Source organism: Centropristis striata, chromosome 19, assembly GCF_030273125.1.
Source record: "Centropristis striata isolate RG_2023a ecotype Rhode Island chromosome 19, C.striata_1.0, whole genome shotgun sequence".
Taxonomy (NCBI): Eukaryota; Metazoa; Chordata; class Actinopteri; order Perciformes; family Serranidae; genus Centropristis; species Centropristis striata.
In genome coordinates, this window is record NC_081535.1 from 24,253,253 (window position 1) to 24,489,477 (window position 236,225).

General features: G+C 36.8%; 4 protein-coding genes across 11 annotated transcripts; all 4 read right to left on the bottom strand.

Moving 5' to 3' along the window:
- Positions 1-31,111: 31,111 nt before the first annotated feature.
- purg (purine-rich element binding protein G) lies at positions 31,112-33,198 on the bottom strand. Its single transcript, XM_059357602.1, has one exon. The coding sequence runs from the start codon at positions 33,196-33,198 to the stop codon at positions 32,167-32,169; it is 1,032 nt and encodes a 343-aa protein (XP_059213585.1). The 3' UTR covers positions 31,112-32,166.
- A 4,915-nt stretch (positions 33,199-38,113) lies between these two features.
- Positions 38,114-58,692, bottom strand: il6st (interleukin 6 cytokine family signal transduce). Its single transcript, XM_059357595.1, has 16 exons — positions 58,423-58,692; positions 57,955-58,032; positions 56,729-57,028; positions 56,153-56,297; positions 53,450-53,607; positions 53,138-53,292; positions 51,991-52,153; positions 50,002-50,078; positions 48,484-48,742; positions 46,563-46,730; positions 44,449-44,550; positions 43,743-43,883; positions 43,508-43,648; positions 42,782-42,878; positions 42,043-42,124; positions 38,114-39,780 (listed from the first exon to the last, which is right to left on the bottom strand). Exons 2-16 carry the CDS (start codon positions 58,022-58,024, stop codon positions 39,178-39,180), a joined length of 2,661 nt encoding a protein of 886 aa, XP_059213578.1. The 5' UTR covers positions 58,025-58,032; positions 58,423-58,692; the 3' UTR covers positions 38,114-39,177.
- A 12,638-nt stretch (positions 58,693-71,330) lies between these two features.
- Positions 71,331-104,244, bottom strand: tpm2 (tropomyosin 2 (beta)). Of its 8 annotated transcripts, none has more exons than XM_059357604.1 (9): positions 103,761-104,244; positions 93,464-93,589; positions 87,831-87,964; positions 86,076-86,193; positions 84,703-84,773; positions 79,748-79,823; positions 78,478-78,540; positions 78,317-78,386; positions 71,331-71,941 (listed from the first exon to the last, which is right to left on the bottom strand). In XM_059357604.1, exons 1-9 carry the CDS (start codon positions 103,872-103,874, stop codon positions 71,859-71,861), a joined length of 855 nt encoding a protein of 284 aa, XP_059213587.1. In that variant the 5' UTR covers positions 103,875-104,244; the 3' UTR covers positions 71,331-71,858. The 8 variants fall into 8 exon arrangements, with proteins under 8 accessions (XP_059213587.1, XP_059213588.1, XP_059213590.1 ...); XM_059357605.1 differs by lacking the exon at positions 79,748-79,823 and adding an exon at positions 83,439-83,514; XM_059357603.1 differs by lacking the exon at positions 71,331-71,941 and adding an exon at positions 75,591-75,885.
- An 8,646-nt stretch (positions 104,245-112,890) lies between these two features.
- On the bottom strand, positions 112,891-235,523 carry tln1 (talin 1). The gene is made up of 57 exons (XM_059357594.1): positions 235,383-235,523; positions 213,667-213,738; positions 202,746-202,908; positions 198,978-199,075; positions 196,946-197,075; positions 195,703-195,855; positions 194,479-194,621; positions 194,048-194,175; positions 193,848-193,908; positions 192,908-193,012; positions 187,629-187,784; positions 187,286-187,387; positions 185,380-185,456; positions 184,918-185,098; positions 184,166-184,279; positions 183,967-184,075; positions 182,555-182,763; positions 182,380-182,478; positions 177,934-178,101; positions 176,967-177,261; positions 175,299-175,465; positions 175,058-175,186; positions 173,795-173,908; positions 172,649-172,762; positions 171,559-171,693; positions 168,694-168,822; positions 168,513-168,615; positions 166,893-167,101; positions 164,962-165,081; positions 164,326-164,523; positions 163,057-163,196; positions 162,876-162,969; positions 161,807-161,896; positions 160,568-160,690; positions 160,125-160,268; positions 159,846-160,007; positions 157,244-157,384; positions 155,054-155,235; positions 154,369-154,501; positions 153,682-153,783; positions 153,103-153,273; positions 151,636-151,884; positions 150,385-150,504; positions 150,118-150,264; positions 149,837-150,003; positions 147,857-148,040; positions 147,089-147,214; positions 145,456-145,572; positions 144,097-144,282; positions 141,468-141,575; positions 134,052-134,157; positions 130,093-130,217; positions 129,657-129,782; positions 128,047-128,109; positions 127,780-127,962; positions 118,643-118,768; positions 112,891-115,081 (listed from the first exon to the last, which is right to left on the bottom strand). Exons 3-57 carry the CDS (start codon positions 202,873-202,875, stop codon positions 114,947-114,949), a joined length of 7,626 nt encoding a protein of 2,541 aa, XP_059213577.1. The 5' UTR covers positions 202,876-202,908; positions 213,667-213,738; positions 235,383-235,523; the 3' UTR covers positions 112,891-114,946.
- Positions 235,524-236,225: the final 702 nt, after the last annotated feature.

Sequence of the window (236,225 nt, forward strand, 5' to 3'; positions counted from 1 at the left end):
CTGTGTGTGAACCTCTTGTGTAGGTGGCATGAAAGAAATGTTGTGTTACGCTTGCAGGAGCCTCAGCTGGGTCAGATATTTCATGAATTCTCGAGTAAAAAAAAAAAATTGCACCCAAATGTACGTAATAAATTGGTGCCAGCTGAAAACTAGACATAAATGAGCATGGCAATGTGTGTACTCATATCATAAGTGATACTACTACTATGTAAAACAGTGTACAATGAATTATATTATATTGGCTTTGACTTCAGTAATTATTAAGGTATGAAATTGGTGGAGTGCCTTTATTAGTGAACAATATCCAGCAATAAATAATTCCACTCGCTCCATCATTACCCCAAACTATTCACATATATGTATGTGACTTTGGAATTCTTCTAAATTTCTGAATTTCACAAAGAACAATAATAACAGATTCAAATTTTTTTATGTATTTATGTGTGAATCTGAAAGCATAAGAAAACACAACAGCACACATTGTAAAATAAACATGAAAATAAAAATAAAGAACCTATACTTTAACACAATGAATGTAGATATAAAAGACATTTTGGCTAGTTCTGTATATGATGAAAATAAGAGACAGTTAAAAACCACTAAGATGCAAACATATGGTTATCATTATTATTATTATTATTATTATTATTATTATTATTAATAATAATAATAATAATAATAATAATAATAATAATAGAAAAAGAACAGAATATGACATATACTGTAATCTGATATCTGTAATCTGAATGCATACATAAAAAAAGACATTTTGTGGTGCAGAGGAAGGGTCTGCAGGGTATTTTCGTATATGTGTGGTGTATCAATGTGTGTGTGTGTGTGTGGGGGGGGGGGGGGGGGGGGGTCATATCACTTGCATTTAGTTTCCATTAAAATTGTTATTAATAGAAACGTTCATTTGTTATGATTAGTAAAATTGTTTGGAATAGCTCCAATAATGGCATCAGCAAGACAAGCTATTTCCTCCCAGTTGACATTTATATTTAAATGAGACTTTTCCTTGTCCTCGTTTTTTTCCCCCTCCACTTTAGCACTTTTTGTCATGGAAGGTGTTGAAGGTGCTGTAGAGGCTGTACTGGTGGACAAAGAGTTCAATGACTTTATAACACACTCTGCAGTAGCTTTTTCCATCTCCTTCCACACAATGAGCTCTGTCTGCTCCAGAATGGCCTCTTCAAATGAAGCCCTGAAGTGATTTCTTCTCGTGCACCAGGTGCTCCATGGAAACACCAAAACAAATGAGCAGAGAGCAGTCAGCAGAATGCACACTAAGCCGAGGACCTGCCGAACATGTCAGAGTTAGATCAAAAGCAACACAATATGGAACAGATTGTGTGAAGTAGCAGAAGCTTTACTCACCATTGATTGGTTTTTCAGGTTCACTTTTCTCACCTTCTCAGCTGAACCGATCTGACTCTCATTCAAACATGCTAATGTCCTGAATTCCTCTGAGTTGCCAGTGCAACAGCACACAAACCAGTCTCCATCAACAAGCACTGACCCACACCAAAGAAATGCAGATGACGCAGCCTGAAGAAGGTATAGTAGGAACTTAAGGCAGAATTTCCCCCGGCAGCTGCATCTTCCTTTTTTAACTGATGAGTGGCAGCAGGCAAATCTGAAGATTCTTCCAATTCGGCTGTCATTCCACATGATAAGGCTGGTTATGATGAGAGAGGGCAGCACCATGTAGCTGTAGCAGTGAATCAAGTTCCTGTCTGAGGTGCATGGACATGCAAGGTCAATTCGAAACCAAAGGTGGTAAAACAAAAATACCATTAAAAGTATAACCTGCCGGTTGGCACTCTGCTTGGCATGTTCTAAGCTTGGGAGGTTAGTGGAAATTCTCAGGTCACTGCTCCAGGACATGTTGTTGCATTAACCAGAGGTATCTGCTGCAGAGGCAGATCTATGCAACATTTATCTCTTTCCATCCGAAAGCAGACAATCCTCCACTCTTGCAGATCCTCCTACTTCTGCACTCAGCACAGTATGCAGGTGTACAGACCGAAGTAGTGGCAGTTGGTTGTTGATAATATTTCACATCTTCAGTGAGGCTTTCGTGTCATTTTTTAAATGGAAATGTTTTTTCTCCATGTTGCATTTTTTTTCCTTTTATTTCACTCAATGAGCTAGCTGTGTGTTCCATTTACCATGGAAAAGGCTCAATCTGATTGTTGAACATCATATTCAGGAGGAAAAAGGAGCAGCTTCTGTCCTGGTCGTGGTACAGTGGACCAGCTCTTTACGCTTGCAAGACATCTGGAGGGGTCTTGGGAGTTTGCCCATCCAGTCTTCATGTGTTTTGTGGACTTGGAGAAGGTTTACAACCGTGTCCCTCGGGGAGTCTTGTTGGGGGTACTGAGGTAATATGGGGTACCGGGCTCGTTGTTATGAGCTATCAGGTCCCTATATAAGCAAAGTGAGAGATGTATCCACATACTCGGCACAACGTCAAACACGTTCCCAGTGGGTCTTGTCCCTTGTCTCCAATTCTGTTGGTGGTATCCATGGACAGGATCTCAAGGCGTAGCCGGTGGGAGGAAGGGATTCAGTTTGGTGACTTCAGAATTGCATCTCTGCTTTTTGCGGATGATGTGGTTCTTTTTGCTTCATCAGACCGGGACTTCCAGCACTCATTGGGGTGGTTTGCAGCTGAGTGCGAAGCGGTTGGGATGAGAGTCAGCACCTTCAAGTCTGAGGCCATGGTTCTCAGAATAGGACTAATGGTAAAAGTCATCATTACAACGAATATAAAAAGACAGCAGAAGTGTCTGTATCAACAGCCATGATAAGAAATTCAACTTTTGACTTCCAACCACTATCAGTGTTGAGGATCATAGTACTAGTAGTGATAAGAGTCGAGCATAACCCCAGCAGCAAGCACGGCAACATTCCTAGCCTAACCGTGATCCATGCAGATGATGGTAGTAGTGACTAGCATGACTGTGTCAGCAGGCGTGGCCACAATCTGTGCCCACACCATGGTGATGGTGATAGTAGTAGCGGGTGAACTTGGTTTAGAGATATATTTGTTAACAATTGTTAAAGAAAATATATTCAGAGAAGATGACACCATGGGATTGAAGCCATATAAAATATTAAACAATGGTTTACAATCTTCATGATTGAAGAACTAGAAATCACTGTCTGTGGCCCCCCACCTCCTTTTACTCCTCTACAAAAGCATCATCCAACCCATCCTGACGTACTGCTCCCCCTGCTTCTTCACCCTGCTTACTGTCACCAGCAAAAACAGATTCCTCAAAATCCCACAAACAGCATCTAAACTAATCAACCTCCCCACCCCAGCCTGTCAGAAACAAATGATCAAGCTATTACACGCCTGGCACGTGTCATAGTCAGCAGCCCGGACCGCCCCCTAAACCAATTCTTCACTCTTCTCCCATCTGGCCGCAGATATAGGGTACTGGACTGCAAAAAGGCCCACTTCAAAAAAAAGTTTTGTCCCCACAGCCATCATAGCACTGAATAAGAATATGTAGATTCCACTGGCATCACTGTATATTGTCCATGTCATGTTTGTGCTGGTCTAGATGTTTTTCTGTGGTGAGAGGTTTGTGGTGAGGTTTGTCATCTGTCATGGGAGGGGTCATGAATGGGTGTCATGTTTGCTGTTGTATATGTTCTTATATGTTCTCTGTGATATATGTGGGACGAGGAGTTATCTGTTATATGTTGTATATGTGGGAAGAGGGGGTATTTGGTATCTGTGTGCTACACAGTGTTGCCACACTGTGCTGTGCCCTTTTCTTTTAAATGTATGCTGTCCTGAGAAAAACCTGACTGTGTGAGAACAATTAACCATTTGGGGACAATAAAGAACCTAACTAACTAGATGACACCAATAGAAACATGAATGATGTATATTTATAACAATATCCAGCATCTGAACTAATATCCTCTTTCAGACTATCACTGAACCACCTTTGGCATCAATATTTGACAAGCTGGTAATGACAGTGCCGGCCCCTATGGGGCCTGGAATGTGTCTTGTGATTTTCTATCCGAGCAGACAATCATGATGATCATCACTTACCTTGCCCTGATCTCACCCAGTGACCGATGACAGTAATACAGTAATAAATTAATATACTGTACTGTGCAAAAATTTTAGGCAGGTGTGGGGAAAGTGCTGTGAAATAAGAATTCTTTCAAAAATAGAAATGTTAATAGTTTATTTTATTTTTATCAATTAATATAATGCAAAGTGAGTTAAGAGAAGAAAAAACTAAATTAAATAAATATCTAGTGTGACCACCCTTTGCCTTTTATGCATTTTTTTACACCTGCCAAAGACTTTTGCACAGTACTGTATAAATAAATAATGTTTTTTTATTAACACAGTGACTCTTTGCACATAGAAAGCTGTCACTTATGATATGATCCTTATACCCTTATCCTTATCACTCATGATGTCAATGGACACTCTGATGGAGGTCCTATAATTTTAGAGAATATATTATTATTTTTTCAGCTGCAAAATGAAATAATATATCATAATAATAATAATTTTTTAAACAGGCCATGTATAATCTGGACATGTCCAGGCTATACATGGCCTATGCAAGACTCCAGTTTGTAGACATCTGTCATCACTTTTAGATATAGTTGCAATACATCCTCAGTTAAAGCAAAATAAATAATTATGTACACTTTTATACATTAAACACAACATAGTGGCAGTGCAGCTAATAATAGAAATTTCCTTAAAAAAGTGTCAAGATGATTGTTCATGTCACTTTAATTAAATGTATACTTGTGAAGAACATTTGCAAGAGTCATTGTCTCTGTACTGTTTACTTACAATATTAAACATTTTATAATTTTCTAGTTTTATTACAATGGACAATCAAACAAGGCTGTATCAAATAACAGTTCCTTAATTCCTTTATGCCTAGGCAAACTATGCACTCTAAGTGTCTCTAGTTTTGTATGACTATTGCAATTTATACTATGTAGAATTGCATTATTTAAAAAATATTAAGCCCATATTAGGCAAGCCATAATTCTGTTAGTGTTATAAGTACACCATTGACATGGATACTAGCTTTCTATAACCAAAGCAACAATGTACGGTGATAACTGAAAAATAAAGTGCTGAATATATATATATATATATAAATTCTATGCTTCTGACTTCACATTGCATCACCTTACTTCTCCCATAGTTTGTCTCTTTTTTAATGAATAGGTCACTGGGTCAGTTTACAGCAAAGCAATTGATGATCATAACACATGCCCCATACTCATATGGAACTTTTCTGCTGATAAAGTCAGTATCCAGGTCAGCACAGTTAACCCTTGTGTACTCCTAAAAAAAAGTACATTCCCATCAAGAAATGTTGTTTTCCACTATATTGAAACACATTTTTTTTATTACTTTTTTCTCTTGATATGAGGCCTAATTTTGTATATTTGACTGAAATTGACCAATAATGATGAAAAAAATATGAAAATTATATATCAATGTGTTGGTCATGAGTTGCCTTAAAAGGTGAAAAAACAAAGTTGGTAATACATTTTTTTAAATACATTTATAAAACCAGTCTAATGTCATGGGGTCCTATTTGACCACAGTTGTGATTTTTTTTTTTTTTTTGCTGCAAAAATGAACAATGCTTTCAAAACATAAGTTTCACTAAAAGTTGACAGTTCTCTGTGCATTCCCATCAAGAAATTATTATTTCACTATAACTATTGAAAAAAAAAACTGTTTTTATTACTTTTTTTTCTCTTGAAATGAGGTCTAATTTTGTATATTTCACTTAAATTGACCAATAATAATGAAAAAAAAAAGAAAATGATATATCAATGTGTTGGTCATGAGTTGCCTTAAAAGGTGAAAAAAAAGTTGGTAATATTTTTTTTCTACATGTCCTAAAACCAGTCTAATGTCATGGGGTCCTTTTTGACCCCTGAGGAGGATGGGTGCTTTAAAAATTTATAAAACATGTAAACATGTATGAAGAAAGTTAAAATTTATATTATCTACAAAGGATGCAGAGGGGCACATATGATGATTTTGGTCATTTTGTGCCTTCTGTGTTTTTCAGGTCTTTTTGTATCTCTTTTAATCATTTTGTGTCTTTTTTTGGTCATTTTGTTTCTTTTTTTTTTTGTCATTTTGTGTCTTTTTTTAGTCATGACTACATTTTGGTCATTTTTTGTCTTTTTTAGTCCTTTTTCTATTTTGTGTCTTTTTACTTTCAGAACACTATCATGCTCAATAAAGAATTTGAAATGTTGCAAATGTGAACAAAGGTTGCAAATATAACATATAAGATAGTGACATCCAGTTCTATCATTTTATACTAAATATATTTGAACTTGGCTCCAGTTTTACTTGGTACATCGTCATCAAACTGAAATTGGCCTCATGGAGTTTACAGCCAGAACTTTAGAGGTAAAATTTACAGTAGGGCTCCACGCTGCTTTGTTTTCTAGTCTGGATGTCATGAAGAAGTCATGCTTTGGTGCTTTTGGTGACTCCAGAGGGTTAACACGAGCTGAAGAGATGTTCGTGTTTTGTTGTAAAACATAAAATACGCAACTTGTGACCGCCTGAAGCGATAGCGGTAGTGACATTTGAGTCATTCGACAGTGGAGTAGTTTGATGTAGCATAACGTTAGCTTTTTACTTCTATTGGCTGCAAACACTTCAAACATCATAAACATGGTGTTCAGTTGCGAAGATGATCAAAATATATAAGCATCAGAAATGCCACAGAGTTTATTTTCTGCCATGATCCAAAATCCCATAAGCAAATTCTCAATAGACCCTTTGGCGATGCTAACTTCTGGGTTGTCCTACAAAAATCAATCATTTGGTTTGCTCTCTATAGAGACAGAGCATAACGTATCATACTCTGAGAAGCATGCCCACCGGGGGGAAACTATCTTAGCCACAATTCACAACCATGGGCTGGTACATGGGCTAAAACTATGAGATTCAAGCATATCATATGATTATTTTAACACTTTTTGTCTATCAAGTTGGCTGTTTACAAGTTAATGTTAGCTATTTGTTAGCAAGCTAATGTTAGCAAGCTAAGTCACTTAATACTGCAGAGTCTTCTGTATTATTCATATTCTACAATAACACGAGGTAGATCGTGTCAAATGCTTTAGCTTAACCTACAGAAATGTAGTTGGCTATATGACTTGGTGATGAAACATGAAATATACATGAAGTTAACATTAAATATAGGCTACTGAGTTTCAGGATTGCACAGTTTTACTCATTCTAAGTGTTGATGTTTCACATCTGTATGTCTGTATCCACTTTGTCCTCCTAACCTGAAAACTTTTAAGCATTTAAAGGTCTGGCCAAAGGTCAAGATCTCCAAAGGTCCTCACTTTCCCAAAACATAGATAACAGCAACAACAATATAGATTTACAGGTACACACCCTGAGCAAGTACACAAACTCGAGTGAAGTAAGGTTTTTGACCTGCTTTTAAAAGTGCACCACCAGAGAAGAGCACTCATTATGGGTTCTGATGTCATGAGTTAATAAAAGGCACCGGTGTATGACTGTTGTGAGATGTCGAGAGGCACACTGGTGTTTTACGCGCAGAAATGTGATGTATAAGTTGGAAATATAACTTTTTCTGTTTAAGAAAGAAGTATACCAGTTAGTTTCATTACTAACTGTAAGATGTCCACTCACCATTGTGAATTATACTCTGGGGTAGGGTGGCCTGCTCTGGCCACTCGAAGGGCTAGTCATTGGTATACCTTCATTTATAAGGCAATATTGGGACTGCTGCCTTTGTACATTTGCAGCTCAATTACTGTGAGAAATGCAGGATCTTATTCTCTTCGTTCACAAGATCAATTGTTGCATTCTGTCCCTTATGCTCGTACGGAGTTGGGTAAAAGGGCATTTGTTTACTCTGCACCTTATGCTGGAATATGCGCCAGAAAGAATGGAAATTAACTGAATCTGTTTCTTTGAGCACTTTTAAATCCAAACTAAGAGTTATTGAGGCCAATTCCATAACATGCACTTGTTTCTCATGACATGTTTAAGGTCTGTATGTTATTTACATTTACATTTAGTCATTTAGCAGACGCTTTTATCCAAAGCGACTTACAGGAAGAGTAAAAGCAAACAATCAAGGTATACTGCAATAAGAGCTATTAGTGCATCAATAAGTGCTAGTGACAGTTGTGTAATGTTATGTTATGTTATGTTATGTTATGTTATGTAAATATGTAACTGTATTCTGTGTTTGCTGCCTCTTGGCCAGGGCTCCATTGAAAAAGAGGTTCTTAATCTCAATGGGAATTTCCCTGGTTAAATAAAGGTTAAATAAAAAATTAAAAAATACCTTTGTTTGGAAATGTTACAATAAACTCAGTTTATTGATATACGGAAACTGGAAACTTTGTGCGCATAAAACACTATAAACGGGATCTCATCATACTTTTTCGAGTAGCAATCAGGTCACTACACAGCTACTTGGGGGTTTGATACAGAATACAGCCCCTATTTCTGAGTTAAAATTGTTCACAAGGGTCCATGTGGTGATACCATGAACAATTACAGTTTTCTTAATGGTTAAAATAGTTTTATTGTCAATGATAGAGCATTTGCCTGCCAGTAATGATTCAAATAGGAGCATTGCAATTCATAGATACAACAATTTATTGAAAAGATATACAATTTCAGTGGGGGAGCTATTCCACCACCTCTCTTATCTGATCCAGTGGTTTGGATAACAACAGTCTCAATCAATGTATCCATGCCATACAGTCTATCCACCAGGTCTGAGGTCTTGGTCAGTAAGGTGAAGATTAGAACTACATCAATCACTGGAACAAAGATTCATTGTAGATACTACAGGAGAGAGGGAAGCAATATCAACACAGGGAGTATTTCAGAAGATATAGTTACTTTACTTTTTTTTTTTTTGGGGGGGGGGGGGGGGGGGGGGCATTTTTCATGCTTTATTGAAAGTGATGGATAGAAAGAGGGAGACAGAGGGGAGGTCAAGCGCCAAAGGGACCTCAGGCTGGATTCGAACCCGGGTGAAAACACTATTTCTAAATATGGCTAAAATATCCAAATGTTAGATTATTAAATCAAATTCATGATAAAATGCATGACATAGATGATATATACATTGTAATGTAAATTAACCTAAATTAACATCACTATCCCTGACTCAGAAGATGGCTGCCACTGTTTTTCTCTGCTCAGAGGCCTTCTACTATCCATCAAAAACCACCAAACCAAGTTGCCATCCTTTCTAAATTAAATCATTGCTGTGAGCACAGTATTGATTTCTACCCATACTTTTGGAATTTTTTTCATTTGAATGCAAGGACTGGATCCTAGGAGCAACTGGAGGTTGGCTACAGAGCAGTGTTGAGCCTACCTAGAGTATACTTTTTTGTGTGTGTTTGTGTGTGATTTATACTCAAAACAAGATGTCAACTAACATCAAAAAGTTGGCAGAGGAAATGACGGAGATTAAAAGCTCTCTCAACTTTATGTCTGAGGAAATCAGTACAGTAGTGAAGCAACAAAAAACCCTCACGGGCCTCATGGAGGAGATCCGTGAACTGAAAATAATCATAAAGCAAAGGGACCAGAGGATTGAGTTCCTGGAGCAAAGAGTTGACGACTTGGAGCAGTACTCCCGAGCTGATGACCTTATAATCACTGGACTGGAGACTAAACATCGAAGCTATGCCAGGGTTGCTAGCCCAGCCGGTGATCAACAAGGTGAGGATGCACCATCTGAGGAGCAGCACACCCTGGAGAAACAAGTGGTTCAATTCCTGACAAGTAAAAACATTCACCTGGAGAGTCACCAGATCTCAGCTTGCCACACTCTTCCACGTAAGGACAAAAAAACTAATCCCACAATTGTGATCAAGTTTGTAAATAGGAAGCACAAGGTGGAAGTGTTGAAGCAAGCCAAAAAACTTAAAGGCACTGGGGTGTATGTAAATGAGCACCTGACAAAGAAAAATGCTGAAATAGCAAGGAATGGCCGTATCCTCAGAAAGCAAAGCAAGATCCAAGCAACCTGGACAAGGAATGGAAAGGTGTACATTCGGTTGAATGGAACCCCAGAGCAAGCTAAAGTGGTTGTGGTAAGAAGTTTGAGAGACCTGGATCAATACAAATGATAATGAAGTTGTTTTTTTTCTCATTTTTCTTTTGTTCATTTTTTTTCTGCTGGGATTTGTTTAAAAATCTCTGCTGTGGAATAAGAATTTAACTTTCAAGAAAAATGACAGGACATAAATTACTTTTGTTTAATGACTGATATATTTAAGAGTCAGGTTTTTTAAGATCTGAATACACAGAACATAGAATCTATGATTTTGAAAATGATGTGGATCCAGAGAATCATGTTTTTAGTCACATCAATGACTCTTGCAAATATTATACTGATGAACATCTTAATGATCGTGTTGAGCTCGACAAGACTTTTTCATTGATACATTTCAATTGTAGAAGCTTACCTAGAAATTTTACAAAAATCAAGGAATTTTTGGACACATTTAAAAATAAATTTAAGTTGATAGCTCTATCTGAGACATGGATAAATGAAGAGAAGGATATAGATTTGCATATGAATGGTTATGATTTATATGTCACCAATAGAACTAATAGGAGTGGAGGGGGTGTGGCTCTTTATATTGACAGTAATTTAAAATGTAGACCAGTGGAATGCTTAACAGCTGTAGTTGATGATTTAATGGAGTGTATAGCTGTGGAAATTGAATTAGAAAGAAGGAGAAACATGGTTGTCGCATGTGTTTACAGGAAACCCGGATCAAATAGAAACTTTTAAAGAAAGTCTGGATGAATTAATGACAGATGTAAATGTCAATAAATCACTCATACTCTGTGGCGATTTTAACATCGACCTTTTAAAGGTATCTACACATAAACAAACTTCAGACTTACTGGATACATTATACAGTAGAGGGCTTTACCCACTGATTACAAAGCCCAGTAGAGTAACCTCCTTTAGTGCAACATTAATCGATAATATTTTCACAAATGTTCTGGAGAATAGCATTAATAGTGGCCTTGTGATAAATGATATAAGTGACCATCTACCTATATTTGCAACATTTAATTATGAACTACAGCAAAAGAATACAGAAAATTTCCACAGATATAAAAGGGTGAGGACTGAGGACCGAATAAGTGCCTTTAGAAATGATCTCTTAAAAGAGGAGTGGAATGGGGTGTACACAGATGAAGTAAATACTGCATATGATTCATTCTTAAACTGTTATTCAGCTCTTTATGATAAACACTGTCCAATAGTTTTATGTAAGTATAAAACGTACAACAAAAAACCTTGGATAACAAAGAGCTTACAAAATGCATGTAAAAAGAAAAACAAACTTTATAGAGACTTCATAAAATCTAGAACAGAGACTGCTGAAAAGAAATATAAGGTGTACAAAAATAAATTAACTAATATATTGAGACAGGCAAAAAAGGAATATTATAATACAATTTTACAAGAAAATAAAAGCAACATTAAGGCTACATGGAGCATTCTAAACAGTGCAATAGGTAACAAATCTAGAACAACAGACCTACCCAATCACTTCATTAAGGACAATAAGGTGATTAAAAACATGAATGAAGTGGCAAATGAATTTAATTCTTTTTTTGTAAATGTTGGGCCTAATTTGGCAAATGATATCATAAAAAATCATGGTCAATCAGAAAGTAGCTGGAAAGGGGAAAATAAAGTGATGCAGTCAATGTTTCTTGGTGAGGTTAGTGAAAATCAAATTACTTCTGTGGAAGCTAAAACAAAAAATAAGGCGTCAACTGATAGTGATGGAATAGATATGACAATAGTAAAAATGACTATTGACTGTATTATTAAACCACTATGTTATGTTTATAATCTTTCATTTAAAACAGGTGTTTTTCCAGAGAGGATGAAAACAGCAAAGGTCATTCCTCTTTTCAAAGCAGGAGATAAACACAGCTTTAACAATTACAGACCGGTATCATTACTTCCCCAATTTTCAAAAGTGCTAGAAAAGTTGTTTGTTCAAAAACTAGATAACTTTATTGAAAAAAATAATATATTAAGTGAGAGTCAGTATGGTTTTCGGACAAATCGGTCTACTGCTCTGGCAATAATGGAAATATTAGAAGAAATTACAACAGCAATTGACAGAAAGAAATATACAATAGGTGTATTCATTGACCTAAAGAAAGCATTCGACACAATAGATCACTCAATTTTAATTGTTAAATTGAATACATATGGTGTGAGAGGAGTTGTTCTAGAGTGGATAACCAGCTATTTACATAATAGACAACAATATGTGCATTTTGCTGGCAATACATCTGGATGTTTGAAGATTGAATGTGGGGTACCACAAGGTTCGGTTTTGGGGCCGAAACTTTTTATTTTATATATAAATGACATTTGGGAAGTTTCTAAATTGTTACGGTTTGTTTTGTTTGCAGATGACACAAATTTCTTCTGCTCAGGAGATAATTTAAAAACATTATCTGATAATTTTGAAACTGAAATAGTGAAACTTAAAATTTGGTTTCATGTAAATAAGTTATCGTTAAATCTGTTAAAAACTAAGTTTATGGTCTTTGCTAAAAGAAGTAAAGAGGAAGTGTCTTTATCCATTGATGGAGTTAAAATTGAGAAAGTATCAGAGTTTAAGTTTTTGGGTATTATATTGGATGACAATTTGACATGGAAATCGCATGTATCATATGTTAAGAAAAAACTGTCAAAGAATATTTTCATTTTGAACAAAGTCAAGTATATTTTAGATTGCAAAATAATGAGAATGTTGTATTGTTCACTTATACTGCCTTATTTGAATTATTGTGCAGAAGTATGGGGTAATACATATGTGAGCAATATAATGCCTTTGTTCTTATTGCAGAAAAGAGCAATCCGAATCATCCACAAAGTCAACTTTAGGGAACATACCAATCGTTTATTTATTAAATCGGGGTTATTGAAACTTACAGAAATAATAGAACTCCAGACACTTTTAATTATGTTCAAAGCCAGAAACAGAGTTTTACCAGAAAACCTGCAAAAGCTATTTGTGTTCACTTCAGAAGAAGAAAATCATAGAAGAAGATTTAATTTTAAGCACCAAGTTGCTCGTACTCCTTTAAAACAAATGTGTGTTTCTGTTGTTGGTGTAAAAATATGGAATTCCCAATTACATGATTTAAAAGGTTGTACAGACATTAATAGATTTTAAAAAATGCATAAATGCAGAAAAAATTGTCAATATGTACTAGAATCTTAAACTGATTGTTTATGATCAGTTGTTTTTTTGGTCTTTTGTTTTTGAGATGATAACATGTGCTTGTATGTGTTTTTGTTTGTTTTTGTCTTGTTTGTTTTTGTTGTTTTAAGTGTTTTGTTATAATCAAAGTTTTGTTGGTGTAGGCTACTGAAAATCCATTGTATGTGATGTCAGACCATCTTTTTTTACTTTTATTGTTCAAGTAGGGGGCAGACAAACATAAGAAATGTTTTCTTCTTGCTGCTCCTTTCTAATCATGAAGGTGTAGAGTGTGTCTCTGTACACATTTTGTTGTCCACTTTCATGAAAGGAACAAAATAAATAAATAAATAAATAAATGTGATCAGAATTTATATGAATAAGCAAATGTGAATATAGAGTCAATAGTCCATTTTTTTCCATAAGAAATTCCCTTTGCAACACTTACAGCAGTGTTTAGATGTAATGTCAGCATTAATTTTGCTTCTAAAATATAATAGAGCCTGCTACAGAATGCAAAACAACCCATTGTTGAAATGCAGACACTCCAGCAGAGGGCAGCGCAGCACCACAGATACATTGCCATATACCAGTTTGCTATGAACCATCATTAGCTTTGTCATGGCAATTCTTTAATACATCTTTCATAAGTACATGAATTGTGCAGTCAATTGGAAGAAGTACTTGTAAACATACCTCGATACCACGGTTAAGTCATGGTCACCTAACATATATATTTATATTTTTTTAAAAATGCTCTTCTTCTTCTTCTTCTTCTTTTCTCTTCTTTTCTTCTTTAACATATAGCACTCCTGTAGCGATGACAGTTAGCTCTTAAAGTTATGTACTTACTTGATTCCTGTGGTCTATGTCTAGTACCTTCAGGTTGAATGCACTTATTGTAAGTCGCTTTGGACAAAAACGTCTGCTAAATGACATGTAATGTAATGTAAACCTGGGGCCGGATTCACAAAAATGTTCTTAAGATAAAACTTAAGAAAATTCTTAAGAAAAAAATTAGGATGTTGCTAAGAATGTTCGTAAACGATATTCACCAATTTTTCTTAAGAATTATTGTATGTATTAGGAACTTCTTAGTTTTCTCACTTAGGAACTTCTTAGATTTTTTACTTAAGATCAGATCATTAATTAAGTAGTATCAAATACATCAACTGCTTCTGTGATTTACTAAGAGTACACTGTAGTGTAATCTAGGAATAGGCCAGAATAACTAGAGTAACAGAATAACAGAATGGCCAGAAAACTGCCACAATAGTAAAAAGTGGCACTTAAGAAGCATTTTTTTCTTAAGAATGCTTTGTGAATCCGGCACCAGAAGTGGTACTTATTAAATACTTAGGTTTCCTCCTGTTTGTCTGGATTGCATCAAATTTGTGAAATTTGTTGAAAATGTTAAAATCAGTTGAAATCAGCCAGCTCATTATGTATGTACCTGTTAAATTTAAAGCTAGAGTGTGGTCTTATGCTAACCGTTAGACCTATATTCAATTGAAAACTGTACAAGGACAATATATTTAAGGTCCAAACTGGTCAACGTTTTTGTAAATATATAGTATTGTGCAAAAGTTTTAGGCAGCTGTGCAAATTTGCTATTAAATAAGAATGCTTTCAAAAAGAGAAATGTTAATAGTTTTTTTTAGTTAACAAAATGCAAAGTGATTGAACAGAAGAAAAATCTAAATCAAATCAATATTTGGTGTGACCACCCAAAGTTCTTCTAGGTTTTTGTTCACAGTGGCCTAAGACTTTTACACAGCACTGTATACTGAAATCAGAATTTGATGCATTCTGTTTATACATGTTTTATACAGCATCCCACAAAGAGTAATCCATAAATCTTACCAGCCTTTTAAAGTGTATAAAACAAGTTGTTAACCTTACACAGGAATGAGTTCTCCATCTTACAGGACTGTGGTAGTGGCAGTCTCTTTCTGACTTCATTCTGTCTCAATAATACCCTTATTGGCCCCTTCCAGCTCTGTGCCTAGAAGCCTTCTGACTTTCTCTTAAACACTTTGATTAGTTCTGTACTTCTTCTCCTTCTGGTAGGAGGATTTTAGTTCTAGATTTTATTTTTCCACGTTATATCTTCTTAAATCTGTGATTTATATTAGTTTATCTGTCAAATTAGGCTTTTGTTTGCTCTGTAAAAGTGCTATATAAATAAACTTTACTAACTTACTTACTTACTTTGTCTTGTATCTCCTTGCTCCAAAAATTAACATAATTTAATAATGTTCAAACACATAATGCTGCTGTGTTCTTTATCGTCTTGTACTGCCTGTGATGATTCTGTTTTGATTTTGGTTTTGTTGTAGGTTTTGTGCTTGTTTTCTCTCTCCTGCAGGGTACGTGAGCACTGAGCTCATCAACCTGACTATAAAAGCCTGGGGCCAGATTCACAAAGCATTCTTAAGAAAAAAAAAATGCTTCCTAAGTGCCATTTTTTTTTCTTAAGACAAAATATAGGAAGATTTGGTATTCAAGAAGAAATTATTTTCTTTAGTTTTTTTCTTAACATTCTTCTTTTTTTTTTCCTAAGATAGAGCTTGAGAACAAATGAGATTCTTGAAAACATAGTTAGTTAGATTAGATTCCTTCTCAAATTTCTTCACAACTTTAAGAGAAGCCCTCAGCAGTCTGAAAACAGCTACAGTGAAAAGATAAGTCTTGATATGCATTTACTTATACACATTTGTATGACAATTATTTGATTTATTTAATATTTAGTTTAGCCCTAGACAATGTGGTAACAAATTTTGTTATATATATATATATATATATATATATATATATATATATATATATACACATATGGGTCAGCAGCAAAAACTGTGCTGGCACACCTAAATGTTGTGCAGACGGCCCGGGCACTGAGGCTGAGCCTAAGTGGCAGTGAAAACTGCGTGTGTGTGTGTGTGTGTGGACATCACCCAGCTAAGAGGGTCTTGGAGGACTGTCGGGAGAAAGGGAAGGTAAAGAAAGCAAGTTTGGATGGATAGATGAGGATTTAGTGGAAAATATGAAAATTCACAGAACAGAATTTTGCCAAACTGTTTGGTGACCTGAGAGGCCGTTCTGGGTACTGCAACAAGACACGGTAGACCTAGAAATGTTGAATGTTAAACATAAGTAACATAACATAGTAACATAACATAACAAACATAAGTAACATAAATAAGTCAGCAGACCTAGTTGAGGAGTTTTATAGCTACAGACATTTGAAGTATAGTGAGTACATTCAGCCCCATACAGATGGATCTAAGAACCTGCAGACAGAAGCAACAGGGGGAGCAGCAGTGTCACACAGTTATCAGACGTCACATTATGTCAGTGTGTATGCAGTGGAGCTGGTTGCTATTATGTTAGCTTTTGAAAGGGCAGAAAACATTAGAGAAATGAAAATACTAATATCTAGTGATTCAATTTCATCAATACTAAGTATAAAATCAGGAGCGTGTAAATATCACCAAGATATAGTGTATGAAATATTAATGACAAACACAAGAATAACCAGGCAGTGGAAGGAAGTCATATTTATGTGGGTACCAGCACACATGGGGATACCACGGAGAGAAAAGGCAGAATGTGCCTTGCATATACACCTTGTGTATATGCAAGGCAATATATAAAAATATATAAATATATTTTTTTTATAAATACAATATATTAAAAAAAAAAGGATGGGTTAAATGCAGAGGTTGAATTTCCCCATTGTGGGATTAATAAAGTTATCTTCTAAATTAGCAAAAGAAACAACAGCAAAAGAACAGGTTGACGTAAAAATCAAACTTTCTAAGTCCGAAGAGAAAAGCATCAACCTTGGGGTCCCGACCCCAATTGGGGTCTCAAGATGATTTCTGGGGGTTGCCAAATCATTTTGGAAGCCAGCTCTGTCTCCACTGTGTTAAACGTTCATGTGTTTAAGTCTTTTTTTTTTTATTTAATGACCTTTTTGGGTCATTGTGGGGTTTTTTTTGTCATTTTGTGTCTTTTTGGTATTTTTGTGTCTTTTTTTGGTCATTTTGTGTCCTTTTTTTGTGTCATTTTGTGTCTTTTTTTGGTCATTTTGAGTCTTTTCTGGTCGTTTTGTGTGTTTTCTGGTCATGTTGTGTCTTTTTTGGGTCATTTTGTGTCTTTTTTTGGCCATATTGTGTATTTTTTGGTCATCTTGTCTTTTTTTTTTGATAATTTTGTGGTCAATTTGTGTCTTTTTTGGTCATTTTGTTTCCTTTTTTGATCATTTTATGTCTTCTTTTTTAGTCATTTTGTGTCTTTTTTTGGTCATTTTGTGTCTTTTCTGGTCAATTTGAGTCCTTTTTTGCATAATTTTATGTAATTTTTTGGTCATTTTGGTCAGAGAGATGTTTTAGTTGTTGTCTGCTTCATTATTTGTCCAAAATTTGTTGTATCAACCGTGTCTGTATGATGTGAACTGTGCGTGTGAGATTCTGTTCAGTGAGCGGGGGTCACGGCCAACATGCATGTTAAATTGGGGGTCGCAACTCAAAAAGGTACAGAACTACTGATCTGGAGGGCAGTAGGCAAAGAGTGGCAGAAGCACTGTCATAAAGAGAATAAGGGGGAGGAGGGATAAGGAGTCAGGGGGAACAGGAAAGAGCAGGTGACAATGAGTAGGCTCAGAATCAGACACTGCCAATTGAACAGCACACTGCCCATTATTGGGAAACACCCTACTGGGTTCTGTAGTATGTGTCAGGTTAAAGAGACGTTGAAACATGTGTTCATCACATGCTCAAATGTGGGAAGGGCAGGTGTATGATGGCAGAAGGATGGATCCAGTAGGAAACAAGTTGATAATATTTTTGGATTTTTCATTATTAGTTTTAGTTTTAATTTCGTTGTGATTTTTTGTTTTTTCAAATTCAGTTAGTTTTCAGATAGTTTAAATATAACACTGTTTTGAGTAACAGGTTTTTCTTATCTTACTGTGGAAGAGAACAGAAAACAAGACATAATAGTGTCAGCAGCTGTCAATTAACAGCTCTTTCAGTGGAGATGGGAGTGACAGTAGCAGTGATGGAAATATTTAAACTACGGCCGGGACTCGATTAAAAAAATTATTCTAATTAATTAGAGGCTTTGTAATTAATTAATTGAAATTAATCGCATTTTAATCGCATATAAATATTTGACCTGAGAACAGTGAGAAGTAATTTTTTTCACATGGATTTTTAGTATACCATTGAATAATGACTGAATACATAAGCTTAAGCAACAAAAATATTGTTTATTTTTGTTCAAGTCCAACAGACCAGTGCAATTTTTGCCATCAAGTGTAGCCATAGCATATTTAGATGCTAGCTGCTATATGTTTTGCATTGAGGTGATACTTGAGGCTGGACGTGCTGCGGCGATATGTGAATTCCTTGTTGCATAGCAACACAACCATGCTCTTATCGACGCTTCCATCCGTTGGTTTTTTGTAACAAAATGTCCCATCATCCACGGGGCCAACCAAAGCGTCTCATCAGCTTCTTCCTTCATGTTCACTGTGGTTAGTTGTTGTCTGAACTCATGAACGCTAGTTGGTGCTCCAGTATAATCGGTCCGCCTGAAACTCATCCAGTGAGAAACGTTCCGCGGTGCAAAAATAAGTGTGATTAAAATGCGTCAATTTTTTCAACACGTTCATTTTTGTGTAATTAATTAATCTTAATTAACGCGTTAAAGTCCCGGCCCTAATTATTAGCAAAACATTGTTAGGCTATAAAACTGGGTTTTAGGGAAATGATACTTGGTCCAGACTTCATGAACTGATCCGCCTTTTTGTGTAATCAGTGAAGTGTAGATTCAACCCAGAGACTCTGTAACTGCAAATTTCTTGACGTATTGTAATAAAATGAAGTTAAACTGAGAACTGGGACTCCTGCTCATCATTCCCCATCAAACGATCTGTGCAGAGAAATAGGTGAGAGGTTTTTATGTTGGAGTCAGATAAATTAATTTTAAAGGTTTCCTCAATGCATTTCTCAACAACATACAGTTTGGTGTGATCATGTAGACTCTGTGAATGTCAAAAGAAGCCTATACGTTGTAGGTTTTTATACACGTCACTGCTATATGCCCAGATGCATACTGTAGGCCTATATAGTAAGGCACTGGCTGGCGTCTTGAAAGCATTGAAAACAAATGAAAGCATTGATAATCCTGTAAAACATTTAATGAGCAACATAAAAAAGAAAGATGATAATACAACCAATAAACATATACATATTCTTTTTCCAAATTCTTTTCCAGCAACAATCAGCAGAAAGTTTTCCAACCTCAAAGAACTTTGACCTTTCAAAGACTATATTGATGTTTGCTGTCCTTTAACTCTGTTACACAAAAATATATTGAAACACATAAACATCTGAAGAATTAAGAGTACAAAATGATGTCATTATAGATTGTCTGTAGATCTTCTAGACCTTTGTCACAAAGGCAGTGAAACTGTAAATAGACAGGGCATTTTTCTTTTCTTAATAACAAACCACCTCATGGCTGACTTCTTAAGTTTGAGATACTGTTGCCTTTATGATACTGGCCAAATTAAATGTTTCATCATTGTGGCTCAGAGCTATAAACAAGCTCAGTCTGGTTCTGGTTTGTCTCAGAGCTATGGAGGCTGGTAAGAATTACATTTACAGTTAGACTTCACCATTTGTGATCAGGTAGGATATCTGCCACCTACTTTTCATGCCATTTCGAGGTCTTCAGTTGGAAATTTCCAGCTGACAGATCGTAATAACAACCATAATGTTCAAGTTTATGCTTCATCTACTCCTTCTTTGTCTGAGTTAAAATGCTCATTCCCAACAAGCACTTAATGTTTAATTGGAGGATACTCAAAGGATAGAAAATAACATCGTGCTGTCATGTTGTCAAATTTCCATATCGTACACCAGTTCCAATACTATCTTGGTGGGCTGTTGCATTTTAACAAATAGAAAGTTGGAATACCCAAATTTCCGGCATCTTTGGGAGGCAATACTTATTTGAGAACAGCAGTAGGACATCAATTTTCTCTTGTTTTCTTCTTTTGATAGTTCCTGTTTGCATGCATTCAGCTGGGGTCCATAGAAGCACCTTTATATAATGTAACATAGCACCATTTTTTCATATAGTTTTCCTATTATACTAGGACCCAACCATTGGCATGCATACACTCTAAAAACTTTGTTTTCTTTGTTACCATTTCTAAACGTAGCATCGTTTCAAACATTACAAGGCAGGTAATGAATATTCATACAGTACTTTACATGTAGAAGATGAACTAATACAGTACACATTAAAGAAAGTGCTAGAGTACAAAACGTCCTTGTTTTTTAAGTCTTACTCTACGGGACTATAGGACACATCAATGTATTACATTACATTTATCTAAATATACACCTTTTCACATTTTCATTATTCACTTCAATTCATCTTAAAATGATTACCAAACATATACATCTCTACATTTCCCACTCCAAAGTTCTGATGGTAAACAGAAGGCGAAACAAAACAGCAAACCAGAACATCTTCTTCAGTGTGCATACATTCACATCACTCTACCGTTACAACCACAGACATACACGTACACTTTGTCAAGATGAGTCCCATCTCTTAACTTTGAAAACTCACTTTTGTAAAATGATCATTTTCATCCTGAATATGACTATACTATCTAAATTTATAGTAACAATTCCAGGAAATCTACTTTTCTGTTGGCTTTGACCAGTCGACTTTTTTTATTACCATTCTTAATTGCTAAAACAAAGCACATAAATTCAAGAAAGCAAATATACAGTCAAATTGTAAATGTATTTTAAGGCGTCAGGGTTGGAAACATTAAATCTTTAACAGTCCAGATTTACTTTCATTAAGTTGATCATCCTGTAGCCCTCTGATTCTCTCACCAGACATTAAGGACCCTACCAGCAGTTTGTATGTATGCTATTTATCAGTTCAAAGTAGCAGGCCCAAAATATGTCTTCCTGGTATCAAATACCTAGCTTTTCTCCTGAGTGACAAGGAAAAGCAATTATGGTCAAAATATGGCTGAATTGTTTCTTGATATGCTTTCGTAATCCTAATTCCCAAACTGATGGATAACCAGTCATGTCAACACTGTGTGTTAAAAGCTTCAGAAAAAGTAAGTCAGCAGACCTTGAATTAAATTTTTGTCAAAGAAAAAAAGTGGGATATACTGCAGGATGTTCTGGTAAAGCAATTTAAATTTAGATTCAGCTAAAGTTAAAGGTGCAATTTGTAATTACAGGCCACATGCTCCAGAAAAATAGGAGGCAGTATGACACCATAGTGGATGTAGTCACTGTGACATCACTCATTGGATTGTGGACTCCGGTTTTGAAGCCTCGCGTGCAGCATATTGTTAGTTTTTCCATGCGCAGAAAGGATTTGGAGCTGAAATGATGTTATGTTATCAGCTAACGCAAGCACACATTTTGTTAGCAGGGACGAATCATTCTGCTAAATGAACAGCCAACTCCTCAGTTTTGGTCCAGCTGAACGCAGTTAACTTGGATGAAGTAAAAAAAAATGTGTGAAAGGGTCAAATTTCTAAGATGAAAACAGACACTGTGCACTGTGGTAGTGAACTGTCTTAACCAAAATGAACATCATACTGTATTGACGAAGACTTTAGACTAATGATTGAGACCATAAACTCATTATGAGAATGTTTAATGAGGTCATAAACCAAGTGAGAAGTATGCTCATATTCCTTTTGATTTACATAGAACCTGACTTCTTTTAGCAGCCAGTGGAGTCGCCCCCTGTTGGCCATTAGAGAGAATGCAGGTTTAAGGCACTACTGCATTGGCCTCACTGTTCAGGCCCAGAGGTCAAAGAGAGGAAGCAGGTGTTGGCGAGAAAGATGATGTACAGACGGTTATGCATGGGTGCTGGTGACCTAGCCTTGATCCCAGCTCACCTGCCTCACTTCTGCATCCTCTCACATTTCCCTGTGATTTCTGTCAGCCGGGCTGTCTCTGTGTGATTTACTTCACTCCACTGTGAAGAAGCCAAGCCTCTGTGGACTGAACCATTGCAACAGTCTCTTAAACACATAATGTCAGTTTGTGGGGGTCTGGTTTTTAGTTTTGGATGTAAACTAAAGCTGCTAACTGCTGTTCAGCTAATAGTATAGCTGAACTTGTGCATCCTCTCCGAGGGCAGACTGGATGCTACAGTGACTCACTACCGCCTCTTGAGGCAAAAGTGGTATTACAAGACAGGATGGTTAGGGCTGGCTGCTTGGCATGCTAACTTCACCGTATAGCCGTGTTTCCACTAGGGGGGGAAAGTGGCCACCGGGAAAGTCTCAGGCCACACCCTCTCAAAAGTCCGCTCACTCTGCATGTTTTGACTACAAGTTAGCCCCCAGAGGGATTTAGAGACTGGTGACGTATGGATTTAGAGACAGGTGACGTATGGTTTTCTCCGTCGCTAACAGTGCACAACGTCAGCAGCTGAAAGCAGCATGGCTAATTATGCACAGAGTCTCCGCTTATTATAAACATAGTGATGTGAATTAACGGCAATTCTAACTGTGCACAGAGTGTCCTGTGTTTGTTGTAAACAAACAGAGATCGTTAATTGAACACCTCCTGCAGCAGCAGCACATACACACTGTACTGCTACAGAGCTAACTGTAGCTAACTGCCGCTAACGGCGGCTCTTCTGAACAAGCCGGCCTCCGGCTCGTTAGGCTCATTAAGAAGAGTAAGAAGGAGTTGCTGGATTTGTCTCCAGTCGCTTTCTTGGAAAAAAAGTCGCTAAGGGGGTCTGAAAAGTTGCTAAGTTGGTAACACTGCTTTGCCGGCTTTTACAAATGGCGTGTGTTGTTGTCGTGTAGAGTACTACGTCACATCCTGCTTAGCGATCTATCCAATCAGTAACCAGGCTGTTTTCAGGGGAGAAAAAAAGACCCTGCTCTTCTACAGGGACTAAAAAGTCCCAACTAAAGCCGGCTCCGGACTGCTCGTATTCAAATTAGGGGTGTTTTGGTGAATGAGACCCGCCTCATTCCAGGTATTGTCCGGTAGTGGAAACAGCCTTTATATCTGTGCAACACGATACAGAAATGTCTTTGACATAACGGTCACTTCTTTACATTCTGTTGATAATGTTTTTCGATGTTTTTAACTAAATATCCATACAAATCTTACATATTGCACCTTTAAACAACCAGAAGTTTTTATCCTTGTTTTCCACTGATCCTGTCAACAGTTAAATCCAATGTCAATGAAGTAAAGCTGACCACAGCTGCTGTTTTCTGTCAATAAGGAATCTTTTTTCAGATTAATGTAGTTTCCATTCATGTCAGGATGCTATGCGAATAAACAGCAACGCTTTATCTTACAGCCCCATGATTCCTGAATAATTAAACTAGGAAGTTTCATGTAAAATATCATGTAATGTCACACTAAGTAGATTGAAAATGAATAATGTATTTGAGGGTCAAACTGAGTGAGTGCACCTGAAATGTTGCTTATAATCACACAGGAAACAGTGTGCACACAAAGAACTGAAGGTTCAACTGTGACACATGGAATGATCCAGTTTTTCTCAGGATGCATTTGTAAAAACAATTTATTTTACTTTATATTTTGTATAGTTTGTGTTTGTTATGTTAATGTAATATGGAGCAGAGTAAGTATAATTCTAGTATTACAGCTTTTAGCTATTTTAGCAGTGTGTTTTTTGTTTTATTTCTATTTAAATGCACACTGGAAGACACTGACTGTTGCCACAACAGTGTACAGAGTAACTAGTGACACATACCATGACATTACATCAGCCAGATTTAAGAGTTGTCATGTTGCTGTTGCTTAAGGCAATATGTTTAATGCACAAAGTTTTCCAAATTCACTTGATCCTTTTTCATCATCCACGTCATCCCATTGTTTGTCTTCTGGGTCAGAGGGTTGACTGTTGAGCTGTCAAACAACACAGCTGCAGGTAAATCTACAATCTGATGGTTATGCTTTAGAAACAGCTCAGCAGTAATATAAAGGATACATGACTTTATTTTGGTAATGGGATGAACTAAAAATTAAGCACCAGTATTCCTCTTTAAGGAAAACAAAACACATAACAAATATTAAATACCCACTTTTTAATTATGCAAATAAGAGACTAACATTGTTATAGATACATACAAAGCATGTGCATTTTTTTATATTTCTATCTATTTATTTATTTAGATTTTGGAGGACAAGTAAGGGTTCATTTGTTTTTCTTTTTAGTCAAGGTCACTAATTTTAGAAAAATAATCAAAATCTCACTCAGTTTTCCTAAGAATCTTCTACGCTCTGCAGTATGACACAATTTTCCGACCTAAAGGAAACATTTTATGAGCGTTCCACCACTGACATCCAGAACACCAGTACACAGACGTACGTTCTAAACCAGTATCAAATCATCAAAAGTGACATTTTAGAGCCAAGGCCAATTTCTTTCTTATCCTAAACTCATTTATCTTGGTCTCAAGCAATATTGTGAAATGAGCACAAAGTCATGACAGAGTCAGGAAACTTGAAATGAAGACAGTGAGTGATCCAGCTGTCATTTCAGTAGCTAACCCTCCTGAGAAAACAGGAGGGTACCATGTCCTGTTTGTGCTCAGTATATTAAATCAATTTAAAAATGACAAATGTAACATTGGTCCATTGAGTTTTGATTCCTCCCAATACTTCTCACACAATTTCATGCCAATATGACCTTTACAGCACCACTCATACATGGGTCAGTGACAAATAAGGGTTAAATAAGGGTTTTTTAGAGAATATTAAACTTTTTCCACCTACAGTGTATTTAAGTGGACTTATACATATAATTATTTAATTAAAAAAAAAACATATGTATATGAGTATTTCTACATTTACACATATTGTCAATATTGAGCAGAACATATTCTTAAAACAACCATTTTTTTCTAAAGTTTTGAAAAATTATGTAAAATTTGTTATTTACCATAATGTTGCAATGTAAACTTGGATTGTATTTTTTTTCTCATTTTAGTTCACTTTTGTTTTCCTGTATATAGATATAGATATCAGATTTTTATGGGGAAAAAATACTGGTTACACCAATTGACAATGGATTAGATCACGTCATTGACCCACATGTTAGCAGGACATGGACAGTCAGATGGACAGTGAATTTTAAGTTCAAGTAGACCAGGGGTCGGCAACCTTTACCTTTTTTAAAAGAGCCATTGTTGGCCAAAAAAAGAGAACATTCTCAGAATGGAGCCACACATTTTTTGGAGCCTTACAGTGAAGATAAAACAGCCTTAACTGAAGCCTAATTAGCCTACCAACATTACTAATAGGTCACAATGAGCAGTTATTAAGATGGTTTTGTCAGAATGCAGTTAGGACTCAAGTGCAAATAAGAGGCTAGACTCTGAGAAATATCTCAGGCAGGCTAACCTGGCAAGGGAAACTCAAAACTACTTGCTTGACTACTAAATGACTTGAAATTGGCAAAATTGAGAGGTTAAGGTGCCGGGCCGTAGGTTTTCATAAGCTATGATGCACATTTTATTTGACTAAAATTTTAAAAGAAAATGTTTTACTGGTGTTTATATTCTTCAATTGTAAAAATGTGTGGTTTATAAAGTGCTTTGGGCCTACACCAATGATAGATTAAAATTAAAATGTTAAAAGAAATAACTGTTATTATTTGGTATAATGTTTTGGTCAAAGGGAGCTGCTGTAGAAGAGCCTGAAGAGCCGTGTGAGGCTCCGGAGCGGCAGGTTGCCGACCCCTGAAGTAGATGATAACACATTTTACATTTAAAATGTTTTCAACCTGTAGCTGAAATGTCAAATAAAAACTGATGTTAAATTAATTTTCAAGTCTGCATTTCAGATGTTGTGCTCATTTCACGAAAATCATTGAGACTTTAGTGTCTTTGTACATCTGCAATGATTATTTAATATGGCGTTTGCATTAATATCCACAAGATGTCCAAGTCCAGACTGTCATCTTGATGAGAAACTGTCAAAACTGGACACAGACTTGGTGGGAGTTGTGTTTAACTGCAGCTCATCAGATTCTATAAGCAGGGATCCATGATTGTCACTTTATACCAAAGGCATGGATAGAAATGGTCCCTCTAGTCAACGAAAGTGCAGCTTTTATTTAAAGTGCTTTTAGGAGTGATATTTGGAATAAAAAAGACAGACGATATTATACCTCTTAAGGAATTCAAATTCCACTTTCAGGAGAATAAATATCATGTCTTTATCTTAATATCTTGACTGAGGCAAGATTTAATCTTTGCCTCTGTAGCCATGTTCACTGGCTATCAGTGCTGAATCAAATCAATCGGAAGAATTGAATATATACTCTAATTCCACATCATTTTCAAAATAAATTGTGCTTTGAATTATACTTCCTAAACTGCTTTATATAATTTTTGCCATTCATATGAAAATAAAACAACTCACTAAATCACTAAGGTTCATGCCCTACACCAGACAGTACAAGAAACACACCAAACCCAGCTAGTCCTGTGCTTTTCATGCGGCTAAAGGCATCACAACAATTGGCTGCCACCAGTACAAATATTTCAACACTGATTTTTCTTAATAGTCTTTGCATTTTTTACCCCTTCCTTCACCTAAACCAGTCGCCTCATTATATGTCAGTTCGATTAAGTTCAGTCAGTATGCTGTAGAGTTACACGCAGACAAAGGGCCCGACTCAAACACTTCTGGACTGACATTTCGATGGCGTTTTTTTTTTTTTTTTTTTTAATTTATGTCAAACATTAGTATTGTATCCATGGTAACCTGCGGTTTAATACACCTTACACACAGATTTAAAACACTGGTATAACATTTGACTGCAATTGTGTTTGAATTGTCTCAATATATATGCTTTTAAATGGACACCAGCCCAGTATGAAATAACCAGTCGGTGCTGCTGCTGCACCACATAGTGTTTGCAAGGCCACATGACAGAATCTGCTCCTTTACGTGCCATTTTGGTGCAAGTGTTTAGAAACTGCAGCAGGCACAGGGGCACAGCAATGTGACATAAAAGCTCAGACAAAGCTCCACAGCAGTCTGTGTGCAGGATAGTAAAAGAGCTGTTTTATCATGATAGTTGGAAAGACTATACGCCGCAGTGATATGAGACCTAACATCCATGCATCCAACCATCGGCAGCTGCTGCTCTAAATGATTTAGGATATTATAAAGTACCTTTCATATATATCATTTTCCAATGTGCTCGTTAAAATACCTATATATTTCAATAACAGTCCTGTTATACTCACCACTCTGCTGCTATTAAAGGTACAGTGTGAATATTAAGTAACTCTTTCTTTCATTATCCTTAACCGCTTATCCGCAATCGGGTCGCGGGTCACGCAGTCACACTCTCATTCACCTACGGGCAATTTAGAGTCACCATTTAAACCTAAGCTGCATGTTTTTGGACTGTGGGAGAACCCACACTGACATGGGGAGAACACGGAAACTCCACACAGAAGAGCCGCAGACCGGAGTGGAACCGGCGACCTTCTTGCTGTGAGGTAAGAGTGCTAACTAGTGATGTGCCAAAGAAGCCTCATGAACCATTGTCATTATTTTCTGAGCCCACTAGATGGTGCTATTGGTTTAGAGTAAAAGGCTTAAGTAATAGTAATTGAGTGTGCTTTCAGCTCTTTGTAGAACACAGAGAACCATCTAGTGGACTCAGAAAATAATGAAAATGGTTCATGAGGCTTCACTGGCACATCACTAGTGCTAACCACTACACCACTGTGTTGCCCCATATTAAGTAACTTCATTAGGTATTTAAAATACAATATATGTTAAACTGTATTCCACCCCAGAGACAAAGAGTCTTGATGAATGAATGCATTTGTTTCTGTTTCATTTGCTCTATAATTCATATGAGGCGCGCATTTCCCGTAGTTAACAGATTTTAGATTTTTTAATTTGAAGGTAATCCAAAAGTAATTTAAAATATTTGGAATACATAACTTAATGTGAGTAACATAATGGATTATGTTAAAAGTTGGGGCATGTATTCAGTAATGTGTGGGGAAGTACATGTTAAAGTAAGCCTCCCAACCCTACAGTGGCCTTCAGGTAGCAGCCTCTCTCTAGAACCACTGGTCCATTTGTCCATCCTGGGCTACTGTCCAATCCAAGTACTCATTCTAAGCTAACAAAAACAGGTGATTATACACTTATCCTGAACCCTATACACTGTGTTAAAGCTTTGTAAATGTACATTGTGAAGCCATCGTAGTTCAGCTAATATCCTCAGTGCTTTTCGAGCCTGCCAGAGTTTTGGGACCTTTTATCATAATTTTAGATGTGTGCAGAACACTTATTTCTTTTTCATCAGAAAAGGGTTCTTGGCCCTCGATTTGGGTTACTGCAGTGTGAGATCTTACATAAGACCTTTATTCACCTTGTACTGAGTCCAACAGTTGGAATCAGCAGAGAAGGATAACTGTAGTTGTACAGTGCTTAAGTAAAGTCTGAATCAGGCTCTTTGTCAGTAGCTCTTCTTTCATGCAGCTCACATACAGTAAACACAGAGCTCAATGTACAGCAAACTGCCATTCAAGCTCTAATGGTAAAGCAGCACTTCATGGAGTTTTAGGGACTCACAGCCAAAAAGAACACACAAGTAAGACATGGACACTTTAAGACAACTTCATCACTTCCTTATCAGTAGATAGTAGGAAAGGTAAAATACACGGTTCTGCAGAAACAAGCACATGTTTAAAGGGCCTGTTTAAGCTCCAACTTATTTCTATAGCCAGTGTACCAATGAGCACTGAGGCGTTCACCAACATCAACACATCAACACAACAAGTCTGCTTTCTACTCCAGCTGTCTGTTTCTATCATGGTGCAGACACAGAGCCCTGATGGTCTAAGCTGTCCTACATAGGAGCATCAACAACTTGATATGACAAACAGCACCATATATTCCAAATTCAAATAAAATATTTTTTCTGTGCATTAAGCAGTAGCTACTGGTCTAATGGAAAAACTCAACTTTTGATTGCTATCATTTCCAATATTATCAGTGAATTATGGTCTTAGGGCCATGTAGTAAAATAATATAAAATATAATTTCAAAATTTCAAGTATCCACAAGAGTTTTAAAGGCATCACTATATAACGGACACTGGGACAGTCATAAGATGATTAACAGAAAATTATGTTAACAAAAATATATATTTCTGTAATAGATTTTTTCAAGACTTCACTCTAATTTTGACCTTATCATGCCGCAAAAAAAATCTTAGAGGGAAATTCCGCTTTGGTGACCTGTTCAGGACTTGTGTGGGAGGAAGAAAGGATCATTGTCATTGTTTTGGCTTTGAATGGAAAAACAGAACCATGTTCCTCCAAGTTTCACTGCAGAGCCATTTTATGTCTGCTTCTACCCTAACACCATGTCTGTAATGGATGTGCTCCAGCGGCATGTTTTTTTGTGGTATTCACAGAGAACAGACACACTTCCATTGAACAGTTTAGCTGTCTCTAGGTGGAGCACCTTTTTACACTTCAGATCCGTCTTCTTTCATGATGTGTAACACACTGAGCTCTGCCAAAGACAAGCTGCAGTAGAACACATGTAAAATACCTTTCCTTCAGCAAACTAGGTGTGTAAATCTGAGCTGTTAGGCTATATTTGTTAATACTGTAGTATAAATAATGTAAATAGAAAGCAATACACTTATCCTTAAGAATAATGATATCCACATAAGTCTTTTCAGACAGCAGTCACTGTCTGTTTTCTTCTCTGCCTCAACTGAATTTTTGGATTGTGAGAAGAGACATGTTTTCAACTATATATTCATACAATGGCCTAGCAATGCCACAAGTCAATAATTTTTCAAGTGTTTGAGGTACAAAGCAAGTAATAAATCAAATATTAGTATGTTAATGTGACTCAGCTCAATGAAACACAAAGCTTAATATGACAGATGTGGTCCCATGTTTGTGTTGGAAAGATTCATAAAGTAGATATATTGCACTAAATGTCTTTTGGATTTATTTTGTCTCCTTGTGCAAACTTTGTAATTGTAAACTGTTCAGTGCTTTCTCGCTGACAACTGCACTATGGCAAAACAGCGCAAGGGGCTGTGTTGGTTTATTATCACTGGTTATTAAAGATAAAATATACTCAGCACGTCCAGTCCGATCATTGTCGTAAAGCCGCCCACCACATAGCCCTTCTGTACCAGTTGAACTCTACAGCTCTTTCATTTCTCCCCTTGTCTCCATGCTGCCATGGTTAACAGCAAATCAGCACATTGCTACATCTTAAACACTGCAGTTGATCTGCCCGCTCTGGTCACTTGAACATACTTGATTTGCCAAATGCACTGCAGGAAAACGTGTGTCTCTGAAATGAATGCCAAGGCCTGCATTGGTTTTTGCCACAGTTATTGTCAATGTGAAAGCCTAAACTCTACATGGCCACACTGATTGTGTGAAGGGCAACACACACCAGCTGTATGATGCATGCAACAATGTCAAATCCATGTCTATTTCTAAACACACACCTTCAGTCATGCAGCCAGTGTGTGTTGCACTTACAGTAAGTTCCTGCTTGGTGCTCAATCTCCAGCAGGGGACGCCCCAAACAAGCACATTTCACATGGGAGGCCTTCTGCTCATTTTAGTTGCAATTTAAATTAGGGCTGGGCGATATATCGATATATAAAATATATCGATATATCGATATATAAAATATATCGATATATAAAATATATCGATATATTTTTTAATGTGATATGGAATTAGACCATATCCCATATATCGATATAGTTCAATTTTGAGCTGTGATCCTTGCTCCAGGCAAGCTGCTTTAAATAAATGCTGCCCTTACTAAGGTTTGTCATATTTACTTATTTTGTAATGTTCGTTATTCTTTCCTCATATAAATATATTTATTACAGAAAAAGACTGGCCTATTTTATTTCATAGGCTATTTTTATTTAAGATATTTTTTATTTAAATGTGCACTTTGTGGAGCTTTGAGTTTTAAAAAAAAAAGGTACTCCTGTTGTTATACAGTATTTATGTTCACTTAAATAAACAGTTTTGTCATATTTGACTTTGACTGAACATTTGCTCTCACTCTGCGATAAAAAATATCGGTATATATATCGTATATCGATGTTCAGCCTAAATATATTGGGATATGACTATGGTCCATATCGCCCAGCCCTAATTTAAATGTAAATGTTCTTACTAAATTTTTTACATAAGCCATACTAAAAACATAGTTAATTCAAAGTTGTTATTGTCGTTTTACTTTAAGTGATCAGTTGTGGTTGACAAAAACTGATTAATGATTAAATGCTCAGGGGGTGAATATTAGTATTGATCAGCAGGCATTACATCCCTAATAACACCAGTGTCACCTTCCAGTGTCACATATAACTAAACAATGCTGTCATTTACAGCTTCAAGTTGGGGTGAGGGGTTAAAATTGTGCCCAGGGTCCTAGATAGGCTTGGGCTGCCCCCGGCTAAGTGTCTCAGTGCATTAAACAGCACTGAGAAATGAAAAGAAATGAATAGTGTAGATTTTTCAGTGAAACAGATGGAGGCATTGGGCAATGAATTAATGAATGACTTCTTGGCAGGTTTGATAGTTTACCAGCCCTTGGTAGATGAGTAGAGAGTGGAGGTGGTACACTGCATGTAGTGTAGGAGGCTATAGGGACACATAGAGCATCATGAGAGTATTAAGGGCTTACTGTCACCTCTGGATATTCATGAACAGAACCCCTAGAACACATGCAAAGACACAGCCTACTGCCAAGGTCAGTCCTCCTGCTCCTCACTGTCCTGCCGGCCGTCTATCCTCTTCTCTTTGTGACACGAGAAGATCCGCCGCATCTCCTCCTCGTACCTGATGAAATTCTCTCCAAACCTAGCCCAGGCTTTTAGGGGGACTGTGATGGTGTTTCTATACGGCTGCCGTACCTCGCTAATTTTTAAAAAGATACCATACCGGTTGGACCCGACGTCAAAGTAAAACCTCTTGTTGTCCACCCGAAAAGACGCAGCCTCGGGCAGCTCGGGGCTCTCGTCGTGGTTCCTGGAGCCGCTCCGGCCGCGCTCGTCGCTCTCCTCGTCGCCGTAGTCTTCGATGAGCTGTGACAGCGCGTCTCTGAACTCGATGAGCCCCTGAGCCGGCAGCACGATGGTCTGCTCGATGCCCTGGCCGTAGTAGCCCATGGTGCCGTGTCCTTTGCTGACAGTCTGCCGTATGCGGAGGAAGCGACCCCTCTGGTTCTCCTTCAGGTCCAGGAAGTACTTTCTGTTGTCTCTCTCTATGAACTCGCTCTTGAGGACGCGGTGGGCATGGTCGTCGGACACCGCGGAGCCGGTGGGGGACAGCGCCGCGTGCTGCTGCTCCTGCTGCCTCCTGCGGGAGTCGTGCGCGCGGCCCTGGCCGTTGTTGCTGTGCTCCTCGAGCTGCGGAGGCGCGAGGCCCCCCCGCAGCCCGATGCGGGCATAGTAGTCTATGAAGTCCCCCAGGCAGTAGCGGAGCGCCGGGGCCATGGACATGGACAGCGTCAGCTTGCTCTTCCTGATGTTATCATGCCGGCCTCTGCCGATCCACACCTCGGCTATCTTCAGGAAGCGACCCCGCACACTCTGCTTCACATCCAGATAGAAGCGTTTCTTCTGGATGTCGACGCGTTTGGACGCTAACTCCTGGATGTCATTGCCCTGCTGCTGGGATCCGCTCTGGACATATTGCTGAGGATATGTGGGTCTCGGTAAAGAATCTGATGCAATCTTACCCCTGCCTCTTTCCATCCCTCTGCAACATCCATCAGCCATCATGATTTATATTCCTCCACTAGACAGCACAGGACAAAGCGATCCCCCATCCCACAGGGCGACTAATAAACGAATAGAGCAGGATTATTCATTCAGCAGGCTGCTGGAGCTACACACAACTTAGCGAGATGCCTCGAATGACCTAAAAATGGCAGCTAGTTTGGAGGCACCAGCTGATTGAGTTGCTGTGTCCCGAAGAAAAGGTCAAGCTCCACTATTTAGCCGTTTCCACTGCAAACTTCATGCCATTTCCATCACCCAGTGCCTTAGTGCTGCCCCTGTACCGAGGAGCCAGGGAGGGAAGCAGCCAACCTGAAATGGGAGAAGGCGTCCAATACTACATGAACCCGATGAACCCATCCAGCAGCCCTCCCCGTCCTGAGAGTACCTCAGTTAAAGAGACACGATTTACACAGTGGTGTAGTTCTCACACTCCCCTCAGCTGCATCAGCCTCAGCCGCACCGATCCACACAGACACATATTACAGGAAATATGACTTGAAGAGATTAATGAATTTGTTTATGTTTCATTTAAAACTTCATTAACCTCATTTCATTCAGGCTGTGATAACCAATAACTCTGCCTTTCACTGTAACTGTTTTTTTTATTTTATGTTTTTGTATGTGTTTTGTCTGTGCTGTTTTGTGTTTTCTCTGTATTCAGTTTTATGTTTTCTCTCTACTCTGTTTTGTGTTTTCTCTATTATGTTTTGTGTTTTCTCTGTATTCTATTTTGTGTTTTCTCTGTATTCTGTTTTATGTTTTTTCTGTACTCTGTTTTGTGTTTTCTCTCTACCCTGTTTTGTGTTTTCGCTGTACTCTGTTTTATGTTTTCTCTGTATTCTGTTTTGTGTTTTCTCTGTATTCTGTTTTGTGTTTTCTCTGTATTCTGTTTTCTCTGTATTCTGTTTTGTTTTTTCTCTGTATTCTGTTTTGTGTTTTCTCTGTTCTCTGTTTTAGGTTTTCTCTGTATTCTGTTTTGTGTTTTCTCTGTATTCTGTTTTGTGTTTTCTCTGTTCTCTGTTTTATGTTTTCTCTGTATTCTGTTTTGTGTTTTCTCTGTACTCTGTTTTCTCTGTATTCTGTTTTGTTTTTTCTCTGTATTCTGTTTTGTGTTTTCTCTGTTCTCTGTTTTAGGTTTTCTCTGTATTCTGTTTTGTGTTTTCTCTGTATTCTGTTTTGTGTTTTCTCTGTTCTCTGTTTTATGTTTTCTCTGTATTCTGTTTTGTTTTTTCTCTGTATTCTGTTTTGTGTTTTCTCTGTTCTCTGTTTTAGGTTTTCTCTGTATTCTGTTTTGTGTTTTCTCTGTATTCTGTTTTGTGTTTTCTCTGTTCTCTGTTTTATGTTTTCTCTGTATTCTGTTTTGTGTTTTCTCTGTACTCTCGACGTCATTGTAAATGAGGGGTTGCCCTCAATGATTCCCCAAGAATAAAAGATAAATGAAAAAAGAAAAAAATTGGTCTATAATTCACGAGGCAGATAACAGATTTTAGATTTTTTTTAATTTGAAGGTAATCCAAAAGTAATTTAAAATATTTGAAATACATAACTTAATGTGAGTAACATAATGGATTATGTTACAAATTAAAATGTGGGGCATGTATTCAGTAATGTGTGGGGAGGTACATGTCAAAGTAACCCTCCAAAGCCTTCAGGTAGCAGCCTCTCTCTAGAACCACTGGTCCATTTGTCCATCCTGGGCTACTGTCCAATCCAAGTACTCATTCTAAGCTAACAAAAACAGGTGATTATACACTTATCCTGAACCCTATAAACTGTGTTAAAGCTTCCGAAATGTACATTGTGAAGCCACCGTAATTCAGCTAATATCCTCAGTGCTTTTCCAGCCTGCCACAGTTTTGGGACCTTTTATCATAATTTTAGATGTGTGCAGAACACTTATTAATTTTTTAATCAGAAAAGGGTTCTTGGCCCTTGATTTGGGTTACTGCAGTGTGAGATCTTACAGAAGACCTTTATTCACCTTGAATACCTCAGTTAAAGAGACATTTACACAGTGGCTGTAGTTCTCACACTCCCCTCAGCTGCATCAGGCTCATCCGCACCGATCCACACAGAAACATATTCCTGATACAACACTTTATAATAAGGATGCAGATAATGTTCAATCATCGCATGGCTTGATTCCATGCCTGAATTAATGCAGGGTGTGTTATCAATTCCTGTTTGCTCACTGCAAAAACTGAAATCTAAGTCAGATTAAATATCTTAGATCAAGGGGATACATGCTAAACTGTTTCACTTGTTTTAAGTGTTTTGGTCCTTAATTATCTAAATCAGATATTACAGCTTGTTACTGAGATTTTATGACCTATACTGAGTAAATACATGCTGGAAACTAGAATATCAAAAGTTACAAAGCTGTTTCATCAACACTTACAAGTATAAAACTGCTATTTCAAAGTAATCATTTCTTATTTCAAGCATAACTAAGAAATCATAACATAATTTTACCTCTTCACATACTTAAAACAAGCAGCCAGATGGAATCAAGTGTTTTATTATCAATGAAAATATAGAAGTGTGTATTGTTGTGTAGTATGTATATAATTAACTAGTACATTGGCACAGAGCTGTAAATTGACACTTGATATTTAAACATTTAACATGAAACATTTAATGACAAAAATAAAAAAAAATCACTTGTTATTAGTTAGAATACACTAATTCTAAGGTATTTGTGGGTTCATTGAGATTAGATATTTTAACTTGTTTTGGAAAGTCTTGACAAGCCAAATTTTCTTGTTCCTTTGGCAGATAATTTTGCTATTTTTAAGCAAAATACACCTAATTTTTGTACTTTTTTTCTTCTTTTTTAGAGGTGGCTTTTTGCAGTGCTCATCGTGATCTAATAATTTACCCACTGTGACATTATTTGATTTGTTCAAACATAATAGACCATCAATTAAGGAATTATAATTACCACTTCCAGTGTATCTGCTCATCAGAACTGGACCTATTGTCATTGAAATAAGAAGCTGTTTTTCTCTCTCAAATCCATTCACATATTGGAATATCTGGAAAGTTTTTTAAAGTATTTTTACAAAAAATAAATGCAAAAATTACAGTGATACTTGTATATATAGTACAGTATATTTTTGTTACAAACACGGTGCCAGAGTATTTTACAGTGGAGTAATGTATTTTTAAAAAATGTCATTGTAACTGCTACTGAATTAACCCATTTATCTTTTTACGGTCTTTTACTGTCATGTTTTAGCAGTTTTTCACCATAAAATCTACACATTTTTTACAGTGTAGGTGAGCATTTTTTGAGTGGATTGAGTGCATTTTTTGCTGGCATGTGCATTTTATGTGTTATATTATGCTTTCATTCCATATCGCATGTACATTGTAAATTTGATTATTATTTTACAAAGTAGTTTGAACCAATTATTTGAAAGTAGCTTTAGTTAACCAAACTACATTTCTCCCCTGGCTACACTGTAAAAAAAAAAATGATGTTGCTTTTACAGAAAAAAAATGGCAGAATAACTCTGCAAAAAATACAGTACAAATGTAAACTTTACAAATCAACTTGTAAATTTAACTGGTATTCAGTATACAATAAATAATAACTGAATGTTAATTCACTGGTAATCAATGCGCAATAAGCAAAATCTGCATGTAAATTTTGCATAAATAATTAGTATAAAAGCAGCATCATCCTGTTAAATTAGCAGTAAAGGACAGTATAATCTACAACTTAACTTTTTTTTTTAAATTACTACAGTTTTAGGATGTAACATTTACAAGTTGTTCTGTAAGGATGTTGACATATGTACTGTATTTTTTACGGAAATATTCTGGTAACCACAGCTGCCAGTTTTTTTCTGTAAAATAAACGGGACATTTTTACTGTGTAGCTCTGATGTAGTTAAACTCCTTCCAGTGTGAAGACATTGGTTGTTTGCTAAGTTATGCTTTCAAAGCTACTACGACAGTTTTCCTATAATTAGATTTTTTTAAATGCGAAATATCACCTTGCTTCCAGTATTGCAATATATTGAATCTGGAGCCCTGTATCATATGTATTGTATCACCAGACACTGTATGCAGGAAATACACAGCTCACCAAACCAAACATGTTTTGAGTGTATCCCTACACATGTTAAATATACACTAGGGCTGCAACTAACGATTATTTTCATTATCGATGAATCTCTCGATTATTTAAATGATTAATCGATTAGTTGTTTGGTCAATAAAATGTTGAAAAATATCAATCGGTGTTTCCCAAACCACAAGATGACGTCCTCAAATCTCTTGTTTTGTCCCCAAACCAAAGAGATATTCAGTTTATTGGCAAAAAGGAACAAAGGAACCTGAAATATTCACATTGAAGCAGCTGAAATCAGAGAATTTGGACTTTTGTCTTTAAAATTGCTCAAACCAATTATTCGATTATCAAAATAGTTGAATTTGAATAATAAATTATTGTTTGATTAATCAATTAATTGTTGCAGCTCTAATATACAGCATAGTTAGTTATGGAGCCATTGAATTTCATCCACTTTCCCCACTGCTGCCCATTTCTGCCACAACAAGAAAATCTGAAAAGTTATGCAGGATGAAAATAAAAACACTTCTGCTAAATCAACCTGATTAGTCATTAAATAATAAACCAAAAGGCAACATTTTGACTTGGTAAGCCAAAACGTTTATTCATTTTAAATCTTTTCCAGGTAGAAACAGAACAATTGTGTAAGTGTTAAGGACAATGATGCCAGCTTACATCAAGACATTAGTTAAAACATTTATTTCATATTTTATAATGATAATCATTTACAGCGTTCCACAACCTTTTGTCGGCAGGTAATGAAACGATTGACCTCTTTGATTGTTCACAGTCATATTGAAAAAAGTTAACACTTCCACATTTTCCCCATTTTTTCTCCGACTGTCAGTTCCATGTTTGTTCACTCAAAGTCTTTGCAGAGAAGCAGACTTTTAGCCTTCAGGTTTATTTCCTGTTTCTCTCGTCCAGAGCTTTGCAGTCCTCAAAGCTATTCAGAGCAGTTCAGACATGAAGACTTGTTGCTGCTGGGAGCAGGTCAGTGATCACAGTGAGTCATTGATCACATTGTCAGGTCGCTCCCCAATAATCACTCAGAGCTGTAGCATCAAGCTGATGTTAGTGAAAGGTGAAATATCAGGGGGTTATTAGAGACGAGCATAGAAACACAGCACATTGCATATGAAGTTTGACCATTGTAATATGATAAGAAAGAATGGCTGCTCTGACAGACTGAGGTGAGGGGGGACACTGTAGGAACACTGGAACCAATCTAAACTGGACTCTTCCCCACTTAAGCCACTGCCTCCTGTCACAGGAATCCCTTTCAGGAATGAAATAAACATTAAAGACCTTACATACGGAATTAAAGCAGTGGAGTGATCCTTAAACTAAAGGTATCACATTAGCTAGAAACTATACATAACTCAGATATGCATAATATTTTTATATTTAAAGGCAGTTAATGGTGCACTGGCACTGCACTGGTGACATGTCAGTGTGAACTTTGTTATTTGATTACATTAATTTGCAGTGTATATTCTTAAAGTGAAAACATACTCTGTGGACATTCGAAGCCCGGTAACATGGTCCCTGCATCCCATGCCGCCACCAGAGGGCGCTCAGTAAGCATCTGCTCCAACACACACAACGTCTGCTGCAGCACCCTTCACTTTTGAACAGTGCTTCACACAGAATGAAATGCAACATGTGACATGACTGTACATACATATGCCGTGTGTTTTGCACGTTATTTCGCTATAAAGATGTGGCTGTGTTCATTTTCCATTTAAGTGCAAAGCAAGCAAACTAATCCTAGTCCCGAAAGCTCCAAAGCATTCTGGATTATTTATTCTTGGTTAGGGGTAAAAGATAAACTGGTGCGGTCTTTTGTCTTTAAGAATGACCAAAATCACATAGATGACACATGTTGTGTGTCTGTGTTGTTACTGGGGTCTGTAGCCACCCAGCTGAGGCATGTAGCTGGACAGTGGTACAGCCGACTGGCCGTCAGAAGGCGTCGTCTGCTCAAAGTCATCTTCCAGGGGACATAAATCCAGAGGCTCCAGCACCTCCTGCTGCTCCGTCTCCAGCTGGCTGCTGCTGTCCTGGTTGCCTGCAGCGCGCGTGAAGCAGGGCTGTCGGGGGAAACACTGCGACTGTCTGCTGCCCTCCTGCACCAACATGTCTGGGTTCTCCTCAGAGTCCAGCAGGGGCTGCGTGGACTCAGACCGTGAAAAAATGGCCTGCTGGGGTTGGGAGTTGGGAGTCTGGCCCTTGTAACCGTTGGAGGCCACCACCGAGGAGTACTGGACAGTGCTGGCTGTGGTGTCGGCCATGTCGCCGCCTTCGTCGCTGTCGGACACGCTCTGGCGAGGAGAGGACATGCAGGAGGAGCCACCGATGCCGCTGCTGTGTTCTTCTGACAGATACTTATCCTTCTTCAGAGACAGGCTGGCCTTGTCCTCCTCAAACACACATTTGCCATCACACACATCCACATCGAGCACACTGATGCCAGATAAACAGTTCTGCTTCGGTGTCTCTGCCTGTGGGAGACAAAAGTGAGGCAGAATTACAATCGGACAAAAGACTTATTAGATGGCAAACAGAAACAATGGAAGGCCTCTAGTGTCCCAGTAGTATGTGATGGTGTGTTGAGAAAGGACAGAGGTCCACTACACAGAATTAGTATGCATTCAAGTGTTAACTTCTTTTTTTTTTTGTGATTTATGAAATATCTCATGAAGACAACAGGATATAAAAAGTTACTTAGTTGTAGATTTGACATTTAAGATGTTTCACCATGTTTCACATTCTCAGAGGAGAGACGGCAGTTTCTGTATCGACAGGCACCGCAAGTCACACAAACATACAAAAGAATATTAGTATCGGGTTGAGACTATCAATACTTAATTACTCGGATAGGGATCATGGGGGAAAAAATCTTGACCAACTACAATATCTAGAAGGTAAGTTGAATGTTGGTCTTTGTGGGTACCCCCCCCCCCCCTCGGCTTGATAACTGTAACGCACTTTATATGGGGGTTAGTGGGTCCTCCATTGCCCGCCTTCAACTGGTACAAAATGCTGCTGCACGTTTTTTAACTGGCACAAGAAAGTATGAGCACATTTCACCTGTTTTAGCTTCACTGCACTGGCTACCCGTTCATTTTAGGATTAATTTTAAAATGATTTTATTTGCTTTTAAAGCTTTAAATGGTCTTGCTCCAGTTTACCTCTCTGAGCTGCTGCACCCCTACTCTCCCACCCGTCTCTCAGGTCAGCTGACCAGCTGCTCCTGGTAGTACCAGAGCTCGGCTGAGGCTCAGAGGGGAACGAGCATTTGCCATTGCAGCTCCAAAACTTTGGAATGAATTGTTGCTGCACATTAGACAGGCCTCCTCACTGTCTCATTTTAACCCATTTAAGGCGGGAAAGCATTACCGCATTTCTACCATTAAAATTGGGAGCACTGTTGTGTTATTCTACCATTAAAGCCGGGACAGCGGATACGTCGTTTTGTAGTATTTGTAGTTTTTTCCACCTATTTTCGGTCTCTTGGGAGTGTCGCAATGCAACATGGGACTTTTCCAGAACTTTGAAATCATGGCGAAAGACGACTATAGCGGAGGGAGCTCAGAAGTAAGTGATGGATCTTGATGAAAATAGTGCACATGATGTTATTGCTGATCGGGACTTTGAACCCTCGGAACCAATCGACCGGGATTTATGGATGAGGAATGTTTTTAGACGACATATTTTCACCGAAGAACAGACAGATTTGTGGCCATCTGGAGATAATAACAATAATAATACTAATTGATTGTGATGATGATATAAGAAATCATGACTGTATGTCTTATATTACTTTATGCGTCGTTGAGTACCCTGAAAAGTGCAATATAGATAAAATGTATTATTATTATTTATTATTATTATGATTATTATCATTTTTTTATTACAGTAGGCTAATGAGAACTATGTCTATTTCTTCCAATGGTCATATCATGTTTGCATCTTGCTAATGGGCATGTATTAGTATTATGTATAGGATTTTTATTCAGTCAAATGTGACATTTGCGGAGTTTGTAGATTTTTAAAAAAACGTTATTGTTTGGACAAATAAACTCAGCTTCTCATGAAAGCCACAGGTATAAGCTCTCAAATACTTTTTGAATTTCATTTCTATCTGCTACAGAGGCCGAAAAATCTTCTGTTGAATTTCCAGAAAAAATTCAGGTTTTAGGGGGTTCTTTCAAAATCGCCCAGAGGTTTTCCAGGCATTTTTTCCAGGCGTTTTAGGCCTTAATGGGTTAAATCTCTTCTTAAAACCCACCTCTTCTCGTTGGCTTTTAACACCACGTAGAGTGTTGATTTTATGATTTTATGTTTTTATTTGTATACACGCATATTTTATTTTGTGCGGGCAGTACATTTTACATTTTATTTTATATTATTCTATTTTTTATCTTATTGTATTTTACTGTACTATTGTTTTCTACATCTCTTTGTATTGTGTTATCTATTTATTGTTGTGCAGCACTTTGGAAACCTTGTGTTTGCTTAAATTGTGCTATATAAATAAAGTGGATTGGACTGGACTGATTTGGATTGGATTGGTTTGCCTCAATGCTCAGACCTGGTTAGGGGTTTGGCTGCAGAGGCCAGTCTCACTGTTACTGAGTCAGCTGCAGTGATGAAAAGCAGGCTGGAGCTATGTGCTGTGTGCAGGTTATACCTATATAATCTGTTGATTTGCAGCATAATAAACACTGCACAGTGTGTGTCAGTTTAAAAGAAGTCCTCACTTTCAAAGGATAATCAGGAGACCAACTTCCAATGGTGCTCTCTCCAGGGTTTGGAATCTCGGGCCAGAAATTCTCCTTGATCCTGTTAGAGAGAAAAGACTGAAGGTTATTATAGTTAACAAAAGCTCAAACTAAACTAGGTGTGAAAGAACATTTGAGTTCACTGAAATAAAAATAAAAACTGATATTGAAGATTTTGAAACTGAAACAAAAAAAATATTTTCAAAACTAGCTAAAAGGAAATGAAATGATACTTTAAATCTTTTGAGTGTATCAATTTGGTCAAATTTTATCAAGACAACATGCATGAACATTAGTGCATATGATTATTGAGACAATGATGTCTATGTGACTGTAGCTGTGTCTCAGTTTGCGTACTTTTGCTTTTACTTTTTACTTTTACATCTGATATTTCAAGTGCATAAATTCATTTACACTGACAAGTATGACAGAATGCATTGCACTAGGATTACCCGGATGGTGCACTCAAAACAAAAAGTTTTAAACGCTGGACACTTCCCATTGTCAATGGTTGTGGAAGGGGAGGGACCACAAACCTATCTCAAACATGTACAAATGGCAGGTGAGGAAGCAGCAGCTGTTGCAATTAGGATTAAATTGAAACAAGCATATGCATTCTGGAAATAATTGAAACTAAAAAATACAAAACCAGAATAACTCTGATCTCTCTTCAAAACATGCTCTGAGCACAATAGATAATGCTTAAAGTGGAACTTACACATCTTTTTTGTAGACACAGACCAGCATGGTCATGACAAAAATAAACAGGAAGCCCAAGCACACTCCGACCACGATGCTCTCCACCTCTCCTGGAGCTGAGGGAAACAGAAGAGTCAGCAACAAGCAAAACTACAGCCTGCAGTCAAAAGCTCATGTCAATATTCTTGTAGAGATTTAATGAGCGAATGAGCCACTTCTTAAGGAGCCACTAACGAGCTGGAGGCCGGCTTGTTAAGAAGAGCCGCCATTAGCGGCAGTTAGCTACAGTTAGCTCTGTAGCAGTACAGTGTGTATGTGCTGCTGCTGCAGGAGGTGTTCACTTAGTGATCTCTGTTTGTTTACAACAAGCACCAGACTGTGCACAAGTAGCGATGCTGTTAATTCACAATCACTATGTTTATGATGAACTGAGACTGAGATTAGCCATGCTGCTTTCAGCTGCTGACGTTGTGCACAGTTAGCGACGGTGAAAACCATATGTCACCTCCAGAGTCTCTAAATCCCTCTGGGGGCTAACTTATAGTTGAGACACGCAGAGTGAGTGGACTTTTGAGAGGGTGTGGCCTGAGACTTTCCTGGTGGCCACTTTCCCCCCCTAGTGGAAACATGGCCATAAGCAGTATTAGTATGCTCAATTTCCAAAACTGAACTATGGCTGTGGCTTTGTGCATGTGTTTTTTTTTGTCTTGTTTTCAGTTGCTCGTGTTGGAAAGATCCCACTCACCATATTTCCGAGTGATGAATGAGTGATTAAGGCTTATGGCTGAGCCTCCGATGGTTGAAGCTTTAATCCAAGTTATGTAATTGGTGTTGTCCGACAATGGCTTCAGAGTGTATGAGGTGGTGTCAGCTGACACTGTTATGTCTGCAAATGAGCAAAACAGGAATCAGCAACTGACAACGGCAGTTATCAGTAACCTTCTGGGTAAAATTCAAGATACCAAGTGAGAGGTACATACTGTGTTTTTCCTCTCCACTTTGATAGAATATGGTGTAGTTGGTGATGAAGCCTTGCCGAAGGTCTTGGGGAATTGGATCCCATTTTAGCTCTGCCTCATTATGTCCTGCTGTGCATTTGATTTCAGGAGCTTTTAACGGAGCTGCAACCACAACATCATACAACTGTGGGTCAATTTCATATGTTTTAATATATTGTGGCAACATCTCTGAAGAACTGGTTGAACTTAATAACTTCTTAAATTGTAGGTTGTTGTTCTCATAACAGTCAGTGTAAATGAGGAGGTTATTGTTTTAAGGCAGTGACTATCGGCTGATGTGACTGATGTTGTTGACAACAGCTGAAGGTGGAGAAACTATAGAATTATAAAATCATGAATACAGATTTTATGTATTCCTGTATCAGAAGCATGATTACTTTACTGCAGCCAGAGGACACTGTTGTGTAGTTTACAGTAAACAACAGTAAACTTTTCAGTCCTGGCATTTGAACTGACGAGCCTATAGAAATAGACTTCTTAACCGAATAGAAAGACACACATGGAAAGAAAGAAAAGCTGAGTATTTAGCAGAGTCTCTCAGACACTATGAAAAAATGGGTGTCTGCAATTACCAAAAAACAATTTGGACTGATTTCAATATTTACAATACTTTAAAATGCAATTGTGTACTTCTTACAATTAGTCACGAATAAGTGTGTTAATTTACCTCCTTGTTCCAGAAAGGCTTCCATTCTTGCTGGCTTCCCAATCCATCCAGAGTATATTGGATACACAGATACATTGTAGCAAACAAACTTCTTAAGGTTGCCTAGATTTGACATAAATGAAATGTTACATTCAGAGAAAAGCCTGTTGACTAAAAATTATGTAATCAGAGTAACGCAGAGAATCAGTCAAGTGATACTCCACCAAAATTTAGTTCTGAGTATGACACACCCTTTAGGCTTAAAAGAAGGCATTTATAATTTTGTAATTATGATTTTAGTATGCTGTTTGACAGAAAACAGCTGCTGTCAGCTTGGATTCTCCAAACAGAGGAGCTAATAAATGTAGTGCAGTGTTAGGAGTTGGAGGTCTGTCTGTCTGTCTACACAAAACAAACAGCACTGTACTAAACATCACATCATGTATATAAAGCATTAAAAACCCCTCATGGCATCGGCTCAATTGTTTCGTAAGCAAAAACAAACATGATTGGATGATCAGTCGATAGCAGCCACAACTTCACCAATATGACTCCAAAATGTAAATTATTTGTCAGAGACACCCTAATATATAGATATCTTGGCATGTCACTCAAACATGTAGTACGGATAGGGCTGGGCGATATATCGATATAAAAAAATATATTGATATATTTTTCAAAGTGATATGGAATTAGACCATATATTGTTATAGTTTAAAAATATATATATTTCCTTATATATAAATATGAATATATACATTTAATATATTTTTCTATTTAAATGTGCACTTTAAGGAGCTTTAATTTAAAAAAAAAAAAAAAAAAGGTCCTCCTGTCATACAGTATTTATGTTCACTTAAATAAATGGTTTCAATAAAACTACTTGTGATATGTCATATTTGGTTTTGACTTTGACTGAACATTTGCTCTCACTTTGCGATAGAATTATCAGGATATATATCGTATATCGATATTCAGCCTAAATATATCGGGATATGACTTTTGGTCCATACCGCTCAGCCCTCAGTACGGATGCAGAACAAATTGTTTGAGAAATTTCTAACAATGTTCAGATTGCAACCCTAGTGCTTATGTCCATAAACAGATAGCTGCATGACAATAGGGCTGTGACGGTACAGATTTTTTGTGAGCGCTGTGAAAAATGTACCCCTCTAGTTTTGCTGTTGACAGTAAAACAGAGCTCAATCCTGAGCTTGTGTGGACTGACAGCTGCAAGAAATATTCTCAACATGAATAAAATATATATGGTGTTAGTCTTACATTTAATTGTTTGCTCAATTATAGTTGACTACCGTTTCTATGTAAACTTGACACTGAATAAACAGTTGTTAAATGACCTCAAACGAGCCACACTTTAACTGTGCTGTGTCTGGAAGCATGCACACGTTATACACTCGACAGTGTCGGTTCTACACAGGGGCCTACAGGGGCCACTGCCCCTGTGAAGAAGCCCTCGGCCCCTGCTGTGGCCCCTGTGTCAAATTAAAAATAAAATGATACATTTTTAACGATGAATGACGGAACAATTCTTACCTATTTTTTGTTCAAACAATATCTCATTGTACACAAAAGGAACCCAGAATGTGTACATTGTATGACATAAATAAAGATCATTCTCACTGTACTGCACTTTCAAAATTAAAAAAAGTAATTGTGCACAAAAATGAGAAATGTCATTGTCGTACAAAAATAACTGTTAATGTTGGTAAGTTTCATTGCTTCAATCAATGTGGTTCTTCCAAATATGAGACTTTTGGCTAAAATAAATGTTTTGAATGCTTAAATATCATTTTTGACGATTTTTAATGTGCCCCTCTGATTAAACACTGGCCCCTCCTTGGCCCCCACAGTAAAATAGGTCTAGAACCGCTACTGACACTCGAGCATTTAAACAAACAGACACCTCTGATTTTGACAGGGGTTTTTTTTTCTCTTGTGAACTCCAACCCTGAGGTTCAAACTGCGTCGTAATGCGATCTCCAAACCCACCGGCTATCATCTGTTATCATCTGTCTATCCAAAACATATTTGGGTAAAATATCACTTCAATGTGGTGACCTCAAATCACATACAGTACTTGACTCCCATACGTTTGTTTAGATAAATGAGATTACCTGCAATGGGAATGCGTCTGGTAGTTCTGTTGACCCTCTGCCAGTCTATCTGACCACCACTGACCCACTCCACCACATACTCTGACAGAGGACTGTTGGGGGGGGTCCATTCCACCCACAGCTGGCCACCACTGGGCCACACATTCAGCAGTTTCACTGGTGCAGGCTCTATAACAGACACACAAGCACAAACACACACCAGAGGAGTCAGCAGTGATGAGGACTGTAGTGCAAAGGGAAGAGAACATTCACATCAGTAAGAAAACTCAAATATTAGCTGTGTTGAGCAACAGCATGAACATACAGCCCTACAAAGTCTAACTGCAGTAACTACGCAATGGATAAAACTGAGAAAAACTGCTTTAAAAGTTTTTTTAATGTGTTTTAAACTGGCCACCCAAATGGGTTATATGTAGATAAGTGATATGACACTTATTTCTACATGTATTGATGATGACATTTTTATGCTCAAAAATCATGATGATTTATCTGCCCTTTGACCCCAAAAATGTAGTTACTGGTTTTGCTGTAACAGGTTCTAATAGTAATGCACAAACAGAGTGCAGGAACGACAATGTTGTTGTCTTCTTTCAGCTTTTATATTTTGTTTTGAAGTGAATACACATTTTCAAATTGATTTTGTTGTTAGTGTATTTAAAAGTCTTGTATGACAGTTGTATCTCACTTTTATTGGATTTTGTAGTTACTTCAATTTTATATAAGTATTTCCCTGAAATAAAGCAAAATTGAATTCTAAAACTTTGTCACAAGATAAAACAGACATCAAGGAGTTCATTTTTAATTATAACTCAATTTCAACCAAAAATGTATTTACTGCAGTTAGACTTTGTAGGGCAGTATATGCACGTGATTTGACAAGACACAGCAGCAAACTATAGACCAGCTGGCTGATGAAAGCTTAGGTGCACTTAGATAGACTTTGCTCTGGACCGAAGTTATGTTATGGCAGGCTCTGGGAAAGTGGTCATCAAGTCCGAAAAAAACCCAACAGCCATTTGGTGCTTGACATTTGGATCATGTCAATTGGACTGCCTATACTGAACAAAAATATAAATATAAAAAATATAAATATAAATCCCACACTTTTCTTGAAATAAAAGATGCGCACAAAATACTTATTTCTCTCACAGACTTGCATTGCCATTGGCCAACGGAGGGGTGGCCTCTGACTTAAATATTCATTTCACTCCCTAGAGCAGTGATTCCCAACAGGGGGGGCCCGACCCCCCAAGGGGGGCGCCAAAGATCCATAAAGGGTCGCGAAGCCCTCTTGATTTTAAGGGATGTAATAAATCTAATGTGTTAAATATAGATGAGTCAGCATTTAATTCATTCGTGGGACCAAAACAACTAAATAAGGGCTACATTAAATGTTTATTCATTTATTTAAGTAGGAAAATCACTATAGAAAAGTTTAAAAATAAAGGCTATATCGCGAGAATAAGGACATGTGTAACATCCCTCCTGCAGTATACACAGGTAACCTCACCTAGTGGTAGCCTCACCTAGCGGTAACCTCACCTAACAACAGAAACACAGAGCTAATGGAAAAATGGCAAAGTGTCAGGGAGACAAAAATGCTGAATATCTCAAAAAGAAAAAGAGAGGGTACCATGAAAGTCACATTGAGTTCGGCTTCATAGAAGCAATGGACAATGGGGGGTCGCCAAAGTTTACAATGATAAAAATGTGGGTCCCTCAAGAAAAAGGTTGGGAACCACTGCCCTAGAGCAGTCTCCAATGATGTTTCCAAGAACTTGGCAGTGCACCCAACCAGCCTCACAAGCACAGACCACATTCAACCATGCAAGATGGTCTTAGACCAGCCATCCATACTGAAAATTATACATAGAGTGGTTTTGATTATACATCACTGCTGGGGCTCATCATAGACACCTACCCTGTGATTTTTCTGAGATGACCAAGGATGCTTCAGGAGATTCCCCCATTGAATTGACAGCTTTGACGGTCACTCTAACAGATTTCTTGTCAGCCAGGTGAATCTGTTTAAGTAAAGTGATCTTCTGCTGGCTAGAGTTGCTGTCTGACATGTTGACTGGGATGCTCTCCCAATCTGAACTCCTATTCTTGACTTTGTCCTTTGGGTCTTGAATACTTATGTTGAATCTTGTTATCCTCCCATTGCTAAACACAGGGTCCTGGCAGGACAGAGTCACACAGTATATGTTAACTTTCAGCATCAACTCAGGAAAGCAACTGATTGGACTTCAAAAAGCTGTGTTATCATGAAATAGCCTCAAACAAAACTTATTTTCAAATTTTTAACCTTGTTGTGGTAATTCATTCAATACAATTTACATTGATAGAATGTCACGTGCAGTGCATGTGTTTTAACATTATAGTCAGGCGGCTTAGGACCAAATTTGAGAAGAATGGGCGTTTGCCCTGGCCATTGAGCCTTTGGCTATCGCCCTGCAATCACTGGAGGGGTATGGTGGTGTTTTCAGGGGAGGGGTGGAAAACAAAGAGTCCTCATATGCAGATGATCTGCTTTTATATGTAACAAATCCCCAAGAATCTATCCCCAATATAATGTCTGTTTTAAAAGAATATGGAGAGATTTCTGGTTACAAACTAAATTTCTCTAAGAGCGAACTGTTTCCAATCACTAAATCAGCCCAAAGCCTTTCATACTCACACTTACCATTTAAAGTGACGACGGACTCATTTAAATACTTGGGTGTGCTGGTGTCTAGACACATGGTTGATTTGTTTAAAGCTAATTTTAGGCCTTTAATCGAGCGCACTTTTAAGGATTTTGACAGGTGGTTCCATCTCCCCATCACTTTGGCAGGCAGAATTAATGCCGTAAAGATGAGTGGACTCCCAAAATTTCTGTTTCTATTTCAAACAATTCCTATACTTTTACGGAAATAATTTTTTGTGTCCATAGACAAAGCAATTTCTAATTTTGTTTGGAATGGGAAGAGACCTAGAATTAGAAAAGCTTATTTGCAGCGGCCGAAGGCAGGTGGTGGAATGGGATTGCCCCATTTCCAATTTTATTAATGGGCATGTAATCTTCGTACCCTCTCTTTTTGGACTCACTATGATGGACAGGCCGAAAAAACCAGTGTGGATACAAATGGAGCAGTACTCATGCCAGCGGACATCTCTGTCAGCTCTTATGTTTTCACCAATGCCTCTGTCACTTCACTATGTCAAGAATAATCCCATTGTAACACATTCTTTGAAGATATGATCTCCTACAATGATCTTATTATTATTATTTTAGTGAAATCATAGATTGTGATGTAACTTTTATTGAATACTGCAGCAAATCTCTTTTTCAACAACACTTTGATAAATCATCACAGTTGACACAGTAAAAAAGCAAGATAGATTTTTCGGACATGTTATTGTTTTGTGTTAAACTGAATGTGATGTGGGAATTTACCTTACAAATGAACTGCACTTCATTTACACCGTCAGCTTCAGCAATGCTTCTCCAAACGTCTGGTTTACTTGTTGGTTCTAGGTCAAAGAGAAGCAAAAAGAACAAAAAGGAAAATCATCCCACCAAATCTTGCACATGTACAAGTGGGCAGATTTATAGGTTTAGCAAGTCTAAAGAGATTCAGACTTGTACTTGAGAGCAATCAAGTTTTTACCAGCCTGCACACACACACAACATATTGACTAGATTAAAGGTGACATTTTAAAGACAACAGCAATCTTGTATAAATCTAAGGCTAAGGCCCTCATACTTCCCTACATGTCTTATTGTGTGGAATTGTGGAGTCAACCTTGGAACAAAAAATAAATTCAATAGTCTTGTTACAGAAAAGAGACATATTATCAATAAGGCTGTAATCCAGGCTGTAATCTATAAATGTAAAATCAAAAACTGTAATATTAATTTATGAATAAATGCAGGCTATTCAAAATGCACTTCATCTTAAAATGAAGCGTAGAAGAAGTTATCTTCTTCCATTTTTCCAACCTGTGTTATGATGACAGGGTTGTTTAGCTCCACGCTCATTTAAACTTGCTGCAATTTTTGTTCAACGCGGCTCAAAATATTATAACATTTTTCCCAATTTATGTGCTTTCTGCCTCTGATCCTGAGCCTGTCAGCATCCTCTTTGCTCCTAAAAGTGGAAGCTTGCGCATAACTTTGTTGCATTATATTGAAACTGTGTTCAGATTAATTCAAATGCGAGAGCTCATTGTTGTGACTGTGATTATTTTATATTATAACAATACCAATTAACACCAACTGCTGGCAAAAAAACACATGGCCCTTACTGATGTACAGTATATCCAACTTAAGGAGTAGGGATGGGAATCATTAATCGATGATCGATCAATGGTCGTTGAGAATTTGGTCGATCACGTGGAATTTTTAATCCATCTGTGTATGTTTTTTGTTTTTTTATCTGTGACTCTATCAGTGCTGCCCGAACTGAAACACTGCTGAGCGTTCAGTTCTGATGCCAATGAGCTGAGAATGAAGTTGGATCAAGCTACAGTTTCTGCAAACTGAAAGTTGCAATAACAATTATAAAACACATAGAATTACAAGAGTATGAATTTGAGGAAAACTAGCTTACTGTATCAAACCTTGCTAGCATGAATTAATAGGTTTAATTTATCCAAAACTTATTTAATCACAAAACACACTTAAATATGCAAGATTACTGTGAAAACGAAATTGAGTTGAGCTTCTTGACGTTATTTTAACAGTTTAATCTCAGTTGAGTTAGTTTTACAATTGAAATGATCTAGTCTCTTTTTGTCCTTTCAAAATAAAAGCGTCAGTTATCAAAATAGGCTTTTCATAATACTGTACACATATATTTTATTTTGCACCTGTATGCATGCAGTGATTAATTGATTAATTGATCGTTAACGTTATAGATAACGTTGTTGGCAGGTTTCTTCCAAACGCCCATCCCTAATTAGGACTGTTTTCAGGTTACTGCCATACAGAGTGGGGATTTAGTCTGCATTTTCTGCAGTCATGTCATGTTCCCGTGGAGATGTCCAAAGGAGATGTCATTTAGATATCTAAATGGCACAGTGGCCAGTTGTGACAAAAAATGACAATGACCTAAATATACCAATAGAGTAAAATTGTATCACTACCCCATAATGTGAAAAATGTGCATCTTTCTTCACATCTCTTCCAAATTCACCATTAATACTGCCTGGATGTCTGCCCATTGCACAGGACATTTGTAAGGGCTCTGAGGGTATCAGGGGAGGCTGGGGTACAGGGGCAAAAGTCTAAGGAGTCAGGAGAAGGACACGGAAAAGGTTGCAGCAGCCAAAGGGTTTGGTTCTGGTTAAATAATAAATAGCCTTTGAACACCATGGTGCATTAGGTGGTCAAATATTGTTTAACTTTGTAAAAGTAGTGTAAACTGGCAGTTATAAAACTCACTGTATTCTGGTGTCCTCTTGGTAGCGTTGGTACTCCAGTTGCTCCAGTAACCCTGACCCTCTTTAGCATTTTTGCAGCGCACTTGAGTGACATATACTGTGTCTGGCCGAAGGTTCTGGAGTCTGAATGACTGTATGTCCATGGCAGTGTCCACAAGAGGTACCTGATGGATATAGAAAACATCTCATCAATTGATCTTGTCAACTAATAATTAATAAACACAAACCCTTACCATTTAATTTGTGGTTGATGCGGTGACACAAATAGTGTCGAGTGTACAAATTTGTACATTTTTAAGTAAAATGCACCAATCTTGTGCACTTTGAGAGCTAAATGAGAGCAAAAACCTCACAGAACATTTTTCACAGTTGGGTGATACTGTATTATAGAATCTTTATTGAAATCCTACTGTGAAATTTTTGTAATCACTGCAGATCATTTTCTTCACTGGGATTCTTTTTCTCTCTATTGCGAGGGAACTTATTTTTGTTTTCAAACTTGGCATCTAATTGTGCTTTTCTACTACGGGTACAGGCAGACTATTAATCCGCTTTTTGCTTCATTGGGGAATGACAAATTTACTGTGGACAATTAATAAAAGAATTAGCCCTAAGAACAGCTACATCTTCATTAAAGACTTAGTTAGAATGTTTGTTTAAAATACAGTTACGTAGTTATCTTGAATATTAAAACAATTTGAAAAAAAAAGGAATGCAATGCATTCGGTGTATTAACTTGTGTCAAATATTTCCTCATTACCAAGTTAATTTTCAGCACTATGAAAAGAATTCAGAATAAATACCAATATTATATCCACAATTCACCAGCCATCTGACCATGGCCTACCTGCTCACCTTCACTGGCAATTCAAGTGGTAGAAGGTTTCAGTGTGATAAAATGACAATTAATGGTGTGAATTTTAAGTTGTCTGTGTTTCATACAATATCAATTACACAGCAATACTTAACTATATGAACGTACATGGTCTAGGCGTTTTAGTACCAGGACTGAGCTAGTGTGTATGCTGGCTCACTAAGAAAACTGACACACTTAATATCATTAGTTCCAGCTCTGCTTTTCTTGCTGAAATTATGTGAATGAACAATTTGAAAATGACTGTGAGTGGCAGAATAAAAAACATACTTACATAAGTCCAACTTTCAGATCCTTCTGGGCAGTATCTTATTTCATAGCTTAACTTCACATATTCTTTACGAAGAGGTTGAGTCCAGTTTATCACAAGGGAGGTAGCAAAAATATTTTCTGAAATGACTTTGATGTTTGATGGAGGGTCTGTTTTCACTGCAACAAAGACACAAATGGCAATCAACATTAACATCATATTTCAGCAGTGTGACTGAGGTCAGTATATGTTTCAGTACAAACTAGATTAGATCAAGCACACGTAAAAATGCCAGCACAGTGCAAACCTTACACAACACTACAACATTTATCTTACCGAAGCCGTTAGCATCCCTATGCAGATGCTCCGATTGGATTCGTCCCAGTCGATTGTGTGCCTCCACCCAGACCTCCAGCGACATGTGATTGGGGAAGCTATCCTCAAACGTCACTTGGACATTGTCTTCAGTTGTTACCGCAGTATAGTTCCGTCCACTGTGGACACAATATTTTAATACCATTTAGAGGAACGAACTGTTTTTCTCTCTTTTTTTTTTTTACATATTCCAAGTTTCAGACTTTCTAGCCCTCTCACTACATGCATGCATACACATATAGTACATACACACACACACACACACCAGAATCTGAAAAACTGCTGGCCTCATCAGTTTACACTGCAAAAAAGGTGTGTCTAAAAACAAGATAAAAACACTAAATCTGAGGGAAATGATCTTGCTGCATGGTCAGATAATTTCACTTGACAAGATTTCTTAAATTAAGATTATTAAATCTAGAAATAAGCATGTTGAACGCTTAAAATAAGAAATTAACTCTTAAAACAAGATAAATTAAAGCTGCAAGCAGCGATGAACTGGCCCAAGCAGAGTGACCTGACAATTATTTGTTTCTTACCAAGATAAAAAAAACTTTAGATTTAGAAGTGTTGGATAATTGATCTTGTTTAAAGAGTTAATTTCTTATTGTAAGTGTTCAACATGCTTATTTCTAGATTTAACAATCTTAATTTAAGAAATCTTGTCAAGTTAAATTATATGTCCATGCAGCAAGATCATTTCCCTCAGATTTAGTGTTTTTATCTTGTTTTAGACACACCTTTTTTAGTAAACAGGCAACAAGTAGACAACTTAGTTCCAAATTAACATCACAGAAGAACCACATGACATGCTAAAACATTTAGGGATACAGAAAGGGGAAAATAAAAAAACAAACGTGGACAGCAAATTAACATTATATGCTAGACAGATGACCAAGTAATTGGTTATAATAATGTATGGTAGACAAGCTTTTCTTACTGTTAACATGTGCCACAAACTACATAAATGTAATAAAACTTTTAAACATGGGGTGATTAAGCAAATTTAGATTTATAAACATGAAATTTGCCAAGCAGTAAAATGAGACTGATCATAAAATTCAATGAATTAACATTGTTTTCAAAAAAGGCTTGACTGACAGTTATCGACAGAGTTTGATCATTTATGACTTCACGCCCTTTTTTCTAGCCAAGTGTGTCAATTTTGTTAAACAGAAATGTAATGTGGCCAAACCTTTACACCTGATGCACACTAAATTTTGTACGGAAGAAAAATAGAGCTGTCTCAGAGTCAGCTGTGGTCTGTTGTACTTGTGACCTCACCCAGTTAAAATATAGCAACAAGACACCTTGGCATGAAGAACACATTCTTTAAAGTACTTTAAAGTGGAAAGACTTAGCTAAAAGGGTTTGGTGAATTTTTTGGGGGGTGCGGGGGTGAACACAGATATCGGCATATACAAACACAAATACAGTCACATATCATATACCCCAGTGGAATGACGGTATGGAAAATGTATACCGCCCATGCCTATTCTGCCCTACAAAGTCTAACTGCAGTAACTAGGCAAAAACTGAGAAAAACTGCTTTAAAGTTTTTTAGCGTTTTTTTAACTGGCCAGCCAAATTAGTTATAGGTAGGTAAGTGATATGACACTTTTTTCTACATTTATTGATGATGTAATGTTTATGCTCAAGATCATGAAGATTTATTTGACCTTTGACCCCAAACATTTAGATACTGCACTCTGGTTTTGCTGTAAAAGGTTCTAATAGTAATACAGAAACAGAGTGCAGTAACAACAATGCTGTCGTCTTCTTTCAGCTTTTATATTTTGATTTCAGTGAATAAACATTTCCAAATTGATTTTGTTTCAGTGTACTTAAAAGTGTTTAACAAGTCTATTCAAAGATTTTTGTATTTTAGACTCAATATTAGTAACGCTATATTTTACTCTAAATATAATTCTAACTCACTTTTCTTCAAGGCTTCATTGTATCACAGTAAAAGCAGATGGTCTGCTTTGGTTTTGAGTTGGATTTTGTAGTTACTGCAATTTTTTTATCATTATTTCTCTGAAATAAAGCAAAATTTTAATCTAAAACTTTGTCACAAGATAAAACAGACATCAAGGAGTTCATTTTTAATTGTAACTCAATTTCAACCAAAAATGTAGTTACTGCAGTTAGACTTTGTAGGGCAGTATTGGTCTCTATGGACTAGTTTTCCACTGCAATATATAAGTCCCACACCATAAGCACAACCATGGCTATAAAATGACTAACTATTGGTCTCAGCGAAGTAATTCATGGCTTTCAAGTGTCGCTGAAAAGCATGGAATTTAATTTTTTTAGAAGATCACGTTTGTGCAAAGGGCTTTGGACAAATATTTTAAATGACGTATATAGAATAAACGGATTTTGTAGAAATATCTATATTTTAAGCTGAGATTCGGTTATTTTTTCCTATTGGGAGCATTCGTGCCACGTGATTTATTCAAGGACCACTGGAAATTTGAAAATCCAACAGCAATTTCGGTTTTTATAGAGTCTGGCTATGATAAATGTAATTTTGGCCTCAGGTTTTTATTAGCTTGATTTAATTCCTCCATGCTGTCACAAACAGAAATGTTAGCAAAACTTCCTGACAATGAAAATTCCAGACAGTGGCTATGATGTAAAACCATCTAGGGGTATACTCACAGGATCACTGCAACAGTCAGTGTGTAAGATGTAACGACATCTTTGTTCTGGCGTCCTGGTTCCCACTTACAGCTGAATTTTGTAGAGATAGACCATCCTTCCTGAAGTGCAATGCAGGAGAGATTCTCAGGCTTCCTCGGAGGATCTGTCATTGAGACAACACACAAACATCCAAACTTTATTTCTTGGACGATGTTTCTTTCATACAAAACTACATGTTACTTTTTTTCCCAGACATAGTTATTTAAATATTTGAGAGATAAGAGTGAGGGTGGAATACATTTCTAATCACATACCTTTGTCCTTTATTTTCTCAGGCTGTTTTAATATATAAATATATAAAACGGTATTACTACAGTAGGTCAAAGTTAAAACAGGATGTAGGTCTGCAAGCTCTAATGGAAGTTTACAGCAGACAGTTTGGATGACAACTTAAATGCTGTCATTTGCAGTTCTGACAACTGTCAGAAGTTGCTGATCATGACTAACAGGAAAATCATTCCAAACCTGTAAGCATAAAATACAGGTTTCTTAAAAAACAGCTTTTTATTTTAGATTATGAAAATGCATACTTACAGCCTTTCTTAAGCATGATCCCGTGAACAATTTTGCCGCTGTTCAAGAAACAAAAGGTGTTCTCCTTCTTGCATTTGCAAAATAACCATCCAGGGACTTCATCGACGATGGGGATAGTGACATTGAGAACTGATCCATTGATCTTGGTGTACTGTTCTGTGGGTATAGTAGTCCCAGACCAAGTCCAGAAAAGGTCATCTGACGTGACTTCCTTTGTGTTGAGAATGCATGTGGCTGTGAAGTTAGTCCCAATCTCCACCAATGGAGACTGCGGGGCTATCAGCAAATAGTTGGTCTCCCCTAAAGACAAAGAAAAACAGAAAACACAAGGCTAGACACTACTAGACTTGAACATAAACAAAAACTAGCACAGTCATTTACAATGATATTGACTTCATTATAAACATATATATCATATTTTTATCTTATGTTTGAAGTTGCCAATTGTCCAGTGTTATTGAGACAAATTGAGTTCCACAGTAGTATATGTTCAGTAGGGTTAAAACGCAGAGAGTAAGGGAGCTTTTTATCATGTATATACGAGTAAAAGATCAGTGGTGGTAAGTATATTTAATCAAGTACTGTAGTTAAGTACAATTTTGAGGTACTTGTAATTTACTTCTATCTATAATTTGGCTGCTTAGTGAGTACTTCACTTAAAGAACGTCACAATTTCTTGATTACACTAACATACTTTCATGTAAGTAGGATTTTGAATGCTGGACGTTTACTAGAATATTTTGTTTTTCTTTATTTGTGGCAGTAAGGGATCTTAAGGTAATCAGAGGGATTACAATGCAGACAGCAATACTGCCCTACAAAGTCTAAATGCAGTAACTATGCAAAAGGTAAGATTTGTGTATTTAGACTTAATATCATAAAGTAATGATATATTTTAGTCTTAATATCATTTAATCTCACTTTTTTACTTCATCACTATCTAGATAATAATTACCCTTTCAAATAAACTCTATAATTTCTATTTTTCCCATGTCTAAATTAGTATATATATCCAAAGCCGACCGTGGTAAGTGCTTGGTTTTGAGTTGGATTTTGTGGGTTTGATGTCATTATTTCTCTGAAATAAAGCAAATTTGAAATCTAAAACTTTGTCACAAGATAAAACAGGGCAGAATAAAGAGAACTCAGACATTCAGTTTATATGTTTATATGAAAGACAACATTTGCAGAAACAGTCAGGGATTAAAGTGTAAAAAGGTACTGACCATTTGAAGCCTGGAGTACAGAGGAAAGGCAGGCTGCCATCACCAGTTGGTATAGTCCCACGGACACCATGCTGATTTCTTATTAGGAAAATGTAAAAAAGACACCATGTCAGATGAAAAGGTAGCTAAACGTCAGTTAGAACAAACGTTAACGTTACAACGTATTAGTAACAAGTCATGGCGTAACATCCAGATAACCTTAGCGGCTGTTACCATCTCGTATGTACCTCTAATTATTATTAGTGTTATCTATTAATGTTGATAGACCGTTAGGTTAAAGCTACACAGGAATGTATTACGGTATTAGCTAATAACGGCTAAGGAAGCGTTAAGAAGCACAGACGATGGACAACGTCAATACACAGCAGACGCAGTGTTGCGACTCAATATTTAGTTTAGCATCGAGAGTCACACTCCCTGCGACCGCCATATTGTTTCCGCAATCAAAAACAAGAGCTTATTACTTACCCAACTGGTGTCAGAATTAATGTCTGTGCGGTTTCTGTTATATAAACACCATACGTTTCTATTGCTTAAACCTAACAAACAAGACTTTTAGCTGTCTGTTGTGTCTCGTCCGTGTCAGTTGTTGTGGGAGGACCACCCATTTCCCGTCAAGGGAAATTTATGTCGCAACATTTTAGGGGGGCTGCGCCAGACTTCACCGACTTGCCAGCATAGTGATGGACCGCCATGTTGTCCGCCGAGCCTGTTCCCTACCACTGACAGTTTACAGATCTACTTTAATGCGCGGTGCTGACATCCCGTTTGGTGATTGGTCAAGTTAGTTGTCTGTCAAACACTTGTGTCGAATCAGAGGTTCTCGTGTTGACTGTCCCGGATGTGCGTGTCCCTCCCTGATGTTTTCCAGTATGTCTCCGCCCCTCAGCTTAGCAAGAATGCACGTCATAATAGAGTTCAGGCACCACTTGGCATCAAAATGAGTTAACACATAAAGTCATTGAGAAGGTGAAACTTTGCCTACCAAATCAGTCGGTTCATCTGTCCAGAGTGTCATGTCCCACATCAGATTCGAGCCCACATATAATTCTCAGACGTGGAAACAGTACAGGATGATAGTACAATGTGTTATATTAAATGAAAACAACTAAACTAGAGGAAAGGCTTATCCTACAAAATCAAACAATGTAGATATCACAAACAGGCTACAGTTGTGTATCATCCAATAGATTTTCCATTCAAATTCCTAGGGCTAACTGTCCAGCACTGTACTCTACTCTACTCTACTGTAGCCTACTGTACTGTAGTGTACTGTACCCAATGTATACTGTATCCTAATGTATACTATATCCTAATGTATACTGTATCCTAATGTACTGTACTGTACTGCACCCTAATGTATACTGTATCCTAATGTATGCTGTATCCTAATGTACTGTACTGTACCCTATATACTGTATCCTAATGTATACTGTATCCTAATGTACTGCACTGTACTGTACTGCACCCTAATGTATACTGTATCCTAATGTACTGTACGGCACCCTAATGTATACTGTATCCTAATGTAGTGTACGGCACCCTAATGTATACTGTATCCTAATGTAGTGTACTGTACCCTATATACTGTATCCTAATGTATACTGTATCCTAATGTACTGCACTGTACTGTACTGTACTGCACCCAAATATATACTGTATTCTAATGTACTGTACTGTACCCTATATACTGTATCCTAATGTATACTGTATCTAATGTACTGTACTATACCCTATGTACTGTACCTTAATGTATACTGTACCCTAATGTATACTGCACCCTAATGTATACTGTATCCTAATGTACTGTACCATAATGTACTGTACTGTACTGCATCCTAATGTATACTGTATCCTAATGTATAGTTTATCCTAATGTACTGTACCGTACTGCACCCTAATGTATACTGTATCCTAATGTATACTGTATCCTTATGTACTGTACTGTACTGTACCCTTAGTACTGTATACCCTAATGTATACTGTACCTTAATGTACTGTACCCTAATGTATACTGTACTAATGTACTGTACCCTAATGTATACTTTTCCTTAATGTACTGTACCCTATTGTATACTGTACTAATGTACTGTACCCTAATGTATACTGTTCCTTAATGTACTGTACCCTAATGTATACTGTACTAATGTACTGTACCCTAATGTATACTGTTCCTTAATGTACTGTACCCTAATGTATACTGTACTAATGTTGCGTACCCTAATGTATACTGTACCCTAATGTATACTGTTCCTTTATGTACTGTACCCCAATGTATACTGTTCCTTAATGTACTGTACCCTAATGTATACTGTACTAATGTACTGTACCCTAATGTATACTGTTCCTTAATGTACTGTACCCTAATGTATACTGTACCCTAATGTATACTGTATCCTAATGTACTGTACCCTAATGTATACTGTACCCTAATGTATACTGTATCCTAATGTACTGTACCCTAATGTATACTGTATCCTAATGTATACTGTACCCTAATGTATACTGTATCCTAATGTACTGTACCCTAATGTATACTGTACCCTAATGTATACTGTACTAATGTACTGTACCCTAATGTATACTGTACTATAATGTACTGTACTGTACTGTACTGTAGCCTACTGTAGCCGGATACAAAGACCTCATATGCAATTAAATCTGCCTCAATCACAGACTTTACATTTAGGATTTGGCTTATGCAAAATAACCAACTAAAATTATTTATATATGGCTTTCTCCATCATCTTGTGTGTTTTCTAAAGTTCCATGTTGCAATTATTCCTTTTTTTCTATTTTGGTCTATATGTTCGGCTGAAGTCTTCAATAATCAATCAGACTTTATTTGTATAGCACTTTTCATACAAGAGAGATGCAACACAAAGTGGTTTACATAAAAAAAGGAGAAAATAACAATAATGATAATAAAAAAAATAACGAAACATAGAAACAAGCAAACACCCTCCACCCCACCCACCTTCATCCCATCCATCCTATTAAAAACAAAGCACAAACTGAGGAAGCGCCATCTCAACATGGAGCAGTGAGGAAACACTGGAGGCAGCTTAGAAATTAATTAGATTTTAAAAAAAGTAAGATAAGATCAAATAAAATAAAATAAAAATATAGAAATAATAATAACAATAAATAAATAAATAAAAAAGTAAAAGTTGATAATAACAAAAAATAATAATAATAATAATAATAATAATAATAATAAATAAAAAAACTAGATAAAAAAGATAAGACAATAAATAAATAATTAAGAAATAGATAGCAGGATAGCAGGATAATATATATATATATATAGAAATAGACTAATAAATAGTAGCAAATAAATAAATAAAGGAGAAGATGTTATAATACTAAGATGCATGAGCAGAAAAATCTCTAAAAATGGTTCAGGTAAAAGTTAAAAAGATAAGTCTTAAGTTTGCTCTTAAAAATATGAACAGTCTCTGATGGCCTCAGGTCTTCAGGAGGCTGTTCCACAAACGTGGACCACAGTGAGAAAATGACGCCTCACCTCACGTTTTTGTTCTTACTTTTGGTATTATTAAAATGCCAGAAGACCTGAGGGTCCTCCAGGGTTCATAGGGTAAAAGTAAATCAGATAAATAGGCTGGACTAAGACCATTAAGAGATTTATAAACCAGTAAAAGAATCTTAAAATCGATTCTGAAATGCGCAGGCCGCCAATGCAGAGACTTTAAAATAGGTGTAATATGAGCTCTCTTTCTGGTCTTTGTCGACAGACGAGCAGCTGGATTGTGTAATAATTGTAATCGATCTAATTTTTTGTTAGGTAGACCAGAAAGTAGAGCATTACAAAAGTCAGTTCTACAGGTAATAAAAGCATGCATCAATGTCTCTGTATTAGCTTGAGAGAGGAATGGTCGTACTTTGGCAATGTTCATAAGATGATAAAAGGCAGTTTTGGTAATATTTTTAATATGGGGCTCAAAGCTAAGATCCCAATCGATGATAACTCCCAGGTTTTTAACTTGTTGACAACTGTCGCGGATGCGCGTGTCCCTCCCTGATGTTTTCCAGTATGTCTCCGCCCCTCGGGTTTGCAAGAATGTACGTCACAATACAGTTCATGCACCACTTGGCATCAAAATAAAACAACACATAAAGTCATTGAGAAGGTGAAACTTTGCCTACCAAATCAGTCGGTTCATCTGTCCAGAGTGTCATGTCCCACATCAGATTCGAGCCCACATATAATTCTCAGACGTGGAAACAGTACAGGATGATAGTACAATGTGTGTTATATTAAATGAAAACAACTAAATTAGAGGAAAGGCTTATCCTACAAAATCAAACAATGTAGATATCACAAACAGGCTACAGTTGTGTATCATCCAATAGATTTTCCATCCAAATTACATTACATGTCATTTAGCAGATGCTTTTGTCCAAAGCGACTTATAATAAGTGCATTCAACCTGAAGGTACTAGACATAGACCACAGGAATCAAGTAAGTACATAACTTTAAGAGCTAACTGTCATCGCTAAAGGAGTGCTATATGTTAAAGAAGAAAAGAAGAGGAAAGAATAAGAGCATTTTTTTTTCCTAGGGCTAACTGTCCAGCACTGTACTCTACTGTAGCCTACTGTACTGTAGTGTACTGTACCCTATATACTGTATCCTAATGTACTGTACTGCACCCTAATGTATACTGTATCCTAATGTATACTGTATCCTAATGTACTGTACTGCACCCTAATGTATACTGTATCCTAATGTATACTGTATTCTAATGTATACTGCATCCTAATGTACTGTACTGCACTGCACCCTAATGTATACTGTATCCTATTGTACTGTACTGCACCCTAATGTATACTGTATCCTAATGTATACTGTATTCTAATGTACTGTACTGCACCATAATGTATACTGTATCCTAATGTATACTGTATTCTAATGTACTGTACTGCACCCTAATGTATACTGTATCCTAATGTACTGTACTGTACGGCACCCTAATGTATACTGTATCCTAATGTAGTGTACTGTACCCTATATACTGTATCCTAATGTATACTGTATCCTAATGTACTGCACTGTACTGTACTGCACCCTAGCTTATACTGTTTTCTAATGTACTGTACCGTATATACTGTATCCTAATGTATACTGTATCTAATGTACTGTACTGTACCCTATGTACTGTACCCTAATGTATACTGTACCCTAATGTATACTGCACCCTAATGTATACTATATCCTAATGTACTCTACCATAATGTACTGTACTGTACTACATCCTAATGTATACTGTATCCTAATGTACTGTACTGTACCCTATATACTGTATCCTAATGTATACTGTATCCTAATGTACTGTACTGTACCCTAATGTATACTGTATCCTAATGTATACTGTATCCTAATGTACTGTACCATAATGTACTGTACCCTATATACTGTATCCTGATGTATACTGTATCCTGATGTATACTGTATCCTAATGTACTGTACCATAATGTACTGTACTGTACTGCATCCTAATGTATACTGTATCCTAATGTATACTGTATCCTAATTTACTGTACTGTACTGTACCCTAATGTATACTGTATCCCAGGGGTGTCAAACTCTGGCCCGCGGGCCAAATTTGGCCCCCAGTGTAATTTTATTTGGCCCGCGAGACAATACCAAATTATTATATTATTATTGTAAATTAATGACATTGATGTGTTTTTTCTTTTAAATTTTATTTTGCATGTCTGCACTATTTAGTTATATATTGTATGTTTATAAGCGTTGCTGGTTCCATATTTAATGTTAAAGCAAAACATGTTTGGTATATATTAAAAGGTTTATTTGTTCAATGTTGGCCCGCGGTTTTATTCAAGTTTTAAATTTTGGCCCATTGTGTATTTGAGTTTGACACCCCTGCTGTATCCTAATGTGCTGTACTGTACCCTATATACTGTATCCTAATGTATACTTTATCCTAATATACTGTACTGTACTGTACCCTAATGTATACTGTATCCTAATGTACTGTACTGGACCCTAATGTATACTGTACCCTAATGTACTGTGCCCTAATGTATACTGTATCCTAATGTACTGTGCCCTAATGTATACTGTACTATAATGTACTGTACTGTACTGTACTGTAGCCTTCTGTAGCCAGATACAAAGACCTCATATGCAATTAAATCTGCCTCAATCACAGACTTTACATTTAGGATTTGGCTTATGCAAATAACTAACTAAAATTATTTATATATGGCTTTCTCCATCATCTTGTATGTTTTCTAAAGTTCCATGTTGCAGTTATTCTTTTTTTTCTATTTTTTGGTCTATATGTTCGGCTGAAGTCTTCAATAATGATTTGATTGTTTTTTGTTGCTCCTTCATTGATTGAATCTAGTGTCAATTGTTGTGGTTGTTTATTTTTTGTAAGAACCCTTCAGAAAGCCATTCATACGCTCATTCAGGTTTTTTAATCTCACCATCTTTTTTTATTCATGATGTTGGTTATTGTTTTTCTTCTGCACCAATGGTAACTTTCACCATAAGGGTATCAATCAATCAATCAATCAATCAATCAATCAATCAATCAATCAATCAATCAATCAATCAATCAATCAATCAATCAATCAATCAATCAATCAATCAATCAAGCAATCAATCAATCAATCAGACTTTATTTGTATAGCATTTTTCATACAAGAGAGATGCAACACAAAGTGCTTTACATAAAAAAAGGAGAAAATAACAATAATGATAATAAAAAAATAACGAAACATAGAAACAAGCAAACACCCTCCGCCCATCCCCAACCCTCCACTCCACCCACCTTCATCCCACCCATCCTATTAAAAACAAAGCATAAACTGAGGAAGCGCCATCTCAACATGGAACAGTGAGGAAACACTGGAGGCAGCTTAGAAATTAATTAGATAAAAAATAAAGTAAGATAAGATCAAATAAAATAAAATAAAATAAGATATAAGATAAGAAAAATATATAAATAGTAATAAAAATAAATAAATAAATAAAAAAGTAAAAGTCGATAATAATAATAATAATAATAATAATAATAATAATAATAATAATAATAATAAATAAAAAAGCTAGATAAAAAAGATAAAACCATAAATAAATAATTAAGAAATAGATAGCAGGATAGCAGGATAAAAATATATATTTATAGAAATAGACTAATAAATAGTAGCAAATAAATAAATAAATAAAAGAGAAGATGTTATAATACTAAGATGCATGAGCAGAAAAATCTCTAAAACTGGTTCAGGTAAAAGCCAAGTTAAAAAGATAAGTCTTAAGTTTGCTCTTAAAAATATGAACAGTCTCTGATGCCCTCAGGTCCTCAGGGAGGCTGTTCCACAAACATGGACCACAGTGAGAAAACGATGCCTCACTGTGGGTTTTAGTTCTTACTTTTGGTATTATTAAAATGCCAGAAGACCTGAGGGTCCTCCAGGGTTCATAGGGTAAAAGTAAATCAGATAAATAGGCTGGACTAAGACCATTAAGAGATTTATAAACCAGTAAAAGAATCTTAAAATCGATTCTGAAATGCGCAGGCCGCCAATGCAGAGACTTTAAAATAGGTGTAATATGAGCTCTCTTTCTGGTCTTTGTTGACAGACGAGCAGCTGGATTTTGTAATAATTGTAATCGATCTAATTTTTTGTTAGGTAGACCAGAAAGTAGAGCATTACAAAAGTCAGTTCTACAGGTAATAAAAGCATGCATCAATGTCTCTGTATTAGCTTGAGAGAGGAATGGTCGTACTTTGGCAATGTTCATAAGATGAGATTGTGTTTTGGTAATATTTTTAATATGGGGCTCAAAGCTAAGATCCCAATCGATGATAACTCCCAGGTTTTTAACTTGTTGACAACTGTCGCGGATGTGCGTGTCCCTCCCTGATGTTTTCCAGTATGTCTCCGCCCCTCGGGTTTGCAAGAATGTACATCACAATACAGTTCATGCACCACTTGGCATCAAAATAAAACAACACATAAAGTCATTGAGAAGGTGAAACTTTGCCTACCAAATCAGTCGGTTCATCTGTCCAGAGTGTCATGTCCCACATCAGATTCGAGCCCACATATAATTCTCAGACGTGGAAACAGTACAGGATGATAGTACAATGTGTGTTATATTAAATGAAAACAACTAAATTAGAGGAAAGGCTAATCCTACAAAATCAAACAATGTAGATATCACAAACAGGCTACAGATGTGTATCATCCAATAGATTTTCCATCCAAATTACATTACATGTCATTTAGCAGATGCTTTTGTCCAAAGCGACTTATAATAAGTGCATTCAACCTGAAGGTACTAGACATAGACCACAGGAATCAAGTAAGTACATAACTTTAAGAGCTAACTGTCATCGCTAAAGGAGTGCTATATGTTAAAGAAGAAAAGAAGAGGAAAGAATAAGAGCTTTTTTTTTTCCTAGGGCTAACTGTCCAGCACTGTACTCTACTGTAGCCTACTGTACTGTAGTGTACTGTACCCTATATACTGTATCCTAATGTATACTGTATCCTAATGTACTGCACTGTACTGTACTGTACTGCACCCAAATGTATACTGTATTCTAATGTACTGTACTGTACCCTAATGCGCTCAGAATCAAGAAATCATCATCATCAAACATCTTTATAATATATATACTGCCCTACAAAGTCTAACTGCAGTAACTACATTTTTGGTCAAAATTGAGTTATAACTAAAAATGAACTCCTTGATGTCTGTTTTATCTTGTGACAAAGTTTTTGATTTCAATTTTGATTTATTTCAGAGAAATGATTAATAAAAAAAACACGAAATCCAACTCAAAACCAAGCAGTAATTGCACTTACCACGGTCTGCTTTGGATATATATACTAATTAAAACGTAAAAATACTAGAAATTATAAGTTTATTTGAAAGGGAAATTATTATCTAGATCAGGGATGGGCAACTGGAGGCCCAGGGGCCACATAAGTAGTTATTTTTTTATTTGCTTCAAACCTTTTGTATTTCTATTTAGACTGTTATACATGCATTTGAGCATGAAATATGTTAAGTTAATGCACTGTAAACATATTTAAAATTGCAGTTTCATCATATCTAGTTAAGTGCACGGTCCTATATGTGGCCCTGTGGTAGTGTCCATGAAAAATTGTGGCCCCCTCCAGCATTTAAGTTGCCCATCCCTGATCTAGATAGTGATTGAGTAAAAAAGTGAGATAAAATTATAGTAAGACTAAAATATAACATTTCTTTATAATATTAAGTCTAAAATACAGAAATGTTTGAATACAGTTGTAAAACACTTTTAAATACACTTATAACAAAATCAATTTGAAAATGTTTATTCACTAGAAACAAAATATAAAAGATGAAAGAAGAAAACAACATTGTAGTTACTGCACTCTGTTCGTGCATCACTATTAGAACCTTTTAGAGCAAAACAAGAGTGCAGTTACTAGGGTTTTGGGGTCAAAGGTCAAATAAATCGTCATGATTTTGAGCATAATAATTACATCATCAATACATGTAGAATAAGTGTCATATCATTAAGGATAATGAATAAATTAACCCTCTATGGTACGCATTATGATGCCAGTTAGGAAAAAAATGTTTGGAGTGTTTTTTTGTCTTAAAATAGACTAAATAAATATAATCTGAGGAAATTTTATAATGGTTTTTTTGGGGGGGGGAGTTTTTGGGGTTTGTTGCCCACAGGCAACATTGTACCATAACGGTGCACAAGTAAAAAAGAGAGTTTTAAAATTAATTTTAGCATATTTCATTTAATAAACATGCATAAAAGATTCAGTAGCTTCAACAGGGTACAATACATAACATTTTTTATTTAAAAACATTATACAAGGAACTTTTTTAAATGGTTTCTTGTCTGAATGTTGCCTGTAGGAAACATTGTACCATTGAACCAACGACCCATTAAAATAAATGCTTAGTGTATGAAACTATCAAAAATGAAGGTTTACTCACCTATCAGTAGGAAAAAAAAAATGTCCAGATGGAAAGGGGACAGGAAATTTGTTTTGACGTTTTGAGTGATTTTTTTGTGGCGCAAAATGGCAAAGCTGTTTACTTTGGAAAAGTCTGCAAAATAGGGTTTCAACATGGCCTCCTGGAGATCTTGTGACAAATTGCTATTGGTTCTCTATACTCTTCCCTTTTTTTTAAAGTATTGCATCACAGCCAAAAATGGGTATGTTGCCTGGGGGCAACACCGAACCATAGGGGGTTAATTTATGATCTTCATTTAATGAAAAATGTTGGAAGATATGTGGTACCTTCTTTATGAGTTCAAGTGATAAGTCTATTGTGCAGGGCCCAATGAAAGGTTTTACCAAGCAGAGTTACAGATACAGCCTCCAGTCAAAGGCTCCCAGCTTTCACACAACGTCAGGCTACATTTTCACTGTAAACATCTACGTCAGGGGTTAGCAACCTGCGGCTCCAGAGCCTCATGAGGCTCTTTAGGCCATCTGCAGTGGCTCCATGTGACTGTGACACAAAGTTATACGAAATGAAACGGTTATATCTTTACATTTTAATGTTTCATTCTTCAATAGTGTAGGCTCAGAGCAATTTGTATTCTTCAATTGAAAAAACCAACATGGTCTCACAGGAATCCGTGAAATAGCCACGGATTCGCTTAACTCAAAATCCGTGGAATAGCCACGGAATCACTCAAATTTCTGTGAAACTGACACGGATTTCGCTACAATGCAAGTTAATGACAGTCATATCCCGTGGCTATTCCAACATACAAAGTGATCATGTATATTCACTGAGTGAATATTTAGAAAATAAAACATATATTTCTCGCTAGAAATGTGATCAAAATCCATTTTTATGCAAGTCAAAATATTGATTTTTTTCAAAAAAATGAGAGAACTGTCCGCCATGTTTTTTGTCCTGAACGCCGGCACCTTGAGTCACGTGACTTGGAACAAACCAATAGGAAAAAATATCCATGGAATAGCCACGGGATATGACTGTCATTAACTTGCATTGTAGCAAAATCCATGTCAGTTTCATGGAAATTTGAGTGATTCCGTGGCTATTTCACGGATTTTGAGTTAAGCGAATCTGTGGCTATTTCACGGATTTTGAGTTAAGCGAATCTGTGGCTATTTCACGGATTCCTGTGAGACCAGGTTTGAAAAAACATGTAGCTTATTTCCGGCAATTTAAAAAACAACAACATTTTAGTCAACTAAAATGTGCAGCAATTCAAATTTTGCCAACTTCAAGTCTAGTTTTGGGTTTCTCTCTCTAGGCTAGCTTTTGACAGTAAAAAATTGAAATTGATAGGAAAAAAAGTTAGGATATTGTTGCAAATATTAAGGAAACAATTCTCCATTGTCAGCTGTTTAACTGTTGTCCATTTTTGAATCATTTTCATGTCTTTTCGTGTCTTTGTAAGTCATTTTGTGTCTTTTTTTAAGTCATTTTGTGTCTTTTTTTGGTCTGCTTTGTTTTTACGTCTGGATGTGATGAAGAAGCCATGTTTTGGCACTTTTGGAGACTCTAGAGGGTTAAGGTGCGAGTTCCCTTGTTTGTTTTTGTTGACAGCATTCACATTTCTTCTTTTGATTCCAAACGTCCTGAGATATTTCTTGTCTTGTCCAGACTCTCATAGGCACTTGGCTCCTCACTGAATTCTGACAAAATCATATTAATAAATGCTCATAATGACCCATTAGTAATGTTGGTAGGCTAATTAGACTTAATAGGCCATTTTATTTCATTGTGAGGTTCAAAATAAGGTTTGTGGCTCCATTCCAACATTTTTTCTCTTTTTTTCGAAGACAATCTTCTATATGTAAAGGTTGCGACCCCTGATCTCCGTCTATTCATTCAATTACAGGGTGTAACCATGAGATGGCGCTTTCTCCACAAGCACAGAAACCAACAGATTGAAGTACACAGTAAATCTGATGTTTAATAGTGCATTGCAACTACTCTACTGTGACTGCATTTAGTTTAGTACAATTTTAAGATAACTGAACTTTACTTATATTAGTAGTATTTCCCTTTTTTGCTGCATCATACATCTACTACACTACATCTCATAGGCAAATATTACATACTCTTTATTAATTATATATGAAATACAGATTCAATATTCAATCAATGAACACATTGATGCATCAATAATTAGGATTTAATATAACATATTGTTATGAAATAGGCCATTCTGAATTATGAGTAGTTTATATTTTATTCTTACACTGTTGTGTTGCAACTTTTATTCCTTTAAAACATTTGACTGGCTTAATTTTAGATTTTCATTTCATAATTTGACGAATATTTCACTTTTTTTAATGTATAAAGCTTCTGCATGAATACTTTCTAAAGGTCTTTTTAACTGAAAAGACATTTTAGTATACGACTTGATTTGTCTCAATGCAAAGGAATGAGTGAAAAATAAATAAAATTGAGGGCAAGGGCTTATATTTTAAATTGCACTCTTCTATTGTGCTAAGAAGTTCCATTGCATTTTTATTTTACTGAATATGATTTTAAGGGCTTATTAAAAAAAACAACTCATTATAAAAACACCAAACTTGGATTTTCGTAATACAATGTTTCCAAGAATAAAAAGGATATTAACCAGAAAGTCATCTTTGCTATTATCTATGACAAGTAGTTGCATTATCACCACAAAATACATAATTATTGATTTCAGGCAATTATTAAGTATGTAACATGTGAATAGCACTTGATGACATGATATGGTATGATATATGATACCAATAAAATTGTTTAGAAAAGATTTTGAGGGGGATTATGAAAATAATTAAAGTGCAAAACGCCATGAAATCATTAGTTAATGGCTTACCAAGTTAATATTTTGGATAAAAAAGCATTACCTTCAGTCAGAACCAGCACATCCTTTTAGCTGCTCTGCCCTCTTGTGGCATAAAAAATGCAGCACGCCAATATATATATATATATATATATATGTGTGTGTGTGTGTGTGTGTGTGTGTGTGTGTGTGCACGCATGGTGTTACGACAGATAATATATAAGACACATAGCCCATTACAAAAAACTTAAACTACTAAAAACTAAACTAAAACTAAGCATTTTTTAAAAATAATCAACCTAGCAACCTCACTCTAAAAACTTACTCAAACTAACTGAATTTGAAAACAAAAAAACGCAACAAAATTAAACCAAAACTAATGAAAAATACAAAACTATTATAACGTTTATGTGACCAGGTTATGTGCAGCTCCTTTGCTGTATGTGTGCCATTAGTGTGTCTGTTTGTCTAATTATAAAATCTCACAACATCTCAAAGACATCTTCTTATTACAGTTATCATTTCAGGAATGCATCTTTTCAGAATATATAAAACCTTTATTCAGTTAGGTTAGATGTCAGTTTTACAGATCACAGCACTTTATTCAATTCATCTTTTAGAAAAATCAATCCCACTCTTACATTTAGTTTGTTCTATTGGTAATTGTATTAATCTGATGATGACTTTTTAAAGCACCTAATAGACATTCATACAAGTTGCATGTTGCAAAGTAGAAAAAAAGACCTTCAAAATAAAAGGTCAAAAGTTTGTCATTGCCTTGTGTTCTGATCTGATTCTCCAATTGAGATATGAAAGAAATATTATAATTATTATAAGATTATTTCTGCATGCAACCGTTTGTAGAGCACACAAAACAGCTGTCAGTCTGCAATAAACACTTTGTTGCTTATGTCAATTCAGGGGCTCCATACATTTACATATGAACCAATCCTCATTGACCTATTTTTAACTGCTATAGTCACACAGATTCCATCTGTACGAGTGTAGGAGATTCAACTTTTTTTTTTTTTGCTGCTGTCAGTCATCTAGCTCTGAAGATGTCTTTATAGATTGTTGAGCTCCAGAAGGGTTTGGTCCAACACCTGGTGCATGTCCAGGTTCTCTTCTTTGGCCTGGGCAAGTTTCTCTGGAGGAACAAACAAACAAAGGTGAGTTTCCTGTCTGAAACTGGTAGATACAGAAAAGAGGATCAAAAGAGAATAATGGAAATTGTGCTGGGGAATCACAAACCTGTTCTAACACTACACTTACAAATAAATATCATTTCCTAGAATATTATCTGAAAAACAAAATGTTACTGATACTATCCCAGGTGGCAAGTAACACGGTTATTATAACGAATACTAAGAAAAAACGAAAACTAGAATTGAAAAAACATTTGCGTTAACTGAAATAAAAATAAAAATAAAAACGAGTTTTTAAAAAAACGATAACTAACTGAAACTGTATTTTGCGGTTACAAAACTAACTAAAATTATTGTGAAAATGTCCTTCGTTTTCGTCTTTGTCAACTTTTTTCATACGTAAACCTTTTTGGTTGATATGAAATCTATTTAATCTATCTGCTTTTATGACTTAATAAACTTATTGGGGCTGAGATGGATCAGACAAAGGAAATAAAGACAACATTTATTGTGACTTTTTTTAATCTGGCACCCAACAAATACCCCATTACAAAACAACTAAAACTAACACTAAGACTAATAAAAACTAAACTAAAACCAACTATTTTCCAAAAAATAAAAACAAATTAAAATTGTGTGTGTTTGCGTGTGTGTGTGTGTGTGTGTGTGTTTGTGAATGTGTATATATGGATATATACTGTAGATATTTAAAAATTATATTATTGAAAATTATTTTACTTTGTGTTTCATATATTTTCCGTGTGATGTTGAAAAATATACAAAACACAAAGGCCATGTGCAAATCACTTTCTCTGAGGTCACAGAAGGTTGGAATTATCCAAGATGTCCCAGCAGGGAAACTGGGCTGTGGCTGTGATGTAACCTTATGTGAATGACTGGACAGATATTGATGAATCTAAACCAGTTCCAGTGCCTGTGCAGTGTTGAAAGACTGCACTGTCACTATTATTAGTCTGTTTTAATCATATATTTGAGTTTATAAACAGTATCATGTCTTAAAAAATAACACTCTGCATTGCGTCCTGCCTGTTGCAGATTCTCAACTCAACTTCATTACTTAGCATTTATACAGAGCTTTGGATTGGAAGGTAAAGGCCAACTGAGGATAATTGTACTACACTGCCCTTCAAACAGTGGCAGTTCTACACAGGGGCCTACAGGGGCCCCTGCTCCTGTGAAGAAGCCTTTGGCCCCTGCTTTGGCCCCTGTGTCAAATTAATAATAAAATGATCAAGTCATAACAATGAACAATGGAGCAATTCTAACCTTTTTTTCTTCAAACAATATCTCATTGTACACAAAAGGAACCCAGAATGTTACATTGTATAATAGTTTAACTCTATGGAGTCTTAAAGGGCTATTTTGTCCATTTTTTAATCCTTTTCATGTCTTTACGTGTCATTTTGTGTTTTTTTTTGGTCATTTGTGTCTTTTTGTGTCTTTTTTTGGTATTTTTTTTTGTCTGTTGTTGTGTCTTTTTTAGTTATTTTATGTCTTTTTTTGTCATTTTGTGTCTTTTTTGCCATTGGTGTAATTTATGTGTCTTTTTTGTGGGTTTTTTGGGGTTATTCTGTCTTCTCATTTTGTGTCTTTTTTGGTCGTTTGGCCCCTCCTTGGCCCCCACAGTAAAATTGGTCTAGAACCGCCACTGCCTACAAAGTCTAACTGCAGTAACTAGGCAAAAGGTAAAACTGAGAAAAACTGCTTTAAAGTTTTTTTGAAAACATTTTTTAACTAGCCAGCTAAATTGGTTATATGTAGATAAGTGATATGACACTTATTTCTACATGTATTGATGATGTCATTTTATGCTAAAAAATCATGATTTATTTGACCCTTGACCCCAAAAATGTAGTTACTGCATTGCTGTAAAAGGTTCTAATAGTAATGCAGTAACTACAATGTTGTTATCTTCTTTCATCTATTATATTTTGTTTTCAGTGAATAAACATTTTAAAATAGATTTTGTTATCAGTGTATTTAAAAGTGCTTAACAACTCTATTTAAAGATTTGTCTATTTTTAGACTTAATAATATAAAGAAGTGTTATATTTTAGTCTTAATATAATTTTATCTCACTTTTTTTACTTCATCACTGTCTAGATAATAATTTCCCTTTCAAATAAACTTATGATTTCTATTATTTTTATGTTTAAATTAGCATATATATCCAAAGCAGACCGTGGTTTTGAGTTGGATTTTGTGGTTTTTATGTAATTATTTCTCTGAAATAAAGCAAAATCGAAATCTTAAACTTTGTCACAAGATAAAACAAACATCAAGGAGGTCATTTTTAGCTATAACTCTTTTTTTTTTTTCTTGTTTTTTTTTTTTTTTTTTACCAAAAATGTACTGCAGTTAGGCTTTGTAGGGCAGCATAGACTAGAAGTGTTAGGTGATAGTGATAGATGCTCCAAAGGAAACATAAATATATTATATGTAAACGACAGTCACGCCTTAACTTACATTAGAACTCAATTTGTTCCAAATTGATTCACTTTTGCTTTTCGTCATTGTAAAAGTAATTCATTAAATAAGTATTTAGTGTAAAATGTCTGCCCTTAGCTTGCTGAGCAGAGAGAGTGTGTGTGTTTTTCTCCATGCTGCGTGAATGCTCAGTATCCATCACTGTTTTTTTTTTTAAAAATAAGTAAAGACTCTTTTCTTCAATTTGAGGTTTTCTTCCGCTAAAGATTCTTCTACAATGGGTACATTTGACAAATTGATGGGAAAAAAATGATGAAAACATGCATACACACTGCAAAAACTGAAATCTAAGTCAGATGAAATATCTTCGATCAAGGGAATAAATGCTTATTTTTTGTCTGAAAAGATATTTCTTCTTAGTCAGCATCTTTTATGTTCGACTGTTTCACTTGTTTTAAGTGTTTTGGTCCTTAATTATCTAAATCAGATATTACAGCTTGTTACTGAGATTTTATGACCTATACTGAGTAAATACATGCTGGAAACTAGAATATCAAAAGTTACAAAGCTGTTTCAGCAACACTTACAAGTATAAAACTGCTATTTCAAAGTAATAATTTCTTATATCAAGCATAACTAAGAAATCATAACTGACATAATTTGACCTCTTCACATACTTAAAACAAGCAGCCAGATGGAATCAATTGTTTTATTATCAATGAAACAATAGAAGTGTGTATTGTTGTGTAGTATGTATGTAATTAACTAGTACATTGGCACATAGCTGTAAACTGACACTTATATGATATGAACTGATATTTAAACATTTAACATGAAACATTTAACAACAACAATAAAAAAATAAAATCACTTTTTATTAGTTAGAATACACTAATTCAAAGGTATTTTTGGGTTCGTTAAGATTAGATTTTTTACTTGTTTTGGAAAGTCTTGAGAAGACAAATTTTCTTGTTCTATTGGCAGATAATTTTGCTATTTTTAAGCAAAATACACCTAATTTTTGTACTTTTTTTCTTCTTTTTGAGAAGTGGCTTTTTGCAGTTTGGTGTGCTTCAAAGTGGTGTTTTTTTTATTCATACACTGCTCATTAATGCTAAATAGAAGAAGTAAACAAAAGAGAAAGAGGACAAGACTGCAAGGAGACAGAAAAGTCAAGAAAGCTTTAATACATTTATTGGGGGGGGGGTCAATAAACTCAGTGAACCTGCAGACACACAGCAGTGACTGGGTGAGCAATAACTTAAAGACTAGTGCCGTGTAACATAGAGACAGGGGAGGTGGATTTCTAGACTCTTGTAGCCCCTGATACCACTGTGGAATGGAACAAAACAACAGCAAGCAGGCAGAGAAGACTTCCGACGGGAAGGAGGAGGAAAGAGGAAATGAGAGAGCAGCTACAGTGTAGTCATGTCGTTGAGAGCCAGGTCCAGCTCCTCACTGAGAGCCTTGCCCTTCAGCTTCTGAGCATACACTTCATCTGGAGGAGGACACACACACACACACACACACACAGACAGACAGACGAGGGACAGAGCAGGTGATGTATAGGATGGAAACAGAATGAGGAAAGGGCAAGGAAACAGAAAGGAAAAGTACAAAACAATTAATCCAAACTGCTAAAATCCTCAAACTTAGATGATGTTGACATGCTCTCTGAATACACACCAGACAGATCCTTGAGATCATCAAATAAAGGTCTCCTCACCCAGAATAAACACTAAAGGAGCTCATGGTGCCTTCAGCCATTCTGGTCCTACTCTCTGGAATTCTTTACCACATGAACTCAGGTCTGTTACAACAGTGTCTTCCTTTAAAAGCAGACTAAAAAACATCTTCTTTCTCAAGCTTTTAGTTAGGTAAAGGGGAAAAGGCTCTTTTAACCTGTTGATGCCCAACATATAAACACCTTCTAATGCACAACATGGGTCAAAATGACCTGCATTCATTTCCCATATTATTATTTATGTTATTTAATGCTGCTGTGTGTTTGAATTTTTTTTTTTTAAATTACAACAGATCATTATATCCATTTTTCCTTTCATATGTTATGAAGAAAAATAGTTTTTGTATTATTACATCAAGTTTACACACATGGGTCAACAATGACCTTGTGCATTAGAAGCGTAGTGATACAAAAAGTGATACACTAAATTAACAATTTGAGTATATGTGTAACTATGTCTGTCTTATTTTTAATGTTTAACTTTAAGAGTTGTTAGAACCACCAGGTTACATTGGAAAATCACATATTTTAACATGAGACTTATTAGAGCCACCAAATAATAATATCCACTGGAAAAACACCAATTTAACAAAATAGGATAGTTAATATTTGTGTCTTCTTTGTCAGGTTTTAAATGGTGAGTGGTGAATTGGTGACAACATATAAACACCTTCTAATGCACAACATGGGTCAAAAAGGGCCTTGTGCATTAGAAGCGTAGTGATACAAAAAGGGTTTTATTCAAAAAGTAAGAAAACAAAAAATTAGGATGTATGATGATCAAAAACAAGTTATTTTAGGGAAACCTGCAATACTGAATGATGAAATTAATTTATTGCAAAGATGTAGAATATAAAAACTTAGTCGGGTCACTTTAGACCAGACCGGCCCGTTGGCTGACCTGGTCCGGCCCGCATGAGGTTACCCAGACATTAGAAATCAATACAACCGCAGTGCTTTTATTTTGAAGGTGGTTTACGTATCCACCTGCAAAGACTCGACTCTTTACTGATAGTTCACAAGATTAATTTAAAATCGTAGCTCCATGAACATAAAAGTAAGATATTCCTTGGTCACCTTGTGAATCCACCGTAAGAGCTAACAAATATTAGCATTAGCACTAAACAAGCACTTTTACTATAGTTAAGACAACAAATATAGCCACTAATATATGATAGAAGAAAATAAACTTTAACAAACTTTGTATCCTGTCAGCCATTATAGAAGCCTTTTAGATACTTTATATCAACTTCATATGAATTACGAAGCACTTGTTGTTATTTACCGTTTGTTTTTATTTTTTTTACCGTTCTACCTGTTATATCCTGTCACTACCTTTCAAAATAAAAGCACCCGTTTCACGCTGGACGGCGCCTTTTCAAAATAAAAGCATCACAATATTGTAAAACACCTAGAAAATTTACAAACATGAAAAAACAAGCTCTATAATACAAATATACCGATAGGAACCTTGCTAAAGGTCATTTACAGTTATAAATGTTAAAGTGATATAGTGATTGGAGTATTTACTACTTTTTACTGCTATATTTGATTTATTACCACATTAACAGTCTTATCATAACATGTATTCTTATCAGTAGCAGCTCAAACCCAGATAATTTACTGTATTTTATAAAGCGATTACATTAATATTGAGCAGAATTTAGTTCAGAGTTTTGGTCCGGCCCCCGCAACCTTCGTGGTATTGGTCATGAAGCCCCTTGGGGAAATTAATTGCCCACCCCTTCTTTAGACCCATGTTGTGCATCAAAGGGTTAAAAGCCGTACTATTGTTGTTTCTTTTAACAATGATAATACCACTACCTCTTACCCTACTCTGTTGCTGTCTGCTGTATTATATGTTTTTATGTATGTCACATTATTTTATGGTTTATTTGATCTGTTTTGTATATAATGTTAATGCAATGTTTAGTGTAGGTATATTGTATATTTCTGTCATGTATGATTTTTACTTTAAGCACATTGAGTTTACACCTGCCGTATGAAATGTGCTATATAAATAAATTTGACTTGACTTGAAATGAGCAGAGTGACTGGTGTTAATGTCATGGCATCAGCTGGCTACTGCAGATCACTGAGCACAAGCACCAGCAGATCTCTACAGACCACCTCCCAATGTATATCATGTATAGACCAGGCACAGAGCACAGGGGGGGATGCATACCTTCCAAATCATCGATGGTCTTCTCCAGCTTGGCCACAGACCTCTCTGCAAACTCTGCACGGGTCTCAGCCTTTGACACAGCACAACATGTGTCAATACACAGTCTGACACACAACACAAACAGCAACACTGTAACAGAAATGTGAGTGAAGAAATCTTACCTCTTTCAGTTTGTCAGTGAGAACTTTGATTTCTTCTTCGTATTTGTCCTCCTTTTGTGAGTACTAAAAACCAAACAAAACAGGTATTAACAAGACAAAAAGTAACTTTAAGGAGCGACTTAATTTATGGATGATAAGTACACTACTTTTCTGTATTTCTTTGGAAGATCAATTGAATTTACTGAAGAAAGGTAAGGTGGATAATTATACATAGATGGGTGTGAAACACAAAATGGAGCAGTAAAATGTGAAGATAGCTGTTCTGCCCTACAAAGTCTAACTGCAGTAACTACATTTTTGGTCAAAATTGAGTTATAACTAAAAATGAACTCCTTGATGTCTGTTTTATCTTGTGACAAAGTTTTAGATTTTAGAATTTTGTTTTATTTCACAGAAATAATTATACAAAAAATGCAGTAACTATAAAATCCAACTTGCACTATAATAATTGATTAAATGTAATTGCTCTTACTGTGGTCTAATTTGGATATATATACTAATTTAAACATAAAAATAATAGAAATTATAAGTTTATTTGAAAGGGAAATTATTATCTAGATAGTGATGAAGTCAAAAAGTGAGATAAAATTATATTAAGATGAAAATATATTACTTTATTTCTTTATAATATTAAGTCTAAAATACGCAGATCTTTGAATAGAGTTGTTAAACACTTTTAAATACACTTATAATAAAATCAATTTGAAAATGTATGGGGATAATAAATATTGTATCCAATGCAATATAAAAAAACTGATTCTAAAGCTGATTTAACTGATACACCAAGTATCAATATTAAATCTTAATGCAAACAGAGATGGAAGGTGGAAATGTTTTGGCTCATGCCATATAAATCAACATGAGCCAAAATGTTTCATTGTCAGAGACTGACAATAAAAAACTGATGCATATATCTATGACTTGAATGGAATGAAAGTATGTGAGAACCACAGAGTAGGACTACTTATGACTTTATTCTGAATATGATCGTTTAAAGCCTTAATTTAAATTTAAGGTTTAAAGACGTTCTGTCTGGTCAAATGCAGAACCTGAAACAAAAGGACCTCCCTCCTCTCAACTCTTCATTTCAGTTTCACTTTCTCATGTGTCAGCGTCTCTTCAGAAGGCTAACAAGGATTGTATGTGTGTTGTTAAATGGACATAGGTTCCTATCATTTTGTGTGCCTGGATTTTGAAATGAAATGTCTTTTTGTTTGTTTTCTCTCACTGGCCGGTCTTTTGGCTAAAAGCCCCTCAGTTCCTACTATACCTTCTCAGCCTGGGCTTCCAGTGACTTCAAGTTGTTGGTGACATTTTTCAACTCTTCCTCAAGGTCACCTGATTTACTGAGCAAGGTAAAAGAGAAGAGAAGCAAAAGAAGAGAAAGTAGTGATTTGGAAGGTAGGAAAGCAGAAGAGCTCAGGCCCTGATACTGTTTGAAGGACCACTCCAAAACTGTTCTGTCCGTCTCCCTCAGAGACAGAAGATGCATATCTGTCATCGAGCTGCTGTTTTACAGCTGATGTCAGTTAGACAGGGAAGGAGGGTTTTATCAAAATGTAGTTTGGGTGGTAGATTACAGCAAAAACTAAGGTATAGATTAATCACAAATGTTATTTTTCCAGTAAGTTTCATGCGTTGGACCAAACCAATGCTAGTTGCATCTCTTAATACTTTCTGACTTCCCTACTCTCAAGCTCACTGGTTCCTTCTGAAAAAAAAAAAAATTAACAATGGGATCAGTAATTTCCTCAAACAGTTGGCCATTGTTTTTTAAGTCCCCCTCCAGACATGTTTTAAATGGCCTGGGCATACCTGTCAAGTTTTAGATTTGAAAATAAGGGAAATTTTCCTGCACGAGCAGTCCCACCACCCCAACCAAGCTCCAGTATCCCTTACATTATAAGACAGGTGTACAAGAAAGCTACAATCACCACTTGTCAACCACTTATAAACTACAATTGGCTTTATGCACAGCTGCACCACTTCCTGAACTTCAACCAGCTCCTTTGTTTCCTGTCTGCCATTATTGGACAAACTGATTCATCCGGGTGTGTCTGACCTCAGCTGTCATAACAACAATAATCAGACACACCCGTTCATCGGTGTGTGAATGAATTCCCAATGGTGGCAGGTGGCACCAGTGTGCCCTGGTAGCCTTGGCCACCAGTATGAATGTGTGTGTGAACGGGTGAATGAGCGTAGTGTGTGGTGTAAAGCACTCCGAGGCAGATTTGAACCCGGGTCACCCTCTCATGAGGACTGGGCATCTACCAGGTGTGCCACAGGAGATGCACCATGTTCATTATTTATACAGTGTATGCTTGTCACTCATCTGACATCACACACTAAACTCGCAACAGCTGCCACCTACAGTACCTGTAGTAGCTACTGCGGGTGGCAGTTATTGCGAGGCTAGTGACAGAGCTCAGATTGGGAATGTTTGTGTATTTTTTCCTCTGCCTGGGCCCGGTTAAAATATACAGTCTATGGTTAAAATACGGGTGATTTACGGGGAAATACTAATATGGGAGGACAGCGGGAAAGAAAGGTAAAATACAGGACTTTCCCGGCCAAAATGGGATACTTGACAGGTATGGGCCTGGGCCCAGTGCTCAACATAGGTTAACCGGAGAGAGAGCAGTGCGATCTGCAGATGGCAGCAACAGTTTCAGCGCCTGAGCCCTGTACTACGAAGTGAGTTCAACATATATCTTGTTGTGATCTGGTTTCACTAAGCCTAACAGCCCCAGTCATGGATAAGAGGCATCATGAAGGTGGTTATCAACTTTCTCAGTTAACCCTTTCCTCTTCAGGCTCTGTGCGCGTTCACAGAAATGGGCGCTGGGAGCGTCATTTGACTCAACTACCAGGAAAAAAATGATGATGATGATGAAATGATTTGAATTATTATTATTATTTTTTTGGCATTTTTCATGCTTTATTGAAAGTGATAGATAGAAAGGGGGAGACAGAGGGGAGGACATGCGTCAAAGGGACCTCAGGCCGGATTCGAACCCGCGTCTGCCGCAGCAAGGACTGATTTGAATTATTATTACAGCTAAAAGCAATATGGCTGCTCTAAATAAGCCACGCGATTAATTTTGTCAGAAAATAACAAATGTGAATTCATGAATTAATATATTTACACAGCACTATATAATAATAATAATAATAATAATGCAACAATGTTACTATGTGTTTTTGCTCTCTGTACTGGAAGCTTCAGTTTTCTCTTATAGCTTTTGATTGCCTTGTCAAAGTAGTGACGTTCCTATTCTAGTTTGTCAGGAACTGTAGGGAGGAGCACAGACATCTCCTCCTCGACTAGAGGAATGTAAAAGCACCTCTCTAGTGACAAACTTTGCACAGATACAAGGCAGTTGAGTCAATGTCATATTTTAGAGGATAAACATAAGAAGCAACAAAACATCTCTGAGTGGAGTGGGATTTTAACAAACATTAGTCAATTTTCATTTCAATTTCAATTTTTTTTTTGATTGGCAACAACACGAGGCAGGTGGATGTGGCTCAGTTGGTAGAGCGGGTTGCCCACTGATTGGAGGGTTGGTGGTTTGATCCCTGACCATGGCAGCTACATGTCGAAGGATCCTTGAGCAAGATACTGAACCCCAAATTGCTCCCGATGCTGCGTTCATCGGTGTGTGAATGAATTCCCAATGGTGGCAGGTGGCACCAGTGTGCCCTGGTAGCCTCTGCCACCAGTATGAATGTGTGTGTGAACGGGTGAATGAGCGCAGTCTGTAGTGTAAAGCGATTTGAGTGGTCGCAAATCGACTAGAAAAACACTATATAAGTGCAGGTCCAACACAGTAAACATGTTTAGAACGTTCTAAGGCTGAACTTATTTTTATTATTACAAATGTCAATGAGGTTTCTTATGTCCGGAAAAGAGCATCTATATTTTCATTACCAGTTAATATTCTCCCAAGAAGCCACAATAACTGAACATTAATGATGCCTGTTGGGGACTATGTAACCACAACTACCTCGGTTTGATTCCAACTGAGGATCCTTGTTGCATGTCGAATCTCCCTCTCTTACTTTCATACACACAATTATTTAACTTAAACTTAATTTTTTCCTCCATTTCTGATAACCTAACATATGCCCTTCAGTCAATGTGTTGTTGGTTTTGGTCTTTCAAAGGACTTGTTAACCCTTTATCAGGCGACAAACTATATTTGGTAACTTCAGTGGATATCAGAATGGATTTCTTCCAGCTAATCAGCACCGATGAGGCTACATCACAGTTGGTGACACCATGACATCTGACCAATCAGTATGATAATAATATAATTAGAAAAAAAATCTGCAAGAAACAGTCGTACAAACAGAGTTATTCTTCAGTGACTTGTACCAGGAGAACTTGACTATGACGCCATATTAGGGCCAAGTATGAATAAAAATAATAGTAATATTTCAAGAAAAAAGTTGCAAATTCACTAGATTAAAGTGGCAAATCTACAAGAAAAAAGTTGCAGATTTAAGAGATTTAAAGTAGCAAATCTGTGCAAAAAAAGTGAGAAAAAAGGGAAAAAAAAGCAACTTTCAACACTTTAAATCTCATAAATCTGCACATTTTTTTCTCCTAGATTTGCAACTTTAATCTCATAAACTTTTTCCTCAAAATATTACCCCCCTCCCCTGGGTCCGTATGTTTGTTTTTTTTACACATTCTGACAGTATGTAATATCCTCCAATAATCTCTAGGGTTGAAATTTGGAATTTGCAACTATTTCAATGAGTGCCCTATTAAGGGTTAAGGAGAAAAACAATACAAAATATCAGTGGACTTATCCTTCTGGTACTGTTCGAAGGACATGCATGAGGCCAAGTGCAGGTAGACAGAGAATAGACAGGGCTTGAGTGGCTGCAGGTCAAAGGAGCAGAAGGTAGAAGGTCAGAATTAGGACTTGGTAAAGTTTGTACGAAAGTACCTCATCCTCTCCGCACATCATGGACTTCAAATTCTGGTCCATTAGTCTGAGCTCCTCCTCCAGCTCCCTCACTCGCCTGAAGGGGTTAGTCCAGGAGGTCGGGGGTGAGGGGGAACAGTGGGCGGGGCAGCCATAAAACAACAACAAACAACAACAAGTCCCATACAGGCAGTGGTGGTGTATTCAGTCATGCATTACTTAAAAAAACACACACCCAGGTCTGATTAGTGTATTCACACATAGCTACATGATAATAGAGTACAACACTTTGCACTAGTGCTGAAACAATGATAAATTAGTTGGTCAACAGATCATAAATCACTTGCTATCAAACAATTGGTTAATCATTTAGGTGATTTAAAAAGAAAAATGCCAAATGTGAATACAAGTTTCTCCAAAGTGAGGATCCACTGGTGTTAACCTTTCTAAAACATCGTGAACTGAGTGTCTTGGGTTTTGTACAGTTTGTCCAATAAAATAAGGTATCTGACTCTTGGAACTTGGGATTGGCATTTTTCAGAATTATCTGACATTTTGAAGCCCAAAGATAAATCAATTTATTAAAAAAGTAGGTAACACTTTACAATAACCAACTAAATAATGTTTATAGATGCTTTATAAACCAATTATTAACCATTTTCAAAGTGCTACACATATTTAATTTTTAAATGTTTTCAACCAATTTCTTAAAGGTTTATGAATAATTTCAAAATCATTAACATACTTAATATGGTGTTAAAAATGTTAAAATGAGTGCAACTAAAACTATTAATAAACTATCCATTATAATTGAATAGTTTTTTAATGGTAAAGCAACCATAAACTTACATTAATATACCATCTATTAGGCATTTATAAATTACTTAGTTAGTTAAACATTAATAAATTATGTATTTACCATTCTAAATGGCCTACATACGGTTTATAAATGATGATTCAACATTAATAAACTATCCGTTTACCATTTATAAATGATGGTTATTGTAAAGTGTCACCAAAAAGTATTAATATATTAATCAAAAACAGTCATTGTACCTTTTGAGTCCATGCACCACTTATATTGTAGTTAGAACTGTGAATATAAACACTTATTATAAGATTATATTATTGTTAAATTTTAAAAAAAAAGTATCAATGGTGAGTGAATGTGGAAAGATCACATGCTGCCAAAGTAGTGACTACTTGAGCTCTACTACGGCAACATGAATAATGAAGAGTGGCTCTAGTTGCAGTGTGAGTTTTCATGGTGCAGGTGTTGACTTACGCCTCAGCCACCTCAGCGCGCTCCTCTGAACGCTCCAGGTCACCCTCCAGGATCACCAGTTTGCGGGCAACCTGAACACATCCAGCACACAGTCAATCCTCCAAACCAATACTGCTATTCTCTTTTCTTACTTCATACTGTGTTCCACTTCTGGACTACATAGTGTACATACACTGCAAAAAAAGCCAACTTGTATGTTTTGCCCAAAACAGTGATTTAAGTTGCTAAAACTTGGAAATATAAATTATTGACATTTAGGGCAATAATGTAAGTTAGTCCTACTTACGAAGATTTTACGAAGATTGTGGCATTCATGAATTTTTTTCTTATCCAGGATTTTTCTCAGGTAAGAACAAATCCTACGAAGAGGAGTACTCTTAAGCACATTTCAGTGCTGACATGTTGGCATGGTTGTGTTGTCTTCTTTTGTTAAGTTCAATAAAATACATTACAGTGAAATTTCCGTCATATTTATGTATTTATTTATGTATTTATTTTCATATTTATGTATTCATATTTATTGTATTTATTTATGTATGTTTTTTTTTTTCATTTTTCATTTTAATTAAATTAAATGTGCCAACGCTTTAACATGAATCAAGTAAATTGGAAATTATGCTGTCCATTAGTGATATATGATAGTGAGACCTGATTTATGGGTGGCATTTCTCCACGACCTACAAAACAAGGGGCTTCATATGTGATTTAAAAAATAAAAAAATAAAATCAAGCTAAGGTTGCAACCCCTCAGTCCAATACTAAAGACATATTTTGAGCTTACACACTATGGTAAACTCCTGCCTATATATATATATATGTATATATATATATATATATATATATAGACATATAGATATATAGATATATAGATATATTTTATAAGGTATTATTCCAGAAAATAAATTGTTTGTGTTGTTGCAACCCGCACTAAGGCTGCTAAATATAATTTTCTTCCTCCAAGTGATCTCCTGCAGCAGAACTTCTAGTTCTGAACTGCTAAAGTTTTTTTTCTTTTTACCTGTGCTCCAACAGATTTACGCTTTATTTTGCTTTAGGCATTCTGTTGCTGTTTCCTCTGTGTGGCGTCTACACACGGCCCTGCAGTCCTTTTTATGGGTCCTTTTATGGGCATTAATGGGCGGTTACCTATGCTAATCCTATGTTAATTAGACTCACCTGGCACGCCCGCTCTATTTACGAGGAGATGGCATTCATCAGTTTAAGAACACGGCTGCGAGCAATTCAGCGGCTTAAGAACACGTTGATGAATCTGACGTAGGGTCTTCTTAGAAATCTTCTTAAGAAGGACTTAAGAAAGAATCTAAGAAGATTCTTAAGAAGATATTGGTGAATGAGGCCCAATAATTCCCCACCTCTTCATATTTGCGGTCGGCCTCCTCAGCGATGTGTTTGGCCTCCTTCAGCTGCATCTCCTGGATCTCCATTTTCTCCTCGTCTTTTGATGCTCTGTTCTCTATGACCTTCATCCCTCTGAACGACAAAGGGAGCAGATAGTCAGAAACAACAGCCAAACTGAGGCTAACTGTAACAATAAAGTCATGAATGTTTGGAGAGTAACTTTTACACATAACAACGTATAATGTCTTTGACTGACGCAGACGACCACAACTCTGATGATGTTGAAATACAACCTCCAGATGATCCGTGTAATAATTACTTTGTGGTTATATGATTCAACACTAATCAAATTCTTTATTCATTTGTGTTATGACAGCTTCAACCTACTCAGTGTTGATTGAACTGACTCTGAAAAGAGTAGTGTTCGATGAAGCAAGTGTACCAAATAAGCCAGGCTTCTTTCAGTTAGCCTGACCTATTATAAACTCACTTCATGGAACGGGTCCCTTCCAGTTTTGGAACCAAAAACTTTCAGTTTCCCATCTCAGGGTTAGACATCTCAGGGTTCAGGGTTAGACTAGAGTGTTTTAAACCGGTTTCTGGCATACATGACCACTTTAGGGCTGTTTCCACTACCGGGCAATACCCGGAATGAGGCGGGTCTCACTCGCCGAAATGCCCCTAATTTGAATACGAGCAGTCCGGAGCCGGCTTTTGTCGGGACACTTTTTGTCCCTGATGAAGAGCAGGGTCTTTTTTCTCCCCTGAAAACAGCCTGGTTACTGAATGGATAGATCGCTAAGCAGGATGTGACTTAGTACTCTACAGACAACAACACACGCCATTTGTAAAAGCCGGCTATATGCTATATTTAGCAACTTTTCAGACCCCCTTAGTGACTATTTTTCAAGTAAGTGACTGAAGACAAATCCAGCGACTCCTTCTTACTCTTCTTAACGAGACGCTAACGAGCTGGAGGCCGGCTTGTTAAGAAGAGCCGCCGTTAGCTACAGTTAGCTACAGTTAGCTCTGTAGCAGTACAGTGTGTATGTGCTGCTGCTACAGGAGGTGTTCACTTAGCAATCTCTGTTTGTTTACAACAAGCACCAGACACTCAAAATTAGTGATGCCGTTAATTCACAATCACTATGTTTATGATCAGCGGAGACTCTGTGCATAATTAGCCATGCTGCTTTCAGCTGCTGACTTTGAGCACAGTTAGTGACGGTGAAAACCATACGTCACCTCCAGAGTCTCTAAATCCCTCTGGGGGCTAACTTGTAGTGGAGACACGCAGAGTGAGCTGACTTTTGAGAGGGTGTGGCCTGAGACTTTCCTGGTGAACACTCCCCCCCCCCCCAGTGGAAACACGCCTTTTGACCACTTGGTAATCCAGACTTGAGTCAATCAAGCCCAAAGAATAGTAAAATCATAAGCATGCCATTTGTTCCAGTCAACCCCTCCACATAATGGGTATGCATTGATGTTGCTTTTTCATATAATAGCACAACCTCAACACAACCAGCTGGTGTCAGGGGAGAGCTGTGATGCCAGGAAATGATCTTGTTGGTTTTCACAGATAGTAATGCTATTGTCAAACGTGGACACTGTCAATGGAACAAGTTTGATAACAGCAAGGAAGTTCAGCCTGACACGGACTGGGACAGTCCAAAATGACTTATTGAATAAAGGCAGGAATACTGACCAGGAAACTAACTGAAACACAAACTGAATATGGTTCAGTCATTTTATCACATGAAGCTCTTCACCTCTCGCTCTCATCTGCAGCTTTCTCAGCTTCTTCCAGCTTCTGCAGAGCAGTAGCCAGTCTCTCCTGAGCACGGTCCAACTCCTCCTCAACCAGCTGGATACGCCTGTTTAGAGATGCCACTTCTGCCTCAGCCTGAGTGCGTACACACACACACACACACACACACACACACAAGTCAAGTAAAATTATAGTCGGCATGACAATGATGTGTATATGGCAAGGACCTATCAAACGGCAGACAGAAATAATCGATATATATATAGCTGGAAAACAAATATTCCAACCTTAAAACACAACCAACAATTTCATTTTTATTTGATCTTCATATAACTCTTGAAGCGTCCAAACAATACATAGTATGGCTATATTCATACAGTAGACCTTTAAGGTAATTTCACATTCAGTAATCTGAGTGTTCTTATTAGTTTTTTTGGTGCAGCTACTATATGACAGCATTCTAGGTCACCCTCCAGGAGATTATATCCATAATGTAATAACTGGGACACTGAGACAGACTACAAAGTCTAACTGCAGTACATTTTTGGTCAAAATTGAGTTATAACTAAAAATGAACTCCTTGATGTCTGTTTTATCTTGTGACAAAGTTTTACATTTCAATTTTGCTTTATTTCAGATAAATAATAATGTAAAAATTGCTGTGAATACAAAATCCAACTGAAAAACAAAGAAGACCACAGTGAGTTCACTTTGACTGTGATACAGTGTAGCCTTGTATTTCTTCATCGTGTTGAATAATGAAGACAAGAATAATATAAATTATAAGTTTATAAGTTAGATAAAATTATATTAAGACTAAAATATAACATTACTTTATAACATGAAGTCTAAAACACACACGTCTTTGAATAGAGTTGTTAAACACTTTTAAAACATGTTTTTTTAGCATAAAAATGACATCATCAATACATGTAGAAATAAGTGTCATAATATGACTTACCTAACTATAACACATTTGGCAGGGCAGTTAAAAAAACTTTAAAGCAGTTTTTCTCAGTTTTTTCCTTTGCATATACTGCAATTAGACTTTGTAGGGCAGTGTAGTCTTTTGGGACCATTTGTTTAAGAGCAAGAACCAACAAAGGCTCAGTCCAGGAGCATCAGAGACCTCATGATGATATTATTGAAGAAAAATACTGTAACATTTTACCTCACAGTAGGTCAAGAACAAACCATTAAAGACATTTAGTTTGAACCTTTCGATTGGAGTGTTACTCAGTATTTGTATAGTTGAGTGTTTAGAACGTTGACTGCCTTGTGCCCCTGCAGAGCACCGTTAGGTTGAGTGTCAGAGAGACCAGGTGAAGAGGACCTGGAGGTGTTAGAGTTACCCTCTGTCGGGCCTGCCTCTCCATGTCCGCCTCGCCCTGCAGCATCTCGGCTCGGTCCTCCGCCTCGTACGCGACCTGCTGCAGGTTCTGTATTTTCCTTCTCACCGCGTCCATAGATGCTAAAGTCGCCATGCTCTCTCTCTACCCGCTTCTCCCAGCTGTTGTGCTGTTTCCGTGACAACGGCATCAAAAGTCGGCATCAACGGGGAGATTTTTCCGGTTACAATTTCAAAATAAAACGATTATCGTTAAGCATTGTTTTTCAACCTCGGAAAATCATTAGGCTAGCTGATGCTAATGATTTTTGAGCATAAATATTAAACTGAAATCATGTCAAGTTGAATCAATAACATATAAATAACTTGTAATGCAGCTATTTTTAATAAAGATAACTGCTCAGATGCTGCTCACTGTAAAGGGCATCTGACTTATCCAGTAAATAATATAATATAATATAATATAATATAATATAATATAATATAATACAATATATCTCCTGTGAGGCTGAGATGTTCATGTAGGAGTAAAAGCTACCTCCAGCAGCAGACTCACTGTAAGCAGTGGAAGCATAAACAAATTCAGGCATTGCTTAAATTCTTTTCCATCTTTGGTAACAACACAGTAACACCACACACAGGAAGGTCCTACTGCTAAGGACAAATAAAGTGAGTCCTTACTCTCCCGTGCTCTGTTATTTTGCACTATAATTGGTCATAAATGCTATGACTCATAACTCTTGGAAACCAACATAAATGTCATAACACAGATTACTGGCCTTTCAGCCTGTTGCACCAGTTAAGTTCTGTCTTAAGTTAGGGTGTAAAGTCCACAACAAATGCTATGCTGTAACTGGTTGGTTTGATACTAAGGTTGTGTCCATGTTTGGTTTCACAGCCGAAGTTCCTCTGGCAAAAGTCCAAACTAACCAAAATACCATCTTAGAAAATTATGTTTCTACTTGTTGTCGTCAGTGAAGAACTTCAGGCAATAATAAGGATGCTAGCAGCTAAAACAGCTCATGTTAACTCTATGGAGTTTTGGGCTATTTTGTCCATTTTTTAATCATTTTCATACACCACTTAAAACATGTTTAAATGCCATGTTGGTATATTTTTTTCAGCGCAAACTCACCTATATGACCTAATAATAATTGATTTGTTATTCTGACTTACTGGATCAACATTTTGAACCAAAGAAAAACCAACATAAATATGATCTTGTGATTGTGTGTGATCCTGTCATCCAACTCTGGTTTTTATTCTAGTGGGACTGTTTTTCTAGTGGGACTGCTGCTGGTGTCCTGTCAGGTGGCTGGAAACATTGTCACCTATTTTTTAACCCACCTGTTACATGTGTTTTAACAAATAAATGTAACCTTTGTAGCCTTTGTTTGCCACGGTGCTTTTTTTCAATAATCCAAAATTCCACTATCTATTCCTAGGGTTGGCCTACAGAAATATGTCATCCCTGCAGCACTCTAAACAAGGAGAATACAGGTTTAGGTTACTTAATAGTACTAGTATTCTGCCCTATAAAGTCTAACTGTAGTAACTATTCAAAGGGTAAAACTAAGAAAAAGTGCTCTAAAGTGTTTTAATGGTTTTTTTTTAACTGGCCAGCCAAATGGTCTCGAGGTAGGTAGGTGATATGACACTTATTTCTACATGTATTGATGATGTCATTTTTATGCTCAAAAATCATGATAGTTTATTTGACCTATATATATATATATATATATAGTAATGCATAAACAGCAACAATGTAGTTGTCTTCCTTCAGCTTTCAAATTTTTGTTTTCAGTGAATAAACATTCTCAAATTGATTTTGTTATCAGTGTATTTAAATGTGTTTAACAACTCTTTTCAAAGATTTGTGTATTTTAGACTTAATATTAATATTAAAGTAATGGTATATTTCAGTCTTAATATAATTGTATTCCCCTTTTTTACTTAATCACTATCTAGATAATACTTTCCCAATCAAATAAACGTATAATTTGTATTATTCTTGTCTTTATCACAGTCAAAGTTAAGTTACTGTGGTCTGCTTTGGTTTTGAGTTGGATTTTGTAGTTACTGCAATTTTTATATCATTATTTATATCACTATCTATCTATCTATCTATCTATCTATCTATCTATCTATCTATCTATCTATCTATCTATCTATTTCACTGAAATAGAGCAAAATTGAAGTCTAAAACTTTGTCACAAGATAAAACAGACAGGGCAGTATACTTTGGCATACTTACAGTACAGTAGCATTTGTTTACTACAAGACTTTATTTATTATTCTTTTTTCTTTTTTTTTTTTTTGTAAAGCACTTTGTGTTACATTTCTATGTATGAAAAGCGCTATATAAATAAAGTTTGATTTGATTTGATTTTGTTTTAGTGCACCATGTGAACTTATCCAGAAGGTTAGTTCAAGGGGCTCCACATGAATGTCTAAGGAGCAGAGGCCAAGAGTGCTAAGCAAGGACTCAAGAAACCAAATCCTCTGTGCCAAGCTCCCTAGATTGGTTAGGATAGATGGCATCGGCCTCAAGGTGCTGACAAGCTTTATGATATGTTGGTAGAATCCGATACTTGACACGACAGATTTAAGACCATCTCTGCTGATGCTGTCAGCGGTGAGACAGCTACTCAGCAGCAGTTTTCAACTGGAACTAATGATGACAGTTTGAAGATATAGAGCAACCAGGTTTAAACTGTGCTCCTGAAGGTCAACAGGAAATGGTTATGATTATTGGATATGAGATGTGGGAGTTTGAAGGTTGACTGACTGCAACAAACTGGTCAGTGCATGTTTAAAACACAGAAGGAGCTTTATAGCACAATAATGTCCCTGATGGTCTAAACTTACAACTGGGCACTAATTCAAGTTAAACAACCTGGTACTACCAGTTCCAAAAAAGTTGAGACATTGTCTAAAACATCATTGGTAATGGTAAATGTTAAAATAATGTCTCACATAAATATTCAAATACAAGGACATGTTCAAACTGATAAACTTTTTGTTTGCTGTGGAATCAGGGGTGTGCTTTTTACAGCACCTAAAGGAAACCACTTGATATATGCAACACTTAAAACAATTATTTTAAAATCATGGTTTCATAGTCATTTATTTTATTCTAAACTTGAAATCATTTTTATTGGAAGGGAGTGTAACAGTCACCCTTTTGAATGTAAATAAAAACATTGGTAACACTTTACAATAACACACTAAGTGATGTTTATAGATGGTTTATAAACCAATTATTAACAATTTACAAAGTGCTATACATATTTAATCTTTAAATGTTTTCAACCAATTTCTTAAAGGTATATGAATCATTTCCAAATCATTAACATACTTAATATGGTGTTAAAAATGTTATAATGAGTGCAGCTAAAACCATTAATAAACTATTAATTATAATGTAATTGTTTGTTAATGGTAAATTAACTATAAACTGACATTAATATACCATCCATCTAATAATTTATAAATTATTTAGTTAGTTAAACTAAATAAATTATGTATTTACCATTCCAAATGGCCTATATACGGTTTATAAATGATGATTAAACATTAATCTGTTTACCATTTATAAATGATGGTTATTGTAAAGTGTAACCAAAACATTTTTCAATAAAGCCCATAAGCAAATGGGTAACACTTTACAATAACCATCATTTATAAATGGTAAACAGAACAGTTTATTGATGTTTAATCACCATTTATAAACCGTATATAGGCCATTTAGAATGGTGAATACATAATTTATTAATGCTTAACTAACTACATCATTTATAAATGACAAATAGATGGTATATTAATGTAAGTTTATAGTTACTTTACCATTAACAAACAATTACATTATAATTAATAGTTTATTAATAGTTTAAGTTGCACTCATTTTAACATTTTTAACACCATATTAAGTATGTTAATGATTTTGAAATGATTCATAGACCTTTAAGAAATTGGTTAAAAACATTTAAAGATTAAATTTGTAGCGCACTTTGTGAAATTAAAAAAGTTAATAATTGGTCTATAAACCATCTATAAACATTACTTCGTTGGTTATTGTAAAGTGTTACCAGCAAATGTATACGTTTCAACAGTTCACTGTTAAACCACTATATCACTGCAATCCTCCATGTTTTCAACAACATGGCAACTGTGTTACTGAGGAAGGGATCGGATGTGACTGGACTGAGGACAATGACTTAATGTGGTCTTAATATAGTTGGCTCTTTGCAGTAATGTGACCCCTGGCATCAGTTTCCTTCACTTACATCTGTTGCCTTTTTCTCTGCCTGCTCCAGCTTCTCCTGGGCATCCTTCAGCGACTCGGAGTATTTGTCCAGCTCATCCTCCACTCCTTTCAGCTTCTTCTGCAGACCCAGAAGCTCCTCCTCCAGCTACAGGCCAAACACACACACACACACACACACACACACACACACACACACACACACAGAAACAGAACATGTTAGAGAGTTTGAAAACTTGGGTTTGACACATATACATATACTGCAAAAAAGGTGTGTCTAAAAACAAGATAAAAACACTAAATCTGAGGGAAATGATCTTGTTGCATGGACAGATAATTTCACTTGACAAGATTTCTTAAATTCAGATTGTTAAATCTAGAAATAAGCATGTTGAACACTTAAAATAAGAAATTAACTCTTAAAACAAGCTACATTATCTAACACTTCTAAATCTGAAGTTTTTTTTTTCTTGGCAAGAAACAAATAATTTGCAGTGTATAGACGTATAGTCATAAAGGCTATTAATAATTTGGAAAAAAGAATAACCCCACCTGCAGCATGCAACAACAAGATATATCGACAAATCCTACTAAATACATTTTTTACATACAACTAAATTGTTTTGCTAAATACATTAAGGAACATGAATGGGGGAGATGGAGGAGAAGGGTGGAAGGTTAAATATACAAAACTTTGACAGAACACAGGGTCAGTGTCTTGTATCCAGCCTGTTGTTGTGTCAGCCTGCTAAAACCAAAAAGTTATGGTGTAGAAAAGATGGTGGTTTTGGTTCATTTGGTTCATTTAAAAAGTAAAACCAGTAGTTCTCATGCTTTAAGTCAACATTGTCTTTTTCAATATTCTACCATCCCAATCTTTGCCAAGCTTCAAATAGAAGTCAAATGTATTATAATTGAGATATTGTCTTTTTATTCTACACATTATTCTCCTGTCCAAACCTGCGGCCTACACTACCCACAGTGCCTCCAGACATAGAAAATAAGAAATGGAATCCATGCAGCATTACTACACTGCAAAAAACATTTTCTTCTTATATCTAGCAATAGTATCTCGTAATTATATCGTTTTGAGTATAATTTATCTACTGACCATAGCTTTATGTGCTTATTTAACTGTTAGTATTATTATCATGTGCTTATGTAATTGTTTTATTGTTTAAAGACTTCTTTTTACGATTGACATTGTGAGCTTTTTCATGCTTTTCAAGCTATTCAACTGTTCAATCTGGTGAGTTTCAAGTATTGCTGGCTTATTTTAATGTTACTACAGTTGGGCTTTTCAAGCCACAATTGCTCAAAATAAGTATTTATTTCAAGACATCATTGGTTTTCCAGTGCAGAATTCTTACAAAGAAAAATGTATTTACTGCACTGGCATATAATTTTACTTATTTCGAGCATGTATTTGCTTAATTTTAGTTATCTATTTCTTATTTTTTTGTCAGTTGGTTTTTGCAGTGTATAGCTGCATTCCAAATTGCATACTTTTTCTTTTTACTATATTACTTACTGCAACTGGCATTACGAAGTATATACTGTAACATGTCATATGCATATACATACATATAGATGTAATCATACCATGGCGCCTGAACCCTCTGGCTCATAAATATGCTGAACAGGATTGAGGATTGTGGGTGAGATTAGCCAGAAAAGCATGTTGGCCTACAGATTGCAAGATAGGATCAGATATGGATATGCAATGTATTGGAACATACTAAATATTTTTCCTATGCCCAATAGTATAGTGGTATTGGAACGGACAGTATCCTTGAAATGTATTTTTATAGTTAGTTACCTGTGTATGGACATAATTGCTTTATGTTGCTGTTGTTTTACTAAAGGAACCAAATTAATCTGCCAAGCTCATGTTTTATTTGCTCGGGCAGATGCATCTGGTCCCCCTCCCATTCAGACAGATTAACACCCATCCTGGCCCAAGCTTGGCCACTTTCTTATTTAGCAGGTTCTCAAGAGCTCCAGGCTCTCAAAACTCAGCTCAAACTGTCAAACTACACACTGTAAAAAAAATCTGTAGGTTTTACGGTGAAAAACTGCTAAACCGTGAGAGTAAAAGACCGTAAAATGATAAATGGGTTAATTCAATTTCAGTTACAATGAAACACTGTAAATGTATATATTAGCCAAAACAGTATTTTTTACAGTTTATATATATATTTTTAAAAAATACATTACTCCACTGTAAAATTCACTGTGACAGAACAAAAATATACTGTAATATATATACAAGCCATTACTGTAATTTTTGCATTTATCTTTTGTAAAAAATACTTTTTATAACTGTTAAATGTACTAAACACCCTATCTCTAACAGAAATATACTGTAATATTTAATGGTAAAATCTAATTTATGCAGCATTTATAAAGTATTTCCTTGTCAATAATATGGCAAAACAGCATTTATTTTGATGGAAAAACTTTTTATTTATACGGTAAAAAAAATTGAATAAAATGGCTATCTTAAATGTGAAATCAATAGTGCTAATATAATTTTACCGCAATATTACAAAAAGTTCTGTTATGGTAAAGATTTGTGTACGGTATTACGTTTATTACGGTAAAGTTCTTTTTTTCCGTTTTTTTTCCCCATAAAAACAACAGTTTCTTTTTTACAGTGCACAATGAGCCCATAACAACTAATAATATCTATGTAATGAGCAGATTACTGAGTGTTTTCTTGTACATGACATGATCCTCCTATTTTGGACTTATCCAATGACTCATTTACAAAGATTGTTTCAGCAACAGCTTCAAGAACTATAAAAAGCCAATTGTAAATGACAGTGATGTGGCCCAGCCACAATGTTCCCAGGACAAATGTCCTTTCTATGTCTCTTTGACAGTCTCTCCCAGCCTGTATCCATGTAAGGCCTCTCAGTCACAAATAGCCTGGGACAGTCCTGATCCTACAGTCGGCTTTGTGGCAACTCCCAAACCAACAGCCTTGACTGTCTTTCTGAGAGGAGCAACAATTCAAAGAAGGTGGGGCTCTTTAGAGGGAACACAGAAATAGACATGTCAGTATTCAATTCTTCTCAGCAGAGAGAAGTGATTGTGCTGTTACAGCCGGGTCCCCTGGGAACAAATGCTATGTGGACAGTTGCACGTTTGAATAGTTGCTATCTATTCATTGATTGCTATCTGATCTTGATAATTCCACTGTGGAGCTGCACAGGAGAGACTGCAAGTCATCCATAAAGGCATATTACTGTGTCCTTTAGCTGAAACAATAAGCTGTGACTAATTGGATTTGGCAGGGGGCAGCAAATTCTGAATGCACTGAATGGTGATGTCCACCCTCTGACATTACATACTGAGCCCTGCAGACTTTGGTCACATGTTCCATGATATGTTCACTATCCTCACATCTAGTCTGCAAGGGCGCTCTGCCATTTAGGGATTAAATGTGCTATATGACAAGAGTTCAGATATCAGTCATTGCCAGGAGTGTGAATGCAAGTTGTTGACTCACCTACCTTTTCAAAGTAGGTTTTTACTTTATATGGCAATGAAAATTAAAGGAACCCAAAATGGTCATGAAAATATTATATAGTTAACGTGAATAAATCAACTTTGAATTTCGGTTTCACACAAGACAGACTGCAGTTTTCTGCAGATTCTACAAATCAGCTTTTTATAAGATCACACACATTACAATTTTTGGACATTGTATACTCATTAGAAAAACATTAGAAATTATGTTTTGAGTGGTAAACATGTCAATTCCTGTTTGTATTTAAAAAAAAATAAATGAAGGCAGGGTATTTATAACTTAAGGGGGTTGCTAATGTTTGAAACTCACAAAGTCAGAACTAATCTCAAGTACAGATGTGTGTCAGTTTTGGGTGTAAAATTATGGAATTATGGACTAAATAATGAAATAAAGATGTGTAACTCTATGTTAGTTTTCAAGAAGACTTTAAAGTCTAAAATGATCAAAGGTTACAATGAAATTTGATTGAATTGGATTTTTCAGTTTAAGCTATCATGTGTTTTGTAACAATGTGAATTATTCAGTTAATGTAATGTATATAATGTATACATGTAGATGGTACAGGATGGGTAAAAATAAGTCTTGGGGCTTGAGCCTAGTCCTTTTTCTGTTGCTGTCTGATGGATTCTTTTGTTAAAACATGATTTTATTTTATTTTTAACCAAAATAAAGCATTAATTCATTCAGTTTTTCCATATGGTCACTTTTCAGCCATAGAGGATGCCACTGGCTCACTATACTCACTTTATCGCTCTTTATAGAATGGCACCTGACTTCTACAGCACTTGTTCAGAGTGTCAGAGTGCCACAGATGGGTGAACATTGAAGTTAGTTGAAAGCCTGTTGTGTCTCATAGATTTCATTTCTTTTAACTACTATTGGGCTTACAAAAATGAACAAATAAATAAAGGAGGCAGTATTTTCCCACAGAGAAGCATTGTGGTGAAGGCATAGAAAAGTGAATAAAATATAATAAAAATCCTGATTATGGTCCATCACAAGTATTTAATGAGCCCATGATTTCTCTCTGCAGCTGACTTTGGGAAACATTTGATATAATATAAGGAATTTGACTTGCAAAATTCAATAATGTCATTGCAACACTTGCAACATACTGTACTGTACTGTTTTTCCATTAAACTTTTTATATAAATAACAAGTTATCTATATTCGCCATACCAACCACCCGAGGAGGTATAACTTGTTTCAAAGTTTTAAATATGACAGGGCTCCAATAAAAACCACTAATGATCTTTCTCATATCAGACTGTGGTTGTTGTCATCTGGATCAGATTTTTTTTAAATCTAAGTACTGCAATAGACACTATTTATCATAAAAATTGTATTCATTATTTTGAGAATGGTGAGGATTACAGCACAGCTCTCTGGTGGGGCTCTTCTTACTTCTGATAGACCCTTTTTTGTTGTTAACTGCACTGTAAAAAAATGATGTTGCTTTTACAGAAAAAAAATGGCAGCTACCAGAATAATTCTGCAAAAAATATAGTAGGCTACAAATGTAAACAACTTTACAGAACAACTTGTACATTTTACTGGTATTCAGTGTACAATAAATAATAACTGAAAGTTAATTTACTGGTAGTAAATGCACAATAAGCTAAATCTGCATGTAAATTTTGCATAAATTATTAGTATAAAAGCAGCAGCATCCTGTTAAATTAGCAGTAAAGGACGGTATAATCTACAACTTTAAAATGTAAATTTTACATCCTAAAACTGTTGTAATTTAAAAAAAAAATAAAAAAAATAAAAAAATACAAGTTGTTCTGTAAAGATGTTGACATATGTACTGTGTTTCTTACGGAAATATTCTGGTAACCACAGCTGCCAGTTTTTTTCTGTAAAAACAACGGGACATTTTTACAGTGTGTGTCATAAGTACGTTTTTAAGTGTCTGCCGTAAGCGTTATGTCCCTGTGCACACACTGCAAAAAAAGAAAAGTTGGGTGAACTCAAAATTTCAAGGCAACAAACTTCAGTTATTTTTTTAGTTGGACAATTAAACTCAAGATTTTAAGTTTTGTTTTTGAGTTTGCTCAATTCTGAATTTCTCTGGCACGATTGTAAAGCCGCTATGAATGTCAGCTAATGTTGCGACCACAATTTTGAGTTGGCATTGATACACTAATGGCTACCCTTGTAGCTGTAACAAGCAGCGCTGCGAGCATCAGTTAGCCGCTAGCATCAGTTAGCCGCTAGCTTTCGCTAATGACCGAATTTCCCAACAAAGAAATAAGAGTTAGCAGAACTATTGTCCCTTGTTGTGAACCCCAACTTAAATATATAAGTAACAACAACTCACCAACTTGTTTTTGAGCAGACAACTGGCTTTCTTTGTTGTGCTAACTTACATTATTGCCCTAAATGTCAGTAATTTATATTTCCAAGTTTTACGAAATTAAATCACTGTTTTAGACCAAAAAATACAAGTCGGCTTTTTTGCAGTGCATCCATATCTGTAAGAAATGCATTGAATCTATTTTCAATATCCATGCTTTCATTAGGTCACTTGATGTTGTCCTGACTTATCATTTATCACCTGAGAGAAAATCTTCCAACACCCATACAGTGGATTCCTCACCACTAGAGTTTAGATGACTGTCTCAACCTCAGTTAGCTCCCAGTTAAACTGATGCTGGAGTCTTCATACATTGGCCATTGTTGTTGTTGTTTTGTTTGTTTTACATTACACGTAACAAAAACTAAATTGTTTATAAGGGTCTAGAGCGGCAACAATTATCCGATTTATCGAACAATAATCAATTACTAAATTAATCATCAACTATTTTGATAATGGAATAATTGGTTTGAGCAGTTTTCTAAAGTCCAAATTCTCTGATTTCATCTTCTTCAATGTGAATATTTCTGGTTTCTTTGTTCCTTTATGACAATAAACTGAATGTCTCTTTGGTTTGTGGACAAAACAAGAGATTTGAGGACGTCATCTTGTGGTTTGGGAAACACTGATTGATATTTTTATACATTTTATTGACCAAACAACTAATCGATTAATCGTTTAAATAATCGACAGATTAATCGATAATGAAAATTCAATTCAATTGGTTTTATTGGCATGACGTAACACTGTACATATTGCCAAAGCAAGAGTCAGAAAAAAAAGATAACAATAAGGAAAGCAATATAAATATATAAATAAATGATTATAATTCTATTATTCATTTTAAAAGAAAAGAAAAACTAATAACAATAAAAGAAAGCAATATTTACAATATTTTCTCTCTCTCTCTCTACTGTCTGCTGAAGGTATAGTATGCCCCTTAAAAATATGTATAAAATAAATATATATATATATATATATATATATATTATATATATATATATATATATATATATATATATATATATATATATATATATATATATATAATATCTCCTCAATGGTCCATTTTCACTGTATAAAACCCTTTATAATAACCTCAAAAATGTGTGCCATTTCAGTTGTACAGCTTAAGATAAACTATTATAGAATTACAATAGATTGGATGCTGATAAGCTGTTAGCAGCCATTGTGGCTGTGACCACAAGTAACAGCTTCAGACTCATGGCACTCTAAATACTTAAAAAACTAAACTAAACAAAAGCCTCTCTAAAGTTTGTTGACATTAGCTCACTTTAGCCAGTATATTTAGGGGTTTTATTGCTTATAAAGAAGGCGGTCTTTCACATTTAAGAGTGACAGTATTGGGGAGTAACTAGTTACATATGTTGTTATGTAATTAAATGTAATTGTAATCCATTTGTGAAAATTGTGTGAAAAAATATCATATCATAATGTTTGTGATTACAACGGAAATTGATCAGAATATAGGATAGCTTCAGTAAAAAGCTTATATAGAATATAACATTAGTTCTGTTACTTTGCATCTTTTAGTAAATTTTCAGATAAAACAGTTGGTTGGGACAAATAAGAGTGTAACATGACATTATCAAGGGTAGGATGGCTTACAAGGAGCTGGCTCTAGCTCCATTTATCGGCCCTTATTCTGCCAATCCAATCAATACATTGCTCTAAGCCAGCTATTCTCAACCTTTGGGTCGGGACCCCAGTTGGGGCCGCGAGATGATTTCTGTGGGTTGCTAAATCATTTTGGAAGTCAGCTCTGTCTCCACTGTGTTAAAGTGTTCATGTGTTAATGTGTTTTAGTCTTTTTGGTGATTTAATGTCTTTTTTTGGTCATTTTGTTTCTTTTTTGGGTCATTTTGTGTCTGTTTTGGGTCATTTTGTGTCTTTTTTGGTCATTTTGTGTCTTTTTTTTGGTCATTTAGTGTCTTCTCTGTCATTTAGTGTCTTTTTTGGTCATTTTGTGGTCATTTTGAGTCTTTTTTGGGTCATTTTGTTTCTTTTTTTGGTCATTTAGTGTCTTTTTTTGGTGATTTTGTGGTCATTTTGAGTCTTTTTTGGTTATTTTGTTTCCTTTTTTTGTCATTCTGTGGTCATTTTGAGTCTTTTTTGGTGATTTTGTTTCCTTTTTTTTGTCATTTTGTTTCTTTTTTTGGGTGATCTGAACTGTGTGCGTGAGATTGTGTTCACTGAGCGGGGTTCGCGGCTTTGTGGGTCGCGACTCAAAAAGGTTGAGAACTACTGCTCTAAGCAACCTGGACTAGCAGACCACCCCAAGGCAGGTGGTCCTGCCGTAAGACAACAATGCTTGTTGTTTGTGATTTACATAGATTCCAATATGGATTCAAGTTATAACACATAACTTTGAATAAAAGTTTGTCAGTAATCAGTGTTGAGTAGTCCATTGTTGTGAGGTTTATACTGTCTGGTTAACTAGTAATCTGTAACCTATTACATATCAAACTAAGGATCTAATGATTTTCTCTGAGTTTTAACCCCATATGGAGCCACAGTAGCCACTGATAGTTGAGTTCACATTCAGTTCTTTATTTGTGCCCGTACACATTTTTCAAATATTTTAAGAGGAGCATAAACTACAATTTTCAAACAGGAAATACTGCACAAAAATGACCAAGGAATTAAAAACAGGGAAACAATAACATATGCTTGCACTATAAGTGGAAAAAAAAAATTAAAAATTAAAAATTAAAAAATCAGAAATGAAGAGTGAGTGGGATGAGAAGCAGAGAAGCTGATCTGTATAACTGATCTGACTACATCAACAGATGTGATAACAGTGGATCTGACATCTAGTTACACAGAAACTATGAGGGAAAACTAGAAATTGATTGTTCAGAAATTGAAAAACAAAAGTGACTCTCTGAAGTTCATTAATGTGGAGTATGTTTAATAACTCCAGGGTTTGAAATGATGGGACAGTATGAGCATTTCATTTGCAGTTAATGACTATTTTAACTTTTTTTTTGTAATAAAAAGATGGAATAGAGACCGTTTTGTATTTGCTTACCCACTTTTTTTTCTTGCAAATATGAATAAAAACAAATAATACTATGGTGGAGATAATATGATAGGGTATTGAAGATCATATTATTCCTCTTTTTAATATTAAGAAATCATTTATTGCATTTGAACCAGACATCCAACGTAAAACATGGAAGTTATCAACCTATGTTAATCTTTGAGTGTAAGAAAAATAGTGGTATCATCAGCATATAGAATAATAAGCACTAACTTTGGTATCAAAAGACACAGTATGTGGCTGTTTTAATAATAAAGTGTATTATGATCTACAGTATCAAATCAATAAATACTCGATACTGAATTGTTGTCATTTAAAGCTTCACCTTTTCTGTCAGCTAATTGGACCACTGCCATTTAGGTCCAACACTTTTCATGAAATCCATATTAACAGTCAAATAGCAATTTGTTATCCTTTATGCAGCACTAATCTATTACACACAGTTTTTCAAGTAGCCTATGTTGGAGACATTCAAAGAAAATTGGTGTTTAATTTTAAAATAATGATGGATGGACAGCTTTAAAAACAGCATAGTTTGCTCCGGTACAACATGTGAAGATGTGAAACAAAACCACCAGCATCTGTTTACTTCAAACTTGATTCAACCTTTCCTGCCTGGGACAATTTCTTCTCACTCTCAGCTTAAAACTTTTGCCCCACACACACACACACACACACACACACACACACACACACTGCAAAAAAGGTGTGTCTAAAAACAAGATAAAACACTAAATCACTAAATCTGATAAAAAACACTAAATCTGAGGGAAATGATCTTGCTGCATGGACAAGAAGTTTTGAATTAAGATAGTTGAATCTAGAAATAAGCATGTTGAACCCTTAAAATAAGAAATTAACTCTTAGACTCAAGATAAATTATCTAACACTTCTAAATCTAAAGTTTTTTTCAAGTTTTTTATCTTGGTAAGAAACAAATAATTTGCAGTGCACTCTGCTCGGGCCAGTTCATCGCTGCTTGCAGCTTTCATTTATTTTGTTTGAAGAGTTAATTTCTGATTTTAAGCGTACAACATGCTTATTTCTAGATTTAACGATCTTAATTTAAGAAATCTTGTCAAGTGAAATTATCTGTCCATGCAGCAAGATCATTTCCCTCAGATTTAGTGTTTTTATCTTGTTTTAGACACACCTTTTTTGCAGTGTGCGCGCGCGCACACACACACACACACACACACACACACACACACACACATACAGACTTAGGCTACTCAGCATTGTTCTTTTAATGCTTTTATGTTCTAGTTTGAGTTCTTATTATTGACTGATTGTTTTAATAAGTGCTGCTGCTGATTTCAGAAGAGACAGTGGTGGTGTGGTGCAGCTCCATCTCTCTCTACCTGTTTGCATTTGTCCTCTGCTCCTTTCTTGTCCCCCTCAGCCTGCTCTGCCCGGTCTATCGCGTTCTCCTTATCCAGCTTCAGCATCTGCATTTTCTTCTTGATGGCCTCCATGTTTGCTCAGGTTGTGGCTCTCAGCAGCAGTTAGTCCGGACAGAAACAGAGGAGCCGGCGTGGGACAGGGACGGAGGATCCGGTGTGGGACAGGGACGGAGGTGGACTGGTCTGAGCGGCTCGGGGAGAGCTCGAGGATGAACAGCAGCTGACGAGCCCACTCTTTTTTTCAGCGGGATCCACACGGGGACATTGTCCATATTTAGTCAGCAGTGAGAGCTGTCCAGTGAGAGTGGTGACGTCTGTCTCCAGCATGTGTGAATAAATCACATTCAGGTGCGTCAGCTGTCCACCTGGGACATCAGCAAACACCTCCAGCACCGTGGACACAAAGCTGTCCCTGCTGTCAAGACATGAAGACATTTATTAAGTCTGGTCCTGCTCAGGAAGTCTTCTACTTTAGTCAAATAAGCAAAGCAATGGGAGACAGGGACAGTTGTAACTATCTGAAACATTGGATTGACAAGGATCTCATTTACCTTAAGGATTTACAAAATGACGAAGGTGAAATTCTTAGTTATGAAGAATTTATTAGATCCAAAATCTTCCAGTATGTATTAAGGAGTAGAATTCCAGTGCAGAATACTGTATATTCATATTTATTCTGCACTGAAATTCTACTCCTTAATACACACTCCTTCTTTAGACACTTTATTTTTTGTTGTATTTTTTGTTGTATTTTATATTCTATTGCTTGAAGTATGCCTAGGTTGTTCTTTTTATTTATTTGTGTTGTTATTGTCTCTGTGTGTAATGCTGCTGCTACACTGTAATTTCCCTGCTTGGGATAAATAAAGTCTATCTATCTATCTATCTATCTATCTATCTATCTATCTATCTATCTATCTATCTATCTATCTACCTATCTATCTAACGCTATTCCCAGTGGAATTCTCCAATTAATAAAAGATCATTTTGAAAGGCAAGAGACGGAGAAAGTTGACTTTACCCTCTTTGTTAGTGGTGTAAATATTATGAGTCACCACTGTAATAACAAACATATAAGGAATCCCTTTTTCAGGAAAAGGAAAATTACGCCTAGAGGAAAATTTGTATGGTCCTCCTCTTTTTCTGACATTAACTGGGAAGCAACATGGCTTCTTCCACATACATTTGCTATGCCCACTAAAATAAATACTAAAAGAAGTTCAATATAAAATGATACATAACATTTACCCCACTAACAAATGTCTGTCAAAATGTATCAATATTGATGTTAATTATGTATTTTGTAATGTTAAAGTGGAAACAATCAGGCACCTTTTTTAATGTAAATTTTCCCAGATTTTTTGGAAAAAAAATGAAGTTTACATCACCTCACATTCCAGCCTACAAATTAATTTGAAAGCCAGAGATATACTTTCTTCTTATAGCAATAAAGATAGGACAATTCAACATTTAATTAATGAGATTATTCTAATGGCGAAATTCCACAAACATAAAGCCAGATTTTCCAAAGGTCGACCTTTCTTCCTGTTATTGAAATTTAATTCAACAACTACCTTGAATGTATCAAAAGAATTGATAATAACAAATGTATACATACTGGTAACATAATTCAAGAAATATTTGAAGAGTTGTAATATGTCATGCCTTTTTCTTTTTTTCCTCCTTCCTTTTTAATTATTTTAATTATTTTGTTTAATTTACACCTGTACTGACTTATGCACTTCATTCACTTTGTCTCATATTTATTTATTTTCTCAATTTGTGATGCCAGACTTTGTTTTGTTCTACTTAAGATGAATGTTCTGACTGGAATTGGAACTTTTTGAGGTAAAAAAAAAAAAAAAAAAAGGGACAGTTGTAACACTTTTTGCGATTTTTTAGCAAAACATCAAAAATTATTTACACTGGAATAACCAATTTGTTATATTATCAACTTCAATCTGTCAGCTGCTGAAATAATGTATTTAAGAGGTTTTATGAAATATGTACAGGTTGCAAAATTGCTTTTAATAAAGTCTTTCCACTGTTACAACCGTCCCGTGTACAGTTGTAATTTGTCTAAAATACACATAATGAATCAATCACATAGTCAAAATAGAAAATATTATTTATCAGTAATGTTATTGTGACTATTAATATCATGTTTTTAAGTAATGACGACATTTATATCAGAAGAAATAAGAACATATTCATGGTTAGTCTGAGTACTTTTACACAAGTAGTACCTGTACTTTACTTGAGTATTTCTGTTTTTATTTTACATTATACTTCTACTGCACTGCATTTTAGATGTGAAGAAGAAGAACTGTTTACTCAATTACAATTATTTGACAGCTGTAGTTATCAGTTACTTTTTCAGATTCAGATTATTAATACAACATATCGCACAAATACATGTAATGTGTTATTCCAGATTAAACAATATACTTTTGTTCAAAGCGGCCAGACATTTAATAGCTGCAACAGACATTGCATACAAATTTATTCAGTAATTATGCCCTATAAATATATATAAAGTTTATTTAAGGGTTAGGGTATTTCTCCACAAATAGATATGACAGTTGATATTTTAATCATGATCAGAATGACTGATTTTGAAATCCCATGTCTTGTTAAAATCAGCTAATCTACATCAGCATTTCATTAATCTTACTTTTGTCCAATTTTTTAAAAAAGTAATCCAGATCACCAGCACTCTTAATGGGACTACAAAAGTATCATAATCCTACCCAAAACTTTTGAACAATACATATTAAAGGTTTGATCCAGATAAAACCAAAACTAAATTAATTCATGTGATTTCAGAATCAACATGACTTGTCCTTTTCTTTTTCCTCCCTTTCCTCTTTTCCACCAGTCATATGTCTTTTTTCATGTTTTGAGCTGTCAATCAGACAGACAGGTCAGGTTTGTAGAACCTGATAATGTAACAAATTCCCGATAATGTAATAACCCTGATAATGTAATAAAGTGCATTTCCCAATAATGTAATACACTTTTAACCAATAATGTAATAAAGTATAACACCAAGCACCTTTAGATTTCAAGAAGCTGTTGAATGCATTCGTGTGTCATGGATACCTCGTTTGTGAAAAACGGATGAACGGGTCAAAAGTTAATAAACATTCAACTTTGACCTGTTGGTGGCGCTAGAGCTCTTGAGCTAGAGTTGCCTACACAGTATCACCACTTGAACCCAAGTAATGGGTGGTCTGCTGTTAAATTATTACAATATTGGGGAATTATTACATTTTCAGGTTTTATTACATTTTCAATGGACTCAAGTGCAGATTTTTATTACATTATCAGGAATTTATTACATTATCAGGTTCTACAAGGCTCAAGAGAAAGAGCACCATATGTAACCCCGCCTACCTCAAATTGAAACCATACTTCTCGTGTATTGTATTTGTAACTGAAATGTACATTCCCTGGGGACATTTGGAAGCCTTGTGGGAAGAAGTAGTGTGCCATGTGTATTTCAGTAAGGGAGGTAATCAAACCACAATCCTAAGGCAAAAGTGCCTCATGGTCAGTGTGTAGTAATCTGATTATTTGTAACTTTGTTTCAGATTATGGGAATGTGCTCCTCTAGAGCAGCAGGATGAGGCCCTGTCTTATACTGGGCTCACAAAAGATTTCCCCAGTCCCAGACTACAAACTGAAAGTCTTTAGTAAATCTAGGAGTTTTACTGGAGTCACAGCGCTCCCGTCATCTCCCGTCATGTTTCATATCAGTCTTTTCCTAGTCTTGGGTTTGGATCATATCAAACATGTTTGATATTATCTCAAGTCTCAGTGACGTAACACAATCACCAACCAATAGATGAGAGGGGGAAAGGTCCCCGGTTCCAGACCGGCCAGTAAAACCACTTCCACAGGAAAAAAGGAACATCACAATAATGCCTCAATACAAATATAGTGATGTCATATATTTAGATGTTTCTTAGTAAAGAGAACAGTAAGGAGACAGTTAAAATGTATAAAGAAATGTATACATAAATAAGCAATAAATAATCGGTAATTAAGACAATGTAATTGTAACTCAATCCTTACGTATCGTGAACCAATTCAAAAAATGTCTGGGTATTCAGAGTATCTCTATTCACTCACCAATAATACGTAATCACTTATTTCAACCATCTTTATTGGATAATGGCTTCAAAACTTGGTATGATAAGGGTATTGATATTATTGAGGACTTGTATGTCAATAATTCTTTTGCTAGCTTTGAACAGCTATCCAGAAAATTCAGTCTGACCAATAATCATTTTTTGCGACACTTGCAGATTAGAGATTTTATTCGTAAAAAGTTTGTTAATTTTCCTACTCTTCCCCCTCCTTCCTGTCTGGATTCCCTATTAAAGGTCAATATGCTGAATAAAAGCAGAATATAATTTATTTATTCCCATATTATGGATAGCTGCAACCAGTCTGTTTCATATATTCGATAACAGTGGGGAAATGACTTGGGGGTCCAGCTGTCCGACGGCGATTGGGATATGGCTCTTACTAGGATCCACTCTTCTTCCATATGTTCTAGACATGCTTTAATACAGTTTAAAGTGTTGCATAGATTGCATTTCTCAAAAGCTAAATTAGCAAGAATATTTCCGAATGTAGACCCAGCATGTGACAGATGTAAACAGACCCCGGCTACTTCCTATCATATGTTCTGGTCCTGTCCGAAACGTGCTCCTTTTTGGTCATCCTTTTTCGAAGTCATCTCTAATGCTTATGCTTATAATATCTCACCATCTCCTTTGGTTGCTGTTTTTGGTTGGTTATCTGATCCAACGGGATCTGTTCCCCCTGTTCACTTACAGAGGGTCATTGCCTTTTCCTCCTTATTAGCTAGGCGCTTAATTTTATTCAAGTGGAAGGCTGCCACTCCTCCATCACATCACCACTGGATAAGGGACGTTATGCAGAACCTTAAGATGGAAAAGATCAGATGTACCCTCAACGGTTCCACTAACAGATTCCACAAAACCTGGGACCCTCTAATAACTTATGTGAACAATTTACCTGGCCTGGAACAGGAATTCTGAATGATTACACCTGCCCTTGAACAATCCTGTAACATGAAGTATTAGGTGCACTTGTTGTTGTTTTTGTTGTTTTTGTTTTGTTTTTGTTTGTTTTTGTTTTTCTCCTCTTGTCTTTTCCTGTCTGTCGTCTATTACGAGTTTGTTACGCTGATTTTGAGCTTGATCTGTCTCTGTTTGTTTTCAGGATTGTTTTTTTGGTGATTATTTGTAAAACAGAGAATATGATTGTTCTGTATGATAATTGAAAAATCACAAATAAAGTGTTAAAAAAAATTAATAATAATCGGTAATTAATGTATGATTAACTAAATTAAAGTTGAAAGAGCTGATAAATATAATTATTCAATTAAACAAATCATAATTCAATAGGACATAAATGTATATCATGAATTCATTTCTAAATGTTCCTTTCCTTTATTCTTGCTTATATCTATTTTTACTGTAAAATAGTCAACTTTTCATGTGATAAAAACAGAAACCCTTTTCAGCTTTATGAGGGGCATTTTGTGGCGTCTTCTCTTCTTTTTGTTGGTTTTTCAACACAAACCACTGCACACTAGAGCAGCTGGAGCCAAAAGCTGCTTCTCCTCTTTTTGTAAGTTTTTACTAAGAGCATGATGAGGAAAAAAATTGCATGGTAGGAAAAAACTGCTAAAAGAATCTAGTTGTAGTCTTGAAAATAGTGACCCTGAAACTTTCACAGTCTGTCTAAAATCTCAGTGTGAGACTAAAAACTCTAAACACTTGTCTTTAGATGTGAACAGCTGTAAGCTGATAGTCTTCCAGGAGTCTTTTCAAATCTTTTCAAAGTCTTCTGATGAATTGGTAGCATTACAGAGGGTCCCACTGCTGATAAGCTGTTTTAAGACATCCCATTTACCTAAACTAGCCTTTGAGGTGACATATCTGACATCCCTTTTCCAAAAGACACTGGGCGCATATGGAGTTTATTTACTATCTTTATTCAAGAGCTGGATTTTCAGTTTGAGAGGAATACTTGATTTTGCATTTAGATTGTTTTACTGCTCTCTCTCAAACCTCTTCTCTTCCACTCAAAATATCCCTGCTCACACTCAAATGTTCTCTCCTTGAGCTTAAAATTGTGTGTTTGCAGTCAAAACTTTCATTCATTGGCATGTGCTCTCAGATCTCAGCGCTCACACTTGGAAACTCCATAGGTGCGCTTTATTAAAATGTCTAGGATTGCTGTTAATAAGCTTGTTATGGAAAAGTGTGCATCCTCCCCCTGTCCCCAATGGGTCTAAAATAAATTTACTCCTACATGTCATCAGAAAAAATGTATGAAAGGGGAAGTATTCCCATTACTTTTGGGAATGTAAACTAATTTCCAGATTTTGGTCACTTCTTTCAAAGGTAATCAGTGGGATATTTAAAATAAAAATGAAGAAAGCCCGGGGGGTTTTCCTCCTAGGCCTTCCCTCTAGGGCAGGCATTCCAAAGTGTGGTGCGTGGACCCCTGGGGGTGCGTGAGCTGCCGCTAGGGGGTGCGCGGCATGAAAAATGTAATGGCGGTCTGATAATTACACAATTAAATTTTTTTCCCCCCAAACAATCAAGAAGTGTAAATAGCATTTCCTTTGTAAAATGTAAAATCAAAAACTGTAATATTAATTAATAAATAAATGCAGGCTATTCAAAAAGCACTTCATCTTCAAATGAAGCGTAGAAGAAGTTATCTTCTTCCATCTTTCCAACCTGTGTTATGATGATGGGGTTGTGTAACCTCCATGGTCATTTAAACTTGCTGCAATTTTTGTTCAACGTGACTCAAAATATTATAACATTTTCTCAACTTATGTGCTTTCTGCCTCTGATCCTGAGCCTGTCAGCATCCTCTTTGCTCTTAAAAGTGTAAGCTTGCGCATAACTTTGTTGCATTATATTGAAACTGTGTTCAGATGAATTCAGATGCGAGACTGCATTGTTATGATGGTGATTAATTTATTATATGTGTGTTCTGGTCATTTGAGCATGATTAAAAATGCCGCCTTTAATATGGCTATAAAAAAGCTTATTGCATTTGGTTTTTTTGAAGGTGTGGGGGATTGGGGGTGCGTCAACCCGGTTGGGACATAGAAGGGGGTACGTGGCTAAAAAAGTTTGGGAACCGCTGCTCTAGGGACTTACATCTCACTGCGTCTCATCATGAGCTCCTTGATAAACTCCTTCTAGTTGCTCGAAGGTGTATTTTAAAAACTGGATCAAAACCCTTCCACCTAGTGTCCCCCTTTGGTACAGGGAGATCTTTGATATCCTCCTTCATGAAAGATGACAAGCTGCTGTAAAGGGTCAGGACGGATTGTTCTTAATTGTTTGGACACCCTTCCTTGATTATATACCTGCAGATCTGAAAAATCTGCTGTTGATGAGTAGACGGTTTTCTGACTGGCGGTCATGAGTACCTATTGGGGACTGGAGACAAACTAGAACTGTACTCTCTTTCTTTTTTACAAATGATTATGTCACTATTATTGTCTTGGTCATTATGATTGTTAGAGCCATTTTGTACATTGTGGAGAAGCTGATAAATAATTCAGATTTGTATTTCATAGTTCATAGTTCTTTACTGTGGTTGTAGGAATGCCTATTGGTTCGTAGGTATTGCACTCTTCTTATTGGCTGAGACTTGTGTAACGTCGTAATTGCATACTTTGTTTTAATTAGGATTATGGAGACGAGGAGAGCACACTAGTTTTTGAACGTGCTCATAATTATTATTATTTTTTGGATTGCTGCAGTTTATTGTTTGTAATGCTCAAATGAAAGGTTTTCAATAAACCATAAGAAAGAAACTGTGGAATTTTTTCGGCTTAAGACACGCGTCAACTACATCCTCACGCTCCATAATTGAAGTGTGCGTTTCAAGTAAAACTAGACGGAGCCACACTAACAATGATTATTTTCACCCCTTTTTTTTGCCTAACTTTTTTATAGCGTGTGCTGTCTGTCGGGATGGGGGGGCGGGGGTTCTTGTTTCTGCGTTTTCTGTGGGGGCAGGAGGGACGACCGCTCCCCTTCATGTCTCCGTGGTTGAAAAAACGCGCTAAAGTGCCTCTAGAGTGGTGAAAATGAGAGAAAGTGCCTTATTGGCTGCCCTTTACACATGAAAAAAACTTATTGATTGCCCTCTAGGGTGCCCCTTTATACAATAAATTATGATGATGTGGCCTCTAGAGATTCTATAATACGGTATCACCCAACAGTGAATAATGTTATGTGAGATGTTTGCTCTCATTTAGCTCTCAAAATGCACAAAATAGATGCATTTTACTTAAAAATTTACAAATTTTCTCCCGGGGGGGCATGCCTCCTGACCCCCCTAGATGGTTTGGTTCGATACTTTTAATTGTCAGTACCATATCATTAATTACTTTGACCTGGATCTCGTTTTAACTTAATGCTAATATTTCATCATACAGGATGCATCAGAGCTTTTTGCGTGCTGGTGGGGCCCCATGTTGTGCAGAATGTGCCCTTTTTATTTTCTCGCCCCTGCCCTTCTAACAGTTTTAGTCCACCACTGGTGGGGGGCATTGGGAGGTTGGTTTGATTGGACTGGAACTAGACTTGATTGTCTCATGTGATAATTGTATTTTCTTTGTCTGTTGTATTTGGAAAATTTGAAAAATAAAAAAAGCCTTGATAAAAAAACAAAAAAAAACAATATGTGTGTGTTTAAAAAAAAAGTATGTTCAATCTTAAAAGTATATGCTTGTGCGGTTTTAGGCACTACATGGGAATTATTTTCACATCTGTCGTGTGTATGTCCGTTATTATGGACCCTGAATGATATGGGATTGTGTGTAGTCTCCTGTGGACTGCTATGTGTGAGAGAAATTGAATGGTTAAAACCATTAAAGGGAAACTTTAGAGGGTGCATTACATTTTCTTCACAGTAAAAATACATGAGTGTAGCTGAGTATTGTTGAAAGTATTGTGTTGTGAACAAGGTGAGAAAAGTGAATGTCAAAGTGTCAAGAAATGGATTTCAACAATTTGACTGAAAACTGGCTTTATTGAATATAAATCTCCGTCACAGTGCACACAATGTGCTGCTGCTGTAATTGAAGTCAAAATGTGAGCATAAGAAAAAAGGCTTTGTATGATTACAGTCATTTTATATTAGGCAAGCTCTTCTAGCTGTGCCCTCTGTGTTCAAAAATAATATGTGAAAGAAAATAAAGACACTAAGGGTGGATTTAACCCTTTGATGCACAACAGATAAACACCTTCTAATGGACAACATGGGTCAAAAATGACCCACATTCATCTCCCATGTTATTTCATGCTTACTGTGTGTTTGAATATTTTTTTTAATTCATTACAACAGATCATTATATCCATTTTTCCTTTCATACTTTATGCAGAAAAATAGTTTTTGTATTATTCAAGTTTACACACATGGATCAAACATGACCTTGTGCATTAGAAGCATAGTGATACAAAAAGTGATACACTACATTAACAATTTGAGTATATGTATTATTTTTGTCTTCTTTTTAAGGTTTAACTTTAAAATAGTATTCAGAACCACAAGATTGCATGGGAAAATCACATATTTCAACATTTGAGACTTATTAGAGCCACCAAATAATAATTTCCTCTGGAAAAACACCAATTTAACAAAATACATTAGTTAATATTTTTGTCTTCTTTGTCAGGTCTTAAATTGGTTAGAAGCATAGTGATACAAAAAGGGATTTTATTCCAAAAGTAAGAAATGAAAATGAAAAATTAGGACGTATGATGATCAAAAACAAGTTGATTGAGGTAAACCTAGAATACTGAATGATGAAATTAATTTATTGCAAAGATATGGAAAATAAAAACTTTGTCGGGTCACTTTAGACCCATGTTGTGCATCAAAGGGTTAAATGATGTTCTGATAAATTATTGAAATGGGTGATGAATGAAATGGGTCTAGAGGATAAATGGTTGATATCAGTCTGTAATACTTGACAGATTCAGTGAAGGCACTTTATAAGTGCTGATATGGTCAGAACAGAGTGAGCTAACATTAGGCCTTTGGCAATGAAAAATGAAGTCAAAACGAACAGTATGCATTAGCCAAAACATGATGAATACCTCAGACTAGCATCAGAGAACTGTGCTGTGGCAGAATGAAGCAGTGTGTCAGACACTAATATCAGCACTGAAGTGAGTCATTAAACACAGAGCACCAAACACAGTCAATATGATGTCAAACGTCTTGAAGTTAAATATATGGCTTCATAACCTTTACACAAACAAGTATTCTAATCCAATCCAGGCCTGAATACTGTAGCTGTTAGAATCAAAATACTGACACAAAATCTTTTACTAAAATAGAAAATTACTGAAGGATTCCTTTTTTTTTAATACATTTTAAAGCTCTATTCTTAGAAAACTATTGTTTTTCCACTCTGATTTGTTCCAATGCAAAGTTAATTCTTTCAAATCTAAACTTTAAAACTGCATTTTATTTCATTGTCCTTATCAAACAGTATAACAAGTAGCACAGTGAATATCATCATTGTTGCAGACCACTGCCTCACAATGAACCGTCACTCACGCATCGTGTCTCTTTGCCTCAAAACGTGCTTACGCACACACCTTAAAAAACATCTGCATAGAAAATTTGCATAGATTATGCATTATTTGCATAGAAGCCTAAAATTGTGCTTGCCCTCATATCTCTAAGATCGAACAGTAAAATTCTAACAGTGAAGGCGAGCAGAATTTATTGGTAGGAAGATAAAAGACAAAAAAGAGAGATATATCGAAAAGTATATGATCATATATAATCAAAAGCACAGATACCTTAGTAAAGACTTAAGACATATATATTTCTGTATTATCAAAATTCACAATTGGCATCATTACACTTTTGACTTTAAAAATTAAATACAGAAACAGATAATAACCATGCTGAGACATGTCTGTGGAGCTGAAGTCATTCTGCCTGATGTTACGTTTCTACTAAAGCATGAAGCCTCCTCTCCCTACATGTAGCTGGGGGAAGGTCCTGAGCATTCCACACACCACTGTGTGTGTGGACACACACACACACTCTCACTGTTCCTGGCCGTCCTCCCGCAGCTCTGAGGGAAGGAACTTGTACTGCTGCTGTCTGATCATGGCCAGCTTCTTCCTGGCCTCGTCCAGCTCCCTTTCTTTCCGCAGCATCTCCTCCTGTGCAGCAATGATCTGCAACACAAGATCACAGTTAGTCAGCACACAGAGGTAGGGTTGTCAAAAGTATCCATACTCAAAAAAGCATCGATACTACAAAGTTGTATCTGGATACGATACTCTTTTTTTTGTTTTGTTTTTTGTTTTTTGTTTTTGTTTTTTTGTTTTTTTCGTAATTCTCTGCTTTTTTTTTACATCATGGCCAGGGGACTACAGATGAAAACTAGCCTTCTGGCTAACTCTGGCTTTTTTAACCATGTATAATCATGTGTTTTATGAAATTGCACTGTCCCCTTTTAAATAAACTAATAATAATTTTCAAAAGTCAAGTCAAGTCAAAGTTTATTTATAGAGCACATTTAAAAACAACCTCAGTTGACCAAAGTGCTGTACAGTTATTAAAATAGAATAAATCACACACACAAATAGGTATAAATAAAAACAATAAAATACTAAAAACAGTAAAACAATAAAATAGTAAGAAAAACTCAATCCAAAACAGAGTCAGAGATAAAAAAGACAAATAAAAGGGTAAAAAAAGTAAAAAAGAAAGCCAAGGATTCTTGCCTAGCTGGGACTGAACGCCAAGGAGAATAAATAATAATAAATAATAATAATAATAATAAATAAATAATAAAGACGGTGCAAAAGTATCGATACCTAGCTAAGGAATACTTAAAGGAACACTTAAGTTAAGTTATTGTTATTTTTTATCAAGCTTGCCAAATATTGTGCACAGCAAACAACTTCAAAATATTGTTGTAATTGTTATTGTTTATTGTATTTATCTATTTTTTTGCACTACCTCAGACCTGAAGCTTGTTATCATAGTTGCAGTTTCTTTTTGCACAACTGTTTTTTATTATAAATATTCAACCTGTGGTTCTGTTCATTTTACATTTAACATTATAACATTTTCTTGTTAATAAAAATATTTCTGTTAAATTTCGGGGTCTTTGTTTTTATCCTGGTGGTATCGAAAATGGTATAGAGTATCGAATATTTTCGAGTATCGGTGTTGAGTTGAAAATTTTGGTATCGTGACAACCCTACATGGAGGACACATCAGCTAACCACACAGCCCATCATCCAGCATTCACAGACTTATTGTTAGCAGCACTAGTTCAGAAACCAGACTCGGCAGATCCTCCGACCTGCAAATGAGCTGTACAGTGCTGTTCTACAAAGTCTAATTGCAGTAACTACGCAAAGGGTTAAACTGAAAAAAAACTGCTTTAGAGTTTTTTTTTTACATTTTTTAACTGGCCAGCCAAATGGGTTACGGGTAGGGTACAGGTCAGTGATATGACACTTATTTCTACATGTCATGACAAATATTTGACCTTTGACCCCAAAAATGTAGTGACTGCACTCTGGTTTTGCTGTAAAAGGTTCTAATAGTAATGATAAACAGAGTGCAGTAACAGCAATGTTGATGTCTTCTTTCAGCTTTTACATTTTGTTTTCAGTGAATAAACATTTTCAAATTGATTTTGTTATAAGTGTATTTATTTAAGTGTTTAACAACTCTATGCAGATATTTGTGTATTTTAGACCTAATATTATAAAGTAATGTTATACTTTAGTCTTAATATAAGTTTATCTTACATTTTTACTTCATCACTATCTAGATAATAATTTCTGTTATTATTTCTGTCATTTTTATGTTTAAATTAGTATATATATCCAAAGCAGACCGTGGTAAGTGCAATTACTGCTTGGTTTTGAGTTGGATTTTGTGGTTTTTATATCATTATGTCTCTAAAATAAAGCAAAAATTGAAATCTGAAACTTTGTCACAAGATAAAACAGACATCAATGGGTTCATTTTTAGTTATAACTCAATTTTGACCAAAAATGTTGTTACTGCAGTTAGACTTTGTAGGGCAGAGTAAGGAAGTCTTGTTATATAACAGTGTAGGGAGTTATGTCTTTTTATCAACTTTCCAAAACCAAGAACTGGAGAGCAGAAGCAGAAGGAATGTGTGTTGCTCTACTCTAATGGAAGCTGCTGACATGAGCTGTCCTGCCGACAGCAGTAAGCACACCTAACGTTACTTCAAAGGCCAAGAGTACAACATCAGTGTGTGGGTTACATGTATAACTCTGATTCCAAAAGAGTTGGGACGCTGTGTAAAACATAAATAAAACAGTATATGATCATTTGCTGATCCATATATTCAATTGAAAACTGTAAAAAGACAATATATTCAATGTTTATTCAAACTTATAAACTAACCAATTTGATGCATTCTGGGGTTTTTTGGAATTGGGGTTTCACTTGAACTTTTAAAGAAAAGCCCCATCTAGGACTGGAAATGAGCTCTCAGAGTTTGGGCTCCAGCAACTAGATAGCAATACGTCGGCCAAACATATTGTAAAAGTAATTTCTCCTTTGTAAAAAAAAAAAAGGGTTGTATCTTTGAACAACAACACCAATAGAGCAGAAATCCAACCTGTACCAAGTTTTTTTTTCTTTTGTAAGCATCTAAAGAGGCCAATGTTTAAAACAAATTGTTTGATTTAATTGTATTTAAGTAAAATTGATATTATTAATGCACAGTTGTCCATAAAGTTGGAATAATTTTACTTTCAGACACAGTCCTCTGTTAATTGTGGTTTAATTTTCAATGTGATATGTTAGGAAGAGATTCATTACTAAAGTTTTGAGAAGACATACACTTTATCTGTCAATAATAAATCACATTGTCACAATCATTTCATGCCATACTATGCATTTTATTTATTTATTTAAAAAAATGTATATGTTAAGAACTTCTTTGTCTTTTTTCCTTTTATATCTGTACTTGCTTTAAAGTGGCTGTACACTGAATGCCTGCATCACTCCACTGGATCTTTCCATAGGAAATAGTTGTTTACTGCTATTCAGTTGTCAGTGCTGCACTGTAAAAAAAGGTGTGTCTAAAAACAATACAAAAACACTAAATCTGAGGGAAATGATCTTGCTGCATGGACAGATAATTTACCTTGACAAGATTTCTTAAATTAAGATTATTAAATCTAGAAATAAGCATGTTGAACTCTTAAAATAAGAAATCAACTCTTAAACACTTCTAAATCTAAAGTTTTTTTTAATCTTGGTAAGAAATTGTCAGTGCACTCTGCTCGGGTTAGGGTTAGGGTACAACATGCTTAATTCTAGATTTCATCCGTCCATTTCCTACGCTTATCTGGGGCCGGGTCGCAGGGGCAGCAGGATAAGCGGGGCATTCCAGACGCCCCTCTCCCCAGCCACAACGTCCAGCTCCTCTTGGGGGACCCCGCAGCTTTAATTTATGTTGTTATAAGAGTTAATTTCTTATTTTTAGCGTTCAACATGCTTATTTCTAGATTTAATAACCTTAATTTAAGAAATATTGTCAAGTGAAATTATCTGTCCTTGCAGCAAGATCATTTCCCTCAGATTTAGTGTTTTTATCTTGTTTTTAGACACACCTTTTTTACAGTGTGTGTACAGCCACTAAGTGGGTATATTTGTACTTTGGTGGATGTGTGTGCTCCTGCTGTGTGTGTGTGTGTGTGTGTGTGTGTGTGTGTGTGTGATCTTTGACTCACCTGAGCGATACCGCCCACCATCTTACTCTGGACCACCACAGCCTGGTCATCCTGAGCATCAAACGCTGCTTTCTGTGCTGCTTTCACAAGGTTATCAGAGGCTCTCTTCACAGCATTTCCAGCAGCCTGTAGACACACACAGGTTGACAGAAGCATTTAGTTGGTTGCAGGGTACAGAAAAAAGATGCAGGTGGACATTCATTTAAGATTTTTTAGTGATACTATAAACCATAAAGGAAAAAGAAAATGAATTGTAAAAGCAACGGTTACTCCTTCTTCCCCATTAATATCTTCACTATTATATCTTTATTTACTTTTTAGGTATTAGGGCTACGTGCAAGGCAAGATGCACTTTATATTCTTAGAAATGGGTACTCCCAATATCATAAAATTACCATTGCTGGTATTTAAAAAATGTAATGTGTATTATTGCACTTACTGTGCAATCGGGCAATCTGCAATACAATTACGCACCTAACACTTTAACACTTCAGCACTCTGCACTTTCATCAGCCCTTTGATATGTGAACGTAGCATTTAACACTAGTGAAATATGTTTGGTCCCCTGACCCCTGACCTCTGACCCTTGGCCTGTATGTTCCATCATCCACTATACTTTTCATTGTTCTTGCTTTTATTGTTATTTTCTGTTTTCTCTCCTCCTGCTCATTCTGGCCATGAAGGCCAACTGTTCTACTTGTTGTTATCGTTGTTTTATAGATTTAATTGTTATGGTTATGGTATTGACATCAACATGCCAAATAATCTTGCATATTTACATGTATATGTTCATTAATATGTATTGTCCCTGTTTTAAATAAATAAACTCAAACTCAAACTCAGATGTCCAATGTAAGCATTAGTCATGATTTAGTCTGGGAGAGAATGTGGCTCATGCAGACTTGAGAACAGCAACTCCTGGAAAGGGAATGATAACTTCCACCAGCGCTCAGGGAGAAAACCATAACAGTTTTTTTTTCCTGCTCAGTGCCTGAGAATAACTGTAAAAGGCAACAAGGAGCAGCCTGCTCAACTACACTCAGAGCCACACATTCATCTCATTGGGCAGCTCGCCTCTAACAAAGAGGAGTTTTCTCCTTTTGTGGCTCCACAGGCAGAAATCAGACACTGGGCTGGAGGACACACGGCACAGTCACACACACATTAATGAATCCTCCACTGCTGGTTTATCTTTGGCTGGAATGTTACTGTTAGTCTGGCCCTGACATACAACATAACACTGTGAAGCTCCTTCATCAGCTGGACTGGGAGCAGACGCCACACACTAAACTGGGACTGTTGCAAGAGGCCTTACAACGGGGCTGAAGTATGTGCCACCAGAAACTGAATTTGAATTATTTATATTTGAATTTGAATTGCTTAACTTGAATAATTGCACCAAAAAAACAAACAAATCCGAATTGTAATTTGAAATTGAATTTATTAGTTTGGAACTGAACATTCAGTTCTCACAATTCAAATTCAGTTCACAAAATTCAGTTTTGATTTTCTGCGACGAACATCCGGGTAATCGGCCAATCAGCACCTCCGTTTTCTTTTGTAATGTTGCCAGAGCGCAACAAATTTTGTGAACTGAATTTGAATTGTGAGAACTGAATGTTCAGTTCCAAACTAATAAATTCAATTTCAAATTACAATTCAGATTCAGTTTTTCAATGCAATGATTCATATTGAACAATACAAATTCAAATTATGTGATTCAAATTTAGTTTTGAATGCAATTATTCAAGTTAACCCTTCATCAGGCAAAGAACTATATTCGGTAACTTCAGGTAATATTTTGAGAAAATGTTGCAAATTTACAAGATTAAAGTGGATTCACCACTTTAAGCAATTCAAATTCAAATATAAATAATTTAAATTCAGTTTCTGGTGGCACACATTTCAGCCCATACCTTACAACGGGGCTGAAGTTCTAAATATGCACTTAAAATCCACTCCTTAAACCCTAACTTACACCCTGTTTTTTACTGGAATATTTTCTTTCATAGACTAAAAAAAATCTGCCCAAATCCAGGGACATCCCATCCAACCCCCCCACAGCTCTGAGAGCATGCTCCGCCACCATGTTTACCCCTGATCGTCTACACCAGTCTCATTTCAGCCCTGTTCTCAGTCATTCATCAGCTTAAATCAACACAGCTGTCTGCATCAGTGACCTAACGGCTCAAATTTCACCCACACATAACTGCCAAAGTCATGTCATCTTTCATGTATGTAAACTAAAAGGAGTGAACTAAATGATGTCCGGCATAAAAAATGGAGTCAGATGGGAGGGGTCTGTATTATATGTATGATATTGATAAAACTTGCCTCTACACTGTAAAAAAAACCTGTTGTTTTTATGGTAAAAAACCGGCAGCTGTGGTTGCCAGAACTTTACCGTAATAAATACGGTGCAACTTTTTCTAATATCACAGTAAATTCATATTAGCACTGTTGATTTCACATTTAAGATTGCCATTTTATTCCATATTTTACTGTAAGAAATAAAAAGTTTTTCCATCCAAAGAAAGGCTGTTCTGCCATATAATTGACAAGAAAACACTTTATAAATGCTGCATAAATTAAAGATTTTACCATTAAATATGACAGCATATTTTTGTTAGAGATATGGTGTTTAATACATTTAACAGTGAGAAAAAGTATTTTTTTACAAGCGATAAATGCAAAAATGATGGATTGTATATATATTACAGTATTTTTTTTTAGCTACAAACATGGTGCCAGTGTATTTTACAGTGGAGTAATGTGTTGTTGTTTTTTTTTAAAAGTAAAAAAAACTGTTTTGGCTGATATATACATTTACAGTGTTTCATTGTTACTGAAACTGAATTAACCCATTTATCATTTTACGTCTTTTACTGTCATGGTTTAGCAGTTTTTCACCGTAAAATCTACAGACATTTTTTACAGTGTACTTTGTCAATTTGTAAAATCAAAGTAATTCAGGATTTTCGTTCTACATTCTTTCAAAGGTGCATGTCTAGTGGTCGGAATATGTACTCTACTTTACTAGACTACACTACACTATTATATGTCACATGTGGCTCTGTGACTTTTCACATGTCAGGTTTGGAATTTAGTTTGTATTGTTTACTATATACAGAAAGATGACATTTTAAACTTCAACATCAAGATATCTTTGCAGAAACAATATCCTTCTGGATAATCCAAAGATCTCACTGTCACTCTTTCCTCTTCCTGTACTAACTTCAGCCTCCAGAGTTACCACAGAATTGAATCACTCACTGTTCCCTATAGTACATAATTAACATTCAGCTGTTTACTCACTTGATTGTGGACACTTTTAAATCATCATCACATCTCCTCCCTGATCTACAGCTGTAGTGTTGCATGCGTGTAATTTACAGAGTTTAGATTGTTAAATGAATGCCATGGGGACTATTTTGTCTGTGGCATTGTTGGATTTTTTTGAGGGTCTACATTTGGTAGGGCTGGGCAATATATCGATATATTTTAATGTGATATGGAATTAGACCATATCTCATATATCGATATAGTTTACATTTGCAGTGTGATCCTTGCTCCAGGCAAGCTGTGGCTTTTGTTTAAAATATTTTCTTATTTAAATGTGCACATTATTGCGCTTTGGTTTAACAAAAAAAAGCTACTCCTGTTGTCACACTGTATTTATGTTCACTTAAATAAACGGCTTTAATAAAACTACTTGTGACATGTCATATTTGACTTTGACTGAACATTTGCTCTCACTTAGAGATAAAAATATCAGGATATATATCGTATATCGATATTCAGCCTAAATATATTGGGATATGACTTTTGGTCCATATCGCCCAGCCCTTACATTTGGCACGTTAATCAAATTGTAGATGGCAGATATAAGGGACAGCGTCGCCCATAGTAACAGTCTCCTGCTTGTTTTTACTATTCAGAGACGTTGTGAATTTCAGACACCTACAGAATCTCAAACATGGGCAAACGAACAATAGAAGTGACAACAAACCAAAGGCAAAATAGTCCGGACACATCAGTATTGCTGACAGTTGCATCTAATTTGAATCAAATATTCATAATAATTAAAAATAGATTTCCTATTCTTTATTGTCATTTATCTAACATGACAACAAGGCCAGCAGAGATCGCAGAGGCATTTCTCAAACTTCAGGGAAGGAACTTAAACGTGACAGAGAAAAACAATATTTGGGATTTAATATTGGAGTCTGTCAGTTCTTCTGACTGTAAAAGAAGGTGGCTTGATTTGAAATGGAGGACAGCCTTTGCAAATGGAATTCTGTTACCACAAACTCTCTGAAGACTCAGATAATTTTACTTGAACTGTGAACACTGTAAAAAATGAGATCGTAGATTTTACAGTGAAAAACTGCTAAACCATGACAGTAAAAGACCATAAAATGATAAATGAGTTAATTCAATTTCAGTAACATTGAAACACCGTAAATGTATATATCAGCCAAAACAGTATCTTTTTAACAGTTTTTTTTAAATAAATTACTCCACTGTAAAATACACTGGCACCATGTTTGTAGCAGAAATATACTGTAATATATATATACAAGTATCACTGTAATTTTTGCATTTATCTTTTGTAAAAAAAATACTTTTTATCACTGTTAAGTGTACTAAACACCATATCTCTAACAAAAATATACTGTAATATTCAATAGTAAAATCTTTAATTTATGCGGCGTTTATAAAGTATTTTCTTGTCAATTATATGGCAGAACAGTGTTTCTTTTGATGGAATTTTTTTTATTTATACGGTGCAAAAAGGAATAAAATGGCAATCTTAAGCGTGAAATCAACAGTGCCAATATCTTTTTACCGTAATATTTTAAAAAGTTGCACCGTATTTATTACGGTAAAGTTCTGGAAACCACAGCTGCCGTTTTTTTACCGTAAAAACAACTGTTTTTTTATTTTATTTTACAGTGTATGGCAATTAGCGTAGTTAGGGGCAGCATTTTAGCCATGCTGCTCGTTTCTCCGAACCACCTGCCGTTGTCAGGAACAGTCCAAACAGCCACCTTTGCTCATATATTCACACTTTAAACTGAGAGACTGTACATTACTCAGCACTCCAAATAATAACAACCTTAAAAAGCACCACGGCAAAGAGTGAAGAGAGCAAGTGCTGCTGGGGTAATCATAGATCAGGGCTAATGTTTCCAGTTCTGGTGCCATGGGTGGACTGGTGGATTGTTTCCAGAGCTCCTGTAGACATAAATGTATGGGAATTACTGTGGTGGCAGCTGCAGGCTCAGAAGAGGAGGAGATAAGCCACTGCTGATTGGATCAGAGAACATGAGATGGCCTGGGCAGGCTGATGTGCTCACAGCTAGCATACACACAGCCTTAAATATAGTATTTTTGGGTGGATGGGGTGACAGGAGATACTTGTAGTTTCTGTTATGTCTTGGGACTTACTGCATCAGTTACACATAAAGGTCACAACAACTAGTCTGTGCTACACTATTTCCATCAGTAAACAAGGGCTTTCAGTGCAATTTAAGAAGAGAAGCCTATCTTTAAACAAGCACTCCGCAAATGTTACATATGACGATGAGTTAAGTCGACATAAAGCCTGTAAAACATTCTGATTTCTTCTTTTTATGAGAAAATAATCCTGATGATGTATCGTTGTGTCATTAGGTCTTATTCCTCTTTGGCTTAGAGACTCAAAGTTTATGTCAGAAGAAGTTTATGTCCTGCTTCATAAACTGCATGTGTGAAGTTTGAAATGTGTGAGCATATTTCAAACAGGAAGGAAGACCCAAAAAGACTCTATTGATTGCATTATGGGAGATGTAGAATCTAGTGTTTTCATAGAAAGGACTAAAAGCCAGGATATCTCTTATTCAATCTGTGTCTTCTAAGTCAACGTTGTGGAAATGCAATACTACATCTCCAGAGTTGCCCTTTAAACTACTGATATGCAGCAGCATGTAAACTCTTACCTGTGCTAAATTTAGAGCACATTATTCCTGATGTAGCAGCTGTTCAGTTCATGCAGCTCACCTGTAACCCTTAACACTCAAACTGTAGCCCATTAATAGACTATCCAACATCCTCAGCTGTCGCACAATGACTAATGTTGTGATGTGACTATTGTTCCCTCAGCAAGTACTACAGGTCTGAATCACAAGTACAGAAGATGACAACACATGTCACTATGCATTTGCCAATATCAGATGTCAGTCAGACGAAGCAGGATTAGAGGGTCGGGGAGCTAACTTTGGACCTAACCCTGGCTTTTCAGTTTCTAAAGTGGCTCGGGTTCAAACCAAAGCTGTTGCCATGGTAACTACTGCAGATTCCTTGCTTCAGAGTAGAAGGGAAGAGCCTGCTCATGATGTTATGTGCAAAGTACTGAGGTAAATTACACAATAAATCTGGTTTTATCCTATATTTTACAACCCAAACCAGCAACATGTTCGTCCATTTCTCAATACATTCTGACTTCTGAACCTTGTTGGATGCAGGCCAAAGGCTGCCTGCCTGGCTTTGGTGAATTTATTCTGCTACCAAGAAGAGAAAACAATCAGTCTCTCAGACATGTAAACATCATTTAGCCACAGTTACTTTATAGTAACCTTAGCTCTATGAGCGCAGGCAGAGCCCTCTACTGGGCTCTATGGGTGTTACTCTTCTCCAAACACGAGCATGTGTTCGCCCACTGAAATTTGCATTCATTTAGCCAGCCAATCTCATTGTGTAAACCTGAATATGTGCAGGCCCGACAGTATATATCAAGCAGCACACACAATGTCTGGCATCCTACATCCTCTTCAGTGAGCAGCATAGGAGCAACAGGGCTCTTAGGTAGAGGGCTCACCGCTGCTTACAGAACTAGAACTTTGTAACCTGTCACAATGCACCACTGGCTCAACCACATTGATCCTGACCGGATAACCCACAGCAGAGAAGTACCATGGTCTCATCCAACCCAGGACATGGACATCTGGGTAGAAGCATGATCTAACCTTGCAGCAGTCAAAAGAGAAGCAATAGTCCCCCAGCACACCAGCTCCCCTGGGCCAGGGCTCGGCAACCATTTTAGTGACCAATATGTTTTAAAAACATTTTTACTGCCGTATATCATCTACACATGAATTCCCAATGGTGGCAGGTGGCACCGTTTAGGGTAGCCTCTGCCACCAGTATGAATGTGTGTGTGAAAGGGTGAATGAGTGCAGTCTGTAGTGTAAAGCGCTTTGAGTGGTCACAAAGAGACTAGAAAAGTGCTATATAAGTGCAGGTCCATTTACAATTTATATGAAAAAATAATAAACAGATTATGAAATCATATTATTGAATAAGAACATCCAATTTAAACTGTATGAAATAAATGTGCAGGTTCCGTTAGCTTTATGAAGTGAATCGTGAATGAACTACTGAATTAAGTTTTTTTTTTTTTTTCTCAGAAAAAGCATGTGATCCTTTTTGACCACATCCTTCGAAGAATAGGAAAGGAAAGCACATCAGTCACAGCTTTTGGCTTCTGTAAACTATGGAGCACTGATGATTAAGGTTGACATGACAAACGGTCCATTGGATGACTTGCTGGTCAGTCGATATCTTTATCTGTGAGACAAGACATGCATTGGTTCCTCTTCATTTATAAAGTCTTGATAGGGAAATGCCACCATACCTCAGTACTTTATTAAACTGGTCACATAGTAATTATCCAACACGCTCTACTGATTAATGCTCAACAGACAAATACTGAATTTGGAAAAACTGCTTTCAGTTTCTCTGCTGCATTTACCTGGAACATTTTACAACAGTCACTTAAACTCAACACAATTATAACTATGGGCCAGTTTATAACTATGATAACCAATAACTCTGCCTTTCACTGTAACTGTTTTAATGTTTTCGCACGTGTTTGTCTGTGCTGTTTTGAGTTTTCTCTCTACTCTCAACATCATTGTCAATGAAAGGTTGCCCTCAATGATTCCTCGAGAAAATAAATAAAGGATAAATGAAAAATGAAATGAAATTATATGACTCCATGTTAACTCCTGTAATAAGTCAGAGTAAAAATCAGGAGCACCAGAACTTGAAGGTAACACCTGTTTTTTTCTTTTCTTGGTGTGGAACAAATTAACTGAACTACAGATGCGAAAGTGACCTTAGACACCATGTCTTTTACCATTCTTTTCTCCCTCTTTGTGGTTGTATGGGTTTATGGAGTCTGGAGTTACAGCATCTAGTTCCAACCAAGGTTATAATAGTTTTGGATTTTTCATTCGTTTTAGTTTTAATTTCGTTGTGAATTTTTGTTTTAAAATTCAGTTAGTTTTAATTACTTTTTAGAGTGAGTTTGCTAGTTTTAGTTTAATTTTTATTAGTTTTAGTTTTTTTTTTTATAATGGGCTTTGTGTTGGTGAGAGATTCAAAGAGGTCATAATACATTTTGCCTTTATTTCCTTTGGCTTATCCATCTTAGCCCCAATAAGCTTATTAACTCTTACAGTTCCAGGTGTTTTGAATTTTGGTTCTAGTGTCGACATCCCAGTCTCAGTAAACATCTTTACCATGTGTTGGATGTTCAATAACCAGAAGCGATTTGGTCTGAGCTAAATAAATACATTTCATATCAACCAAAAAGGATTATGCAGTGTTTCCCCTACATGTATTCTGCGGCGGTGTGCTGCCGCTGCTGGATTTTCAGCACAGCCTCAAAATAAATGTGATTTGTAATAACATGGTTGAATTGAAGACTTGAATATTTGTGAAAGCACAACAACAAGTTTACAGTGTTGCGCCGGCGACACTTTTACCATAATAACTAAACGGTTTGCACGATCGGGAAAATTCCAATGTTTTCTGAAAGGTGAGAAGTTGCTCTTTACAGCCAATATGGTGTCATTACGGTAATTTAACTCGGGCTTCTCCTGGGAGCCCACAAAGCAGGAATACACACAATCGAAGGGCAGAGAGAGGAAAAGGTCTGAACTAACAGGTTCAGCTTGTGGCCTTCATGTTGACCCTGATGAAGGCCGCAAACCGAAACACACTGGTCTGACGTTAAAGTTGCTTCTGGTACTACAAGTAGCTAGAGGTGGACATGCGTGTTTGTGAAGAAGACATTTGCATGCAGTGCTGACCTGGAGCCTCTTCATGGTCTGGGAGTCCTGGTCAGCCTTGACCTTGCAGGCCACCAGTAGCTGAGCAGTGGAGGCTGCCACCTGCTTGGCTGAGGAGATCAGCTTCTCCTCGCTGGCGTGTCCCTGCACCGCAGAGTTGGCTGCCTCACACAAGTTGTTGGTTGCAGCTGCAACCATTCGAGCCTGAGGAGTCAAAGGCATCGATGGTTAGATGTTTGACTAATGACTCCAAAACATTGTTAAACATCCTTGTGGGGAAGGACTTACAGCTGAAATGAGCCCCTGAGACCACTGGCCATCATCGACAGCATTTGCTGGGATTGCTCCCACCTGAAAATACAGGAAAACAAAATCAATCTTCATGTTTGTATAGCCAAAGCATTCATGGATATCAAAAACATAAAATGCACAGAAGTTTATTTAGTAGGGCCGTTTTAATTCAGATTAATGAATTACACAAAAATTCACACGTTAAAAAATTCACGCAGAACATTTCTCACTGGATAGCAGCAGCTAGCGGCTAGTGTGGTAGCTAGCGTGGATTGTGTTTTACTTAAAAAACCAAAGTATTATAGTTTACAGAAGGTCTACCTACCTATAGGCTACCTGAATTTATGAAATGTACTATATTTCTAAATATGCTATTGCTACACTTAATGGCAAAAATTGCACTGGTTTAATAAACAATATTTTTGTTGCTTAAGCTTATGTATTCAGTGATTATTCAATGGTATACTAAAAATCGATGTGAAAAAAATTACTTCTCACTGTTCTCAGGTCAAATATTTATATGCGATTAAAATGCGATTCATTTCGATTAATTAATTACAAAGCCTCTATTTAATTAGATTAATTTCTTTAATCGAGTCCCGGCCCTAATATTTAGATAACAGGGTACTGGTTTACTGACCTGGCCACTGTTTGTAGTTATTCCCAAAAAAAATAAAGCACTAAAATCCGCTGGAATCCCACTTAATTGTGAGCCAGGAGGTGCTGCTTATTTTTTATCATATGTCACAGTCTATGTCGACCTTATATCTCGGCGTCCAGTGGTTACGTCCAGAAGTTGTTATTTTCATCCAAACTCTGATCTGTTTAAAACCTTAACCACTTTGACTTGTTGCCTAAACAAGAGATTCTGTGCTTAAAACAGCAACCATCCGATTTTTTCATTATTCATCGCTTACAACTATCATATTTAGCAGGACATTATTGGAACCAGTGTGCAGAAGTTTTAAAAAAATATAATATGAATAAATATAATTTATATATTTATCAGAATATGCTGTATACGTATGACATGGTTGAGCAAATTAAGCTTATTATTAAGAAAGATAATTAAAAAAATAAAAGACATTAAAGAAATACGGAATAATCTGCTTCAGTTGGATACACTGATTCCTTTTAATCATTTTAAAGACATTCTTATTTATCTTATGATTTCTGAATGTGCATGTGCTCGTTGAATTTATTGTGCTTCTGTTGTTTGTATATTATTATGGATATGTATTTGAATGTGTTGAATTGTATTTGTGCTGTATTCAGGGCGCCATTGGCCTCATACTCTCTGGTTCTTGTTTACCTGATGCTTTTGCAACATCTACGCTCTTTAAATGTCACAATTTTTTGGTGTAAAGAAAGGTGAAAAATCAAGGAAAATTATAGTGCACAGGAGAAGCTAACAGAAACCTATTTCTCCGAGTCTGTAGAGGGTTTAATTGTTGCCTGCAGAGCAGTGCTCAAAATGTACTCCAGAAGTAGATCTCATACAGAAGTAGATCTCATACAGAAGTAGATCTCATACAGAAGTAGATCTCATACAGAAGTAGATCTCATACAGAAGTAGATCTCTTATCCTTTCATGGATTCAGGCATACCTTTCCTTGCGCCACCAGCTCTCTCTGTGCTGCTGAAGCAGCTTTGACCAGAGCACTGGTAGCAGCTGCGATGGACTTGGCTGCCTCCAGAATCTGCTCCTCAAAGTCCAAGCTCTCATCTGCCTCCTGTTTACAAGAGAGGGTAATCAACAGTCAATAAACACACTGTGTTACAGGGCTGTGATGATCTGTGGGAAGATTTATTCACTAACTAAAAGCTTGCATTCTTAAAAATGATGTTACACAGGACAATCTGCTGTCTGCTATGTTCTGTGGATATTATATGAAATGTTAACAGGATAGCGTGTGTGTGGCAGCCATCATTCATGGTGTGAGGAGCTGATAGCAGAAGGCGTGCCACACACACACTGAGTGACCCTGTGGTGAGGTTAACAGGCTCAGTGTGACTGAGCTGCTCTGTAAAAAGCCCTCTAACCTTGGGTTTGGTCCTGGGCCTCAGCTGCTCCAGTTTCTTGGCAGCTGCTTCAATAGCTGCCGCTGCTCCAAGCAGCTCGTTCTCTGCGATGACGGTGGGATCTGTGGGGTCCACCCATTCTGTGCCTACAAAACACACACACACACACACACACACACACACACACACACACAGCCGACATCTTGCATGTTAGTAGAAGATTGTAGAAGGGTTTTCATAAGGGTCTCAGTACAAGACTATATTTGAAAGTTCTGCTACAGACTTTAAGGCCTAGAACCCCTTTATATGGCAGATTAAGCCAAAACTCTGAACAGAAAATTATCCAGACCAAGTTAAGTCTGCAGCATAAGTTATCATGGTGATTTAGTTATTAAGATGGTAAAGCATGACCGCATTTATACCATTAAAACCGGGGGTGCTGTTGTGTTATCCTACCATTAAAGCCAGGAAAGCGGATATGTCATTTTGTAGTATTTGTAGTTTTTTCCACCTATTTTTGGTCTCTTAGCCAATGAAATGCATCAGAATACATGTGGGAGTGTCGCAATGCAACATGGGACTTTTCCAGAACATGAAATCATGGCGGAAGACGACTATACCGGAGGGAGCTCAGATATAACAGCTATAAGCTCTCAAATACTTTTTGAATTTCATTTCTATCTGCTACAGAGGCTGAAAAATCTATTATTTAGTAGGAAGCGTTGACACTTCTGTTGAATTTCCAGAAAAACTTCAGGTTTTAGAGTGTTATTTTAAAATCGCCCATAGGTTTTACAGGCATTTTTTCCAGGCGTTTTAGGCCTAAATGGGTTAAAAGAGAGCCACCTCCGTGACACAAAGAATTCTGGTTTTAGACTTGGCATAGCTCACTTCATAGTGCGCCCCTCTTAGGACATAGGCTGTGATAGGCACCAATAGGAAACCCTACAGAACTATGCACTCCAATTATGAGTATATAGGGTTGGGATCCTATTTCCAGGGTAATAAAATAAAAGATTCACTCAGCTCTGAGGCTAATGAAACCTTTAAGCAAAGTGCGTCTCTCCTCCTCTTCCAGCGTCTTGTATGCAGTCTGGGATAGCCAGAGCTTTTCTCCAGTATGTCTACACCTATTTACAATCTGGGATCAGGGAAAAAATACTGTGGCTTGTTTGCAGTACTTTAAACCAATCACAATCACTTTGGGCTGTGCTAAGCCCAGGATGCAACGACAGTGCCTCTGCAAAATCCATAGCAGAGATATCAGAAGGGGAAGAGAATTCTTTCAGAAGTCAAACAAAAAAACAAAAACCCAAAGCAACTGGATGATAGCCACTAGGGATGGGTACCTTTCACATTTGAATCGATACGGTACCGATACCCGGTACCTGGGAATCGGTACCGGTACTCAACGGTACCAATTTTCGGTACTTTTGCGTAACATATTTATTTCTCAAAATATAAACTTTAAAAAATATATCAAAACAATATAAAATCCAGGATGAGCAGTGCTTTATTGTTGAGTGAACGTACATTTTGTAACATGAAGGTTGCAGTGTTATCAAAGAATGCAGAGGAGCTCTCAGGTGGCAAAGCACGGAGGAGAAAAAAAAAAAAGTTGCAAGTGCACGTGTGATTTGTTGTGATGACGTCGTAGCTGTGCGGCGCAGCACCGGTCAGACAGTATTGTGGGCATAGCATGATGGAATAAACAAAGTTGAGTCGGGCTGCTCTGTGCACATATCGAGGATGACGCAGGAGTCCAAGGGATTTAATTTCAGCGAGGCAGTTTGGAGTTAAGTGGCAGGTAATATTCCTGAGTTGAAGAGCGGAGTATTAGCGGAGGACCAGAGATGCAGCAGCTAGCTTCTAGCTGCTAATGAAAAGTCTACGGATGAATGGAGAGAGCAAACGGAGTAAGGAAGGTCTAATCTGGAGGCAGACGAAGGCCAAGCCCGGGTAGAGACATTGGAGAGATAGTAGCTGGCGGCTAGAAGACCTAGAGCCGGCTGTTGGTCTCTGTTCCGCGGTGGAAGAGGGCAGCAGTTAGCGGCCGCGGTGAGCAGACAGGACCAGACGAGGAGGTAAATACATTTAAAAAAATAGTGCGATCGTCAGCACGCTTGTTAATCAAAGACGTCAAATGAAAACGGGTTGAAATCAATGATCAGTTTAAAGTTAACGCCGTTTAGGTACCGAAACATGGTACCGTTTGATTTTACATGAATCGGTACTCGGTAGTACCGACGGAATTCGGTCGGTACCTATAAAAGTACAGAATTCGGTACCCATCCCTAATAGCCACTGAGTTTCAAGATTGCATTTCAGCCATTGCATTCCATCTATTTACTGTCCACATGGACTGCATACCTGCATTAAACCAAAGTCTCCCCAAATATGATTGATCAATACCACTTGGACTACAAACACACTACAAATGGAAACCACAACACTTCCGATACTAAAAGCTAGTCCCCTTGCATAAACGCAGAATCTGCATTTATATGCATATATTTTTGTTTATAGAGATTACTCACAAAGTGGAAGGCTGAACCTGAATAGACTAGATAAGGTGCCTGAAGGGATTGCTATTTAAATTTGATGCTGTATTTTGGATTAGATTAAATCCTGTGAAAGCCATTCCTGCACATCAATCACAGCTCTTTCTCCTCTCAGAGCCACTGAGGATGTCCCATTTGAGTCATCTGTTGAATAAAGTCATGGACCTACAGCCATGCAGGCAGCAGGATTCAGTTGCAGCTAATGCACCTTAAACTAGAGCAGAGGGACATTGATATAAAGCTCTGAGGATGGCTTTTCTTTCATTTGACAGATGATGCATTCGTAGTATCCACTTGCGTTCAACGTAATTTCTACTTGAATCTTGAAAGGGGAATCCCAGAAGAGAGCTGTGTGAAACTGTAGAACTCTATGTGGAGTATGTACTAATCCTACTTCAAATTACTGTCAAAGCTCATCTGCATGAAGTGCTCTAAATAAGACCTGATGCTGGGCTATTTAAGACAAGTCTTGGGCATGTCTCAGAGGCAGTGTGTATTACTGTATGCCTGTTTGATTCTTTCACTGGGGAGACAGCGTGAGAATATTAAGTTGTATGCCAAGTGGCTTAAAAACCATCTACTGTCATCTATTTTTTATTTGCTATTATAAATTAGTACAATTTCTTGAATGCCATTAACATTTGTACATTTGTATAGTTTAATCATCTTACTAATTGACTACTGGTGGTAAATGTTCAGCTCAGGGGTTTGATGTTATACCTTCAACTACATTATATCGATTCACGGTCACTAAGTATTGGTAGTTAGCGTTCCGGCGGCCGGCAGAATTCTCACTGCTTTTTTTTTTCCAGGCTCACTATTAGGAATATACTGGAGATACTGGTATCATATTAAACTAAAGATCTAAGGAATCTACAGGCGTGTCGGGAAGCATTCAAAATAACGCTGCAAAGTTCTTCTTTTTTTATCTTTCATTCAAAAAAATTGAGAGCAGTGAAGCTTGTTGTTTTTGAAGTTTGATAAAATGCTGCAGTTGTTGTCGTCCATCCATGTTTGATATCAGTTAAGTTCAGTTTGACTGAATACTTTGTTGGTCAGTCTGTGGGTTTGACTCTCATTGTGGAGAAATAAAAAGACTGAAGTGAGATGAATAGACTGAGAATTTTCTCTTGTTGGACAACAAAATTCTTGATTGAATTTAATTTTGTGGACACAAAATGCAGTTAAACAGTTAAATCGCAATATATTGTATCCCAGTACTCGCTGTATCGCAAAATGCTTAAAATCACAATAATATGGTATTGTGACTCAAGTATCGAGATAAAATCACATCGTGTGATTCACACTTCTAATTTAGACTGATCAATGAGAACATGGACACCATTTAATTGAAATGAAAACACCTAGAGTTTACTTCCGCTGTCATTCTGTTGTTGAAGAAGTCAAAGGTTGAGTTACCTTTCATGGCCTCGGCAGCCTGAATGAGCTCAGTGACAGAGCCTGCCACCCGCTTGGAGTAGGTGGATAACTGCTGCTTCTGATCATGAGAGGGCTTCTGGATGATCTGTGGGTGAAGGAAAAAAACATTTAATTCAACAATTTATACATTGACCTTCTGCATTACTGATCCTTCACATTTTTACTTGAATGAACTGAATCCCAGCCGGTGTGGAATTCCTTAATGCTAAGATAATTAAGGTGCCTAACATTCCAGTACATCCTATATTCCATACCCTTTAACTCAAATGCTTTAGAGCAGTAGTTCTCAACCTTTTTGAGTCGCGACCCACAATTTAACATGCATGTCGTCCGCGACCCACGCTCACTGAACAGAATCTCACACGCACAGTTCAGATGCGAAAAAACAAACAAAATTACTAAAAAGACACAAAATGACCAAAAAAAGGAAACAAAATGACCAAAAAAGACACAAAATGACCAAAAAAATACACAAAATGACCAAAAAAGACACAAATGACCAAAAAAGTAAACAAAATGATGCAGAAAAGAAACAAAATGACGTAAAAAAGGAAACAAAATGACCAAAAAAGACACAAATTGACCACAAAATGATCAAAAAAGATGTAAAATGACCAAAAAAGACACAAAATGACCAAAAAAAGACACAAAATGACCAAAAAAAGACATGAAATGACCAAAAAGACTAACACACATTAACAAATGAACACTTTAACACAGTGGCGACAGAGCTGACTTCCAAAATGATTTGGCGACCCCTAGAAATCATCTCGCGACCCCAAGGTTGAGAATAGCTGCTTTAGAGCAAAGAAAAAAATATGTGCATCCCTCCAGTCCAGTCCCATGCACTTTGATAATCTAGTCCAGGAGCAGTTTTGTGCATACACACTGTGTACATACACATTGCTTTTTTATGTTTCGAGAGCAATGTGTATGCATGTTTATGTCCTTAAAAATAGCCTGGCCTAGGGCTGGGCGATATATCGATACAAAAGATATATTGATATATTTTTAAATGTGATATGGAGTTAGACCATATCGCATATATCAATATAGTTCAATCTTTTTAAGATATGCTGCCCTTACTAGGGTTTGTCATATTTAGTTCTTTTGTAATGTTCGTTATTCTTTTCTCATATAAATATACTTATTTCAGAAAAATATTGGCCTATTTTATTTCATAGGCTATTTTTATTTGATATTTTTTTATTTAAATGTGCACTTTATGGAGCTTTGATTTAAAAAAGGTTCTCCTGTTGTTATACAGTATATATGTTCACTTAAATAAACTGTTTCAATAAAACTACTTGTGACATGTCATATTTTTCTTTGACTTTGACTGAACATTTGCTCTCACTTTGCCATTAAAATAACAGGATATATATCGTATATTGATATTCAGCCTAGATATATCGGGATATGACATGCGGTCCATATCGCCCAGCCCTAGCCTGGCCCCCAAAAGTGAAACCAAAACATCTCACTGGCCCCTGGTGGCCGGTTGTATCATCGGTCATAAACCCCGCCCCTTCATGTGAGCCGATGGGACATGGGTCAAACATCAAAGAATACCTCAAAACATTTTTTCATAAAGATGGTTCATTTGCAACTGCACAGTGTATTTGATTGTAGAATAGCTTTTTGCTATTTTATCAGTGTTTCACAAAGGCAGAGGCAGAGGCAGGCTGTTTCTCACCTGCTAACATCTCTTCATTAACTGAGGCTTCATGTTGTACTTGTGGAAGACTTTATAAACTGCAAAAAAGGTGTGCCTAAAACAAGATAAAAACACTAAATCTGAGGGAAATGATCTTGCTGCATGGACAGATAATTTCACTTGATTCCTTAAATTTAAGATTTCTTAAATTAAGACTATTAAATCTAGAAATAAGTATGATGAACTCTTAAAATAAGAAATTAACTCTTAAAACAAGATAAATTATCTAACACTTTTGAATCTAAATTTTTTTTATCTTGGTAAGAAACAAATAATCGTCAGGTCACTCTGCTCGGGCCAGTTCATTGCTGCTTGCAGCTTTAATTTATCTTGTTTTAAGAGTTAATTTCTTATTTTAAGTGTTCAACATGCTTATTTCTAGATTAAATAATCTTAATTTAATAAATCTTGTCAAGTGAAATTATCTGTCCATGCAGCAAGATCATTTCCCTCAGATTTAGTGTTTTTATCTTGTTTTAGACACACCTTTTTACAGTGTACCTGTAGTGTAATATTTCTGTCCCATATACCTACTTTATGCAGGATTACGTTATTTTTGAGGCACCAGTGTCACCAAAGCTTTATACTGATTGGACTTTGTCAGCAGAAATTCTTACATGAAAAGTATAATTAGGGAGAAAATGAGACAGTAACTTCCTATTTCATATTTGAATGAAAATAATGTCAAACTAGTTTGATTTAGACTCATTTGGAGGAGTTTGTGTCTCAGCTGGTGTCCTTAGACTGTCCTAGGTGGACATGCAGTATTCAGGTTGGAGCAGTGTATGACAGGTGCAAGGCATTAACAGGGCTCAGCCTCTACCCAGCTCAAGTTTATTCAGATGGGTTGTCATGACGAGATAGAGGCAAAGACGTAACTGCAGAAGAACGCATGCAGCGAGCCAAACTAATGCCACAGGCAAACACAAATACATGCACATACTGCAGAGTAACAATCTCACACACACACACACACACACGAGAACACAATAACCTGACCTCCTCCTGTCAAACAATATTACCGACATGTTTTGCTTTTCACAAAAAACTCCATATGTCAGTTCAAAAAAGGGTAAATTCATCAAGGGAAGAAGTCTCACTGTGCTGTTTTTATTCATTCATCAAGAAAAATCAAACTGTGTCACTGAACAACATGCTCAGCAGGCCAGTACACTGCAGAAACGGTGTGTCTAAAAACAAGATAAATACACTAAATCTGAGGGAAATGATCTTGCTGCATGGACAGATAATTAAAAAAAATTCAAAATCTAGAAATAAGCATGTTGAACGCTTAATATAAGAAATTAACTCTTAAAACAAGATAAATTAAAGCTGCAAGCAGCGATGAACTGGCCTGAGCAGAGTGCACTCCAAATTATTTGTTTTCTTACAAAGAAAAAAAAAACCTTTCGATTTAGAAATGTTATCTTGTTATTTATCTTGTTTTAAGAGTTAATTTCTTATTCTAAGAGTTCAACATAGAGAGTAGACATCTTGTCATGTGAAATTATCTGTCCATGCAGCAAGATATAGATTCATTATTATCATGGCAGTGTACATCTCCCCAGCAAGACCACTGATGAGACATTATCTGTTCTCTGAAGGGTCATTAGTGAAGTTAAAAGGCTGGACTGGAACTGGTCTACACCTACATCAAAGACCTAGGTGAATACTGTACCCACCACATCTCTTTTTTTTTTTAAAGATTATTTTTTGGGGCATTTTACTGCTTTATTAGATAGTGACAGATAGAAAGGGGGAGACAGAGGGGAAGACATGCAGCAAAGGGACCTCAGGCTGGATTCGAACCCGGGCCCGCTGCAGCAAGCACACGGCCTTAATGGTACGCGCTCTACCAGTGTGAACCACATCTCTATGATAATCATTTCTGTTTGCAGACCAACTGCAGCCCTCAGCTGTTGTTTCTGCAAAAGTCCAGTGAAAGTGCCGTTCTTTCAAGCTCTGCTGGCATTTTGCCTTATAGTGGGGCGGCATAGCTAACCTATTGTTCATTTTGTGATAAAAGCACCAATTTTGGTACATATATAGCTAAATATATTTGGAAAAAGTCTGGATATTGGGCCATCGCATATTTGCAATTATGATGACCATGGACAGCAATTTTCCAAAATGGCAGCCAGCTGTTACAACATTTGGCTCATCAGCCAGCCGCCGGGCTCATGGGGCTGTAGCGGGCTTCATTTTTATTTTCTTTATTTTTTTCCACATCATATCTATCTTATGAAACTATCTTTTGAAAAAAGATCTATGGAATCCAATGGTAAAAAGCATGCCAGGATATCATATCGAGAAGTTGACGTAATACGGTGCAAAATGAGCCTATTTTAAAATATGGCTGCCACGGCAACCAGGGTCTGAGTTTGTGATGGCCCAATATCCAGTTTTATTCCCAATATATTCATCAACACATCTGCCAAATTTGGTGCTTTTATCACAAAATGGACAATTGGTATGATATATTAAGCTATGCCGCCCCACAATTAGGACATTTAAACTGATTCTACAATGGCTTATTATTGACGTCCATTCACATTGATCCTGACCTCCGAAGGCAGTACAGAGCCGGGATCACTTGGTACGCCCTATTACGTCTCTGGGACTTTCAGATTGCAGGTGAAATGTTAGAGAGGTGTAAATATTGCTGCTTGAAACGGCAGTCTGAAAGTAACTACTGACTACAGGGCACACATGTGACAGCCACACCTCCTTACCTTCATGACTTCTGTGCAAGGATCAAAGCCATGAACGACACGTCCACCAGAAAGACTGCACTCTAAGTACTCTGCCCACAGTGGACATCACCAGAGCCCTTGCTAAGGTGAACCCACGCAAGGCTGCTGGATCCAATGGGCCCATCAGTTTTCTCTTATCTTTCCCATGGCAACAAAAAATGTGTGAGGCCGTCAAAAGCAAGGTTATAATAGTTTTGGATTTTTCATTAGTTTTAGTTTTAATTTTGTTGTCAATTTTTGTTTTCAAATTCAGTTAGTTTTAATTTGTTTTTATATTTTCGTAAAATGCTTAGTTTTAGTTTAGTTTTTTTAATTTTATTTTTTTTGTAATGGGGTATTTGTTGAGTGCCAGATTCAATAAGGTCACAATAAATGTTTTCTTTATTTCCTTTGTCTGATCCATCTCAGCCCCAATAAGTTTATTAAGTCATAAAACCAGATAGATGAAATAGATTTCATATCAACTAAAAAGGTTTACGTATGAAAAAGCTTGAAAAGGAAAAGACGAAAACGAGGGACATTTTCACTATCATTTTTGTTAGTTTTGTGACCACACAATACAGTTTCAGTTAGTTCAGTCAGTTAGTCATTTTTAAAAAAAAACTCTTGTTTTTATTGTTATTTCAGTTAATAATCAATAATATCAATTCTAGTTTTCATTATTTAGTTCATTTTCGTAACTATAATAACATTGGTCAAAAGTCCCAGACAGTAAAAAGTTCCACCCACTGTGATATAATATTGCAGGAATTCTGGAACGACTTGGTCAACAGAAAGTCTGTCATTATATCTAAATAAACAGCATTTACAATTTGACCAGCAGGCTGATATGCTCAGAGCCTGGCATGATGAGTGGGATAGACCAAATGCCAAAACAGCAGTGCAGACCACCACATACATGCATTCTGATCCTTCCTCTCAGAATGGAGAAAGAATGAGCTGACACTGTGACTGTTCGTCTAGCAAATATCCGATGACTGGTGAGTGAGTGTCTCAGAAAAGGTTTAAACGCTTCTCGCTAAGTCACTTTCCTCCAACGTCTTGACTCTGACACCAGATAGCTCATTAAAACAAAGCTGGTTATCCGCCCTGTCTATAAACAGAGATGCTGTGACATCTGTTAACGTGCTGCTGACGCTACTCTGGAGCCTTGTTGTGGTAGAAAGTATTCATTGGAGCATTCAACCAATGCAGGCCACACTTGTGCAGGTCATTCATGGAGTGTACTCACCGGCTTGCACCAACATCAGTGAGCCACAAATTTAAAGGAACATTAAAAGAGCAATGGGAAAAGAAAGGAAAAGAGGCCATCAAAGACATGACAGCTGATATCAGACATATAGAGAAGAGTTAGCAAGTTAGATGTTTCACTTAATACATGTGAAACGTCTTGTTGCCAGACATGGGAAAAGTACTAATTGTCCTTCTTTGAACATGTGGATTAATGAACTTTCTTCCTGCCTAGCGATTGAAAGACTCACATATATAAATCGAAACAAAAAAGCCATATTTTTCATGATATATTGAATTCATTTATCCTATTTTTGGAATCAAGACCTGATCTCCTAACTCCTTATCTCCTAGATCTAACTACCAAGCAAGACTGTAAACCTTTTATTTTAATTTAATTTAATTTATGTTGGTTATATATTAATATTTGTTTTTGTGTTTTTTTGTTTGTTTATTTGTTGTTGTTTTTTACACACACAAATACTCTCTTTTTCTTATTTTATATATAGCCTATACATATATATAGCAAAGTTTATTAAGTCACAAAACCAGATATAGATTAAATAGATTTCATATCAACCCAAAAGGATTATGTATGAAAAAAGTTGACAAAGATGAAAACGAAGGACATTTTCACTATAATTTTTGTTAGTTTTAGTGAGTTTTGTAACCACAAAATACAGTTTCAGTTAATTACCGTTTTAAAAACACGTGTTTTTATTTTATTTGAGTTACCGAAAATGTTTTTTCAATTCTAGTTTTTTAGTTTTATTTAGTTAGTTTTCGTTATCTATAATAACCTTGCTACGCACTAAACGAAACAAGTATTGGCCATTGATAAAGGTAGCAGGTGGTAGTTGCAGGTAATGCACCAGAAGGGACACAGTATTTTACCAAAGCAAATAAAGGCAGCGTGAAGTTTTTGTTTGCTTTGAACTGAAAATGAAATTAACCAGCCCACAAATCCTGCACTGCAAAAAAAAGCCAACGTGTATTATTTCCCTAAAACAGTGATTTAAGTTGGTAAAACTTGGAAATATAAATTATTGACATTTAGGGCAATAATGTAAGTTAGCACAACAAAGGAAGCCAGTTGTATGCTCAAAAACAAGTTTGTGAGTTGTTGTTATATCTTTAAGTTGGGGTTCACAACAAAGGACAATAGTTCGGCTAACTCTTATTTCTTTGTTGTGAAATTCGGTCATTAGCGAAAGCTAGCGGCTAACTGATGCTAGCGGCTAACTGATGCTAGCGGCGCTGCTTGTTACAACTACTAGAGTAGCCATTATCAATGCTAACTCAAAATTGTGGTTGCAACATTAGCTGACTTGTCATCGCGGCGTTACAATCGTGCCAATTCAGCACATTGCAGAAGTAAGGATTAAATGTTATTACAATGTAAAATTATAAGTTAAAAAATCTGAATTCAGAGTTGAGCAAACTCAAAAACAAAACTTAAAATATTTAGTTTAATTGTCCAACTTAAAATTTTATCGAATTTGTTGCCTTGAAATTTTGAGTTCACCCAACTTTTCTTTTTTTGCAGTGTGCCTGGACATTGGACTTCTTTTTGCCTGAGTACATCCTAATCGAACTGGTGCATCAGAAGCCTTTTGTGCAAGTTTTAAAATTGAAAGAACTTTCTTACAAACAGCCACTACACTGTATTCAATGATGTGTGTAAAGATGTCTTACCACCAGCACATGCTCCAGCAGTCCCAGATATCCAGAAGCACATTCTTTGCCGTAGCGCAGAGCTCTCATCTGGACCTCCTTGCTGACCTCTGGGTGGTATGCAGCTTCCTAAGAGAGACAACAAACAGAAATCAACAACTGAACCAAGCACCGACAGCATAGGCAGTAAGCTATTTTTTTTTTTTTTTTTAAATGCAATGCTGATAAAAGATATATCATTATATATAACCTCACTGTCCATTTTTAAAAGTAATCTTAAAACCCTTTTTTTTTTTTCAAAACTTTATTTATTGAGTTTTTTTGCAAAAAGAAATACACAATGAACACAACAACGAACATACAGTCATAAAACCCCATCCCTCCCTCTCATAACCAACAGTAATCTCGGAGGAAAACAAATACTTGAGTTAATAAAAAATAAAATACAATAAATGTATTAATTAATAAATAAATAAAAAATAAATAAATTAAATTAAATCATATTAATAAGTAAATTAAATTTAAAAAAAATTTAAAAAGGGGAGGAAATAAATACATTTTAAAACCCTTTTTCATTCACTGGCTTTTAACTCAACATGAACCTTTGCTTAGTTTCAGTTGTTTTTATTTGTTCTTTGTGGTTTTAAAACCCTTTTTTTTTTACTGTTTTTTACCCAGCATGAGACTCACTCTGTTTTAGTTGTTTTTATCTGTTCTTGGCTTTAATTGTTGGTCTGTCCTGTCATTTACAGCACTTTGTATCAGCTGTGGCTGTTTTAAAGGGCTCTATAAATACAGTCGATTTGATTTGATTTGATATAATATACAATACGTAATTCTGTCTTCTGTGAGAACTCTTATATTACGATACTGTGTTTTTCAGTTGGACAAGTATGAATATTTAAAAGTTGGGAAGTAGTCTTACCAACCTGACAGCAATTTGCAAACACTATTCAAAGGTCACTTTGAAACAAAGGGAAAAGAAAAAGAAAAAAAGGGATAACGTGATGTTGAAGTCATGTGAAAATGGAGTAGTTCGCTTTAGGATTATGTTGGTTTTTTACTTCTGACGGCTGCATGAACGCTTCCAACATCATAAAAGTGGTGTTCATTTGTGGATATTTTCCTGCTCAACAAAATGCATTAGCATTAGAATTAGAAATGTTTGCCACGGAGCTTATTTTCTGTGATGATCCAATATGATCGATTTTCAACCAAGGTTATAATAGTTTTAGATTTTTCATTAGTTTTAGTTTGAATTTCTTTGTTATTTTTTATTTTCAAATTCAGTTAATTTTAATAAGTTTTAAGAGTGAGTTTGCAAAAAAAATGCTTAGTTTTAGTTTACTTTTTATTCGTTTTAGTGTTAGTTTTAGTTTTTTTGTAATGGGGTATTTGTTGGGTGCCAGTTTCAAAAAAGTCACAATAAATGTTTCCTTTATTTCCTTTGTCTGATCCATGTCAGCCCCAATAAGTTTACCAAGTCATAAAACCAGATAGATGAAATAAATTTCATATCAACCAAAAAGGTTTACGTATGAAAAAAGTTGACAAAGACAAAAACTAAGGACATTTTCACTATAATTTTAGTTAGTTTTAGTGAGTTTTTTAACCACAAAATACAGTTTCAGTTAGTTATCGTTTTTTAAAAAACTCTTGTTTTTATTTTTATTTCAGTTATGGAAAATGTTTTTTCAATTCTAGTTTTCGTTATTTCGTTAGTTTTCGTTAACTATAATAACCTTGTTCTCATGGTGCTGCTAACTTCGGGTTTGCCTACAAAAACACATCATTTCGTTTCTTCTCTTTTCTTCAAACCACTATTTGTGAATCTGAGGTAGTGGGAGGGGCAGTGGGGGATCACCAATCACACTGTTAAATTTGGTAATTGAAACTGAAAGCTAAGACAAAATGAAAAAAATCAAAATCATAATCATGTGTTTTGTGTTTCTTGTGTCATTTTCTAAATAATATTTGTTCTTGTTTCTCTCACTGGCCTTGTGCTTTGCCAGGAAGTGCATCGCCATCACGTGGAAATCTGACTCCCAACTTTCTATAGGAAGATGGCTTTCAGAAATGAATAGCTGTGTTCCACTTGAAAAAATTACATATATACTCAGGAATGATTATAATACTTTAAAGAGATGTGGCAGCCCTATTTAGCATATATGGACACATTGCCAGCTTCTATGGTGGACGGGTTGTAGTTTTTGCATTCTCTTTGTTGTCAGTGCTTACTCTTGTCTTCCTTGCCTCTTGAACCGTTTTTTTATTTTTTATTATTATTTGTATTTTTTTATTTTAATTAATTTTATATCATTAATATTTTCATTATTTAATTTTATTTATCTATTTATTTCTTATTATTATTATTATTATTATTTTATTTTTATTTTTTTTCCCTCCTCTCGCTTTTCAGTTTGTGGGTGGGATGGGGAAGGGGTTTGGAGTTGTGTGTTTCTGTTTTCATGTATATCTGTATATCTTGTTGAATTGAAAACTGAAAAATAAAATATTCTAAAAAAAATAATAATATTTGTTCTCAAGCACTGAAGATATCAGGATGTGAGTTACGTTTAAATGAAAAGTGTCCTTGAGGCTTGACAGCTGTGAGCTGTGGAGACCAACAGCTGATCAGAGTGCTGTGTACCTTGCAGGAGTGCAGCATATCAGCGATGGCCCTTCTGCTGAGGTTGGCAGTGGCAATGATGTCCTCCTGACGACAAGAATTCCCAGCAGCCACTGCCTTTGCTGTTGCCTGGGTGATTCCTTTCGTCATGCGAATAAACTCCTCTGGTGTGGTTGTCTTTGGTGGTGGGTCAGAGCTGCTGAACACCTGTGTGGTAAGACCGGTAAAAAACAATATTAGTTCCTTCATACAACAATAAAGTCCATGTTATGCTTCACGATCAGCTTAATCAATCCTTCTTGCTGGAAGAGGTCTGGTTTCAGTTGGTACTAGGCTACAGCATCTTTCTCTGGTTGGACACATACACTCAAAATATTCACCATGAAAATGACACTAAATGCTACAATATAGAGCGGAGGTGGTCTATCATTTGGAACACGATTTCCTCTTCATCTAAAAATTTTGCCCACCAGATCATTCATTATAAATTTGCACATAGATTTTATTTCACTCCAGAGCGCAGATTTAAAATGAAACTAACTGACAGTGAATGTTGCACTAAATGCACTGAGGCTTTGAAGGGAGACTTTCTACATATGTTTTGGTCCTGTTCAGTTGTCAAACCTCTTTGGAAATATATGAATTATATTACTAACACTATTATAGATAAAGTTTTTCCCTAATGTCCTATTCTATATCTTATTGGATCTAATCCCAACATTTTAGTTTCATTTCAGCAGAAAAGAATAATATTAGCAGCTTCTACGGCTGCCAAGAAAACCATTATAAAGAACTGGTTTGAACCTGTCACGAATTTCAAGAGAACCTGGCTTTTATTGTTTTTTGATGTCTGTCTTCTTGAGATGTCAACAGCCAGGATTAATAATGCTAGACCTGAAACCATAATCAATTGGTCTAAAGCTATTGCTGTGGTCCAAGGGTTACTTTGAATTTAATTAACGTTTCATATGATTATTTTTTTATCCTGGAATCTGTGTATATTACCAGTCTCTCTATATTTCTGTTTGGGCTAAATTCATGCTGTTGTTTTTATTTTTTATTTTTTTGGCCGTTTGTTTGTCTGTCTGTTTTCGCCGTGTGGCTTTGTACTGGTGTATCGTTGTTTTCATTTTTGTTGTTGTGGTTATCCTTTATATTATTCTTTGTATGTTATTTGTGTGTACATTATGTCTAATTTGTAAATATGTTTCTGAGTCTTTGTTGTCTAGAATTGTGTTTTAGTGTTTTGTTTTCATATTGTGGCTCTTAATAAGTAATCCACTGTTCTTTTCTTTGTTTATTCGTTAATAAAAAAATAAACAAAAAAAATATTCACCATGATATTAACAACAGGTCCCTTTAAAAACTGTTATTACTCACAGTCAGCTCCTGTTTGATGTGTTCAATCGTGGCCTCCAAAGCTCTGGTCCCCTTTGTGGCTTCATCCTCCACTGCCTTCACCGTCTTCAGGAGGGATGTGACATTGGTCACCATCACCTACAGCAGCCGAGTCAGATCATATGGCCATAGAGTAGACAAACAGAAAGTGCTCATTACACATCTTAAAGTAATAAGTGCCACAATGAGATCCTTATTCTGCTTTTCACAATATACACAGCATAATTGCCTTCCTGCTAGCCACCAATAATACTTTCACCAGGTATTTATCTCCTCCTTGTACCTCCTCTTGTGGAATGTTCCCCAGATATAATACCAGACAAGTCTTTGGTATCTCATGTCCCAGTATCTCCCTCAGCACACTCCAGACTCCCTCGCAATATCCCTCCATCTTTTCCAAGTAATCCTCAAAGCACCCGCAAAGGGTGAATTGCACCCTGAACTGTGCTTTTACTAGTACATATTTAAATGAGGTAATATGCATACCTTATACATTTGGTGCAAAATGGGCCCCTTTTCATGCAAATGAGTCTCACTGGACAAAAAAAGTCCAATTCACATACACCAGCACTAATAGTCACATGCAGTTAAAGTGAAATTATTACAGTCTGCAGAGAGCTGGTGGTAAATAAAGGGAATTTATAAGAACAAATATAAGGTCAACTCAAATTCCTATTTTGTGATTAAGTCGCAGAACACTCTGCTCAGCTCTCCTGCGTGTCATTTCGGAAAAATCTTTTCGATGTGTAGAAGAACACAAAACATTAACCCATTGAGGCCTAAAACGTCTGTAAAACCTCTGGGCGATTTTAAAATAAGCCCCTAAAACCTGAAGTTTTTCTGGAAATTCAACAGAAGTGTCAACGCTTCTACTAAATCATAGATTTTTCAGACTCTGTAGCATATAGAAATGAAATTCAAAAAGTATTTGAGAGCTTATACAAATACTACAAAACAACGTATCCGCATTCCAGGCTTCAATGGGTTAATTAATATTGGGTCCTGACTGATCAGCTGGTCTGACTCTGTATCAGAGAGATGCAGTGTATTTATGCACAAGTCACAACAGCGGGTTGTGGAGGTTTAAATCTCAACTTAGTGTATCTTTGCAGTTAAGCCAAGTTCGGGCGGCTGTGGCTCAGTTGGTAGTGTGGTCGCCACCTTATCGGAAGGTTGGTGGTTCGATCCCCAACCATGGCAGCCTCCATTTCCAAGTATCCTTGATATAGATACTGAACCCCAAATGGCTCCTGATGCTGCGTTCATCTGTGTGTGAATGAATTCCCAATAGTGGCAGGTGGCACCAGTGTGAATGTGTGCATGAATGGGTTAACGAGCGCAGTCTGTAGTGTAAAGCGCTTTGGATAAAAGTGCTATATAAGTGCAGTCCATTAACCATTTATTAAAAAATGAAGCCGTCGATGGTCAAACAGCATGTGAAACCCCTCCCAGCACATACCAAACCTTTTATGGCTTTCCAAAAGCATTCCCATCATCTCCTCATCATTATCATGCGCACGAGTGATTAGCCAAATTGTTTTCATTCATACTGCCAAGTGAAGCAGAGTGTTGCTGTAGAGGAGCGTCTCATGTGACTTTGGGTTTAGCATCTTACCTTAGCAGAGTTCTTCAGCTGCAGCATGCTGGGGTCATCATGAGGTCTGCCTGCAGCTGCCTTGGTGGTGCTGATGAGGTTGCCCAGAGCTTTTGCCACATCTTTCACTGCATTGATCAGGACCACCTGTAGAGTGCAGAACCAAGACTTTACAGATGAATTTGATGCGTGAGGAAGTGATTGTACCGATAGACACATAAAGAAGCAGCTATGTCCCTGTTCAGGGACTGGAAATGTGCTGACTGTGATGAGACAGAAAGACCAGTTTCCTATGTAGCTCTGTAAGATCAACATTAATGGTGTTTGATTTTTTTCTTGAAAAAGTATAAAACGGGGACTCAAAAGGAGAATCCGCAATCCATTTTTACTGTTCTCTTCCTCTCTATATTTCAATGTTTTTCTTACTTTTCAATTTCGTTATGAATGTTATATCAAAATCCCCAAGCCTAAATCTAATTAAAAGCTGTTGCTGAACCAGCCATCTTCTACCCGGGTGATTGTCTTTGCCAGGTCACAACATGAAACTTTAGGTTTGGATATTTTGTAATGAACTTTGGTACAAGGATGATTTGAGTTGAATGATGAGGTTAGCAGTGAATCAGGATTCTATCTGTAATTACTTTAATGGGTGAAGGATCAACTTTAAGCCATGAAAGATGGTTGGCAGAACCTTACTGTATGTTGTGTTGTAGCCAATCAGAAGCTGGTCAGTTTTGTCTTTTAACCCCTTTTTTTGTTTTACTAGGGCATGTTTTCTGCAGTCTGTACCTGGGTCTCTGGGTCTTCAGAACCCAGGCTGGCAGCTCCCAGTTTGACCACATCAGCCAGTTTGGTGATGGTGCATACTGAGGACTGGGCAGCCTGGGCCAGTTTCTCCTGGCTGGCTCCAGCACCAGACACCAACAGCTTGGTGTCCTCCACCAGAGCCTTGGCTGTCTTCAGGATGCATTCCCTTCAAACAGGAAGATCACAGTCACCAGTGATAACATAGGTGCTTTCATAATGCAAAACATAAATGGTGCACATATTCTAGTAAAAAGTACAAAACTGGTACATTTACATCATATTATGAGTCTCCACATTCACTTCTATACAACAGCACTTAACACTGAAAATCTGTTCCAGCTGTATGTTGATGATTGACAGAAGCCTTAACAGGAGTTATGTATGTAACTACGGTTCTATGAATTCTGGATGACCACCAGAAGCGGTGCTTAAGCACTGGATATTTCCATTTTGTGCATGCGCAGGTCGAGTAGTTGTACCAACAAAGTCACCTGTGACCCCTGGATGACCCGGGAACATCTAAAAGTTCTGGTGTCACCAGAGGATCTGTTCCAACTGGATCTTCTCTCGAAACTGAGAAATCCGAGTAACAGAGAACTCTGGCGGTCATCCAGAATTCATATAACCATAATTATGTACGTAACTCTCGTTCTATTTCATTCTTACTGACCGCCAGAGGCGGTGCTTAAGCACTGGATGACTTATAGCAAAAAGGTCACAAGGATACTGATCAACTAAGGGACAACCCTGGCGGAGGCCAACACCCACTAGAAATGTGTATGACGTTATGCTACTTTGGTTATACAGGGACCAGTTAGCTCGTAGCAACGAGCCTGGTACCCCATATTCCCGCAGTACCCCCCACAAGACCCCCGAGGGACACGGTCATAAGCCTTCTCCAAGTCCACAAAACATGTAGACTAGATGCAAGCTCCCACGACCCCTCCAGAAGTCTCGCAAGGGTAAAGAGCTGGTCCGCTGTGCCATGACCAGGACGGAAGCCGAATTGTTTTTCCTGAATCTGAGGTTCGACAATCGGCCAAATTAAACATGTTTACCGTATTTCCTCACTTTAAAGCCGGGCCCCTATTAATGACCGGCCTCATTTAGTAACCGGGTGTAAAAACAATTTTTAGTAAATAAAAGCCGGCCTCTTTTATAAGCCGGGTGTCTTACCGGTGTTATGTCAAAGTCTGTTCCCCCGTCGATATGTGTCCCCCTTACCTTAACCTGCACCAACCTGACCCCTGACCCCAACCAGTCCTCCTTTAAGTTGTTAACATGAGCCCAAGTTTACCTTAACCCCAAACAGTTCTCTCTACAAGGCCTAACCTTAAACTTAAATCCTAACTCCAACCGCGGAGGTGATGCTACGGAGAACACCATTCAGGAAACATCATTTGACGGCAACAGATTAATTGAACACCTGTATTTTGAAGTTTGGCCACACGAGTTAGTACTGTAGGTAAATATGGTTGTTTCTCTGCTGTCCTAGTCATTCTCTGTAAAGTCGAGCTGTTTACACACATTCTTCTGGGCTTTTTAGTAGTTTAGACATTTTAAATCCTGCTTAAAATGAACATTCAGCGTGCTGTTCATTGTTTGTTTACATCGGAGAACTTCCAATATGGCTGACATCCGGGTAACTGGCTACAATGTGCTGTGTAAAACACTTTAAAAAGTGCCGGCCAGAGCTGCTCTGATTTTCTTTTTTTAATAAAAGCCTCCTTCAAATAATAGCCTGCCCCTATTATTAGCCGGGTCCCAAACTGATTTTTTATTAATAGAAGCCTCGGCTACTATTTGAGGAAATATGGTATCTTAAAAGACTAACTAACCCAATGACGCTTTACTTTATCCATGACATCATATTGCAATGATCTAGATTTCCTACAGGGATAAATAACAGTTACATCTACTGTAATGCTATCCTGTATAGAGGGTCTCTGTGGTGATTATTACCTGTGATCAGCGAAGGTCTCTGCATTCTCTCTGTTCAGAGTGCCAGCAGTGGCAAACATGATGGTGGTGTCCAGGTCTGCAATGATTCCAGACACAGCGCTGGCTGCTGTGATGCAGGCCTGGGTGCCACGGTTACCTGCCTGCAGGGACGCCAACACGTGCGACACCTGCAAGAAGACCAGTCTGTTGTGAGTGGAAGTGTGTATATACAGTGATGATTTTATATTATTACGAGTAAAAAATACTGAAACAAGAAGTGAAGCGAGTCATTGCAGTCTGACCTTCTCAGAGACTTTGCGTGCACTTTCAATCAGCTCTTTCTTGGTAAAGGAGTCGTTGGGGCTGCACTGCAGAGCTCCAGCTTTGGTCACCAGACCTGTGCAGCTGAAACCCAGCTCACCCACCTGCTTCTTAATGTGAGACCCAATCTGTAAAAAAACAAAGAGATATGTCTGAATAAAGGCGAGAAAACAAAGGGACGATGGAAATCGAGAAATGCAAGTGTCTCTAAAAAGAAGGCACGTTGAGGTAAATTTGGTTTTATTTACTTCATCATTCTCTGCGGTCACAGCTGCATATTTGGCCTCATTTGCAAGATTTCCAAACTCATTGGTGAGCTGGTTGGCCAATCCTCCAAGGTCATCAGGGTTGGTGTTAGACTTGGTCACCTGAAGTGAGATGAGAAACCACAAAAGTTAAATAATTAGTGCATGAGGTTAGAAATCTACAAAAATACTCACATTAAGCTAAGTTACTCTTCCATCAATACATACCGTATTTCCTCAAATAGTAGCCGAGGCTTCTATTAATAAAAAATCAGTTTGAGGCTAATAATAGGGGCAGGCTATTATTTGAAGGAGGCTTTTATTTAAAAAAGAAAATCAGAGCAGCTCTGACCGGCACTTTTTAGAGTGTATTACACAGCATTGTAGCCAGTTACCCGGATGTCAGCCATATTGGAAGTACTCGGATGTAAACAAACAATGAACAGCACGCTGAATGTTAATTTTAAGCAGGATTTAAAATGTCTAAACTACTAAAAAGCCCAGAAGAACGTGAGTAAACAGCTCCACTTCACAGAGAATGACTAGGACAGCGGAGAAACAACCATATTTACCTACAGTACTAACTCGTGTGGCCAAACTTCAAAATACAGGTGTTGAAATCTGTATTGTGTGCGTCTTGTTTGGCCAGCTCACCCATTAACTTAGTGCAGTTGTCAAAACTGCCAAGACACTATCCTCTAGTGGGAACGATGCTAATTTAATGGTGGAAAATTGTAAAGTAGGAAATTAGAAATGCATAAATCTTCGCTTGTGCTTGTGGATTTATTCAATTCAACTGGCTGATCAAAAATATCTTTCATACATTTTAACTGGTTTTGTGAAATCTGTTACCCTTCAAATGATGTTTCCTGAATGGTGTTCTCCTCCATCACCTCCATGGTTGGAGTTAGGATTTAAGTTTAAGGTTAGGCCTTTTAGAGATCACTGTTTGGGGTTAAGGTAAACTTGGGCTCATGTTAACAACTTAAAGGAGGACTGGTTGGGGTCAGGGGTCAGGTTGGTGCAGGTTAAGGTAAGGGGGACACATATCGATGGGGGAACAGACTTTGACATAACACCGGTAAGACACCCGGCTTATAAAAGAGGCCGGCTTTTATTTACTAAAAATTGTTTTTACACCCGGTTATTAAATGAGGCCGGTCATTAATAGGGCTTTAAATTGAGGAAATACGGTACATCCAAATAGCCACCAGAACTACTTCGGCTTATTGAATGATTTTCAAAATGCCTTACCATCTCCTGCACAGAGACAGCAATGGCCTTGGCTGTCTTAACCATGGTAGTCTGATAGTCAACGAAGGTGCCTTCAGGGTCGAGAGCAGGCGTGTCCTCCATTTTATTGATGGCATCATTGATGGAGTCCACCATGCCACCCACAGCACCCGCTGCACTGGCTGCCTCAGCCAGAGTGGCACCCAGGTCATCCACTGCCTCTTTCATCATCTGCACTGACTCCTCAAGGGCCTCCTGCATATGTGCTGCCTGTAGAAAGGAAAACACATTGAGTGATACAAACTGTAAAAAGATTACATAAAACATCTTGGGTGAATTAGGATTATCTTTCTCATATCCCTCAAATCAAATTCACCAGGCTTGGTTTACAATAAGCAAACCTGATGAGGTCTGTGGCAAAACCAGGCGGCAACCTCCGTGTCTGAGCAGGGAGGCAAACCAGGAAGTGCCTTAAGCTGCATTCTACCAAAAATTCCAGCAGCGGGCGCTAAATGTGGCTGCAAAAAAATTCTGTCAATTCATTTCAGTGCAAAATGAGAAAACTTCTCACTTGATTTATTACCTCAGAATTTTTTTAGGACAACATTATGGTCTCAATCACTAGTGAAAAATCTTCTTCAAGACAATTTGATGTTAATACTTCTAATAATGGCCCCATTTAGAAGAAAATAGTAGATAAAGAATCATATGATTTGGGGCGTGGCTACCTCTGATTGACAGGTCACTGACAAGGCGAGCCGTCATCAGGAGAGAAGCAGAACAATGCGTATCCACCGCAACGTGTCAATAAAGTTATATATAACGTTATATAGATATAAAAAAGGACGTTTAGTGGTTTGGTCTCATAACTTTGACCCTTTCACTGTATTTTCACTTGACAGTTTATTTGAACTTTTTCAGTAAAAATGTCTTTTTCAGCCTTTTTCAGTGTCAGGACTAACAGACACTCCAAGGAGTCGCTGCTCAGTTTTCTGAGGTAAGTAACATACATTTTGTTTTTGTTTTTTACAAGCCAAAACTAACATCCAGTTAATGCTCCAGTTAATGCTAACATGAATTAGCAGCAGCTTCTCTCAGTCAGGTTGAGGTGTAGAGAGGCTGTAGTCTGTGATCAGATCCCTCTCGCTCCTCCACAGTCCAGATATGGTCTGCTCCCCGTATCGGAAACAAGATGGCGACGCAAGATGGCGACGAGTGTAACGCTGAACTAGATGCTTCCAACGGGCCAAAAAAAATAATTATTTATATACAGTCTATGGGCAAAACTTGTTCATTGACCACTGAAGCTGCTATGAAAGTTAGCAAAATCACAATACTTTGGATAAATATCATATTGCATTCTAAACTGCACCAATATTATTGGCCTAGTGCCTCCCAGTCTCTCAATGAAAGGGCTGTGTTTATTTTGCCAGGTTTCTCTAGCAGCTCCTCCACAAGAGACCACATGACCAGTGTCAGCTCCAGTACCTTGGGGTTTCCTCCTGCCTCCTTGGCAGTGTAAAGCATCTGCAGCGCTGACTCTGTCAGGGTTTTGGTCTGGTCTAAGACAGCCATCTGCTGTTGGCTGCTGACGATCTTAGACGCTGTGCCAATGGCTGCCATGATGAGGGGCTCAAAGTAGCTGGCCATCTGAGATACCTGTTGAAATGTGTGGGGGGAAAAGAAAACATGGGGACAAGATGAAAAATAGAGTCCAAAATATAAGAAAATCACAGGCTTAAACAGGTTAAACCAATGTCAGTTCCCAAACTGGGGGGAGTGACCCCTAGGGAAGCCCCAGAGTTATAAAAGAGGGGCGTGGCAAGGCTAAATTGAAATAATTTAATTGTTCTCCAATGCTGGTAAAAGCTAAACCAGATCATGAATCTACTCCAAATTTTACAAATACAAAAAGCAAAGATGAAAACAATATGACAAGGTCATTCTTGCAATTGCAATCTTGAAAGTATTTTTTTAGATTTAAAAAAAAGGGGGGGGGGGGGCAGTCACCATTCATACATGTGTTACACTGTGATAGCTTTGTAGAGGTTTTGTCCTGTAGCATACCTTGTGTCCCAGCTGGGAAGCCTCAGACTGAGCAGCCACAGCTACAGGATCAATCAAGTTACTGATCTCATGGACTGAGGCAGCCATCTGCTCATGAAGGTTCTGCAACACATGTACATAGAAGATGCATCAATATAACACATTTATCTTCAGTCTCAAACAAGTCTTAGATTTTTACATACAAATGTAGAGCACAGTGACACTGATCTCTGACAGGAAACAGCCTGCAAAGGCTTAAGGAGAACACTGATGGACAACGGGTCGATTTCTGCTACAGCCCTTTGTTAGGGCACATATGTCACATTCCAGAATGCAGCCTGCTCAGATACACATACTGTCAACTCTTTAACAGGATCTTTTTGAGACTTGAAGAGAAAGAGCACATTTGTGAGGACCACTGACATGTAAGGACAGACTGAAATGTCCTCACTTTGCAAAAAATGTCCTCACTTTGTTGATTAAAAACGTGTTCTGGTCCTCACTATGTAGGAAGTACAAGAAAAAACACACACACACACACACACACACACACTACACACTACACACACTCACACTCACACTCACACTCACACTCACACTCACACAAATAGACAGTTGTAAGAAAAGAACAAGTATAAGATTATTCTGTCTGATTCTGAGGTGTCTGGTTCCCTACTAAGCTGTGTTTGTGTGTGTCTGTGTGTTTACCTCCATGGAGATGTCCTCTCGGGGTGTTAGCTGCTGGCTGATGGCAGCCAGAGAGGCCTGATCCACCTCACGGATGCAGCCGTTCAGCACCTCAATAGCATCATCACATTCTCTCTGGCCAGGAGCCTTTTCCCTGTATACACACAGACACAGACACACAGACACACAGACACAGACACACACACACACACACAAACACACACACACACACACAAACACACACACACACAAGAGACAGAGGGTGTATGTAGTGAAAAGTTGCTTTAAGAGGCAAATACTTGGTCATGTAACAAGCTGATTATTGACATTTATATTGTGACTAAAACATATACTATATACTATATATACTACTATATATTTGTTAAACTGGTGAAAAAATGCATTTTAATTTGTGTTGATGAATCAAAAAAAAAGCTTTAGCAATTGTTTGTGAAGAATGTGAGGAATGCTATTAAGTTAACTAAACATCAGAACTTGTGAGATTTAAACTTGTACTATCAAGCAGAAGTTAAGAGAGACAAAACAAGAAGTAGAACTAATGAGTTGCAAATACTATAGATGCAATAACTGTAAAGCTGGAAGTGGCTCTGCTAAAAGAGGAAGTAGCACTTAGTCTGGCATCAGAGTAGAAGGTGAGCCTGGACCTGTCAGTGAAGTCAGAACTAGTAGTAGCAGGGGCCTTTACCTCATGTTGGTGATGAGTTTCTTGATGGAGTCAGACACAGTCCTGGAGTGTCCTGCTAGCACTGACCACTTGGGGGGGTCTTTAGGGTTGACAGCCAGAGAGCGGGCCGTCTGGATCAGTCCAGTCGAGCTCTCCAGCATCGTCTTTGCTGCCGCCACAATGGGCTCCATGGCTGCATGACCCTGAGAAAAAAAGAGTTGAAATCAGGGAGAACATCACTCACTACATACATACTACATACAATACTGAAGAGTTTAGAGTCACTTGAAGTAAACACACAGATAGTGCTTTCCTCTTACTAAGGTTCCGTTTACATGATGACGGTCTGAACAGAAGACGCAAAAGTGGCGTCGCGTCTTCACTTTTTATTCCGCGTTTAGACGAACGTTTTCAGGAGGAAATCTGCGTGCAAATAGTAGCGCTAAAGTGTGTGAATTGGATTGGGTATGCATGCCAGGCAGCATCACTTAAAGTGATAAGAGCATCTTTGGGCATGTGGAAGTTTTCACGCCACGCATTTTCATCAGCTACTCCTTCCACAAAGTTATCCACCATCCACTAGATCTCCCAGGTCTCGTCCAAAGCCGTCTGGCTCGCCTCCGACCAATTGGTGCATCCAAAATGTGATAGAGGTAATTCCAGATCCTTTTCTGTTCACTAATACTATCTGTACATATCCTGTACATTTGGTGGAAAGACCTACCTATCTGCCAGAGCAGCTTGAAGGTCCGACGCATGGAAATAATCCCACATGTTTGTATATTTCCCTTTACTGGAGCATGTATGTGACGTAAACACGTACGCAGATCTGAGCAGAGTTTTGCGTCTTACGTCGGCGGAGCGTATTCAAGTTTTCCACTTGAGGCTGGTTTCAGATTTTTGCGTTTTTAAGCCCCAAAAACACAGTCACCGTCAAAAAAAATATTTTGTCGTTTTCACCCACAAGCGTCCTGGTGTAAACGGGGCCTGAATGACACTTCTCGGAAGAAGAAAAGAACTAGGGTTCCAAGACTTCAAGCCACAATTAGCTATAGTGCAGAAAGCTATTACACCATTATGTGCTCACTGCCTAAATCATCCATCTAGTCCAGAAGGTTACAACTCTAGTTCATATGCCTCCCATTACAGTATTTGCACGTTTCTCAAATAAAACCTTTAGCAGAATCCTGCTGTTGGCATGCATCTTATTAAGACTGTGTGGGTATTTGGAATTGCATTCATTCCATGTCTTCCCATTTGGCTGAATAGTCTTAACTGCACCAACATGCCGGTGATCTTCACTGGGCAGCAGTGATATTGTCCTCAACGCTTTGCATTGGAAAGTCTAGCTTTATCTTTCAATCAGTGCTGTATTAAAATCAGGACCTTACTGGTCTACAGCAGTTTACAGGAGATCATCCTGGATTAGGTAGAGAAATTGAGGAAATACATTCATCGCTATTGTTTCAACTGCACTGCATTAACCCATTTAGGCCTAACACGCCTGGAAAAACATAATAATAATAATAATAATAATAATAATAAATAACAATAATACATTTTATATATTGCACTTTTCAGGGTACTCAACGACGCATAAAGTAATATAAGACATAAACAGTCATGATTTCTTATAGCATCATCACAATCTATTATTATTATTATTATTAATATCAATATATTATTAATAATATTATTATTATCTCCAGATGGCCACCAATCTGTCTGTTCTTCAGTGAAAATATGTCGTCTAAAAACATATTCCTCATCCATAAATGCCGGTCGATTGGTTCCGAGGGTTCAAAGTCCGGATCAGCAATAAAATCATTGGCGCTGTTTTCATCAAGATCGCTTCCATCACTTACTTCTGAGCTCCTCCGCTATAGTCGTCTTCCGCCATGATTTCAAAGTTCTGGAAAAGTCCAATGTTGCATTGCGACACTACCGCATGTATTCTGATCATGATTCTGATGCATTTCATTGGCCAAGAGACCGAAAATAGGTGGAAAAAAATACAAATACTACAAAATGACATATCCGCTGTCCCGGCCTTAATGGTAGAGTGACGCAACAGCGCTCCCGGTTTCAATGGTAGAAATGCGGTAATGCTTTCCCGGCGTCAATGGGTTAAAGACACAGATAGTGCTTTCCTCTTACTTAATGACACTTCTCGGAAGAAGAAAAGAATTAGGGTAGTAGTTGTTTCCTTACCTCGGGGCTGATCTGAGCAGGAATGCTGGCGAACTCTGGGTTGGAGGCGAAGGCTGTCAGGTTGTCCACAGCTTCTATCAGAGGACCAGTGGCAGCCTTACACTTCTCTCTGTTCTCCTGGTTAAACGCTCCATCCAATGCCTGCACAGGGGTGTAGCCATGATTACACTGATGCATTGCTATTTCTCTTGGACTAGATCAGGGGTGGGCAATTAATTTCCCCAAGGGGCCACATGACCAATACCACGAAGGTTGCAGGGGCCGGACCAAAACTCTGAACTAAATTCTGCTCAATATTAATGTAATCGCTTTATAAAATGCAGTAAATTATCTGGTTTTGGGCTGCTACTGATGAGAATACATGTTATGATAAGACTGTTTATAATGTGGAGTAAATGACCTTAAGCAAAGATCCTATTGGTGTTTTTGTGTTATATAGCTTGTTTGTATATTTTATAGGTGTTTTACAATGTTGTGATGCTTTTATTTTGAAAAGGTGCCATCCAGCGTGAAATGGGTGCTTTCATTTTGAAAGGTAGTGACAGGAAATAACAGGTGGAGCGGTTAAATGAAAAACGAACGGTAAATAATAACGAGTGCGTCGTAATTCATATAAAGTAGATATAAAGTATCAAAAAGGCTTCTATAGTGGCTGGCTGACAGGGCACAAGGTTTGGTAAAGCTTATTTTCTTCTGTCATATATATTAGAGGCTATATTTGTTGTCTTAACTATAGTAAAAGTGCTTGTTTGCTCAATTGCTAATGCTAATGTTTGTTATTCCTCTTACGGTGGATTCACAAGGTGACCAAGGAATGTCTTATTATTATTTTCATGGAGCTACGATTTAAAATAAATAAATTAATGCTACTAAACATACATTCAAACCACAAAAATAATATAGAGCATGTATGTTATGCAGTAAACCAGTAATTTATTAACTTTATGCAAAAACCAATACGTGTTTTTGACAAGGTACCGAGGTAACTTGGGTAACTCAGATATACGTAAATCTCCTTCAAAATAAAAGCACTGCGGTTGTATTGATTTCTAATTTCTGGGTAACCTCATGCGGGCCGGACCAGGTCAGCCAACGGGCCGGATGTGGCCCGCGGGCCGCCCAATGCCCAGGTCTGGACTAGATTGACTCTGACCCAAGCAAGACCACTGCAATGCCAGATCAGAATCTATAGTATATAACTATAATTCTCTTAACTGTAAATTTGGCCAATTAACTCACTAAAATTAACTGCTGGTCTTATGTTTGTCTGACCCTGAAATACTGATCCAACATGCCAAGTAACATGACGATTCACTGTTTACTGCATATACTTCCACAACTAACTCCACAACTTTTCACAGTGTCCTTAGCCTGTTGGTCCAGGGGGCTTATAGATACACGTGGTCCAGACCAAGGTTGTAATAGTTTGGGATTTTTCATTAGTTTTAGTTTTAATTTCATTGTGATTTTTTGTTTTGAAATTCAGTTAGTTCTAGTTAGTTTTTAGAGTGACTTTGCTAGTTTTAATTTAGTTTTTATTAGTCTTAGTGTTAGTATTAGCTCTTTTTTTTTTTATAATGGGCTATGTGTTGGGTTCCAGATTCAAAGAGGTCATAATACATTTTGCCTTTATTTCCTTTGGTTTATCCATCTCAGCCCCAATAAGGTTATTAACTCTTACAGTTCCAGGTGTTTTGAATATTGGTTGGAGTGTAGACATCCCAATCTCAATAAACATATTCACCATGTGTTCCTGCATGTTCAAATAGAAACACTGAATTATGTATGAAAAAAGTTGACAAAGACGAAAACGAAGGACATTTTCACTATAATTTTAGTTAGTTTTGTAACCGCACAATACAGTTTCAGTTAGTTATCGTTTTTTTAAAAACTCTTGTTTTTATTTTTATTTCAGTTAACAAAAATGTTTTCTCAATTCTAGTTTTCGTTATTTCGTTCGAAAGACAGGCAGTCTTTCTTTTCTCTCCATATATTGAATTAATGCAAACATCAGTCCCAGCCTTTAGAAATGACCTGAGGCCAGCTGTACTAAGTAGTTTGTTTGGAGCATACCCTGATTTTTCATTAGTTTTATTTTTAATTTTGTTGTGATCTTTTGTTTTCAAATTCAGTTAATTTTAATTAGTTTTTAGTGTGAGTTTGCTAGTTTTAATTAGTTTTTATTTTCTGGAAAATGCTTAGTTTTAGTGTTCGTTTTATTTTTTTAAAATTGGGTTTGGAGTTTGTTGGGTGCTACCAAAAGGTCACAATCAACGTTTCCTTTATTTCCTTTGTCTGAGCCATCTCAGCCCCAATAAGTGTATTAAGTCATAAAACCAGATAGATGAAATAGATTTCATATAATAACAAAAAGGTTTACGTATGAAAAAAGTAAGTTGATAAAGACAAAAAAAAAGGACATTTTCACTATAATTTTAGTTAGTTTTAGTTAGTTTTGTAACCACACAATACAGTTTCAGTTAGTTATCGTTTTTATAAAAACTCTTGTTTTTATTTTATTCCAGTTTACGAAAATGTTTTTTCAATTCTAGTTTTCGTAATTTCGTTAGTTTTCGTGAACTATAATAACCTTGCTACAAACCTTTATGGACTTCACCAGGTTGGCAGTGGTGTTGGCCACTTCTTTGGCTGACTGGACAAACTGTCTCTTGGCGACAGGGTTGGGGGTCTTGGAGGAGGCCAGGCGGCAGGCGTTACACAGGGCCGATGTGTGCTTGGCCACAATGGTGGCGGCAGAGAGCACCTGGGCAACAAACAGTGCAAGATGTATTCAACCACATATAGACTCACGAACCAAGATGAACGAGACTGATGACAAAACCTGCCATTAGTGTGATGTTGCAGTGAAGTCATGGCGTACCTGGGACTGGGTGCAGGCTGGGTCCACCAGGTTCTGGCAGGCCATCTGAATAGACTGATTGGCCCGAGCAAACTGAGCTGGGTCCACCAGGCCCTTCTGACCTGCTGCACTGTTGGGGTCTGATACTCCCACCAGGTAGGCAGCCTTGGGACATCAACAGACCATTGGTCAATTCACAGTGTGGTAAGTATTACAAGTGTGCCAATTACAAACAGAACGACAACACACAGACTTTCTTACCTACACTGAAAAAAGAACCAACTTAATTGAATTATTTCATTTGGTAACACCTAAATGAATTAAGTTCTTTCAAATTTTTTTTAAATTAATTTGAAAGAACTTAATCCATTTAGGTGTTACCAAATTAAACAATTCAATTAAGCTGGTTCAACTATTTTCTTTTTTCAGTGTACTGCGTTCATCTGTGAGATAATGATTTTTACCTGAGCAGCTGCTTCAGTCAGACCACACAGAGCTTTGGAGCCACCACTGACTGAATCCCCAAACTCTGGTAGGTTGGAGTTCTTGGCGTTGTGGGAAATGCCAGCCATGGACTCACCAAGGACCTGTAGATAGGAAACCATACCATATAGATACAAATCAGGTGTGTATCAGCAAAAGTATCATACGAATTCCAAAGAATGTGCAATATCCAACCCTTCTTCAAACGATAAAAAAGCACACACTACTGTACAAAGAGTGAGTTGAATTAATTACGTCTGGAAAGCAAGGTTATAATAGTTTTGGATTTTTCATTAGTTTTAGTTTTAATTTCGTTGTGTTTTTTTGTTTTCAAATCCAGTTAGTTTTAATTAGTTATTTGAGTGAGTTTGCTAGTTTTTATTAGTTTTATTTTTTGGAAAATGCTTAGTTTTAGTTTAGTTTTTATTGTTTATAGTTTTAGTGTTTGGGGAATTTGTTGGGTGCTGGATTCAATAAGGTCACAGTAAATGTTTCCTTTATTTCCTTTGTCTGATCCATCTCAGCCCCAATAAGTTTATTAAGTCATAAAACCAGATAGACCAAAAAGGTTTACGTATGAAAAAAGTTGACAAAGATGAAAACGAAGAACATTCTCACTATAATTTTAGTTAGTTTTGTAACCACAAAATACAGTTTCAGTTAGTTATGGTTTATGAAAAAAAATCTAATTTTTATTTTTATTTCAGTTAACGAAAATGTTTTTTTCAATTCTAGTTTTTGTTACTTCGTTAGTTTTCGTTTACTATAATAACCTTGCTTGAAGACGATGCACAATTAATTTTCACCAATGAAACCAACAACTGAAATAAACTCAACACATTTAACTAGACTTTAACCAAAACAGCAGTCTCAAGACATCCCTATAATTAGTCCCACATTACATAATCACTTCCAGGGACTTCAAGGAAATAAAGTGTAACAGAGCTTAAAAGAAATCTGACCACAATACTTTCAATACCCAAGGACAGCTCCACTGTCACTTGGGACAGTGCTTCATCTAAATAAATGTATACATGTTAATCCAGCAAAGCAGCACCTAATGTGAGAGAAAGTAAACGGTTGCCATTTACAAAACTGAGTGTTTCCTTTTGTAAGGAAGTAAAGAAATGAGAGGAAGATGATGAAACAAGAACAAAAAGAAACAATGGAAGGGGAGAAAACCAAACAGAGTAGAAGAGCTGCTCTGGTCTAAGTTCTACCTTAGAGTTCTCCATGACGCTGTCAATGCAGTCAAAGTAGGACAGATCGTTGATGGCTTCTGTCGGGTTCTCCAGCATCCCCCTCACCGACTGCACACAGGGACAACAGGGTGGACAAACACACAATCAACCTACACATCTTAGCTGAATGTCACATGACCCATGTATTGCCTACATGCTGGAATCCTTGTTTTATAATCTTCTTTATTATTAACAATTTCCAAGTTACACTGTAAAAAAAAAAAAGTGTTTTACGGTGAAAAAACGGCAGCTGTGGTTGCCAGAACTTTACCGTAATAAATATGGTAGAACTTTTTCTAAGGTTACGATAAAAGGATATTAGCACTGTTGATTTCATGTTGAAGATTGTCATTTTATTCCATATTTCAAAAAGTTTTTCCATCAAAAGAAACGCTGTTCTGCCATATAATTGACCAGAAAATACTTTATAAATGCTGCTGCGTACAGTGATGGCTTATATATATATATATATATATATATATATATATATATATATTACAGTATATTGCCAGTAGAGTAATGCATTTATTTTTTACTGTAAAAAAAAAATGGAAAAAAAAGACTGTTTTGGTTTCATTGTTACTGACAACAAGATATATCATCTAACATTTCTAAATCTAAAGTTTTTTAGATCTTGGTAAGAAACAAATAATCTGCAGTGCACTCTGCTCGGGCCAGTTCATCACTGCTTGCAGCTTTAATTTATCTTGTTTTAAGAGTTAATTTCTTATTTTAAGCGTACAACATGCTTATTTCTAGATTTAATAATCTTAATTTAAGAAATCTTGTCAAATGACATTATCTGTCCATGCAGCAAGATCATTTCCCTCAGATTTAGTGTTTTTATCCTGATTTTAGACACACCTTTATTGCAGTGTAGGCGCTCTGACCAGAATCCAATTCTTAAGAGAAGTGATTGGTCAGGAGGTGATGCTTGTGTCTGCATTGACCTCTAATCTGGAACATAACCTGCTCACAGGTTTTGTAGTACAGGGCCCTGAGCTCTGAGACTAAAGACTAATATAGATGGAATATAGATGGCCGTTACCTCCAGTTCTCGAAGAGCATTATCACACTCCTTCTGCCCAGGAGCCTGCTGAGTGCACATGGTGATGAGCTGGTTGATACTGTCTGTAACTGCCCTGTAACAGAAAGACTCAGAGATTTAAAAAGTCAAACAGGCACAGAAAAAACTTCCAAACTAAGAGAGAGACAGAGAGGTGTGTTACCGAGCAGCAGCTGCCAGCTGGTTCTTGAGGTTGGGGGAGCTGGGGTCTGTGGACAGGGCTTTGGCTGCCAGCAGCAGCTTGCTGGATGACATGGAGATTGTCTTCAGGTTGGACACCACTTGTGTCTGGTCCTCCTTAGACTGAAGGAGAGGTGGAGAACGGCATGTAGAACATCTCAGAAACTTTACAGTGATAGAAACTATACCATATAACTGCTACTGTAATCTAATTATTACACCTTAAAATGTAACGGCCCATGCCTTCATGTTCCTTCAGTACCATTAACACACACAGACTGACACACAGACACACGCACATGCACGCACATGCACGCACACACACACACACACACACACACACACACACACACACACACACACACACACACACACACAATGACTGTCCTGCTGGCACAAACACTCAATAGAACACCATATAAGAAGTAAATCCCTGAGCATTTTTGTCATTACATATATTTATAGCTACATATTTGCTAGCTGTTTTCAAAGATTTTCAGTTTGTTGAGAAAGACATTGAATATCACCAGACCAATACTTTAACCTCGTAGAAGGAAATGAGTTTTTAAAATTCATGCTGACATAAATCAAATATATCAATTGTATCATCTTTATTCTCTTTTTTTATTTTATTTTATTTTTTACTATTTTCCTGATGTATTCTGTATTGGCTGCTGAGGATTACCAAGATATAACCTTGTTCAGTCAAATCATTCAGTTGCTTCTCTTGCTGAGTGGATTACAGTAGGTGTCAGAAACTAAAAGGCAGGCTGCTCCCTCCGTTGGAAAGTTTGATGCCACAAACAGTATCACTTATGTGTAAGTAATCTCTTGTTATACTTGTATGGGCCATATTACTTTTGTATTATTTCATGTCATTTTGCTCCATGCCACTGGGGACTGTGTTTGCTGTGTGGCTCAGCTGACCTCGGGACACCAGGTCAGACACCGGTGTTGCTGATTTGAGAAGCAAACAGTTTTTGACTGTGCCTAGTATGTGCCTAGTATATGCCTATGTGGGTTTTGATGTAAGAAACAATTCGGTTTGTTGCTTTTGTTACATGTATTATGAGTTAAAGTTGCTGCTGTATGATATATGCAAGGAAAATAAACCTGTGAGATATTTGTAAACATTACTGGACTTTTCGCTTTGCTATGTTCAAAGCGAACTGGGCGCACGTCTAAACTTAAATCCTCCATATTAGCAACCAGTACTAGATTTCGTTTAGGACTTAGTCAATACAATACTGACCTGGGATGTTCCGGCCATGTCAACACCGGCATCAAGGAAGTTGCTGAAGTCCTGCCCAAACTTGCTAGTGGCCCTGGCCAGGTCCTGGGTAGTACCTCTCGATGCCTGCACCACCTCATTAGCTGATTGGTTCAAACCAGCCGCCACCTCGTTGAGCTGAGCCTGAACTTCCTGGAAGCTCCTTCCACTGTTCGGGAACTACAGAGGGAGGAGGAGAACAATGAGCTGCAGTAGGAGCATGACAGACAGAGAGCACAGTAGCAGGAACAACGGAATAAATGAAAAATGAGGTTTAGAGTTGTATACAGCAAGGTTATTATAGTTAACGCAAACTAACAAAATAACGAAAACTAGAATTGAAAAAACAATTGCATTAACTGAAATAAAAATAATGAGAGTTTAAAAAAAAAAAAACTAACTGAAACTGTATTGTGTGGTTACAAAACTAACTTAAACTTACTCCCTGGAAATACCGCTCTCTTTAGCTGCTAAATGCTCTGCTATGTTGGCCAGCTAGTCTCTTACTGTGTCAGTCTGCTGATACAGTGGTCCAGGGTCTACACTGGAAAGCCTACAAAACCTTTTTTTTAAATATTTATTTATTTATACATCAGTAATGCAACCTATCCTACTTACAGAATCAGACAGGAGAGTCTTGCTGGCTTCGCCCACAGTTCGAATGGCGTTGTCCACATCCCTCTGACCAGGAAGGCAGTTCACACATCTGTTTAGGGCCTGAGACACTGCCTTAGCCACCTACACACACACACACACACACACACACACACACACACACACACACACACACACAATCAATCAAACTTTATTTATATAGCGTTTTTAATACATAGAAATGTAACACAAAGTGCTTTACAAAAACTAAAATAAAAACAGCCAATAAAAATGACAAAACCCACCCCTCCCATCCCCAAATACACATCTGCACGTAGACATACACATACATGCACACACACACATAGACACATACGCACACAAACACACACTCAGACTCACACACAGCACATATTGATTGAGAGTGTAGTGACATGGCAAGGCACCGAGGATCCAGATGAGGAAAAAGCAACCTGTAGGAGCATCCACACTGAGAGGTGGCAGAGCCCACAGCCATAGAGGACAGAGACCACCACGACCCGGATGGACCGGGGCGGACTCCACACATGGTGCAGAGCCGCCTAGTCCCCCGGGCCCAGTGAGTCTCCAAGACCACATCCCCACGGACAGACCCGACACACCCCCCAGTGCGGAGACCCCCATGAGGGAACACTGGAGCTAAAAACTAAAAGACAACAGGACAGGATAAAAACTAAAAGACTAAAAGACAACAGGACAGGATAAAAACTAAAAGACTAAAAGACAACAGGACAGGATGAAAACTAAAAGACTAAAAGACAACAGGACAGGATAAAAACTAAAAGACTAAAGACAACAGGACAGGATAAAGACTAAAAGACAACAGGACAAGATAAAAACTAAAAGACTAAAAGACAACAGGACAGGATAAAAACTAAAAGACAACAGGACAAGATAAAAACTAAAAGACTAAAAGACAACAGGACAGGATAAAAACTAAAAGACTAAAAGACAACAGGACAGGATAAAAACTAAAAGACTAAAGACAACAGGACAGGATAAAAACTAAAAGACTAAAGACAACAGGACAGGATAAAAACTAAAAGATTAAAGACAACAGGACAGGATAAAAACTAAAAGACTAAAAGACAACAGGACAGGATAAAAACTAAAAGACTAAAGACAACAGGACAGGATAAAAACTAAAAGACTAAAAGACTAAAAGACAACAGGACAGGATAAAAACTAAAAGACTAAAAGACAACAGGACAAGATAAAAACTAAAAGACTAAAAGACAACAGGACAGGATAAAAACTAAAAGAATAAAAGACAACAGGACAGGATAAAAACGAACAGACTAAAAGACAACAGGACAGGACAAAAATTAAAAGACTAAAAGACAGACAACAGATTCAAATAAAAATTAAAATACAACGGGAAAAGAAAATACAAATGATATGATGAACAACTACATAAATAAATAGACAAATGAATAAATAGGTGAATAATTAAATAAACAGTAAAGTAATCAGTTAAAAGCTAAACCAAACAGGTCGGTCTTGAGCCTTCTTTTAAAAACATCAACAGTCTCTACGGTCCTGGTGTCCTCTGGCAGGCTGTTCCATTGTCGCGGGCCATAATGGCTGAGTGCTGCCTCCCAACACACACACACATAGTGTGGGATTACCTGAAGCAAGTTTAGTTTCTCTGCAAGTTGATTTTCATCATCATTTTCACAGTTTTCTAGAATGTGCCAACAGTCTCGTTTCACAATGGGCTCAGTTCATCTTATGTCACTGCTTGACAAAAGCATTGCTATCACCTACAGTATGTTAGCTAATATTATAATCAGACATGGTAAGTCAGTCCACCAGCTGGACACAGTACTATATTTAAATGAATTGATCAGAATTTCAAACAAAGCTCCCTTCATTACTGACCCCCCCCACACTACATCTCTGTCCCTCAGTCTGACCTGGGCCAGCCTCTGCTGACTCTCTGCGTCTCCTGGCTTGGCGATGGCCCTCTTTGTCTCTTCAATCAGGTTGCCCGACTTATCCATGACGTCCCCGGCACAGTCAAGCATGGCGTTCCGTGCTGCTGGCTCGGCCGTGGTGGCAGCAACACCTCTGGCAGCTGAGGCCAAAGACCTGAGGGCCTGGGCCACGTCTCTGGCTGCCATGCCTGGAGCCAACCAAAGAGGTGACAAACTTTACTGGATGCTACGTAAGAATTCCCAATAAATATACCTATTACTGAGACCAAATTTAGTCAAAATCTAATAATTAAATGAGACATTATGAAATAAATAACCACATGAATGCATACAGACAAATCTAATAGAAGCTTTACATCTGAAGAAATCAAAAACACTATTAAAACTCTGATCTGGATTATCACATGCTAGTTTATCTGGATTCAGATAACAGTTCATTGCAGTTCATTTCTTCCTTAACAAATTTCAATTGTAAACCCAAGCAGGTGGAAATAACAATTTCAATATTTCATAATTATATTGTGTATTTTGCCTGTATTTATTCATATGGTTATTTTTTCCATAATGCCATATTTATGGAATAAATACAATAGGACTTGGAATCTCTATATGATACAATCTGTTTTTGGTGTTTGTCTGTTTTAGGTCCTAAAAAATATATATTTTAATTTCTCACACAATGGTATTAGTTTTAATTTTAATTTCATTGTCAATATTTGTTTTCAAATTCAGTTAGTTTTAATACGCTTTTAGAGTGAGTTTGCTAGTTTTAATTAGTTTTTATTTTTGGGAAAATGCTTAGTTTTAGTTTAGTTTTTATTAGTTTTAGTGTTAGTTTTAGTTTTTTGTAATGGGGTATTTGTTGGGTGTGAGATTCAATAAGGTCACAATAAATGTTTCCTTTATTTCCTTTGTCTGATCCATCTCAGCCCCAATAAGTTTATTAAGTAAAAAAAAAACCAAATAGATGAAATAGGTTTCATATCAACCAAAAAGGTTTATGTATGAAAAAAGTTGACAAAGACGAAAACGAAGGACATTTTCACTATAATTTTAGAGAGTTTTATTACCACAAAATACAGTTTCAGTTAGTTATCTTTTAAAAAAAAATATATATATATATATATATTTTATTTCAGTCAACAAAAAGGTTCTTTCAATTCTAGTTTTCATTATTTCGTTTTTGTTAACTATAATAACATTACTTACAAGTAAAGTTTTTTGTTTTGTTTTGTTTTTTCTTCCTACGGCAAGTTCTAGGGAATAGTGTCCCCTAGTAATCCCACAGTGCTTCTAAAATTATCCAATTTTTTAAAATTTATTTAAAATTTAATTTTGTTTTGTTTTTTTGTTTCTTTCTTTTTTACCTTTGTCACTTCTGTATTTTATTGCACTTTTTGCACTTTTATGTGAAGCACTTTGGTGCGGCTCAGCCGTCTGTAAATGCGCTATATAAATAAATTTGACTTGACTTGACCTTGTTATGAATATTAATAAATGCAGTGTGTTGCAGCAGAGCATGATGTATTTTAACTTCTGATGGTCAGAAAAAATGAATGACACTGCATTGTCCCATCTTGAGGTTTTTATTTCCCCTACCTGTGTAGTTCTCGTTGCCCTGGGTGGCCTCGCTCAGCAGCTGGGCGATGGCTGAGCTCACAGCCTTGGTGCTGGTCCCCAGGTCCTGGGAGCATTTCTCAAGCTGAACAACAAACAAACAAACAAACTGTTATTCCCACTGTTGTTGGCGCGGCACAAAGACTGTCAGTGTGTGTCTCACCGTCTCTCCTGGCAGTGGTTTGAGTTTGCCCCCCTCCGCTGAAGCCTTGGCTTCCTGGATGTCCTTCTCCAGACCTCTGACCATTGACAGAGCGTTGTCTATTTCCAACGGGCCGCACGCTTCCTGAGCCTGCACACACACACAAAAACACACAGAAAAAACACACAGGGAGTTATCTCAGTGATGTTTCTGTTTTTTCAACAGCCTTAAAAATTGTGTTCAATAAACACAAGGTTTGGTTTTGGTTTTTATTTTTATTTGCACAGTTAGAATGACATAAAAATTACAAAGATAACATATAATGTAAAATGCAGGGAGAGGCAGAAAACCCAGATGGGCTTATTTAAAGCCTCCACCTAAAATGTCATAGTTATTAGAAAGTAATAAACTGATAATAGAAAAAACAAAGGTAAAAAGTCAGAGCTTACTTCTGACAGAGAAATAGCTGAAATCAATTTGTTTTGTCACACTGTTAAAAAAACCGGCAGCTGTGGTTGCCAGAACTTTACCGTAATAAATACGGTAGAACTTTTTTTAATATTACGGTAAAAAGATATTGGCACTGTTGATTTCACGTATAAGATTGCCATTTTATTCCATTTTTACTGTATAAATAAAACGTTTTTCCATCAAAAGAAATTCTGTTCTGCCATATTATTGACAAGAAAATACTTTATAAATGCTGCATAAATTAAAGATTTTACTATTAAATATTACAGTATATTTTGTTAGAGATATGGTGTTTAGTACATTTAACAGTGAGAAAAAGTATTTTTTACAAAAGATGAATGCAAAAATTACAGTGATGGCTTGTTTATATATTACATTAAATACATATTACAGTGTATTTTACAGTGGAGTAATGTATTTTTCAAAAAAACTGTAAAAATACTGTTTTGGCTGATATATACATTAACGGTGTTTCATTGTTACTGAAACTGACCCATTAACCCATCCATCATTTCACGTCTTTTACTGTCATGGTTTAGCAGTTTTTCACCGTAAAATCTACAGACATATTTTACAGTGAACCTTTTTAATTCACTTCTAAATATCGCCACACACCTCACAATTACCATACACCACAATACATATATCACAATATGTTTTTCTTAAAGTCAATGATTAACAATAGGCCTGTAACCCTCAATAGACAGATTTGTGATTTTTTGAGAGAATTTGTGTCATTCCCCAAGTTTCTGGTATTTAGGATTCTCGCTGAGGTAAGAAGGAAATCATGGGAGGTCTAGACTTGTCATATACAACATGCACAGTCAGCATTCCCCAACAGTGAAAACACTTGTTTGACAATAAATCTTAATGTGTTTTATATGAATACATTTGGAGTTTAAACATGATACAATGAATACACTAAATACAAGTACATATGTAAAATTGGCTTACTGCTAAAATAATATTCTGTTCATCAGATCATCATCATCATGGTTGGACAATTTACTAAGAATTTTAGTAACTAACACTTTTTAAAGACTTTTGAAGAATCTAACATCATAAATCACGTGTGGTCAGATCCACACAAGCCAACCATGGGACAATAGCTAGCACCTCTAGTTTAGCATAAGAATACAAAGATGCTCTGGCATGAGGCCCATTATTTACCTTACCCAGCACTGCACTGCAAAAAAGGTGTGTCTAAAAACAAGATAAAACACTAAATCTGAGGGAAATGATCTTGCTGCATGGACAGATAATTTCACTTGACAAGATTTCTTAAATTAAGATTTTAAGATTAAATCTAGAAATAAGCATGTTGCATGCTTCAAATAAGAAATTAACTGTTAAAACAAGATAAGTGATCTAACATTTCTAAATCTAAAGTTTTTTTTATTTTGATAAGAAACAAACCATTGTCAGGTCACTCTGCTCGGGCCAGTTCATCGCTGCTTGCAGCTTTAATTTATCTTGTTTTAAGAGTTAATTTCTTATTTTAAGCATACAACATGCTTATTTTTAGATTTAATAATCTTAATTTAAGAAATATTTTTTTGCAGTGTGCCTACTTCCAGTTATAATAGGGAGTTATATTATATTAGTAAAGAATCGAAACAGATATCTTGGTTTAAAAAGCACTACTGGGTCTCAGTGAGTAGAATAAAGTATTAATGTAATGGTGATGTATGAAGATCTGACCAGACTTTACAGAATCAATAAAGTCCCTACAGTTCTTGTAACCTACTCATAAAAAAGACAAATATTTAAGTAGAATCAACATTAAGTTTAACATGCTCTTGCTGTGTAATTCTTAAAATCTTGTCAGTGCATTTTCAGGTGAGTCAACATCATAATAAAGACATGATAATAAAGAATGCAGATGACCTAGTCTGACATATTTGACTCACTCAAGTGGACACTCACTTTTGACATTATATTGTGCCTCTTTGTTTGTAATTTGTTTTGGTATGTGTCAAGTTTTTTTAATTTTTTTTATTTTTTGTCTCGTTTATTTATTCACCTATATTTTTTATTTATTTATTTATTTATTTATTTATTTATTTATTTATTTATTTATTTATTTATTTATTTATTTATTTATTTATTTATTTATTTTATTTTTTATTATTATTATTATTATTATTATTATTATTATTATTATTATTATCGTATGTTCTTGGAGGGTACCTATTGTGACATTTGATACACTTAAGCAGACATTCAACTCTGACTATTTATTATATTGTGTATACTCTGTTTTGACATGTCATAGTTTGTGTCTAGTTTTTATTTATTTGCCTTTTTTTATTATCTCTATTATTTGTGTTTGTATGTTATTTGTCACTCTGAAAATTGACAATAAAAATATTTTGGAAAAAAAAAAGAAAAAAAAAGAATGCAGATGAGTAGTACCTTCTGTGACGTGGCGCGGAGTTCAGCCAGGGCACTGGCCAAGTTCTTAGCACACTGGCTGAGCTGCATAGCTGAGGCCTGGTCCCCGATGGTGGGAACTGTGGCCTTGGAGGCTGTAACCATCTTAGCACCAGGCTGGTGGAGGAAAGGAAGTGACAAACTATTAGCAAGTTTCAAGACTAAGGTCAGCATGCTGATGCTTACTCTTACAGCGTCACCAGGAATGGGTCTGGAAAATATCATATGTTTGTCCTATCAGTGGCCTCATTTAAGTCAAATAGAACTGATAAACAAAGGTCAGGGGCCCATCAAAAACATTACATGTTATTGTACATTCTGTTCTGTTAGAGGTCCGATGCGCTCTTACTGTACGACCAAATCCTACTTATACTAAAAAGGACTAAAAACACTATTGTTTACTGCAGCGTACTCTTAACTTTAACACTAGTCTACTCTACTGCCCTTACTTTTTAACAACTCAATGTTTGACTTGTGCTTTTTATAATTTTCTCTAATTTCTTATCCTGCTGTATCTTATTTTATCTTATTTGTATTTTTATTTCCATTTCCCTGTTTTAATTGACTGTTTTTACTGTTTTCAATTGTGTCTTGCTGTTTTTTAATGTTTATGTAAAGCACTTTGAATTACCTTTTGTTGAATTGTGCTATACAAATAAATTTGCCTTGCCTTGCCTTGCCTTAGGAACATTGAAATGACGTAAATACATAGTGAAAATGAACATATCTATCTGATCAAATAATCATCTGGTGATATTCTCAATAGCTTTAAATAATGCCTTGACCCAGAAAATGTTGTTTTTGACACCAAGATTGACATTCTATGTGGCTTAGAAGATGTATTGGTTCTCATAGACTTTATATGGGTGCCATCTCCGATCCACAATCTTGATGAAGTGGCTCCTACCAAAAATTGAAACCCATGGTGATAGAGAGCATGTGGAAAAAATGTGGTGCTTTTGTCCGGCGTGTCCCCTTTATTCTCAAATCTGGTTGCCTGACTATGAGTTGGAACAACCTAGATGTCTCTCCCTGCTCACTGAGCATGTGAAGTTCGTGGTGTGAAAGTCACCTGCAGGAAGTTCTGGCTGGCACTGATCAGGGCCAGCTGAGCACTGGGGCTGTCAGGCTGAGACTGGCTGCCTCGAACACCCTGAACCAGCTGAGGGATCTGCTCTGCCACCACCTGATGACACAAACACAAAGAACATGCCCTTTACTTGTTTCAGAAGAGAGAAAAAAACAAATGTGGAGAGGTTTGTAATTTATGTACATTAGTCATAATGAGCATTTATTTTTATGATTTTGGCAGAATGCAGCAAGGACCCAAGTGCAAATGAGTGTCTGGACACCGAAGAAATATCTCAAGAGATTTGGAATGGAAAGCTAGTCTAGCGAGGGGAACTCAAAACTAGACTTGAAGTTAGCATAATTTAGAGGTGAATGCATCCGGCTGTAGACTTTCGTAAACTATGATGCACATTTTAATTTTTAAAACATTTTTTTAATGCCATATATAAGCTACATATTGAAAAATACAAATTATTTTGGGCCTACAGAATGATAATAGTGAAAAATAAAATGTAAGGAAATAAATGTTTCATTTCAAATCTTTTGTCACAGCCACAGGGAGCCACTGCAGACGGCCTGAATTCCAAATTCAAAACGAAAATACGAAAAAAGGGAATAGTGTATAACAGTATAATAATTTTGTTAATAAATGTGAACCATGCATGGTTCAGAGAACAGTAGCCTATACTAGTGTATGATGATACTTTTCTCTTTTATGCTTGATAAGAAATACTTATTAATACGGGACTTTTATTTTGACGGGACTTTTATTTTCCCGCTTCCGATGTGTCCGACGTCATATCAATAAATGAGAAAGAAAAAAATGAAAAAAGGAATTTGCAAAAAACAAATAACGGCTGTTATTTCATTTTTGTTTTTTGGTTATTTAGTTTTTTGATAGCAAAATCAGTTTTTCTGCTTTTGGTTTTCGTATTTTCGTTTAGACAGAAAAAGGGATTATACTATGGCACCCGGACCCATGTGTCTCCGAGCCTGTTTGACCTCAGATTTGGAATCGTTTTATCATTTCTGATGACCTAGGCCTAGAACTAGGATATAAACACAAGATGTGAAAGGATAACACACACAAGAGAGAAAACAGACAAAAAGAGATGAAGAGACAAAAGCACATAGTGAGCATTCTTACCTTGCAACTCTGGACGAGTTGCTGCTGGGCAGCCGGGTTCCTGGTGGAGGAGGCAGCGTGCTGGGCAGCAGCTATGGTCTGTGTGGCAGCTGCAGCTGCTTGTTTGGCTGCATTCTGTCAGGAACAGGAAACAGACATGAAAATAGTCCCAAACACATGTACTAGTTCCTCTTAACTGGGTGACTTTAGTTAAAACTACAGGGATGAGCTGTTTTAGGAACTCAGTAAGCCTTTTTTAATGAATGTGTTCTTATAGATTTATGTCTACAGTAGGACCTAATCGGTATAGCTGAGAGCCACAGACAGAGAAGAGAAGTGAGAAATGATGAAGGGATGGACTGAGCAAGGTTATAATAGTTTTGGATTTTTCATTAGTTTTAGTTTTAATTTCGTTGTGAATTTTTGCTTTCAAATGCAGTTAGTTTTAACTATTTTTTAGAGTGAGTTTGCTAGTTTTAATTCGGTTTTAGAGTGAGTTTGCTAGTTTTAATTAGTTATTATTTTTTGGAAAATGCTTAGTTTTAGTTTAGTATTTATTAGTTTCAGTTGTTTTGTAATGGGGTATTTGTTGGGTGACAGATTCAATAAGGTCACAATAAATGTTGCCTTTATTTCCTTTGTCTGATCCATCTCAGCCCCAATAAGTTTATTAAGTCATAAAACCAGATAGATGAAATAGATTTCATATCAACCAAAAGGTTTATGTATGAAAGAAGTTGACAAAGACGAAAAAGACTATAATTTTAGTTAGTATTTTTTAGTGGCTCAGTTGGTAGAGCGGGTTGCTTCCCAACCGAAGGGTTGGAGGTTCGATCCCTGACCATGGCAGCCTACATGTCAAAGTATCCTTGAGCAAGATACTGAACCCCAAATTGCTCCCGATGCTGCGTTTATCGGTGTGTGAATGAATTCCCAATGGTGGCAGGTGGCACCGTTTAGGGTAGCCTCTGCCACCAGTATGAATGTGTCTGTGAAAGGGTGAATGAGCGCAGTCTGTAGTGTAAAGAGCTTTTGAGTGGTCGCAAAAGCGTTATATAAGTGCAGGTCCATTTACCATTTACAATACAGTTTCAATTAGTTAACGCTTTTTTAAAAACTCTCATTTTTATTTCTATTTCAGTTAACGGAAATGTTTTTCAATTCTAGTTTTCGTTACTTCATTAGTTTTCGTTCAGTATGATAACCTTGCTCTACAGGAGGTTTGTTGAAAAGAAGAAGAAGAACAACAACAGAGAATACCAACAGACTCATCCTTCTTTTTACCTCCAGCTTGTTGACCAGACGTTTCTTGATAGCATTCTGAGCAGCAGCATTAGTGGCCATGCGGAGACCTTCAGCTGCCTCTCGCAGCTTCTGCTGCTGTTCCTCACTGTCAGGGTTAGCTGCTGCACCCTGGGGTGAAATGCACACAGATCATTTCACATTAAACTAACAAATTGAAAGGAGGAAGTATATCAATCGTACGAAGTGCAAACATTAGAGAAAGAGAAAGAGAAAGGCAGACCTTAGCGGCCTCCACCATCTTAGCGGTGGCATCAGCCAGCAGCTTGGCCGCTGACAGCAGCTTGCGGGAGTTCTCCAGGTCTGACTCGCCTTCGGCGTCCATCTTGATGGCGTTTACAAGATCAGAGGTGGCCTGGGCAAGGATACGAGCCTGACGCACCATCTCACCTGTTGTGTTAAATGAGATGGAAAGGAAGAAAACACAAGGGTTTAAAGGGAAGTACCACTCTTGGGACTGCTGTCAGTGTTAGGTATCATCAGTTTGTAATATTTACTACAAGCATAGTTTACTGCTATTTTCTCCTGAGGATATCCTTTAGTTTTCAATATATGGTCTAACCAGGCTAGTCATCTAAAGGCTGCAGTGTTCATTACACCTCACAACACACAAGTGTTAAACAGATCCAAAACATACTGAGTGTGCCACTTCCTTCCCTCTAGACCTGTGGTTCTCAACCTTTTACTTGAGGAACCCACATTTTTACCATTGTAAACTTTGGCGACCCCCCCATTGTCCATTGCTTCTATGAAGCTGTACTCAATGTGACTTTCATGGTACCCTCTCTTTTTCTTTTTGATATTCAGCATTTTCGTCTCCCTGACGCTTCGCCATTTTTCTATTAGCTCCGTGTTTCTGTTGTTAGGTGAGGTTACCGCTAGGTGAGGTTACCGCTAAGTGAGGTTACCGCTAAGTGAGGTTACCGCTAGGCGAGGTTACCGCTAGGTGAGGTTACCGCTAGGCGAGGTCACCGCTAGGTGAGGTCACCGCTAGGCGAGGTTACCGCTAGGCGAGGTTACCGCTTGGTGAGGTCACCGCTAGGCAAGGTTACCGCTAGGTGAGGTTACCGCTAAGTGTTAACCCTCCTGTACTCTTGGGCTCAATTTTGACCCCAAATCATGTTCAACATACGATTAATATAGGTCAACTTTCACAGAATTACTTCATGCATTTTTACGTGTTTTATACATTTTTATAGCACCCATGCTCCTCAGGGGTCAAAAAGGACCCCATGACATTAGACTGGTTTTAGGACATGTAGAAAAAAAATATTACCAACTTTTTTTTTCAACTTTTAAAGGAACACTCCACCGTTTTTTCATATTAAAACATGTTATTCGGTCAAGTAAGACGAGTTGATACAGACCTCTTGCGTCTCAATGCGTGCACTCAATCGCCCTGGCGCGCGGAGCTACTTGGCTAGCACTTAGCTTAGCCCAGTTCATTCATTAGGATCCACACAGATGGACAGTTAGAAGCGACCAAACTCCTCCACGTTTTCCCTATTTAAATACAGCTACACGAGTAGTTAAACGACCAAGTATGGCGACACAAAATAAAACGTGGCGCTTTTCGAAGCGGATAAAAAGGATAACTATAATGTATGGCGGAATAGCACTTGGGAGCACTTCGACTCGGCGCAGTAATATCATCACTTCTGCTCCCTCTCACTTCCGTCAGGAGTGATGATATTACTGCGCCGAGTCGAAGTGCTCCCAAGTGCTATTCCGCCATACATTATAGTTATCCTTTTTATCCGCTTCGAAAAGCGCCACGTTTTATTTTGTGTCGCCATACTTGGTCGTTTAACTACTCGTGTAGCTGTATTTAAATAGGGATTTAAATACAGCTAAATAATTAGGGATGATTTTAGCTCCTAGCTTCACCTACCAGCATCTCCCATGGAGCTGAAGATGTTCTCAGTGACGTCCAGAATCCGGTCAGTGGCTTCTCCGTGGCGACCAATAGGGTGCCCTCCGCTGGCATACTGTTTGATGTGTTGAAGCAGCTCATTGAGGGCCTGAGTGACACCTGTGGCAGCCACGCCCACCTGTTTCAGGAGGCCCTCGTCGTTGGTGGCCCCCTGGGACGCCTCTACACAGCCTTCTACTGACTTGGCTACCAGCTTGCCTGCTTCGATCAGCTGCTCCTGGCACACTGGGGAGCTGATGGTTGGAGCCACCACCTGGACACGTGATAGAATGTGTATGGGCACGATGAGACGATTTAACGAGCCCAGGTTTCATTCCCCAACAACATAACTATTAAAGAACTATAGGGGGAAAGTGTTGTGCTGGGACTCTTCACCCGTGAGCGTACTCCGGTTAGGGAATAAGGACACCGTTTTGACTTTAACTTCTTTATCTTGAACCTTTTCAGCAGCAGGTCAGTACACACACACATTGTTCAACACATGCTGATTCTAAGGACCCCCGAACGTAAACATAGCTGCCCTGTAAACTGCCCGACTCAAACAGACTGAACTAAAAAGTGCCTAAATATAATTATTAACCCGTTTAAATCAACAATATCAATATAATCAAACTAACAGATTATTGGGTGTATTTGCTGGTCACAAAGGGAATTTATAACAATAACTATGACCACTATTCTGTCCTACAAAGTCTAACTGCAGTAACTACGCAAAAGGTTAAACTGAGAAAAACTGCTTTAAAGTTTTTTTTACATTTTTAACTGGCCAGCCAAATTTATTATATGTAGATAAGTGATATGACACTTATTTCTACATGCATCGATGATGTAATTTTTATTATTGTATTGATATGTAATTCAATTGGGGTCCCGACCCCAAGGTTGAGAATAGCTGATCTAGAGGTAGAACAGGTAGAATACTCACCCTAGTGCAGGCCACCAGCTGAGACGTGGACAGAGCACACTGAGTGGCTGCAGCAATGACCCGGTTCTGCTGGGCTGAGTCCTCTGTCTTCTGAGCCACATTCTTGGCTTTAAGCACCAGAGCTGCTGCAGCATTAGCCACTGCCTTAGCCAGCTGCATCAGCATGTCCTTAAAGTAAGAAGCATGGGTAAGCATTACTCCCCACTCGATACTGACAAAGGAGGCACTGTTATTAATGATAATGTTGTAAAAAAAAAATAAAAAAAATTGAGTGCTTGAAATTAAAATATGAAAGGATATACTCACAACACATAATTAAAATCTGAAATTAAATTACATCTAGTGACATTTTGGGAAAGTGAAATCACTAATAAAACTACTTGATTTATGAGTGATTAAAGCCTGTGATTAAGCCTAACTTGATTAGGCATTAATCTCTACACTGCTGCCTCCAGTGAAAGCTGTCAGATTGGACATCAGTGTGGTTTCATGCCACTGAGCCACTCTGCCCAACAGTTTATCCACATGCTTTGATTCTGTTAAGGCATTTAAACAACACCCACAGTGCTACCATGTTGTTCCAGCTTGCTGTTGGCTTTTTTCAAACATAAAAGGTATAGTCAGTGATTCCAAGCCAATCATTTTTTTGTCAAATTCAAATGTTCTGTGTTTGCACTGAAACAAAATCTGTTCCTAACACACAGCCCAGGCTCTGTAAATGAGAAGTGGCGAAGGCTGAGCCACTCAACAATATTCCATTCATGCTGATGTACACACTGCAAAAAAGGTGTGTCTAAAAAGAAGATAAAAACACTAAATCTGAGGGAAATGATCTTGCTGCATGGACAGATAATTTCACTTGACAAGATTTCTTAAATTAAGATTATTAAATCTATACATAAGCATGTTGAACGCTTAAAATAAGAAATTAACTCTTAAAACAAGATCAATTAAAGCTGCAAGCAGCGATGAACTGGCCCGAGCAGAGTGCACTGCAGATTATTTGTTTCTTACCAAGATGAAAAAAAAACTTTGGATTTAGAAGTGTTAGATCATTTATCTTGTTTTAAGAGTTAATTTCTTATTTTAAGCACTTCTAAATGTAAAGTTTTTTTTATCTTGGTAAGAAACAAATAATTGTCAGGTCACTCTGCTCAGGCCAGTTCATCGATGCTTGCAGCTTTAATTCATCGTGTTTTAAGAGTTAATTTCTTATTTTAAGTGTTCAACATGCTTATTTCTAGATTTAATAATCTTAATTTAAGAAATATTGTGAAATTAAATTATCTGTCCATGCAGCAAGATCATTTCCCTCAGATTTAGTGTTTTTATCTGGTTTTTAGACACACCTTTTTTGCAGTGTAACAATTGCCGACTCCACCTTTATCACAAATCAGTTGAGTGTTTAAACAATTCAGGATTAAGAATTGTAATTTACTTTTTTTAAAAGTCGTTTTGAACACACATCTAGCTTACTGAGCAGTAGTGGAGAGATAGTGAGAGTAAGACAGTGATTTCCAACTACAGACTTGACCACCGAAGATTGCTGCAACCTCATACCAGTTTCAGCTGAACTTCACAGTGCATTTTTCCACAGAGACTGTTGGAGTCTGACCCACATGTGTTACAGTGTAGTCATCATGTCAGGGACTATGGCCCCAGGCCAGTATGGAGGGGTGGAAGGATCACAGCACAACTCATCCTTTAACTTGACAATGATTTATCTGATATATCCTACAGATACAGAGATTTTAAAATAACAATCAGAGCTATGTGACTGATTCATCACGTGATTCATTAGAATTAAAGTATACTCGACAGTAGGGCTGGGCGATATATCGATATAAAAGATATATGGATATATTTTTGAATGTGATATGGAATTAGACCATATCGCATATATCACTATTTTTTTCCTCTTTCTTTATGCATAAATGCTGCCCTTACTAGGGTTTGTCATATTTAGCCATTTTGCAATGTTCATTATTATTTTCTCATAAAAATGTATTTCAGAAAAATATTGGCCTATTTTAATTCATAGGCTATTTTTATATAAGATATTTTTTATTTAAATGTGCACTTTATGGAGCTTTGATTTTTAAAAAAGGTTCTCCTGTTGTTATACAGTATTTGTGTTCACTTAAATAAACAGTTTAAATTGAACTACTTGTGACATGTCATATTTGGCTTTGACTTTACTGAACATTTACTCACACTTTGCGCTAAAAATATCTATATATATCGTATTTCGATATTCAGCCTAAATGTATCGCGATATGACTTTTGGTCCATATCGCCCAGCCCTACTCGACAGCAACCCCAACTGATACTGTTGTGAGCCTTTTGAAACATTGTGAAGTTTGATTTGAATTGAATTATGATTGACAGATTGAATAATGATTGTGTTCGACTGGATTACTTAATACTACCTTGTTGACCAAGAGATTGTTTTGATTGGCATTTAAAAATGAAGCATTTGTCTTAATGGCAGACTTGTTACCAGCATCTGACAATAAGAGGGGACTCCCCATCTGGCAACCCTGAAAGATCCTTTACCTAGAAACTGTTAAATATTGACATGAAACACAGGAACAAGGGATACACTTTTATCATACAACCACAGACACTAGTCCTAATGTAACTTTCTCATTCTTCTGGGGTAAGGCATTGCCTGGGAAGAAAAGTTCTTCTGTATTGAGTACGTAGTGTATTGTAGGAAGATGTTTTTTAAAGGTTAATTTAAAGAAGTTTGTGTTGCTTCATTTTTTTAAATGAAGATATTATGCTGTTATATACCTCATCATTTTTGTCAACATTGAATAGTAAGTAAAATCACTGGAACAGTTAAAGCCTTATATATTAATATAGTGGGGCGGCATAGGTAACCTATTGTTCATTTTGTGATAAAAGCACCAAATTTGGTACATATATAGCTTAATATATTTAGAAAAAGACTGGATATTGGGCCTTCGCATATTTGCAATCTGATGACCATGGCGGCCATTTTGGAAAATGTCGGCCAACTGTTACAAGTAGATAGAACCTGGGCCTCCAAGCTGCTCTTTACATGTTTACAACACCACAAATTTTAATCACATAAAAGTTCAAGTGAAAATATGTCTTTTGACAATGTAAAACAATAAAAAATTCAAGAGAATGCAACGAATGCTACAGTAATAAATGAAATTGGGCTCATCAACAGTTTTTACTGATTCATTGCAATATATAATAACATTATAATATAATGAGATGAACAGTTACTCAGTAAAAGTGTGAGTGGGTATTTTATTTAGTTCTCAGGGTTATAGGATCTAGATTATGTCCATTATTGCACCTGGGTCCAATAGGAAAGGAGAGTTTAACCAACTGCTGCCACAGCAACCAAGGTCTGAATTTGTGATGGCCCAATATCCAGTTTTGTTCCCAATATATTTATCAACACATCTGCCAAATGTGGTGCTTTTATCACAAAATGAATTATTGTTATGATACATTGAGCTATGCCGCCCCACTAATAAGAAAATTCTAAGAAGGTTAGATCGGAAGTTGAGTTGAATTGCTTCTTTAAAAACAAATCTGTTTGTTACACAACAGTAACTGACTAAATCAAACATAAACTACAGTGTTTACCATGAGGGTTTTCTTTGCTAACACAGAAAGAATAATATATTAGGGATGTCCCGATCCGATCACGTGATTGGAAATCGGGGCCAATGACGTGGTTTCAGACTCGATCGGAATCGGACATTATGTCCCGATCAGGGATGGGATATATGTATATTCAGCATGATATAATTTTACTGCAGGCTGCATGTCAATAAGCGAAGCAGAAGTTCACACACTCCAACCTAGGTGACACTAATGCACCTTAAAGTTGGTGCCGCTGCCATTACAAGAAGAAGAAGAAGAAGAAGAAGAAGAAAACTAACAACACAGCAGCAGTTTAAACCGACGAAGTATGTCTGCAGTCTGGAAGTATTTTAAAGTGAACGAAAATAACACTGCGATTGCAAACTGTGAGGTATGTAAACTGGGAATTTAAAGAGGTGGCAAGCACATTACTGGCCTTACTTTATAACACTGTGGCACTTTTATTTGATTTTTTTAAGTTGGGCTGCTGTTCATTTTTATGTTGGACATTTTTATTTAAAATGTTCTGTTGCACTAAACAACAAGGTGAAGATTTTTATTTGTAATTATTACAAGCTACTTTAAGCTACCTTAAAGAAGTGCTCAAAGAATGTGTGTTAAATGATGAAATAAAAAAGGCACATCCTGGATCTGCTTCTTTGCTCTTCTTCATTTTTTAAATGTATTATAGAAGTATCGTATCGGGACTCAAAATTAAATGACTCGGACTCTGACTCGGGGGCAAAAAAACCTGATCGGGACATCCCTACAACATATCCCCAGTAAGAACATTAATCAAAGTTTAGATGGACGTACCTGGAACTGTGGATCAGTGTCTGTCTCTCCTATGTGAGACAGCAGCTCTCCACTGGCCTGGCCAACATTTCCAGCAGCCTGCAGCAGGTTCTGACGAGGCTGAAACCAAAAGATATCATGAACAAACACTCAAAACACAAAGAGTGAAACATGACAAATCACTTTGGCTTTCTACCTCTGTGTTTGCAGGCTGGGCAGTCTTCAGCATGTCAGAGACGGCCCCGGCCAGGTTCTTGGCAGCTCCGAGCAGCTGCTGCCCATTTCCTCCTTCATCCTCCATCAGTGCTGCCAGGAGTTTAACACCCTTTGACATTTCTGTCAGGTTGGAGGAGATTGTGGTCACAGCACAGCCAACCGCTGTGTAGTCCGTCTCTGCTGGGTCACCTGTGGATAGGTAGATAAATGGACAACTGATAAAGACTGATGATGTAAGAAAGCGGTCACAAGAAACTCAATGTGAACACTCCAAAACAGGAGCAGTGGTTGGAAATTGTCCAGGAAATCCTTGTTACAGAAAAATTGACATACCTGTTGAGACTCAAAGAGAACGTATTGGAAAAAAAACTGGAACATTTACATGAGACAAGTAGCCTGGCTAACGGCAGACTAATCACAAATGAGATATAGTCTGGACACCAGCCATTCATTTCTCCATAGAGGAGGCGTGGTTTACGATCCTCCAGAGCCGTTTATTGGGCGCTATGAATGTCTATCAAAAGCGTCTGTCTGTAGCTCTTAGCCAATCGTATCAGTTATACCAGATGACGTATGACGTATGTAGAGCGACAGAAATTGATGTTTACATAGCCGGACTAGCCCATCTCTACTTTGAGACTAAAATGCTCAATTCTGCTTCTGCAACGTTTTTCTGCAGCATGTTCTCGCTCTGGCTGCTCTGTAGTTTCAGCTCACAGTCTACCAGCAGTGTTTGTGTGTGTGTGTGTGTGTGTGCGCGCGTGTGTGTGTGTGTGTGTGTCTGTGTGTGTCTGTGAGAGAGTGTCGCTTGCTGCTTTGCTTCTCCAGCTCTCGATTTCTGCAAGATTATTTATTTTTACGCCTTATTCCCCTCATGTCATTCAGCCACACACATCAACTGATTTTATGGTCAATAGACGAGCTGCTGCGGGTCTCTGGGCTCCGCTGTCCCCCGGCTCGTAGCGAGATCACCGGCGTTACAGCAGTGAGCGGTAGTGGGGCTAGTTGGTAGATTAGGCTTTTGCCAAATCCTGTCAGGAGCAAGGCTAAAACATCCTTTTTGATGGTGAAACAGGAGTGTAAAGTCAAATGTTGTTCTTCTTTTAAAATAAACTTTCGCTCTAAACTATTTAAAACGCCTTCTACTGCTAGATTGAAAGAGAGTTTCGCGTCTGCTGCAGCCATGTTGGATCCGTATGAAAACTACAAAACTACAAGCTTCCATCTGTCCAATAGTACGCGTCAACCCTGATTCCAAAGTTCCAAAGCAAATGTTCACATTATGTTTTATTTATGTTTTAGACAATGCCCCAACTATTTTGGAATCTGGGATGTAAAAACAAGATTAAATGGGCGCTTATTAAAGTGAATTAAGTGAAAGGGTGTTTCTACCTGCAGTGAGGTTGACCATGGAGGCAGTGCCTGCTGTGATGGCATCTACCTGTGAATGGATCTCATGTTTGGACTCATCCATCTTGTTTTTGCGCCAAGCTTTGGATGCCTTGAACATACAAAAAATGTGTTAGCTCTCACACTTGTAAGCACTCAAATCGATCCACAATCCACAGAATAAAGGAAAGTTAAATCTTACAGCATCTGTTCCCAGGGGGGGCAGGGTATCAAAGTCATCCAGAGAGGCCTGGGCAGCCTGGACAGCCTGCATGCTACAGTTGATGGTTCCAGTCAGGGCCTGCTGTGCTGAAGTCTGTGGACACACAAAACCAACAATCTGTGTCTTAGATCTGTGTATTAGAGTTGTTCCGATTCCAATACCAGTATCGGGATTTGCTCCGATACTGCCGAAAATTCTGGCATCGGTATCGGCAAGTACTGGAGTCCAGGCACCGATCTGATACCACATAATTTATTAAAGTAGTAATCTATTTACTGGTTCGCTCCTTTAAGCCAATATTGTCGCTGCACTTTAATTTAAATATATTCCTAGATTTATTTATTTATGTTGCTGTTGCACTACTGTTTTGTGTACTGTTTTATTTAAAAATAAATTAAAAAATAAATGGCTTGAATCTGCTGTATTTATTCATGTTTTATAAAGGGTTTAACCTGAGCCAGGCCTTACCACAATGATAATCATATCACAGTCATGCAGGTGTAGGATGATATTATTTCTATAACATACTGGTATCAGATCAGTACTCGGTATCGGCCGATACCCACAGCTAGCTAGCTGACTTACATATACAATAGGTAGGAGCCATTTTCAGATTAGAACAATAGCCTCTCAAAATGTCTGTCCTAGGTTTTGTAATACATTTGTTAAGTAATCCAAGTTTGAGTCATATTCTGCCATTTAAAACCTTTTGTGATATGAGTCTGTTTTACCAGTGGAGGCATGTGTCCTCGGTGCATCTGTCCACTGGTGATGTGCTGCTTGGCCTGAGGCATGGAGCCCATCTGGAAGCTCTCTGGACCTCCAGCACCTGAGCGCATGATGGCTGGCAGGGCCACTGAGCCCGTTTCTACCTTGCCCACCCTGTTGAACTGCTGCTGCAGCACTGTGGACCTGGAGTGATATTAGAAAAGAACAAGAAATAAACAAACAAAACAGAACGTACTTGAATGCTTAATACAGAATTTACTGAAAATGGAGGTAGACTGTTATTAGAATTTTGAACCCTTCACATCCCTCTGAATTTTTGACAACTAGACAGTAGGGGATCACTGTTTAGAAAGCTTGATGAATATGTCTACAACTACTGAAAATGACAATATACAATACAAACATACAATATTTGTGATTGATTAATAATTCTAGTATACTGTATCACTAACACACACACTCACTTTTTGGGTGACACAGAGTCTTCCAGCATTGTTGACTCTTCGTCTCCCTCCAGGCCAAAGTGGTCTTTACTCTTTTTCTGTTGAAAGTCAGTACAGATATCAGTACAAACCACTGGGGCATTCAAAACATAATTTTAACCCATTGACGCCGGGAAAGCATTATTGCATTTCTACCATTAAAACCGGGAGCGCTGTTGCGTCACTCTACCATTAAGGCCGGGACAGCGGATATGTCATTTTGTAGTATTTGTATTTTTTTCCACCTATTTTCGGTCTCTTGGCCAATTAAATGCATCTGAATCATGATCAGAATACATGCGAGAGTGTCGCAATGCAACATCGGACTTTCCCAGAACTTTGAAATCATGGCGGAAGACGACTATAGCGGAGGAGCTCAGCAGTAAGTGACGGAAGCGATCTGATTAAAACAGCGCCGATGATTTAATTGCTGATCCGGACTTTGAACCCTCGGAACCAATCGACCGGCATTTATGGATGAGGAATATGTTTTTAGACGACATACTTTCACAGAAGAACAGACAGATTGGTGGCCATCTGGAGATAATAATAATAATATTATTAATGATATATTAATATTAATAATAATAATAGGCTAATTGATTGTGATGATGATATATAAGAAATCATGACTGTTTATGTCTTATATTACTTTATGCGTCGTTGAGTACCCTGAAAAATGCAATATATACAATGTATTATTATTATTTATTATTATTATTATTATGATAATTATTTTTTTTATTATTACAGTAGGCTAATGAGAACTATGTCTTGTTCGTCCAGTGGTCATATCATGTTTACATCTTGCTAATGGGCATGTATTAGTATTATGCATAGGATTTTTTATCCAGTCAAATGTAACATTTGCTGAGTTTGTTGATTTTTTAAAAAACTTTATTGAAGGTTTGGACAAATAAACTCAACTTCGTATGAAAGCCACGGGTATAAGCTCTCAAATACTTTTTGAATTTCATTTTTATCTGCTACAGAGGCTGAAAAATCTATTATTTAGTAGGTGTTGAATTTCCAGAAAAACTTCAGGTTTTAGGGGGTCATTTGAAAATCGCCCATAGGTTTTCCAGGCATTTTTTTCCAGGCGCTTTAGGCCTTAATGGGTTAAAGGAATCCTGATTTAAAAAAGGCTAAAAGACCTGTATGGCAAACTTGAGATACTGTGCAGGTGCTATCTCCCAACACAATGCATATGTTTAAGGACAGTGGTCAATAAACACATGTAAGAAAAGTATATAGTGCCATTTTTATCTAATAAATAGGTAATAAATAAGTTGAAAAGAATACATCAGAGTTAGAAGAGGAGCCCATGCAGTTGCAATCAGGGTTGATTGAATTGACAGTTGCAAATGCGTTTTTCAGCAGCAAGACATAGTGACAACACAATGAGCAATATACAAAGACAGTCATTTACAACATTATCTGGGAGTCAACAAAGTCACATTTCAAAGGAATTCTTCATTCATGTCTGTTGGCTGAAATGCTTGAAGAGTGGATATCCAATAGGATTAACCTGTATAAAAAGACTCCATATTACTGTCCCTATTTAGAAGTTTGATGGTGGTATTGAGAGAAAAATTCTAGACATAAATATAAGAGACAGGACGTTGGTCCAATTCACATTCACAGCATAGCTCCTAGACACACTTCTACGAGTGGTTTCTTTACAATAAGGAATCCACCTCGTGTCACACAGACAAAGGATTTCCTAAGGTAAAACATGTTTCTCTCTCTGATGTAGAACTTCAGGAGAGAACACTAAAGAGGGGTGTCTATGATCATTCATGAGTATACCTTAAGTTAATATATTTTACCAATGGATTACATGGTATAACATTGGTCCCATTATAATTGAGAATAATTGAGATTGTACCTTTTTGAGGATGATGTCGATGTAACCGGCAATAAGCTGAGCTATCTGCTCCCCCTCAGTGGTCTGCACAGAATAGTAACCATCCTGGTAGTCTCCAAAGTCCTGAAAGCAGAAAAAGATCAATCCTGTTGTTTAGTTTGGGTGCCTTCTGTTAGAGGTATCCAGGGCAAGTCCAACTGATAAGAGGCTCCAGGGTAACCCAAAACATGCTGGAGAATATGGATTTTGTCTGGCCTGGGAATGCCTTGGGGTTCCCCAGAAAGAGTTTAAGTGTAATCATGGAAAGTCTGGGTATTGGAACAAAGCATCAGGCTCAATGACATACTCTCCATGAAGACCTTACCAGGGTGAAGCTCTTTGGTGAGGCAGCCCAGCGTTTAATGTTGGTCAGGCTCCACTCCTGGATCACCTCCTTGGTCTTCTCATCTACCCTCATCACACTCTCCTTGGTGATACCAAGCAGACGAGGCACCAGTTTGTTCTTGCCCTTCATTTTCTCCTGCAGGATGTTTAAGGAAACAGTTAGAATGTGCTTACTACTTACTATTATTTATGCTTACCTCGTATACTCTTCTATGATCATGTAACTCTTTTATAATCATGTCTTGTACTACTTTATATATATATCATAATCATGTTAATATACATTATAACCATGTTAGGATGAATGACTTCATGTTATTATCTGTGTTAATGATGTAATGATGTAATTGTGTAATAATTGTTTGATTTAATGTGGATCCCAGGAAGAATAGTCTTTGTCTCTATGAAGACTAATGGGGATCCAAAGGACACAATAAACAATAAACTAGATTGTCTATATAAACTGATTTGAGGTGAAGCAAGTGAAGAGTTCCTGGGAATCCTCATCATGAGAGAACCTGACATGGTCACGAAGAAATCTCTGTTTTGGCTGTATTTCTTAAGGAAACTTCCCTCTGCCAGGTTCTTTTTAACTTTTACAGAGGAGAAATAGAAAGGAACCTTATATGAAACATTACAGACTGACATGGGATGTGCACAGCCTGGGACAGGAGGGATCTGCACTAAGTGATTTAAACCCAACAAAACATCACTGGTGAAGTGAGGTGCCTCCACAGAGCCCACAGTATACTAAGACATTTTGTGTACACCAAGGACCAAAAACATTTTTGTTCACTGAAATAAAAATAAAAACGAGAGTTTAAAAAAAAAAAAAAAAAAAGATAACTAACTGAAACTGAATTTTGTGGTTCTAAAACTAACTGAAATTATAGTGAAAGTGTCCTTCGTTTTCGTCTTTGTCAACTTTTTTCATACATAAACCTTTTGGTTGATATGAAATCTATTTCATCTATCTGGTTTTATGACTTGATAAACTTATTGGGGCTGAGATGGGTCAGACAAAGGAAATAAAGGAAACATGAATTGTGACCTTATTGAATCTGGCACCCAACAAATACCCCATTACAAAAAAAACTAAAACTAACACTAAAACTAATAAAAACTAAACTAAAACTAAGCATTTTCCAAAAAATAAAAACTAATTAAAACTATCAAACTCACTCTAATAACTAACTGAATTTTAAAAAAAAAAATTTACAATGAAATTAAAACTAAAAGTACTGAAAAATCCAAAAGTATTATAACCTTGTATTAGACCTTAGTCTTCATTAAAGGGCAAGATGAGAGGCTGCTTGTCTTTTGAGTAAGCTGCAGTTTTATCAGATCCTTCTCTGCAGCACCTGACTAACAGTCTAGATGTGATAAAACCTGCAGGACTTTTCCAGTCAAGCTTGGTGTTGACCAAGGTTATAATAGTTTGGGATTTTTCATCAGTTTTAGTTTTAATTTCGTTGTGATTTTTTGTTTTCAAATTCAATTAGTTTTAGTTCGTTTTTAGAGTGAGTTTGCTGGTTTTAATTATTTTTTATTTATTGGATAATGCTTAGTTTTAGTTTAGTTTTCATTAGTTTTAGTGTTAGTTTTTTTGTAATGGGATATTTGTTGAGTGTGAGATTTTAAAAAAGTCACAATAAATGTTTCCTTTATTTCCTTTGTCTGATCCATCTCAGCCCCAACAAGTTTATTAAGTCATAAAACCAGATAGATGAAATAGATTTCATACCAACCAAAAAGGTTTACGTATGAAAAAAGTTGACAAAGATGAAAACGAAGGACATTTTCACTATAATTTCAGTTAGTTTTAGTTAGTTTTGTAACCACAAAATACAGTTTCAGTTAGTTATCGTTTTCTAAAAAACTCTTGTTTCTATTTTTATTTCAGTTAACGAAAATGTTTTTTCAATTCTAGTTTTAGTTATTTCGTTAGCTTTTGTTAACTATAATAACATTGGTGTTGACTCTTTCTGACATATATATTATGATATATTACTCTCCATCTTAACAGCAGGAGAAATAATACGTTTTCCACAACAGTTTACAAAATAAACACCAAGAAAGGAAGCTTTGTTTCTTCCAGTGGCTCACCAGCAACATTATTCATCATCAAATTCAGCTTGGGTTGAGAGCACAAAGAGTGATTTGTATCAAATACAATGCTCTTAGTCTTTGATATGTTAAACAGTTTATTACCAGTAGCCCATGATAGTATTATCTGCATCTCTTTGTTAACAGTTGCAGTGATTTCATTAGCTGCGGGTGAATATTCTCATATAGTTGTATCCAGTGGCGGACTCAGACTGTTTGAAGGGCAGGGGCGAAAAAATAAAAAGGGCATATTCTGCACAACATGGAGCCCCGCCAGCACGCCAAATTATGATGCATCATGTATGATGAAATATTAGCATTAAGTTAAAAGGAGGTCCAGATCAAAGTAATTAATGATATGGTACAATTAAAAGTATCGAACCAAACCATCTAGGGGGGTCAGGAGGCATGCCCCCCCCCCCGGGAGAAAATTGGTACATTTTTAAGTAAAATGCATCTATTTTGTGCATTTTGAGAGCTAAATGAGAGCAAACATCTCACATAACATTATTCACAGTTGGGTGATACCGTATTATAGAATCTCTAGAGGGCACATCATCATAATTTATTGTATAAAGGGGCACCCTAGAGGGCAATCAATACGTATTTTCATGTGTAAAAGGCAGCCAATAAGGCACTTTCTCTCATTTTCACCACTCTAGAGGGCACTTTCGCACGCTTTTTCTACCACGGAGGCACCAAACAGGAAAAAGGGCACTAGAAAGGCTCTCATTAAGGCACGTTATCAAATTTTCTTGCACTAGAGGGTACATCATCATGATTTATTATATGAAGGGGCACCATAGAGGGCATCCAATCATTTTTTGCACGTTTAAAGGGCAGCCAATAAGGCACTTCCTCTCGTTTTCACCACTCTAGAGGGCAGTTTAGCGCGCTTTTTCAACCATGGAGGCATGAGGGGGGGCGGTCGCCCCTCCTGCCCCCCCTCTGAGTCTGCCACTGGTTGTATCCTCAGTATACATGTATAGGCCTTTTTTGAACAGCAAGTGGAAGATCATTATGAAAAGCAAAAAGAAAGTAAAGAGCCAGACAAACTTCCTTGTGAAAATCCACACTCAACATTTCCAGCGTCTGAAAGGTTCCAATTAAAGTGTGTGTTCTCTTCTACAACAATCTTATGAAACCTTTTATTCTCGAAGGCTTTCCCATGTTTTTATCTGAATCATTTGCGCAAAGCTTTTAAGCTGCACTTTATCAGAGGTGGTGAAGACAACAAACTAACTTTAACTGGCCAGCCAAATGGTTTATATGTAGATAAGTGATATGACACTTATTTCTACATGTATTGATGATGTCATTTTTATCCTCAAAAATCATGATGATTTATTTGACCTTTGACCCCAAAAACATAGTTACTGCATTGTAGTAAAAGGTTCTAATAGTAATGCAAAAAAAGATTGTTGTCTTCTTTCAGGTTTTATATTTAGTTTTCAGTGAATAAATATTTTTACATTGATTTTGTTATAAATGTATTTAAAAATGTTGAACAACTCTATTCAAAGATTTGAATATTTTAGACTTAATAATATAAAGAAATGTTATATTTTAGTCTTTATATCATTTCATCTCACTTTTTTACTTTTTTCCCTTTCAAATAAACATATAATTTCTGTTATTTTTATGTTTAAATTAATATATATATATATATATATATATATATATCCAAAGCAGACCGTGATAAATGCAATTACTGCTTGGTTTTGAGTTGGATTTTGTGGTTTTTACATAATTATTTCTCTGAAATAAAGCAAAATTGAAATCTAAAACTTTGTCACAAGATAAAACAGACATCAAAGAGTTCTTTTTTTTTTTTTTGTTATAACTCAATTTTGAACAAAAATGTAGTTACTGCAGTTAGACTTGGTAGGGAAGTATTAATGTGTACATGGTATGAGCACCTGAGGCCGAGAACAAAATGAGCCTGTCCAGAATGACAAACGTGGCTCATAAAATCATAGTGAAAGATCAGAAACCACTGGAATGTATTTATAAAATGCAGATGAAACAAAAAGCCCGACAAATTACATTTAAACCCTTTATCTGCTTTTTGAATATTTAAAAAAAACTACCCTTTAGATAGACACTGTACAGCCACTGCAGCAACCAAGAACATTTACAAAAAGTCTTTCATACCAAATACAGTAGCTGTAGTAGAGTAGCGCAACTGTAAAAGTGAAACCACTTAAAACTTCGCAGTACACTGCAAAAACCAACTGACAGAAATAGAAATAAATAACTAGAATTAAGCAAATACATGCTTGAAAAAAGTAAAATTATCTGCCAGTGCAGTAAGTAAATGTTTCTTTGGAAGAATTCTTGACATAAGTAAAAATACAGAGGCACTGGAAAAAACAATGATGTCTTGAAATAAATCCAAATATACTTATTTTTGAGGAATTGTGGCTTGAAAAGAACGACTGTAGTAACATTAAAATAAGTCAGCAATACTTGAAACGAGCACGTTCTGGTGAGAGAAAATGCTTTTGAAGTATCATTCAAACTCCATGCAACTAAAACTCTCAACTGGAACCAATATTATGGGTAAAAACTCACCATATTTAACAGTTGAATAGCTTGAAAAGCATGAAAAAGCTCACAATGTCAATTGTAAAAAGACTCTTTCAACAATAAGATGATTACATAAGCACATAATAATAACAATAATAATAATAATAATTAACCCATTGAAGCCTAGAAAGCGGATACATTGTTTTGTAGTATTTGTATAAGCTCTCAAATACTTTTTGAATTTCCTTTCTAAAAAAAAATCTATTATTTAGTAGAAGCGTTGACACTTCTGTTGAATTTCCAGAAAAACTTCAGGTTTTAGGGGCTTATTTTAAAAATCGGCCAGAGGTTTTACAGGCAGTTTTTACAGCTGTTTTAGGCTTCAACGGGCTAAATAAGCACGTGAAGTTATGGTCAGTAGGTAAATTATACTCAAAACGATATAATTAAGATACTATTGCTAGATATAAGAAGAAAATACTTGGCAAGCTTCATGTTTTTTGCAGTGTAGCTTTCAAATACACTTGGATTGACCCTCAAAACAAATACAAACTTCTCCATCTTGTCAAGCCACTGATCTGAAATGTTTCCCACATACATGTTGAGTGATAGAATTCTTCTCACCTTGACCAGAAAGAAAGACACTCCGTAGGTTTTCAGAGATCTGGCCAGCTTCACATAGCTGACTTTGGCCTCGATCTCAGTCATGTTCTGACAGTTTTTGTGCGCCTGAAGAGACAAGTGAAACAAAGGAATGCAACAACTCTTATGATGCTACTTCAATTCTGTGTTTTCCTGCATATAATAGTATATCCTGTTTTCAATAATACAGTTTCATTTTTGCTAAACACTAGACAGATCTTTGCAATACTACCCCCAAACATCAACACTTCCCCCCGCTAACTGTACATGTTTTTAAACTCAATACTGTGAGACTCAATTTCAATACTGGAATCTTTTCCTGAAATAAATATATTTATATGAGAAAAGAATAACAAACATTATAAAAGAACTAAATATGACAAACCCTAGTAAGGGCAGCAATTAAATATAAAGTAAGAATTTTTTTTTTACTTTATCGATATATGTAATATACTACTTTATTAATCCCACAATGGGGAAATCCAACCTCTGCATTTAACCCATCAATTTTTACACACAAGTGAACACACCATGCAAGGAGCAGTGGGCAGCACATTACTGCGCCCGGGGAGCTGTGGAGGGGGGTTAGGTGCCTTGCTCAAGGGCACTTCAGTCCTAGACCTGTCAGTACTGGGATTCGAACCGGTGACTCTCCAGTTACAAGCCCGATTCCTAACCTCGAGGCCACGGACTGATATGTTCTAATTCCACATCACATTTAAAAATATATCCATATTTATCCATATATTGCCCAGCCCTACTGGAAGGTAAAACAAAATGAATGCATCTTCAAGTAACAAACTAAATGAACATTCTACCGCCTATATGTAGTGATGACCAGAATAATGAACAATCAGATGAATAGGCAGAAGAGTGGAATGAGAAGAGACATGCTCCTGAAGCTTCAGAGTCCAGGCCTTACCTGGAAGATCTTTTTCTCTCCTTTGTGCTTGATGTACTCTTTGGGAAGGAACTCCTTTAAACTGAAGAGGAAAGAATTCAAATAGAATTAAACAAGCCTCGGGCCAGATTAACAAGCCTACCCTGAACAAAAAATTGGCAAATGATAACGAATGAAAGTGATGAAAACAGTGAATATGTGAATATGAAGGCAGCACTCACTCTAAGAATCCAGGCTTGTGTTTGGACTCGTTGTGATCTCCAAACTGGATCTGACACTGATAGCCTGCAAACTCACAGGCCTTATCAAAGGAGACTGGATGGGATCCATTCAGAATGTCATCACGGGCCTACACACACAGACACACACACAGACACAGACACACAGACAGACACAGACACACAGACACAGAGACACAGACACACAGACAGAGACACAGACAGACAGACAGACAAACAGACACCCAATAATAATTAATTATAAATCCATAATTCAAAATTGAAATTAGCATATGTCAAAAACAAAAGGGGAACACCTGATAATTTCTCCTGATTGTAAAAAAAAAACTTTCCATGTGGAAATGGAAAGAGGTTTCCTGGCTTACAGGCATGCCCCAGAGAGATTTAAGAGTCTATATGAGTAGTTTGTGTACCTGAACGTAAAGCAGGTTGAGCTGGACAGGGTCCCTGGAGTCCACGTTCTGATCTGAGTAGAAGAACTTCCTCCTCAGCAGCAACATCTCTGTCTCCTCCACACCCTGTTCCCTCAGCGTCCTGCCATGGTCCAACCAGTTCACTGAGGACAGACATCAACCAAAACAACTGACTTAGGAATGGCAAAGACCTGATTCCACAAAGTACGGACGTCCCAGGAAAAGATCTTGTCTGGATGGTAGCATAAGTTGCTCCAGAACCTGTATGTACCTTTCAGCATTAAAGGAAAGGAAAAAGGGGAAAAAAAGGCCAAATGTATTATGACCTCTTTGAATCTTGCACCCAACACATAGCCCATTCCAAATAAACTAAAACTAAAACTAATAAAAACTAAACTAAAACTAAGCATTTTCAAAAAAATAAAAACTAAACTAAAACTAGCAAACTCACTCTAAAAACTAATTTAAACTAACTGAATTTGAAAACAAAAATTCACAATGAAATTAAAACTAAACTAATGAAAAATCCAAAACTATTATAACCTTGGTATACAGGAGCACCAACATCTGGAAAATTCTCAAAATTATGAAATTCCTTTTCGATGATACTGGTTAATTGTTATTCATGTAAAGCAGGGGTGGGCAACCTTTACTAACTAAAGAGCCACTGTTGGCATAAAATAAAGAGAAAATCGCGGAATGGAGCCGCAAACCTTATATTGAGCCTAAAATAAAAATTAAACAGCCTAATAAGTCTAAATTAGCCTACCAACATTATTAATAGTCATATTGAGCATCTTTAATATGATTTTAAAAACTAGTCTATCTTGGGGAACTCAAAACTAAACTCAAAGTTGGCAAAATTTAAAGGTTAATGCGCCGGGCCGCAGACTTTCGTAAGCTATGAAACACATTTTAGTTGACTTAAATGTCCAAACTTTTTTAATATGCTGTAAAAAGGCTATACAATTTTACATTTGAAGAATACAAATAGTTTTTGGTCTACACCATTGATAAATGAAAATTTTAATGTAAAAAAAAATGTATAATTTTTTTGTCTCAGCCACGGGGAGCCCCTGCAGGCGGCCTAAAGAGCCACATGAGGCTCTGGAGCCACAGGTTGGCCACCCCTGATGTAAAGGGTCATTTTGGTAATAGAAATAATACAGTAAAATGATTAAATGTAAAAGCTTGCTACAGTGTGCGGGCTTGTGTTTTTCATACATTCATCATCTGTGTGGAGCTTCTGCTTCAGCTTCTCCATCTTCTTGTCGTCTCTCAGCAGAGTCTTGTCTCTCTTCAGGGTGCCGGTGGTCTCCTCCTTCTTCTCTTCACCGATGTCTCTCACCAGCGAGTACTCATCATAGTTTGTAATGCCTGATGCACAAACACATTCAGGTTAATACATTTACTTTTTAATAACATTTACTCATGCGTCTCTCATACTGGGTCTCCCAAGCCGACGGTTAACATCCAAACATAATAATAGGTTGTATTGTATTCTTACCTATGCAGCGAGGAAGAATATTTTATTGCAGTGGATTAATGAAAAAGTACCAACTGATAAAAGCTGGCAAAGAGTGGTATTTGATCTAGTGCCATTAGAGCAGTAGTTCTCAACCTTTTTGAGTCGCGACCCCCAATTTAATATGCATGTTGTCCGTGACCCCCGCTCACTGAACACAGAAAAAGACACAAATTGACCACAAACTGGTCAAAAAAAACACAACATGACCAAAAAAAGACACAAAATGACTAAAAAAAAAGACACAGAATGACCAAAAAGACACAAAATGACCAAAAAAGACACAAAATGACCAAAAAAAAGACACAAAATGACCAAAAAAAGGAAACAAAATGACCAAAAAAAGGAAACAAAATGACCACAAAATGATTTAAAAAAAAAGACATAAAATTACCTAAAAAGACACAAAATGAACAAAAAAAGACATTAAGTGACCAAAAAGACTAAAACACATGAACACTTTAACACAGTGGAGACAGAGCTGACTTCCAAAATGATTTGGCGACCCACAGAAATTATCTCGCGACCCCAATAGGGGTCCCGACCCCAAGGTTGAGAACAGCTGCATTAGAGTACCATACATGTATATTGCATTCAAAAACAGACCAATTCTATAAAGTGTGGGAACCCTATTTGAATTATGTAGAACCTGATGTCTCTAATATCATGCTGCAGGGATTTTCTTGACTGCTCATACTACACATTATTACTGTAACCCCAAGTATTATTGATACGGATCTGAGCTGATGTTTTTGTTTGTTTTTTGTTTACTTGTTTATTTGTTTTGCTTTTTATTTCTGTGAACCATATTATGTAACCATCCTTTACTTGTGAAAGTGAAAAATTAATAAAAATATAGTAAAAAAATAAATAATAATAATAACATTTACTCAGAAGGGGAGTTGAGTGGGTGATGTGTGAGCAGAGTGCTGCAGAGCTGACCTATTCTGGCACAGATGGTCATCAGCATGTCACTGACTATCTTGGAGTCGTCCACCATGACTGTCTTCACTGTGCCGTCCAGCATGCGGATCTTCAGAGGCCTCTGCTTCTTCTTATATTCCAGAGTGTCCTGAGAGGAAGACAAGATAAGTCAGGAATTTTCACATGTCATACTGCTGCTCATCCAGCTCCACTGGCTACCTGTTGCAGCCTGCATCAAATTCAAATCTCTAATGCTGACCTACAAAGCTGTCTCTGGTACTGCACTTACCTACCTGAACGCCCTGATACAGGCATATGCTACCTCACAACCGTTGCGCTCTTCCAATGAACGGCGCCTGGCCCTGCCACATGTTCGCCCAAGGCAATCCAGACTCTTTGCTATGGAAGTAAATCTGTGTCATCGGAGTTTGAAATAAAAAAGACGTTGAATTCTAGCACTGAATATTTATGCATTGAAATTATGTATCTGAATGTTTTTCAACGTTAAAAAATCAACCGCAAAAAATTCAACCGCAAAAAATTCAACCTCAAAAACTTAAATTCAACCTCAAAAAATTAAATTCAACCTCAAAAAATTCAACCTCAAAAAATTAAATTCAACCTCAAAAAATTAAATTCAACCTCAAAAAATTCAACCTCAAAAAATTAAATTCAACCTCAAAAAATTCAACCACAAAAAATTCAACCTCAAAAAAATAAATTCAACCTCAAAAAATTCAACCGCAAAAAAAATTCAACCGCAAAAAATTCAACCTCAAAAAAATAAATTCAACCTAAAAAAATTCAACCTCAAAAAAATTAATTCAAACTCAAAAAATTAAATGGCAAAAAAAATTCAACCTCAAAAAATTCAACCTAAAAATGTGCGTTTTAATTTTTTGCGGTTTAATTTTTTGAGGTTGAATTTTTAACGTTGAAAAACATTCAGATACATAATTTCAATGCATAAATATTCAGTGCTAGAAATTCAACGTCTTTTTTATTTCAAACTCCGATGACACAGATTTACTTCCATACTTTGCACTTCTTGTCCCCTGTTGGTGGAACCACTACCAGTTCCAACCAGAGCAGGGGCGTCCCTCTACCTTTAAAAACCACCTGAAGACCCAGCTCTTCAGAGAGCATCTTCTCTCCTAGCACCACATCACAACTCTACTCCTTAGAGAATTGTCACTAGCACTTATTGATGCACTAATGGCTCTTATCGCGCTATTGTTCTCCTTTTTTCCTGTAAATTGCTTTGGATAAAAGCGTCTGCTAAATGACTTAATGTAAATGTAAATTTTGTCTTCCAGGCTTTATCATCCATAACACTTAAATAAGACAAAACTGATTCTGAATTTCACCAAAGTACATTAAACAAAATTCCTTCAAACAAGAGGTTGTAGTTGTCGCACACCAGGCTTATAACAACACACACCTTACACCAAGGTTATTATAGTTAACGAAAACTAACGAAATAATGAAAACTAGAATTGAAAAAACATTTTCGTTAACTGAAATAAAAATAAAAATGATAACTAACTGAAACTGTATTGTGTGGTTACAAAACTAACTAAAACTAACTAAAATCATGGTGAAAATGTCCTTCGTTTTCCTCTTTGTCAACTTTTTTCGTACATAAACATTTTTGGTTGATATGAAATATATTTCATCTATCTGGTTTTATGACTTAATAAGCTTATTGGGGCTGAGATGGATCAGACAAAGGAAATAAAGGAAACATTTATTGTGAACTTATTGAATCTCACACCCAACAAATACCCCATTGTCCAAACTATACTAAAACTAAGCATTTTCCCAAAAGATAATAACAAATTAAAACTAGCAAACTCACTATAAAAACTAATGAAAACTAACTGAATTTGAAAACAAAAATTCATAACGAAATTATGACTAATGACAAATCCAAAACTATAATAACCTTGCTATATGTGTGTGTGTGTGTGTGTGTGTGTGTGTGTGTGTGTGTGTGTGTGTGTGTGTGTGTGTATAGAGTGTGTGCAGAGTGTGTGCAAGAGTGACTCACCCCATTCCTCAACATGTAATAGTCCAGAGCCTTTCCTGCCTCCAGCCAGATGCCTTTCTTTGGGTCTTCATCAGACAGAAACAGCCCATAGTCATTGGCTGCAGAAGGAAACAGAAATAAAGCGTGTAAGTGTGTTTCTTGGCATACATGCACATATGGCTATTTAGTCACTCTGGAGCTATTATTGTCTCAAGTACTTGCATTTCATGTAACTTTTCAAATACATGAACTAGCTTCCTGGTCAACGTTAGGTCAGTGGGTCTCATATCTGCTCCAAACATATCAGGTTTTAAATGTGACCTATTCTTTGGATCATTTTTATATGCTGGACAGTAGAAACTAGTTGTTGAGTTAGGCAACATCAGAGATATTGGCTTTAACTCTTTGTCCTAAATATTAAATGAGTCAGATGTTGATCCAGCAACACGGAGAGCTGCTGTTGAAATGGCTTATGTAACAAGACAAGACTCTGCATGCACTCCAGCTGATGTGTCTCTGGAGAGAGGGCTATTCATTTTTAACTGCAGCACTTCTGCACAGCCTGTAATCAACTAGACAAAAGGTACAAGGCCACAAATAATCTGCTTTCAGACATTCTCTACCTTGCGTTAGGGTTTTTTTTGTACACATTGTGACTTAACCCTCTATGGTACGCATTATGAAAAAAATGTTTGGAGAATCTTTATTTGTCTTGAAATAGACCAAATAAACATAATCTGAAGATTTTGGGGTTTGTTGCCCGTAGGCAACATTGTACCATACGGTGCAATGTGAAAAAGAAAGTTTGTAAAATTTATTTTAACATTATTTATTTCATAAACATGTGTAAAAGATTCAGTTGTTTCAACAGGGTACAATACATAACATTTTAAATTTAAAAACATTATAAAAGGACATTTTTTAACTGAATGTTGCCTGAACCAACGCCCCATTGAAATGATTTTCTTAAAGTTTATGAAACTATCTAAAATGAAGGTTTTCTCACCTATGAGCAGGAATACATTTTTTTCAAGATGGAAAAGGGCCAGGAAATGACGTTTTGAGTGATTTTTTGTGGCACAAAATGGCAAAGCTGTTCCCTTTGAAAAAGTCTGCAAAATAGGGTTTTAATATGGCCTCCTGGAGATCATGTGACAAATTAAAGCATTGCTAGTGGTTCCCTATACTCTTCCCTCTTTTTTAAAGTATTGCATCACTCAAAAACATGCATTGTATAAACCTGACAAAAATGGATATTTTGCCTGAGAGCAACACCGTACTATCGAGGGTTAAACTTCTATATTCACCATCTTTCCGAAATTATTGTTTCAGTATCTAAAGACAATTTGTGATTTTGACTAATAAAGTGTTTTTTTATCCTAACAGCTACTTGCAGGTGAAGAGAATAATGTTGCTCATATTGCGATGGAATGCTCCTGTGTGACCACTGTATATGTTCTTACTGACTATAACCTGAGCCACTTGGAACTGGAAGTATTTCTGGCCTTTAATGCTTGTTCTTTCCAACATGAGGGCTCATTATTATCCTTAACATAAGTACCTAGCTTCTCTCCTTCACCATCCCCTACCGTCCACCAAGTGCTATTTATATGGATGGAACCTTTCAAAGAAAACATGTTGAGTGCTCCCTAATCCAGACAAGCAGACAGATTGCCTGACATAGGCCAGGATTATTCTAATAATAATAATAATAATAATTAGTCCAAGTGTTGTCTGGCCTTGTCAGAAAGCACAGTGCTTAAAAGTGTTCTGAAAAGTCGCATCATCTCTCGGACATCCATAACTGCATACATGGAAAATGACAGATATATAGTAGTAATAACATTTTTTTTTAAAAGGAAGACATAGAAAAGGCTGACTGGGGAAATGCATGTTTTAAAGCCCAAAAACAATCAGTACCAAGGTTATTATAGTTAACGAAAACCAACGGAATAACGAAAAATATTTTTTTTTTTTGAAAACGATAACTAACTGAAACTGTATTGTGTGGTTACAAAACTAACTAAAACTAACTAAATTATAGTGAAAATGTCTTTAGTTTTCGTCTTTGTCAACTATTTTCATACATAAACCTTTTTGGTTGAAATGAAATCTATTTCATCTATCTGGTTTTATGACTTAATAAACTTATTGGGGCTGAGATGGATCAGACAAAGGAAATAAAGGAAACATTTATTGTGACCTTATTGAATCTCACACCCAACAAATACCCCATTACAAAAAAACTAAAACTAACACTAAAATAATAAAAACTAAACTAAAACTAAGCATTTTCCAAAAATTTAAAACTAATTAAAACTAGCAAACTCACTCTAAAAACTACTTAAAACTAACTTGAATTTTTTTTTTAATTTGAAAACAAAAATTGACAACGAAATCAAAACTAAAACTAATGAAAAATCCAAAACTAGTATAAACTTGTTCAGTACTAGAATGAAATTATTACAGTACAAATGGTAGATGAGAACACACATTTACATTAAGTTAAACCGATGGTCTCCTGATGTGCCAGACACGTGCATTAAGTGCTCAGAAGGAAAGGGTACTCTGTACCACTGCGTACATGGGATTGCCCAAAAATAAAAAAAATATTGGAAAGAACTAGCTATGACTTTATCTGAGATTGTTGGAGTGAAGATACTTCACCAGGCAAAAAATATACTTGGTATGTATCCAAAAAACTTTATTGTCAATCCTAAAAAGTCTACTTTAATTGGTTTTGGACTCCTGTAGGCCAGGAGGATGATCGCTCTCTTTTGGAAGAAAATGGATGTGCCCTCGATACATGTGTGGATAAAAGGAGATGGCATCTTGTATTGCAGTAGTTCTCAACCTATTTGAGTTGCGACCCCCAATTTAACATGCATGTTGTCTGCGACCCCCGCTCACTGAACAGAATCTCACACGCACAGTTCAGATCACCCAAAAAAAGGAAACAAAATTACCAAAAAAGACTCAAAATGACACAAAAAAGACACAAAATGACACAAAAAAGACACAAAATTACCAAATAGACACAAAATTACCAAAAAAAGGAAACAAAATTACCAAAAAAGACACAAATTGACCAGAAAATGATCAAAAAAAGACACAAAATGACCAAAAAAAAGACACAAAATTACCAAAAAGACTAAAACACATGAACACTTTAACACAGTGGAGACAAAGCTGACTTCCAAAATGATTTGGCGACCCCCAGAAATCATCTCGCAACCCCAAGGTTGAGAATAGCTGTTTCACTTGATTGTTAAATCTAGAAATAAGCATGTTGAACAATTAAAATAAGAAATTAACTCTTAAAAAAAAGCTAAACTATCTAACACTTCTGAATCTAAAGGTTTTTTTTACCTTGGTAAGAAACAAATAATTGTCAGTGCACTCTGCTCGGGCCAGTTCATCGCTGCTTGCAGCTTTAATTGATCTTGTTTTAAGAGTTAATTTCTTATTTTAAGCATTCAACATGCTTATTTCTGGATTTAACAATCTTAATTTAAGAAATCAAGAGAAACTATCTGTCCATGCAGCGAGATCATTTCCCTCAGATTTAGTGTTTTTATCTGGTTTTTAGACACACCTTTTTTTGCAGTGTACTACTTCACATGTCATCTATGCATCCAGGTCTGGGAACGTGTTGGGGGAGCAGGTTTCTTTTCAACCATCCAACAAGCAGTTCTCATAAAGTATAATTGCATCCCAAAAGTCTTATAATGTTATTTGTATGTCTGTGCATGTGTGTGTGTGGGGGGAGCAGAAAGAGAGAGAACTCACGCTGGCCGAGCTGGGCCTCAGGAACCCTCTCCCTGATGATCCGGCAGGCATCGTACACCATGGTGGAGGGCTCAAACTGCATGGTCTTCACCACGTTCCCCACACCGATCTTTAGTGACAGGGCCACCATGATTGCTGCTCTGCACCTCCACCCAACTCACACCTGCATGATGGTCAATAAAGTAGTTAGTTGAGACTAAGTCATCTTAAAACAATCAAAGTAGCCAAATATCACATTCATTATACCGTCTAGTCACTATAGCATTGTAACCATCATATCATCAGTATAATTACCTTCATCTTGTCAACCATCCTACCAACTGATCTGCTTTTTTTAACTTCTTAAGTGTCCTTGTTCTGTTCTGTGTTTTTTTCTATTGTTGTTTTTATCTATGCTACCTCAGTATTTTATTTTATTCTATTGTATTTTATTTTTATTGTACTTGAATACCGGACTGCTGTGACAACCGAATTTCCCTTCGGGGATGAATAAAGTAATCTATCTATCTATCTATCTATCTATTGTGTCACCATCACATCAATAATAATGGAAGTAGAGATATCTGTCTGCTGGATCTCGAGATTAAACTCGACGATATTTTTTGCCGCGTTGAAAATCAGTCTTGCCAGATTTGGGAGTTATCCAAACTTCTATTTGTGACCTGTGGGGCAGTGAAAGGAAAAGAAGAAGAGGAGGAGAAGGAGGGGAAGCAGCACGCAGCCATGATGACATCACAGGGGCTCGTTAAGAAGAGGAAGAAAGAATCGAATCTGACCAGTCCTCCTGCAGCAGTCTCTTACAACTGCAAAGCCGGGGTGTGCAAATTGCTAACAGGCTAACAGTTAGCTCTGTAGCAGTACAGTGTGTATGTGCTGCTGCTGCAGGAGGTGTTCACTTAGCGATCTGTTTGTTTGTTTACAACAAGTATCTGACACTTTGTGCACACGTAGTGAAGCCGGTTAATTCACGATCGCTATGTTTATGATAATCAGCCATGCTGCTTTGTTTTGATTAGCTGCTGATGTTGTGCAGTTAGCGATGGCGGCCACAGTTGCGTCTCCCGTGTTTAATCCGTCCTGTATGTGATCACGGATAACGCTGGAAACTGTCGCTAAGCGATTACGCGACAATAAGAACCATACATCACCTCCGGAGTCTCATTAATCCCTCTGGTGGATTTTATTTATTTATTTATTTTATTTGAACTTTTATAAAATTTTAGTTTTAGTTTCAATTTGTGGAAGAAGCAGTTTATTTGACATTTAAAAACTCACGCTTACATCATGCATGTAAAGAGTTATAATTAAACACTTCAAAATGCATGTGCAACTCAGTTAAATAAAAGTCTTTTGGTCCAGTCATGTATTGTGTCATTTTATTTTTCTTAAAATCTCGTGAGCTGAGAGTATCGTCACTCCCATACTGTCTGCTTGGATTTGAGAGAACAGCTCAGTATAACTCTCTGGCTCCTTCATAACTATGATGTCATAGCCAAAATGCAATGGCTAAGTGTAGCTAAAGTTTTTGGCGTACATGAACCACATGTATTCTCTGCATGTGTATGTGTATATACTCTATGTGTATAGTATGTATGTAAAAAAAAAAGTTATACCACCACTTTATACCACAACTATAAATGTACAACTTTGTCAGCCCTGCTTAGCTCAAATGGTTCATGATTGCGACTTTTTTTCTCATTTTGAATTGTTTCACGTGACTTCAACTTTTTTCTCATTTTGGCCTTTTTTTCACGATTTAGATTTTTTTTGTCATTTTGACTTTTTTCATGTGACTTCAACTTTTTTCTTTTCATTTAGACAATTTCTTGTGACTTCAGTTTTTTCTCATTATTTTGACTATTTTCTCGTTGTTTTGATATGAGAGAAAAAAAGGCAAAATCATGGAAAAAAGGTTAAAATGATTTAAAAAAAAGTCGAAATCATGAGAAAAAAAGTCAAAATGAGAGAAAAAAATCAAAATGAGAGAAAAAAAAGTCAAAATCACGAAAAAAGTCAAAATGACAAGAAAATCGTCATTTTAATGAAAAAAATTAAAGTGACAGGAAATTGTCAAAATGAAAATAAAAAGTTGACGTCACATTAAAACAGTCGAATGAAAAAAAAAGTTGAAATCATGGAAAAAAGGTTAAAATGATTTTTAAAAAAAAGTCGAAATCATGAGAAAAAAAGTCAAATTAACTAGAAAATCGTCACTCCCCTACTGTCTGCTTGGATTTGAGAGAACAGCTCAGTATAACTCTCTGGCTCCTTCATAACTATGATGTCATAGCCAAAATGCAATGGCTAAGTACAGCTAAAGTTTTTGGCGTACGTGAACCACATGTATTCTCTGCATGTGTATGTGTATATACTCTATGTGTATAGAATGTATGTAAAAAAAAAGTTATACTACCACTTTAATGGCAACACAACAAGTGAGTAAGTAAACCAAACTATAAATGTACAACTTTGTCAGCCCTGCTTAGTTCAAATGGAGAACATGTGAACGTGACACAGAACTGAGGGGATTTCTAAACTCTTTTCTCAGTCTCAGTACATTGTGAAGCTCGGTTTAAAATGAGGAACATCAGTTATATTTACACGTACACAAGAAACCAGAAGCTAGTGAGAAACACACACAGGAAACTAAGTTACACTACACGTTTACACAATTTTAAGCTCAACACGGTAAAACTTGACCTCCTGCTGCACTCATAAATATAAAGTTAATACATTACAAACAGTTGTTGGAGTCCTCATTTTGAATCCTGTGATATTATTCTTGTACACAGAGAAACACAGGATAGCAACACAGCAGGTTGGTAGTAACACATTACATGTTGCTACATTAACTGAAATGAGTCTTCATCTTAGCTGTGTGTGTACAGGCTCCTCATAGTACAAAGAGACATGCACTAGTGTTTGATATTAATGAGCTGGGCAAATCAGGTAAATAACTTTTCAATTAAAGGTTTGGTTATTCTATTGATGTAAAGGGAATCCAGTAATGCACATGACACACTCTGCTGCTACATTTATGGGAGTAATACTACTTTTACCACCCCACCACTGATAGGAGGGAAAAACATGTAACAAACTTACAATTTAACTAGAAAAGAGAAGGGTGATCCCGTTTCCTCATTCTGCTTGTTCTGCACCAGAACTCACAATGTGCTCAAACTATCCCCAGTGGTGTAAAGTAACAAATTACATTTACTCAAGAACTGTATTTAAGTACTTTACGTGGATTACACTTCAGTATTTCCATTAGATGCTACTTTATACCTCTACTTTAGAAGTAAACATACACTTCACTTTGTTTCATTTATCTGGAATACATTGCTATAGGTTAACGCGACAATAATCCAATAATAGACGGGGTTTCCCCAGTGCTTTATAGGCCTGACATTTCCTCTCCAGACTTTGAAATTGCCCAGCAGTATGTTCAGGGTAATGGGGAGTTTGTTTGTTAAAACCGTATTTCAAGATTTGTCAAGATTGTGCCTTTTTGTAAGACTCTACATATAAGTATTTTCAATAAATGGTTTCTAATAACACATAATTGTCATAATTTCGAAATTCCTGTCAACTTTTAACATATTTTTTTTACAAAAACACGGTGGACCGCTGGTGGGCTTCTCTACCACCAGGCTTAGCAAGTTTTCTGGGGGAAACCCTGATAGACATTTATCATTGTAACAGACTCAGATTTTATATTAAGCTTATCTGCCGACTAGCAGAGGTAGTTTTGCATTCCTGGCAATAGGCTAAAAACAAGCCTCACCTAGTCTGCTGCAGGCCACATTTGTTGCCACTCAAAAACTACCCAATGGTTGCTCTCATTTGGACCATGGGCAGAATAATTCCTTACCCGATATGTTCTGATCTAATCATGTGATGCGCTAGGGCTGAACAATTTTAGGAAAAGATCTAATTGTGATTTTTTTTCTGGCAGAAATAGTGATTTCAATTCGATTCATGATTTTCTTCAAATCCACCTTCAGTGCAATATTCACAATATGTACAATGTGCAGTGTTGGTTATTTATTCCCTGGATGTTGTGCATGTGTAAATATCAATCAGCAATTTAGAGAGTATAAAAACAACACTCGGCTGGAAAAAAAGTTCTACAACCAGTGTTTCCCACAGGATATTATGAGACTATGAGGCAGGGACCCGAACAAGAAAAGCCTAAATCTGGTGGCCTCTCGCACATTCTAATGCCACTATTCCTTCATAGACACTAATCTTAATGATTGCTTATGTCATGCATACTGTGGTGGATTCTGTTAACACAGCCACATGCTCTTATTTTGAAAGCTACATGTGTTTTTATTTTGAAGGTGGGTCTAACACGTTCTTACCGCCTTGCAAATACATGCACCGGGAAAACAAGTGGAGGCTCGGCCGCAGTGTACGTCGTTCTCTCCCAGAACATCGTGATGTCATGTGGAATCTGACACTTGACCTTTATAATTTGATCCAATTAGACATCTGTGTAAAATGTTACCATAATTAGAAATGAATTGTTGGGTTTTGGCCAACAACATATTTTGTGAGCTCACAGTGAGCTTGACCTTTAACCTGCAAATCTAATCACTTCATCCTTGAGTCTGAGTTGGTGTTCGTGCCAAATTTTCTCACTTTAATCAAAATGGAAGGTAGTCCTGGACTTAAAATGGACATTTGAGCAACATTTGAAGACATTTCCTTTGGCATTCCAGAGATACTGGTTCACAAAACTGAGACAGATGAATGGACAACCTGAGAAAGTAATGCCCCAGGCCACTGAAGCATAAAAAGTCAACAATCGGTTTCAGTTCTGGTGACAAAAACCAGCATGATAGAACTGATATTCTCACAGTCCAACACCTGGTCCCTCTAGTCGCACATTCCCCGCCCCCTCCATTCCTACATTCTCTACCTGTCCACAGGATGGGCTCTGACTTTTCCTCCAGTCACCTGACTCTCAAACCCAGCCACTCCCTTCTGACCTGCAGGAAACCCTTCAGCCTTTCAAAACCAGGTGGCAACCTCCAGGTCTGAGCAGGGAGGCAAACCAGGAAGTGTCTTAAGCTGCATTCTACCAAAAATTCCAGCAGAGGGCGCCAAGTTTGGCTGCAAAAAAAATCTGTCCATTCATTTCAGAGCAAAATGAGAAAATTTCTTACTTGATTTATGACCTCAGAAACACTATAGTCTCAATCGCTACTACAAAAAAAATCTTCTTTGATGTTAATAGTGTAAATAATTTAGAAGATAGAAAATAAAGAATCGTATGATTTGGGGCTTGTCTACCTTTGATTGACAGGTCACTAACAAGGCGAGCCGTCATCAGGAGAGAAGCAGAACAATGCGTATCCACGGCAACATGTCAATAAAGTTACATAAAACGTTATATAGATATTAAAAAGGACGTTTAGCGGTTTGGTCTCATAACTTTGACCCTTTCACTGTATTTTCACTTAATGACAGTTTATTTAAACGCTTTGTTCAGTAAAAATGTCTAATGGACTTCTGAGGCTTATACTAGCATCAGTATTTGAGAGTTTAAAAATTATTTGATTATCTATCAGCAGATATTTGTCCTCTGTACTAGTACAGTGGCTATGAACAGCTGATAAGTTCTGCAATAAACGCTTGGTCAGAATGTAGTTTACTTATTTTTTATTCCAATATATCAGAATATATTTTGTTGATTAATTCGATACTATGTTAATATTTGACTGGAACCAGCAGCACCTTTAGGTGGAGGAAATCTAAAATGAAAAATGGAAAAACTCAAAACCTAATGGTAATTGGGGCATGTCCAACTCCACTTTATCTAGTTAAATTTAACCTGGGGGCAAAGTAAGGCGCAAGATGTATCTAGTCTCTTAATTAGTCATAGATGTGTATTGGATGTAACATGAATTAAACCAATCAGAGTGTCATCTCCCATTCCATTTGAAAGCCAGGTGCACTTGGACCTGGTGCACTGCCATTTATATGACAAATTCAGCAAACTGGAGAAGTTTTCTGCTGAGGAAACAGTTTTGCTCGTGTATGATGTGATAGCCAGACTGCATAGGGACAGCTGGCATCAGTCTCCAAATCATCTGACGGGAAATTACAGATGTCTGTTACAGCCTGGCTGGACAAACAAAGTCCACTGCCGAGTGGACTCTCTAGGTCTCCAACACACTGAGTCTACTCGGGCTGAGCTAGGGACATTTGTTTCTTATAGAACTCATTTAACCTCACTAGAAACTATGAGTGCGTCTAACACAGGGATGGTCAACTTAAATGCTGGAGAGGGCCACAATTTTTCATGGACACTACCACAGGGCCACATATAGGACCGTGCACTTAACCAGATATGATGAAACTGCAATTTTAAATGTATTTACAGTGCAGTAACTTAACATATTTCATGCTCGAATGCAGTGATTCCCAACAGGGGGGGCACTGTTTTTTTTCAGTGCAAGAACAGCAGAACAACATTAACTGCAAGAAGTAATTTTGTGTATTTTTACACTGCATTTTTAAGATTTCATGCTCAATGCATGTAGTTGTACTGAGGGCCACCTTATGCAGCCCCCGGGCCCCCAGTTGCCCATCCCTGATCTATAAGACTTTAACTCAGAATCTCTGTTACAAGTCCAAGTTATATGATGTCAGTTTTCACAAGTATTTTAGTGGCTGACGCTGGATTTCTCTGCAGCAACATGTTAGAACTCACTTCAGGCCTCTGGCTGTAGAATGCACAGCTCACTGTTGTCATTCAGCACAACATGCTGCTACACAACAGTGCTTCTAGTTTCTCTCTGTTGGTTATTTTGTCAGTGTCAGTGGCTTCATGTCCAGACACACTGGGATCTTTTTCTACTTTGGTATGACAGGGTTTGAGTTTCAGTACAGAGCCTGGAAATGGCCCAAAAACTGCATAAAACAAACATTCAAGTCAAGATGGCCGACTTCCTGTTGGTTTTAGGATAAGGGTCCAAGAGGCCTTTTGATGCGTTTGATGCATTGGGTTCCACTCCAGATGCTTAAAATATCTAAATTTTCATCCTGACCCGTGTGCCAAGTTTCACAACTTTTAAGTATGATAAAGCCTCCAAAAAGTCAATTCATTTCCCTGTCGTTCTTGCAATAGTTCCTATTGCATTCACGGGAATGCACATGCATGTGCACAGTCTCTGACAAAAAATAGTAAACATGGATGTTAACAATGAAGCTTTCAATTTTTTTTTAAATCTAAAAAAAAATAATCAGGAAGTAAATGCATTAAACATGTTTGTCAGGCACATGATGTGTTTTGGTGAGAAATGAAGGAAGTGAACTTTAAGCACTGGTTGAAGTTAGTCTGGAGTTTAAGAACTCACCAGTGCACATTAAAGACCCTTGTATAAGTCTACTTGAATGTAAAACGGGATGTGGTCATATTTATTATGCAACAGTATTTTTGTTTACCTTGAATTTGTGTCTGCAGAGTCAACAGAGTAAATCATCCATCAGAAGGATTTGAACACACTCTCCTTATGGCGGATTTGGTCTCCACCAACTCCCCCTCCTGCTAAATACGCCATTATGTTCACTAGCTAGACTCCAACTGTGTCTGCCTGCTGTTTGCGGCTCAACATGTAGTGTGCAGTTTGTTTATCATTGTTTTTTCACTGAAAATAAATGAGGATGATGATAGTGATGAGACTGGGCCAGTAGACAGAAAGCAGGTGGGCCATGAAAACCAAAGCAATGGAGAGGGGTCTGGCTGCAGACCTGCACTATCAGGATCCTTCGTTGCAGACCTGCACTGTGAGGTCTCCTGCACTGTGAGGGCCGGAAGTTGATTTGAAGCCTTTCAAAATAAAAGCGAGTCTACCGGAAACATGTATTTTTCAATGTTTCTTTCCCCATGTGAAGTGTGGAGACCACGACGTGAGTAAAAGTCAAGTGACAACAACTTTTCATCATACGGAGAAACAGAAACATCTAATCTTAATCACTAGAACGTTACGTTGCACACTATACATTGCCCTGTAAAGGGGACTTTTTTTGAATTACACAAACATATTTACACATAAAATGTATACATAAAATAAAGACCCAAGAAACAAACACGGGGAACGAAAAATATGTGCTTCCTGTAGACTCGCTTTTATTTTGAAAGGCTTCAAATCAACTTCTAGACCTCATAGTGCAGGTCTGCAACGAAGGGTCCTGACAGTGCAGGTCTGCAGCCAGATATTTTTTTTTTTTGGTTGGTTTTTATCTTGATACTTTCTTGTGTTTTTTTAATCTTATCCAGTTGAACAGGAAATATATACATTTTTTTATATTTTTAATTGAACACATCAATACACATAAACATTTTCACAATGTATACATAAAATAAAGACCCAAGAAATATGCGCGGGGAACGAAAAATATGTGCTTCCAGTATGCTCGCTTTTATTTTGAAAGGCTTCGAATCAATTTCCGGTCCTGACAGTGCAGGAGACCTCACAGTGCAGGTCTGCAGCCAGATTCTTTTGAAACAATGAGCAAAGTGAATATCACTAAAAGAAAAAACAGCTGGACATTTTGTTACTACTTTTGAGAAAAGCAGGTGCAGATTGGGTGATTGTGGGATACAATAACTGCAAAAAGTCTTCAAGATCCTGGTGGGGCTGAGCTACGTAAGTGTGTTATAAGGACAGCTGTGGAGATGATATATTAGCTGCAGAGTGAGAGTCTAGAGTGGGTAAACAGAGTTGGCATCAGCTCAGAGGGATTGAATGTCACAACATAGACGGCCTGACACTCTCAGCCTCATATCCTGCTGACACTGTAACACTATCAGTTCCTCCTTTTTCAAGCTTCATGACAGGCGGATGTAGCTAGAGTGGAAAGCTCAGAGGGCATCAGATCTCAGGATACAGCTATCAAAATGAATGTTGGGAATTACAGTAACACACAACGATAGATTTAACGAGAACAACAACAGGAAAACTGCCTCTTCATGCTAATTATGAGTGTATTCTACCCCCTGAAACTTATTCTTTTGACCAACACAAGTTCCAGGGGGTTATAGGTTTATCATTATATTATAACAAGGTGTAAACAAGCTGAGTCACAATGGGGTTATGAGGTTTGTTATAGAATATCACTGACCCTAGTTGTTAATGGGGATATATGAATTATTATTATTTTAAGTTCATACTTTTTGGTTTCTAATAGAACATTTTTACTTGCTTAAATGTGACACGCATGTTCAGCCTGGCACACTGCAAAAAAAGGTGTGCCTAAAAACGAGATAAAAACACCTTTTTAAATCTGAGGGAAATGATCTTGCTGCATGGACAAATAATTTCACTTGACAAGATTTCTTAAATTAAGATTATTAAATCTAGAAATAAGCATTTTGTACGCTTAAAATAAGAAATTAACTCTTAAAACAAGATAAATTAAAGCTGCAAGCAGCGATGAACTGGCCCGAGCAGAGTGACCTGACAATTATTTGTTTCTTACCAAGATAAAAAATAAAAAAACATTTAGAAGTGTTAAATAATTTATATTGTTTTGAGAGTTAGTTTCTTAGTTTAAGAGTACAACATGCTTATTTCTAGATTTAACAATCTTAATTTAAGAAATCTTGTCAAGTGAAATTATCTGTCCATGCAGCAAGATAATTTCCCTCAGATTTAGTGTTTTATCTTGTTTTTAGACACACCTTTTTTGCAGTGCACAGAGCTACAAAATCACCACAGTTTGAAGGTGGGCACCAATGATTCGTGTCGCCAATCTGATCAAATGTGTAATATCGACACAATGTCCCTTTCTGTTCCTGAGTTACCTTGGCCTTTGACCATCAAAATCTAATAAGTTCATCCTGAAGTCTAAGTGGGAGTTTGTGCCAAAGTTGAAGCAATTCCCCCAAATGTATTCCTGAGATATGGTACTTATGAGAATGGGAAAGCCTTATTTTCTCAAACTCCCTGTCTGAAGATATCTGTACTCAGTCTGTCTGAAACACAGCCGGGCTTCAACAGCACTGTAGCACCACTTTGACCATACAAAAACTCATGCACCTCATTTAAAGACACAGTAACTGTTTATGTGCAAGTGTACCTGCTTCTTATGAAGAAAGACATGGACAAAATGTCAAAGACATTTGCACTTCACATTTATTTTATTTCTTTAACCTGTTGCTGCACCGCAAAAAAAGAAAAGTTTGGTGAACTCAAAATTTCAAGGCAACAAACTTCAATAAAATTAATTATAAGTTTTGTTTTTGAGTCTGCTCAACTCTGAATTCAGATTTTTGTCGACTCAACTGTAAGTTGTACTAACTTATAATTTAACATTGTAATAACTTTTAATCCTTACTTGTGCTAACTTCTGCAATGTGCTGAATTACCACGATTGTAACGCCGCTATGAAATGTCAGCTAATGTTGCGACCACAATTTCGAGTTAGCATTGATACGCTAATGGCTACTCTTGTAGCTGTAACAAGCAGCGCCGCTAGCATCAGTTAGCCGCTAGCATCAGTTAGCCGCTAGCGTCAATTAGCCGCTAGCATCAATTAGCCGCTAGCATCAGTTAGTCGCTAGCTTTCGCTAATGAATTTCACCGCTTTCCCACATTTCACAACAAAGAAACAAGAGTTATCAGAACTATTGTCCCTTGTTGTGAACCCCAACTTAAAGATATAAGTAACAACAACTCACAAACTTGTTTTTGAGCAGACAACTGGCTTCCTTTGTTGTGCTAACTTACAATATTGCCCTAAGTGTCAATAATTTATATTTCCAAGTTTTACCAACTTAAATCACTGATTAAGGCCAAAAAATACAAGTTGGCTTTTTTGCAGTGTGCCAACTGCTACTCATTTTTAATTTAATAGCACATCCACATTATTGTTTTCAAACCAGAAAGAAAGTGAGCAAAGTAAATACCTGATGTAAAGCGTGTTTTGTGACAGCCTCTTGTCCAGTCAAGATGACCAACTCTGGCTTTTTTCTTTCTGGCTGAAGAAAAAACAAAAAACAGACCAGGTTATAATCATTTTGATTCAACTGTGATGTCAGTTATATTAGTGGCTTCCTCTGGATTTGTCTGCAGCAACATGTTAGGACTCACTTCAGGCCTCTGGCTGTAACCTGCACAGCTCAGTGCTGATACACTATTGTCAGCACAACATGCTGCTACACAACAGTGCTTCTAGTTTCTCTCTGTTGGTTATTTTGTCAGTGTCAGTGGCTTCATGTCAAGACAAACTTGGATCTTCTTCTACTTTGGTATGACAGGGTTCTTGTGAGATCCGGCTCAGATGCACTGATGTCATTTCCTGTTTTAAAAAGCCTTCGATGCCATAAAAGGGCATTTCAGCTGTCTGTATACTCCCAGCTATGATTCAGCTGGGAGCAGTGTATCCTGTCTACCATGAATGTAAAAACAGTTTGTTTGGCTTAAGGAAAGATAAGAGGGGGTTAATCTAAAGCTCATTCAGGTCACTATGTTGCAGTCCTTCAAAAGAAATGTAGGAGCAAAATGGCAAGACTACTTCCCCCTTACACTCTTCTAGTTTGATTAGCATCAAACCACAGCCTAAGAACGTCTGGAGACTTTGGAAAATGTACTGTGAATATGTCCCACTCCACCCTGACTGAAAGAGGAAGTGCTGAGTCACAACAGTAATTACTGAGAAATGAGGAAGAGTGCACATCAGATTGGCAGGAACACAACAGTTAGGAAGCTTAGAGAAATAAACATTAATCAGCGTATTTCGTTAAACGATATACTAATTATTAATTACTATTATAAGCATGGACACCGTAAAAAACTCTAACTTATAAAGTGTTAAGACTCAAAAAAATAAAGGGTAAAAACATAATCAGATATATTTAGCTGGGATCATTACAGAATGAGAATGTTCTGTTCTCTAGTTGTGGAACAATTTCACAACTTTTGCAGTGATGTGTTCACTGAGCATGCAACTCTCCATTCACTTAACTCAGCATATGTCTATTTAGTTTAGGTTGTTTAGAAACATCTTGAGCTTATTAGCGCAGATGGCAGCATGCATTGTATCTCTTGTATTCAATTCCTCCAGAAATGCATTTCTCTGTTTCTACAACAGTCTCAGATGAGTCACATGGTGTCATCTCTGTTGATGATTAAAGGTGAGCAGACTATGATGAAGTGTCGCAATCACCTCTCAGCTTTGTGACAAGTCATACCATGAGGCAGCATGGTGCATAGGGGAGTCAAACCTCAAATAATAATTAGACATTAACGCTTATTGAGAGCGAAACCTTTAACTCTGCATCACTCCACTTTACAGCTGTTCCAAACCTCTTTTTCTTTTTTCTTTTTTACATTATCTTACTTTGTAGTAAACTTCATATTGCAAAGATGAACATATTTCCACAAATAACATTTGACCTTAATGATGAATGCTTGTCTGAAGAAATAGAGGGGAGGTGTGCTTTACAGTGGTGAATATGACACATACTTCATACGAGGGCTGCATGATTATGGCCAAAATGATAATCACAATTATTTTGATCAATACTGTAATCACGATTATTAATCATGTTAGGGGCAAACATGTGTATTTTTATTGCACTACTATTAATTTATTACAATAGGAACAGTTTTTAGTGTGTACACAGAGTGTCTGGTGCTTGTTGTAAACAAACAGAGATCACTAAGTGAACACCTCCTGCAGCAGCAGCACATACACACTGTACTGCTACAGAGCTAACTGTTAGCATGTTAGCAATTTGCAGACTGGACGCTAAGGGGTTAACATCCCCTCTGGCTCTGCAGCTGGGAGAGACTGCTGCAGGAGGACTGGGCTGCTTCTTACTCTTTTTAAGAAGAGTAAGAATGAGTCTCCAAAAGTCTCCAATAACAGCAGAAAAAGTCGCTGGATTTGTTGCCAGTCGCTTTTTTTGAAGAATAGTCGCTAACGGCGTCTGAAAAGTCGCTAAATATAGCAACAAAGTTAAAATATAACATTTCTTTGTACTATTAAGTCTAAAATACACAAATCTTTGAATAGAGTTGTGAAACACTGATGCATCAGTTGTGTGTATTGGACTGCTGACTGACAATGTGGCTGCTTTTTTATGATAAATAATAATACCAGAAGTAGCTGATATAAAGTGTCAGTCCAGACCAGTCTAGACTTCCACTGTAAAGTGTCAACAGTCAACTGTCCTGCCTGTCCTGTCAGATACTGTATCTCAGCCTCTATCTCACGTCCTTCAGTCCAGCCTCTGTCTTAAAGAGTTGAGGAACTGTCTACCAACATCCAGAGGCATATTACAACAGCTTCTTATCTTAATATGCCAGAGAAACAAATTTTAGTTACACTTCGACTCAGTGGCGGTTCTAGACCAATTTTAGTGTGGGGGCCAAGGAGGGGCCAGTGTTTAATCAGAGGGGCACATTAGCACATTCAAAAATGGCAAAGATGATATTTAAGCATTCAAAACCTTTATTTTAGCTTATTTAAACATCTAATTTAAGTATATGTACAAATACATTGATTTAAGCAATGAGACTCACCAAGAATAACATTTCTCATTTTTGTGCACAATCACTTTTTTTTATATTGAAAGTGCAGTACAGTGAGAATGATCTTTTTATATATATATATATATATATATATATATATATATATATATACATACACATACATACATATATATATACATATAGATATATAGATATATATATATACACACATATATATACATATACACATACATATATACATATACACATATACACATACATATATACACATATACGTATACATATATATATACACATATACGTATACATATATATACACATATACGTATACATATATATATACACATATACGTATACATATATATATACACATATACGTATACATATATATATATACACATATACGTATACATATATATACACATATACGTATACATATATATATACACATATACGTATACATATATATATACACATATACATATACATATATATATACACATATACATATATACATATTCCATCCCAATTGTTCGGTTCGACTGTCTCGGTTCAATGTGGAGAAATGTGTAGGTATGGTGAGTGGGAAAGAGCCAGAGTTAGAAGATGCGCCAGCAGCACTCTATAGGTCTGCTGTATGGGAACACGTTGCATTTAGAGTGACCTACGATGACGGCGGTAAGAAAGTCACTGATTCACATAAGAGATACAGTATGCTTCCATCTATCCACATAAACTCTGAGACGGCACAGCCAGCTCAGACTAGGGCCCAATAACTACAGGGCTCTGCTAGAGTCCTGCAATCGTTTCAGATTTTCTCAATTTTCAGGTTAGTTTTGTGGATTTTGAGCTTGTCATGGTTAACCCAGAGAGTTTGGAAGGAGATATGCTTTTACATGGAGTATAGCATATCATTCAGTACACTGTAAAAAAAACAACTGTTGTTTTTATGGCAAAAAACGGCAGCTGTGGTTGCCAGAACTTTACTGTAATAAATACAGTACTGTAAAATGATATTGGCACTGTTGATTTCACTTTTAAGATTGCCATTTCATTCCATTTTTCACTGTATAAATAAAAAGTTTTTCCATCAAAACAAATGCTGTTCTGCCATATAATTGACAAGAAAATACTCTATAAATGATGCATAAATTAAAGATTTTACCATTTAATATTACAGTATATTTTTGTTAGAGATATGGTGTTTAGTACATTTAACAGTTTTACAAAAGATAAATGCAATAATTACAGTGATGGCTTGTATATATATTACAGTATAGTTTTGTTACAAACACTGTGCCACTGAATTTTACAGTGGAGTAATGTATTTTTCAAAAACAAACAAACTGTAAAAAAAACAAAACTGTTTTGGCCGATATATACATTTACGGTGTTTCATTGCTACTGAAACTGAATTAACTCATTTATCATTTTACGGTCATTTACTGTCATGGTTTAGCAATCTTTCACCGTAAAAGCTACAGACATTTTTTACAGTGTACCACTTGTATGCCAGACTAGCTATTAAAAGTACAGCCACACATGCTGGACATCATACATCATACACCAAACGTATGAAAGCAGGCCTGCCGATGTGCATTCAACCCATATTGGACCTGACATTAGTCACCTCCTGCTGTGTGTGTCACTGTTAATAGGGACTCTAGTCTGCAATGTGCTTTATACAGAACAGAGCAGTACAATGACAATCAGCTTCACGCTATTATGAAAAGAAAAAGTCCAATTTCAATGAAAGCTATCTTTTGTAACATTTGATTTATTGGATTTTTGTGATGGTATTTGTGTTATCCCTAAATTATAATATGAAGTTTTTTATGTTAAGTGCAAATATCGGTTATCAATGTCCTTGATTACTACTAACTGGTCGAGTCCTTCCACATTAAATAGGTCTGTATTGTCACTGCTTTGCATTTTTATAAATTTAACCCATAAGAACCCATGGTGACACCGGTGTAACAAACACTTTAAATCTTCTCGAATCTCTCATATTCAGCTTTATGCTTCCCCTTAACTTATTAAATCCCTAAGCGACACATACTCAACACCCTGGTGTGGTGGTCATGTGACTGTGACAGGAAGTGAAAATGTGGCTGTGACTGGAAACATAAATGTGAAAAAGTAGCTAATTTCAAAAAGCGTATTTTTTGTTCCGAGGCTAAATTTAAACCCATTTAACAATTCTAATCCGTTAACAGGGTGTCCTGTATTGCATTTAACTTGTTCTGACCAGAAAATGTGTCTAGTTTTTTTATTTTAAAATAAGAAATATTGTAATATAAATACATAAATACCATAAACGCCCAATGTAATGTATATGTCACATAACAGATCTTTAACATTTAGGGGTAGTATTTTTGAAAAAACATAAATGTGTTGCAAGGCAGAATATTTGAAGTTGCACGTGACATCAGAAACACGAATAGCCGGTAATATAGTGGGACTTTTGCGGGAACGCACTATGAAAGAGCCTTATAATAAGCAATTTAGGCCCAAAACGCCTGGAAAAAATGCCTGTAAAACCTCTGGGCGATTTTAAAATAACCCCCTAAAACCTGAAGTTTTTCTGGAAATTCAATAGAAGTGTCAACGCTTCCTACTAAATAATAGATTTTTCAGCCTCTGTAGCAGATAGAAATTAAATTCAAAAAGTATTTGAGAGCTTATAGCTGTTATATCTGAGCTCCCTCCGCTATAGTGGTCTTCCGCCATGATTTCAAAGTTCTGGAAAAGTCCCATGTTGCATTGCGACACTCCCACATGTATTCTGATGCATTTCATTGGCCAAGAGACCAAAAATAGGTGGAAAAAACTACAAATACAACAAAACGACGTATATGATTTCCTGGCTTTAATGGTAGAATAACACAACAGCGCCCCTGGTTTTAATGGTAGAAATGTGGTAATGCTTTCCCGGCTTAAATGGGATAATCTGGTCATGGGTCAGGTGATCGCTCACCTGTGTCTGTTCAGGTAACATCTCTTCTTCTTTTTTTTTCTTTTTTTTTACCAGCGGCAACACTGTGATGTTATTTGCAACTTCAGCAATATCTGCTGCCTTCAAGTTGGAAACACAGGCCCACTCATGCACCGGAGCAGGTTTGATTATCTCATCCATCATCAAACTTTATTTATATAGCGCTTTTCAGACATAAAAATGCAACACAAAGTGCTTTACAAATAATAAGAATAAAAACAAACAATAAAAAATGACAAAACCCACCCCTCCCTACCCCACATACACATCTGTAAGTATACATACACAAACATGCACACACACGCATTTAGTCATGCACGCACACAAACACACACACACTCAGACTCACACACAGCACATATTGATTGACAGTGTAGAGACATGGCAGGGCACCGAGGATCCAGATGAGGAAAAGCAACCTGTAGGAGCATCCACACTGAGAGGTGCCAGAGCCCACAGCCATAGAGGACGCCGTCACAGAGACCACCACGACCCGGGGAGACCGGGGCGGACTCCACACATGGTGCAGAGCCGCCTAGTCCCCCGGGCCCAGGGAATCTCCAAGACCACATCCCCACGGACAGACTGAACACATTCCCCAGTGCGGAGACCCCCATGAGGGAACACTGGAGCTAAAAACTAAAAGACTAAAAGACAACAGGACAGGATAAAAACCAAGAGACTAAAAAACAACAAGACAATCTGTGGCATTAGTGTTGATGGCTAGAACTGGTTACATGGAACCAACCAGATTGAAGAGTGGCGACAACAGACCATCACTCTTGTAAATGAAAGTATAGAAACACTGACGGTAAAGCAGTGTAGCAGAACTAAATAAAATACACTGTGGTGAAGAGCAAGTTGACCACGAGTTCACAGTGCTGCAGAGTGCATTCGGCTCTTTGCAACCAATGAGCTCTAATATCTCTGTTCCCAGCCGAACTCGAACTTCCTGTGTGATACGCCTTCATCAGCCCTGCTGCCTGCACTGCTGCAGCAGCAATATCAACTCACAGTCACTGCACACCCTGCACCATCATCCACACCAGGAAATCTACCTGTACGGGAGGTCTCTGCCTTAAGTGGTGTCAGATTTAAGACCACATTTTCAGGTCTCTTGGCCCTGATAACTGTACAGGCTGTTTCATAAATGGAACTGTAATACTGTTTTATTTTAAAAAAACAAATTTGGTCAGTCATCTTTGAAATCGGCACCACCCTGCTGCTAAAAGAGACTGAGTAGACACAGCTGCAGCTCCGTACATTAAAAATAGACTTTATGAAAGGGGGACAACAGTAAGGACAGTAGTCCTTTTTACTTTGTGTCAGCTGTTTGCTAAACTTTGTCTATGTTGGTTACATGGTTGTGTAATTGCTGCTGTAATCTATCATTTGTATCTCCTCCCCCTGCCACCAACAACAACAACAACAACAAAGATGGGTAAGGGATGTAGGTGTGGAGACTTGGGTTGTCACGATACTAAAATTTTAAACTCGATACCGATACTCAGGAAAATATTCGATACTCGATACCATTTTCGATACCACAAGACCCCAAAATTTAACAGAAATAATTTTTTAACAAGAATAATGCAACATGTAAAAATTAACAGAACCACAGGTTAAATATTTATAATAAAAAAAAGTTGTGCAAAAAGAAACTGCAACTATGATAACAAGCGTCAGATACTCGATACTTTTTGAATTGAGTATTGTATCCGGATACAACGTTTTAGTATCGATACTTTTTTGAGTATCGTTACTTTTAACAACCCTAGTGGAGGCCAATAGCCCTCTACAATATATCTCATATACATATATACATAATATTGAGTGAAGGCACACAAAAGTTGAACAAAGCTGAATGAATGAAAAAAATCCTGTACAGCGCTGTTGGAAAAGTTCCAAGTGGACCATCCTTAACACAGTATCATCATTCATCATGGTTATCTGGAACATGTTTATGCTCTATTGGGTCATGGTGGACTGAGACAGACAACCACTCACACTTGTTATTATCTAATGAGACTTTAACTGTGTATAATTATATTGTGATACATGATTTTTACATGACAAAATTCAATTGAAAGATGATAAATCATCACACTCGTTTCTGATGCTTACGCATTTTGTACATCTGGACTTGAATGTCACAACCGTTACGCTTCACAAGTCTCTGACAAGCTAACCAGCAGTCTTGACAATCCATAGCCTACTGTACACTGTAAAAAAAACCCTGTTGTTTTTACGGTAAAAAAACGGCAGCTGTGGTTGCCAGAACTTTACCGTAATAAATACAGTGCAACTTTTTCTAATATTACGGTAAAATGAAAATAGCACTGTTGATTTCATGTTTAAGATGACAGTAATTTTATTCAATGTTTTACCGTAAAAAATAAAACGTTTTTCCATCAAAAGAAACACTGTTCTGCCATATAATTGACCAGAAATACTTTATAAATGAAGCATAAATTAAAGATTTTACCATTAAATATTACAGTATATTTCTGTTAGAGATATGGTGTTTAGTACATTTAACAGTTAGAAGAAGTATTTTTACAAAAAATAAATACAAAAATGATGGTTTGTATATATATATATATTACAGTATATTTTTGTTACAAACACGGTGCCAGAGTATTTTACAGTGGAGTAATGTATTTTAAAAAATATTGTAAATATATATATTTACAATATATTTGTAAAAAATATTGTTTTAGCTGATATATACATTTCAGGTGTTTCATTGTTACTGAAACTGAATTAACCCATTCATCATTTTATGTCTTTTACTGTCATGGTTTAGCAGTTTTACACTGTAAAATCTATAGATATTTTTTACAATGTAGTCTCATTTAGCCACTTGTTAGCAACCATCTTTTTAAGGACACATAAAAACTTAAAAATTCCATAGTGGGGGTATTTACTTTTTCTCTCAGCGTGTGTTAACCACAGACTTTATTTCAGAGCTCTAACCTCCAACCCATTCAAAAAATCCTCATTGAGTTTAAGAGGATAGACCTCAGGGCGCTAAAATGCTAACTAACTTCCTGATTTAAGAACTCATTCCTGAGCGCCCTATAACAGTAGAAGACCCTATGTTTGATACATATTATAAATACTACGTACTTACTTACAGGCTACATGACACAACACTGTCAAGTGAAGGCTGCTGGGAGAATTTCCTTGTTGAAAGAAGCTGGACACAGTATCAGGCTTTCACTCCGTCAACATGAATATGTATTATGGTCATATTCAAAGATACTGAACGTTGTGTAAAATATTGTCAATGAGCAGCTTCAGTGTCCTATATTAAAATAAATTGGTGCAGCCTGTTGCTAAGGCACAGCCAACTCCTTTGATGTGTCAGGAGTTTCTAATGCAGGAGCTTCTTCACAAGCTCCCACTTTAGCTGGTGATGCAGTATTACTACACAGCCGAAATGTATGGAAAATGAAAACAATTTATAGGTCTGGACATGTTTGAATGTTGTTGTTAGATGTAAAAAAAATATTTTTTTTGTTCAGTCCCAAAATATGTGCCATTGCAGATCTACTGTGATCGTTTTTAGAATTGACTTGGGGCGGCTGTGCCTCAGTTGGTAGAGCGGGTCGTCTTCTGATCGGAGGGTTGGTGGTTCGATCCCTGACCATGGCAGCCTACATGTCCAAGTATCCTTGAGCAAGATACTGAACCCCAAATTGCTCCCGATGCTGCGTTCATCGGTGTGTGAATGAATTCCCAATGGTGGCAGGTGGCACCGTTTAGGGTAGCCTCTGCCACCAGTATGAATGTGTGTGAAAGGGTGAATGAGCGCAGTCTGTAGTGTAAAGAGCTTTGAGTGGTCGCAAAGTGACTAGCAAAGCGATATATAAGTGCAGGTCAATTTACCATTTACTTAATTCTTTACACTAGTAGAAAGGGAAAAATTTGGAGGCGTTGATATTTATAGGTTATCATGAAATTGTTTAACTGGTTCGGCCCTCTTGAGACCAAATTGGGCTGTATGTGGCACAAGAACTAAAACTAATGTTGAATGTTTAAATGTTTGACACTCTTGATTTAAATGCTGTTTCTACTGACATCTTTATGCCACATTTATCACGGCGACTCTTTAAACATTGTTGTGAGTGCCGAACCGTCACTTTCTTTTCTTTATCATGACCAACAAGACCAACTAAAACGTTGTGACCACCATTTTTTTTTTTTTTAAACACGAAGCTTCACTCTGGATTAGGGCTGGGCGATATGGACCAAAAGTCATATCCCGATATATTTAGGCTGAATATATATATTTTTTTATTTTTATCGCAAAGTGCGAGCAAATGTTCAGTAAAAGTCAAATATGACATGTCACAAGTAGTTTTATTGAAACTGTTTATTTGAACATAAGTGAACATAAATACTATTTTAACAACAGTATCAACAGTACCTTTTTAAAAAAACAAAGCTCCATAAAGTGCACATTTAAATTAAAAAATATCTTAAATAAAAAATAGCCTATGAAATAAAATAAGCCAATCTTTTTCTGAAATAAATATATTTATATGACAAAAGAATAACAAATATTACAAAAGAACTAAATATGACAAACCCTAGTAAGGGCAGCATTTATATATAAAGAAAGAAAGAAAAAAAATCTGAACTGTATTGATATATGCGATATGGTCTAAATAATAATATCACAATTAAAAATATATCGATATATCTTTTATATCAATATATCGCCCAGCCCTACTATGGATGCGAAATACAGTGAGGTAATGACGTGGCTCTCTAGCCTGTAGAAAGGCAAACAGGTTCTGAAACAGCAACAGCCCAGCAAAGGAACTAGAACTAGGTTCACGTATTTGATATTAATGGGCAATACAAATAGGAATTAAAAAGAGAATTTACATATCAAACCATCAATAAATAGTTCAAATTAAAACGGTGTGAATGAATGAATCAGGGCTACATGTACCAAAGTTATAATAGTTTTAGATTTTTCATTAGTTTTAGTTTTAATTTCGTTGTCAATTTTTGTTTCCAAATTCAGTTAGTTTTAATGAGTTTTTAGAGTGAGTTTGATAGTTTTAATTCGTTTTTATTTTTGGGGAAAATGCTTAGTTTTAGTTTAGTTTTTATTAGTTTTAGTGTTAGTTTTAGTTTTTTTTGTAATGGGGTATTTGTTGGGTGCCAGATTCAAAAAGATCACAATAAATGTTGCCTTTATTTATTCTATTTATTATTATTATTTATTCTCTGTGATTTTTTTGTTTTCAAATTCAGTTAGTTTTAATTTAGAGTGAAGTGTAAGTAAAAAAATTTAGAGAGTGTTTGCTAGTTTTAATTAGTTTTTATTTTTAGGAAAATGTTTAGTTTTAGTGTTAGTTTAATTTTTTTTGTAATGGGGGCGTGTGCATGGCATTAGCACAATTGTAGTAATGAATCTACACACAGGTTGTGGGCATGTGCCCCAGGTATTTCCACATTCTTTAAATGAGGTACTGGTACATATTTAGCAGGGCAACATGAGCACCAACACTGTATAGCTGCTCTGCTGCCTCAAGCCCTGCAAAGGAATTCAAGTGTGCATTCCTCTGGTATACCAGCATCAGAGCATAGAGACAGTAAGAAGGGAGAGAAGAAAGAAGAGAGGCTTTATTCAGCCTTATGTCACTGGCAGCCAGCACAAGAACTAAATGCAGCCGATCCCAACGGAATAAAGGAATGTGAGGACGGAGGAATTCTGTGGCAAAGGGAAGATAACATCTCATCTACAATTTGAGACCGTTTTCAACTCCCAAGCATGTCGACGAAAAAATGTTTTTTTTTTTAAATATACGCTCCATATGCCACCTGCTATAATCTATATGCATTTATTTAAACATGTCAATTGAAAACTGACATGGCATTGGTTGTAGTATTTTATATAGCATCCGTTTTTTAACAAATCACCATTGTCTGTCGCTCTGACAAGTCACACATTTACACAGAACTCATTCAGTTGTAAACAGAGACATGTTCTAAAAAAAAGTATGTTTGCATCTTCCTTTACTGCCTAACTGACAAAATTATGCTTGAATAGAATGTGACGGAGTGCTGACTGGATACATTTCTCTGCTATGAAAATGTAAAGCCTGTACAATGACTTGATAACACTTAGCACAGAGAGAAGTTTTCCTCCATTGTTGACAGAAGTGACCACCAAGGTTATTATAGTTAAATGAAACTAACAAAATAATGAAAACTAGAATTGAAAAAACATTTTTGTTAACTGAAATAAAAATAAAAACTAGAGTTTTTTAAGAAATGACAACTAACTGAAACTGTATTTTGTGGTTACAAAACTAACTAAAACAAACTAAAATTATAGTGAAAATGTCCTTCGTTTTCCTCTTTGTCAACTTTTTTCATACGTAAACCTTTTTGGTTGACATGATATCTATTTCATCTATCTGGTTTTATGACTTAACTCTATGAAGTCTTGGACTATTTTGTCCATTTTTGAATCCTTTTCATGTCTTTCCGTGTCTTTTTTTGTGTCTTTTTTGGTCATTTTGTATCTTTTTTGGTCATTTTGTGTCAGTTGTTGTGTCTTTTTTGGTCATTTTGTGTCTGTTGTTGTGTCTTTTTTGGTAATTTTGTGTCTGTGGTTGTGTCTTTATTTAGTTATTTTGTGTCTTTTTTTTTTTTATTTTGTGTCGTTTTTGGTCATTTTGTGTCTGTTATTGTGTCTTTTTTGGTCATTTTGTGTCTTTTTTGGTCATTTTGTGTCTGTTGTTGTGGGGTTTTTTGGGGTCAATTTGTCTCTTTTTTGGTCATTTTGTGTCTTTTTTGGTCATTTTTGTGTCTTTTCTTGACATCATGAAGAAGTCGTGTTCCGGCGCTTTTGTGGACTCCAGAGGGTTAATAACCTTATTGGGGCTGGATAAGACAAAGGAAATAAAGGCAACATTTATTATGACCTCTTTGAATCTCGCACCCAACAAATTAACCACCCAACTAACACTAACACAAAAACACTAAGCATTTTCCAAAAAAAAACCAACGAATTAAAACTAGAAAACTCACTCTAAAAACGAATTCAAACAAACTGAATTTGAAAACAAAAATTGACAACGAAATTAAAACTAAAACTAATGAAAAATCCAAAACTATTATAACCTTGGTGCCCACTGAGTGCCAGGCTGTAAACACACCCTGCTATGTTACACTGTTGCAATACATGTGAGCAGACAAGCAGCTGCTGTGTCAGTATCAAAGAAAAGTCCATGTGTTAATTTTAAACAATTATGATCACCGTGTGAAATAACCAAGTCAAACATGAAAAAAACCCTGGTTTCTTCTTAAATGTCTGCACATTCTCCTTTTATAAGATGTAGTACAAGCTGATTTTATCTCTGGAATACTCACTGGTCTGACTGAATTCCCCAGGCATCTGACAGAGGCTAGGGAAATTGCTCAAGTCTAAAACAAATCATTTCTTGTGCTGGAGGAGTGGCAGCACATGTTGTCTTGACCAAATATGGCTGAGGGAAAACACTACAGTCCAGTCTCTGCAGCACACTGGAATGAAAAGCAGGTTTCCTTAAGTGGTGTGAGAGTGGGCCATGACACAACACTCTGACACCTTTCCAACAGAGCTTTTACGCTACAGGCTGGATATGTGTGACTAGCAGCCCAGTCACTAAAACTATTTAGCCTCTCAGTCCAAGTCAATGACATATTCATACAGGTGATACTGCACTTTACATGTCCTATAGATTCACTTTAAACCTCAGTGGGGATGTTTTGAGTTAGAGAAAAAGTTCACATTTGACTTTCCAACATGACTAAACACTTGTTAAACATATTCCGATGTAGTTTATTCTATGAGTTATGTTCCACTCATTAAGTTAACCTCACCACATGTATGGTCGGTTTAGGGGTACTAGAAGGATTAGGATTAGACCAAACAATAATAAGAGCCAAAGCTTATACAGATGAATGGCAGGCCAAATGAATGTATGAGGCTTCATTTGAATACCTTACAGTCTCTGGGCTTGTTAGCAATTGAAACTCCATCATTGAAAAACCCTAACCCCGTCTAAACTCCATTCCTATTGAATTCCTACTGAAACAGTGCTTGTATTCTGTGAATCAATTTGCACGTATCTCATAGACCTCATATTCATATTTCAGATATTGCTTGTCATGCAGAGATAAGCTAATATTGGTCAATATTAACATCAGCTGGCTGATTTATTGCTTCCTCTCACATCCCCTCTGCTGCTAAACACTCCAGGGAATTAACCTTTGCAACAGTGTCCTAAAGGCAGAGCCTCAGCTCGTGTGCTTGGGTCTTAACTTGCAGCTACTAACTGCAAGGTGAAGCTTTGTCTACAACTTGGTCCTCTCTGAGGTCAGACTAGACACTACAGTCAGTACGTTTACATGACACTTGAAAAAAAAAACAAATTATTGCCTTAATCTGACTATAACTGGACAACTGAAGTGCATGTAAACGTGTTAGTCCGACTGGTGTCGGAGTTCTCCAACTCCGATTAGGACACCCAGATAATGTGATTGGAATAGGATTTTCACAAGACAACGCATGCTGTACCCCGCACTGGCGTATGACCCCGGAACAAAAACATCCAAGAAAGCCGGTCACATTAGCCGGTCGCGTTAGCCTGTCGTGTTAGCCGGTTGCACATTAGCCGGTTGCACATTAGCCTGTCGTGTTAGCCTGTCGCGTTAGCCTGTCGCAAATTAGCCGGTCACGTTAGCCGGTCACATGTTAGCCGATCGCACATTAGCCAGTCGCGTTAGCCTGTTGTGTTAGCCGGTCACACATTAGCCGGTCACGTTAGCTGGTCGCATTAGCTGGTCAGTAGCGACGGCACAATGTGTCAAACTGAGGTCAACAGAAAGGGCGCCATATTAACCCGCTGAAACGACGCATATCGGCACCCAGTGTTGAGGAGGAGGACACGTTCCCTCAGTTGTTCGATTTTCTCAGTTGCATGTAAACTGGGACAAGGACAGAAGTCTGATTAGACGCCAAAATCGATAGCATAGCTCGATTAAACTGTGCGTGTAAACACACCGAGTGACTCACCATGGCCCGATCAAGGCAGAAGTGATATTAAAAGACATGTATATGATTTGCATTTAGAGTTTAAAATACTGTAGATTTTAATTTATTTCGATCTAAGCACAAAAGCATTCATTGGCTGCATTTCAGCTCTTTCAACTAATGTAGTCACTTGAAACAAAGTCTCACTGAAGTACAGCCTATTTAAGAAACTCACTTTCAAACTTCACTACTATGATGGAGTCGTTCCACAGCCCTGCTACACTATGGATAGGTAACACAGGTAAGAGAAAATACTGCATAGTTGTTGGGACATATTTTCAATAGTTTTTCTGTGCTCCTGTCGGATAGAGCTCCAGACTCATTTTTCCATTGGTTATTTGGTCAGCCAAGGATGAGTGGGTGTGGTCATGTCAGACCCTGAAGAGCCCTACAGGACTTCATTTTAGTAGGTGGCCCTTATAAGGGCTGTTTCCACTACTGGGCAATACCCGGACAATACCCGGAATGGGGCGGGCCTCACTTGCCGAAACGTCTCTAATTTGAATACGAGCAGTCCGGAGCCGGCTTTTGTCGGGACTTTTTTAGTCCCTGTTGAAGAGCAGGGTCTTTTTTTTCTCCCCTGAAAACAGCCTGGTTACTGATTGGATAGATCGCTAAGCAGGATGTGACGTAGTACTCTACACAACAACAACACATGCCATTTGTAAAAGCCGGCAAAGCAGTGTTCCCAACTTAGCAACTTTGTTGCTAAATTTAGCGACTTTTCAGACCCCCTTAGCGACTATTTTTCAAGCAAGTGACTGGAGACAAATCTAGCAACTCCTTCTTACTCGCCGTTAGCAGCAGTTAGCTCTGTAGCAGTACAGTGTGTATGTGCTGCTGCTACAGGAGGTTTTCACTTAGTGATCTCTATTTGTTTACAATAAGCACCAGACACTCTGTGCACAGTTAGCAATGTCGGTTAATTCACAATCACTATGTTTATGATCAGCGGAGACTCTGTGCATAACTAGCCATGCTGCTTTCAGCTGCTGATGTTGTGCACAGTTAGCGACGGCGAAAACCATATGTCACCTCCAGAGTCTCTAAATCCCTTGATGTGTTTGCTAAGTAAAGTTTTAGTGTGTCGTCAAATTGACGTCCTTGTGTGTCGTTAAGTTAGTTCTTTTTTTCTAAATGCTGTGCATATATATCTTATGCATTATTATATATGTTTTCCATTATTTTTTCCTCCTTTCCTCTCTTCGCGTTGTGCTGTATTTCTTTTCTTTCATCCCTGTCTCCCTGTCCTGTCCACCTCTGTCATATTATATGTGTGTTTTAAGTATAAGTTTGGACGGGTTGATGGCTAATTTCCTTGTCCTAGTACTTGTTACTCTGTGCAATGACAATAAAGGAAAATCTGACTCTGATATGTTGTTAAGCTTGCTAAAATGCTTCTTCATTTGCTTGGGGTTTTTTTTCTATTTGCAACGCACTGAGCTCCCAGGACCATTATACATGTGATGTACTGATAGAAGCTAGGGATGTAACGATACTTCATGAGATAGTTAATCCTCTCTGCAAATATGAGACAATTCAACTGGTGAGATGAAACATTGATCACAATACTCTATTACACATACATATCTAACAGCAGAAGGCTTTGACTTTACTTGGTAGACATCCTACCTCATGCACATCAGCAGCTGTAACAAGGCAGAACAACACCCCTGCTAATGGCACCTTCCTGTTTAACCCATTGAGGCCTAAAACTGCCTTTAAAACCTCTGGGCAATTTTAAAATCAGCCCCTAAAACCGGAAGTTTTTCTGGAAATTCAACAGAAGTGTCAATGCTTCTACTAAATAATAGATTTTTCAGCCTCTGCAGCAGATAGAAATTAAATTCAAAAAGTATTTGAGAGCTTATACAAATACTACAAAACGACGTATCCGCTGTCCAGGCTTCAATGGGTTAAAATCGGAGCTGTGGCGGCATTTTGGCTTTATTGGGGACCAGAGTGGAGAGTCACTTCTGACTCTGACAGAAAACAGTTCTGTGCTTAATCAGACCAGGGGACTGTGCTGTTGAAGGTACCAGACAATAAAAAACCATCTAGAAAGTGCAGCTGTATTAACAGATGAATGTGTTTAAAGGTTTAAACACAGAAACACTGCACAACATGTTACAAAGTAATCCATCAGGACTGCTGCTTGCATGCATGTACTGTCCAATGCAGCGCCTTGCTGTCGGACCATCTGTCCCCCTGCAGCAAAACTTGAGCCAGATGACCTTGTGTTGAACTCCCTATCATTTCATTTCTTTGATCATCTTCATTTGGTGTTTCTGGACATGATTTGGCTTTAAAATTAAATCTTGTTTTTGCTGTCCTTTTTGGATGAATAATTCAAACTTGCTGTAGTGATGCAAAGTAGGGCTGGGCGATATATCGATATAAAAGATATATCAATATATGTTTTTAAATGTGATATGGAATTAGACCTTATCGAATATATCGATATAGTTCAAGTTTTTTTGTTTCTTTATATATAAATGCTGCCTTTACTAGGGTTTGTCATATTTAGTTATTTTGTAATGTTCGTTATTCTTTTCTCATATAAATATATTTATTTCAGAAAAAGATTTTATTTCATGGGCTATTTTTTTTTTTATCTAAACGTAAACTTTATGGAGTTTTGATTTTTTTTTTTTTTAATTTAGAGGTACACCTGTTGTTGTACAGTATTTATGTTATATGTATGTATTCACTTTGCAATAAATATATATATATATATATATATATACATATATATTAGGGCCGGGACTTTAACGCGTTAATTAAGATGAATTAATTACACAAAAATTAATTTAAAAATTGCATTTTAATCGCACTTATTTTTGCACCGCAGAACGTTTCTCACTGGATGAGTTTCAGGCGGACCGATTATACTGGAGCACCAACTAGTGTTCATGAGTTCAGACAACAACAATTGTAGTGAACATGAAGGAACTTTTTTTTTTTTTACTTAAAAAACCAAAGTATTATAGTTTACAGAAGGTCTACCTACCTATGGGCTACCGGAATTTCTGAAATGTACTATGTTTCTAAATATGCTTTTGCTACACTTAATGGCAATAATTGCACTGGTCTGTTGGACTTGAACAAAAATAAACAATATTTTTGTTGCTTAAGCTTATGTATTCAGTCATTATTCAATGGTATACTTAAAATCCATGTGAAAAAAAATACTTCTCACTGTTCTCAGGTCAAATATTTATATGCCCGGCCCTAATATAATATATATGTATATATATATATATATATAGTATATTGATATTCAGCCTAAATATATCGGGATATGACTTTTGGACCATATCGCCCTGCCCTAATGCAAAGTTTACTCTGTATGTGTTCAGTGCCATGCCAGTCTTCACTTTCTCTCTGCACTTAGGGTCAGCAGGAAATACTCCAAGAAAACCAGTTTGCAAAATGTGCTTTCCAACCACATTAGAAATCAAGTGTTTATAGCTCCTATAAACAGCAACAACTACACAGGAAGGCAAAGTGAAAAGCTGCCAGTCACAGAGGGGAGGATGTGTGAGGTGGGCTTATATGGGGATAAGGGCACACATTTTAAGAAAATCTCTCCTGAAAAAGCATGAATAGATGACTAGATGAAAAGTGGCAGAATAGTTAAGAAAGAATATAAAGAGCTAAGTTCAAACCCTGGTCCTTTTCCTCTCTCAACTGCAGACAGCTGACAAATAACCTCAGGAAGTCGCTGTGAATGTCAGATTGTCCATTTCAGAAACTGACAAAAAGGAAGACACAGCCCCAACACAACTCAAAGTCATTAAGTTAACAATCTGACAAGTATTTGTGATTTGTGAAAGAATACCACCTTAGTAACACATACTGCAATTTTTTTTATATTATGCGGCTGCATTTGTCACTACAGTTAATCAAAATTAAAACATTTCAGAAGCTGGAACCAGAGGATGAGTGGCCTGTCTTTTTTTTTCAGTCATCAGAATTGTTGTTGATTAACTTTTGGTTGTTCAACTAATTATGTTGTCAGCCTTACACAATTAAAATCTAATCAACGTCTTGGTTCATTCAGTTTGTCTTTATAGACCAGGGATGGGCAACTTAAATGCTGGAGGGGGCCACAATTTTTTCATTGACACTACCACAGGGCCACATATAGGATCGTGCATTTAACCAGATATGATGAAACTGCAATTTGAAATATGTCAACAGTGCAGTAACTTTACATATTTCATGCTCAAATGCATGTATAACAGTATAAATAGGAATACAAAAGGTTTGAAGCAAGTAAAAAATAACCACTTACTGTGATTTTTTTTTTATCAGTGTAAGAACCGCAGAGCAACATTAGTTGCAAGAAGTAATTTTGTGCATTTTTACACTGCACTTTTAAGATTTCATGCTCAAATGCATGTAGTTGTACTGAGGGCCACTTCAAGTGAGGGTGCGGGCCGTATGCAGCCCCCGGGCCTCCAGTTGCCCATCCCTGTTATAGACAGTTTCGTCCAGACTTCCCTCCAACTTAGAATTGAGAAACATTCCACAGTCACACTTACAACAGTGAAACTATAATCACTATTTCATCCATTACATCCAATCCTCTCTATGTTAAAGACACTAGCCAAGCCACATCAACAGAATATTTGCATAGTGGCCTCATGCAACAACTCATGTTATTGCATATAATAACTGTATCATCAGAGAGTGTGTTCAGCAAAACAAGCTTTAACTGTTATGCAAGAAACAGACGCGTCCTGAAAGGGCTTGAGCCCTGACTTGACTCTGCACTGTAAAAAATGTCTGTAGATTTTATGGTGAAAAACTGCTAAACCATGACAGTAAAAGACATAAAATGATAAATGGGTTAATTCAGTTTCAGTAACAATGAAACACTGTAAATGTATATATCAGCCAAAACTGTGGGGGTTTTTTTTACATTTTTTTAAATACATTACTCCACTGTAAAATACACTGGCACCTTGTTTGTAGCAAAAAATATACTGTAATATATATAAAAGTCATCATTTTTGCATTTATTTTTTGTAAGAAAATACTTTTTTTCACTGTTAAATGTACTGAACACCATATCCTTAACAGAATGGTAAAATCTTTAATTTATGCAGCATTTATAAAGTATTTTCCTGTCAATTATATGGCAGAACAGCGTTTCTTTTGATGGAAAAACTTTTTATTTTTATGGTAAAATATGGAATAAAATGGCAATCTTAAATGTGAAATCAACAGTGCTAATATCCTTTTACCGTAATATTACAAAAAGTTGCACCGAATTTGTTAAGGTAAAGTTCTGGCAACCACAGCTGCTGGTTTTTTACCGTAAAAACATCTCCATCAACTTCATCTATTAATTAGACTGGAACAAAACTATTGTAGTAGAAATGGTTAACTACTGTAGAAGTTGCTGTGCAAGGCTGTTGCAATTACATTTAAATTCCTGGTGTTTATTTTGGGCCAAAATTAGCATGGAAGAATTGTTTTTTTTTGTTCTGCCTATTGCAAGGAGGGAGTAATATCATGTGCCAGCATGTAGCACACCCTGCAACACTGACTACAAGCTGCTATTAGGCCTCACACAATCCTCCCAAACCACTTCTTGCACTGCAAAAAAAAGGTGCGTCCAAAAACAAGATAAAAACACTAAATCTGACGGAAATGATCTTGCTGCATGGACAGATAATTTCACTTGACAAGATTTCTTAAATAAGATTATTAGATCTAGAAATAAGCATGTTGTACGCTTAAAATAAGAAATTAACTCTTAAAACAAGATAAATTAAAGCTGCAAGCAGCGATGAACTGGCCCGAGCAGAGTGCACTGCAGAATATTTGTTACTTACCAAGATAAAAAAAAAACTTTAGATTTAGAAGTGTTAAATAATTAAAGAGTTAATTTCTTATTTTATGTGTTCAACATGCTTATTTCTAGATTTAACAATCTTAATTTAAGAAATCTTGTCAAGTGAAATTATCTGTCCATGCAGCAAGATCATTTTCCTCAGATTTAGTGTTTTTAGACACACCTTTTTTGCAGTGTGTGGTTTTTTTCACCTACTACTGAGAGAAGTTTATTGCTCAAAGTAAACATGTCTCCATACAAATTCCTCTACTGTGTCACACGCCACAGTGACACAAGAATTTGAACCTGGAGGCTACATTTTCTGGCTTGCTTGTCAACTAGCTGCATAACACACCCAGCACTCAGATTTGTTAAAGCAAAACTAAAAGAAAGAGCAGAAGGTTGAATATCAGCTAGTCTGATTCAGGCCAGTAAGGGGACAGACATAACTTTGACAAAGTAACAACATTTTGCAGTAAAAGTTCTGTGAAGTTGGAAATAAAGTGACAGATTTTAACTTGCAGATTAAGTGTTGCAGCCCTGTAACCAACACAATTCACTTCACTTGTAAAGGTATTTTGTGACATTATAGTTCAATTATTCAATATTATTTTATAGTATTTTATTTGGGTGTTGAACTTTGTAGACGGTCCCTGCAGACCGTCTACACAGCTCACACAGACTACTGTTACTGTCCAGCTCGTTTTGATGAAAATCTGTTTGGTACTTGTTGTTTACCTTGATATGTTGGAAAGAGATGTGTTTTAACATTTCGCCTGACCCGAAACGTTTATAATTAAATGTGTGAATCTGTCACATCTGAGTGTAAAACACACACAGAGAGAGCTAGAGAGAGCTAGCACCTCTTCAAAATGCCAGACGCCCTAACTGACTGGACGGAAACTTGAACAGAGCTGCATGTTTCTGATGAACAGAGATACTGAGTACAGGACGCTGAGTCTGGTATGTGGAAGAACACACATTTCTGTCTTCTTATATAACAGCTCGTCTTTTCTTATTTGTGTTTTTTAAATAGGAAGTACGGGGACTGCGTCTTTACTGTAGCAGGCCCTGGTCTTCGTACTTTTAGGAAGTTTTCTCTTCCACATAGATTGTGTGGTGACGTCAAGGACTTCTTGCTAGAAAGGTGGAAACTTTTCAAAGTAAGAAACATTGTTCTGACCTGAACGAGGCAATCCTCTCCCGCTGGCTGCCCTCCGACTTTAAAACCCAAATTGTTAAAGGTATCTCGATTATTCCGGGTTGCAAGCAATTTTTTAGCAAGGGGAAAAGGCAGATAGCAACTTCTTCTTAGTCCCCCTCCCTATCCGCTCTCTCTCTGTGCAGTGGCGGAGTTAACTCCACCCTGCTGCTGCGGCCCGTCAGTGGGCGGGGTCAGTGGGCGGGGTCTCAGCTCTGTGGAGACTTTAGTGTAGCCTCCGGCTCTCTGATTGGCAGCTGGGGTTTGCTACGAACAACGGTTCACTCAACGACTTACCTATCACAAAACACAATACTGATCCATCCGATAGGGAAACCAGGCAGGCCAGAATAAAAAACCCTTCTAATGATAAATAATAAGAATAACTAGAACATTTCCTCTGGGGAAATTCTGAAAGGGCCACGGGGGCTACTGCCGGTGTGTGTACACTATGATGAGATTCTTAAGAGATTTCAAACAATTAATACTAGTAATGTTATGATACTATATTATATACAAGGAACACACCTACAACATTCCTTTTCAAGTATTTATTAATACAGCAACCTATGCCCTTTAACCTCAAAATGTGTGTGTGTGTGTGTGTGTGTGTGTGTGTGTGTGTCTGTGTCTGTGTGTCTGTGTCTGTGTCTGTGTGTGTCTGTGTGTTTGTGTGTGTGTGTGTGTAACTAAAATCACATAAAGTTACGTGTGTGTGTGTGTGTGTGTGTGTGTAAAGCATGTGTATCTGGAGGAGTGTGCGCTTATGCACGCATGTGTATGTGTGTGTGTGTGTGTGTGTATCTGTTACTGTAATCACATAAA

What these genes read in the sequence shown, in the direction of transcription:
- purg (XM_059357602.1), bottom strand. Translation starts at nt 33,198, where the DNA reads ATGATGGCTGATGGATGTTGCAGAGGGATGGAAAGAGGCAGGGGTAAG.
- il6st (XM_059357595.1), bottom strand. Translation starts at nt 58,024, where the DNA reads ATGGTGTCCGTGGGACTATACCAACTGGTGATGGCAGCCTGCCTTTCC. An exon ending in GATCTGAAAGTTGGACTTAT is followed by an intron (nt 52,154 to 53,137) that starts GTAAGTATGTTT and finishes TATATCCATCAG; the next exon opens with GTACCTCTTGTGGACACTGC. An exon ending in CTCCTGATTATCCTTTGAAA is followed by an intron (nt 39,781 to 42,042) that starts GTGAGGACTTCT and finishes TGTCTCCCACAG; the next exon opens with GCAGAGACACCGAAGCAGAA.
- tpm2 (XM_059357604.1), bottom strand. Translation starts at nt 103,874, where the DNA reads ATGGAGGCCATCAAGAAGAAAATGCAGATGCTGAAGCTGGATAAGGAG. An exon ending in CAGAGGACAAATGCAAACAG is followed by an intron (nt 93,590 to 103,760) that starts GTAGAGAGAGAT and finishes TTTGGCCTGTAG; the next exon opens with CTGGAGGAGGAGCTTCTGGG. An exon ending in TCACTGACAAACTGAAAGAG is followed by an intron (nt 78,387 to 78,477) that starts GTAAGATTTCTT and finishes GCTGTGTCAAAG; the next exon opens with GCTGAGACCCGTGCAGAGTT.
- tln1 (XM_059357594.1), bottom strand. Translation starts at nt 202,875, where the DNA reads ATGGTGGCCCTGTCACTAAAGATCGGTGTGGGGAACGTGGTGAAGACC. An exon ending in AAACTCATCACCAACATGAG is followed by an intron (nt 154,502 to 155,053) that starts GTAAAGGCCCCT and finishes GTGTGTATACAG; the next exon opens with GGAAAAGGCTCCTGGCCAGA. An exon ending in CTTCCCAGCTGGGACACAAG is followed by an intron (nt 153,274 to 153,681) that starts GTATGCTACAGG and finishes ACATTTCAACAG; the next exon opens with GTATCTCAGATGGCCAGCTA.